Below are 288358 nucleotides of genomic sequence, written 5' to 3'. Positions count from 1 at the left end.
AGCTCACCGGGACAGACAGGGAAAAATGCATGAGGAAAATGGTATAGAAAATTGTATAAATAAATAAATAATAATAATAACTTTATTTTTATATACCGCAGTACCACAAACAGTTCAAAGCGGTTTACAGTGTAAGAGACTGTACATTTACAGCGAAGATACAATGCAAACTGTACATTTTCAGTAAAGGTATTTATACAGCAAAGAAACAGTGTAGATTTACCATGCAGGAGATTGTACATATACAGCAGAGATATGCATATAGTGGAGAGGCGGTGCGAGAGGCATTATAAAGAACAAAGCAGTGTACAAAACCAATGCAGGGTGGTGAGTGTCAGGAAGACAACTAGTATCAGTTATAGGATGGTAGTATTTGATTATTTGGTGATGGGGGAGGTTCCAGAAATTTGTCATAGAGGAAAGATTTGAGAAATTTCCTGAAGGATGAGTAAGATGGGGCAGCTGAGATGAGGGTGGTCAGGCAGTTTGTCCATCTGCCAGCTTGGTATGAGAGAGTTCTATTGAAGAATCTTTTGTAGGTGCATCCCTTTGGGGAAGGGTAGGTAAACAGATTGGCATTACGCGTGCGAGTGGTTCCAGGGATGTCAAATGATGTCAAAAAGCCTTGGCCAACTGAAGGCAGCTCAAATGTGTGTACGGGTGTACATGCTTATATCAATGGCCATCTCTGTGTTTTATTTCTGATTCTAAAGACGGGGAAATTGGTTTCTCAACACCAACCTCCCCCCCCCCCCCCAACAGATACGTTTGAATTTAGTTTTATCTTTTATGAACTCGTGTATTTCCAGAACAGCACAGAAATTGAGGGGTCAGTGACCTCTTTAAGGGCCCTTTTACTTAACCATGATGGGCCCTTAACATTGGAAAATTGCAAACATGTAAAAGCATTTTGCAGTATTTTCTAGGGCTATTACCCACACTCTCAATGTCAATGACAAACTTCCCTTATCAAAAAAATGATGAGAGAAATGCTTTTTTAAATATTTCTTCTGATCGTATTCTTATTTAATCTTCTTTTAATTATTTTTTCACTCCTCTGATATTAGAAAAAAAATTTCAAACCATTTTAAAGATTTCAGCTGATAAAGAAACCTCAAGTGCTCGCGGCAGTCTGATTTTTAGAACTTGTCTTTATCAGATCTGCCTTTTGGGGGGCATCATTAGTTTAAACAATCCTCCTATATTGGTAATACTCTAACTACTTTTATACTTTTAATTTTTGTGAGTATTTTCCAAAATCACAATCATTACCAACTAGCCACTGATACTGACCCAAAAACTCTTTTTTTAGCATTTTCATGTACTTAGCTTATACTGGCGGTAGTACTTCATTTTCCAGTTGAAGTGGCTAGGTATCTACATATCCCGAATGGTTTTAGTTGTCATAAGCTCTATGGAGCAACTCCGTTTCACTCAAAACCGAGCTTCATCAGGAGATCATCCAAACAGATAATACATTATCAGCTGAAATCTTTAAAATGGTTTGAAAAAATTTTGCTAATATCAGAGAAATGAAAAAATAATTAAAGAAGATTAAACAAGAATAAGACCAGAAGAAATATTTAAAAAGCATTTCTCTATTTCATCATGAATTGAGACCACTGCTTAGATCGATTGGAGCAAGGTACGGTTTAATGTACCCAGCAATTATGAGGGTCACTTTTTCAAATAAAACTTCAAACTTTGATGATCCATTGAAATTAAAAGAATTCTTAGAGCAATGTGATCAGCCTATGACTACTTGAACTGAGACTGTATTTTTACAGATGGATTGGAGTAAGAAATATTTTGTTTGAGAGGTGTTTTTTTTCCTCTCTTCCTTTGCTTTTCTCTTTGTTTTAGCTTGTTTCTGATACAGGTTATTTTGTGGAGATTTTTATTCTTTGGGGGATACAGTTTGAATTTGAACTGATTTGAATTGCTGTTGGAACTGATTGGAAGGATATGGATGCAAAAATTCTATGATTACATCATCTCACATGCTATGATTCTCAGAGGTTATTGATGTGAATGAACATTCTGAAGTCTCTGCTTGATGTGAATATTAAAGTTATTTCATCATTTTTTTGATAAGGGAAGTATTTTCTAGGGCTACATTTCAATTAAAATTATCACACAATACAGGTATGTTTGTTTGTTTTTTCCTCATTGCAGCTCCTTGTGACTTTGGACAAGTCACTTAACCCTCAAATGCCCAGAATCATAAGGAGCTGCAGTGGGAACAAAAATAAACAAAATAACATTTTAATTGTGCAATTAATCACAATTACAATTTTTAATCAAAATGCAGCTGTAAAGAAAATGAAAAGATGAGAAATACAAATGTCTATAGCATTAACAGATAGCCTCTAGAATTCAAAGCAGGACCTAGCTGTGTTAATATGTATTCCCCCCCCCCCCCCCCGCCCTGCCAGCAGTGCCAGATAAGGAAAAGGAAGATAGATATGAGCCAATGTGGATCAAGCAATAAAAGAGAGCCTTTATCTCTAGAGCAGGGGTCCCCAAAGTCCCTCCTTGAGGGCCGAATCCAGTCGGGTTTTCAGGATTTCCCCAATGAATATGCATAAGATCTATGTGCCTGCACTGCTTTCAATGTATATTCATTGGGGAAATCCTGAAAACCCGACTGGATTTGGCCCTCAAGGAGGGACTTTGGAGACCCCTGCTCTACAGACTAGTCAGTGAAAGAAAGAGACAATCAAGTACATAATTAGCAGAGGGCCTGGGCCTATTCACTGCATCTGGTCTTACTAAGGTTCTGATGCTCAAAAGTTTGCCTTGCAAGTAAGAGTAGTTATAGCCAATCTCACTTGCAAGGCAGCTCAGTCCCTGATGCTCAAAAGGGGTCTTGGGGGCTTATACCAATCACGGTAGCAGCCACCAAGAACCCTATAAAGATGCATTAGAAGGAGCTCATTAGTACATATTAAAATGAGCATACCTTGAAATGCATGGAAGGGAACACCCAACTTTTATGGGCTCAAAGTTTCCAGCAGCTCTAGAGATGCTGGTAGCTGTTAGTAAGTCTGTTGTGTGTGTATGTCCCATGCTTATACTCGGAACACAGATGTTAGTTGTGCTAGGTTGCAAGGGAGAGGTATGGCCAGTAGGAAAAAGGAGGTATTGATGCCCTTGAATAAGACATTGGTGAGACCAATGTGCACAATTCTGGAGGCTGCACCTTCAAAAAGATATAAAAAGGATGGTGTCGGTCCAGAGGAAGTCTACTAAAATAGTATGTGGTCTTTATCATAAGGCATATAGGGACAGACTTAAAGATCTTAATTTGTATGCTTTGGAGGAAAGGCGGGAGAGGGGATATATGATAGAGACATTTAAATACCTACGTAATGTAAATGCGCATGAGTCGAGTCTCATTCATTTGAAAGGAAACTGCAATGAGAGGGCATGGGATGAAGTTAAGAGGTGATAGGCTCCGGAGTAATCTAAGGAAATACTTTTTTACATAAAGCGTGGTAGATGCATGGAACAGTCTCCCGGAAGAGGTGGTGGAGACAAAGATTGTGTCTGAATTCAAAAGGGCCTGGGATAGGCATGGTTACTGCAGATGGGCAGACTCGGGCCATTTGGCCTTTATCTGCCATCATGTTTCTATGTTCCACACCTATGTCCATAATCAGGTGCTGTGAGACATTCCCTAACCCCGATTTGTCCTTTTTAATTAGATTGTAAGCTCTGCTGAGCAGGGCTTCTCTCTTACATGTTTAATGTACAGCGCTGCGTACGTCTAGCAGTGCTATAGAAATGATAAGTAGTAGTGTTAAAACAAACTGCTCACGAGCTCTGGTCATTGGGAGCTTTACCTACCTCTTAGCTCTTGTGCACAGACGCCAGGCACAGTTCCTCCCCATTTTACCGGGCTACTCGGTACAAATAATGTGCATTTAATTTGCATGCTATTTGTGCTGAGCATAGACCAGCAAAACCAAATTACTTCCACCCTGGTATTTTTTTTTTACCAGGTTGATGGAGCTTTGTGCATCCTGCCCTAACTGAGGTCCTTCTAATAAAGCTTAGCAAGTGCCACATGGCCATAGATATAAAATAGGGTGCTAAACTTTACTAAAAGGGCCCTGTTAGACGTTTCAGCGGCATAGTTTCAAGTTTATTTGGATTTGATGTTTCGCTTATAGATCTAAGCGAATTACATAAAAAAAATACCTTAACATAGAACATTAAGATATATTTTACTACTTTACAAATAAAGGGGCTATGACAGACTGACAGTACAGACAAACTAAAATACACTAGGGAGAAACATAAGGCGTAAAAGTTACAAATTGTAATTTCCCAAAGGGAAGAAAAGGAGAATGTGGTGGGGGGGATAGAAACATTTGGATTAGGGTATGATGAGAAAAGAAAATAACCTTTTCTAAGTCTTCAAGAAAAAAGTTATTTTAGAGATTAAATGATGTCTTAAAGTTCAATGATTAAATGATAGTCAAGTTCAAGTTTATTAGGTGTCTTGATTAATCGCTTAATCAAACTTCTAAGCGATGTACACATTAAAATTTACATTTGTTAGGTGGCAATACTTAAAAAGGACTTAAATAACACTCAATTTAACATATTCTTAACATTAGGTGAGGAGGGATGAAATACAATTCATTAAAGTAAAGAAGAGGCATTAAAGGAAAATACAAGAGGGTAACAAATCAAAAAAATATAATAAAGTAAAGTGGAGTAATAAAATAATAAAATTAGTTTGCAAAGGCATCTTTAACAAGAAAAGTGTTTAAGTTACTTTTAAATTTTCCAAATTCCTTCTCCTCCCTTAAAGAAATAGGGAGGGCATTCCACGTCTGTGGTGCAGTACATGAAAAAATAAATGGTCTCACAACCCGAATCATGTAGTCTGCATTAATACCCTAAGGAAAGCTATTTTGAATTCTTAAAAGCAGCAATTGACACTGATTTAGGTCAAGCACACTCGGAATAACCAAAATTAGAGTTCTCTATCAGGGTAGTTTGGAAAGGTTGCTTGCTACTTCCCTTTGCCAGAGCCAGTTAAATGGTATCAGTGCAGTGGGAGACAATCGGGGGAAATTCTGTAATGGGGGGGGGGGGCTCCGTTTAGGTGTCCTGAGGCCATGCGGTGAAAATCAGATTCCATTATTGAACACCAGCATAATGCAATTTCATCATGCCTTACATTTATACACAAATAGTTAGCCATAGATGTGTAAACGCAGCAGGGATATTTGTCAACTTATAGTATTCTGTAAGCCCTGTGCATTGCGCACTCATAATATGTATGACCCTTTACACACTAACATGGAGATTCTATATATTGCACCTAGATTTGCATGCCAAAATTGGGGTGCGCTCTGGAGATATGCATGCAAATTAATTGAGCTAATTAACAGCAATAATGGGATGCTAACAACCAACTATTGATGTAAATTGGCACCTATTAAAATGCGTATATTCATCTGGCTACGTGCTATTCTATAAGGCACGGTGCTTACCTCTAATAGAAGAGTAGCATAATGCAGTGAGCTGATAACTTGGGGAACTGGGCTTGATTCCCACTGCAGCTCCTTGTGAGTTGGGATAAGTCACTCAATCCTCCATTGCCCCAGGAACAACCCCCTCCCCTTTAGATTATGAGCCCACCAGGGACAGAAAGTGTCTGAATGCAATATGTAAACTGCTTTGCTTGTATTACAGAAAGGCAGTATTAATAGCACTCCGTTCCTAAAATATTTTATGGATTTTTAGCAGTTGTAAATCACCATGACCTGTTTGCCAGAAGTGATGATATAGCAAATTCAGAATAAACATAACCATATATAAATCAAATAACATTTTTAAAAGGGTGGCATGGGCATATTGGGGACATTCTTTGAAGTTTGTTAGATGCCATTGACTCGTGTTTGAGTCCTAGTGATTTGAATTACAGATCTAAAAAGAAATCTGTTTTGTGCTAGTCCGGTAAGGTCTTCCCACATCATCCCCATGGTTGTCAATGTATCCAGCTGATTGCAGGTTACCGTCTTTGCCTGGTTCCTTCAATCTTCCCCAAATATGATGTCCTCCAACAATCTTTCTTTTCTGATGGTGTGACCAAAATAAGACAGTCATAACTTAATTTGGTCTTCAAGTGCCATAGCTGTTTTGCTCTCTTTCAGAATCAATTTGTTAGTTTTTCTGGTGGTCCACAGCCCACATAGAATCCTTCTCCAGCACCAAAACTCAAATGAGTCAATCTTTTTTCTCTCTTGTTTCTGTAGTATCCAGCTTTTGCATCTGTAATTGTCCACTGTGAAAATGAATGTGGACAAGTCTGATCTTTGGAGTGTTATTTCCTTACCTTTGAATACTTTGTCGAGAGCCTTCATTGAAGAGCGACCTAGTGCTATTCTGTGGTGTATTTCTTCCCTGTTAGTTGCTTCTTTATTTACAAAAGACAAGCAGATTGAAATCCTTTACTACTTCTATTCTAACGGCCTTCAAGTTCAAATTCTTCATCAATTTCTGTGTTCATGATCTTCATTTTGTTTATGTTCAGTTCTAAGCCCATGTTATGACTTTTTACTTTGGCCTTTTGCAGTAGATGCAGCATGTCTTCTTTGCTGCTGGTACTGAGCATTGTGTCATCTGCATAGTGCAGGCTGTTTATATTTTGGCCAACAACTTTGAAACCAACACTCTCTTCTTCCAAATTTGCTTTTCTGAAGATGGCTTTCGCCATAAAAGTTGAACAGGCAAGGTAATAAAATGCATCCTTGCCTGATGCCACATTTTATTAGAAACCATCCTTCCCTGTCAACAGCCCTCCTTGGCACAATCGCATATCCAGCAGCCCCCTCCCCCCAAAACAAAAAACAATCCCGTGACTCTCCTGGCTGGGTCAGCCCCTTCACATCTCCTGGGGCAGGCCTACCACCCTTAGATACTTCCTGCATGCAGGGCTGCTCCAGAACCTTCTTGCCACAGCATCCCTCCTGGATGGAAGCCACATCAGGAGGGACTCAGTGGCAAGAAGGTTCTGGTTGGAGCAGCCCTGCATGCAGGAAGTATCTAACAGGCTGGTAGGCATGCCCCAGGAGACTTGAAGGGGACACCCAGCTAAGAGTCAAGAGTTTGTTTTTTTTTGGTTTGCCACTGGCCAGTGGGGGGGGGGGGGGAGGGTGTTGCACTTGTGAAAGGAGGAGGGAGTTGCTTGGGCTGCTGTATATGGACCAGCTGAAGCTGAAGGGAGACAGTTGCTGGATCTGGTCTGGGGATTGGGGAAGGGAAACAGGTGCTGAGCCCATGTGGTGGGTGGAATGGAGCGGAGAGGTGCCAGACCCACATCTGGGTGCTGGAGGGGATAGGTATTGGACCCATGGGAAGGGGAAGTGCAGGATCTGCAGGAGGAAGAGAAGGAAAGAGAAAAGCTGAACCTAGGGGATGAAGGAAGAGTGAGTGAAATATTGAACATAGTAGAGGGAGGGAGAAAGTGTGAGAGAAGCTGAACATGGAGAGATACACAAAGGGAAGATGGTGGGCATAGATGGGAGCATAGAAACAGGGACAAAAAGGTGAAATCTGCATGGGGTGGTATATGGATACAGACGGGTAATGTTAGACATGGGAGAGTATATGGACAGAAGATGGCTAGACATGGGGAGAATAAGAACACGAGGAAAATGCTGGACAGGCGGAAGACAGGGATATAGAGGAGTGATACGGTACACAGGAGGAGGGGATCATAGAATAATGAGCTGATGAAGGCAGGGAAATGGACATGGGGGGGGGAATACTATAAAGGGAAGTAAAGGAGAGAGTAGGGATATGTGTGCAGAACATGGGAGGAGGGAAGGGGGGGGGGTGATATACACAGAGATGGAAGATGAATGGAGAAAGACAACATGTCAAATGGTCAGGAGACCACAAGTGAGTTAAGAGAAGACAAGGCAGAAACCAGAGCCTGAGATCAAAGTGATGCAAAGAATAAAATGACCAGATAAAAGGTAGGAAAAAAAAAATATTTTCTATTTTGTGATTAGAATATATGTATCCTGCTACAGCTGGTGTTAGACATAACTGGGAACTGCAAAGCCCAGGCTGTGCTTCCAGCTGGCTTAGGGCTCTCTTGGACCAGGGGGTAGTTGCCCGAGTTGTACTCCCCCAACACTATTCCTGCCATGTGTGACCAAAGTATTCTGTTAGCTTGATTTTTCTATGTAGCATTCTGTAGCAATTTGACTTCAGTTTTCTTGATTGTAGGGGGGGGGGGGGGGTGTCAGGGGTCTTGTTGATCTTTGCTTTGTATTGTGATTTATAAAATAACAATTGTACAGAATAGTGTTTCTTTTTATACTTTAATAAGTTAAGTATAAAACTATTTGAAGTTTGTGCAGATAGGATTGGATGGGACAGGGACTGAGCTTGTGGAAACAGGGACAAATCCCCCCCCCCCCCATGTCATTCTCAACCTGAGAGCTTATACTTACCTGGGGCTTTGATCACCCTATCCCGATTCTAGTTTAAAGCCTCTTCTAACAAGTGATTAGAACTAGACTGAAGTGACTTCATTTCCAGTGTTGACACCCATGTCCCTAGAACTAGATTCAATACATTTTTCCCTTTCAAAAATAATGTACAGTGAATATTACTCTTACAACATGCATGAACAATCACTTTCTGAACCATTTCTGGCTGAATAGTTTGCTAATTTAGCACTGTTCAGCTGGTCATGTGCCTTGTATCTAACATCTAAGCAGTAATGTCTTTTTTTTTTAAAGCTATTTGTCATGATTTTTGAAATCGCAGCTGTCGGGGATTTTTTCCCCCCTCCTTTGATGCTGATTCTTGAGTTCCATCTAATGGTAGCTGAAGGAGGTGCAATCTGCTGCTAGCCAAAGAGGTTATTTATTGATCGATTGATTGGGATTTAACAACCACCTTCTATGAAGAGATTCACCCAAGGCAGTGTACAGTTCAACATAAAACTTACAATTTTGGCAACAGCATAACAAAAGTAAAATGGCCACCAACACCTCTAGTAGTAATTTTGCATCATTACACCTAAGGTCAGGCACATATATATATATATATATATATATATGCAAAATTTCATACATGGAAGTCTGTAGTGCTAATATTGTGATGATAGCAGAGATTACAATTCTGTTTAAAACTGGCAGCTATAAGACAAGAGCAAGTGGGCATCACTGATTTCACTTCCTATAGGGGTTTCTAGCAAGTCTAAGGATTGGAAGGAGGGGACCTTGTCCAACACTGGTTTGGGATGGTTTTTAGCCTGGGGGGGGGGGGGGGGCAACTGATGCTTAAATCAGGGAGCAGTGATTTTAAGAAAGCAGCTTCCATAGCAGGAACAAGGGAGAGGGGTGAATGTGTGTCTGTCACCTCAGGTCCAGCTTTCTGAAAGCACTGCACCTTGTCCTGACTTAACCACTGGACTTCACTGCTATATGTCCCTTTTCTAATGACAACTCTTTTCAATGCAGGCTTTATTGTAGTACAATCTGTCCAGTATCGAAGTAGCACATCTTATTTTCTAATCATAGCACAAAAGGGCACAGTGGGCTGAATGTGTGTGTGTATATATATGTATATACATATATACACATACACACACACATTCAGCCCACTGTGCCCTTTTGTGCTATGATTAGAAGATAAGATGTGCTACTTCTATGCTGGACAGATTGTACTACTGTATTATATTATAGAATACAGGATTATCCTTAAGACTACTTTGGTTCTAATCAAAGAAACCAGGTTATAACAAGGGAATTCTGAATCCCTTAAAGCAGTGGTCCCTAACCCTGTCCTGGAGGACCACCAAGGCAATCAGGTTTTCAGGCTAGCCCTAATGAATATGCATGGAGCAGATTTGCATGCCTGCCACTTCCATTATATGCAAATCTCTCTCATGCATATTCATTAGGGCTAGCCTGAAAACCAGATTCGCCTGGTGGTCCTCCAGGACAGGGTTGGAAACCACTGCCTTAAAGCACAGGTGTCAAAGTCAAGGCCTGCAGAAGCATTCCCTCTGCACACTGCAGCTATGAGGAAGAGGGAGCTGGCCAGAAGATAACATCAGGGGCATTGGACCACCATAAAACAGCCAGAAGTTAAGACACCCGCCAGAGGGAGGCACAGCATGGAGGGAGGGAGACAACGAAAGGTAGGGGAATGATTTTATTTTCAATTTAGTGTTTGAATTGTGTCAATTTTGAGAATTTTAATCTGCTGTCTATATTTTGCACTGCTCAGGAAGAAATACATTTGTTTCTTTTTCACTGGGGGTTGTACTGCATGCAGAATCTTAAATCTTAGGGTGTTTATTTAAAATATATTAGTACTTTTAGTTTTTGGTCCCATATTTGGATAGGGGTTATCTGTGTTCTAGTAGGAATGAATGTTGAGAAGCATAGTGTGCTTTGTATAGTTTAATATTGTGGCTAACCATTATGTGTTAATAAGATTATATTGTGTATGTATGTGTGTGTATATATATATATACATATATATATATATATGAATGGAAAAAAATTGTTAATAATTAGTACTATTATGGGGGCAGGGTCTGGCCTACAACTTAGCCTGTGCTTTGGATTTCAGCCCTTTAATGTGATTGAGTTTGACACCCCTGCCATAAAGTATACTTTGAGGAAGGGGCTGAAAACCAGGGAAACCAGTTTCAAATCCCTTATTTCTTGTGATCTTACATAAGTCACTGCACCTTCCATTATCTGGCAGTAGAAACTCAGATTGTAAGCCTTTTAGGTACAGGAAAATATTTACTTTACCTGACTTGCCTTGACCTACAACTACAAAATAAATTTTCTTAATGGAGAGAAGGTAGTAGATATATATCACAAAAGATACAGATATAAAAAGCATTATCCCAGGACAAGCAGGCATGATATTCTCACATGTGGGTGACGTCATCTACAGAGCCCCGATGCGGAAGCATTTTCAAGCAAACTTGATTGAAGATTTAAGTTTGCTCTGCTGCTCCACGCATGCGTGCCTTCCTGCTCCACTAGGGGGCGCATCCCCTTGTGGTCTCCAGTTCAAAATTTTCCACTGAGCCTAGAAGTCGTGTTTTTTCAGGCTCTGCCCCAACTGCCTTCTAGCACCGCGATTTTCTTATTTTTTTTTTCTCGATTAAGTCGCTGTGCGCAAATTTTTTCTTGTTCAACTTGTTCCTGCTTCGTTTTTGAACCGACCCGGAGGCTTCCGGGTCCCCGTGGCCACGTGGCTACTCGAGCCGCGGCCACTTTCGATTCTATGTCCCGGCCTTTGACAGGCTTTAAAAAGTGCACCCGGTGCGAGCGGCTTCTTTCCATCACAGACCCGCATCGCCGGTGCATCCTCTGCCTGGGGGCCGCTCATCCAACCGACTCCTGCCCCCAGTGTGCTACTTTCCAGAACCTGGCCCTCCGCCAAAGAAAAGCCCGCATGGCGAATCTCTTCGCCGCCGACCAACCCTCTACCTCGGCCTCGAGGTCGGCCCCGGCCCCGAATACCTCGGCATCGCCTCGAGACTCGAATCCGAAGTCTTCGGGACAACAGAAAGCCTCGGCTCCGGGTAAGTCCCCTCTTCAGGTTCCGCAACAACGAAGAAGCCAGCCTCGGGGACACCGGTGACGCATGGCGGAAGTCCCATGCTCACAGCCCCGGCGAAGCCCTCCAAGCCTTCGGGCCGTGCCTCCACCACACGGGAATACTCCGATACGAGGTCGCCCCCGGTGGAGCGCACCGAGGCAGTGGACATGCCCTCGATGCTGTCCGTGCCCGTTTTCCAGGACCTACTCTGAGCGATGATTTCATCGGAGCTGTCCGCTGCAATGGCCCATCTACAACCGGCCTCGACCTCGACCCCGCATGTGCCAGACCAGCCTGAGCCTCGCGTCAAGCCACCTCGAGGAAAAGCGCGCAAGCTTCGCCGCATCCCATCCTCCTCAGACTCCTCGCCGAGACACCCGAGGCGCTCGCCCTCCACAGACCGCCGCGGGCAAAACGTCATGCTAAAACGACAGAAACCTCGAACCGCCGTACCTCCAAGAAGGCCCAAGGTTCCCCCACTCTACGAGGCCGTTCACCTACACCTCATACGGGACCGCTGAGGGTGACGGAGCTATCACTCTCCAACCCGCGCATCCTCCGAACTCCCCCTCGTACCGGGGCTCCGATCCGAGGTTTCAGACTTTCACCGAAGGAGTCCGGGTCGAGGTCACCGATTCGTCATCGATCGGTACCCCGAACCCCGGCATCGTCTCAGAGGGGCTCCTCGAGACGGCGGAGATCCACAACCCCGGAACACTTTCACAGTGCTTCCCCGGTCTCGGACCGTGGATCGGAGCAGAAACCTCGATACTCGAGGGAAGCCTCCCCATCCTTCTCCACCCGACAGAGGTCTCGTTCACCGACCCCACAAGGGGCCTCGGGAACATCCCGCCCATCCTTCTCTCGCTTTGTCCAGGACATGGGCCATGCTTTGGACTTAGACCTCCAGTCCGACTCCAGATACTCTAAAGAGTACCTAGCGGAGCTGGATATGCCTTCACTGCCCAGAGAGTCCCTTCGCTTACCGCCTAACCCGGTACTCCAACAGGCTTTCTTCAGAAACCTTGAGACCCCCCTATATGGTCACAGCAGTACCCTCCAAAATGGAGGCTAAGTACCGTACAGTACCCTTCCCGGGATTTGAACAACCGCAGCTCTCCCACCAGTTGCTGTTGGTAGAATCCTCCTTGAAGAAGGCTCACCCCTCCAGGGTCTCAGCGGCGGTCCCCCCAGGCCGAGAAGGCCGAACCCTAGACAAGTTCAGCAGGAGACTATATCAAAATGCGATGATGGCCTCTAGAGTGCAAAGCTACACTTTCACCTTCACATCCTATCTCAAACATCTCATTGGACTACTGAGAGCCTTTGAGACTGACTTACCGGCCTCCCGCCAAGGAGCGTTTAGCCTGCTTGCAGAGTCCCTCTCCATCCTACGCCTCCATCTATTCCACGCGGCCTACGATGGCTTCGAACTCTCCTCCAGAGAGGCAGCCTTTGCTATCGCCATGCGCCGACTAGCTTGGTTGCGCCTGGTCGACATGGACCCCAACTTACAGGACCGGCTGGCTAACCTCCCCTGTTCGATGACACTATCGAGGCAGCTACAAAATTGTAATTGTAATTGTAATTGTAATTTATTTCTTATATACCGCTACATCCGTTAGGTTCTAAGCGGTTTACAGAAAATATACATTAAGATTAGAAATAAGAAAGGTACTTGAAAAATTCCCTTACTGTCCCGAAGGCTCACAATCTAACTAAAGTACCTGGAGGGTAATAGAGAAGTGAAAAGTAGAGTTAGAGGAAAAATAAAAATAAAATAAACATTTTAACAAGACAGCATTGATCTAAATACTTTAGAAGGTAGAAGAGAGGAGAGAAAGGAATAGAAGCAGAAGGGGGAGCCGTTGAACAGTAGAATTCTGGAGAAATTTAAATGATAGAAATAGAACAAAACAAAGACAAAAGGCAAAACAATAGATAAGATTAAAGATAAATCTTAAGCTGGAAAGAAAAATAAAATAAAACTTTGTCTTCAATCCACGGTTTCAGCGTCAGTGATGAAGTGGAGCAAGTAAGTTTAGGAGGAGCGATTGACGTTTCCAGAAAGGGCTTCTTCAGGGAAGAGACTTGGCAGACAGTCCCAGGATGCCTATGTCTCCTCCCCTGTGATGTTCTCCCATCCATGCATTCCCTCCCAGACACACTGCCTGTGCCCCAGCTGCTCCAAGGAGGCTGTCCCAGATGAGGCCCACGGTGAATGCAGGATTCTCTCCTCTGCGGGAAAGCCGCCCGGAGCCGACAGTCGATCTTCTTAGCGGATTGCATGGGGGGAAGAGTTCACACTCTTGGTAGGATCGGGTCTGTGTGCTCTCGGTGGTTGTGGCTGGTCTTGTTGCTGCTTAGGTGTAAAAGCAGTTGATCTCCACTGCTGCTGATATTTAAAAGCAGGCAGATTGATCTCTCCAATGGACTGCAGGGGGAGGAGTTCACACTCCTGGCAGGATCGGGTCTGTGGGCTCTTGGTGGTTGCGGTAGGTCTCGCTGCTGCTTGTATGTAAAAGCAGTTGTTTTTCTACTGCTGCTGATATTTAAAGCAGGTAGATTGATCTCTTAAACGGGATATAGGGGGAGGAGCTCACATGCCTGGTTGGATCGGGGCAAGGGCTCCTATTATAGGCAGCTGGTCTTACTGCTACTTAGGTGTTAAAGCAGTTGATCTTCCTAGCGGACTGCAGGAGGTGTGGAGCTCACACTCCTGTCATGATCTGGTCTATGGGCTCTTGGTAGTTGCGGTTGGTCCCAATGCTGCTTAGGTGTAAAAGCAGTTGTTCTCCCACTGCTGCTGATATTTAAGCAGGTAGATTGCTGGGGGAATGCTGGGGGAAGATCTTATATGTCTGGCTGAATCGTGGCAAAGGGTTCCCGGTAGTGGCGGCTGGTCCTATTGCTGCTTAGGTGTAAAAACAGTTGATCTTCTTATCGAATTGTAGGGGGGGCAGATCTCACATTCCTGGCAGGTTCGGGTCTGTGGGTTCTTGGTGGTTGCGGATGGACCCGCTGCTGCTTAGGTGTAAAAGCAGTTGTTTTCCCAATGCTGCTGATATTTAAAAGCAGGCAGATTGATCTCTCTAACAAATTGTATGGTGAAGAGCATACACGTCTGGCTGGATTGGGACAAAAGCTCTCGATAGTGGCGGCTGGTCTTGGTGCTGCTTAGGTGTAAAAGCAGTTGATCTCCTACTTCTGATAATATTTAAAAGCAAGCATATTGATTTTTCCAACGGAATGCTGGGGGAAGAGCTTACTTGTCTGGCTGGATCAGGGCAAAGGGCTCTCGGTAGTGGTGGCTGGTCCTGTTGCTGCTTAGGTGTAAAAAACAGTTGATCTTCCTAGTGGACTGCAGGGGGAGGTGGAGCTCACACTCTTGGTTGGATCGGGTCTGTGTGCTCTTGGTAGTTGCGGATAGTTCCGCTGCTGCTGAGGTGTAAAAGCAGTTGATTTCCCACTGTTGCTGATATTTAAAAGCAGGTAGATTGATCTCTCCAATGGACTGCAGAGGGAGGAGCTCACATGCCTGGCTGGATCGGGGCAAAGGGCTCTTGGTAGTGGTGGCTGGTCCTGCTGCTGCTTAGGTGTAAAAGCAGTTGATTTTCCTAGCGGACTGTAGGGAGGGTGGAGCTCATATTTTTGCAGGATCGGGACTGTGGGTTTTTGGTGGGTTGGTCCCGTTGCTGCTTAGGTGTAAAAGCAATTGATCTCCCACTGCTGCTGATATTTAAAAGCAGGCAGATTGTCCAGGGAGAGGAGCTCTGCACTCAAACTGCCATCCTCCTCGCCTCCAAGTTCCGGAACGCCTCTCCGAACACGAACGCTCGTTTGCCTCCCTCGTGAACCATCCACGTCCAGGCCATTCAGAGCCCCTCCGCGCTGCTACCCACAAAAATCCACTCCTGCCTTCTCGCAGCCTCCGCCCAGGCGCCCGCAAGCCCACCATCGGGCCCCGCCCAAGTCCCAACCGCCTACGACTACCAAACCGTCCCCGTCCTTTTGACGGGACACGCGGAAGGGTGCGGGCCCCCTCCACCGTAGTCCCAGGCCTCCTTCCCATCGGGGGTTGCCTCAAGGTCTTTTACCCTCACTGGGAACAAGTCACGTCGGACGCATGGGTCCTTGGCGTGATCTCATCAGGATACTCTCTCAACTTTCGGGCCATTCCTCCAGACAACCCCCCAAGGAATTGTCCTCCCAACCGGACGCAGCTACCCCTACTCCTCTCCGAAGCTCGAGATCTGCTTCACCTGAGAGCAGTGGAGGAGGTTCCCCCCGGCCAACGGGGGAAGGGCTTCTACTTTAAACTTCGTATCATTCGTTCACTCATTTCCATCCTAAATACCGACTCGATCAAGATCCTTATTCATTCTTAGTTATCTCCCATTTAGATTACTGCAATTCATTATTAAATGGACTACCCCAAAAAGAACTACGCCGTTTGCAGATCATACAAAATACCGCTATCAAACTCATTTACAAAACAGGTAAATTCGAACACGTTACTCCGCTTCTTAAGGAGGCTCATTGGCTCCCAGTCACACACCGTATAATTTATAAAATCCTACTACTCTCCTTCAAAATCAAACTTTCTCATCTGCCCCTATTTCTAGACAAACTGCTAATTCCTCAAAGTTCTCCCCGTATCTTACGATCTACGGACCAAAAACTCCTTTTCATCCCCTCCCTAAAAGAATCCTACTATACAAGAAAGACTAATTTTGCCATAACAGCACCTACGCTATGGAACTCTCTCCCTCAATTTCTTCGGGATGAAATCCATTTAACTAAATTCAAAACTAATCTTAAAACTTTCCTATTCCAAGATGCCTTTAATAAATCTTAATCTTTTCTAACCACTTATATACTCATCCTTGTCCCAAAAGTTCTCTTTTATTCCTGCGCATATCTCTTATACCAAGCACCCTTGTCCTTTATGTCCTATCCCTTCCCTCTATCTCATTTCCTCTTATATTATGTAACTTTTCCCTTCCTTCCCATTTTTTCCTCACAGTCATGTTTGTCTGTATATGTCTAATATGTTTTCGCTAATTTTTCCAACACACCAATAACTAGTTCTTACTCTCCTATTTAAAAAATTTTTTTTTTATTGTTAACCGGTCAGATATTTGTTTTATGATCGGGATATCAAAAACCAATAAACTTGAAACTTGAAACTTCTACTCCCGTTACTTCCTGGTACCGAAAAAAACAGGAGCCCTTCGCCCAATACTAGACTTGAGACGCAACAAATTCCTGGTACGGGAAAAATTTCGGATGCTTTCCCTGCCAACCCTCTACCCCCTGATCGACGAGGGCGACTGGCTCTGCTCCCTCGATCTGAAGGAGGCGTACACACATGTTCCAGTGCACTCCGCTCACCGCAAGTTCTTGCGTTTTCAGGTGGGAGACCTGCACCTGCAATACCGAGTCCTCCCCTTCGGCCTAGCATCGTCACCTCGGGTCTTCACCAAGTGCCTCGTGGTGGTCGCAGCTACCTTACGCTCACAGGGTCTTCAGGTTTTCCCCTTCCTGGACGACTGGCTGATCAAAGCACCGTCCAGGGAAGGGGTTATCTCAGCGACCCAACAGACTATTATCTACTTACAAAGTCTGGGGTTCGAGATAAAATTTCCCTAAATCCCAACTACGGCCCTCGCAGTCCCTACAATTCATCGGGGCCACGCTGGACACGGTTCGCCTCCGTTCCTTCCTCCCCCCTCTGCGTCTAGAGGCGTTAGTAAGTCTGAGCCGAAGGATCTCACTGATGACCTTGGTATCAGCTCGACAGATGATGACTCTCCTGGGCCACATGGCCTCCACCGTCCATGTCACACCCTTCGCCCGTCTCCATCTGAGAATCCCTCAATGGCGTCAAGACCGGGACCCGATCGATCGTCCCGTGACAGTGACTCCTTCCTTGCAACGATCGCTCCGCTGGTGGGCCGACTCTTCAAATCTTTCCAAAGGTTTGCTCTTCCTTGCCCCTCCTCACAGCAAGGTACTCACCACAGACTCGGAGTACGCTTGGGGAGCCCACCTGGACGGCCTCTGCACTCAGGGGATGTGGTCAGCAGAAGACCGCCGCTGTCACATCAACGTGCTAGAACTCCGGGCCATCTATCTCGCAGCTGGAGCTTTTCAACATCTGCTTCATGACCGGGTGGTTCTCATCCGAACCGACAACCAGGTAGCAATGTACTACGTAAACAAACAAGGGGGGACAGGGTCTTGGCTCCTCTGTCGGGAAGCCATGCGCCTCTGGAAATGGGCAATCTCCAACAACACCTTCCTTCGAGCGGTGTACATACAAGGAGAACAAACTCAGCCGCCTCCTCCAGCCACACTCAGACTCAGCCGCCTCCTCCAGCCACACGAGTGGTCACTGCACTCTCAGACCCTACGACAGGTGTTCGAAAAGTGGGGGACGCCACAAATAGATCTGTTCGCATCCCCCCACAATCACAAACTGCCCCTCTTCTGCTCCCGGATACACTCCCCGGACCGACTCGAGGCCGACGCCTTCCTCCTCGACTGGGAGGGAAGGTTTCTGTACGCGTTTCTGCCGTTCCCTCTGATCCTGCGGACGCTGGTCCACCTGAAAACAGTGAAAGCCACCCTGATTGCTCCTTGCTGGCCACGCCAGCCTTGGTTTTCCCTTCTACTTCAACTCAGTGTCAGAGATCCACTGCCTCTGCCTCGGTTTCCCTCTCTACTATCACAGAGTCAGGGTTACCGTTACATCCCAATCTTCAATCTCTTCATCTGAATGCTTGGTTTCTTTCCCCCTGACTTCTCTCCCCGTGTCTCAATCAGTCAAGGAGATATTGGAGGCCTCTAGAAAGACCTCGACGAGAACCTGCTATTCTCAAAAGTGGACCAGATTCTCAACCTGGTGCTCCTCTCACAGCCAGGACCCGGTGTCGGTCCCCGTCCCTCTGGTCCTTGACTATTTACTTCAATTATCTCACTCCGGCCTAAAGACCAACTCCATTCGAGTACACCTCAGTGCGATTGCGGCCTTTCATCAGCCCCTGGAAGGAAAAGCCCTCTCGCTCCACCCCTTAGTCTCTCGCTTCATGAAGGGTCTTCTGAATATCCACCCTCCTCTCAAACCCCCTCCGGTGGTTTGGGACCTTAACCTGGTTCTGGCTCAACTAATGAAACCTCCATTTGAGCCCCTAGACAAATGCCATCCTAAATTCCTCACGTGGACGGTGATTTTCCTGCTTGCACTCACTTCCGCCCGGCGAGTTAGTGAGCTACACGCTCTGGTAGCGGACCCACCCTTCACTGTTTTCCACCATGACAAGGTAGTACTCCGCACACATCCAAAGTTCCTGCCTAAAGTAGTGTCTGATTTTCACCTCAATCAGTCCATCGTCTTGCCTGTGTTTTTCCCCAAGCCCCACTCTCACCCCGGAGAGGTGGCGCTTCACACTCTTGACTGTAAGAGAGCGTTGGCCTTTTACCTCCAACACACTCAACCACACCGGAAAGTCCCACAATTATTTTTGTCCTTCGACCCAAACCGGTTAGGCCACCCAGTTTCCAAGCGCACCTTGTCCAACTGGTTGGCCGATTGCATCACCTTTTGCTACGCTCAGGCTGGTCTCGCGCTGCATGGTCGAGTAACGGGACACAAGGTCCGAGCGATGGCAGCCTCCGTAGCGTTCCTCAGGTCCACACCTATTGAGGAAATCTGCAAGGCTGCCACGTGGTCTTTGGTTCATACTTTCACCTCCCACTACTGTCTGGACTCACTGTCCAGAAGCGATGGCCAGTTTGGCCAATCGGTATTGCGAAATCTATTTGCTTAAATTGCCAACTTCCCTCCATCCCTTTTCAGTTAGCTTGGAGGTCACCCACATGTGAGAATATCATGCCTGCTTGTCCTGGGATAAAGCACAGTTACTTACCGTAACAGGTGTTATCCAGGGACAGCAGGCATATATTCTCACAACCCGCCCACCTCCCCGAGGTTGGCTTCTTTGCTAGTTAAGTGAACTGGAGACCACGAGGGGATGCGCCCCCTAGTGGAGCAGGAAGGCACGCATGCGTGGAGCAGCAGAGCAAACAAATCTTCAATCAAGTTTGCTTGAAAATGCTTCCGCATCGAGGCTCCGTAGATGACGTCACCCACATGTGAGAATATATGCCTGCTGTCCCTGGATACCACCTGTTACGGAAAGTAACTGTGCTTTACTGGATGAGGAAAGCCTTTCTAACTGGAAGATTAAGTTTATACCTTTGATCTTTTTTAGTCCCTGTAGGATTCCATATGGTAAAGTGTTCAAACCCAACCCACAATCCTGGAGTTGCAAAAATCCACCACTTTTCAGAGCACATGCTCCACCCCCTTAACTGGATATGTGCTCTAGCTCTCAGGCTAAGTCCCAAAGCCAACTAATGTACCTGAACAAGTCCATGATAAGGGAGTTCAGGGGAAGATCCCCCAGCCAAACAATTCTTAAATTGGGCTACTCTGTAAAACATAAACAAGCACAAAGACAACTCCGAAAAACATTGGGGGACAATGTAGAACAAACCTGCTGTGTGGAATAAAGCACCCCAAGAAAAGCCTTCGGTAATGCGCATACTCACAGAAAACAGTGTTGAGTTTCTATATCTTTCTACCATACTAAAAGTAGGACTTGATCTCTTGCCATTAGCAATATTTTAAGAAAAAAAAAAAAATTACTTGAAACAAAAATGCCTGAAAATATTGAGAGCTGTTTTGTCCCTGTACTGTTGGATAGCATATTACATTACATTTTTTTGCTCAATAGACCACCATTGTAATAGCTTTTACTCCCGATATGGTTTAGTAACTGTGATAGTACACAATAGGGTAATAGCAATAAAAAAAAGAAAAAAAGTCCATTTAAAAAGGATATTGTTTTGTTGTCTTATTTCTACAATTAAAATGGCAAAAACTACAAACAGAAGAAAATGAGAATGTAAGAGTAAATTGATACAATTTTATTTTTAAAGACAGACTGTTACATTAGCTTGCATAGAAGAAAAATGAAGATGAATACAAAGGAAAGAGAACCCATATACACCAGGGTTTCCCCCAAATCTATCTTGATGACCTTACTTCAAGTCAGATTTTTCAGGCTATCTGCAATGAATATACACAAGAAGAGACCACTTTATGCAGACCTGTGTATGAGTTTCTCATGCACGCTATAGGATATGCTGCCTGGCTTTGAGGGCACCAGAACAAAATTCAAAAGCCCTGATATACATAGATGATCATTATCAATGAAAGCTAGAATTCAAACTAATGGCATGCATCTATAGCTATAAAATACTGAAGTCTCTTTATTTGAGCAGTGCAATGTTTTTTATGTAATACATGCCAAGGTATGGCAGTTCAAACTTTACATAGATGCAGAATTAGCACCTGCAACTTTATTGCATAGCAACCAATTTTTCAAAACAAATTGGGGGGGGGGGGGGGGGGTTGCTCAACTCAAAACTGTTTTTCTAGACACAAAAAGTTTGTTCACATTTTGGATGTGCTCATCCATCCACAAGCCTGGCCTCCAAGCAGTTTATTGCACTAAAATAGGGGTCTTAATCGCTAGTCCTCAAGGGCCACCAACCAGTAGCATTTTCTGGATATATAAGAGCTGAATTCTCTCTTCTGTTAGGTGCCATCGACTCATGTTCAAGTCTTAGCAACTTGATAAACATCAAGTTTTCATGGCAAAATACAGAAGCAGATTGCCAAGCTTTTCTTCTGCACAGTATAAATTTGATGTTGCATCAAATATAATCCTCTGTCCATCTGCTGCTGCCCAGATGGATGGTACATCATTAGTCTGGCATCACCATTGAAACCTTTCTGCCTTGGGAGGCCCTGCTGGTAGTGGCATAACTTTCAGCTTCTCAGATGTGCACAAGCTCCAGTAGCACAACAAGTCCATGTACCACTTCTATTGTATGGCAAATATCTTGCATACATTAGGGATATCTTAAGAAATCAACCAGTTTAAAGCCCTTGAAGGTTCAGAGTTGAGATCCCTTGTACTAAACAGCCTTAATAAATGAGCAAGTAGAGCAGAGTACTAAATACACCACATTAAAAGAATAGTAATGTATACTACTTTCCGTTTTTCAATGATTTGTGCTTTAGTACAGATTAAACATTCAATTTATAGCATGGCTCACAGTTCACTTTAAATGTCTGCTTCTAAAAAAAATCTCTCTGGCAAGATTAGTAAAAAAGCACTGTATTTAAAAAAAGGTCACAGTTGAAATTATTTTGACATCTTAGTACGGTTCAAGTCGAGAAGTACCATTTCCAATAAACCCCCCCCCCCAAAAAAAAAAACAAAAAACCAAAACCCAACCCTAAATGAAGCCTTACAATGTAACAAGTTTTAATAAGGCTACCCTTAGGGGAAAGTAATGAATGCAGACCATTTCTACAGTCAAGCTGAGAAGACAAGAATGGGTTCTATTAAAAGCAAACAACATAAAGCCAATGCTTGATAAGCAGCTATATAACAAAGCAGCAACAGTGCTATGTCAATGTAGGACATAAAAAAAAAAGTTTTACCCTAAGGTACAGAATTGGAGAAAACCTTCTGAAACAAGATGAATGTCTCAGTTCAAAGTCTTCTTCCTTTAGATCACCTCATTTGGCTTAATGGAATACACATCATGGAGCTTTACGCAGGTTGAATTTCCAATGGGTCAGCATGCTAATCATAATTAGTCCAAAAGAGACATCTATTGTATGAAAGATCACAAGCAGTTTCTACAGAGTAGATCCAATCATGAGGTAAAATTTCTCCATATCTTTATTTACTAGACATCAGAAGATGCTATATACAATGGTCTATAAAAATAGAACTACAAGTATGGTGAGTAAGATTTGAGGCAATTTATCTTTTAAAGGTAGAGGGAACAATATGTGTATTAAAAGTACAAAGCCCTGGCTAAATTTTAAAAATATGTAAATATGTTTCTGAAATCCTTTGTACATACACTCAGGAAATACCCCCATCCTAAAACAATAATAGGCTATCCTCCCCTCCAAATTCTATTCATCTCAAACTGTTCCTCTAGAATTTGGAACTTAAGCTTATCATTCCGTTTTGGACTAATGCTATCCTAATTCCCGGTATTCTGAGGGCACCTTAGAGCAATACGCAATCATATATACCATCAGCCCTACCTATATATACTGTAATATAATTTGGAATACCCTGAAAACCCACCAAATGCGATATTGGGGGTATTTTGTCTTTCAGAAGTACCTAACTTATTTGTACAGAAAACACTGCTTCCACTCTTCAGTAAAGTGTACTTTTGTTCTAGTGCTAAACTCAAATTCAGTATTAACCAGTAAGTTAAATTACCTTTATACCACTATGCCCACTAAAAGTACAATCTTCTGTACATCACATTTTTCATTACCTTTTCATAACTGCTGTTATGAAAACCTCTCAGGGACAGTTTGAATACATTTTTTGTTATATTGGTATGGTAATTTGCTAAAGGAAATATACTCACCTTGACTAACTGATCAATGAATAACAAGTTTCTATTATTGTTCTTTCAACATGTAAATTAAACCAGCATATGAGAAGGACTCGTTATACTGTAACGTAGCTCAGAGACATATAACTCTGAAGGGGGGGAGGTAACCCCCTCTTAGGTTAAGAGTTTTTCATCCAATCATAGCATGATATTTAGTAAAAACGAGTCCAACTCTTGAAGGTATAAGTTAATTAATAACTGTATTCAATACTTGAAATAAAACTGCTTGCAAAACTTTTAAAGAATACAAAAAAGTGATTGCATTCAGGTTGTGCTGAAGGTGTGAAAATGTACTTAGCTGAGATACAACTTCTCAGGGTCCCGACGCGGCCCCGTTTCGGCATCTGCTTCAGGAGACCCCGCCAACCGAGAGTTAGATTTTTTCAGAAAAAGTCACACCATGTATAAATTCTTTAACTGTGATCGGTCAAAAACTAAAAAGTTCCGTGCAAAGTTCCGTTGAAACGGGGCTGCGTCGGGACCCTGAGAAGTTGTATCTCAGCTAAGTACATTTTCACACCTTCAGCACCTGAATGCAATCACTTTTTTGTATTCTTTAAAAGTTTTGCAAGCAGTTTTATTTCAAGTATTGAATACAGTTATTAATTAACTTATACCTTCAAGAGTTGGACTCGTTTTTACTAAATATCATGCTATGATTGGATGAAAAACTCTTAACCTAAGAGGGGGTTACCTCCCCCCCTTCAGAGTTATGTCTCTGAGCTACGTTACAGTATAACGAGTCCTTCTCATATGCTGGTTTAATTGACTTGAGTCAGTCTCTTAATTACAGCTCAGCTACTTTTCTGACTCTTTTTGCTACATTGTCCCTGTCTATTGGAAACAACTTTCAACATGTAAGGCAAGTGGAAATACTGTATTTTCACAGTGTGCATGCTAAATTCTGGCTACACTACTACAAATGATCTTTAGGAACGTGTTTTGCAGCATTAACATTTAATGAATTCAATATCCTTTGCTACTAAATATTAGAACTGAACATGCATTGTCTTTAGGACAGACTGGAAGCAATAATTCTGATCACTGAATTGCACAGATGAGTTGAATCTATACAGGGAAAGAGTGAGGCACAAGTTTAAAAAAAAGCTTGCCTGTGTCACAAAGTGTCAGTGAGGGAGAGACTTGGGTCCCAAAAGCATTCAATACCAATGAAGCTCAGTGTGCTATCAGTCCACATATCTTTCACAGATATGTGAAACATGAATATACAATAAATATTAAAACAAAATTTTTTAAACAGCACCACAAGTTGTCATTCCATCTTAATTATGATTTTTTTTTTAAAGGTACTAGTGACAGTTTGATATCCTTTGTCCAATCCATCTCCTCTTAAATGTGAAGTATTTCTACTTTTGATTTCAGTTTTATGGTATCTTATATTTTAAAAAGATAAAATAGTTTTCACAAGAAAAGCTGATGAATTCTAAAATTAAGCTCTAGGAATATATCAAGTCAAATTTAAGGATGTACAAAGAATTTTAAGTCAAACAAACCAGGATAAATTTCAGCTCAAGTTGTACTTGGCAGGAAATGCAGATTCTTCTCCAATAGTATAGGACAGTGCTTCTCAACCCTCTTCTGGAGACACACCTAGACAACTGGGTTTTCAGGATTACTACAATATATACATGGGATCTTGTACGCAATTTTTAATGAAATCATTAAGCAAGTTTGATGAACCACTTAAAGTACATCAAAGCTTTCCATCTAATATACTTCTAAAGATTGAAAGGTTTTCTTCCCTTTATGTGCCACAAGCAAATGATTTTTGGTATACATTTTTCATGCTTAAAAAACAAACAAACAAAAACAAACAAACCCCAAAACAAAATTAATACTGACAACATAAAGCTAAATAAGTTACACCTGGAAATATTCAAATAGTTCTATACATTAATCAATACCTTTAGGTTTCACAGATCTTCTCTCGTCCATCTCATAAATAATCTATATAATGAAAAACTAATACAAAACAAGAACCATTCAAGAATTGAAAACTGATGGAAGATTAGGTTTATACCTTTTTTTAAAAACTTCCTGTTAGTCCCTGTAGGATTCCATAGGCTAGGGGTTCAATCCCAACCCGCAATCTGGGAGTTGCAGAAATCCACAAACTTTTTTGAGCATATGCCCCACCCCCTTAGCCTGAGAGCTAGTAAACATATCCAATTAAGTCCCAAAGTCAAGCAACATACCTGAACTAATCCATGCTAAGGGGGTACAGGGGAGAATCCCCAGCAACATAATTAATTCTTGAACTGGTTTGCTCTGCAAAATATTAACTAGTGATAAACAGGCACAAAGACAACTCAGAAAACCACTGAGGAACAATGTAGAATTAACTTGCTGTGTGCAACAAGTACCCAAGAGAGGCCTTCGGTAATGTGTATACTCACAGAAAACACTCCACAGGATCTGTCAACTGTCTGGAAAGCGTTCAAGCCTGTAAGGAGAATTAACAAGGCAGAAAGAAGCAGGCTATTCCAAACAACTGTGTACACACAGAGAGGGCGGGTCTTATGGAATCCTACAGGGACTAACAGAAAGAATATTATCGAAGGTATAATCCTAATCTTCCATTCTGTTACGTCCCTTCCGGATTCCATGCGTTAGGTGAAATACCAATGTAATAGTAGAATTTAGGGAGGGACAGAAGAGCTTGCCCTCAACACCGAGGTCCCAAAAATGGCAGAATGAGGTGCCACATCCACTCGGCAAAACCTGGTAGAAGTATGAAGAGAGGACCCAATAGTCACCCCGCAAAGTTCATCAGGTTGAATTGTACAAGACACCGCCCACAACGCAGCCACAATTCCAGATGAATAGGCGTGAAGCAAAATCGGTGGCTGCTTGCTGAAGATGAAGTCGAATAAATGGCCATTCAAATCCATCGAATGAACGAAGCCTTGGCTGCTGGCTGACCCCCATGAGACAGAAGCAGTCAGGACAAATAGGCAATCAGACCGCTGAGCATCATTAGTCCTCTCCAAACAGTGGAGCAAGACTCTCCTGACAGCCAACTTGCACAAGATCCGATTCTTTTGCTCCAAGCCTGCGGAAAAAAAAATGCAAACTGTTTTCCTGGTTGACATGGAAGGCAGAAACCATCTTCAGCAGAAAGGAAGGAAGGCACCATACAAAGAAAACCCTGCAAAAAGCCTAAAGCACTGAAAAATGCCATACCGAGACAATGGCAACTAGAAAGAGTCGTGACTGTCAGAACCAGAAGAAAAGCATCCTTCAATGACTAGAATGGCGCCTCTCCAAGGCCCTGCAGAACAATGTTAAGATCCCACGAAAGGAAAGGAAGACGAAAGGTAGGGAGGTCACAAACGAAGTGCCCCTCTCAGAAACCTGGACACAGCTGGATGATCAGAAAGCAAACTAGCACCTTCGCACTCTAAAACATGAAAGGCCTGCAACCTGAACTGTAAGGAGACCACTGCTAAACCTGTTTCTAGGCCGTGGGTTCCCCATGGGCACCGGCCCCTGACTGAGACGATATCGAAGAGAAAGGTGGAATTTCTTGCCCCACTGACGACGAATAAAATCCACATGCCAAGGGCGACAAGACCAGTCTGAAGCTACTAGCATCACCAAGCCGGGATGCGTTGCCATCCAGCAGAGGACCCAACCGAACAGAGGTCACAGAGGAATCGTGAGCTGATCAGGGTCAAACCAAGGCAACCCTAGCTTCCTCGCTGTTCGTCAACTGAAAAAGCACCCGGCCTTCAAGTTCTCTGCTGAAGCCAACAAGTCCATCTGGGGCTAATTCCAGCGCTGTATGATCAGATGGAATGCCTCCTGCGAGAGGGACCATGTTCCTGGGTCCAGTATCTGTCGGCTGAGGAAGTCTGCCTGAACATTGTCGACTCTGGCTACATGGGCTACCGAGAAAGACAGAAGATGTTTCTGCCCAGCATAATACATATGATCCTTCTGGCCCAAGAGAGAGAGCACTTTAGTCTCTTCATGATGTACCACTGTGACGGAGAAAGTTCCTTTAAGAAGGGCTGGAGAGCGAGAACTCCAGCTAAATTGCCCAAAGCTCTATACGATTCATCAATCAACATTTCGGACCAGGAATCTACTGCCCCTGAATGGAGTGGGCCCCGTAGTGAACCTGCAACCCAATAGGCTGGCATCTGTCATAACAAGTCATCCACTTGGAAATCCAAAAGAAGCTAGCCATGGCAAAGCGCCTCCCGTGAAGCCACCAGCTCAAGTTGCTGCTAGCTGGCAATGTCCAGGGGAGAGGCATCTGAAGGGGAAAACTCTGCAGAGACAATGGAGATAAGAGGGACTCCTTTAAAGGGTGCATGGGCACTCTAGTGCAGGAGATTGCCTTCAAGGACGCTGCCAGACACACCAAAACCTGCAGATAAAACCAGGGCGAAAGAGCCAGACAGTCAAGGAGAATTCTGATCTATTGTCGAAAGTTCTGTCTGCATGCCTCAAAAATACATGACCCTGTCTGGAGACAAAGAGAAGGCCCAGAAACTCCAGGGACTGGGAGGATGCCAAGTATTTCTTCCGAACTTCCTAATATCTGCAGCAAAGACACTACCATCTCCACTGCACTTTCATATCCCTGACAAGACGGAAATCGCAACAGAATCTGCTATCTGTACCCAGCCAGGCATTTATTGACTGACTTTTTCATTCTAACGCAGATTTCCAATAAACTACATCTTTTACTGCCAATATTGATCCCAAAATGTCCAGGAAAAGAAAAGTTGACGGTGAAGGCAGACAATTTAATGACAAATGGGAAAATGAATACATGTTTGTGCTTAGTGAGGGCAAACCAGTGTGTATATTGTGTTATGAGACAGTGTCGGTGATGAAAGAGTACAATATACGTCGTCATTTTGACACCAAACATAATGTTAAGTATGGCAAATATACTTTGGAAGAAAAGCATAAAATTGTTAAAGAACTAAAAGGCAAACTACAATCACAGCAGCAAATGTTTACAAAGGCTACAGCGAAAAATGATGCTGCAGTGAAAGCAAGCTTTATAGTGGCTGAAGAAATTGCCCGTACTTCAAGGTGTTTTTCAGAGGGTGCCTTTTTGAAGCAATGCATGCTAAAAGTGTGTGAGAAAGTATGCCCAGACCAGATACAGAGTTTTCAAACTGTCAGTTTGTCAAGAAACACCATTGCAGACAGAGTTCAAGAACTCTCAGGAAATCTATCATCACAGCTGGCCGAACAGGCATGCAGTTATCTCGCTTTTTCACTTGCTATCGATGAAAGCACAGACAACACTGATACAGCGCAGCTGTCCATCTTTATACGTGCTACGAAGACCGACCTCTCTGTCACTGAGGAACTTTTGGATGTAGCTGCCATGCATGGGACGACGACTGGTAGAGATATATTTGAGGCTGTGGAGAAATCTATAAATAATTTTAAATTACCCTGGGAAAAGTTGGTGGGGCTAACTACCGATGGCGCACCTTCAATGTGCGGAGAAAAGAAAGGCTTGGTTGGACTAATGAAGGAAAGAATGCAAAAAAGTCACTGCCACACACCCTTGATTACTTATCATTGCATTACCCACCAAGAGGCTATGTGTGGAAAAGTTCTGGACATGAATGACATAATGACCACAGTCATTAAAACTATTAACTTTATAAGGGCACGTGGCCTGAATCATCGCCAGTTCCAGCAGTTTTTACAGGAGGTGGGTGCAGAGCATGGAGACGTGCCATACCACACAGAAGTAAGATGGCTGAGCAAGAGCGCAGTCCTCAAAAGATTTTTTGAGCTCAGAGAACAAATTGCTCTTTTCATGGAAAGTAAAGGAAAGCCCTTGCCTGAACTGTCGGATCCCGCCTGGCTATGTGATTTTGCTATGATGTGTGACATATGCGAGCATCTCGCCCAACTGAATCTGAAGCTGCAGAGACGCAAACAAGTCATCACGAAGATGTCTGACATGATCACAGCATTCCAGCGTAAACTTCAACTATGGAAGTCCCAACTGGAACAGGACAATCTTGCCCACTTTCCCGTTTGTTTGAGTATCTCAACCACTATTTCTGGTACTTTTCCTTGCAGTCGGCTGGCTACCAAAGTTAGCCGTTTACTAAGTGAATTTGAGCGGCGCTTCTCTGACTTTAGAACACAGCACTCAGGCTTTGACATCTTTGCCAATCCTTTTACAGTTGATGTCAACAATGTGCCCCATCACCTTCAGATGGAGATAATCGAGCTTCAGTCTGACAGTGGCCTGAAATCAAGGTTTCAGGATGTTGAAATTGAGGACTTCTACCCTCTACTGCCCCCTGACTCAATGCCAAAGCTCCGACTTCATGCTGCCCGTATTCTATCCATGTTCGGGAGCACCTATCTTTGTGAACAGATGTTTTCAATAATGAATCTGAACAAAAACAAGCACAGATCACGCATTACCGATGACAACCTCCATGCTGTTTTGCGGGTTGCTACAGCCCAAGAAATAAAACCGAACATTGACTCATTGATACGGGGAAAACGGTGTCAGACATCTAGCCAGAAAACAAAACAATGAGCATTTTAGGTACATTCCAATATTACTGTTTTGCTTGATACCAATATTACTGTTTTGCTTGATAGCATGTGAGTTGGTTAACAGCACTGTTAAGGAAAAGATTGTTCCACTCATTTTAAATTCACATTTCTGGTTAACATTGTCAGTTTATGACTGTTCAGTAAACCATTCGGCCCGCGATTTAGGCTGCATTTTAGATTTTGGCCCCTTCTCTGATTGAGTTCGACACCCCTGACTTAGCGTATGGAATCCAGAAGGGACGTAACGGAAAGAACATATACTGCACTGGAAATTAAAGCATTTCAGCTCAACGAGGTAGTGTCAACCACACCTAACATGAAGCAAGACAGTAGGTTTTGGTCTGCACCAATGTAGAATAGAATATCAGACAATTTTGAAGTTACATTTAGAAAAATAAGGGTAAATTTGCACAACACATCACCATTGCTGAAGAGCATGAGAGAGAGAAAAAAAAAAGAGAAGCTAAATTGTTTACATTTGACATCATATAATCAACAGTGTAACCTCCTTCAAGGCAGCAATTGAAGTGGCATAACGAGATAATGGTACAAAACAAATTTCCAAAATCATGATATGTAGAAATTTTAACAAATCAGCTATCTACCAGCAAAGTAAAAAAAATAAAGTAAAATATGAATTGTTAAACTGGAATTCTAGTGAAAAGACAAATAGCTAAAATGAACAGAAACCTAGAACCCAACCAAAATGCCCAGCAATGACCAAGCTGTGAAAAAAATAAAGCATCAAACATAAAATACTGAAACACTAAGATCTATAAAAAGTTTGAATACTGTAGAAAATGTAAAAGAATTGTCAACAAATATAATGCTGTATATGTGCTTGGGGTTGCTGAGCCAAAAATATTCAGCTGATACAGCTCAAAAGCTCCCCTGTATTAGTTCAAATTTAATATTTGAAAAAAGTTATGTATATATAAAATTTATGAAAAGGTAAGACGTGCTAATTCTTCTATAGCACTTAGAACTGCATAAAGTTTACTGATATACATGCACATTGATATCGCTACACATATACAGTCAAATATCCTTTACAGTTTGAAAAGGAAGTCTGTGTAATCATAATAAATATTAAATATATTTAGACAGGCCTGGTTAATTCATGTACTGTACAAAATGTACTTTTGTATCTCTGAAAACATTCATGTAAAAACAGGTACACTTGAAGAGTTGTTAGCTTGAAGATATACTCAAGTGGTTAAACTTGACCAGGTAACTAATAGCAGCTCATACGTAGTCTAAAAACAAGTTACCAATGCAGTCTCAGTCAATTACATTTGTAGTGGAAAAAGAACAGTAAGTATCAGGACCCAACAAGAATTTCCATGATATGGTCCAAATCGCTCAAATCTGTTCTACAAATACTGTTTGCTGATGAAGAATTGCATGATGGGAAGGCCTTCAGTATCTCTTCTGAACTGGCCAATGGAGGCCTGGGTGGCAGAACAGGTGGTAAATATAAGTCTGAATCATACATGGATGTATCAATATCTTCAAATATGTCATCAATAGCCAAGTCTTTCAAGTAACTGGTTGAGTTTGTAATTTCAAAGGAACCAAACACACATTCCGCTTTTGGTTCAAGTTTGTCATTTTCTAGTTTTAACCCTGTGCTTTCCAGAGCCTTTGGTTGATCATCCCCAACAAAGGATAAACAAGGAGATGGGCTGATATCCTCCATGAAGTCCAAATCTTTAAGGATAGATGAAATGGCAGATGACATATCATCATCTGAAACCATCATTAGACTGTTTTCTATTGGCGTTTCTACAGAACAGGAGCCACAAGCATGGGACTCTGGGTTATTTAACCCTGAAGACAAATGTAAAGAAATTCCAGTTAAATCAATTCCTGTGTAATTGTGGACATTGGAGGTAATGATATTGGTATTGCACACATTTATTGGTTGCTGGCTGGTCTCTTGCCTCATTTCCTCTTGAATTTGTCTAACTGTATTGGCTATGAGAACAGAGTGATGAAGATTAGGTTCCACCAGCAATTTATAGCTCTGTAACTTACCGAGGCACATATTCAACACAAATTGCCTCTGGAGTACGTATGGCAGATTTCGACTGGTATCAAAGGCACTAAAAAGATCTGCCATGCTCTCCTCACACTCACTCAGCTTGCGTTTGAGCCCTCTACCCACCACAAACCTATGGAAAGAGGAAAAATAAATAAATCTTAAGAAAAGTTTGCTAAAACAGAATTCAAAAAGCAGAGACCTGAAACACATGTATATGTAGTATTCATTTTTAGAGCTAAGAATTGTTACAGCAATAAGAGTAAATTAAAAGAATTACATTTTTTGTATCAGGTTGCACCGAGTAAACTGGATATCAGTTTACCAACTTTTAAGTAACAAAGACACTGCATCCAGCATTCTTCCTCCCCCCCCCTTAGCTTCCTAAAAACCATGGTAGATAAAAACAAAATTTAAAAAAAAAAAAAAAAAATTTCAGATTTTTAAAACATTTAAATCATATTTATTTAAATTAGATTTTTTGGCTTTTTTGAGGGGAAAAAAAAATCTATTTAAGCTATAGTCCAAAAGTTAATCATGAAATAAGGTTTAGTTTTTAAATTATGTACCATGAGGCAGTATATTCAGGCAATGTTTAAATTTTTGAGAAAATGAATTCTATTAATCCATTCATAATGTTATGAGCAATTTTTTTATCTAGAAGATATCACAGATCTTGTAGATATTAAGGGCTCCTTTTACTAAGCTGCGATAGTGGTTTTAGTGCGTGTTGAATTGCCGTGCGTGCTAGACCTTAATGGCAGCATTGAACTGGCGTTAGTTCTAGCCGAGTAGAGCATGCTAAAATCCTGCGTGCGCTATAAATGCTATTGCAGCTTAATAAAAGAAGCCCTTAATATCTACAAGATCTGTGATATCTTCTAGATGGAAAAATTGCTGATAAAAGGGCCAACTAGTGTTCCCTCTAAGGTACAACATGCACACCACACACTGTTCTTAATGTGGCCATGCATCATTCCTGAATCTGCTGCAGGAGAAGTGTAGGAGCCTCTGCCATTGGAAATACTGTTCAGTGAAATCAAATGAAGCTGCAACCACGTTCTTAAGTACGAGTCATACTTAAGTCAGGCATCTTGAGGATGAATCGGGGACTACCTGTACATCAATCTGCAAAGTAACAATGGGCTAAGGTCTCTTTTTCAACTATATTTTATAACATTTTTTGCTATGAAGAAGTATGTTATCTCTGCAGACACAAATTCAGTTTTGAGAAATACAAAACCAAGCTTCTGAGTTACATACAAATCCAAATTAAGAACACCTTTAAAAACGTAACTCGTTCTTAATCCGGGGACTGCCTGTACACAGAAATCAACCCCTTACCTCATAAGTGCTAAGTTTATATCTGCACAAGTGGCTAAGTGTGAAGGAGGGGGCAAGCAGTAAAATGAAAGTGAAACCTTGGGATCTTTGTGGGTATAGCCTTTGGTTTATCATGTTCTCTCCATGAAGAAGAAAACCTAAAAATGACAACAGGCTGTAAGAAAGACCCATTTTAATGAAGTTCCTCTACCTGTGGGTAAGGCAGACGTGTGCAAAATGCAAACAGTGCAACAAAGAAATGCAAGGCTTGGTGGCCTGAATGAAACATGAGAAGTGCTTTTAAGAAGAAGACAAAAGGAACATTTCAACAGGTAAATCGTCAGGTTGGTAAATGTTTTGATTTCATCATTTTTTAACAACTGCCTTGAGAACTTGTCATATTTGTTATTATTACTTCGTTACCATCATTTTGATACAGTTGTTATGAAGAAATAAGAAATAAGGCGAAGCAAGCAAATACATTGTTCCCCCGTGAATTCGCGGTTCACGAATCGCGGACTCACTAATTCATGGTATGCTCCGACCGCCTCTTCCTATACTTAAGTCAGGCTACACCAATCAGGAGTTGCGTGTCAAAGCAGCTCCCGATTGGTGTAGCTTGACTTTAGTAACAGGAAGAGGTGGTCGGAGCATACCACGAATGATTTTCTGCAGCCTCTGGCACCACAGCTGCCCTCTCCTGCCTTTAGGTGCAAAACCGCATTTGCGGTTTTTCAAAATTCACAGGTTTCCTGGAACGGAACCCCTGTGAATTTCAGGGGAGTACTGTATTCCTTTTTTGGGCAGTGAATAATGAGAAGAAAATCATGATTTAAATCCTCTTAATGACTAGTGATTTAAATCATAACCACCCTAATTTTACTGTACAAAAATTGCCATTAGCTACTAAATCCAGATGGCTGTGTCCTCTTGTGCCTCAGAAGTAAAAGCTAGGACATTTTATCAGTTAGATCTTTGATCTGAATGGACAGTAAAGGATTGAATTTTTTTATTGGTGGATTCTTTTTTTTTTTTAATACAGTGGAACCTTGGTTTACGAGCATAATTCGTTCCAGAAGCATGCTCGTAAACCAAAATACTCGTATATCAAAGCGAGTTTCCCCATAGTAACTAAGGGAAACTCGCTTGATACGTTCCCAAAACCAGCGGCGCTGCTCCACCCCCCAAAAACCGGCATCGCTCCCCCCCCGCGAACCGGCATCCCCCACACGAACAACTTCAAACTTATCCCCCGTCTGGCACCGGCACGCAGCCCACAGGACGTGCCGGTGCTGCTTGAAGAAATTCCTGCCTCTTGCTGGATCTTGAGCATCTGCACATGCTCAAGGCCTTCTAGTTCTCCCTCTCGCCAAGATTCTCGGAGATCTCCAAGAATCTCGGCAAGAGGGAGAACTAGATGGCCTTGAACATGCGCAGATGCATGCTCAAGGCCCAGCTCAGAGGCAAGAACTTATTCAAGCGGCACCAGCACGTCCTGTGGGCTGCGTGTCGGTGCCAGGCGGGGGTGCCAGTTCACGTGGGGGGCCTGTGTGAGCGGAGGGGAAGCGGTGCCAGTTCTCAAGGGCGGGTGCTCGCAAATCGAGTCAACACTCGGTTTGCGAGACAAGATTTGCGAGAATGTTTTGCTCGTCTTGCAAAACACTCGCAAACCGAGGTTTGATTGTAGTTAAATCTGTGTTATCAAATTTAGGGTCTCTCTCATTTTAGAAGACCCTTTTACTAAAGAATAGCATGTGCTAAGTGCCACATAACCCATAGGTGCTGAGAGTAGCTTTGGAGGTGGAGTCACCAGTCCACTGCCTAATCCAAAGCATCCTGCAGGCTGAGATCAAATAAGTAAAAGCTTTGCTCATGACTCTGATGTCATACAGAGCATCTACTATGTAATCAACTCCTGCTAGGTGTCCATTCCATGCAAACCATGCATGAATTTGGGTCAAAAAAGCCTGATGACTTGATTCCTGCCAGTTTGGAGGCAAAATAAGGCGATTTGAAACTTCTGGAAAACTTTGAAAAAAAAAAAAATTAAGCAATTCAAGATGGCCATGATGACTGTTTTGGCACCAAGAAACACCTCAAACACAGTAAAGAAAAAAAGAAAAACAATGATTTTAGAGGAGGGGGACAAGCAGAAGTCTTCAAAAATACCATTTGTAGAACCCTCCCCCCACACACACAGTGGCCTGTGCTGGCAAATTACTACAGCCTGCCTGCCTCAGCTCCAAAGGATCTGGGAGAAGAAATCATTGCCTCAAACAGGCTAAATCTTCAGGTTGCCAATCTGACCGGTGTGAGCCTCCAACCCCGCAGATGCAAATGGGGGGAAAGTGAAATGCAGCTGGCACCTGCGAGACTCTACTGAGCCCCATATGGATGCCCAGCAGCCTGTATTTAAACCCCTGCAGGGGGTGAACAATGCTACCAGGGGATGGCCCCAAACTCCTCATTTTCTGTCATGGCTGCCACCTTCTGGAGTTCTTTACCTTACTATCTCCATACTAAAAGTTCATTTCTGACATTCAGTACACAATTAAAGGCATATTATTTTTCTCTGCCATTCTGCTCATAACTCTTTAGATTTCTCTACTTCACTGTCTCTGCACAGACAACTCACTCTTGAGACTTAAGATACAACCTCAGGCATACTACTTCTTTTCTCTGACATTCTGCTTACTCAACAGGCAACAAGGCAGAACTAGTCAAAAGGTTCGGAGAGTGGTAACACAATGACAGAAATCCTCTGTGATCACAACGCAAGTATAGCGTGAATAATAAAATAATAATAAATGTGGGTGTAATAGGGTACCCTCAGTGTGAAGGAACAGCGAAAGGAGAAATACTCCAGCGCTTCACATTATCAAACAGAGGCAACCATGCCCCCACCTACACACCATCATCGGGTACCTCAATGTGTGCTTTAAATCAAAAAGTGTGTATCAAACCACAAAATAACAAGTGAAACACAGGTGAAATCAATCAAAGAGACCACTCTGAGAACCCCCCCAGCCAACTCCCAAAAGCAAAAAAATCAGGGCAGTGAACTTAGCTTAAAAGGTCTTTACAAGTCATCCAAACGAAGCAGGGGCCGAATGATGGAGTACCACTGGATACCAGGTCCAACCAAGCCTGGTTTTGGGAACACAACGTCCCTTCCTCAGGAACCCATGAATAAAGGAATGACTGGCGCAAGTCCAAGCCGGCTGGAGGGAGGGTGGCGCTGACAGTGGGGCGCAGAACGTGCTTAAAAGCCGTCATAAGTGACGTCTTGCACTGAGCCACCAATCATGGCAAAAGAAGGAGGAACGGCAATACTACTATACAATAGTATGCCATTCAATGCTGTCATTCAGTCCGTGTGGATGTACTGCCTGCAGTTGAAAGATCCAGAACTGTTCTCTAAGATTGATATATCATTTTGTCGCCCCTAAAATCACCCGGTAACTGTTCAAGAACAAACCATGATAGGTCATAAAAATCGTGGCCCTTCTCCAGACAATGGGGCACAAGAGGAGCAGATCTGGTGGCAGTGTGGATCTACTCTTATGTTCGGACATTCTCGTCCTAATTCTCCTGCTGGTGCGGCCCACATAGATCAACCTACATGGGCACATAATGACGTTGTATGATGTCTTAGCTGGTAACTCCGGTGAGTCTGGGGGTGCTGTCAGCATGAGATGGACAATGTGTTACTACACATATTGCAATGGCCGCATGCCTTGTGGCTACCTAGAGTATTAGCCCGAGAGATTGAAGATGTTAGTAAGTTTCTCAAATTCCTGGGGCGAGAAAAAGCAATACAGGACAAGTCCTTAAAAACTACATGACAATCCAATACATGCCAGTGTCTCCTGATGATATCAGCCACCTGATGGGTTTGATTAGAAAAAGAAATCACACAAAATTGCTGGTCAGAAGAAGACCTTAACACTGGAGCAAGTAGGAGATTGGGATTAGCATATCGTGCCTTAAGGTAGGCACATTTAATTGTCCAATCCCGGGCTTTAAACCGCTGAGTCAGCAATTTAGCTTGAACCTTAAATTCCGCAGTGGTGGTGCATAAGCGGCATATCCTCAAAAATTGAATGACTGGAAGAGATTGTTTTAAACTAGGAGGATGACAACTTGAATAGTGTAGGTAAGTATTCCGATTGGTTGCTTTCCTATACACTGTAGTTACCAGGGGGCATGGTTGCCTCTGTCTGATAATGTGAAGCGCTGGAGTATTTCTCCTTTCGCTGTTCCTTCACACCGAGGGTACCCTATTACACCCACATTTATTATTATTTTATTATTCATGCTATATTTGTGTTGTGATCACAGAGGATTTCTGTCATTGAGTTACCACTCTCCGAACCTTTTGACTAGTTCTGCCTTGTTGCTGGTTTCTTTCTAAGTTTTCGTGGCAGTTTTTGGAGTTTTCTCCCTATACTCAACAGGCAGCAATCATAAATGGTTATATTTTTACCCTTTCCTTATATGTTCTCACCCCGTCCCTATTCCACTACTCAAATGTAACTCACCCTGCTTTCCTTTCCTAATGTTTCATGACATGTCTATCCAGTTGGTATAAAATTTGTTTGTATTCACCCCCCCGCCCCCTTTCTATTGTAAACCACTGAGACTTTAATCTCAGATTTATATTTGCAATATATTAAATAAATTGAACTTGAACTATCTGCAGGCTGGCTAACAGGTAGCACAAGGGATTGGCCTGTCGGCTGCAGATCGTAGTCTGCTTCTCCTCCACACAGGCTGAGCTGGACTCTCAACTAGGGGAGCTATTAGCACCAAAAGATGAAGAAAATATGAGAGAAATTTTAAAAAGACCAAAAATAAAGCAACAGATCAGAAACATTCCTTCAGACATGCATGCAAAAGGATAAAACTGTAGGGCGCAACAAAGCTTTTTGTGAAATAGGAGTGATTTAGAAAAAATACAGAGTGGATTCCTTCTGCAAGACTCGTGAGCACTGGGATAAAACCTGCTCGTCCAGAATGACACCTATTGCACTAAAAATGTATTCACACAATTATAAGACCTAAATCAGAAAAGCAGAACATTTGCATTAAAACTGCTATATAAGATACTATTTATTCAGTGAAAAAACAGATACATGGTCTCTGGGAAAGATTTCCTATTACGATCATAACATAAAATGCTAAGTTTAGTCAATATCAATTTGCATAGAGAATGGCATACAGCATTGCTTATCTTTGGTCTTCATAGTGCAGAAGCTCATGTAAACCTCTCTGAATTGACTCACCCAGTCATTAGCAGCAGTATAGAAGATTAAATAAACATAGTACCAAGCCAGCCTTATGTCAACAAGATAATTCTAAGCTTCTCAGTGAGCTCTGAATTTTAATATTTATGGACCCAAACCAAGTTTAAATTTATATCACTTTTTGCACAATATCATGCCACACGATTATGTTACCCTGTACCAAACTGCAAAAAAATTGGCATTGTATCAAGAATTTTGTTACAAAGAAACTCACTTCATGCCCTCTATTTATCTTGAAATATTGCATCATTTAATAGTCAAAGCTTAGCTTATCGCTTATTACAGAACTATTTAAGGAAAACTTTTAAAAGAGAAGTAAATGTTAAGCAGTGATACTGCTTACTAGAACACATTAGCTGCTTTGTGATGAAAACAAGAAAGTGTTGTACATTTACAATAGAAAGATCCTGCTGTCCACCCTTCAGGTATTCTATCTAATTGACTTAAGGTTAGACAGTACGTCAGGAGGTATCATTAACTCCATGTTAGTAAATAGAGCCCTAAGACATGTCTATCATATATTAATGCCCTGCAATGGTAAAACCTTAACATTTAATCATGGCAAAAACTATTAACTGTTGAGTGTATGCCCAGCAGTTCCCCATTCAGTTAATATAGAGAAAATATTAATGCATATTAAATCCACTGCAGATACTGTGGTTCAGTTACCATCACCTGAATAGGTGTAAGAATAGCCTAATGGTTAGAGTAGCTGACTAAGAAACCGAAGTCATAAGAACATAATAGCCTTACTGGGTCAGACCAATGGTCCATCTAGCCCAGTATCCCATCTTCGCAGAGGCCAATCCAAGACACAGGTACCTGGCAAAGACCAAATAGTAGCAGCATTCCATGCTACCGTCCTATGTCTGCTGGACTACTGACTTTTCCTCCAGGAATTTGTCAAAACCTTTTTTTTTTAAACCAGCTACATTATCTGCTCTTACCACATCCTCTAGCAACTTCTCTGAGTGGAAAAATATTTTCTCCTATTGGTTTTAAAAGTATCACTTTGTAACTTCAAGTGTCCCTTAGTCTTTGTAAGTCTTAATGCAGTTAAAAGGTTGATCCATTTGTACCCATTCTGCACCACTCAGGATTTTGTAGACTTCAATCATAGCTCCCCTTAGCTGTCTCTTTTCCAAGCTGAAGAGCCCTAACTTTTTTAGGCTTTCCTCATACAAGAGTTCCATCCCATTTATCATCTTGGTCATTCTTTTTTGAACCTTTTCTAGTACCACTGTATCTTTCTTGAGATAAAGAGACTAAAATTGAATGCAATACTCCAGGTGAGGTCACACCATGGAGTGATACAGGGGCATTATAACATTCTTAATCGTGTTAACATTCCTTTTCTAATAATTCCTAGCATCCTGTTTGCCTTCTTGACTGCCACCAAACATTGGGTGGAAGGCTTCAGCGTACTGTCTACGACGACAGCCAGATCCTCTTCTTGAGTGCTGACCCCCAAGGTGGTCCCTAGCATCCGATAACTTTGATGCTCCTTGTGATCTTGGGAAATGAACTGTGGGAATGACATTAGCTGTTAACATTGTAGTTAGCATGTGCTAACACACCTTACTAAATGGAGTAGATTGTGGTTACAACACCAGTCAGCCAACCAGGGAAACATGGTTCAAATCCCACTGCTGCTTCCTGTGATCTTCAATGAGTCACTTAACCCTACTTTGCCTTAGGGACAAACTTAGGTTGTAAGCCCTCCAGGAACAGGGAAATACCTGGTGTACCTAAATTTAACTCACCTTGAGTTATTATTGAAAAAAAAGGTGAGAGCTAAATACAATATCACACAGGCCAGGACATCATAGGCCTTCAAACAAAGCAATGACTTCCCTCTACATTTGTACCCAACCCCTGCTGTGATACTGAGGATTTTTTTCCACAACTCAGCTAAGTCCAGCCATTGGATTTAAGGTACTCTCTCTTCCAAGAATTACATACTGCCTCTGCAGCACCTCCAGCAGAACCAGGGAGCAGATGCCCAAAATACCAAATCAACATTTTCTACAGAGCATAGTAACATAGTAGATGACGGCAGATAAAGACCCGAATGGTCCATCCAGTCTGCCCAACCTGATTCAATTTAAATTTTTTTTTTATTATTATTTTATTTTTTCTTCTTAGCTATTTCTAGGCAAGAATCCAAAGCTTTACCCGGTTCTGTGCTTGGGTTCCAACTGCCGAAATCTCTGTTAAGACTTACTCCAGCCCATCTACACCCTCCCAGCCATTGAAGCCCTCCCCTGCCCATCCTCCACCAAACGGCCATACATGATATAGCAAGTAGTAACATCACTTCAGCCACTGGATCCACTCATCTTAAATCCAAAATATTTTTGTTACACATAATTTATCCCTATAATTTCACATATTTATCCCTATAATTTCACATATTTATCCCTATAATTTCACATATTTTAATTTGAGTCTTCGGCTTGATAAGAAAAGAAACTAAAACCGGTATAAAAATACTGACATAAGGGAAACCCTTGATTTTTCCTCATCCCAATTTATCCTACACCAAATGACGGGCTACCTTAGCACCATTAATGATTAGTAAACAGCTTCTATCCTACAGAAAAATGTGTATTAGCACCTTTCAGCAAATCTAGCTTAAAATTAGAACAAACTCTATAGCTATAAGTGGAAAAAATGAAAAATATGTGGAGAACATTTATACAGCTCTAAAATGGAAGACCACCAGCAGACCCAAAAAGCAGTTGTTGTACTTACAGCACAATGTTTATTCTGGCAAAATGAAGTCTTCACCAAATAAGCAGTGTTTTCAGGTAGAGCATTTCTAATGCCATCAAAACTTGCAACTTATTTTTGAGCTACCCCAAACTGTTTTTGCTCTACATCTCCTTCCTCAATCAATTCGATAAACTTATGTCAGAACTATCTGACAAGCTGTGAGAATCCTCTCAGAGAATTAGTAGCAACTCACCAGCTATGGGCTTTCCCAAAGGGTGCCAAATGTTAGTGCACTACCTCTTAGCATCTAGGCACTCAGGTCCAGATGCACTAAACATGGTCGTTAAGGGCCAATTTTTTGGTCAATTTCCAAACCCACCCCAAAAAAATTCTGCTGCCTCCCCCCCCTTGAAGAAAAGAAAAAAAGAAAAGAAAGAGGCCAGAAAGATGCCCACTTCCTCCACCATTACCCCCCTTTGCAAACACTGCGACCACCCGGACCCCCCCTTTGAAGATCCTTGGCAGGAGGGATGCCCACTCCCTCCTGTCACTGCCACTGGCTCCCTCCCATACCTTATTTTGTAGGAGGGAGCAGGAGGGATACCCAGTCTCACCTCTCCACTGAGGAGGGACCTTAGGCTTCTCCCAGTATATCCCAGAATGCACCGGGCAGGGGCTTAAGGCCTTGATTGGAGGATGGCCTTAGGTAGCCTTAATTTCCTCCCATTGCATCCTAGGATGCACTGGAAAGGCTCCCCATTTTGGAGAGGTGGACTGATGCAAAAGGGACTGGGCATCCCTCCTACTCCCTTCTACGAAATAAGGTACAGGAAAAGGTTGGGGGGGGGGGGCAGCCAGTGGCAGTAGGGAGTGGGCATCCCTCCTACTTCATATTTTTGTTTAGGGACATTGTTAGGGGGGGCACGGGCACAACTTTTTTTTTTTTGGGGGGGGACAGATATTGTGCTTAACAGACACACCATCTGTACCCATAAAAAAAGAAAAAATATGGCAGACATGTCAGTATACATTATCTGTTGGTAATCTCCAGCCCTTAGCAGCAATCAATAAATTTAAGGGATGCCCTAGCGATGTTATGGGCATCAGAGGGCTTGTTTTAATATTAATGACCTCGTTTTAATACTAATGAGGTCACTTGCATGGCCGAGTTGGCTAATGTACAAATGCACAAACCACATGGTGAGCAATTGTGTACATCGGATCATCTAATTAGGTCATCGCTAAACCAATTCAAATTGGTTAAGCAATGATTGTTAGACCATCTGAGAGTTTGGTGAATCCAAACTTCAAATTCTTTTACAGAATAATGATCAACATTTACACACTTAAGTGCATGTCTATTGCAGGCATTAAATTCACACACCTAACTATGACACTTAGTGTTTCGCAAACTATTGGGAACCACCCATGTCCCACCCCTTCGCATTTACACTGGGTTGCACACCTGCTGTAGAATAAATACCACCAGGGTATGAAACCAGCACTACTGGCACCTAACTTTAGATAGTTACTGTTTTCCACCCAGAGTAAGACAATAAGGGCTTTATTTTATTGCATGTAGTAAGAACGAGGGTGCTTAGCACCTGCTGGGCCTAGGTCAGAGGTGCTACTACTGAAGATATCCAAACAGGTTGAAAAGGAAAGAGCACCGAGCCTCGCTCAGGGCATGCTGGGCGGGCAACTGCGAGCTCAGCGTAGACAGGGCTCGTTAGTGCGCCGTTAGCAGAGTGCGTGCAGAGGAACTAACCTAAGTTAACCCTGCTCTCTAACCCCTACCTCCAACAGGAAGCGTAACATCCCAGGCTGCTTTTCAGCAGGCAACTCTCGAGGCTTCGACCACCACGGCTAATTATAGAGCGGACAAAAACTTGTACTACGTGTTGACACACACTACCCCTGACTCTCCAGTGGCTCCAGCAACAGCCTCGAGGGTTCCTGCCGCATGTCGGCAATCCCCACCTCCTCACCTTGCCCTGGGGCAGGCTTTCACCGTCTCCTTCTCCACCGAGAGCCGGACGGGTACGCTCCCTCCGCTAATCTTCATCTTCCGCTTCGGGAAAGACGCTCACATTCTCCTCGCTTTCTGTCACTCTCTCTTCGTCCCCTCGAAAAAACGTCTCCGCCGTAGCCGGGCATTTGCGATGGCTTCAACTCCCAACGGCTTTAACCCCCCCTCCCCGGTCAACCTCCAATACTAGCGGCTCGGAAGGCACCAGTAATAGAAACTGCGCGAAAGACGCTCAGCTGATTGACGGCCTCTGTCAGGTGCACGCGAGCTCATTGGAGGCCGTAGCGCCGCACTGCCCGGCAACCATTTACCCATTGCTTAATAGATTCAAATGTTCAGCCTACTCCAAAGCGACGGCCAATCAGAGAGAGAAAGAGAGTCTTGACTTTAATGAAATCACGGCGCATGCGTTTATCTCCAATTGTGTGTCGTTGGTCGTTTCTTAAGTTTATATTGTATGTTTACCGGCGCTTGTGTTTGTTTGCTTAGTGGTTAAAAAACAGAGGAGGCAACTATTAGGAGCCATCATTAACATTAAAGAAGCAAGCTTTACCAGGGAGCATGTTGAAAAGAGAGAACATGATAAACTTTCATGGAACTGGGTAGATCTAACCAGTGGGTGCTGCCCTCGTTCAGGAAGAAAGTGGGTATGGAAGGGTTGCTCCTATTCGGGGAAGGGGGGTTTACTAGAACACAACACAAAGTTTTAGCTTTAGCCAAAAACCTTATTTTCCAGTACAATAGATGAGACATTCTAGACTAGGGTTACCGGATTTTACTTTAGTATAATCCGGACCCCTAGACCTGCCCCCCCAGTCCCACCCTGTTATGCTCCAATCTCACCCCATCCCAATCCCACACCTTCCTGCCCAACACGATTTTGAGGAAGCTTTTAAAAACTCAAAGTGCTGGGTTTTGAAAAGCCATCCATACCCCCAGACATGTCTTCGAAAAGGAAGGCATATCTGGGGAAATCCGGATATCTAGTAACCCTATTCTAGGCAAGTGGGTAGTGTTCCCATAGCCATGTGCTAGTTGCAGAAGGAACTCAGTTCGAATTTTTAGCTGTACCTTTTCTGTACTTCACTGAGCTCCTTGGCTCCACCTACAGCTTTTTCCTTCTGAAAGTGTGCCTGCAGGAGTATGTTCTGCTCTCCACATTTTATTATATGCATGGAGTGCTTCGCTATATAGAAGTCATGAATGAGTTTCATCTTTCTGACCATTTGTGCTGATTAATTCTGTGAAGCGGGCGCTCCCACTTCTAAGGCTACGATTTCCAGATGTCTCCACGAGGCTCTTTCATCAGTCTACATGCTTTCTGGGAAAGTTTCCTGTTTCCGTCAAAGCACATTATTCTAGATGTGTGGTTTCATGGCTCAAAGCTAATGCTGTCTCCCCTGAGATTTGCATGGCAGCAACGTGGTCCTCTCTACCCATGCTTGACCAGTTTTACAGAGTGGATGTGGCAGTGAGACAGGACTCTGCCTTTGGGTCCTTAGTCATGAGCTGAGTCCTTAGTCAGTGCTTTTTGGGGACTGCTTTTGTACGTTCCACTTGTCTAGAATGTCTCAGCTATTACACTGGAAAAATAGATTATCATATTTTTTGCACAATAAAACACACCTGACCTTAAGACGTATGCTAGATTTAGAGGAAAAAAACCCATTCTGAACCAAATTGTGCACCCAGCCCCCTCACTCCCTGCCAGGCTCTGCACCCAACCCCCCACTCCTTGCAAGGTTCCCTGTCCCACTGCCCTGCCAGATAACCTACCCCCTCCCCCACCCCCGGTTGTCTAGTGGTAGGCTGGGACAGGAGGAATCTGTCCCAGCCAACATTTTTTTTTTTAATCCCACCCCCCACTCTTTTAAAACACCTCCTGCCCCTCCCCCCATACTACCATTTTAGTATAAATCATGTTTTATTGGTGCACTACCAGTAAATACATAATACAACACAACAGTACAACAAGGTCGAGATCACCAAACGTACAACCAAACAATTTTTCACCCCCCCAATCCCCCCCACTCCTAAGCCCAAACCCCCACCCCAACCTCAACCCACACCATGATACCCAGCCCATAACCTAAACCAGCAAGAAAGGAGTATGCTGAGCAAGCTGTTTTCTTATGCCGCTCAGCACATAGCAAACCAGACAAACAATTCCCATCCACCCACCCACAGAATGAAATCCCCTCCCATCCAACTAACTCCACAGACATCCAACCAGTCATACCCTCCAGTCACACTCAACCAAACTCCCACCAACCATCCCGGGGAAACAGCAGAGAGCATAGGGTATCATCATCGAAATGAGTTTAATACCAGACTTCTGGCCCTAGGAGAAAGCGAGGAAATATAGGGGTCCCAGGTCTGCAGGAAAATCTTCGTCCACCTGACGGATAAACGAGCATGGCGCTGCTCCAAGAGCATCAAATTATGAAATCGATTCCTCCAAGCCCAGTAAGCAGGTGCGATGGCTTGCGTCCAAACGCTAAGAATGATCTTCTTTCCTATAACAGCACCTTTTCGGATCAGCAACCGATGTCCCCGAGCAGGCACTCGCAAAGATTCATATTTATCCAAAAGCAAGCCTACCGGAGACATCGGAATAGAGTGACCCACAAGCCACTCCAAGAAGCGGAGTACGGCTCTCCAAAAAACTTTCACTTGAGGGCATCCCCAAAATGCATGAAAAAAGGAGTTGCAACCCAATGTACACTTAGGGCAGATTGGAGAAGAAATGCCCCCAACCTTGTAGACTCGCTCCTGGGAAAAATATGCTTGATATACCACTCGAAATTGGCATTCCCTCAGTTCTGCACTAATAGAAATAGAAGAGATACGACTAATAAGGGAAGGAAAGTTCAAGGATGTACCAGGTATGCCCAAATCTCTCCCCCAGCGGCATTCCAAAGCCGCATAAGACTTTGGAGGAGTAAGACTACGCAAAGCCCCATGCAACGCAGACACCGTCAAGCCACTAGCATAAAATTGGGCAAAAAAAGAGACGAAACTGGTCACCCAATCGAAACCGTAAGCCCGGGCGAGCCAAGGACCTCACATAATGATGAATTTGCTGATACACAAACAGACCTCCCACACCCAAGGAATGAAGCATGGGAAAATCTACCTAAGGTCTTATAGCACCCTCCGCGTCCAATAAATGCTCAAGAAGAAGCAACCCCTCTCCAGTCCTTCGCACAAAGACAGGGTTATCGCAGCCAGGCAGGAACTGTGGATTCCCCCGTATAGACAACTGATCCGAAACCTGATGGTCCCCCCCCCCAGCAACCCGACCAAGGCCTTCCAGCAAAAGCACCACGACCGAAGAAGAAAACTGGATCGGATCGCGGGGGGCAAGAGACGAACAGGCAACTGAGACAACGAAAACAAGTGCCAAGGAGAGAAAAGAGCCGTTTCAAAGTCCCGAAAAAGATAGTAATCATTCCATAGGCACCAGTCACCCAAGAAGTGCAGCAAGCAAGCCAGATTATATAGGCCCATATCCGGGAGTCCCAAACCGCCGATCCTCCCTGAGCCGAACAAATAAGCGATCGATATCTGAGACTTCTTGCCTTGCCAGAGGAACCGGGTCAGCTGCCTATGAAACCGTTGAAGATCGCGACAGCGAAGACAAAGAGGCAGCAGCTGGAGTACATACAACCAGCGGGGAAAAATAACCATCTTATACAAGTGAACCCTACCGTAAAAAGAAAGAGGCAGAGACATCCACTGTGCAAAACAACCCTCCGTAGCGGCCAGCAAAGCATCTACATTAGCACGATATAGCCGACCTACACAGCTCGTGAGTTGCACTCCCAAATATTTGAACACACCATCCGCCCACCGTAAAGGAAACTGCCCCGGCCACTCCAATCGCACCGCGTCGGCAGTAGCTAATGCCAAAGATTTATCATAATTCAGTTGAAAGCCAGAAAAATCACCATACTCCTTAAAAAGCGACATAAGAGCAGGAAAGGAAGCCCACGGGGAGGTCAAATGAACCAACAAATCGTCCGCAAATGCCGAAATCTTAAACTCTCAGCTGCCGAGATGAACACCCCGAACCGCCGGATTAGCAGAAATCTCGCGAATTAAAGGATCTAAGGTAAACACGAAAAGAAGAGGAGACATGGGGCAACCCTGTCTAGTACCCCGCTGAATCGGAAACACCGCCGAAGAAACTCCATTAACCAGCAACCTGGCCTGCGGATTATGATACAACGCAGCCACCGCATCACTGAAGAAACCACCCATACCATAATGTTGAAGAGTACAAAACAAAAAGTCCCACAACACCCTATCAAAGGCCTTATGGGCATCAAAACTGACCAACAAAGAAGAAACCTTCTCCCGTTCCACCCATTCCAGAGAAGCAAGAATAGTACGTAAATTGCGAGTGGATGACCGACCTTGGACGAACCCAACTTGAGGATCCGCCACCAGTGAGGGCAAGATCCCCGCCAACCGGTTGGCCAACAATTTAGCAAAGAATTTAGCTTCAGCATTCAACAGGGAAATGGGGCGATACGAGGAGGCCCTTAACGGGTCCTTCTCGGGCTTAAGCAAAACCACAATCTGAGCAATCTGAAGAGAAGGCGGGAGAGCCCCATCGCGGACCGCACTGTTAAACACATCAACCAGAACCGGAGCCACGTCTGCAAGTAGAAGTCTGTAAAATTAGTTGCGAAAGTCATAGGGCCCGCCGCCTTTTGCAACGGAGAACTACCAAGAACCAACGATAGCTCTTCGACTGTAAAAGGAGCCTGCAGTCGCGCATTCTGAGCGTCAGTCACCACCGGGTGAGAGACCTGATCCAAATAAAGATCCCCCGCCAACGAAGGAACCAGTGGAGCAGCATACAACTCCTGGAAATAATGGTGAAACACCGCCGCCATATCCTCATCCCTGTGGACCAGACCACCGTCTGCCCAGCGAAGATGTAGAATTGGGGAAAACCCCTTAGCACGCCGAATTAAGTTGGCCAAAAGCTTACCGCTCTTATTAGCATGCAAATACAGTTGAAATTTATAATATGCCAAAGATTTCATAGCCCGATCATGTAAAAGTTCCCGCAACGACAACTGCGAGGCCAACAATAACGCTCTATTGATTCCGGTGGGATGAGCCCCATAGCGGCGACGGTCATCCTGAACCTGGCGCTCCAACCGGAGCACCTGACGGTCACGCCGTTTTTTCTTCCGGCTTGAGTAAGCAATGATCTCACCCCGCAACACCACTTTAGCAGCTTCCCAGTAAAGAAGTGTCACCTCTATGAGACGCATTATGAAAAGCATAGTCCTTCCATTTGTCTACCAAAAAAGTATGAAACTCCTGGTCAGAATATAGCGAGAGAGGAAACTGCCAGTGAAAGCCCCCAGGGGCATCTCCAGGAAACTCCAAAGTAAGAACAATCATAGCATGATCCGAAACATCATATCCCCCAATCTCCGCTATGTCAAAAGCAAAAGGAACACCATGGCAGGAAAACAGTCTATCCACAACGGAGGATCAGTGCCATGAAATCCAACACACAGTCAAACAACGACAGCAGAAACATAACCAAAGGGCTGGAGTCCGCGCTCATGGGTCAGGCGGAGAAGATGTCAGCATCCCCCAAAACTCCAGCAACGCCGCTCCACCAGCAGCCCATGGCAAAGTCCCGAGGCTGCACGCTAGCAGCAGCAAAACAGCAAGAAAGCCAGCCTAGTACAGTCCAGGAACCAGGAACTAGGAAGAAGAGAAAGGTCAAGGGCTATGTACTGCTCCCGCTAGGCGTTGCACAAAAGCCAAGGCAGCGGCCGCGGATTCAAAAAAGTGAGAGCGACCCTCATGTTGAACTTTGAGACGTGCAGGATAGAGAAGCGCGAACTGGATGTGGAGCTCATGGAGTTGACGGCAAACAGCGGCAAACTCATTTCTCCGGGCAGCCAATTGAACTGAGAAGTCCTGGAAACACAAAATCTTCTGATTTTCATAGGTGAGGGGGCCCTTCGCCCGAATAGCCCGCAGGATCTCCACCTTGTGGACATAATTCAACACCTTGAAGATTACCACCCTAGGACGGGTAGCATCCTGGCGGCGAACTCCCAGGCGATGCGCTCTTTCAATCCGCAGGGGCCCCGCAGTCGAAGGAAGCTGAGGAGACTGCACCAACCAGGATTCCAGAAAGGAATGCAGCTGCCCATCCAACACCGACTCGGGAACGCCAACAAGTCGCAAATTGCTGCGCCTGGAGCGATTCTCCAGATCCTCCACCTTAAGTTCCAGCTGGCGTATTTTTGAGTCTGCCGCTGTCTGTGCCTCTCGAAACTGCCCAGCCGAATCCTCCAAATCAGACACCCTTTGCTGAAAGGAGCCAAACTCCGCTCTTAGATGGCTTACAGAATCATCCAATTTATCAGAGAGCTTTTGGAGCTGGGAGGTAAGGGTGTCTTGAATCGCTGCCCGCACCTCCGTAATAATATCCGCCACCCACTCAGAGCGTGGCAAAGAAGGAGGCACGAGGGCCGGTTCCGCCATCTTGGAATCAGCAACCCGAGGCTTCTCCCGATCTTTGTGGGTCACTTTAGCCGCCATAGCTCCCCAAACAGAGCGCTAAATGCTGCCGGGACGTCCCCTCCGAAACCGGAAGTCGGGGAAAGCAAACCGCGCCGATAGCAACGCCGACAGAGCACAGCAAAAGCGAGTGGGCCCGGGAGCTCCCTTCACACACGTCGGCTCACCAAGACGGCATCACGTGACCTCCATACTACCTTTTTAAATGCCCCTTAAGCCTGCTGGTCGAGCGGTGTAGTGGCCAGAAGGAGCGTGCTTTCTGCGTTCGTGCCTGGGCCCACGCCACTTGCTGAATGGCTGCTGTCAGTTTTCACGGGATTCGTGAGGACAGCAGACATTCAGAAAGCAGCATGGCTCCAGGCAGAAACACAGAATGCACGCTCCTGCCGGCCGCTACACCGCTGGACCAGCAGGCTTAAGGGGCGTGCGGTGGGTCATCTTCGCTGTATAAGATGCACCATTTCCACCCATTTTTGGATGGAAAAGAGTATCTTATAGAGCAAAAAATACAGGTATGTACCTATCCTGGTACTTACCCCTTTTCCCAGTAGATAGGAGAGACCTTCTAGACTCCTGCCTTTTTTCTGCACCCAACTACTGTTTGTTTCATGCGTCTACAAGTTGTAACTTGGATGCCAGTCAGCCCTTGGGAGTATACTGTATATATGTTCCTCTTTTCAGCAGTAGTAGTTTCTGAGCTCTCTTGAGGATTTTGCCAGCTGTTTGCAGTTGATATTCTTACATTATTCCTTTGAGCAGAACAGTTATTTATGACCTTGTTATGGGTGTCTCTACTTCACGTTGGTTTGGCGGCTATTGGTGCATATTGTAGGTTGAGCTAAGCTCAGTGAAGTACAGAAGAGGCACAGAGAAAAATCCAAACTAGATTCCTTCTGCAGATGACATGCGGCCATGAGGGACACTCACCTAGCTACTGCTCCTTCTTCAACAGTGAAGTATAGTGCCCTCTTCAGTTTTTCCTTCTATAAGCATGAGAAGTTGTGTTCTGATCTGCTCTGTTTGATTTTTATTATTTGCAGTTATTTTTCTATCATTTTGGGAGGCTTTTGTGCTACTCTGTTTGAGAGAGGACACAAGGTGGGCTGCAGCTTCCACAGCAACCCCCAGGTATACTTGTTGAGACAGCCTGCTTTGTGCTTCTGCAAGGCTTGGGGGTCTGTTCCCCAGGTAGCCAGCTCACCTGATTTTTCAGAGGCTTGCGTGCAGGCTGTGGGGCCTGTGTGAATCCTTTTGGATTTTAGAGAACTGTGTTCTAATCTCCCCCTGTTGGCCACGAGGATTGGTGGGGATGGAGACCTCAGTCTGTTTATGTGTCTGGCTGCTGGAAGATCTCCAGTTGTGGATTGTTTCCTACAAGGATTTAATGCAGAAAGCCCTCACAATTCAGTCAGGCTGCAGTAAACCTGACACAGGCAGTTATTAGCAAAGCACGGTAAGCCCATTATTCCCTAGGGGGAAAGGGGGGTCTGAAAAAGCAATGTTACTTACCATAACAGTTGTTATCCAGGACAGCAGGCAGCTATTCTCACTAGTGGGTGACATCATCCGAGGGAGCCCCGATGCGGACGTCTCACAAGCATACTTGCTTGTAGAAACTTTAGAAGTTTTGAGTCGCCCACACCACGCATGCGCGAGTGCCTTCCCGCCCGATGCACTGGGCGTGTCTCCTCAGTTCAGATAGCTAGCAGAGAAGCCAACCCAGGGGAGGTGGGTGGGACGTAAGAATAGCTGCCTGCTGTTCCTGGATAACAACTGTTACGGTAAGTAACCTTGCTTTATCCCAGGACAAGCAGGCAGGTATTCTCACTAGTGGGTGACCTCCAAACTAACCACAATGGGATGGTGGGAGTATTGGCAATTTAGGAGAATAAATTTTGTAATACTGTTTGGCCAAACTGTCCATCCCGTCTGGAGAAAGTATCCAGACAATAATGAGAAGTGAAGGTATGAACCGAGGACCAAGTAGCAGCCTTACAAATCTCCTCAATCGGTGTCGATCTGAGGAAGGCTACAGAGGCTGCCATTGCTCTGACCTTATGGGCTGTGACTTTACTGTGAAGGGGTAATCCAGCCTAGGCATTGCAGAAAGAGATACAAGCCGCTATCCAGTTGGAGATGGTACGCTTAGAGATAGGGCGTCCCAACTTGTTCAGATCAAAGGAGATGAAAAGTTGAGGAGCAGTTCTGTGTGACTTGGTGCGTTCCAGATAGAAAGCCAAAGCACGTTTACAGTCCAGAGTATGAAGAGCTGATTTTCCAGGGTGAGAATGAGGCTTTGGAAAAAACACTGGAAGAACAATGGATTGATTCAGATGAAATTCCGAGACCACTTTGGAGAGGAATTTGGGATGGGTGCGAAGGACCACCTTGTCATGATGAAACACTGTAAAAGGGGGATCCACAACCAAAGCTTGAAGCTCACTGACTCGACGAGCAGAAGTGAGGCCAATGAGAAACACCACTTTCCAAGTGAGATATTTCAGAGGAGCCTTGTTAAGAGGTTCAAATGGAGGCTTCATAAGCTGAGAAAGAACAACATTGAGGTCCCAAACCACTGGAGGCGGTTTGAGAGGAGGGTTGACATGAAAAAGTCCTTTCATGAATCTGGAAACCACAGGATGAGCAGAAATAAGTTTCCCTTGAAGAGGCTGATGGAAAGCAGCAATCGCACTCAAATGGACTCGGATCGAAGCAGACTTGAGGCCAGAATGAGATAAGTGCAAAAGATAGTCCAACACAGGGGATAAGGAGGCATGTTGAGGCTCCTTATGATGAGAAAAACACCATGCAGAAAATCTAGTCCATTTATGGGAATAGCATTGTCTGGTAGCAGGCTTCCGGGAAGCTTCCAAAACATCCCTCACAGCTTGGGAAAACTGAAGGAAGGTTACGTTGAAAGGAACCAAGCTGTCAGGTGGAGCGACTGCAGGTTGGGATGAAGCAGAGATCCCTGATGCTGCGTAAGCAGAGATGGAAACACTGGTAGAAGGAAGGGCTCCCTGCTGCTCAGCTGAAGTAGAAGGGAGTACCAGGGTTGTCTGGGCCACCGAGGAGCAATCAGAATCATGGTGGCCCGGTCGGACTTGAGCTTGACCAGAGTCTTTTGAATGAGAGGAAACGGAGGAAACGCATACAGAAAGAGATTCCTCCAGTCCAGAAGAAAAGCATCTGCCTCAAGGCGGTGAGGAGTGTAGATCCTGGAGCAGAACTGAGGCAGTTTGAAGTTGTGGGGGGCTGCAAAGAGGTCTATCTGAGGCATTCCCCACAGAGAGAAGATGTGATGAAGGGGCGTGGAATGGAGAGTCCATTTGTGCGGCTGTAGAAGACGACTCAAGTTGTCCACCAAGGCACTGTCCGCCCCCTGAATGTAAACAGCTTTGAGGAAGGTGTTGTGGCGAATTGCCCAATCCCAGACTTTCAGAGCTTCCTGACAGAGGGAGGCTAATCCCGTGCCTCCCTGTTTCTTGACATAATACATGGCGACCTGGTTGTCCGTGCGAATGAGAACCACCATGTCGTGAAGGAGATGCTGAAAGGCATTGAGAGCATTGAAAATCGCTCTGAGTTCCAGTAGATTGATGTGACACAGGCGGTCCGCACTGGTCCAATAGCCTTGAGTGTGCAGACCATCCAGATGAGCCCCCCAAGCATAGGTCGAGGAGTCGGTCGTGAGAACCTTTTGATGGGGAGGCATGTGAAACAGCAAACCTCTGGAGAGATTGGAAGAGAGCATCCACCAGCGAAGAGACTGTGTCAGAGCAGGAGTGACCTGAATGTGGCGAGTCAGAGGGTCGGATACCTGCGTCCATTGAGATGCCAGGGTCCACTGAGGAATTCTGAGGTGAAGTCTGGCAAAAGGAGTCACGTGTACTTTAGAGGCCATGTGGCCCAGAAGAACCATCATGTGTCTCGCCGAGATGGACGGGCGAGAGGACACTGAATGACAAAGACGAAGAAGGGCATCCAAGCATTGCGGAGGAAGGAAAGCCCTGAGTTGAATGGTATCCAGAACAGCTCCAATGAAGGGAAGAGTCTGGGAAGGTTGCAGATGGGATTTTGGAAAGTTGATCTCGAATCCCAGACTCTGCAGGAACCAGATCGTCCTTTGGGTCGCCAGGACAACTCCCTGAGACGTGGAATCCTTGATGAGCCAGTCGTCGAGGTAGGGAAACACCTGGAGACCGTGGTTCCTGAGTGCTGTGGCCACTACAACCAGGCACTTGGTGAAGACTCTGGGAGACGAAGCCAGGCCGAAAAGAAGCACTCGGTATTGAAGATGAAGATATCCCTCCCGAAATCTAAGGTATTTTAAGGAGGCCGGATGGATGGGAATATGAGTGTAGGCCTCCTTGAGATCCAGAGAGCATAACTAGTCATTCTGCTCGAGGAGGGGATAGAGAGAAGCCAAAGTTAACATGCGAAACTTCTCTTTGACCAGAAACTTGTTGAGCACTCTGAGGTCCAATATAGGACGCAGATCGCCCATCTTCTTCGGAACAACGAAGTACCGGGAGTAAAAACCCTTGTTCTGTTGGTCCAAAGGGACCGGCTCGACAGCCCGAAGCCAGAGCAAAGCCTGAGCTTCCTGAAGAAGGGCGGTCTGGGTTAAGTTGGAAGGATACTCTCTTGGAGGATGTTCCCGAGAGACTTGATTGAACTGAAGAGAGTATCCCTCCCTTATGATGGAAAGGACCCAGAGGTTGGTGGTGATAGTCGTCCATTGATGGTAAAAATGATGGAGACGACCTCCGATGGGAAAAACAGGGGAGGGCAGAACGATGGTAGTTATGCTCTCTACGAGACAGTCAAAAAGGCTGAGGAGCCTTGGGTACAGCAGAAGTGGAAGGTTTTTGCTGCTGCTTCGGCGTGTGTTGTCTCTTAACAGGCTGATGGATGGTAGGAGCCTATTTCGGTGGGTAACGCCGCTGGTAGATCAAAGGCGGGCGTGATGGACGAGGAGGAGCAGGCTTGGGCTTCGGACGGAGAATTGACTGGAAAGATTTCTCATGGTCGACAGCTTCTTGGTCGCCGCCTCGATGAACTCATCGAAGAGGTCGGCCCCAGCACATGGGACATTAGCCAGCCTGTCCTGAAAATTCGGGTCCATATCGATGGTCTGAAGCCACACCAGGTGTCACATGACCACTGAACAATCAGCAGCCCTCGCCGAGAGCTCAAAAGCGTCGTAAGAAGACTGCATCATCTGGAGCCTCAGTTGGGATAACGAAGCCAGAACCTCCTGGTACTCGAAGCGAGCTTGGGAGTCCAAATAGGGCAGAAACTTTTGCAGAACTGAGAGGAAAAACTCGAAGTAGGTGGCAAAATGAAAACTGTAATTGAGGACTCGAGAGGTCATCATCGAGTTCTGGAAGATGCGCCTGCCAAATCTGTCCATGGTCTTGCCCTCCTGGCCAGGTGGAACGGTGGCATAGACCTGGGAAAAGTGAGACCGCTTCAGGGAAGATTCCACCAGCAGAGACTGATGAGAGAGCTGAGCCCCATCGAATCCCTTGTGGTGTACCGTGCGGTACCTGGCATCCAATTTTCCCAGAACAGCTGGGATGGAGTAAGGAGTCTCGAAACAGCGCAAGAAGGTCTGGTCCAGCAGCTTATGCAAAGGAAGCCGGAGGGACTCAGCAGGTGGTTGGGGAAGATGCATCGTCTCCAAATATTCCTTGGAAAATTTGGACACCGTGTCCAGAGTAATGTCCAGATCTACAGCCATCTGTCGCAGGAAGGAGGAAAAAGACAGCTGGTCAGCCAGAACCGGGCCTCGAGAAGAACTCGAGGACGACGAGGCCTCCGGGTCCAACGAGGCCGGGGATCAGCAGGGAGAAAAAGATCCCAAAGTGTCTTCGAGCTCCGGCATAGGAGGAGATGAAGACTCCTGAGGCAAATATTCGATGAAAGGCTGCTTCCGTCGAGGTGAGTCATGTCTCGATGAATACCTCGAGCGACGGCCCGAACTGTGCCTGGAAGTCGGCCTCGACCGTTGAAGCGAGCGAGACACCGACGGGGCTTCCAGCGAATGAATGGGACTGGAGGCGGTGGATCGAAGCAGAGGTGGCTGAGTAGACGCACCGAGGCATCCGCCAATCCTCGAGGCTCGGCATCGAGTCCGGAGGAGGTCCTTGCAGAGACTCGGCTCCTGGCATCGAGGGAATCTGTTCCAACGGAGGCATTTGCAAAGACTCGGCTCCTTGCATCAAGGGAATCGGTTCCAAGGGAGGCATGGGCAAAGACTCTGCTCGTTGCGATGCATGCATCGATGTCAGACCAGACACTCGCAGAGACTCGGCTTCCTGCAGCGAGAGTGTACGACGAGGAGGCACCGGAGGCGGCTCGACCTCGCGGGAGGCCCCCCGCGTGCCCAGCCTGGATTTGGGAAAGAAGCTTCGGCCCCATGGTAGTAAAGAGCTCGATGAACTGCTTCTCCAGCAAGGTCTGGAACGATGCCGGCAAGGAGGGATCCGCATCCGCGATGGGACCTCCTGCATGGACATCGGGATCCCTGCCGCCCGGGTGCTTGGACTTAGAAGGACCACAGGGGGAATGGACTGCTTAGCTACCTGACCTGAGGAGGCAGAGGAAGGCCCCGCAGCCGGCGGCGAAGTCGAAGCCGGCACAAACGAAGCAGGCTTGAGGAGACTCGGGGCCGCAGAGGTGGAAGACGGAAGAGTCGAGGCGGAAGTCGAGAGTTTGGTGCTCTTCGATGAGGTCAGGTCCGACGAAGCCTCCATGCTGAACAGCGACTCCCACAAGAAGCAGCAATGCTGGAACGCACGTGCTGTAGGTGTGGAGCAAGGCCGGCACGATTTCGGAAGGTGTTGAGGCCCAAGACACTGAAGGCAGCGTCGATGAGGGTCCGTTAGCGAAATTGCGCGCTGGCACTTGACACACTTCTTAAAACCGGTGACAGGCCGCGACATAGGCTGAAAAAGCTCCGCCGCTAGCTCGAAGCCGCTGGGCTGCGGCCTCGTGGCCTGCCCGGTCGAATGGAAGTAAAAAAAATTTTTTTTTGAAAAACAATAAAACACGACAAAAATCAACAATTCTGAGTAAAAGAACCCAAAACCGCGGACTTAGAAGGCACAAGTGAAGTTACTTCGCGCAGAGTCGAAGACGGACTTCTCAGCTCCGCGGAAAAGAATTGAGACACGCCCGGTGCATCGGGCAGGAAGGCACTTGCGTGTGGGCGACTCGAAACTTCTAAAGTTTCTACAAGCAAGTATGCTTGTGAGACGTCCGCATCGGGGCTCCATTGGATGACGTCACCCACTAGTGAGAATATCTGCTTGCTTGTCCTGGGATAAAGTTATTTTTAAGGGTTTCTGGGGCCAGAGCTAGGCTCATCCTCTTCCCAAACCTTTTTCCCCTGAGTTTTTTTTTTTAAACTTCAGGGGAGCCCCCTCCCACGACCTTTTATGACACAAATCTACTGGTGGCAGCCATCTTGTATGTTAAACAATTTTTCCCCCTAAAGCCTCCATCTGCCTCAAAACACCTCAATTTGGCTCATAATCAATTAGGATGGACTCCTCTGGCTGTTCTGCCCCATAACATGCCAGTTTTTAACTGGATGGGTGGCTGAGAAACATCCATGTACCACGTGCTGTGCAGCATGCAAGGGAGTGGCAGGAGCCTTGGGTTTAGCCACCTGAGTCCTCTAGGAGTGTGGAACCACAGGTGGGTACGAGTAGTAGGGAGAAACCACCTCCCAGAGCCCTCAAACTGCAAAGGTGCAAAACACAAGTGCATGAACACAGTTGAGCCCACAAGAAGCCAGTCTGAGGTACTGCAGGAGTTTATGGGGGCCACCTGCACAAGTATTTACCAGAGTTTCTGAAATCTGTGGCAAGCTTATTTGACATGCTGTACTACATGAAGGTATGCTGGCAGTGTCAGAGATAGACCCCTCTTCTGGAGGTCTCCCCCACCATGAAGAAAGCTGGCTCCCAGCCTAAGTGACCAAGTGGAACAGGACTGTGAGAACTGGAGGTCAGACTCCATGCCTTTATTGTCCCAAGGCTCAGCTGCTTTCCTGGAAGATTCGGATTCCCTGTCAGGGATTGGGAGGTAAGCGGCGATAGCTGCCCTTGGCTGAGATGATCCATTGGTGTAGCGGCTTTTCAGGTTGGTTACCATCCCACATCTTATTACAGATACATTCAGGGAATTGGAGCCACATCAGCCATTTACTTCACAGCGCAGTCAAGAGTGGCTCAAATGCTCAACCACCTTTTTCCCTATGAAGAAATATTTTTTCCGGTGTTTCTTTTAAATCTGCTACTTAGTAGCTTCTTCTCATACCCCTTATTCCTAGACCAGTGGTCTCAAACTTGCAGCCCGCCAGGTACTATTTTGAGGCCCTCGGTATGTTTATCATAATCACAAAAGTAAAATAAAACAGTTTCTTGATCATATGTCTCTTTAGCTATAAATGACAATATTATTATTAAGACTTAGCCTAAAGGAGAGATTTATAAACCATGAAGAGTTTTACCTCATGTAAAATTGTCATTTCTTTAATAAGACATTAACTATTTTTTCTGAGGGCCCTCCAAGTACCTACAAATCCAAAATGTGGCCCTGCAAAGGGTTGGAGTTTGAGAGCACTGTCCTAGTCTGTATTTGTGGAATGGGTAAACAAACGATTCACATCTACCCTTTCCATTCCTCAGTATGTTATTGACTTTTATCATATAACCCCTGAGCCATCTCTTCTCCAAGCTGAAGAGTCCTAGCCCCTTTAGTGTTTCCTTATAGAGAAGTCATCCCATCCTTTTTGTAATGTAGGGACTCCTCAAGTGGCCAAGCACTGCTGAACTCAGTTAGGTTGGCAATTGTCTTATACTCCCATTCAGTTAATCCTTACTTCCGTAAGCTTAGTACTATCCGCCAGACGCTGTAGTTTATTTTTAATTTTTATTTTTATTGCAGTTTAGTTCTTTGTTTTGTTACCCCCTTAATTTTGTAATTTTACTGATATGTTCATCGCTTAGAATTTTGAATAAGCGATCAATCAAATTTATAATAAACTTGAACTTGATTTTACAATACTCTCGCTTCGGTAATACAGAAGGAAACATCAATAAGAAAGGAAAAATGAAAGAAAATTATATATCTTCCTTTGATCACAATAATGGGGGGGAAGGCCCCGATAAAGTGAAGAGAAACTCAAATTACGTGTAATACATAAAAGTATTGGCACAACAGCTAAGAGGTCCTTTTATCAAGCTGCGGTAGAGGTTAACGCGTGTAATACCGCGGGTTAAACCGCCTGCTGCGCTAGCCGCTAACACCTGCATTGAGTAGGCATTAGTTTTTTAGTCGGCCACGGGAGTTAGCACATGATGAAATGTCTGACACGCTCACCCCACTAGTGCAGCTTGATAAAAGGACCCTTAAGTCCCACTCATCCTAACAACTGTTCTATACTAGCTAAACAGTCCCCACCACCAACTTCTTCAAATCTAAAAAGACTCGCAACATATTTCTCTCCAAGATATTAAATCATGCACTTGCATGGATAAGCCAAAAATGAAGCAATCTCCCGGAAGAGATAGTGGAGACAGAGACTGTGTCTGATTCAAAAGGGCCTGGGACAGACACATGGGATTTCTTGGAAAGAGATAGAGATAATGGTTACTGCGGATGGGCCATTTGGCCTTTATCTGCCATCATGTTTCTATGTTAAGCATCTAAAGTCACAGTTCTCATTGCCAGGAATCATTTGCCAGGAATATGTCTGGAAACATCAGAACTTACGAAAATATAATCTAAATATTGCATTAATATCTTGCTCAAAGACAAATGATACTAATAAGGTGACTCTCAGATGTTTCAGATAATGTAGTTTCAAGCAAATCCATAACATTTAAAGCTTCTCGTACACTTAAGTTCATTTCTTCTGATTCTGGGTTAACTCCTACTCCTTTTTTTACAGGCAAATAGTATATTTGATTCATTGGTGGAATATTTTCAGGGGAAAACCTCAATTAGATACTTTTTAAATATTTCCATAGGAATCATTCCCAGATATTTTGGAAAGTTCAAAAAGTGCATATTCAATCTACGCTTATAGTTGGGGGTTCCCCCCCCCTAAAACAGTTTATTAAACGATAAAGGCCAAACAAACATAGGAGGTGAGATAGCATTTTCAGTCCACAGAAACAACAAACCACACAAACGGGCGAAGACCGGTAGAGTCCGGGTTGGGTTCTTATACCCAGACTCTGCCAAGCCTCACCCAACAAAAAAAGCTTTAGGGGAAACCATAACCCCGATGAAGGACCCGAAATTGACATTCCTGGAGCTCAGTGTGCTTATAATTTTCTCGTTGTTCAAGTAGGCATCCTAGCAGCAATCCACAGCGGAAGATATAGCTGCAGCAAGTAGGTATCCAAAGCTGCCGCACCAAATAGGCATCCCAGGCAGTGGTCCACATCCCAAAATGGAACTGCACCAAGTAGGCATCCAAGGCAGTGGACTAGATTTGAAGGCGGAATCACCCCATGTAGGTATCCAAAGTGGCGTGCCACATCCAAAAATACTCGTAAATGTGCTAGGCATGCATACAAGGTGGCGCAGCATGTCTAAAGGTGATGTACGAGGCAGGCATCCAAAGTAACAATCTACATCCGAAGATGGACCTGTGCCCAAGCAGGCACAAGGAGCCATGTAGTATATCGAAGGGTAGCACAGCATCAATCGGGAAAACGAAACCTCGCTCATCATCAAAGATGGAACAGTGCCAAAAGGTAAGTGTATGTAGTCGTCCAGCAAATGCAGAAGAGGAGCTGCACCAAACCTGCAAGTCAAGCTGTGCTCTACATCCAAAGAGGGAGCTGTGCCAAACAGAGAAGTGGAGCTGCCCTTGACACCAAAGAAAGTGCTGCACCAAGGAGGCAAACAGGCCAGTAGAGCTGTGCACTACAGCCAAAGCGGGAACCATAACAAACAGGCAAGCGGATCCATGCTATACTGCCAAACAGGCCAGTGGTTCTGCGCTCAAAGCCACCCAAGGAACTATGCCTGACCATTAAATGGAGCCCCGCAGAACAACCAAATAAAGAGAACCACATTGAACAGCCAAGGAAAGACCTGGGAAAGCTGACAAGTGGAGCCGAACTCTTCATCCAAATATGAGGCTGCCCCAGGAGGCTAGCAGAGCTGGGCTCAACAACTAGAGAGATGGAGCAGAGCCAAACAAGTAACAGACAACGCAGTGTACCTCCTGGCAGATGAAGCTTTGCTTAGGACCCAGAGATGGAGCCGTAGAACAGATGTAGCCCACAAGGGGGCCTTAGCCCCAAGGCAACCAGAGCGGCACACTACATCAAAGGATAAGCATGGCCAAAGGTCAGGTTAGGTGATCTGCGAATCGGACAGAAGAAACGAGCATGTGTGTAGATTCCAGAGGATATTTACAAGAAAGATTAGCAGAGGTAAGTAACCTAAATCTTTCATTCTTGTACAATACTTCTGGAATCTACACCATAGGGACATATCAAAGCAGTCCCAGGGGGTCCCAATGAGCCCACCGCTAGGACTGAAGCCCCAAAAGCTGCATCTTGTTTTGCCGCCACATCAAGCCGGTAGAACTTCATGAAAGTATGCAGAGAGGCCAAGTGGCCGCCCTACAGGAGAAACAGCTGTTGATTTGGCCCAAGAGGAAGCCATTCCTCTGGTAGAAGGAGCCTTCACCCCAAGGGGATGCTTATTTCCTTCAGTCACACAGGCAGTGGCAATCGCCGCACGGATCCATCGAGAGATGGTAGCCTTAGAAGCAGGTCTACCCCTTCGGGCAGGACCCGCCAGCACAAACATAACGATCCGAAAGACGGAAGACATTCACAACATTCGTGGCCTCCAGGTATCTCAGAAGGAGATGCCGCACGTCCAGAGACTGCAAAACAAGGTCCTTGGACTTAGAGTCTGATGAAACAAAAGTGGGCAGCCAAACTTCCTGATTAGCATGGAACACTGAAACCACTTTCAGAAGAAATGAAGGCACTGTCCTCAAGAATACCGCAGAATCCAAAATGCGGAGAAAAGGATTTTGGCATGACAGAGCTTGAAACTCTATGTGCAGAAGTGACCGCTACAAGAAAAACGGTCTTGATGGTAATATCTCTCAGAGAGATCTGATGCATAGGTTCATAGGGCAGACGAGCCAGCGAGTGGAGAACCAAGTTCCAATTCCAAATTGGACAAGGCAGCCGCAAAGGAGGCCTCAGGCTCTCCGCCCCCCGCAAGAAGCAGACATCGGGGTGAGACACCAGTGAACCCAAAAGCCGTAGGATCCAAACACTTGAGTCCACCAATCTGAACACAGAGCGAAGAAACAGCAAGTCCCTTCCTGATGCCATCTTGCAGGAAAGCACAGTTACTTACCGTAACAGGTGTTATCCAGGGACAGCAGGCATATATTCTCACATGTGGGTGATGTCATCTACGGAGCCCCAGCGCGGACAGCTTTTCAAGCAAACTTGATTGAAGTTTCAAGTTTGCTACACTGCACCACGCATGTGCATGCCTTCTTGCCCACTAGAGGGCGCATCCCCACCCCGTGGTCCTCAGTTCCATAACCAGCAAAGAAGTCATCCCCGGGAAGGAGGGCGGGTTGTGAGAATATATGCCTGCTGTCCCTGGATAACACCTGTTACGGTAAGTAACTGTGCTTTATCCCAGGACAAGCAGGCATGATATTCTCACATGTGGGTGACCTCCAAGCCAACCAAAAAAGGGCAGGTGGGAGGATGGCAATTTAGGAAAACAGGTTACGTAACACCGACTGGCCAAACCGGCCGTCGCTTCTGGACAAAGTGTCCAGACAGTAGTGGGAGGTGAACGTATGAACCGAAGACCAAGTGGCAGCTTTACATATGTCCTCCACAGGAGTAGACCGGAGGAAAGCAACAGAAGCTGCCATAGCCCGGACCTTATGCCCCGTGACTCGACCATGGAGCGTGAGACCAGCCTGAGCATAGCAAAAAGAAATACAAGCAGCCAACCAGTTGGACAAGGTGCGCTTGGAAACAGGATGTCCCAACCGATTAGGATCAAAGGACAAAAACAATTGAGGAACCTTCCGATGAGACTTGGTACGTTGGAGATAAAAGGCCAACGCCCTCTTACAGTCAAGCGTGTGAAGCGCCGCCTCACCAGGATGAGAGTGGGGCTTCGGGAAGAACACCGGAAGAACAATGGACTGATTGAGGTGGAAATCAGACACAACCTTAGGCAAAAATTTAGGATGGGTGCGAAGAACCACCTTGTCATGATGAAAAACAGTAAAAGGTGGATCCGCAACCAAAGCCTGCAGCTCACTAATCTGACGAGCGGACGTGAGCGCAAGCAAAAAGACCACCTTCCAAGTGAGAAACTTAAGATGAGATCTGTCGATAGGCTCAAAAGGAGGCTTCATCAGTTGAGCTAAGACCACATTAAGATCCCAAATTACAGGAGGAGGTTTCAGAGGAGGATGAACATTCACGAGACCCCTCATGAAACGAGTTACCAGAGGATGAAGAGAAAGAGACCGACCCTCGAGATGCCGATGGAACGCCGCAATGGCACTGAGATGCACCCGAATGGAAGTCGTCTTCAGCCCAGACTTAGACAGATGCAACAAATATTCCAGCACCGAAGACACTGGAACCGAACTCGGGTCCAGATGGTTCGAGGAACACCAGGATGAAAATCTGGTCCACTTCTGGGAATAACAAAGCCTAGTCGAGACCTTGCGCGAGGCTTCCAAAATCTCCCTCACAGACTGAGAAACAGGAACCGAAGTCAAGGGGAAAGGAACCAAGCGGTCAGATGTAAAGACTGAAGATTGGGACGTAACAGCGAACCCCGATTCTGAGACAGCAGAGAGGGAAAAACAGGCAGAAGCAGAGGCTCCCTGACACTGAGTTGAAGGAGCAGGGAGAACCAGTGCTGCCGCGGCCAACGAGGCGCAATGAGAATCATAGTGGCTCTGGTCGATTTGAGATGTACCAACGTTCTCAAGATCAGAGGAAAAAGGAGGGAACGCATAAAGGAACCTCCCCCCCCAGTCCGAGAAGGAAGGCGTCGGCCTCGAGACGGTCCCGGGAGTACATCCGTAGAACAATAGAGGGGCAGTTTGCGAGTCTCCGGGGAGGCAAACAGATCCACCTGAGGAGTTCCCCAGCGGTCGAAGACCTCGCGCAGAACCCGGGAGTTCAGCGACCACTCGTGCGGCTGGGAGAAGAACGACTGAGTTTGTCTGCCAGACAGTTTCCTCTCTCCCTGAATGTAACCACACATAGGAAGATGTTCTGGGAGACCGCCCATTCCCAAAGGCGCAGGGCTTCTCGGCACAGGGACCAAGAGCCCGTTCCCCCCTGCTTGTTCACATAATACATTGCCACCTGGTTGTCCGTCCGCACGAGGACTACCTGATCGTGTAGCAAGTGGCCAGAAACGCTCGAGCCGCCAGAAAAATGGCCACGAAGCTCCAACACATTGATGTGACAAAGATGGTCCTCTGCCGACCATAGACCCTGAGTCCGCAGACCGTCAAGATGAGCCCCCCACGCGTACTCCGAGGAGTCCGTGGTCAGGACCTTGCGATGCGGAGGAACGAGAAAGAGCAAACCCCCGGAAAGATTGGAAGAGTTGGTCCACAACGGAGCGAGCGTCTCAAAGAAGGATGTCACCGTTATCGGACAAGAGACTGGGTCGCGATCCTGACGCCACTGCGAGGCCAAGGTCCACTGAGGAAGCCTCAGATGCAAGCGGGCGAACGGAGTGACGTGGACCGTCGATGCCATGTGGCCCAGAAGAATCATAAGAACATAAGAAGTTGCCTCCGCTGAGGCAGACCAGAGGTCCATCTCTCCCAGCGGTCCGCTCCTGCGGCGGCCCATCAGGCCCGTTGCCTGAGCAATGGTCCCAGACTATCCCTATAACCTACCGCTACTCTTATCTGTACCCCTCAATTCCTTTATCTCTAGGAACCTATCCAAACCTTCTTTGAAGCCTTGTAACGTGCTCCGGCCTATCACAGCCTCCGGAAGCGAGTTCCATGTGTCCACCACCCTCTGGGTGAAAAAGAACTTTCTGGCATTTGTTTTAAACCTGTCTCCTTTTAATTTTTCCGAGTGCCCCCTTGTACTTGTGGTTCCCCATAATCTGAAAAATCTGTCCCCGTCTACTTTTTCTATACCCTTCATGGATCTTGAAGGTTTCTATCATGTCTCCTCTAAGTCTCCGCTTTTCCAGGGAGAACAGCCCCAGCTTTTTCAGTCTGTCAGTATATGAGAGGTTTTCCATACCTCTTATCAGTTTTAGTTGCTCTTCTCTGGACTCCCTCAAGTACCGCCATGTCCTTTTTGAGGTACGGCGACCAATACTGGACACAGTACTCCAGATGCGGTCGCACCATTGCACGATACAGTGGCAGGGATGACCTCCTTTGTCCTGGTCGTGATACCCTTCTTAATGATACCCAACACTTTGTTTGCTTTTCTTGAGGCTGTGGCGCACTGTGCCGATGCCTTCAAAGACGTGTCCACCATCACTCCCAGGTCTCTTTCAAGGTTTACTTACCCCCTAGCAGTGATCCTCCCATTTTGTAGCTGAACATCGGGTTCTTTTTCCCTACATGCCATGACCTTGCATTTCCCTACGTTAAAGTTTCATTTGCCATTTTTTGGCCCATTCTTCTAGCGTCGTTTAGGTCCCTTTGCAGATCTTCGCAGTCTTCCATGGTTTCAACCCTGCGGTAGAGTTTGGTGTCATCCGCAAATTTTAATAACTTCGCAATTTGTTCCCTCCGCCTCCAGGTCATTAATAAATATATTGAACAGGAGCGGTCCCAGCACCGACCCCTGCGGAACTCCGCTCGTGACCCCATGCACAGTCTGAGTAATGGCCCTTCACTCCCAACCCTCTGTTTTCTGTCTGCCAGGCCAGTTTTTGATCCATCGGTGGACCTCCCCTTGCACCCCGTGTCTCCACAGCTTTTTAAGCAGTCTTTCGTGCGGTACCTTGTCAAAGGCTTTTTGAAAGTCAAGGTAAATGATGTCAATGGATTCCCCTTTATCCACTTGTCTGTTTACCCCCTCAAAGAAGTACAATAAGTTTGTGAGGCATGACCTACCCTTGCAGAAGCCGTGCTGGCTCGACTTTAGCTGTCCATTGTTTTCTATGTGTTCACAGATACTGTCCTTAATCAGTGCTTCCATCATTTTTTCCCGGGACTGAGGTCAAGCTCACCGGCCTGTAGTTCCCCCGGGTCCCCCCCTTGAACCCTTCTTGAAGATGGGTGTGACATTTGCAATTTTCCAATCCTCCGGGATCTCTCCAGTTTAAGGATAGATTACATATTTGGCGAAGTGGCTCTGCTATTACGTTCCTTAGTTCCTTGAGTACCCTTGGGTGAATGCCGTCCGGACCTGGCGATTTGTCGTTCTTTAGTCTGTCTATCTGCCTGAGGACATCCTCTTGGCTTACCTCTAGTTGGACCAGCTTTTCATCCCGATCCCCATTTACGATGTCCTCCGGTTCCGGAATATTGGAATACGGGCATCAGCGAAACCTGGTGACTCAATCGAAGCAGGGCCTCCAACCGAGGGGGGGGGAGGAACGAACGGAGGCAAACCGTGTCCAGCACGGCTCCGATAAACTGAAGGGATTGACCCGGGCATAACTGAGACTTGGGAAAGTTCACTTCGAACCCCAGATGTTGAAGGAAGATGATAGTCTGTTGGGTCGCTGAGATAACCCCCTCCCCGGTCGATGCCCTTGATCAGCCAATCGTCCAGGTAGGTAAAGACCTGTAGCCCCCGAGATCTCAAGGCTGCAGCGACTACCACCATACACTTCGTGAAGACCCGAGGGGACGAAGCTAGTCCGAAGGGGAGGACCCGATATTGAAGGTGCGACTCCCCCACCTGAAATCGTAAGAACTTGCGGAAGGCGGAATGCACTGGAACATGAGTATATGCTTCCTTCAAGTCCAGGGAGCACATCCAGTCCCCCTTCCTCCAAAAGAGGGTACAAACCCGGAAGCGTCAACATACGGAACTTCTCCCGGACCAGGAACTTGTTGAGCTTCCGGAGGTCCAAAATGGGACGTAAGTCCCCGGTCTTCTTTGGGACCAAAAAGTAACGGGAGTAAAACCCCCGCCCCCGCTGGTCGGGGGGTACCGGCTCCACCGCCCGAAGGCTCAACAAGGCCCTGGCTTCCGCGAGGAGAAGAGGAAGCTGGGCTCGATTGCACGGAGAGGCCCCCGGCGGATGTTCCAGCGGCGTGGCTGAGAAATTTAACGAGTAGCCCTCGGAGATGATCCGGAGCACCCAAGCATCTGAGGTGATCTCGGTCCAGGCCGCATGAAAGGCCCGCAGCCGACCCCCGATGGGCAGGGGGTCCGGCGAGAGTGCGGAGGGGGCCCCGCCCCCATCCGCACATCACGTCAAAAAAGACGGCGCCGGTTTAGACGCCCCCTGCGCCTGAGGTTTTAGGTTAGCCCGTTCTACCCTGTTGCGGGGAGGCGCCGGAGCGGAGGCCTAGAGAATGCCGGCGTGGACTTATGCGGGTACCGCCGCGGGGGAGGTCTGAATGGTTTCTGCGGCGGGGCCCGAGGTTTAGGACGGACCAAAGAGGCGATGGAGCGCTCATGTTCCGACAGTCGTTTGGTCGCCGCCTCCAGGGACTCATCAAACAATTCCGAGCTAACGCACGGTAGATTGGCCAGACACTCCTGCAAGTTCGGGTCCATATCAACCATACGGAGCCATGCCAGCCGGCGCATCGCCACTGCAAAGGCGGAGACCCTTGAGGCCAGTTCAAATGCGTCGTAAACTGCGTGGAACAAGTACAGACGCAAATGGGACAAGTTGGCCATGAAAGTAGCAAAACCTTCCTTATGGGAATCTGGCATGACCCCATAATAGCGGGGCAAGTCTTTCACCATGTGTCGAAGATAGGAGGAAAATGTAAAGGCATAATTGAGGACTCTAGTAGCCATCAATGAATTTGAATAGAGGCGGCGATCAAACTTGTCCAGGGTCCTCCCTTCCTGTCCGGGAGGGACCGCCGCCGAGACCCTTGAGGGCTGTGATTTCTTCAGCGCCGACTCGACGAGCAACGACTGGTGAGACAGTTGTGCTTTCTCGAAGCCCTTACATGGGATGGTCCGGTACTTGGACTCCATCTTAGACGGCACCGCTGTGACTGTAAGAGGGGAGTCACAATTTCTCAGGAAGGTCTGGTGTAGGACCTTATTGAGAGGCAGACGAGGAGTTTCTCTCGGGGGAGAGGGCAAGTCCTGCTCCTCCAAAAACTCCTTCGTATACTGAGAACCTGCGAGTAAGTCCAGGTCCAAAGCACGTCCCATATCCTGCACGAATTTTGAAAAGGAAGAGGGCTTGGAAGGCGGGGAAGGAGTTCGCGAAACCCGTGCCGCCAAGAAAGAGGGGGGAGGCCTCGCGGGAATAACGAGGCTCCCTACCAGACCCCGATCCCCAGGAGGCCACACCCAGCGACCTGGAGGGGGTCGGGGACCGCCTATGCCCCGAGGAGCCCTTGGGGGAAGTCCCTGGGGTACGAGGCACGCCCCCTCCGTCTCGGCGAGGAGTCTCTCAAACCCCTTCCCTCGGAGGACCGGAAAAGCCTCAGATTGTCGAGGCGGAGCTCCGAGACACGCAATGTCTCACCCCCGGTTGGCGAGGAGCGACCGCGTCTCCGAGGAGAACCCCGAGAACGCTTGGGCTTCCTCGGCCGGCGCCTCGCCCGAGGCCGACCCGAGGGCGAGGAGCCCCGGGAGGACCTCGACGAAGACGAAGTGGAAGAGATCCTCCTAACCCGACGCATCTTGTCCCGAGGCCGCACGCTCTTCTCATGTTGGTCGACTGAGGCCGAGGGCAAGGTCGGGGTCGAGGCCGGGAGCACCCCGGGGGCCGAAGCCAAGGGCACCGAGACCGAGGCCGCCGACGCCGGGGCAGTCGAGGCCGAAGCCTGCTGCAGGTGCGTGAGGGCCCCGGACAACTCCGAGGCAATCAGCGCTCGGAGCAAGTCCTGGAAGGCTGGAACCCCCATCATGGCGGGTAGGTCCGGGGCCGTAGGGTGCTCCCTGGAGGGCGACCTCGGTCTTGAGTATTCCCTCGAGGTACCCGACTTCGGCACTCGGGGCGGGGCCGAGGACGACCCACCCGCCGTCGAGGAGCCCGAGGATGGTTTCTTCGCAGACCCTGGAGTCGAGGACGGAAGCGAGGACTTACCCTGGGCAGGCTTCGTCGAGGTAGCAGGCTTGGACGAAGTCGAAGCGCGCGGCGAGGTCGAGGGACCCGAGGCCGAGGTCAAGGCCGGGGCCGAAGCCGAGGCCGACGTCGAGGCCTTCCCCGCCGCGGGGTCCACGGCGAAGAGCTCCGCCATTTGGGCACGGCGGCGGAGCGCTCTAGACTGAAAAGTCGAGCACCTATCACAGGTGTCCGTAGGGTGCTCAGGACCAAGACAAACCAAGCACCACCAGTGTGGATCGGTAATCGAGAGCAACCGATCACACCGGGAGCAATTTTTAAAGCCCGTCAAGGGACGGGACATGAAACCAAAAAGGCCGGGAACGAATGAGGTCCCACGGCCGCGGCTACCGGGAGCCCCCGGAGCCGAACGGAACAAAATAATTTTTTTTTTTTTTTGACGAAAAACAACCGACAAACTAAGAAAAACAACAAAACAAGCACAGCGACCGAGCAAATACACTCCGCCGCGGTGTCAGAAGGCAAATTGCTAAGAGCACGATTTCCACAGGGCTTCTGGCTCCGCAGAAAAAACTGAACTGAGGACCACGAGGTGGGGATGCGCCCTCTAGTGGGCAAGAAGGCATGCACATGCGTGGTGCAGTGTAGCAAACTTGAAACTTCAATCAAGTTTGCTTGAAAAGCTGTCCGCGCTGGGGCTCCGTAGATGACATCACCCACATGTGAGAATATCATGCCTGCTTGTCCTGGGATAAGTCCAGGACCTGTGCCACCGAAGGGGATGAGGGATCCACCTGAACCCTCTCACACGAAGCCTGAAAGCACCTCCAGGCTTTCGCATAGGTTGACACAGAGTATTTCCACTTACTCTGTAGGAGCATAGCGATGACTGTAGACGAATAGCCCCTAGCTTTCAATGCTGCGCACTCAAGAGCCAAGCCATAAAACCAAAGCGGTCTGGAACTTGGAGCGCCATGGGGCCCTGAGTAAGCAGCTGCAGATGGCAGGTAAGTCGCAGACCCCTCTCCATGCTCAATCGCACCAGGTCTGCGAACCACAGTCTGCTGGGCCAGTCCGGGGCCACCAGGCGCAGAACACACCCTAACATGGGCCACAGGGGAAGACAAAGAAGCTCCTCCTGGGGCCAAGGCTGTGCCAGGGCATCCAACTCTTCGCTGCCGACTCTCGGCGGTGGTTGTTGTTGAATCTGTCTACCTTCCGATTCCTGGCAGACACCATCAGATTGAAGGTTGGATGGACCCTCTGTCGAACTATGGAGTCAAACACTCTCCTGGACAGGGACCATTCTCCTGGGTCCAGAGTAATGTAATGTAATTTATTTCTTATATACCGCTACATCCGTTAGGTTCTAAGCGGTTTACAGAAAATATACATTAAGATTAGAAATAAGAAAGGTACTTGAAAAATTCCCTTACTGTCCCGAAGGCTCACAATCTAACTAAAGTACCTGGAGGGTAATAGAGAAGTGAAAAGTAGAGTTAGAGGAAAAATAAAAATAAAATAAACATTTTAACAAGACAGCATTGATCTAAATACTTTGGAAGGTAGAAGAGAGGAGAGAAAGGAATAGAAGCTGAAGGGGGAGCCGTTGAACAGTAGAATTCTGGAGAAATTTAAATGATAGAAATAGAACAAAACAAAGACAAAAGGCAAAACAATAGATAAGATTAAAGATAAATCATAAGCTGGAAAGAAAAATAAAATAAAACTTTGTCTTCAATCCACGGTTTCAGCGTCAGTGATGAAGTGGAGCAAGTAAGTTTAGGAGGAGCGATTGACGTTTCCAGAAAGGGCTTCTTCAGGGAAGAGACTTGGCAGACAGTCCCAGGATGCCTATGTCTCCTCCCCTGCGATGTTCTCCCATCCATGCATTCCCTCCCAGACACACTGCCCGTGCCCCAGCCGCTCCAAGGAGGCTGCCCCAGATGAGGCCCACGGTGAATGCAGGATTCTCTCCTCTGCGGGAAAGCCGCCCGGAGCCGACAGTCGATATTCTTAGCGGATTGCATGGGGGGAAGAGTTCACACTCTTGGTAGGATCGGGTCTGTGTGCTCTCGGTGGTTGTGGCTGGTCTCGTTGCTGCTTAGGTGTAAAAGCAGTTGATCTCCACTGCTGCTGATATTTAAAAGCAGGCAGATTGATCTCTCCAATGGACTGCAGGGGGAGGAGTTCACACTCCTGGCAGGATCAGGTCTGTGGGCTCTTGGTGGATGCGGTAGGTCTCGCTGCTGCTTGTATGTAAAAGCAGTTGTTTTTCTACTGCTGCTGATATTTAAAGCAGGTAGATTGATCTCTTAAACGGGATATAGGGGGGAGGAGCTCACATGCCTGGTTGGATCGGGGCAAGGGCTTCTATTATAGGCAGCTGGTCTTGCTGCTACTTAGGTGTTAAAGCAGTTGATCTTCCTAGCGGACTGCAGGAGGTGTGGAGCTCACACTCCTGTCATGATCTGGTCTATGGGCTCTTGGTAGTTGCGGTTGGTCCCAATGCTGCTTAGGTGTAAAAGCAGTTGTTCTCCTACTGCTGCTGATATTTAAAAGCAGGTAGATTGATCTATCCAATGGAATGCTGGGGGAAGATCTTATATGTCTGGCTGGATCGTGGCAAAGGGTTCCCGGTAGTGGCGGCTGGTCCTATTGCTGCTTAGGTGTAAAAACAGTTGATCTTCTTATCGAATTGTAGGGGGGGCAGATCTCACATTCCTGGCAGGTTCGGGTCTGTGGGTTCTTGGTGGTTGCGGATGGACCCGCTGCTGCTTAGGTGTAAAAGCAGTTGTTTTCCCAATGCTGCTGATATTTAAAAGCAGGCAGATTGATCTCTCTAACAAATTGTATGGTGAAGAGCATACACGTCTGGCTGGATTGGGACAAAAGCTCTCGATAGTGGCGGCTGGTCTTGGTGCTGCTTAGGTGTAAAAGCAGTTGATCTCCTACTTCTGATAATATTTAAAAGCAAGCATATTGATTTTTCCAACGGAATGCTGGGGGAAGAGCTTACTTGTCTGGCTGGATCAGGGCAAAGGGCTCTCGGTAGTGGTGGCTGGTCCTGTTGCTGCTTAGGTGTAAAAAACAGTTGATCTTCCTAGTGGACTGCAGGGGGAGGTGGAGCTCACACTCTTGGTTGGATCGGGTCTGTGTGCTCTTGGTAGTTGCGGATAGTTCCGCTGCTGCTGAGGTGTAAAAGCAGTTGATTTCCCACTGTTGCTGATATTTAAAAGCAGGTAGATTGATCTCTCCAATGGACTGCAGAGGGAGGAGCTCACATGCCTGGCTGGATCGGGGCAAAGGGCTCTTGGTAGTGGTGGCTGGTCCTGCTGCTGCTTAGGTGTAAAAGCAGTTGATTTTCCTAGCGAACTGCAGGGAGGGTGGAGCTCATATTTTTGCAGGACCGGGACTGTGGGTTTTTGGTGGGTTGGTCCCGTTGCTGCTTAGGTGTAAAAGCAATTGAAGTCTTAAGAAGTCTGACTGGACGTGGTAACACCCACCACATGAGCAGCGGACAATGTTATATGTAATTTGATTTGACATGTAAGTATGTAATTTGTTATAGTGTGTCCTTGAAGTGTTTTATACGACAAATGTAAATGCTTTAATTTGGTGGTGTGTCCTTTAAGTGTTTTGTACGACAAATGTAAATGCTTTAATTTGTATGTTAATATGTAACTTGCCCTGGATAAGGGCGGGTGAGAAAAACAAAAACAAACAATGCCACCAGATGAGCAGCATCCGAGCTTCCAGGCTCAATAAAGGACTCTTTGTGCCTCCCTGTTGGTAGACATAGGCTACCGCCTTCACAGTGTCTGAGAACACTCAGGACAGCTGGACAATGGAGACACTTCTGAAATCGCAACAAGGCCAGTCGGATCACCCGGAGTTCCAGGCGATAGATCAACTATCGGCTCTCCAAAACAGACCACCAGCCTTGTGCCGGGACAGACCTGCAAACTGCTCTCCAGCCGGACAGACTCGTGTCCGTTGTCAGTCACCCAGTTTAAGACTCTCAGAGGAAGCCCTCTGACCAGTCACCAGATTCAACTACCACAACATTCTGCTGTGTAGGCTGCTGCTGTCCAAGGAAGCAACACACAGAGAATTCCGCTGGGGATTCCATGGAGTCAAGAGAGACTGCTGAAGAGGTCTGAGCCGCCATGAGACCTAGGACTTGCAAAAACTGCCAGAGCGTCAGGGCCGGAACTGACATGACCTGAATGGGACTCCTTAAACTTTTTGGGGATCCGGGAGGATCTTCATTGGGCCTCCTGTCTTCCCTGCAGCTCAGTGCTATGGGAGAGATGACAGCAGGAAGATCGCTGCTTCTCCCTGCTGATGGTCTGCAAGAACCCCTCTTTCTCCCCGTGGCTTTGATACTGCTCCAAAGAGGAATTATCTGGCACACAATACCTCTTCCAGTCAGAGGTTATCGGGAAATCAGATGATGCAGTCTGATGTCGAAGAAGGATTTTGTGTTAACTAAGCGGAAATGGTCATGGTGCTCTTATTTGGACTGAACTAAAGTTTTACTTTTTACTGACTAGAATTATATTTTATTTTGATTTTTTTCTGAGTTTGTTTTTATTTTATTATCTTGCTAATTTATACTGAATTTTGGGACATTCCTGCTTTTATTTAATTGAACCTTTATTTCACTTTAGTTTAATTCTATTTTTAAATTTCTAATTTGCTTAAATGTACTTTATTTTTAAAGTAATTTTTGTTTCCATCTGTAATGATTACTTGTTAGGATATGTATATATCTGGTATCCTTCTACCTTTCCTGTCTGAATATGTTCAATGGATTTCCTACTTGATATGTTTTATGGGAGTTCCTTTCTGTTTTTAACGGTTACATTGTAAACTGCTTAGGTCATGAAAATGCAGGAGTGGTATATCAAATTCTGAATAGACAACTACCTGGTTCCCGGCCATGTGAAACCGGACTCCCGGGTACTCCAATTCCTGCATTGGCTTAAGGTGGTTCTTCAGATTGATCACCCAGCCAAAATGCTCCATCAGTTGGACCACTTGATGAACTGCCCTCCGACAGCGAAGGGGCTCTGATCAGCTAGACATCCAGGTACGGATGGACTAGGGCACCCTGTGAGCGAAGGTGTGCAGCTATAACCGCCCTGACCTTGGTGAAGGTTCTGGGCACGAAGGTCAGACCGAAAGGTAGCGCTGCAAACTAGAAGTGCAATCCCAGCACGTGGAACCAAAGAAACCTCCTGTGCTCCTGAAAATTGAGGATGTAGAGGTATGCTTTCGTGAGATCCAGGGAAGCCAAGAATTCCCCAGGCACTACTGTCATGAATACAGAGTGCACCGTTTCCATCTGGAAATGCAAAACTCACAGGAGAGCATTCGCCACCTATAGAGCCAAAATAGGTCTCCAATCTTCTGAATCTTTCTGTGGAACAATGAAGTACTTAGAGTATCTCCCTGAGCCCAAGTCGTTCACTGAACGGGCTCTATTGCTGCCAGATCTAGCAGTTTGTGAACAGTGGCCCGCACGTGCCAGGCTCCCACTGGCTGTCCTGTGGGCAAAGCCAGGAAGAAACCGACAGGGGTTGGTAAAACTCCAGTCTGAGTCCTTCTCTGAGGACTTCAACTTTAGAAAAAAAATAAAGCACGAGCAGACAAAATAGCTCTACAGCTAAGGCTGTAGGAAACGAAACTGAATATCCTGGGGTGAGTAAGAGGAGATGACCACAGAAGGAGTGGCTAGAAATTGGTTTTATATTCCCTACAGTTTAAGGCTGGAAGAGATAAACAACCCTAAGACTCCAGAGGTATTGTACAAGAACTATCCGTACTACAAATCAACTTTGTCTTTCAATTCAGCTACTCAAGGATATGCAATATCTAAATGGCCTATATCAGGGGTGCCCAATACGTCGACCGCGATCAACCGGTAGATCGCGAAGGCAAAGTGAGTCTATCACAGAGCCCATCCCGGGCTCCGTGATACTCATGTTGCCTTCACAATCTACCGGCCGTTCAGCCTTCCTCTCCCCGACTGCCTGGTAAAGACAGCTTCCCTCCCTTCCACTCCCTCACTACCCTCTTGTCCATAAGCAAACTGAACTCAGGCTGCGGGGCTCTAACACTGCATGCTCCAATACAGGAATAATGCACCTTGAAAGCTCTGGCCTTGGGGTGCGACACTCTTGGTAGCTAGCTGCAGACACGTCCCGCATGGCCACAGCGGCACGTATCTGGACTGCCGAAGGAGCAGGGGCAGGACGCGGCAGCCCTGCTCTAAGCATCGCCTTCCCTCCCTGTGGAAAGATTCCGCTCGTGTCCGCCCCCGAGGAGAGCACCGCCAAACATAAATGGGTGAGTGCCGTTCTCCCCATCAACTTTTCTGTCACCCTCTCCCACTCCAGCATCCCCAGAGCCAGAGAAGGCAAGTGGCTGCGTCCCGTTCCTTCACTAGGGCTTCTCCAGAAGGCAGGGCAAGTGACCCTTGGCCACTAGCCGGCAAGTCTGAGAGGTCCAAACCGGACCTTGTAACGTGTGGGGTGATGCCGCCCTTTACCTCCGGCTTGGCTACCAAACACGGAGGCAGCAGCAGAAGCATAGTAAATGCCACGAGCTTCTGAGAGAAGGAAAGGCAAAGAGAAACCAGACCATGGAAGGAAAGAGAAGGGAAGGAGACAGATGCCAGACCAGGGGCAAGGAAGGAGAGAAAATGCCAGATAATGGAGGGGGAGGGAGAGATAGAAGAGAAGGAGAGCAGAAAGATGCCAGGGCATGGGGGGAGGGAAGGAAAATTAAGGAGACAGATGCCAGACCAGAGAGAAAGGAAGGAGATGCCAAAGCATGGCGGGGTGAGGGAGAGATAGAAGAGAAGGAAAGGAGAGAGATGCTTTAATTTTTTTCCTCCACCCATCTGTTTTAAGCTAGGGATTCACCAGCAAGTGTGCCTGCATTTCCCCTGCTTGTCTCCGGAGAAAGCAAGGGTTGCTTACCTGTTAACAGGTGTTCTCTGTAGACAAGTAGGGGAATGCAGCCACACTTGCCCACCCTCCATCCCCTCTTATCAAATAGTTCTCTAAGCTAGTGACATAACTGACAGCTGAGGGGCGGAGTCCCAGAGATAAGGTAGTCCGCACATGCTCAGTAGGAAAAAAAAAAAAAAAAAATCTACTGAATCTAGGAGATCATCGGTATGCAGGCTCAGTCAGGGACTTCATTAGCAAGTGTGGCTGCATTCCCCTGCTGTCTACAGAGAAAGCAATGTTACTTACCGTAACAGTTGTTATCCAGGGACAGCAGGCAGCTATTCTCACTAGTGGGTGATGTCATCCGACAGAGCCCCGATACGGACATCTTGCAAGCATGTCTTGCTTGAAGAAACTCAGAAGTTTCGAGATGCCCGCACCGCGCATGCGCCAGTGCCTTCCCGCCCGATGCACCGGGCGTGTCTCCTCAGTTCAGGTAGCTAGCAGAGAAGCCAACCCAGGGGAGGTGGGTGGGACGTGAGAATAGCTGCCTGCTGTCCCTGGATAACAACTGTTACGGTAAGTAACATTGCTTTATCCCAGGACAAGCAGGCAGGTATTCTCACTAGTGGGTGACCTCCAAGCTAACCTCAATGGAATGGAGGGAGAGTTGGCAACTTAGGAGAACAAATTTTGTAACACAGTTTGGCCAAACTGCCCATCTCGTCTGGAGAAAGTATCCAGACAATAATGAGAGGTGAACGTATGAACCGAGGACCAAGTGGCAGCCCTACAAATCTCCTCAATCGGTGTCGATCTGAGGAAGGCTACAGAGGCTGCCATTGCTCTGACCCTATGTGCTGTGACCTTACAGGGAAGGGGTAATCCAGCCTGGGCATAGCAGAAAGAGATACAAGCCGCCATCCAGTTAGAGATGGTGCACTTCGATACAGGTCGTCCCAACTTGTTCGGATCAAAGGAGACAAAAAGTTGAGGAGCAGTTCTGTGTGGTTTGGTGCGATCCAAGTAGAAAGCCAAAGCACGTTTACAGTCCAGAGTGTGAAGAGCTGATTCTCCAGGATGAGAATGAGGCTTTGGAAAGAACACTGGAAGCACAATGGATTGGTTGAGGTGAAATTCAGAGACCACTTTAGGCAGGAATTTCAGGTGAGTGCGGAGGACCACCTTGTCATGATGGAATACTGTGAAAGGTGGGTCCGCCACCAAGGCCTGAAGCTCACTGACCCTGCGAGCAGATGTGAGGGCCACCAGAAAAACCACTTTCCAAGTGAGAAACTTTAGTGGAGCCTTGCTCAGAGGCTCAAAAGGAGGTTTCATAAGCTGAGAAAGGACAACATTTAGATCCCAAACCACTGGAGGCGGTTTGAGAGGAGGATTGACATGAAAGTCCTTTCATAAATCTGGAAACCACAGGATGAGAAGAGAGAGGTTTCCCTTGTAGAGGCTGATGGAAAGCCGCAATAGCACTCAGGTGGACTCGTATAGATGTCGACTTGAGACCAGACTGAGACAGATGTAAAAGATAGTCCAAAACAGAGGATAGGGAGGCTCGCTGAGGCTCCTTAGAATTGGAAATACACCATGAAGAAAATCTAGTCCATTTTTGGGAGTAGCATTGACGAGTAGCAGGCTTCCTGGAAGCCTCCAAGACATCCCTCACCGCCTGGGAAAACTGGTGCGGAGTTACGTTGAGAGGAACCAAGCTGTCAGGTGGAGAGACTGCAGGCTGGGATGAAGCAGAGACCCCTGATGCTGAGTAAGCAGTGAAGGAAACACTGGAAGTAGGTACGGTTCCCTGCTGCTGAGTTGAAGTAGAAGGGAGAACCAAGGTTGCCTGGGCCACCGAGGAGCTATCAGAATCATGGTGGCATGGTCGGACTTCAGTTTGACCAGAGTCTTTTGAATGAGAGGGAACGGCGGAAACGCATACAGAAAGCGATTCCCCCAATCCAGCAGAAAAGCATCTGCCTCGAGGCGATGAGGAGCGTAGATTCTGGAGCAAAACTGAGGCAGCTTGAAATTGTGGGGAGCCGCAAAGAGGTCTATCTGAGGCGTTCCCCACTGAGCAAAGATCTGATGAAGGGGCTTGGAATGAAGGGTCCATTCGTGAGGCTGGAGAAGACGACTCAGTTTGTCCGCCAAGACATTGTCCCTCCCCTGAATGTAGACAGCTTTAAGGAAGGTGTTGTGGCGAACCGCCCAATCCCAGACTCTGAGAGCCTCCTGGCAGAGGGAGGCCGAGCCCGTGCCCCCCTGCTTGTTGACATAATACATGGCGACCTGATTGTCGGTGCGAATGAGGACCACCATGTCGTGAAGCAGAGGTTGAAAAGCTTGAAGAGCATTGAAGATGGCTCTGAGCTCCAGAAGATTGATTTGATGGAGTCGGTCCGCACAGGTCCAGAATCCCTGAGTGCGAAGCCCATCCAGATGTACTCCCCAGGCATAGGTCGAGGAATCGGTTGTGAGAACCTTCTGGTGGGGAGGAGAATGAAACAGCAAACCTCTGGATAGATTCGAAGAGGTCATCCACCAGAGTAGAGACTGCCGAAGAGCAGGAGCGACAGTGATGTGTCGAGTCAACGGATCCGACACCTGAGTCCACTGAGATGCCAGGGTCCACTGAGGAATTCTGAGGTGGAGTCTGGCAAACGGCGTCACATGAACTGTAGAGGCCATGTGGCCCAGGAGGACCATCATGTGTCTCGCTGAGATGGTCTGGCGAGAAGACACAGACTGGCAGAGATGAAGGAGAGCATCCATGCGCTGAGGAGGAAGGAATGCTCTTAGACGTACGGTATCCAGGACAGCCCCGATGAAGGGAAGAGACTGGGTCGGCTGTAGATGAGATTTGGGAAAGTTGATCTTGAATCCCAAACTCTGCAGGAACAGAATCGTTGACAGGGTTGCTGAGGTGACCCCTGAGGCCGAGGGAGCCTTGATCAGCCAGTCGTCGAGGTAGGGGAATACCTGAAGACCTTGGTTCCGGAGGGCCGCGGCCACTACCACCAGACATTTGGTGAAGACTCTGGGGGACGAAGACAGGCCGAATGGAAGCACTCGATACTGCAGATGGAGATGTCCCACCCGAAATCTGAGGAACTTGCGAGAGGCCGGATGAATGGGAATATGAGTGTAGGCCTCCTTGAGATCCAGAGAGCATAACCAGTCGTTCTGCTCGAGGAGGGGGTAGAGAGAAGCAAGAGTCAGCATGCGAAACCTCTCTTTGGCTAGGAATTTGTTGAGAACCCTGAGGTCCAAAATGGGTCGCAGGTCGCCCGTCTTCTTCGGAACAAGGAAGTATCGGGAGTAAAACCCCTGGTTCAGTTGGTCCGTCGGGACCGGCTCCACGGCACGAAGCCGGAGCAAGGCCTGAGCTTCCTGAAGAAGAAGGGCGGTCTGAGTCAAGTTGGAAGGATACTCTCTTGGAGGGTGGTCCGGAGGGACCCGATGGAAATGAAGAGAGTATCCTTCCTTGATGATAGTAAGGACCCAGAGGTCGGTTGTTATGGCCTCCCAGCGATGATAAAAATGATGGAGGCGCCCTCCGATGGGAAAAACAGGGGGAGGCAGAACGAGGTTGGTTATGCCCTCGACGAGACAGTCAAAAAGGCTGAGTGGTCTTAGGGACAGCAGGCGACTGAGACTTAGGCTGACCCTTCTGGGGAGGCTGACGCTTCGCCGGTTGCCTCGCAGGTGGAGTTTGCCTCGGCTGATAACGCCTCTGATAAATCAACGGCGGACGAGAAGGTCGAGACTGCTGAGGCTTAGGTTTCGGCCGAAGGATAGATTGGAAGGACTTTTCGTGGTCAGACAACTTCTTCGTGACAGTCTCGATGGATTCGTCAAAAAGATCCGCCCCAGCACACGGGACGTTCACCAGGCGGTCCTGAAGATTCGGGTCCATATCAATGGTCCGCAACCAGGCCAACTGGCGCATCGCCACCGAGCAGGCCGCCACTCGGGCGGAGAGCTCGAACGCATCACAGGCAGATTGCATTAACTGAAGCCGAAGTTGGGACAGCGAAGCAACCACTTCTTCAAACTCAAACCTAGCCTGGGATTCGATGTATGGTGTGAACTTCCGAAGCACAGGTAGAAAAAATTCCAAGTAGGCTGCAAAGTGGAAATTGTAATTCAGGACTCGAGACGCCATCATCGAATTCTGATAGATGCGTCGACCAAACTTATCCAAGTTCTGCCCTCGCGGCCCGGAGGCACTGAAGCATAGACCTGGCCAGGATGAGACCGCTTGAGCGAGGATTCGACCAGAAGGGACTGGTGAGAAAGCTGAGGACCCTCGAAGCCCTTATGATGCACCATGCGGTACCGCGCATCCAATTTGCCAGGGACCGCAGGAATAGAGTAAGGAGACTCGAAGCATCGCATGAAGGTCTGGTCGAGGAGCTTGTGCAGGGGAAGCCGCAAGGACTCCACCGGAGGAAGAGGCAAGTGCATGGTATCGAGGTACTCCTTGGAATATCGAGACCCAGCATCGAGAGTAATGTCCATGTCATCCGCCATCTGCCCGAGGAACGATGAAAAGGACAGTTGGTCCGCCGTCGCCGGTCTGCGAGACGGACTAGAAGAAGAGGCTTCAGGCTCCAGAGAGGCCTGCGAGCAACAGGACGAGTAGAAAACCTCGGTGTCCTCGAACTCTGGGCCCGGAGGAGGAGACCCAGTCGAAGCAGCATACCCCAACCGAGGAAATTTCTTCTGAGGCGAGACGGTCGAGTGTCGAGAGGAATGCTTTGAAGAATGTCTGGAGCGATGCCCCTCCCGATGCCTGGAAGGGGATCGAGCCCGTCTGTGAGAAACTAGGTCAGACGCCTCCAAGGAGCAGATTGGACTCTATGCCATCGATCGCAGAGGCGGCAGAGTCGGCGCCTCCCCCGACGACGCCCAGGTTTGATAGGGGGTTCGGAAGAACTCGTCCTGCTTCTTGCTATGCCCAGGACTGGGTGGCCCCGAAGGTGGATGCCATACTGAGTCATGGGGCGGAGTAATCGGTTCCAAGGGAGGCAGGTCACTAAACGAGGCTTTCCTCGAGGGGATGGGCTCCAAGGGAGGCATATCACTAAGGGAGGCCCTCCTCGAGGGAATCGGTTCCAAAGGAGGTACAGCGCTAACGGAGGACCTCCTCGAGGACCCGGACACCGCTCGCCGCTCCTCCTCGCCGAGCAACGAGGTCGTGCGGCGAGGAGGAGGAGGAGGGGGCGGTCCGCCCCTCGAAGCCGAAGCTGGAAGGTCACCCTGGATGGTGGCAATCAGCCGAGGCCCCATGGTCTGCATGAGCTCCACGAACTGAGCCTCCAGGATGGACCGCAACGAAGCCGATATGGAGGGATCCGCACCAAAAGGGGGCCCTTCCGCACGGTCTCCGCGCTCCTTGGGTGCTGCGTGCTTCTGCTTGCCAGTCTTCGGCACCTTGAGCACCACTGGTGGAACTGTCGGGGTCGATACCTGCTCCGAGGAGACGGATGAAGGCACCGGCGCCGAAGTCGGGGCCGAAACCGGTGTGAACGATGCCGGTTTCAGGAGGCCCGAAGCAGCCGGGGAGGCAGAGGGCTTCGCCGAAGGAGTCGAAGCACCCGTCGATGTTGCAGGATCCGATGAAGCTTCCATCTTGAACATGGACTCCCACAGCAGACAGCGACGCTTAAACGCTCTCGCCGTCAGAGTGGAGCAAGGCCGGCACGATTTCGGGAAGTGATCCGGTCCCAGACACTGTAAGCAGCGTCGATGAGGGTCCGTGAGCGAAATCGCACGCTGGCACTTGCTACACTTTTTAAAACCGGTAATCGGCCGGGACATAGGCCGGAAAAGCTCCGCCGCAAGGTCGAAGGCACGGGGCCCCAGCCACGCGGCCGACCCGGTATCGGAAGGAAAATTTTTTTTTTTTTTTTTTGAAAAAAGAAATCAAAGAAAGAAATAAATGCACAGGAGAGCCAAAAGAACTCAACCCGCGGCAAAAAAGAAGGCAAAAAGAGATTCAATGGGCGCAAATTGAAGATAGACTTCTCAGCTCCGCGGAAGAAAAAGAACTGAGGAGACACGCCCGGTGCATCGGGCAGGAAGGCACTGGCGCATGCGCGGTGCGGGCATCTCGAAACTTCTGAGTTTCTTCAAGCAAGACATGCTTGCAAGATGTCCGTATCGGGCTCTGTCGGATGACATCACCCACTAGTGAGAATACCTGCCTGCTTGTCCTGGGATAACACCTGTTACAGGTAAGCAACTTTACTCTCTCTAAGGACAACTATCACACTGCAAGGAAGTGGAGGAGCCCAATCTCAAGGCAGGGGTCACTGTCGCCAAGAGGCGACATTCAAATATATAGTGAGTGTACAGCCCTAGAAGGCTAACCAATTCTCACCCCATGCCAGGGGACGAAATCATAAAACAGGACCAAGAAGGTATGGACAGAAAGAACCAGGAGTGGTCCTAGACCACGTGGAGAAGACCCTAAGGCCAGAGGGAGCACCACACAGCAGAGGCCAAGAGATAGACCAAAGAATGTCAATTGCAGAAGGGACATCAGGGAAACTCAAGACTGAGAGGGCTTGGGACCAAAGCAGGGAACCTGACTGGTGCTTATACATCCAAGACCTGGGTCCTCTGTGATCAGGTCTTGCTACCGCTAAAGAAATCTTGGGGCCTGTGCGACTGCCAAAAAGGACGTACCACAGCTGGACACCTCCAACAGAGCAGCAAAAATGCTGACACCCAATTGGCAAACTGCTCTCCAAGACCAGAGGCCGCAAACTCTAGCAACAGCCCAATGGTTTACTGCCCTGTCCAAGTAAAATGGTAAGCTCTTCTTAGCAGAGACAGTCTATGGAACATGAAATGTACAGCGCTGCAGAGGCCTATCAGTGCTATAAAAGTGAAAATAGTAGTACTGCCCAGAAACAGACAGCAGGTCTGTGAACACAGGGGAGACAAAAAAAAATGTCCCCCCAGACAATAGTGGCTTAAAGTGGTGCTGAGAGGTGGGAGAACCGCATGTGCTGAAAGGAGGGGCACCCGGCATGCTGCTATCAGGGCTACGTGACCAAGCAATGAAGGCATGAATCAAAGGCGATGGAAGGGAAGATAGACCCTCAACAGCCCTCTGCCTCCCTCCTCTGTTGGATCTGCGGTAGCATGAAAGTGGGAAGGGATTACAATCATGTACCAGAGGGAACCACAGAGAAGCAGTCCTTCCAATGCTCTCCTTAGAGCGTAGTGTCCATTCGCTCATCTCCAGAGAACAATCTGGCGGACAACTATTCTTTCATAAAAGAGACTGAGTGTGGCACGAGCTGTGGCAAGAAAACCGCCCCCTCAACATGAGCATACCTGGTCCCAACAAGCAGACTGGAATCCCAAGGTGCTTCCGCCAAAAATTTATTTAAAACTTTTTTTATACCGTTTACAAAAAGCCAAACAGTTTACATCAATAAAAACATACATAAAATGAGAAACTAAAATCTTAAAAATCTGCATTAACAATTTCTTCTCTTCAAATATCAGCTAATAAGTCTCAAGAATGCAGTAACTGACAGTTAAAACAGTTTCTTCTCTTCAAATGCTAACAATTCACAGAAATGCAATAACAACTGAGTTTTTAAATGTTTCTTAAATTGAAACCGGTTTATACACAGGCGCAATTGGCCCAGAGCATGCAACATCTTAACACCAGCAATACAGAACGTCATTGCTCTAGAATCTGCATAATTTCCCTGAACTATTGGATTTAATAGCCTTTGATCTGCAGATCGTAAGAATCTATTAGGCTTATAGAGGGCCAAAGAAACAACTTTATGTTGTGCCCACCTACTGACTCCCAATACTAGCCTAGCTGTGGCATTTTGTACCAATTGTAACGCTCTCCCTATTTTAGAAATTCTGAGAGGGTGTTATAGTAGTCTAACTTATACAAAACCACCCCCTGCACAATAGTTCAAAAAGCAGAGGGCAAAATCAACGATTTCAAGTGATGGAGCATGTGAAGTTGGCTAAAACACACCTTTAACTGTCTTAATTATTTGCATCTTTGTGGTCAGACCTGAATCCAAAACAACCCCCAAAAGTTATCTTTCCTTGAGTACATTATCCCTAACACACTCAAGGAATCCAGCCACAACTCTTCCCCACTCCTTCTGACAAACATTACCTCTGTTTTTTCCACGTTTAGGCCTAAACCACGATTTCTCATCCACTTTTCTATTTTTAACATGTAAACATGTAATTATTTATGGACTGTTATAGATTCATCCCCCACTTATGTACTAGAAAATAGCACATCATCAGCATATTGTCGATATGAAACCTGCAGCGCGAACAGTCCGTCCCCAAGCCTTTGACAGCAACTAGTCAGGAACAACGAAGGATCCCAATGCGCTCCTGTCAAAAAACTCCAGCGCAGACACCCTGTGCATGAACTGCAAAGGAGGAAGCTGAGACAAAGTGGCCTGCTAATGCCTCATCGCCAGCCCACAATACCAGCTAGCAACTCCACTTCCCACCCAAAACATGTCACCATTGGAAGTCAAATGGAAGCCACACGAGTCACGACTGTGGGAGGGAAGAGAGATAATGAAGCCCAACATTCTACATGCTTGTTTACATGCCTGAGAAATTAAAGATTCCCCCCCCCCCCCAAACACTTGAGAATGGCCATGGCAAGAAACTAAGGAGTCAGGGACTGGATCCTGGTAGCCAAGAGGATAGTGAGCAATTCCACCCCCTTTCTTGGGTCAAAATGTAGGAGCGTGTGCATGAATGGTAAAGTGTCCTCCACGTACTTACTGTGAAATAAATATAACTGGATGCTCCTTTCCAGAAGATGCCACCAGACCACTGAATACCCTCTGGGTCGAGGTAGTTCACTTTTTTTTCTTTTAAGTGAGGAGGGAGTAGACATGCAGGGTAAAGATGATATGGGGGTACAGGGGAGGGGTAGGAAATCGGCACCATCGGCTATACCCCAAAAGAGGCACCCAGGAAGCCTACTCCCCATGCTCAATGAAGTTAGGCTCCAGACACAACCCAGCTCCTATTTCAGGCTAGTTTGAACAGCAGATGAAACCAGGAGCAGGAGAGAAACCATCCATCTGCCTGCGGCGATAAAGAATACTGAATCACCAGTGAGCATATCATCACATATATGATAGAGCTCAACTTTTTGCCATCTCCGCCTGCTGGTAGACTTAACCTACTCATCTGGATTCATCTGCTGCTGATAAGGAAGAACTGCTTAGGGACCCAACAGTTACCATAGTTGGCAAAATGATGGATTCATAAGTTAAAAGGACAGGTGTTGCTAATTTTTTTTCTCTCTTATGTTCCCCTCTTTCACGTTCTGCTATAGCCCCAAAGAATAAGAGAAATATTACAACAGAAAATTTTTTGTTGATATATTTTTAAAAAAGGTCATATTTAAAAATTTGTTCTGGAAGCTTATACACAGCTATTAAGAACTAGTATGACCAGCAATTGACTAACACATATTACTTAGGAGCCAAATGGTGTATGTAAATCTTCATAAAGCTGAATCAATTGTATAGTGCCTATTACAAAAAGATTAACAAAAAGTCGTTAAGAATGGAACATGCACATGTTTGAAACTTGACAACATTTATATCTCAAGTGTCCATAATAAACTGAACACCTTGCCCAGTAACACTATATACAGTATTTATGAGAGTAGTTTCTCTCATTAAATATTTGATGGTAGACTTCAGTGAAACTGAAACAATGGTCACATATAAATACATAAATAAAATTCAAAAGATAAATTAACTAGGTTAACAGAAAAAAAATGTCTTGAACAGAATTCAAAAATAATTTCCTTTGACCAGATCTTTTCTAATTATATTTTTATAAAAAAGTATAACTTCTAGTACAACTATGCTAGAAAAAAAATGAAGATTGAGAACAATTGTCTTACACCAAGATGTAAAAATACAATTTATAAAAGTATTTAAAGCATCCATGCTCTTCACAGAGTTACAGTATAGCTCACTATGTAAGATGTCAATTCCTGAAATTTAAAAAAATACAACTGGTAAAAGTTTATAAAAAATACTAAACTGACTAGACTTTTATAGGAAAAAATATACGTACTTTTAAGAAAACAGTAAGAAATCTAAATGCTACATGTCAAGTACTATAGAAAAAGCACAGCTTAAGCATGATGGAAAAGATAATTTAAAAAAATATATATAAAGAGAAAATAACCCTGCCATTGCCAATATGGAAGATGAAGTGACTAGAGAAGTTTTATTCTTCCGATACGGAGGGAACTCAGATGTACGTTGTCTATTTGGACATTAGGGAAGATTACTTATGTCATTAAGATTAAACTGGGAGAAATGGCCTAGAACAGTTTGCAAAAAAAAAAAAAAAAAGAGAGGTTTAATACTTTGAATCAACTCTTTTGTCACTATCTTAAAGCAGTCAATGCAAACATCTGAGCTTGACAAGTTGGGCATATGAATGCAAAACTAGTTTGCTTGGTACTTGTTACCAAACCAAGAAAAAAAAATACATAGTTGTATTTTAATAAAGAAAACATTTTTTAAAACAGAACTGGAATAACTTTAAGGATTAAACAATATCTGGCAAAATGAAGTGCTTTGCACACAATTATATTTCTAGTTTTTGGAATACCAGTACTTAAGGACGTTTGTTCATATGTTCTTGAATTTTTGCCAATCATAGATGTTTCAAGATTCAACAAGGATCTCCACAATATGATCAATCTCATTAAGTTCTGTTTTACAGTTAGAACTGGAATTTGTTGTTGCTTGAGATGAAAAGCTTTCTAGTACTTCACAGTGTCCCATTTTAGTGTTCCCCATCATTCCAGTAAGCACTGTATCAAGATCATAGTAAGAGGTGTCAACATCTGAAAACAAATCTTCAACAGAATTAGGGTTTTTATTTTCTAATGTTTCAAATATTTGATCTAAAGACTTTTGAAAGTTTCCTTTGTTATCTTGTGAGTTCCCCATTTCCCAGAGATTTTGCATATTTCTTGAGGTTTGTACAGAAGTAACTGTTGATAATTCTGAAATATCTTGAGTCTGAATTTCCTCAAAGTCTGTATTAAAATTGCTATATCCTGAAATAAATTTTCCTTCACCTTGCTCCTTGGAGGAACGACAAAGAATGTCTGTTGAAACCAAACGGTCTAAAGATGTTTGTCCTGTACTCTGTGCATTTATTATCTGCCAGGTCCCATCCTGAGTCATCTCCTCTTGGATCTGTCGTACTGTATTAGCTATAAGCACTGAGCGACAAAGATTAGGCTCAACAAGCATGTGGCAGAGTTGAAGTTTAACCAAAGACATGTCCAACAACGACTGCCGTTGAAGATTATATGAAGGAATGGCTTTAAACCCAGCTAATGTTCCTTCAATTTCGTCTTCACCATCAAAACATTTCCTTTTTATCCCTCTTGCAAACATTGTGTCCTATTGGGGTAAACAATTAAAAAAGTTTAAACAATGACAAACGTGAAGTTTAATATTAAAAAACAAACACCCAATCCAGAACCATTTCCCCCCAAACATCTGCAAAAAATTGATTAGGCCCATTTCATCCAATAGTATTCTACACACCAAGCTCTTAGGATGATTTCTGTTTCGTTTTCAGGATTCATGTATCTAAGAATGGCTTATCTACAAGTGCCCCAGGTGAAAAACTAATTCTAAAAAAACAAAAAAACAAAAACTAAATAAAAATATACTGGTTTGCCAAAGACATTGATATACAAATTGAGTCAGTTTTGTGGCCCACTAGGCATGTGTAGTCATTTGAAATGACATAATAAAATGATGCTTACTGTTTTCTGAAGACAAAACTCCAAAATGTTTTTAAGTTTTCACTTTTTGCAAACTAAAAAAGTGTGTGGGAGAGGAGGAATAATTTTATGTCTGATTGCCCCTTACTGCTCTATAAGCCACCAAAATTTGATTCTGACCATTCCAAGAATACTGTGCAAAAACAGTCATAAAAACCTGCTAGAGCTAAGTATAGGAGGGGGAACACTTACTGTATATACTCAAATATAAACAGTTACCAATTTTTGCCCCACTTTTTAGAGGAAAAATGGTAACTCCCTTGCGATACCCTACCACCCTCCCTCCTAGTAGTCTTACCTCTCCACCGCTGCTGCAACCCTCCCCTGAATTGACTTTTGCTGCTTTCATCAGGACATGCCTGCATCCCAACCCAACTGGAACATCAGCTAGTGCTCCCTCCCGAGCAAAACATCCATGCCTGCAACTCCGCCGGTGCCCCACTGAAACATCAGCTAGTGCTCCTTCCCAAGCAAGAGCAAACGCCTGCATCAACACTCATGCTCAAACCCCCGCCGGAACATCAACTAATGAATGCTTCCTCCCTCATTCCCAAGCAAAAGTAACGCCCGCAACCTCACCAGAACATCAGCTATTGCTCCCTCCCAAGCCAAGGATATCAATCTCATTTGCTAGGAAGGAGCACTAGTTGACGTTCTGGCAGTGCGCAGACGGGGATGTTACTCTAGCTTGGGCATACACTGATCGTAGCAGCTAATCTGTCTGTTCAGAGGGGTTGCTGCAGCAGGAGTGGGGGGGGGGGGGGAAGAGAAGAAGACTAATATAAACCAAGACTCCCATTTTTGGACCTTTTTTGTCCAAAAATTTCAGTTTATGTTAGAGTATATATGGTACTCTTATAGCTATATGAGAATACAAAACTCAAAACCATATGTGCATTTCAATCTTATCTTTAAATTAAATTTCTTCGGACCAGAGGTATGCAATTCCTGCAATTTTACTGCTTGAACCTTGATTTAAAATGACAGTTGCAAATTGAGAGAGCCACTAGCAAGGGGGAATTGCCTTGAGTCAGCCCTGTTAGGGCAACATGAATTTGTGTCAGCTGCTATTAACCCCGAAGCAACTTCAAAGATAAGTGCTCTTTTAAATAACTTTACAGCATCACTGTGAAATATTTATAAGTTTCAGTCAATTTAAGTTTAAATTCAAATCGCAAAAATGATGTCGGACTGATGAACTATGCAAGGTTCAAGCAGTAAAATTGTTGGACCTGCATACTTCTGATGGTCTGAAGAAAATTAATTTAAAGATAAGATTGAAATGCACATATGGTTTTGATTTATCTAAGTGGGTGCATATCACATGAAAAATAACTTTGATGCTTTATTACTCTACTAGTCTTATAGCCCGTTACCTTAACGGGTGCTAGAATATGTGTGTGTGTGTCTGTCTTTATTTCTTTCTTTCTCTCTCCTTAGCCGCTTTCTGTATTTCTGTCTTTCTTTTTCCTTGGCTGTCCACCATCACCCCTTGCCTGCTCTCCCTGTCCATTCTCCCTTCCTTTTACCTCCCCTGTGTCCACCACCACCACCCCTTCACTGCTCCCCTTATCCAGCAGCAGCCCTTCTCCCTTTGTTTTACCTGCTCCCTGTCCATCATCACCTCTTTCCTGCTCCTCCTGTCCAGCAGTAGGCCTCCCTTCCTTTTTCTTCCCCCCGTCCATCAGCACCTCTTCCCCTGTCCATCAACACCTCTTTCCTGATCCCCTTGTCCAGCAGTGTGCCTCCCTTCCTTTTATATCTCCCCCCCTCCTTTTTATATCTCCCCCCCGTCGTCAGCACCTCTTCTCCTGTCCAGCAGCACCCCTTACCTCCTCTCACGTCTGCCAGCCGCCTGAAGCTGCTGCGGCCTGCAGGCGCCACCAGCCGCCGCGCACGCCTGAAGCCGCCAGGTACGCCAGAAGCCCTCCTCCCGGCAGCTGCCGCCAGCGTTGCTCCGTGAAGCCCTCCTCCTGGCAGCCGCCGCTCCGCATCGCCGCGCGCGCCTGAAGCTGACAGCCGCCTAACATTTCCGCCATCCCTGCCACTGTGGAACCGAAGGCGTCCTGGAGTCCTGGTGTAGCGCATGCGCACTCTTGCCGGCCACAGCCCGACAGATCAGGGAAACACGCAGTAAGAGTGCGCATGCGCGCTTAGCATTTTATTATATAGATGAGATGATATGTATATACACAGAGCTAGATTTTCAAAAATTTGAGTTAAAAACCGATGGGCTGCTGTCGCAGCTATTATTTTAGCGATTTTAAAAAAGCTCATGCAAATTAGTTTGGCAGAGAGTAGTGAAGGTTCACTAAATTTGCATGTGCCCATTGCTGGTGATAGCGATGGGCACACGTGCAGAATAAATGCAAAAAAATCTCCAAACAACAAAAAAAACCTCAAACAACAAATCTAGCCAAAGTCAAGCATCCCCCACCCTTCACCTCCTGGCAGCAGGAGAGATGCCCACTCTCTCCTGCCACCAAGCAATTCACCCCCCCCCCACCTCCCGACACCCTCCAGCAGGAGAGATGCCCACTCCTCCCGCCAAGCAATGCACCACACCCCTGCTAGCAGGAGATGCACCCACTCCCTTCCACTGCCAAGAAACGCACCCTGACATCCCCCAGCAGTGGGAGAGATGCCCACTCCCTTCTGCCACCATGCCTCTGACAACCCCCCCTTACCTTACTTACGATGGCTGGCTGGAGGAATGCCTACTCCCTCCTGCCAGCAGGCCCGCCTCTTCAAAATGGCGGGCCTTCTCCTCCCTTAAATAACCTGGGTCAATCAGAACCTCAGGATGTACCAGGGATGCCATTTTGAAGAGGCGAGCCTGCAGGCTGGAGGGAGTAGGCATCCTGCCAGCCATCATAAGAAAGGTAAGGGGGGTCATCAGACTGATCTACTCCCTGAGAAAATATGATCATATTACAACTGCCTTCCTAGACTCTCACTGGCTACCTATGCAAGCACAAATTCAATTCAAATTCTACTGTCTATTATTCAAAGCATTAAACGGCTCTGTCCCCCCCTATCTAAACAACCGCCTAAACCAGATCCTCACCTCAAGACAAAGAGGAACTCCGAACCTTTTTGCCTTTCCTCCACTCAAGGGCAATCAGCGCAAAAAGATGTTTGATAACCTTCTGGCGACGCAAGCAGCAAAACTTAACCACTCCATCTCCAACCTGTTGACGGCAATGGGCGACTTCAAAACTTTTCGAAAAGAAATCAAAACCCTACTTTTCAAAAAATTTATCCAGATATCTTAACCCAACCCTTCCCCCTCCTCCTAGATAAATTCTCCCCCAAAACCTCCACTTAAATAATCTCTTCCTCCCCAAAACACCAACCAAGTATTCAGATCCCTGAAATGTAACGTAATCTTATTTGTACTCTAACTGTAATCTATTTGTTATATCACACAGTAACGTACAGTCAATTTAATATCCAATTTGCAAGTTCTTCCAGAATTAATCCAGGTACCTCTCCTCCCTTGTAACCAAAAAAAAAAAAAAAAACCCCCACCCAAAACTGTTGTAACTTCACTGGAAATGTCCAGTTAGCTCTTTTGTAATCTGCCTTGAACTGCAAGGTATAGGCGGAATAGAAGTCCCTAATGTAATGTAAGTAATCAGAAGCATTTGGGGGGGAGGTGCTGTGGGGTGTGTTGCTTGGTGGCGAGAGTGGGCATGTTGCCTGCCGATCTTCAATTTGGGTTTTTTTGTTTTTGAATTATTGTAATTTGCATTGGGAGGGGGGGGGGGGGGCAGCTGTCTGAGCTGCCAAACCTTACTTTCAGAAAGTAAGGCAACATCCAGTAAAGGTATCTCTTTGTCCTTTAAGTTCACACAACTTTGGAACGATCTTCTTTTCCTGAGACGCTTCGGCTCCCTTTCTTCCTGTCGCAAGGCTTTGAAAACTATTTTGTTTGCCAAACATTTTGGTAAGTAACCCTTTTAAGATCCAATTAATATGTTTCTTTCAGCTTAATCTAACTATTGGAAACCGAGTCGAGCACTCTTAGATTGAAGTCTTGGTATATAAAACCAAGTATTAGATTAGATATAAAAGAATATTAATGTGTCTTCATGCTGTAGCAAACAGTTTAATTCTCTCACTACTCTTAGCTCAGGCAAGTTTACTGCAATAGAGAAATGCTTCATACTAGGGGCATCCAACCTCAGTCCTCACCATGGTTTTAAGGATTTCCCAAATGAATATGAATGAGATCTATTTATATACAATGGAAGCAGTGCATGCAAATAGTGTATATACTCGAATATAAACAGATTTTTGGGCCCAAAAATGGGGGTCTCTGCTTTAACCCTCAGTCAGTCTATTGGATTTTCCTCATTTGCATACGCAGACAATATCCAACTTTTGTACCCTCTAAATTCAGAAGACCCAAAGGAGATATCTATTAATAACAAGTTAAAACAAATAAGCCAATGGCTTAAGGACAATATGTTGGCCTTGAACGCATCAAAATCTTCCATAATGTTTTTCCCATGGAAAAAGGATCTAAAAAAATTTTCATCTCAGATACTCCTAAATAACATCCCTCTCCAAATATTAACTACAACAAAAATATTGGGAGTAATATTGGACCAGGAACTCTCTTATCATAATCAAATTAGTTCAGTAGTTAAAAATTGCTTTTATAAATTACGTCTCATCAGATCATTATCAAAAGTTCTAAACCTGAAGCTCTCAATACTCTTATTCATTCATTAATCATTTCCAGGTTAGATTATTGCAATACTTTATACCACGGCATAACCAATAAAGAAATAAGAAGATAATACAAAATACAGCAATAAAAATTATTACAAGATTTAAAAACTATGACCACGTTACACCACTTTTACAAACTGCACACTGGCTACCAATTACACATAGAATAACTTTTAAAATCATATTGCTTACCTTTAAAATTCAACAATCACACGCGCTGATATTTTTGGATTGACTTTTGATACCGTACTCTCCATTTAGGGCTCTCAGATCAATACAACAAAATTTACTAACTATTCCTTCTCTAAAAATAATAGGGACCAGGAGATCTACCATTTTCTCAGTCATAGCTCCTCAGCTGTGGAACAACTTACCACTGTACCTACGTAATGAACCATCCTTAGAAAAATTCAAGCGCTCCTTAAAAAGCTTTCTGTATAAGGATGCATTCAATACATAGACAGCTTAACCTTCCAAATATAAAATCTTCAGATCCTAATGGATTTTATGTAATCCCATCCTATATGTTCCTCCCTAAATGTTTCTTTTTTTAAAATTAAAGACTGTAGTCCATCCTATTTACCCTTTTTGTATCAGTTTGTATTAGAACTTATATGATTTGTATGTGTCATATTTTGTCCATCCTTTCTTTTATTTTTTATGCATTGGAAAATTGTTATATGCATTGAAATATGATACTGTGTAGATAACAAATCTTATTAAACTTGAACTTGATCGCCCACCTGCCCCCCTCCCAGACTTGTTGCAGGCCTCTTCAGGGCCTGCCGTAAGGCCTGTTGGGGTTGGATGAAACAGCAGGGATCCCTCCTGTGCCAGTTACGCCTGCCATTTTTTTCCCTCCTGCCTCCCTTTTTGAATCCCTGGTGGTCCAGCGGTGTACCGGGCAGGAGCAAGCTTTCGTGCTCCTGCCTGGCGCTAAGCTGCTTGCTGAATAGCTGCCCTAAGTTCTTATGAGTCCCGCGAGAACTCAAGGCAGCCATTCAGCGAGTGGCTCAGCACCGGGTAGGAGCGAGGATTGGCAGAAATGCATACAGAAACTTGTGTCCAATCCAGAAGAAATGCATCCGCTTTCAGACAATACAGAGAGTACTTACTGTCTAGAGCAGAATTGAGGTAACTTGTGGTTGTGGGGAAATGCAGAGGTCTGAGGAATCCCCCAAAGCGAGATGATGTGGTGCAAGACTGAGTTGATAGCCCACTTGTGCAGCTGAAGAAATCTACTCAGTTTGTCAGCCAGAACATTCTGTTTCCCTTGTACATAGATTGCTTTGAGAAATATATTGAGGAATTGCCCAGTTCCAAAGAGGAAAAGAGCCCGTTCCCCCTTGTTTGATGATGTAGTACATTGCTACTTGATTGTCTGTTTGAACAAGGAGGACTTTGTTGGAAAGAGATCCTGAAACTGCTCACAGGTCTAACAGTTTGATATGAAATACTTTCTCTCAAGTAGATCACAGTCCCCGAGTCCGGAGGCTGTCTAGGTGAGCTCCCCATGCATACTTGGAGGTAAGTACTTTCCCGATGTATTGTTCAAAGTCAGCTAACCTCTTTATGAGTTGTTTAAGACAGAACAACAAATAAATTATAGCAGAGAACTCTGCTGGTCAACAGAGTTCTGGAGGAGGCGGCACCCAAACTTATCTATGGAGCGGCCTTCACGTTCTGGTGGAGCAGTAGCATATACTCTTATACTGGAAGATTTTTTTAAAGAGTGGATTCAACCAGCAAAGAATGACTGTATTCTGTATAGTCAATATTTTTTGGAGCTACTGGAAGGGTGAGAGGAGTCTCCCAGTTCTTAAACATAACTTTTTTAAGTAGATTGTAAAGGGGCAATTTTAGAAGCCCTTTAGGAGGTTCATCAAAATCTAAAGCCTAAAGGCGCTCTGTTCTTAGCTCAATGTCTGACTCCAGTTTAACAGGCAAAGCTTTCCCCATCTGCCTGATAAATTTAGTGAAAATCATTCAGAAAGAGATCTGCATCTTGGCGGTGGAGATGGATATGATGGGATGCCATATGACTCTGGAGCAGATAACGTAGATTCAAGATCAGTATTTTGTACAGAAAGATCTGAATCAAGGTCCCCAACTCTATAGGAAGAAGAAGCATGCTTCCTGTTCTGGGGAATACGATGATTGTGAGAGCATCGAGAAGAGCTTCTTTGATGTCGCCGGTACCGATCAACTAAAAGGCTGATGTTGAGAATGTGTAATCTTGACTTACATTGAGGTGAATGTGACTTGGTACCATGCAATGTTCTCTTGGATTTAGAAGAGCGAGCATCGGTACTGCAGGATATTGATGTCCATCAATGTTTAGATAGAGATCTGGGTCCTCAATGTGCCATGCTCAGGCTGGGCCGGTACCAAGGGAGTCTATGCAAACACCAGTGCTGCATATGTAGCTTAAACAACCGGCGAGTTCCCTTTGGAAAAACTCCTAAGTTGGTCCTGGAAGAATTGCGCCAGGACCATCAGTGCTGCAGTGTGTCGAGGAGAGGGTGACCTCAATGAGGAAGCACACCCTGAAGGAGACACAGACTGCACAGGAGATCGATGATGGTGTCGATGCTTGGCATGCATCGAGAGACTTAATGCTGAAGATTCCTGCGGCGCTGGATGTGAAGTGGACGGCATCTTAGCAGTCTTACCTAATGCAGGAACTTAGTCTGACGTCGAGGGAGGCGTCAATGCAGGTACCGTTGGCTTCAATTTGTCGTCAGAGGCCATGGGCGGTCCAAAAACAGCTTCTCTTGCTAGATGTGACGACCCTTAAGAGTGTTTTTGTACAGTAGAACAGCGGATACATGTGTCCACTAGATACTGTAACTCCAGACACTGAATGCACCAGTTGTGAAGGTCAATGAAAAACCGGAGAAAGAAGGCCTGACTGAAAGGGGGGGTATGTATGTATATATAAGTTTACAAAAATAAAAAACTAAATGAGCCAAAAAGGCAAAATTAAGTTGACTAGAAAGGCAACTCGATTCAACTTCTATGCTCTACGGAAAACAAAGAACTGAGGAACCGCAAACCGTCGTCAGGCGGGAAGGCATTCACGTGAGCAGGCAGTCTCTAAACGTCACAAAAGCTTAGGTTCTTACCTTTGCTAATCTTCTATTCCTGGACTATTAGGTTATCTTCCTATACTTACCAGAACTTGTAGGAAGCCTCATTTCAGAGACTTAAGCCCCTCCCCTCTTACCTTATGACTGTCCCCTCAACAATCAGTTTGTCACAAGGAAGCCAGGAACATCTGTAGAGGGGTATGAGGATACCCCACTACAAATAAGTCTAATCTGCTCATAACAAGAAATGTAGATCGAACAGCAACAATTGAAACAGGTCATTAAACATTAGCAACCTGAACGACAAAAAAACCCCAAATAAGCACACACAAAACAAAACAGTGTGCTAGAAGAAGACAACCTGCATTAGGGACCCCCTTAAAAACTAAGTGCTAAACCCATTCTGATGGCACTCTTATAAAAGGCTGGTCATAAAACAGAAATCCAGCTTACCAGTACAAGCAAACAATCAGCAGTTTCCAGGATGGGTTCCAGGAATAGAGTGTGGATTTACAAGAAAGATTAGAACCTAATCTTTTGTTCTTATACAATCCCGCTCTATTCCTGGACTATTGGGATGCAACAGAACAATCCTGGAGAGTCAAGGTGGAACTGATGAACCTGCTGCCAAAATGGAGGAACCAAAAGCAGAGCCTGAAAAATTTGAACGTATGCAGAGGACCAGGTAGTGGTCCTGCAAATCTCCAAAGAGATCGCCGAGGACTCTGCTCAGAGGATGAGATGCCTCTGGTAGAATGAGCTCTCACCACTAAGCAGAGGAAATGACCATATGGATCGATCTGGAAATGGTAGCCTTGGATGCTGGCCTGCCCTTGCAGGCAGGAGCCACCAGAACAAGAGAGGTTGGAGACAACAAAAATTGTTCGTAACCTCCAGGTACCGCAAAACCCGGTCCTGTTCCCTTGAACTGGAGGAAGCCTGACTTCCCGATTGATGTGGAAAGCCAAAATCACTTTCGGAAGAAAAAAGGGAACCGTGTGAAGCACTACGTCAGAATCCGTAACACACAGAAAGGGATCCGGTAGGAAAGAACCTGCAGCTCCGAAACCCTGTGGGCGGAGGTAATGGCCACCAAGAAAACAGTCGACCGTAAGATCCATTGAGGATGCTTACGCCAGAGGCTCATAAGGTGGATGAGCCAGAGAGCAGAGAACCAAGTTGAGATTTCAAGATGGACAGGGGAGCCGGAGCCTTAGAGCATCCTGCAGAAAATGGACCACATCCGGGTGAAAGGCCAAGGAGCCCCTCGAGGGATTAGGACCCATACAAGACCGGCAATCTGGACTCAGAGAGAAGCCACCACCAGGCCTTTCATTAGGCTGTCCTGAAGGACCTCAGAATCTGAGAACAGATGGATCCTCCTGCTGCTGGACACACCAGGCCTGATAACATCTCCATGCCTTCGCGTAGCCAGCTACCATGGACTTCTTGTTGCAAAGGAGCGTGGTGGTGACGGTGGCTGAAGAACAGCCCTTACTAAGGCCACAAGATCAAAGTGGTCTGGATCCTGCAGCACAATCAGGCCCTGCATGAGACGACGATAATGTCACGGGAGCTGAACCAGGTTGGCATACCATGTGCACCTTGACCAATCAGGCATGACAAAGATTACCTGCCCCTTGTGGGTCGCTATTCTTCTCAACAGATGCCCAAGACCTTCCTGTGGCCAGCCAGGCTGAAGCAGAGCATTCAGGCCTTCGCTGCCAACCTCGTGACTGACTGAAGAACTGAGTTGCTTTCTTGTTGGCCGCTGATACCATGAGGTCAAACATGGGGCGATCCCAGCATTCCACTATGTAGTCGATCACTCTTTGAAACCTGCACCACTACCAACGCCACAAGGTATCTCTCCACCCACTGGAAGAGAAACTGGGCATCCATGTTCAGGGAAGTACTCCTGCTGCCTTCTTGGCAATTGATGTAAGCCACCCCTGTTATGTTGTCCAATAAGACACAGACAGCTCGATGCTGGAGAAAACCCTTGTAATGAAGGGCTAGCCAAACTGTCTAAAGTTTGAGGCGATTGATTGACCATTTCCACTCTGAGGGCTAACCGGCCCTGAACCATGCAAACAGAACCCCAGCCTTTGAGACTGACATCCGTCATCAGAATTGGATCTTGACTCCAGCGCAAAATCCTCATTATTATTATTAAAATCAAATCATCCTGCATCATCATGTACCCCAGAACCTGGAGATACTGCCAGGCCATGGGAATCGGTAGCCAGGAAGCCCCCGAAGAGACACGGGTAGGAACACCTGGTTCCAACCTGTGTGGAAGCGAACCCCCAGGTATTCCAGATCTTGCATTGGGTTGAGGTGACTCTTCCAGAAGTAGATCACCCAGCCCAGACACTGCAGCAACTGAACCACTTGGTGAATGGTCTGATACCCCTTGGACGCCGACACGGCTCTGAGCAACCAGTCGTCCAGATAAGAATGAACCAAAACTCTCAGGGTAAGCAGATAGGCTGTCACTTTGGTGAAGGTCCTGGGCACTGTCGCCAATCTGAAGGGCAGCGCCACAAATTGGTAATGCTGCTGCAAACATGGACCATCAGATACCTCCTATATCTGGAAAGATGTAAATATGGAGATATGCCTCTGTCAGATCCAGGAAAGCCAAAAACTTCTCTGTAGCCACTGAGACGATCACCGCCCGTTCAGTTTCCATGCGGAAATGAGGCACTTGGCACTGCATTGACAGCCTTGAGGTCTAGGATCGGCCTTCAATCTTCGGAGCCTCTTTGGAACAAAGAAGTATATTGAGTTTCATCTTCGGGAGCTTGAGTCGTGCTCCGGAATGGGCTCTATGGCTGTTATGTTCAGAAACCTGCAGACTGTAGCCTGAAGCCACCTTTTCTAGCCTTCCTTACAGGGGAAGCCTGAAGCCACCTTTTCTAGCCTTCCTTACAGAAGCCAAAAAATAATCTACCAGAGGATAATGAAATTCCAGCCTGTAGCCGTCCGGTAGGACCTCCAAGACTCAACCACTATTCCTCTGCTTTAAGAAGCAGACAAGCTGGACTTCTGATCTTATGACTGCCCCACCAATAAGACATCCACAGCCGGGACCCTTGGACATGTCGCCACATGCCTGGCAGAGGAACGCAGTCTGCCCTGACCCCGGAACACCTCCACAGAGCCATGCAGCCAACCCACTAGCATGTGAACCTGGGGTGAGCAAGCTCCCAAGGGAATGGTCCCAGAGCCCTGATCAGATAAGCAGACTTTATGGAAAAATCTGCAATCTCCCTCGGCCAGAGATGTCTTCTCGGGGAACCTGTGCAGCACAAGGGCGGAATGCACGAATGAAAAGACTGAATTTACAGAATATAAACACAAGCAGACAAGCTCCTACAGTCTGGCTTGTAGGAAAGAAACCGGATGCTGATTGGGGTACCTCTATTGGGGGGGTCTTCTAGAAGCAGGGAGATCCTGGATTCTCTACAAGGAGAACTATTCCAGCAGTTGGCAATGGAACCCATGCGGAAAGGGGTCATACTAGACTAAGGGCCACATTCACTAAATGCACCAATCATGTCCCGACCAGTTTGCGATCGTTCCCCGACCTTATTCATTAACCTTGTGCCCGATCCATCTCCCACCCAATCTGATCCACCCGTGCAAATGAGGAGTTAATTGCCTGCATAAGTAGGAAGACATCGATTCACTAAACAGAAGAAGAAACACTGATTGGGTTTGCCAATCCAAAATGAAGTGACTTGAGGACCAATCGGTTCTGTCCTTGCCGACTCTCCTGCTCTTTGCGGCTCTGAAATCCCAGTATCAAGGTTACAAAACAATCCTCAAAATAAAACCTGTACATTATTCCCCAATTCTGCAAAAAGCACAGTGCGAGCCCGTGGTTTTAACCCGCGAGTTAAAAGCATGTTCTGTCCCATACTCTGGCTAAAGCATATTCTATTCCATACTCAAATAGGACACTGGTCTTTGACCTAAGGGCCGCCATGTGAGCAGACTGCTGGGCACGATGGACCACTGATCTGACCCAGCAGCAGCAAATCTTATGTTCTTGTGTATTCTGGCTAAAGTGTGTTCTGTTCCATTAAATTGAAATGTCCACTCAAGTAAACTGCAGCCACCTCTCTCCCTTTGTTTTGACTTGCTTGTGTGGAGAGCAAGTGCATGCGCAGATCGCATTTACAGCCAACCAGGATCGCTTGTGGGCGTGCGTCCGATCAGATAATTTGCATGAGGATTCTGTAGTGAATCGGTCGCCGGGCAGAACTCGGCCACGAATTGCCCAACAACGATCCAGACCAGTGAGTACAGTGAATCTAGGCCTTAGTGCTTACAAAACAGGGAACATAAGAACATAAGAAACGCCCTCACAGGATCAGACCGAGGTCCATCTTGTCCGGTGATCCGCACACGCGGTGGCCCATTTAGGTACTCCTTTTTGGAGACCCGGATTTACCGTATCCCTCAATATGATATGCAAGAAGGTGTGTATCCAACTTTCTCTTGAATCCCAGTACAGTAGCCTCCTCCACAACTTCCTCCGGGAGCGCATTCCAAGCACCCACCACACGCTGTGTGAAACAGAATTTTCTGACGTTTGTCCTAAACCTGCAGTTTCAGGCTATGACCTCTTGTCCGTGTCACCTCTGAATATTTCAGCAATGGTGCTTCCTGGTCTATTTTATCAAATCCTTTTAATATTTTAAAGGTCTCTATCAAATCCCCTCTCAGTCTTCTCTTCTCAAGGGTAAACAGTCCCAGCCTCCTGAGTCGATCTTTGTAGCTCAAATGTTCCATTCCTTTGATAAGTTTTGTGGCTTGCCTCTGCACTTTCTCCAGCAGAGTTATATCCTTTATAAGGTATGGAGACCAGTATTGGACACAGTACTCCAAGTGCGGTCTGACCATTGTTCTATAAAGTGGCATTATGACATCTTCCGATCTACTCGTAATCCCCTTCTTAATTATGCCCAACATCCTGCTCGCTTTCTTCGTTATAGTGGGTGATCATCTGGCATCCAGTGATCAGTGCATGGTACGTTTTAATATTAAGATGGGTATAGTGAGGACTCATTGAAAAGCAAAGTTTCTAGACTTTAAAAAAAAAAACCCCAAAACAACAACTAACTTTGTTGGGATGGTGGATTACATCAAGGAACTGTCTGGATGGGAACATCTGGAAAGAGTGAAAATTGCAGTTAAGAATCCTGATCAAGAGAAAAAAAACAAAAAATAAATAGAGAACCGCTTTTAAGAAGCGGCCCCCGGTTTTTCCCTCTTGTTTTATCCTCCCCCTCTTCTCATCCATTTATTTTTATTTTCATAATGTAATTAAAATTTCCCTCCCCCTTTGCTCCTTTTAAATTTTGTCCTTGTCGTGGCTCCAAGCTGCCCTATTTTTATTTTTTAAGATATTTAAAATTTTTAATACTGTAAACTGGCCAGATACCTGTGATGGTCAGTATACCAAATTATGAGCTTGAAACTTGAAATGCAGTGAGCAAACCTTTTTGTGAGGCAAGTAAGTAAGAGGAAAAGAAGGCCGCTTTGGATCTCAAAAATAGTAGCTGAGAAGGTAAGGAATAAGAGGTTAGCTTTCATAAACTACAAAAGATCACAGAATAAGAAGAGAGGAAAAAATATCTGGAAAAGTTAAGAGAGGCTGGTTGTGTAGTCAGGAAAGCAAAGATGCAAATGGAAGAAAAAATAGCCGACATGGTAAAACGGCGAGACAAGACATTATTAGATATTAGTGATAGGAAGAAGTGCAAAAGTGGCATTGTGAGATTCAAAGGTGAAGGAGAGAAATATGTAGAAACTGATAAAGAAAAGGCTGAATTGCTTACCAAATATTTCTGTTTTGTGTTCATGGCTGAAGTTTTGTGTTCACGGAAGGAGCGGGACCACAGAAGACAAACAAATAGGGATGGAGGAGTGGTAGACCTGATTGGTTAACAGAGGATTGTGGTCGTGAGGAGTTAGCTAAAATAACAGTAGACAAAGCGAGGGGCTGGATGCTGTACATCTGAGGGTACTGAAGGAACTTAGGAAGTTCTGGTGGCTCCGCTGACAGATCTTTTCGACGAGTCTCTAGAATCATTGGACTGGAGAAGGGTGGATGTGGTCACTCACCACAAAAATGGAAGAAGGAAGAAGTAAGAAATTACAGGCCAGTAAGTCTGACTTATGTGGTAAGCAAATTAATGGAAACAGAATGGTGAAGTTTCTGGAATCCAGCCCCACATAAAGGCTTGGAATTAGAGAGCTGCACGGGAACGGGGATGACGGGAATCCCGTGGGACCCGCAGGTTCCCCCTTCGGGTCACGGGGATCCCGTGGGGACGCCCCCTAGGGTCACGGGGATCCCGTGGGGTTGGATGCACTCGAGCCGCGAGGCTCGTCTTCTTTAACCTACCTGCCCTGCCCCAGCACACAGCTGACTGGAAGTCTTCCACAATGCCAGTGCTGACGTCGGGCTTAAGCAAAGCCCTCCCTCCCTCCGAGGTCAGCGCTGACATCAGAAAGACTTCCGGTCGGCTGTGTGCTGTGGCAGGACAGGTAGGAAAAATTCAAGGCAGTGGCGTACCAAGGGGGTGAGGGGGCGGTCCGCCCTGGGGCAGCCTTGGGGGGGGGGGGGTTGCACAGCCAGCTAGATCCCCTTACCTTTATAGCGCTTTCCCCCGACCGACCGACAACATGCCCGGTCCGACAAACCTCCCTGTCCTGTAGCCGCAAATCTAAATTACCTTCTTACAGCAGCTGGATTCAGGGCAGGTAAGTTTGTTGGACCAGGCCTGTTCTGTTGTCGGTCGGGCGGGGAAGCGCCACGAAGGTAAGGGGCAGGGAGAAAGGGAGGAAAGGTGGAGTGGAGAGGAAAAGACGCTGAAGGGACATGGGGAAGAGAGAGTGGGGAGAAGGACGCTGAAGGGACATGGGGAAGAGAGAGTGGGGAGAAGGACGCTGAAGGGACATGGGGAAGAGAGAGTGGGGAGAAGGACGCTGAAGGGACATGGGGAAGAGAGAGTGGGGCGAAGATGCTGGCATGGAAGAAGACAGAGATACCAGACTATGGGGGGAGCGGAGGGAAGAAGATGAGAGCCAGACCAATTTGGAAGGGGGGAGAAAGGGAGAGGCACAGTAACAGAGCAAATGGAAGACACAGAGAGAAGAGAGATAGTGGATGGAAGGAATTGAATGAGAACATGAGGAAAGCAGAAACCAGGCAACAAAGGTAGGAAAAAATTTCTATTTCTTTTTTTTTGCTTCAGGATAAAGTAGTATATTAGTTGTGTTGATAAAAATTTATAAACATTAGAGGCTCTAGTAGAAACCCGTTTACAAAGTATGTATTCTTCCCAATTAATATTTCCAAATTAATAAAAAGTCTCTTTGCTTATTTGTAAATAGGTTTCTACCAGAGCCTTTAATTCAGTAGCATAATTAAATGAAATAACTATTTCTGAAGTTTATAGGGAAGGAGGGGATTCCTCACGGGGACAGGTGGGGATGGAGGGATTCCTCACGGGGACGGGTGGGATTTCTGTCCCTGCGTAACTCTCTACTTGGAATGCCACCAGGGCCAACGCCCATTCGCCTTGAACCAAGGGCTGTCTGCTGAGGAAGTCTGCTTGAACAAAACTGATATCTGTCAAATGCACTACTGAGAGCCCCTGGAGACGACTTTCCGCCCACTGAAAGAGAAGGTGGGCCTCCTGATCCAGAGAATTGCTGCTGGCACCTTCTTGGCAATCGACACAGGCTACTGCCATTGCATTGTTGGAGAAGACTGACTGACCGCTTGGCCCTCTAGAATCTTCTGCTAACGCACTAGAGCCTGATGAAGGGCTCTGAGCTTCAACTGGTTGAGCAACCACTTCCACTTTGAGTGCATCCAATATCCCCGAATGGGACGCTAAGTGCATCAGGCTCCCCGGCCCCAAAGGCAGGCCTGTCAGCACCACAATCCAGGAGGCAATCTGCAGTGGTATTTACTCACATAGCGATTGCAGGAGAAGTCCCCCAATAAGGCTGACTTGAGCCTTCAGAGTTCAGGGAAGAATGGTCTGCAATGCATCACAGTGTGGAGCTCAGTGAAAGCAAGACAAGCTGGAAAGGATGAACAAGCGCTCTCACCCAAGGAACCACCAACATGGTAGCCACGGATCCCAGAACTTGAAGATAGTCCCACACCAAAGGAACTGGAGAAGGGAAGAAATCCAGGAATGCAGAAATCAGTTTGCTGGTCCCTGGAAGACAGAGACGGCCCACAGATGTGTCAAAGAGAACACCCTGGTATTCCAAGACTGCTTGGGTGAGAAACTGCCCTATCTGTAATGCACAAACCAACGAAGGTCCTCTAGCACCTGATCCACTGTGCGTCGACCCTCTGACAATGAGGGAGCTCCAATTAGCCAGTCGACCAAGACAGATAGTGCTTGCAGACCCATGGAAGCTGCTACGACTACCCACACTTCAGCAAAGGTACGAGAAGTCGTTGCTAGGACAGAGAGCGGAGCCAAAAATGTGCAAGATGTGAAACCACAAGTCTCTGTGGTGGGCTGGAAAGATCAAAATAGGCACATATGTTCCTATGAATCCAGACAGGCAAGGGACTCTCCCAGGAAACTGCTGCTATGACAGGTCATACTGTTTCCATGCGAGAGCCTCATGAATGTGCTGCAGCTCCAGAATACACCTCCAGCCACTGGAGCCATTCAGTAACATGATAAAGCATATGGAGTATCTGCCAGAGCAAGCAAGATTGGGCGGCACCCACTCTAGATCTTGAATATCCAGCAAGCATTGTACAGTGACCTGCAGTTGAAGAGCCTTGTCTGGGGTGCCCTATGGGAGATTCCACGAACCAAGTGCTCATAGGCCGGGCAGTCCAGAATGCACAGATGGAACATAATGCAAACCGAAGTCTGTAGGAACACTGACAGCCTATCTGTAGAGGCGGGCCTTCCCCAGCCTAATGCAGTGCGCCTTCCTGGCAGGGGGCACAGGATGGGAGCCAGAGGGCTGGGCATGTCTATAGCCGGAGTATTGCTGCCGGAAGCTCTGGTCTAAGACATATGAGGGGTAATACCTGAAGCCACAAAAACTAGAGCGACCAGAACCCCTAGAGCAGTAGTCTCAAACTCAAACCCTTTGCAGGGCCACATTTTGGATTTGTAGGTACTTTGAGGGCCGCAGAAAAAATAGTTGGAGGTGCATAATCGAAAGGGATGTCTAGTCCATTTACGTCCATCTCGCAAGTTGTCCAAAGTAAAAAAAAAAAAACAGCTTAAAACACATTTTCGAAAGATACGTTCAACTTTTTTCCGTTTCGAAAATCGTCTAATTATATGTCCTGCCGATTTGATCGTCCAAGTCGCTAAATCAACTATCTTTATACCACATTTCCGTCCAACTTACCGTCCAAGTCCAAAATGCCTAGAACAAGCCCTGTGGGAGGGGTCTGCAAAGTGATGGACTGCACACCCAGACATGTCACCTAAATAGTGGGGTACCTTACAGGGCACTGCTGTGAACTTCACAAAAAGGGTGCCATGTCTTCTCCCTACAGCTCTCTTATAAGTCATGATGAGCCCCCCAAACCACCTTCAGAATCCCCTTGACCCACTTATCTACCACCCCAACAGCCCTTATGGCTGCAGGACCCACTTATATGCCAGTGCAAAAGGGTTTTGGGGGTGTATAAGGCACTGCACATGCAGAGATTACAGGGGCTTATGGGCATGGGTCCTCCTCTCTATGGGTCCCTAACCCACCTCCAAGATGACTTAAGCTGCCTCTGTGCTGGACTTCTAGGTTTTCCTATGCCAGGCGATGATGGTCTGGAGGCTGAATTTTAAAGTTATGATTAAAATTTTTATGGGGGTGGGTTGGTGATCACTAGGGTAGCGTGTGGGGGTCTGTTTTATGTGTTTGCAGTGCTTATCTGGTGACTTTAGGTGGGGTTTTGTGACTTAGACCATGTTTTACATGGTCTAAGTCATAACGTCCAAGTTCCGTCTAGACTCTGTTGTAAAACTTTCGGTTATAAATGCTGTACGACTAAGTCTAAGCCGGCCCACGTCACGCCCAACTCCCGCCCTCGACATGCCTCCCGAAACGCCCCGTTTAGCTTTGGTCATTCAGTGGTACTATGAAGGCCTAGGTCATTTAGAAATACGTCCAAAACCCGTTTTTATTATCGGCACTTGGACGTTTTTGAGAAATGTTCGTCCAATTGCCGACTTAGGCTGATTATTGGACGTTTTTCTCTTTCGATTATGAGCCCCTTAATGTCTTATTAAAGAAATGACAATTTGCATGAGGTAAAAAAAAATCTTTATAGTTTATAAATCTTTCCTTTAACTTTTAAAGAAAAGAATTATAAACTATAAAGCAATGGGTCATTCCATGTCAAGTGATCAGATTCTTGGAAAGTGCCCTGCATGACCATCACGGATTTTGATGAAACTTCATATGCAGAGTCCACCATGTCTCAAACGAACTTTGGTAAAGTTTTAGTTTCGCCTGTGGAATATTTGTGGAGATATAGCCATTTGTTTGACCCCATACCACAATGAAATACAGTACGACAATGACATTCTGACAACTTTGAGACACAATATCTCCCGAGCTGTGTTTCTAAAAAAACTGAAACTTAGCTACCCTGCACAACTTTTTGAGCTCTGTTCATTGCTACCAATAACAATTTTTGCCGAGCACTGATTGAATGCCTGAATTACAGTAAACTTGGCCGAAAAAATTAGTGCTCCAAAAAAAGTCAAAGTTTGACATTACTTAGCTCCCACAATAATTGAGTAATAAATGCGAAATTTGGCACATAATGTCTCAGTACAACATTGTTTTCAAAAGTACAATTTCAACCTCCAAGCTCTTTCCATTAGTTTACAAATTAAGTGTAAAGTTGCTAATTTGAGTAAAAAGGCCAAAAATAGGGTATTTTCAGCCTGCTTTTACAGAAAAATACCTTTTAGAAACTTTCAAATCAGTCTCATTAGAAAGAGCATATTTCAAACCCCCTAGAAAAGTGGACTTCATTTTTCAACGCAGGTTAACAATGGCTGAAAAAGGGGGACAAAGTTGGGAGCGTTGCCACGGCAACAACCTCTATTTCAACATAGTTCTGTCATTTTTAAAGTTACAGTTTTGTATTGACGTAGTATTACTACTACTCTATTGCGTTGGTCCATGGTGACATTGTTACTACCAGTTCAAGAGTTTGAACTGGCAACCTCATCGCCATAGGGGTCACGCCCGATAGCTGTGCAATACCAGCCACGGGTGGGCCACTTCGTCCAGGTTCCCAAGCCTCGCATTTGGTTTCTTTGTCAAGGTTCCAAAGCCTTTTGTTGGTATCTTTCTGGTTCCAAAGCCAATGATTAGGGTGTCTTATCCTAGGTTCCCAAGCCGAAGTGAAGTCCACTTTGATTTTAACTGCCAGCAATCTTTATAACATTCTGTTAAATTTTTGAGCCATTTTTTTCAATGCAGTTTCTGGAAATTGATATTGGCGGCCGGATGATGTAACTGAAAGGGCACAAAGCATGCAGATGAGGTGTTGCTCTGGAACCCAACAAACGTCTTGCCTTTCTGGCCAATAAAACGAATGAGCTGGACCGTGAGGATGCATAAATTTTATCAATGCATCATTTTGTTCAATTGAGACTTCAACAACGTTGCCTATCCACCTTTGATTATCGTAAGTACAGGCAACGTAGCAACCAGGAAAGATTTCGGACACTTTCAAATTTGGAATGCAGTATCAGAAATTTTGGCAACAAAATTTATTGTGTCATTTGAAACTTTGCTGACACGAACCGAGTTTGAGTCGACTGGTACAAATTGGTGGTGCTCTCTGGTACCGGCTACTGTGCTGCTTTCATGCCATCTTTCTTCTTGAAACTTTTTGCTTTCTTCAATTTCTTCTTTTGGAACATAAATGTATTTAACTCTGTGTATATTTTGGTCACAAAAGTTAAATAGATCCTTTGGCGTCAATATTTGATCCGTTGATGGTCTTTGGAGGCTAGCCCGGGCAGCCAGTCGTTTAGTTGTTCCACCAACTCCATCGCAGGGTGATTTTCCATGGCTAGTTCCAAAAAAAATTCCATTCAGCCTCAATGTTGAAATCATTTCTGTGATTGCACAAATTCACAAAGTTCTTGTAGTTTTTATATTGTGCACTGAAGTAGTATATTTTGGTAATGTTTGTTTGAGTTACCAAAAATTCGATCAACTTTTGAATAAACACGTGTACAGATATCGTATCATATTGCATATGATCAGAAATAATGCAACAGTTTACAACTTGCAATGTGCCCACTTCATTGAGGTAATATGCAACAAAAGGATGTTCCGTAGCTTGTGAATTTTCCCAGTGAAAGCCTTGGGCGGCATCCTGTACAACAAATGAGTAATTTTCAGCGAAATCCATCAAAACGATCATTTCCGTTTCTTTTAAGCCTGTCTTCAACATCTTCAAATATTCACTTTGATGTTTTGAAATGAAATGGTGGCTTGTCAACTTCCAAATCTTGCTTGCAAGTCTTTCAATAAAGTTGTCCATGGTTAGTACGCTTGTTTCTAATGTTTCACGGTCAGCGTGAACCCATTGCTTAAATTCTATTGATTCTTCTGGATCTAAATCTTTGAATATTTCTTCCAGGTATGCTGTTAGTGCTTCTTCACCAGGGCAGTTTTGACATCGTTGTAGCATACAGTCCTTGACATTTAGGTCGCACACAGTTTTTTCCATAAGAACTTTGTAGTTCTCTTTGACATTGGCGCCTTGTAGCATGAGCTTTACATTTTGATGTATCGTGCAGACACACACGGAGTGTGCACCTGATGCACCAACGGTTACACACCACTTTGGCCTGAGCTCACAGAATTTGGAAAAACCAATTTCAGTTCCGTATTTGTTACAGTACGCCACGTACAGCTCTTTTAAATTACACAACAGCAGCCGCTTTTGCTTTTGTACTTTTAAACCATTGAGGTGGACTGAAATGCAATCTTTTTTGCCAGGACATATTCTGCTGAATTCATCGTCTTCGTAAAAATCTTGAACTCTATTTGCAATTTCTTTTGGAAGGGACTTGCCAATTTTTGCATCAGGTATAGAACAAATGCCTTTCTCTTTCTTTACTTTTTGGGCTGTTCTGACCATCGCTCTGAAACGCCAAACTTCACTGCTGTTTCCTTTATTGACCAACTTTTTGGGGCCATCGTCAATAATTGAACTTTCATTGACCTGTTGGATATTGCAATTTTCGTTTTCATTTCTTCAATGAGGTCAGTGTAAGCTTCACATAACTTGCATTCTACAGACTGACGAGATGGCCCAACTTCTTCAGCTGAAATTCCAGCAGCAGATGTAATCTTCTTGGCTACCACATTCTGCACACGTTCAATTTTTCGTATCACATAGCCGGTTTTATCTCTACTAGCTAACCTTCGAATTTTCAATGGAGAGGTTCCTAAAGCAGTCAAGCTTTGATCAACTGCATCGGAGATGCTGATATCAAAATCGTCTGAAGATGAAGATGCTGCAGTAGCTTCACTCATTGAAACGTATTGGGCTTTGCACCTACTGCAAAGTTTCTGACCTGGCTTGATATTTATTTTTGCCACTTTTCTAAAATCATTAGACATGGCAAGATCGACTTTTAACAATCCACTTTGAACAATGTGATTTTTCTTTTCAAATGGATTACAACACGATGTTTGCTTTCATTCGTATTTGTCGAGATACTTTGCTTTGTGGTGGAGGCAGATTTGGTCTTTATCCATCAGTTCAACTTCAGAGCGCCGAGTGATAAGCAATTTTTCATCGGTTGACAAATTATGTAAAAAAAATGAGCCCACATTTTTTAGAATAAAATGTGCCGTCATGACACTTTGACAACAATTTTTGCCCAATGGCACAGTCTGGCAGAAAAGGATTATTATTAGTCGATTCATTGGCATCCATTTTAAACTGAATTAATAATAATGTGGATCTGAAAAAGAAAACAAGTTGTAATTTGTGATCTGCATGCAACAAAATTATCACCTCAATTTCTAGTTAGGAATAATCATTAATTAAGAACACTATAATTGTACCCAAAGCTTGAGTAAAAATAAACAGGGAAAAACAGTGTGAAAAGTGACATAATTGTAAGTTGAAACGTAGGCCATTGCCATGGTGACATCTCCCAACTTTGTCCCCCTTTTTCGGGCATTGTTAACCTGCGTTGAAAAATGAAGCCCACTTTTCTAGGGGGTTTGAAATATGCTCTTTCTAATGAGACTGATTTGAAAGAGTTTCTGAAAGGTATTTTTCTGTAAAAGCAGGCTGAAAATACCCTATTTTTGGCCTTTTTACACAAATTTGCAACTTTACACTTAATTTGTAAACTAATGGAAAGAGCTTGGAGGTTGAAATTGTACTTTTGAAAACAACGTTGTACTGAGACATTATGCGCCAAATTTCGCATTTATTACTCAATTATTGTGGGAGCTAAGTAATGTCAAACTGACTTTTTTTGGAGCACTAATTTTTTCGGCCAAGTTTACTGTAATTCAGCCATTCACTCAGTGCTCGACAAAAATTATTATTGGTAGCACTGAATAGAGCTCCAAAAGTTGTGCAGGGTAGCTAAGTTTCAGTTTTTTTTGGAAAAATAGCTCGTGAGATATTGTGTCTCAAAGTTGTCAGAATGTCACTGTCGTACTGTATGTCATTGCAGTATGGGGTCAAACAAATGGCTATATCTCCACGAATATTCCACAGGCGAAACTAAAACTTTACCAAAGTTCGTTTGATACATGTGGGACTTTATGCATAAAATTTTATCAAAATCCGTGATGGTCATGCAGGGAGTCCTTGATCACTTGACATGGAATAACCCCAATGTTACTTACCGTAACAGTTGTTATCCAGGGACAGCAGGCAGTTTTCTCACTAGTGGGTGACGTCATCCAATGGAGCCCCGATGCGGACATCTCACAAGCATACTTGCTTGTAGAAACTTTTAGAAGTTTTGAGTTGCCCACACCGCGCATGCGCGAGTGCCTTCCCGCCCGATGCACTGGGCGTGTTTCCTCAGTTCAGATAGCTAGCAGAGAAGCCAACCAGGGGAGGTGGGTGGGACGTGAGAATAGCTGCCTGCTGTCCCTGGATAACAACTGTTAAGGTAAGTAACATTGCTTTATCCCAGGACAACTGAGAGGAGACAGATTCATAACGAATGCAAGGAGGTTCTTCTTCACTCAGAGGGTGGTGGACACCTGGAACGCGCTTCCCGGAGAGGTAATAAGACAGAGTACAATTCTGGGGTTCAAAAAGGGACTGGATGACTTCCTGGAAGCGAAGGGGATAACAGGGTACAGATAGAGGTTTACCGTACAGGACATTGAGCGAATAGGGTATGGATATTTCAGGTTAGGTAGGGAACACTTTCAGGTCATGGACCTGGGGGGCCGCCGCGGGAGCGGACTGCCGGGCACGATGGACCCCTGGTCTGACCCGGCAGAGGCAACGCTTATGTTCTTATGACAAGCAGGCAGGTATTCTCACTAGTGGGTGACCTCCAAGCTAACCACAAAAGGATGGAGGGAGAGTTGCCAACTTAGGAGAATAAATTTTGCAACACTGTTTGGCCAAACTGTCCATCCCGTCTGGAGAAAGTATCCAGACAATAGTGTGAGGTGAAGGTATGAACCGAGGACCAAGTGGCAGCTTTACAAATCTCCTCAATCGGTGTCGATCTGAGGAAAGCTACAGAGGCTGCCATTGCTCTGACCTTATGGGCTGTGACTTTACTGTGAAGGGGTAATCCAGCCTGGGCATAGCAGAAAGAGATACAAGCCACCATCCAGTTGGAGATGGTGCGCTTAAAGATAGGGCGTCCCAACTTGTTCGGATTGAAGGAGATGAAAAGTTGAGGAGCAGTTCTGTGAGGCTTGGTGCATTCCAGGTAGAAAGCCAAAGCATGTTTACAGTCCAGAGTGTGAACAGCTGATTCTCCAGGATGAGAATGAGGCTTTGGAAAAAACACTAGAAGAACAATGGATTGATTCAGATGAAATTCCGAGACCACCTTGGGGAGGAATTTGGGATGAGTGCAAAGGACCACCTTGTCATGATCAAACACTGTAAAGGGCAGATCCGCAACCAATGCTTGAAGTTCACTCACTCGACGGGCAGAAGTGAGGCCAATGAGAAGCACCACTTTCCAAGTGAGGAATTTCAGAGGAGCCTTGTGAAGAGGTTCAAATGGAGGCTTCATAAGTTGAGAAAGAACAACATTGAGGTCCCAAACCACTGGAAGCGGTTTGAGAGGAGGATTGACATGGAAAAGTCCTTTCATGAATCTGGAAACCACAGGATGTGCAGAAAGAGGTTTCCCTTGAAGAGGCTGGTGGAAAGCAGCAATTGCTCTAAGATGGACTCTGATCAATGTAGACTTGAGGCCAGATTGAGACAGGTGCAAAAGGTAGTCCAAAACAGAGGACAAGGGGGCATTTTGAGGCACCTTGTGATGAGAAAAACACCAAGTAGAAAATCTAGTCCATTTCTGGGAATAGCATATTCTAGTATCAGGCTACTTTGAAGCTTCCAAAACAACCCACACAGCTGGTGAAAACTGAAGGGGAGTTACACTGAGAGGAACCAAGCTGTCAGGTGTAGCGAATGCAGGTTGGGATGAAGCAGAGATCCCTGATGCTGCGTAAGCAGAGATGGAAACACTGGTAGAAGGAAGGGCTCCCTGCGGCCGAGTTGCAGAAGAAGGGAGTACCAAGGTTGCCTGGGCCACCGAGGAGCAATCAGAATCATGGTGGCCCGGTCGGATTTGAGCTTGACCAGAGTCTTTTGAATGAGAGGAAACGGAGGAAACGCATACAGAAAGAGATTTCCCCAGTCCAGAAGAAAAGCATCTGCCTCGAGACGATGAGGAGTGTAGATCCTGGAGCAGAACTGAGGCAGTTTGAAGTTGTGGGGAGCTGCAAAGAGGTCTATCTGAGGTGTCCCCCACAGGGAGAAGATGTGATGTAGGGGCGTGGAATGGAGAGTCCATTCGTGAGGCTGTAGAAGACGACTCAAGTTGTCCGCCAAGGCATTGTCCGCCCACTGAATGTAGACAGCTTTGAGAAAGGTGTTGTGGCGAATCACCCAATCCCAAACTTTCAGAGCTTCCTGACAGAGGGAGGCCGATCCCGTGTCTTCCTGCTTGTTGACATAATACATAGCGACCTAATTGTCCGTGCGAATGAGGACCACCATGTCGTGCAGCAGATGCTGAAAAGCAGTGAGAGCATTGAAAATCGCCCTGAGTTCCAGGAGATTGATATGGCACAGACGATCCGCACTCGTCCAATAGCCCTGGGTGCGGAGACCGTCCAGATGAGCCCCCCAAACATAGTTTGAGGAATCGGTTGTGAGGACCTTCTGATGGGTAGGCATGTGAAACAGCAAACCTCTGGAAAGATTGGAAGAGAGTATCCACCAGCGAAGAGACTACAGCAGAGCAGGAGTGACCTGAATGTGGCGAGTCAGAGGGTCGGAGATCTGCGACCATTGAGATGCCAGGGTCCACTGAGGAATCCGCAGGTGAAGTCTGGCAAAAGGAGTCACGTGAACCGTAGAGGCCATGTGGCCCAGGAGCACCATCATGGTCTTGCCGAGATGGACGGGCAAGAAGAGATCGAGTGACAAAGATGAAGAAGAGCCGCTAGGCGTTGAGGAGGAAGGAACGCTCCGAGTTGAACAGTATCCAGAACAGCTCCGATGAAGGGAAGAATTTGTGAAGGTTGAAGATGGGATTTGGGAAAGTTGATCTTGAATCCCAGACTCTGCAGAAACTAGATCGTCCTCTGAGTGGCCCGGACGGCCCCCTGAGACGTGGAATCCTTGATGAGCCAGTCATCGAGGTAGGGAAACACCTGCAGACCATGGTTCCTGAGTACTGCGGCCACCACAACCAGGCACTTGGTGAAGACTCTGGGAGACGAAGCTAGGCCGAAAGGGAGCACTCTGTACTGAAGATGGAGGTGTCCCACCCGAAATCTGAAGTATTGACGGGAAGCCGGATGGATGGGAATGAGTGTAGGCCTCCTTGAGAGCCAGGGAGCATAACCAGTTGTTCTGCTCGAGGAGGGGATAGAGAGAAGCCAGGGTCAACATGCAAAACTTCTCCCTGACCAGGAACTTGTTGCGCACCCTGCTGTCCAAAATAGGACGCAGGTCACCCGTCTTCTTCGGAACAAGGAAGTACCGGGAATAAAAAACCCTGTTCCGTTAGTCCACAGGGACCGGCTCGACGGCACGAAGCTGGAGCAAAGCCTGAGCTTCCTGAAGAAGAAGGGCGGTCTGGGTTAAGTTGGAAGGATACTCTCTTGGAGGATGTTCCGAAGGAACTTGATGGAACTGAAGAGAGTATCCCTTTCTTACGATGGAAAGGACCCAGAGGTCGGTGGTAATAGTCGTCCATCAATGGTAAAAATGATGGAGACGACCTCCGATGGGAAAAAGTGGGGAGGGCAGAACGATGGAAGTTATGCTCCCTACCAGACAGTCAAATAGGCTGGGGAGTCTTGGGGACAGCAGAAGGTTGAGGCTATTGTTGGGGCTTCTGCTGGTGTTGCCTCTTCACGGGCGGGCGGATAGTGGGGGCCTGCTTCGGCGGGTAGCACCTCTGATAAATCATAGGCAGACAAGACGGACGAGAGATAGCAGGCTTGGGCTTCTGGCGGAGAATAGATTGAAAAGATTTTTCATGTTTGGACAGCTTCTCCGTCGCCGCCTCGATGGACTCGTCGAAAAGGTCCGCTCCCACACAGGGAATGTTCGCTAGCCTGTCCTGGAGATTCGAGTCCATGTCAATGGTCCGAAGCCACGCCAAGCGTCTCATGGCCACCGAACAAGCAGCAGCTCTGGCCGAGAGTTCAAAAGCGTCATAGGACGATTGCATCATCTGCAGACGGAGTTGGGACAACGACGCCAGCACCTCCGAGTACTCGAAGCGAGCCTGAGAGTCCAGATAGAGCAAAAACATTTGAAGAATGGAGAGAAAAAACTCAAAGTAGATCGCAAAATGAAAGCTGTAATTCAGGACTCGAGAAGCCATCATCGAGTTCTGGTAGATGCGCCTGCTAAATCTGTCCATGGTTTTGCCCTCCTGGCCAGGAGTGGAGGCATAGACCTGGGAGGGATGAGACCACTTCAAGGAGGATTCAACCAAGAGGGACTGGTGAGAGAGCTGCGCCCCGTCGAAGCCCTTATGGTGCACTGTGCGGTACCTGGCATCCAGAAGCTTATGTAGAGGCAGACGGAGAGACTCAGCAGGAGGCTGGGGAAGATGCATCATCTCCAAATATTCCTTAGAAACTTGGAACCCGAATCCAGGGTGATATCCATATCCACCGCCATCTGCCTCAGGAAGGACAAGAAGGACAACTGGTCAGCCAAGGCCGGGCCTCAAAGAAGATGAGGCGGCCTGGTCCGCGAGGACTGGCAGAGGGAGAATGAACCCCCGCAGTCCTCGAGTTCCGGCATAGGAGGAGGCGGCGAGTACTCCAGTGAAAACTCCCGAAAGGGTTGCTTACAACGAGGCGAGGCGTGCCTCGATCGACGACCGGAGCTGTGTCGAGAAGCAGGCCTGGAGCGTCGAGGCGAGCGAAACCCAGATGAGGCAGCCACCGAGTAGATGGGATTGGAGGCTGTGGATCGAAGCAGCGGAGGCTGAGATGAAGCCCCCAGAGGCGCTCCCCAAGGCTCGGCATCGAGGAGGAAGTCTCCGGTCCAGGCAAGAGAACTGTGCCATGCATCGAGGGTATCGGTTCCAAAGGTGGCATGGGCAAAGACTCTGCTCCTTGTGAGACATGCCCTGAAGCCAGACCAGACACTCGCCAAGATTCTGCTCCCAGCAGCGAGAGTGTGCGCCGAGGAGGCACCGGAGGCGGCTCGACCTCGCGGGAGGCTTCCGCGTGCCCAGGCTGGATCTGGGAGAGAAGCGTCGGCCTAATCTTAGTAAAGAGCTCGACAAATTGCTTCTCCATCATGGCATGGAACGAAGCCGGCAAAGAGGGATCCGCATCAGCAATGGGACCTCCAGCACGGACATCTCTAACTCGACCGCCAGGGGGCTTGGGCTTAGAAGCCTTGGGCACCTTGAGCACCACTGGAGGAATGGGAGGCTGCGCTACCTGACCTGAGGAGACAGCGGAAGGCACCGCAGCAGGCGTCGGAGTCAAAGTCAGCACGAATGAGGCAGGCTTGAGCAGACTCGAGGTCGAAGATGTTGAAGCGGAAGTCGAAGGTGTGGCGGTCTGCGATGAGGGCAGCTCCGGGGACGCCTCCATGCTAAACAGCGACTCCCACAAAACACAGCGACGCTTAAAAGCACGTGCTGTAAGTGTGGAGCAAGGCCGGCACGATTTCGGAAGATGTTGAGGCCCGAGATACCGAAGACAGCGTTGATGAGGGTCTGTCAACGAAATCGCACGCTGGCACTTGACACACTTTTTAAAACCGGTAACAGGCCGGGACATAGGCCGAAAAAGCTCCGCCGCAAGATTGAAGCCGCGGGGCCGCGGCTTCGCGGCCTGCCGGTCGAAAGAAATTTAAAAAAAAAAACAAAAAACAAGAAAACGCAACATGAGTCAACGATAATGAGCCCAAAAAAACCTCAAAACCGCGGGCACAGAAGGCACAAGTGAAGGAACTTCGCGCAGAGAGTCGAAGACAGACTTTTCAGCTCCGCAGAAGAGAAAGAACTGAGGAGACACGCCCGGTGCATCGGGCGGGAAGGCACTTGCGCATGCGCGGTGTGGGCAACTCGAAACTTCTAAAAGTTTCTACAAGCAAGTATGCTTGTGAGATGTCCGCATCAGGGCTCCGTTTGGATGACGTCACCCACTAGTGAGAATACCTGCCTGCTTGTCCTGGGATAAAGAGTTTTACCTCATGCAAAATTGTCATTTCTTTAATAAGACATTAATTATTTTTTCTGCAGCCCTCAAAGTTAAAGTTTAACATCTTTCCTCTCTCAGAACTGACACATTTCAACCACTATATTGAAAATAAAATCATTTTCCCTACCTGCTTTCTGGTGACTTTATTTTTAACTATGTCCATTGACTATTTTTTCTCCGTCTTCACTTTCTGCCTTGCATCCATCTTTGGCATTAACATTCCATTTTTAAGCTTTCTTTTCAAAATCTATGTTTCCATGTCTTACATTCCTATCTCTCTTTCCTTCCCTCCCTATTTCCATGGTCTGACATCTCTCTCCTCTCCCCACCCCCAGTGTAACATTTCTCTTTCCCTTCCTCCTTTCTGCCCCCTGCAGTCCCATCTCCCTTCCTCGCCCCCCTTCCCAGTCTAACATTTCTCCCACCTTTCCACCAGTTTTTCTCTCTTCCTTCTGCACACTTCTCTGGTCCTCCTTCCCTCAACTAAACATCTCTCTCTCTCTATGACCCCAACTTTTCACTCTCTGCCCTCTTTCCCTTCCCCAATGTAACATTTCTTCTTCCCCCCTTTCTGTCCTCCCCATCCATCTTGCCCTCTCCATGAGTCCAACACTTTCTGCCTCCTGTATGCTTTCTTTCTGTTCTTGCCTCTTCCCTCAGTGGCATTCCCCCTTCCCACCCATCCCAACATGCTTTCTCCCCATGTCTCATCTCACCCTACCCTCCAGTGTGTAGCACCTTTCCTTTCCCTTTCTGCCAGGTTCAGCAGCACCTCTTCTCCCTTCCTATTACCTCCCCCCCTGTCCAGAAGTACCCATTCTCCCTTCCCTGCTCCCCTTGTCCAGCAGTACCTCTACTTTAGGGCCCACGGTCTGTATGTGATCTTGCACAATGGGCAGGAAGAGAGACTCCAGTGCTGGCGTCAGCTGACTTGAAACCTCCTGCTGCCTTCGCGTATCTGCCAGGACTCCTGCCTTCGTCTTGTCTCTGCCCCCCTGGAGCGGCAGTGGCTATACTTTGCACTATATTTGTCTATTTTTCTATACCTTATTTCCCCATGTATATGCCGCCGGAAATGCCAATGTAGGTTTTAAAATTCTTAGGTAAGCCGCCCCATGTTACTAGCCGCGGCTTATCTACGAGTTTTAAAATCTACATCAGCCTATACATCACCCCCTCTTCGCCTGTAAATACCTCCTGGATGGCTGCCTTCTCCAAACACACTGTGCAAGGCAGAAGCGATGTTTGCAATCTCAAACCTCATCCCGCTTCCTGATTGACCACTGTCAGTTCTCACGAAGGCAGCCAATCAGGAAGCAGGGCGGGGCTTGAGATTGCAAACATCGCTCCTGTCCTGTACAGCGTGTTTGGAGGAGGCAGCCATCTATAAGGCATTTATTGGCAAGAAAGGTATTTAAGGGGGGAATAATGATGTATAGACCGCCCTATTTAAGCAAGGAGCACTCAATAGGCTGGTTTGCAAAATCGATGTATAGGCCACAGCCTATACATGGGTAAATATGGTAGTTGTTACTCAGGTGACGTTGAATATTTTAAAGTCATCTGCCTTAACATCTTTGAAAAAAAACTTTGAATATAAATGATAATTAACATTTTCTCTGTGTACAGTGTGCTTTTTTAAAATTTTGTGGTTACCATTATGTATTAATAAGATTATATTGTGTTATATGAAAAATGGATGGAAGAAATTGCATTACAATTAGTATTATTATTATGGGGATGGAGTCAGGGGCGGAGTTTGGGCAGGTCTGGTCAGGGTACTCAGTTAGTATTTGTTAGACTTAGGGGGTACTTGGCATGAAAAGGTTGAGAAACAACGAAAAAGAGCATTCTGCAACAGAAATGGAAAACATCAAAACCCACATAAGGCATATAAAGCGGAAGTCATGTAGTTGAGGAGAATCTACAGCCTTACTCTCCAGGGTGCGCAGGTGAGACAGGTAGGTGCTTGTGACAACAGACACTGCCAAAGCAGCTGAAAGCCCCAAAGTAACTGTATCAAAAAGCCTCTGGAGGAAAATGCCCACACAGTGGTCCAGCACACCGCAGCACCTTCTCTGGGTAGAGATGTGCAGACACCTGCATAACCAAAGAATCCACTCAAGGCTGATCCAAAACCTGTGTGGACTCCAGTGCCAGAGGATACAAGTAAGACATAGTCCTCACTAACAGAAGAGCATATTCCAGCAGGGTTGTGGAGTCGGAGTCAATTTGGGGTACCTGGAGTCGTGGGTACCAGAAACAGAAGAATCGGAGTCGAAGGATTTATCTGACTCCACAGCCATACACGGGTGAAAAGGACCTCCTGGCTGTACCTAATCCGTTTGGTAGGTGGACTTTGCAAGTTGCACGACAATTATTGGGTAAGGTTAAGGGGCAACCTCATCTACCTTTGAGGTTTGCCCCTGATTTTGTACCGGGTAGGGAAGGGGGGATATTTCAGAGATGAGAACAAAAAGGGTTGCAGTACTTTGCCCAATTCCTGGAGGGGGAGTCCATTCGAGTATTTCCTGTGCTTCAAGCTCAGTTCCAGCTGGACTCATAGGACTGTGGAGTCTGAGTCAATTTTGGGTACCTGGAGTCAGAGTTGTGGGTACCAGAAACTGAGGAGTCGAAGGATTTATCTACTGACTCCACAAACCTGCATTCCAGATTGACCCCTGCTTAACAGTGAGACTTCAGGGATATTCTTAGAAACTAAGAAGGCTGACTAACAGGTACTCACTAGTGCTGCCCGATTCACCGATTCAAATCGATTCATCTTCATCACTTTGGTGAATCGATTTTTTAATTGAGCTCTCCGATTAGTTCAGATCTCCTAAAGCAGGAACGGCAGCGCTGCCTCTTGCTGGATGCCCTGCTTTAGGGGACCCCTCAGAAAGTGCTGCAGTGGAGAGGTGCTCTTTGTAGCATCCTCTGGCTTCCCAGTCTCACCTTCAGCTAATTAGGGCAGCCTGCAGAGGATCACCAGTGTTGTAGCGATGCTAGCAGGCTGCCGTCGTCTTCCGCAGCACATTCCCTCTGCCATGACTCTGCCCCTGACATCAGAGGAAGGACGGGACCGCAGTAGGAGCATGCTATGGAGGCCAACAACAGCCCGCTAGCATCGCTACAGTACCGGTGATCCTCTACAGGCTGTCCTAATCAGCTGAAGGTGAGACTGGGAGGCCAGAGAGGAAGTCGGAGGATGCTACAAAGAAGGGGGGAATATGCAGGCTTTTGGGGGGGGGGGGCCTAGTGTATTAGTACAAAGAGAAATGCATATGCTAGACCGGGGGGAGAGAGAAGAAATAATGGGTCTAAAAACAAAGGAGAGGGATAGAGATGATGGACAATGGGATTTATGGAAGGAAGGAACATAAAGGGAGAGAAGTTGGACACAAGGGATAGTGTGTGTGTGGGGGGAATAGAGATACTGGTTAGGAGGGTAGTTGGGAAGAGAAAGGGAGGTGGACCCTGTGGTGGTGGGGAAGGAATGATATATGCTGTAGAGAATGACATGGGGAAAAATTCTGTCCCCGTCACCGTTCCTGGACCACAATCCTCTGCACCGCCCAGTCCCCGCTGGTCCTTTCACCGCCCCGTCCCTGCTGTCTCTTTCACCGCCCCCATCTTCAGCGTCTTCTCCTCTCCATCCCCCAACCCCAGCATCCTTCACGCGGTCCAGCAGCTCCCTCCCGCCGGCCAGCCGTGCATTTCCCTCCCTCCCTCCTTATCTTTTCTTCTTGAAACTGGCGATTTCTATAAGGCTACGAGCTGCATTATAGCCGGAGCCTTGAAGTCGCGTCAGGTTGCCTGCTAGAAAAGTCTCCTCCAATGCAACCGGAAACAGGACGTTGCGTCAGAGGAGACTTTTTTCAGCAGGCAACGCAACGCGACTTTAAGGCTCCGGCTGTAATACAGCTCATAGGCTTATAGAAATCGCCAGTTTCAAGAAGAAAAGGTAAGGGAAAAGGAGGGAGGGAGATGCATGGCCGGCCGGCGGGAGAGAGTGGGCTGCCGGATCGAACCCTCGTTCACTACTTGTTCACCGCCCCGTGCTACCATTCACCGCTCCACGGGGCAGTGAATGGCTTTGTCCCCAAACTCGCGGTGATCTTTTTTTTTGGTCACCGTTTTGGCGGGTTACTCGCGGCTAGCCGTGGGTAACAACCACCATGTCATTCTCAAATACATTGTTTTTCAACCTTTTTTGGGCAAAGGCACACTTGTTTCATGAAAAAAATCTCGAGGCACACCACCATTAGAAAATGTTAAAAAATTTAACTCTGTGCCTATATTGACTATATATAATAGGAATCTTGAATAGGAATCAAATAAACACAAAGAAAGTATTTTATAATTACTTTATTATGAAATATTAAGTAAACAGAAAGCACAGTTACTTACCGTAACAGGTGTTATCCAGGGACAGCAGACATATATTCTCACATGTGGGTGACGTCATCTACGGAGCCCCAGCGCGGACAGCTTTTCAAGCAAACTTGATTGAAGTTTCAAGTTTGCTACACTGCACCACGCATGTGCATGCCTTCTTGCCCACTAGAGGGCGCATCCCCACCTCGTGGTCCTCAGTTCCATAACCAGCAAAGAAGCCATCCCCGGGGAGGAGGGCGGGTTGTGAGAATATATGCCTGCTGTCCCTGGATAACACCTGTTACGGTAAGTAACTGTGCTTTATCCCAGGACAAGCAGGCATGATATTCTCACATGTGGGTGACCTCCAAGCTAACCAAAAAAAGGGCAGGTGGGAGGATGGCCATTTAGGAAAACAGGTTACGTAACACCGACTGGCCAAACCGGCCATCGCTTCTGGACAAAGTGTCCAGACAGTAGTGGGAGGTGAACGTATGAACCGAAGACCAAGTGGCAGCTTTACATATGTCCTCCACAGGAGTAGACTGGAGGAAAGCAACTGAAGCTGCCATAGCCCGGACCTTATGCCCCGTGACTCGACCATGGAGCGTGAGAGCAGCCTGAGCGTAGCAAAAAGAAATACAAGCAGCCAACCAGTTGGACAAGGTGCGCTTGGAAACAGGATGTCCTAACCGATTAGGATCAAAGGACAAAAATAATTGAGGAACCTTCCGATGAGACTTGGTACGTTGGAGATAAAAGGCCAACGCCCTCTTACAGTCAAGCGTGTGAAGCGCCGCCTCACCAGGATGAGAGTGGGGCTTCGGGAAGAACACCGGAAGAACAATGGACTGATTGAGGTGGAAATCAGACACAACCTTAGGTAAAAATTTAGGATGGGTGCGAAGAACCACCTTGTTATGATGAAACACAGTAAAAGGTGGATCAGCAACCAAAGCCTGCAGCTCACTAATCCGACGAGCGGACGTGAGCGCAAGCAAAAAGACCACCTTCCAAGTGAGAAACTTAAGATGAGATTTGTCGATAGGCTCAAAAGGAGGGTTCATCAGTTGAGCTAAGACCACATTAAGATCCCAAACTACAGGCGGAGGTTTCAGAGGAGGATGGACATTTACGAGACCCCTCATGAAACGAGTTACCAGAGGATGAAGAGAGAGACCGACCCTCGAGAGGCCGGTGGAACGCCGCAATGGCACTGAGATGCACCCGAATGGAAGTCGTCTTCAGTCCAGACTTAGACAGATGTAACAAATATTCCAGCACCGAAGACACTGGAACAGAACCCGGGTCCAGATGGTTCGAGGAACACCAGGATGAAAATCTGGTCCACTTCTGGGAATAACAAAGCCTAGTCGAGGCCTTGCGCGAGGCTTCCAAAATCTCCCTCACCGACTGAGAAACAGGAAACGAAGTCAAGGGGAAAGGAACCAAGCGGTCAGATGTAAGGACTGAAGATTGGGATGTAACAGCGAACCCCGACTCTGAGACAGCAGAGAGGGAAAAACAGGCAGAAGCAGCGGTTCCCTGACACTGAGCTGAAGGAGCAGGGAGAACCAATGCTGTCTGGGCCAACGAGACGCAATGAGAATCATAGTGGCTCTGGTCGATCTGAGATGTACCAACGTTCTCAAGATCAGAGGAAAAGGAGGGAACGCATAAAGGAACCTCCCTCCCCAGTCGAGAAGAAAGGCGTCGGCCTCGAGACGATCCGGGGAGTACATCCGAGAACAAAAGAGAGGCAGTTTGCGAGTCTCCAGGGAGGCAAACAGATCCACCTGAGGAGTCCCCCAGCGGTCGAAGACTTCACGCAGGACTCGGGAGTTCAACGACCACTCGTGCGGCTGGAGAAGCCGACTGAGTTTGTCTGCCAAACAGTTCCTCTCTCCCTGAATGTAAACCGCCCGTAGGAAGATGTTGTGAGAGACCGCCCATTCCCAAAGGCGCAGGGCTTCCTGGCACAGGGCCCAAGAACCCGTTCCCCCTTGTTTGTTCACATAATACATTGCCACTTGGTTGTCCGTCCGCACAAGGACTACCTGGTCGCGAAGCAGGTGGCAGAATGCTCGAGCCGCCAGAAAAATGGCCCGAAGCTCCAACACATTGATGTGACAAAGACGGTCCTCTGCCGACCATAGACCCTGGGTCCGCAGACCGTCGAGATGAGCCCCCCACGCGTACTCAGAGGAGTCCGTGGTCAGGACCTTGTGATGCGGAGGAACGAGAAAGAGCAAACCCCCTGAAAGATTGGAAGAGTTTGTCCACCAACGGAGCGAGCGTCTCAAGGAAGGAGTCACCGTTATCGGGCAAGAGACTGGATCGCAATCCTGACGCCATTGAGAGGCCAAGGTCCACTGAGGAAGCCTCAGATGCAATCGGGCGAACGGAGTGACGTGGACTGTCAACGCCATGTGGCCCAGAAGCACCATCATGCGCTGAGCCGAAACTGCGGGCATCAGCGAAATCAGGCGACTCAATCGAAGCAGGGCCTCCAACCGAGGAGGAGGGAGGAAGGAACGGAGGCGAACCATGTCCAGCACGGCTCCGATAAACTGAAGGGATTGAGTCGGGCCAAACTGAGACTTGGGAAAGTTCACTTCAAACCCCAGACGTTGAAGGAAGATGATAGTCTGTTGGGTCGCTGAGATAACCCCCTCCCTGGTTGGGGCCTTGATCAGCCAATCGTCCAGGTAGGGGAAGACCTGCAAGCCCCGAGATCTCAGGGCTGCCGCAACGACCACCATACACTTCGTGAAGACTCGAGGGGACGAAGCCAGATCAAAGGGGAGGACCCAATATTGAAGGTGCAAATCCCCCACCTGGAACCGTAAAAACTTGCGGAACGCGGGATGCACCGGAACATGAGTATAGGCTTCCTTCAAGTCCAGGGAGCACATCCAATCCCTTTCCTCCAACAGCGGGTATAGAACCGGGAGTGACAACATACAGAATTTCTCCCAGACCAGGAATTTGTTGAGCATCCGGAGGTCCAAAATGGGACGCTAGTCTCCTGTCTTATTTGGGACCAAAAAGTAACGGGAGTAAAACCCCCTTCCCCGCTGTTCTGGGGGTACTGGTTCCACCGCCCGTAGGCTCAACAAAGCCCTGGCCTCCACCAGGAGAAGGGGAAGTTGGCTCTGGTTGCACGGACAAGTTCCGGGCGGACGGTCCGGCGGCGTGGCCGAGAAATTGAGCGAGTAGCCCTCAGAGACGATCCAGAGCACCCATGCATCGGATGTAATCTCGGTCCAAGCCACATAAAAGGCCCTGAGTCGACCCCCGATTGGGAGGGGGTCCGGCGATATTGCGGAGGGGGCCCGCCCCCATCCGCCCAGCCCGTCAAAAGGCTTCGGTTGTCCCCCTCTACCCTGTTGAGGTGGGCGTCGGGGCGGAGGTCTAGAAAAGGCCAGCGTAGATTTATGTGGGTATCTCCTCGGGGGTGGCCAGAAAGATTTTTGCGGCGGGGCCCGAGGTTTAGGACGGACCAAGGAGGCCAAGGAACGCTCCTGCTCCGACAACCGTTTGGTCGCCGCCTCCAAGGATTCATCAAACAATTCCGAAACCACGCATGGTAAATTGGCCAGGCGTTCCTGGAGATTAGGATCCATATCGAGGGTACGGAGCCACGCCAGTCGGCGCATAGCCACCGCAAAGGCCGACACTCTCGAAGCGAGCTCAAACGCGTCATACACAGCGTGGAAGAGGTACAACCGCAATTGAGACAAGTTGGACATGAAAGTGGCAAACCCCTCTCGATGGGAATCAGGCATGACCTCCCGATACTGAGGCAAGTCCTTCACCATGCTACGCAGATAGGAAGAGAACGTAAATGCGTAGTTGAGGACCCTTGTCGCCATGAGGGAATTAGAATAGAGGCGACGACCAAACTTGTCCAGGGTCCGACCTTCCCTCCCGGGCGGGACCGCTGCTGAGACTCTGGAGGGTTGCGTCTTTTTTAGCGCCGACTCCACGAGCAAGGACTGGTGCGAGAGTTGAGGTTTATCGAACCCTTTAGATGGAATGGTCCGGTATTTGGACTCCATCTTAGACGGCACCACAGTGTCTGTAAGAGGGGAGTCCAAGTTCTTGAGGAAGGTTTGTTGTAGGACCTTATTCAGAGGAAGGCGAGGAGTTTCCCTCGGGGGAGTGGGAAGGTCCTGCTCCTCCAGGAACTCCTTGGTATATTGAGATCCTGCCAGTAAGTCAATACCCAAAGCTCGAGCCATGTCATGCACAAACTTGGAGAAGGAAGATGTTCTGGCGGGCGGTGAGGGGGTTCGTGACCTCCCCGCCGAACAGAAGGGGGAAGCCTCGTGGGAATACCGCGGTTCCCTGCCCGACCCCGATCCCCAGGAGGCCACATCCAGCGACCTCGAAGGGGTCGGGGAACGCATACGGCCCAAAGAGGCCTTGGGGGAAGCCCCCGTGGTCCGAGGCACCGAGGTACGCCCCATCCGTCTCGGCGAGAGGTCTCTCGAACCCTCTCTCGCGGGGGAACGAAAGAGACGTGGGTTGTCGAGGCGGAGCTCCGAGACACGTAAGGTCTCGCCCCCGAGCGGCGAAGAGCGACCATGTCGCCGAGGAGAACCCCGAGAACGTTTGGGCTTCCTCGGACGACGCCTCGCCCGAGGCCGGCCCGAGGGCGAGGAGCCCCGGGAGGACCTCGAAGAAGAGGACGACGATATCCTCCTTACCCGGCGCACCTTGTCCCGAGGCCATACGCTCATCTCAGGCTGGGTCCCCGAGGCCGAAGTCGAGGGCAAGGTCAGGGTCGAGGTCGGAGCCGTCCCGGCCCCCGAAGTCGAGGGTACCGAGACCTGGGCCGTCGAGACCGGTGCAGTCGAGGCCGAAGCCCGCTACAACTGCTCGATGGCTCCGGACAGCTCCGAGGTAATGAGTGCTCGGAGCAAGTCTTGGAAGGCCGGGATCCCCATCATGGCCGGTAGATCCGAGGCCGGGGGGTGCTCCCTGGAGGGCGACCTCGGTCTCGAGTATTCCCTCGGGGCACTAAGTTTGGCTACCCTGGGCTGGGCCGAGGACGACCCACCCGCTGTCGAGGAGCCCGAGGATGGCTTCTTCGTCGATCCTGGGGCTGAGGATGGAAGCGGGGACTTACCCGAGGCAGGCTTGGTCGGGGCAGCAGGCTTCGATGAAGTCGAGGGACGCGGCGAGGTCGAGGAACCCGAGGCCGAGGTCAAGGCCGGGGCCGAAGCCGACGTCGAGGCCTTCCCCGCCGCGGAGTCGACCGCGAAAAGCTCCGCCATCCTGGCATGGCGTCGGCGGAGCGCTCTGGCCTGGAAAGTCGAGCACCTCTCACAAGAGTCTGTCGGATGCTCAGGCCCTAAACAGAGCAAGCACCACCGGTGAGGATCGGTAATAGAAAGCAACCGATCACACCGGGTGCACTTCTTAAAACCCGTCAAGGGACGGGACATGAAAACCGAAAGGCCGGAAACAAACAACGGCCCGCGGCCGCGGCTCACGGGGGCCCCCGGAGCCGAACCGAAGAAACAAAAACTTTTCAATTTTTTTTTTTTTTTGAAACAAAAAACAACTGACAAAATAAAATAAAGCACAGCGACCGAGCGATATCACCCAGACGCGGTGACAGAAGGCAAAACTAGCAGAGTTCAATTTCCACAGGGCTTCTGGCTCCGCAGAAAAAACTGAACTGAGGACCACGAGGTGGGGATGCGCCCTCTAGTGGGCAAGAAGGCATGCACATGCGTGGTGCAGTGTAGCAAACTTGAAACTTCAATCAAGTTTGCTTGAAAAGCTGTCCGCGCTGGGGCTCCGTAGATGACGTCACCCACATGTGAGAATATCATGCCTGCTTGTCCTGGGATAATAGTGAAAAATTATAAAATACTTTATTCAGTGCGAAACCTGGGCCTGTTTGGCTGAACACAAAGCTGATATTCTGGCTGGAATCGAAGAAAGACACACACGTAGCTCTTCGTCAACAGCTCTCAGTCTCTCTCTGTATTTGGTTTTTATAGCAATCATGCTTGAAAAGCTAATCTCACACAGATATGTAGTGGAAAATGGGAGCAATGTCAAAATAGCTTTGTTTGCCAGAAGGGGGAACTCCTTAGCAGTATCCAACCAAAAACTGTCCAAAGGTAGATCAGCAAATCTTAGCTTGAAACCACGATTTTGTCTCAGTTCAGTTAGTTCCTCCTGCTCCTGTAAAGTCATGTCCTTTCCACCAACTGATGCTGAGCTATAAGGGTCTCTAACCCAGTCAAGGCATTCAGTGGAAACTGAAGAGAAATAAAATGACAACTTCTCAAGAGTTTTTAAATGTTTAACTATTATCTCACACAGTGCAGCAGTGTGAACACCTTGCCATTGCTTGGTGAGTGTGAACATTTCAAGATTGCCACTTTCCACGTGTTGATGCCAGAGTTGCACCTTTGAACGGAATCCATTTATTTTATCTGTACTTGTAAGCAGGTTTTCACTTCGGCCTTGCATTCGTGTGTTCAGTTCATTCAGATGATAAAATATATCTGCCAGGTATGCCAGCCTTGCACACCACTCATCACTTGCAAGCTGCTTTGCGTAATCTGACCTCTCATTTGTCAGAAACACTTTAAATTCCTCCCGCAGCTCATACACACGAACCAAGACCTTGTCACGCGACAACTACCGGACCTCCGTATGAAACAGCAAGGTTTTATGCTTCGCTCCCATCTCCTCACACAAAGCTGCAAATATGCGACTTTTCACGGGTCGTGACTTTACAAAGTTTACCATGCACACAACATCATCCAACACATGAACTAGGACTGCTGGTAAAGTCTTGGCTACGAGGGCCTCGCGGTGTAAAAAACAATGCGTAACAATCACATCTGGATTTCTTTCCTTCACTCTGCTTACAAAGCCTTTGGTGCGCCCGACCATGGCTGCAGCTCCATCGGTGCAGACACTTATAGCACTGTTAGCTAGCTTTTCACCACACGCCACGGACAGTGGAGTTGGTTTGTTTGCATCTCCAGTGAAAGTAAATCCAACTGAAATATAGCTTTCGCTATATTGCCTTGCGCCAGAGAATTTGCTTGCGCTAACCATCTTTGCTTTCTTTTGACCCCCACTCATACTTGGGCTCTCATCTGGATCCAAATTTTGTTCAGAGTCTAGTTCTTTCCTTTTCAAAAACTTGTCCATCACTGCAGTATCTCACTGTCACTCAGGACTTACTGCGCTTGTCTCCTCCAGATAGCCGCTGTCCGTCACACTCAGCACTCTTCTGATCGATCCCCGATGAGCCGGCGGATGACAGCTCCAGATGACAGCTCTGTAAAACTAAACAAGCCAGACCAGCACAGATCAATCCTACACCGTCAATCCTAACAGAAACCCATGTCTTTCAAACACACAGAACACAGAAAACACCTTCACCTAGTATGGAATATGTCATCACAAACTAACCCCTCACCCTTTTACAAAACTGTAGTGTGGATTTTAGCCACAGTGGTAACAGCCCTGACACTCATAGAATTCTGAGCATCAGAGCTGCTACCACCACGGCTGGCGCTAAAAAACGCTCCACAGTTTTGTAAAAGGGGGGATAAAATAGAAATACACAGTTTCAACGCTGTAGCTCAGAGGTGCCCAAACTTTTTGAGCTTGTGAGCTACTTTAAAATGACCAAGTCAAAATGATCTACCAATAATAAAATTAAAAAGCACAAAGCACACTATACGCTGAGAAAATGTTAATTATCATTCCTATTCTGGGTTTTTTTCAAAGAGGTCAAGGCAGATGACTCTATGCATTGTCACCTCAGTAACAACCATACAAAAATAGACAAATATACCCTCCATCCTTTTTATTAAACCACAATATCAGTTTTTAGCGCAGGGAGCTGCGCTGAATGCCCAGCGCTGCTCTTGACGCTCATAGGCTCCCTGCGCTAAAAACCACTATTGCGGTTTAGTAAAAGGTGACCATATTGTAAAATATAGACAGCAGATATAAATTCAGAACTGTGCATAGTAAGTGAAGGGAAGTTTTCATCTCTGGGAATTTACCCAGTTAACTATTAAGTTATTTGGGCAAATTCCTTTGAAAACTGTGGTAATACTCTCTGCAACTACAAGTAGCAGCAAAAGAATTTTAACCTCCATAAAGGGTGCACGTCTCAAGCAATTGGTATCGGAGCCCACCAGGAACCAGGCAATACTAGACCTAGTACTCACCAACGGAGATAGCGTCTCGGAAGTCTCAGTAGGTGATACACTGGCCTCCAGCGACCATAATATGGTATGGCTCAACCTCGAGAAGGGTTTCCCTAAGTCACACCCAGCAACGAGGGTTCTCAACTTTAGAGGCACAGACTTCAACCGCATGGGAGAATTTATCCATCAAGAGCTATATAAACAGGTAAAAGCTGACAATGTGGAGGATATGTGGTCGACTCTAAAGTCCATCCTACATGAAGCGACAACCCGCTACATAAGAACAGTAAGTAAACGCAGGAGAAACAAAAAACCCCAATGGTTCAGCAAAGATATTTCAGACCTAGTTAAAAAGAAAAAAGAAGCATATATTGCCTACAAACATTTAGGAAAACAGGAGGTGAAAGAGGACTATCTAGACAGATCCAGAGCTGTCAAAAAAGCAGTCAGAGAGGCCAAAATCCAAATGGAGGAAAATCTAGCACAGAACATTAAGAAAGGAGATAAATCTTTCTTTAGCTATATTAGTGACAGGAAAAGAAACAAAGATAGAAACATAGAAACATGACGGCAGAAAAGGGCTATAGCCCATCAAGTCTGCCCACTCTACTGACCCACCCCATCAAGTCTGAGTACTAATGACCTAGTTCCTTAACTCGACCCTCGTAAGGATCCTACTAGGGCATCCCATTTATTCTTAAAGTCAATCACACTGGTGGCCTTGATCACCTGCTCTGGAAGCTTGTTCCAGTGATCTACAACCCTTTCTGTGAAGAAATACTTCCTTATGTCACTATCGAATTTCCCTCCTCTGAGTTTGAACGGATGCCCCCTTGTGACCGAGGGTCCCATGAGAAAGAAGATGTCTTCTTCCACCTCGACACGTCCCGTGATGTATTTAAATGTCTCAATCATGTCCCCCCTCTCCCTGCGCTCCTCTAGAGTGTAGAGCTGCAATTTGTTTAGTCTTTCTTCGTACGAGAGACCCTTGAGCCCTTGGGATTGTACGCCTGAAGCAATCGGACGGTAACTTTGCAGAATCGGATTCTGCCAAGGCAGAACTACTAAACAAATATTTCTGTTCAGTCTTCACATGTGAGGCACCGGGAGACGGTCCACAGCTTCAGACGGGAGATAACCAGAAACACCCGTTTCAGGATTTCGAATTTACGCCAGATAGCGTCTACAGCGAACTATCAAGACTCAAAGTGAACAAAGCCATGGAACCAGACAACCTACACCCCAGGGTACTCAGGGAGTTATGTGAAGTCCTGGCGGAACCATTATCTGTGCTTTTCAATCTTTCCCTACGCACAGGAAGAGTCCCCTTGGACTGGAAAACCGCCAACGTAATCCCACTCCACAAAAAGGGCAGCAAGACAGAGACAGCAAACTACAGGCCAGTGAGTCTCACGTCTATAGTATGTAAAGTCATGGAAACACTGATCAAACGGAATCTTGACACAATCCTAGATGAGGAAAATCTACGTGATCCCCACCAACACGGGTTCACCCAGGGTAGATCATGCCAATCCAATCTTATTAGCTTTTTTGACTGGGTTACTAGACAACTGGATGCCGGGGAGGCACTGGACGTGGTGTATTTGGACTTCAGTAAAGCATTTGATAGCGTCCCACACCGAAGGTTATTGAACAAGCTGAAATCAATGGGCTTGGGAGACACTCTAACTAAATGGGTTGGGGACTGGCTGAGCGGTAGAGTACAGAGGGTGGTTTCTATGTTTCTACTGCCTCCACTTTGCTAAATTTAAAATAAAATCATTTTTCCTACCTTGTCTGGTGATTTCTGGTTGCACTTTCTTCTTCTGACTGTGCATCCAATCTTTCTTCCCTTCTATCAGCCTGTATGCTTTCTCTCCTCCACACCTCATTCCCTCCCCCAACTTTTTCTTCCTCTCTCCCTGACCTTTCTTTCTTTTTTTCTGTTTCTCTTCTTTCCTTCTGTTTCCCTGCCTGCCCCCTTTCTTTCTTTCTCCCTGCCGTTCCCCAAGCCACTGCCGCTGCCATCGGGGAACAGGACCCACCAATGGATAACAGGCCCCAAAGCCGACGCCGACGCATGCTCTCCCTGACGTCAATTCTGCAATCGGAGAGGACGTTCCGCCCAGCCAGGCAGCGATTGGCTGGCCCGAACTTCCTCTCCGACTGCAGAATTGACGTCGGGGAGAAGAAGACTTATCGGCTCGATAGATTAGATCGCCAAGACAAAGTGAGTCCTGGGTGATCGACTCACTTTGCCTTGGCGAGCTACTGGCGCCCCTGCCTTAGAACACTGCCTAGGACCCTGGGGGAGCCCGGGCTCCCTGTCAGCTCCGGGCCCCTGAATGCAGGACTGGTAGTACTGCCCTGATGGCGGCCCTGCGGCACACCAGGCAACATCTCGCGGCACACTAGTGTGCCACGGAACAGCGGTTGAAAAACGCTGCAGCTGTGGGGATGAAAATGAAAAAAAAAGGAAAGATGCCAGACCTCCGGGGAGGGAAGAACAGAAGGGGGAGGACAGAGATGGATGTTTAGCACTGAGAAAGAAGAAAACAACAAATGGGCAGGAGTCCCTGGCATGCGAGTCATCAGAAGACGCTTGTCGCAGAGCCTGGGACCAACATGATTTGAAGAATGACCAGACATCAAAAAGTAGAAAAAATAATTTTAGTTTCTGTTTTGTGATTACAATGTGTCAGATTTGAAGTGTGTATCCTGCCAGAGCTGGTATTAGACCGTGAACGTGAGCAACAATTTAACAGAGAGGAAAATTATTTTTTGTTTACACCACAGCGCCAGTGTGGCTAGTAGAGGGCAAAGGGGTGAAGAGACTATAAAATAAACCCACCAGGATGTTTAAAAAGAACACCCAATTGCGCAGGAAAATCGATTCAATAGGCTGAATCAAATCTAAATTTTTTCCCCTGAATCAGACAGCACTAGTACCCACTGGGAATGGTATATCAGCTACAGACAGAAGTCTGTGTATTCAATGCAGGCAAAGCTAAAGAAATGTGCAGAGCACAAGAATCCCGAGGAAAAAAAGACTAAAACACTTAATAAAATATGGGGAGTAGAATGAACACATTCATGCAGGCACGTGTGCAAAAGGAACAAACTGTAGGTGGAGCTAAGGAGCCGAAAAAGCACAGAGAAAAATCCAAACTGGATTCCTTCTGCAGATGGCATGCTGCCAGGGGGACACTACCCACTTGTCTAGAATGCGTCACCTATTGCACTGGATATCGTTATTTATACTTTAATAAAGAGATTTTAGATATAATATGATTTCTTCAAGGCTTGTGCAGCTAGAGACAGAGCCCACAGGCACAAGGACAAACTTCATCTCTGTGCCATTCTCTACTTTGAGCCTTACAGTTTTACTTTGATTGTGATTTTGCTATAGGGGACAGGGGAGATATGATTCAGACATTCAAATACTTGAAGGGTATTAATGTAGAACAAAATCTTTTCCAGAGAAAGGAAAATGGTAAAACCAGAGGACATAATTTGAGGTTGAGGGATGGTAGATTCAGGGGCAATGTTAGGAAGTTCTACTTTACGGAGAGGGTGGTGGATGCCTGGAATGCGCTCCCGAGAGAGGTGGTGGAGAGTAAAACTGTGACTGAGTTCAAAGAAGAGTGGGATGAACACAGAGGATCTAGAATCAGAAAATAATATTAAATATTGAACTAAGGCCAGTACTGGGCAGACATGCACGGTCTGTGTCTGTGTATGGCCGTTTGGTGGGGGATGGGCTGGGGAGGGCTTCAGTGGCTGGGAGGGTGTAGATGGGCTGAAGTAGGTTTTAACAGAGACTTTGGAATCCAAGCACAGTACCGGGTAGAGCTTTGGATTCTTGCCCAGAAATAGCTAAGAAAAAAATAAAAAAATTTATATTGAATCAGGTTGGGCAGCCTGGATGGACCATTCGGGTCTTTATCTGCTGTCATCTACTATGTTACTATAGAGGTCCTTAAATACTTCCTGGTACTCACCAGAGCTATAGCATTTTGATAATCAACATATAATGGCTTTAAGTTTCATTCCAACTCTAATATAAGCCTTAAGTTTATGAACCCTCTATAAATCAGGACCACTGTATTATTTTTTGTGTTTCAGTATCGTTGCCCTAATTTAAAAACGTCAATAATTACTTAAGTATTTGCGCGGCTTAATCTAGGCCCTTATAGATAGAATGCCACTAAACAGCAGATTTGTGCAGCTTTTGTAAGTTAGAAGACAGGATTCCCCCCCCCCCCAGGTAAAGCCTACATATTCTCTACCAGGGCCGATCACAAGATAAAAACACTGTATAACCAAAGCAGTCAATCTCTGCGCAAGCGCCAAGCATCCCCCTCCCCCACTATTTCCTCCTTAGACTCCGACTGGGAGACGAGTACTCTTCCTAACCAGTTAACAGTATAACTACTGCTTATTAATACACACATCTTTCAGAGTCGGCCCTTTATACATAAAACTCGGGCTTGTTTGTCCGCCTTCCTCTCCCTCCCACCTTTCAATGGCACGAACCCCCTAAAAGCACAAAGATTGTTACCCTACGGCGCTTCCTAAACCTCACGGGATGAGTTTAAATTCTTTAAGAGTACACAGAAACAACCCTCATAAAGCTACAAATTGTTCCTCGGTACCTTCCCTTTAAACAACAGCAACAACAAAAAAAATAAAATATAACAGAACAACAGGGCGCCATTTCACCCGCCTACGCGCTCTAAAGATACGCTTTTGCCGCTTTCGGCGGAGCAGCCATTTTGAATTTACTACCCAGAAGTCGCCTAGCGGCTTTTTTAAATTTAGAGAAGCGACATCTTAACGTTGGTGGAAAAGGGTGGGGGAAGGAAGGAGAAAGAAAACGACTCAACGGCCACTAACCCAGCTCGTGCTTCTACTCTTTCAGCACTTCAGTCTGTTTGAAGAAAAAAAAAAAAAGTCAGAGAAGACGTTTTACGTCCGCTGTCAATAAACCCCCCTCCCCCTTTCTCACCGTATCGCTTCTCCGCCCCATACTCACCGTTACCGGACGAGCGTCTGAGGAACACGGAAGCATACAAGCTCCGCCACTCAGCCACCGCTCTTTCTCCTGCGAGTAGCCCGCTCTACTCCAGAGAACCGATGGCTAGAGGGCGGGCCTTGCGCTTGATTGACACCGCCGAACTCGCTGATTTGTCAGAGCCCACAAAAGGTTGCCATGGATTCCAGCAACCCTCGCCCTCTGATTGGCGCAACTGAGTTTTGAGGCAGCGGACCTGCATTTGAAAAGGTTTGGGCTCAGGCTGGGGTTCATATGTTGGTTCTCGGGTAGGAACAGTTTATGGTTAGTCTTTTGTTGTAAATAATGTAGAGAAGTTTTTTGACTGATAGACTGACCTAAGTGTGCATCTTATTGTCATGTTCCACTCTGTGATTATCTAAGGAATCATCGTTTTTAATGTCTGCCTTTATGTTGAGGTATAGTTTGAAGAAGATTATTTGGTTTCCCTAGTTCTTTTGTGTCCCTAATATTTCAAAATTCATACTAGAGTTCTCTGAATGTATTGTCACTTGATTAGGTAAAACTATTTTCTGTGCTAGATAAGTCTGTATATTATAAAGAGGAAAAGTATTCTACCATATGAAACTTAGGTGGAGGGGAGAATCTAGCAGATTCACATACCAACTGGGAGTTCTAAAGCTTTAGTAGAAGAAAGTAATATTGGAATATAATTATATTTATTTTCCATAGTACAGTTCTAGAGTCAACAGACTTCACCCCTATTATACTTGGTTTGGTATAAAAAGCCGTGGGGACCCCCTTTGGGACCTGGTATGCAGAAGTCTTTTTGACTATTATCATGTGAGAAAAATGTTACCAGTCATGAACCTGGTGTAATTGTGGGCGCCCAAATGTGGCAAGGATGCATTACTATTAAGTTGTGTGTGTGTAATTGGTAGCACTTCACATGCTCTATTGCAGTGTTTCCCAACCCTGTCCTGGAGGACCACCAGCCAGTCGGGTTTTTGGGATAACCCTGATGAATATGCATGAGAGAGATTTGCATATAATGGAGATGACAGGCATGCAAATCTGCTCTATGCATATTCATTAGGGTTATCCTGAAAACCTGACTGGCTGGTGGTCCTCCAGTACAGGGGTTGGGAACCGCTGCTCTATTGTACTAGGCGTTACCATATTTGTGAAGTGCAACAAATTGTCCCCACCCAGCCCTGCCTCCCAACAGTCCTGTCTAACCATAGCCACCTTTCACCCCTCAGTCCCCATTCCCATTCTCTGTACCCTTTTGGTGGTCTCTCTCCCTCCCAAATGGGTGCTTCTGTCTCTTCAAACCCCGCCTCCCACAGGTGTTCCTCCCTCCCTCCAACTCCCCCCCCCCGGTGGGTGCTTCTTTCTCTCTCTCCCTCCCCCCCCCGGGTGCTTCTCTCTCTTCCCCCCAGCAGAATTCAGTGGTGCAGACTTTCTGTTGCCCCAGCCCACAATTGGGTACCTGTCTCCCACCTACCTCTTCCACTGAATATTTTATATTCAGGCTGGCAGCAGCTACGAGGTGATCCTGCTGCCATCAGCCTGCCCCAGAAGCTATCATTCTGCAGTGACTTCCTGTTCCTTCGTAGGCAGGACAGCTGCAGAATGAAGGCTTCCAGGGCAGGCTGATGGCAGCAGGCTTATCTCGCTGCTGCTGTCAGCTGGCCTGAAGATAAAATATACAAAACCAACTTTCTAGATGTCTTGCTAGACTTCTTATCTGCAGTGCATTCAAAGTTATAGGGGTTTGTTGATAGCGTGTTATGGACTTACAGCAGGCTTGGATGTCTTGTGGCGATAAACATTTACCAAGACTTCCAGAATGCCATTTAAAGGTTCAGAGCTAGACCTGTTTTAAAAGCAAATAAGGGCCAAAAAGGTACTGAAACTGATCAGATGACACTAGAGAGATTACGGCATGAACCCCCCCCCCCCCCCAAGATCTGATTGAAACAGTACATACTTGTCTCTATAACAGCAGCACATATTCCAGTGCAATAGGTGAGACATTCTAGACTAGCGGCCTCTTTTACAAAGCCGCACTATTGGCTGCGCTGCGCTAACGGCTCCAAAGCCCATAGAGATTTAAATGGCTTCGGGGCTGTTGCTGTGCGGCTTTGTAAAAGAGGCAGTAGGGGTGCCCATGCTTTTTTAACTTGTGAGCTACTTTTAAAATGACCAAATCAAAATGATCTACCAACAATAAAAATTTTAAAAGCACAAAGCACCCTGTACGCAGAAAAAAATGTTAATTATATTTGGGGTTTTTTCAAAGAGATCAAGGCAGATGACTTTAAAATATTAAATGTTAACTCAGTAACAACTATAGAAAAATAGACAAATATAGTGCAAAATATAGACAGCAGATATAAATTTTCAAAACTGACACATTTTGATCACTGAATTGAAAATAAAATTATTTTTCCTACCTTTGTTATCTGGTGATTTCATGAGTCTCTGGTTTGCACTTCCTTCTGACTGTGCATCCAATATTTCTTTATTTCTTTCTGCATTCTGCCTCTCCTCCAGACCTTGTTCCATTCCCCAAACAACATCTCTCTCTGTCCCTCCAGGAGTCCAACTTTACTTCCTCTTTCATCCCTCATATCATGTTCTAATCTTTCTCTCTCTCTCTCTCTTTCTCTCTCTCTCTTTCTTTCTCTCTCTCTATCTCTCTAATTTTCCTCTTCCTTTCCCCATGTGCACCATCTCTTTCCCTCTCACTCAGACCCAACAATTGCCCCCCCCTCCCCCCGATGTCAATTCTGACATTGGAGAGAAGGTCCGGGCCAGCCAAGCAGCAATTGGCTGGCCTGGAATTTTCTCTCTGATGTCAAAATTGACATCAGGGGGAAGGCTTGTGGGCTGGTAGAGTGCAATTGCTGCATATGCCTTGCCCGGAGTTGCAGGGGATGATTGAATGGCGCTGTCGGGTGGTGGCGGGGAGAGATCCCAGGCAGCAGTGTTTTTAAGTTTTGTGGTCTCTCCACAATCGACTTGTAGATCACGATCGACGTGTTGGGCACTCCTGTTCTAGACCATAGGGTTATTTCCCCTTACTCGCATGGGTTGTAGAAGAGAACTATAAGTTTTCACTCCACCTCTCGGGTACATCACAGGCTAGCTTAGCTCCTCCCATCAGTCTTTCTCTTCTGCATGTGGTTGCAGTGTGTGTTCAGCTTTCTCCAATTTATTATTTTTAATTTGATATAGTTTTGTTCCCTTTCATGGTTCTTTTGCATTCTGTGAAAATTTAAAGTGCTGCCTGCTTGAGAATTCATAGACTTTGGTCTGTAGCTGACAGGCCGATCCCTGATCGCTTCAGGGTACCTGTTAGCCAGTCTGCTAGTCTTCCTTAGATATCAGGGCTGTCCCTGACCTTATCTCACTTCCTGTTAAGTGGGGGTGGGGGGGTGTCACGCGCAGACTATTCAGCACGCTTAGGGGGCTCAGCGGTGTTCCGCAGCGTGCCGGCTGCATTTTTGTACCTCCGCCTGTCTCCGTGCACAGTCAGTGGTCCACAGGGGTGGAGGCATTGTCAGACAGTGAAGTCTGACCGGCAGCCCGAATATCAGCTTGAGGACAGCTTTTCTAGCAGTGTGGCAGTGAATTCTCACTCTGGCTCTTAACAGGGGCTAGAGAGCAGGTGCAGCTTCTGTGTGCAGTGCTGCGAGTAAGAGGAGCTGACAGGCTTCAGCAACAATTTTCAAATTTTAATTTTGAGGGGTGTTCTTGAGTTTCTAGTGATCCATTGTGTTCCGCCACATGAAAAATCCATAAATTGCAATTTTCTAAGTGAATTTGTACTCTGGCTCTTAATAGCGGCTAGAGAGCAGCTGCAATTTTTGTGACATAAGAACAAAAGAATTGCCGCTGCTGGGTCAGACCAGTGGTCCATCATGCCCAGCCAGTGTTCTTCCCAGAAATTTTTTCCAGCCGGGTGGCACAAAAAAATAGTCGGACGGGGAAATTTGGTGGTGCAAATTTGGTGCTATGCAAATTACCCCTCCCTGCTTACGGTGAAGGAATAGGAGCAGGGAAGAGGATTGGCGCACGGCCTGGAATGCTATGAAAATTACCCCTCCCTGCTCACAGTGAAGGAGTAGGGTAGGGATGTCCAATCTTTTGTCTTCCCTGGGCCGCATTGGACGAAAAAAATTTTTTGGAGGCTGCACAAACACACTACCTGAGCAAAAAAAAAAAGGATGAGCAGGTCCCAAATTTGCAATCACTAATATAGAAGATGTACGTATCTAATAATAAACCTTCATTAAAGGGACACTGTGGAAAGGAACCCAAAAAAGCAGTAATGCTTACCCTGACTGAGTTCACCGCTGACAGTGGGAGCAGCCACAGGCTTCTGCATCCCCACTCTGATGAGCAGGGATGCACACTCCTGGTTTTCCCATTCACTTCTATTACAGCTATGGTGAGCCTCTTCAGAGGTGAGCCTCATCAGAGCGGGGATGCTGCATCAGCTGTCAGCGGCTCACGTGGAGGATTGTTCAGTCAGGGTAAATATTACTGCATTTTTGGTCCTCCCACTTTGAGCTTAGGCTCCCTCAAAATGAACATCTCCCCTGCTGTAGCTAGTAGGGATCCCCAAGTCTCACCAACTGACGGCCACCTCCCCTCCAACTTTCCAAGTTCTGCAGCTGGCAGCAATATTGCAGAGCTGCTGCCTTCCCTCCTCCATGCCCCCCTCCCACCTTGGCTTTCATGCATGCATGAAAGCAGTGGCAGCTTGAGGATATTGCCATTGGTTGCAAAGCTTGGAGATTTTGGGTTGCCAGACTGGAGGAAGATGTCTTCAGGTGGCAGGGCTTGGGAATCCACCAATAGCTCAAGTATTTGTAAATTGCACTCAGGCGGAGAGAAACTTTGGTGCCCATCCACTAATATTGGGCTCCAGTCCCTCCCCTAAATCAGCTGTATATGACTACACAACTGTACAAAAATAATTGTCATGCACATATCCCAAAGCTAACATATTCCAGTTAATAAATTCAAAATAAAACAATTTTTTCTACCTTGTCTGGATATTTTGTTTTACCATTATCTCGGTCCCAGTTTCTCTTTCTGCTTTTTGTCTATCTTCAACTAATTCTCTTTCCAGTGTCTGTTCATTTTTTTCTCTCCTCTTTTTCCATTTCCTCCTTATGCTTGTCTCCAACTTATTGATTTTTCCTTTTCAGCTTTCTTAACCTTTTTCTTTTTGCCTCTGTCCACTCAAATCTTGCCTTCTTCTCACCCTTCTTCTTTTTAAATGTTCAGCTACCTCTCAATTCTCCATCTTCTTTCAGTCCCTAGCTCTCCCATGTCCCATCTCACTCCTCTCCCAGCCTCCTATTTCCTGCTATTTACTCCCCATTACCACATTTCTACCACTGTACTCACTGCTCTCTTGCTCATCTTGTCATCTTGCTTTTGACCTCATCCACATGGCTCACCACTTTCAGAATCCTCCTCCCTCTCTCCACTGGTCAGGCTATAACTCCCTGTCCCTTTCTTTCCATCCCCTTTCTTATCCCAGCTCTCTTCCGTCCTGCCCTCTCATGGGTCCATCTCTCCTCCTCTATCCCCATGGTCCAACATTTTGCTCCCTCTGTTTTCTGTTTTTCTTCTTCCCTCCCACCTTGATGCTGAACAGTGAAATGGAGGGAAATAAAAAAGAGATGCTTCATTTCTCTGCCTTCCATCCACAGGCCTAAATTTTCTCCCTACCTCCCTTCCATCCAACTTCTCTCACTTTCTCTTTCCAACTGCCCCCACCTCATCTCTCCCCCTGCTTGCCTCCCTCCCCCAGGTCTACCATTTTTCCCTTTCTCTTCCCAACAGTTCTCCCTTCAAGTATCTCTTTCCCTCTTCCTGCAAACCACCCCAGGCCCAACTTCTCTCCCTTTAGACCAGGGGTAGGGAACTCCGGTCCTCGAGAGCCATATTCCAGTCAGGTTTTCAGGATTTCCCTAATGAATATGCATGAGATCTATTTGCATGCACTGCTTTCAATACATATTCATTGGGGAAATCCTGAAACCCGACTGGAATATGGCTCTCGAGGACCGGAGTTCCCTACCCCTCCTTTAGACCATTGCCCACCATCTCTCTCTCTCTCTCTGTCCTCTGTTTCTGGCCCCATAAGCTCTCCCCCCCCCACGCTCAATCTAGCACTTCTTTTAATACCCTCCCCCTCTGTACTTTATATATTTAAAAAAAAAAAACAAAAAACAGTCCAGGAGGCTTCCTTGGCCCAGCATTTTCTCCCCATCCTCTCCGTGCCCATGCATCTCTACCTCACTCCTCTCCCACCACCATGTCCAATAATTCTTTCTCTCCTTCCCTCCCCTCTCTGCCCAACAGTTCTCCTCTTTCTTCATCTCTCCATATGCACCATCTCTTTCCCTCTCTCAGACACTCAATTCTCCCTTTATCCCAGGACAAGCAGGCAGCATATTCTCTACATGTGGGTGACATCATCCATGGAGCTCCGTCGTGGACAGCGTTTCAAGCAAACTTGATTGAAGATCTCAAGTTTGCAAGCACTGCCCACGCATGCGTGCCTTCCTGCTCCACTAGAGGGCGCATCCACTTCTCGTGGTCTTCAGTTCTTAGTTTTCCACGGAGCCAGAAAGCCCTGTCTCTCTTCTCTGCGTTCTCCAAGTGCCTTTCTAGCACCGCGGCTTCTTTATTTTCTTCGGGAGTCGCTGTGCGGTTTGTTGTTTATCTTTTTTCCATGTTCGTACAAATTTTTTGTTTTGCTTCGGCGACCGGGGGCTTCCGGTTCGCTGTGGCCGCCTGGCCTCGTGTGGCCACGGCCATATTTTTGACTTATGTCCCGGCCTCTCACCGGGTTTAAAAAGTGTTCCTAGTGCGGTCGGGTTATTTCAATCACAGACCCGCACCGCTGGTGTATTCTCTGCCTCGGAGCGGACCACCCGACGGACTCCTGTCCTCGCTGTGCCACTCTCCAACCTCGGGCTCTTCACCGCTGCAGGGCCCGGATTGAGGAGCTCTTTGCTATGGAGACCACTCCTGCTTCGACCCCGGTCTCGGCCCTGGCCTCGACCCCGGCCCCGGCCTTGACGTCGGCCTCGAAGACCTCGGCACCGGGCAGGTCTCCCTCGACCTCAAAGGCCTCGGCCTCGAAGACGGCTCCGGGTAAGTCCCCCTCTTTCTTCTTCAGGTTCAGTGCAGCTACCGAAGAAGCCTTCCTTGGAGTCTCTGGCCATCCAGGCGATGAGTGTAGTCCCGCAGGCCTCGACGAGACCGACCTCGAAGTCCTCCAAGCGTGCTTCCACCATACGGGAATACTCTTCCTCGAGGTCGCCCCTGGTGAAACGCACTGCTGCACCTACTCGACCTTCCATGGTCATGGTGCTGATGTTTGAGGAGGTGTTGAAGGCGATCATTTCCTCGGAGCTCTCCTCGACGTTGGCTCACCTTGCGCCGGCCTCGACCTCGTGCGCTGTTGACCAGCCTGAGCACCCTGTTGAGGTTCCTCGGGAACGGGTGCGCCGGTCTCGGTGGCTCTCATCGTCGGATTCCTCACCTCTTCCCTCGAGGCACGCTTCTCCCTCGGATCAACCTCGATCGAGGCATCCATCGAGGCGTTTCGCGAAGCATCCCCGGGTATCCCCCTCGAGGTGGGGTAGGTCCCCGTGTCCTCGCACTACCGGGTCCATTAAAGCTTTGGACCTTACTTTGTCCAACCCGAGTCTGCTGCGCTCTCCTGTTCGCGAGGCGCCGACCTCGGGGGATCCGGCCTCCTTCTCGAGGGGTTACGGAGCCTCAAGGGCCCAGAACCCAGGGTCCTCACCCCAGGGTACCTCCAAATGCAGGTTTTCGTCGACTCCCTCCCCCCCCCCCCCGCTCCTTTAGTGGGGCTTCTTCGGCGACTCGGAAGGTGGATTCCGATGTCCCTCCGCAGTATTCCAGGGAGGCTTCCCCTTCCTTATCTGCTGCCTTGCGGTCTCGCTCGACCACCCGACAAGGGAGCCAATCTGAGAGCAGATCTTCTTCTTCACCCGTTTTGTTCTGGATATGGGGAAGGCATAGAACTTGGACCTCCAGTCGGATTCCAAGTATACTAAGGAGTATTTGGAGGAGTTGGAGCTTCCCTATTCTCCCCGTGAATCCCTGCGGCTTCCCTTGAACCCGGTGTTGCAACAGACTTTATTTCGCAACTTGGAGACCCCGTATGCAATTCCTGCTATTCCATCTAAAATGGAATCTTGATACCGTATGGTGCCCTGTAAGGGTTTTGAAAAGGCTCAGCTTTCCCACCAGTCTTTGGTGGTGGAGTCTACCCTTAAGAAGTCTCATCCCTCCAAGGTGTATGCGGCTGTCCCGACGGGCAGAGAGGGCCGGACTCTGGACAAATTTGGGAGACGCCTTTATCAGAACTCTATGATGGCGAACAGAGTTCTGAATTCCAGCTTTACCTTTACATCCTATCTCAAGTGGTGTATTAAGGCTCTTCCCTCTTTCGAGGTGGATTTGCCTACCGAGCGCCAGGCGGATTTTCGCCGATTTGTGGATATTCTAGCGCAGCTGCGGCTGTACATGTTCCAGGCCTCCTATGATGCGTTTGAATTGTCATCTAGGGTCTCGGCCTTTGCAGTCGCCATGCGGCGCCTGGCGTGGCTCCGCATCGTTGATATGGATCTGAACCTTCAGGACCGGTTGGCCAACCTTCCCTGCCTCGGGATCCAGATGTTCGATGATTCCATTGAGGCCGCTACTAAGCGTCTCTCGGAACATGAACGCTCCTTTGCTTCCTTGGTCCAACCTAAGGCGAAGCCCGCTCTGCCCAAGTCCTACCGCCCTCCTCCGTGGCGATACCCGCAAAAGTCTACGCCTGCCTTTTCTCGCCCTCCTCCTCGGAGGCCGCAACAACAGCGGGCCCCTCCTAAACCTCCTACTCCTACGGCGACCACACCCTCGCCGTCCTTTTGACTCGCCGGGCGGGCAGAGGCTGGCCTCCCCCACCCTGGCAGTTTCCCCTTTGCCTATAGGGGGACGTCTGCGCACCTTTGTGCATCTTTGGGAGGAGATTACTTTGGACTCTTTGGTCCTCTCCGTCATGGGGAGGCTACTCCCTCAACTTCCGTACTCTTCCACCGGACAGGCCTCCGAGAGAGTCGCTTACGGAAGGAGATCAGCTGCCTCTGCTACTTCAGGCAGCACATGCCCTTCTTCATCTGCAGGTGGTGTAACCGGTTCCCCCTTGTCAACAGGGCTTGGGAGTGTATTCCAGGTTCTTCCTGGTTCCCAAAAAGACCGGAGACCTTTGTCCTATCCTGGATCTCCGAAAGTTGAACAAGTTCTTGGTTCGGGAGAAGTTCCGCATGCTTTCACTTCCCATCTTTTATCCTTTGATGGATAAAAGGGGGACTGGTTGTGTTCCCTGGATCTGAAGGAAGCCTACACTCACGTTCCGATCCATCTGGCTTCCCAACGGTTTCTCCGCTTTCAGGTGGGGAACCTTCACATGCAGTATCGGGTCCTCCCGTTCGGGCTCGCTTCCTCCCCATGAGTCTTTACGAAGTGCCTCGTGGTGGTGGCGGCTGCCCTACGGTCGCGGGGCCTTCAGGTTTCCCCGTACCTCGACGACTGGCTTATCAAGGCCCCGTTGACGGAGGGGGTTATTTCAGCGACCCGTCAGACTATTACCTTCCTCCACGGTCTGGGGTTCGAGATCAACTTCCCCAAGTCCCAGATGTGCCCCTCTCAGTCCCTGCAGTTCATCGGGCAGTGCTGGACACGGTCCACCTCCAGTCCTTCTTGCCTCCATCGTGGCAAATCGTTCTCCTGCGGCTGAGTCAGCTGGTGCTTCAGAGATCATCGATTTCGGCCAGGCAGATGATGATCCTTCTGGGTCATATGGCCTCCCACCGTTCACGTCACGCCGTTTGCCAGGTTGCACCTGCGTGTTCCTCAGTGGACCCTGGCGTTTCAGTGGCAGCAGGATCGGGAGCCTGCTTCCAAACTCGTTGCGGTGACTCTCTCCTTGAAACGCTCGCTCCTTTAGTGGACCAACTCGTCCAATCTGTCCAGAGGTTTGCTTTTTCTCACGCCCCCACATCAGAAGGTTCTGAATACAGACTCCTCGGCGTACACTTGGGGTGCGCACCTCGACGGCCTTCGGTCTCAGGGTCTGTGGTCGAGTGCGGAATGTCGCTGCCACATCAACATTCTGGAGCTCCGGGCCATTTACTGCACCGTGGTGGCCTTTCGTCATTTGCTGGTAGGATTGCGTCGTCCTGGTGCATACGGACAACCAGGTGGCGATGTATTACGTGAACAAGCAAGGGGAGACGGGTTCCCTATCGCTCTGCAGGGAGGCCCTTCGACTTTGACGGTGTGCGCTGCGTCACAACATCTTTCTTCGGCCGGTGTATATCCAGGGCGAGCAGAATTGTCTGGCGGACAAGTTGAGTCGCCTTCTTCAGCTGCACGAATGGTCGCTCCATTCTCAGACTCCACAGGTTGATCTGTTCGCTTCACCCCTCAATCACAAGTTGCCTCGCTACTGCTCGAGGATGTTCTCCCGGGATCATCTCGAGGCGAATGCTTTCCTTCTCGATTGGATGGGCGGGTTCCTCTATGCGTTCCCACTCTTTCCGCTGATTCTCAGGACTCTGGTACACCTCAATTCGGTCCGCGTCACCATGATCTTGATTGCTCCTCGGTGGCCCCAGCAACTGTGGTTTTCCCTGCTCCTCCAGCTCAGTGTCAGGGAGCCTCTGCTTCTGCCTGTGTTTCCTTCTCTGCTGTCTCAGAGTCGGGGTTCGCTGTTGCATCCCAATCTGCAGTCTCTACACTTAACAGCTTGGTTCCTCTCCACATGTCTTCCGCCTTAGACTTTTCTCAGTCGGTGAGGGATGTTCTGGAGGCCTCTTGGAAGAGCTCCACGCGTCAATGTTATTCCCAAAAATGGTCCAGATTTGCTGTGTGGTGTGCTGAGCACTGCATGGAACCACTCTCTGCTTCCTTGCCGTCAGTGCTAGAATATCTGTTACACCTGTCTCGGTCTGGCCTCAAATCGACATCTATTCGAGTCCACCTCAGTGCGATTGCTGCCTTTCATCGGCCGCTTGATGGGAAGCCGCTTTCCGTCCATCCGACGGTTTCCCGCTTTATGAAGGGTCTCTTCAATGTTCATTCTCCTCTCAAGCCCCCTCCGGTGGTTTGGGATCTGAATGTGGTTCTGGCTCTATTGATGAAACCTCTGTTTGAACCCATTGATAAGGCTCATCTGAAGTTCCTCACCTGGAAGGTGATTTTCCTGACTGCTCTCACGTCTGCTCGCAGAGTCAGTGAGCTGCAGGCTCTGGTTGCGGACCCGCCTTTTACTGTATTCCATCATGACAAGGTGGTCCTCCGTATTCATCCAAAGTTCTTGCCCAAGGTTGTTTCGGACTTTCATATCAATCAGTCCATTGTTCTTCTGGTGTTTTTTCTGAAGCCCCACTCTCATCCTGGGGAGGTGGCGCTTCACACTCTTGATTGTAAGTTTCAAGTTTTATTACCATTTGATGAATCGCTTATACAAACTTTCTAAGCGATGAACAACTTAAAAAACCATTAGTTAGTGGTCCCACAGATAATCGAGTATAAGAGACAACGTACATAATAAATAAACCGACTAACAATTTTTGCAGTCAGATTAAAGACAGACATGATCAAAGAGGGAAAGGGGGGAAAAGTTACAATTCATTTTATATTGAAAATTACATAAAAAGGAAAAAACAAGAGGGTTGATATCTGTAATAAAGTATGAAGGGTACAAAATAAAAACATATTAAGTATTAAAAGCATCTTGAAACAAAAAAGTTTTCAAAAGTTTTTTAAAAGAGATGAGATCTTTTTTATTTCTGATATAATGTTGGCCTTTTACCTGCGACGCACCGAGTCTCATCGGACGGCTCCTCAACTGTTCATCTCTTTTGATCCTAATCGATTGGGCCGTCCGGTTTCCAAGCGCACCTTATCCAACTGGTTAGCCGCTTGTATTTCTTTCTGCTACGCTCTGGCTGGTCTCTCGCTGCATGATCGAGTCACGGGACATAAGGTCCGAGCAATGGCGGCCTCTGTCACATTCCTCCGAGCCACGCCTATTGAGGAGATCTGCAAGGCTGCCACTTGGTCTTCGGTTCAAACCTTCACCTCTCACTACTGTCTGGATGCCTTTTCCAGGTGTGATGGCCAGTTTGGCCAGTCGGTTTTACGTAATCTGTTTTCATAAATTGCCAACTTTCCCTCCGTCCCTTTTTGGTTAGCTTGGAGGTCACCCGCATGTAGAGAATATGCTGCCTGCTTGTCCTGGGATAAAGCACAGTTACTTACCATAACAGGTGTTATCCAGGGACAGCAGACAGATATTCTCACAACCCTCCCACCTCCCCGAGGTTGGCTTCTTTGCTAGCTATCTGAACTGAAGACCACGAGGAGGGGATGCGCCCTCTAGTGGAGCAGGAAGGCACGCATGCGTGGGCAGTGCTAGCAAACTTGAGATCTTCAATCAAGTTTTCTTGAAACACTGTCTGAGACGGGGCTCCGTGGATGATGACACCCACATGTAGATAATATCTGCCTGCTGTCCCTGGATAACACCTGTTACGGTAAGTAACTGTGCTTACTGTTCCCTCCCCCTCACTCCCTCCATTCTTCAATCCTATGGCTCATGCGCCCTCCCTCCTTCCTTCATCATTTGTCCTAAGTTTCTGCTCCCTCCCTCTGCTGAACTGGATTAGAAACTGACTGTCTGACAGACGCCACAGGGTGGTGGTTAATGGAAGTCGCTCAGAGGAAGGAAAGGTGAGTAGTGGAGTCCCTCAGGGTTCGGTGTTTAGCACTTCGGCCTGCTAGAGTTACATTACATTACATTGCATTACATTACATTAGTGACTTCTATTCTGCCTATACCTTGCAGTTCAAGGCGGATTACAAAAGAGCTAACTGGACATTTCCAGTGACGTTACAATTGTTTTTTTGGTTACAGAAGAGGTGAGATAGCTGGATATTTCCAGGAGAACTTGCAAATTAGAAAGTAAGATGACTGGACAATTCTAGGTAATATTACAAATAAGGTTCCAAATAAGATTACAATTAAGAATGCTGGACATTTCTAGGGAGCATTACATATTAGGGATCTGTATTCTTGGTTGATATTTTGAGGAGAAAGAGATTACCAAAGTGGAGGCTTTGGGAGGGGAATTTATCAGAGAGGAGAGGGAAGAGGGGGAGGGTTAAGGTATCTGGATAAATTTTTTGAATAGTAGGGTTTTGATTTCTTTTCGAAATGTTTTGAGGTCGCCCGTTGCCGTCAGCAGATTGGAGATGGAGTGGTCAAATTTCGCTGTTAGCGTCGCAAGAAGGTTATCAAACATCTTCTTGCGCTGAGTGCCTTTGAGCGGAAGGTAGGCAAATGGGTTCAGGGTTCTTCTTCGTCTTGTGATGAGGGACTGATTTAGGCGGTTGTTTAGGTAGGAGGGGGCAGAGCCGTTTAATGCTTTGAATAATAGACAGTAGAATTTGAATTGAATTCGTGCTTGTATTGGTAGCCAGTGAGAGTTCCCGGTTTCATCTCCAGATACTCTGTATCTCTTTTTGTGTTGTATTTACAGTTTTTTGGATCATTGTGATCTTGGTGCTTTTTCTTATAAGAAAAAGCCCAGCATCTTCTCTGTCCTTCTATACCTCCCACCACTCAAAGACTTACATCTTCCCTGCCATTCCATACTCCTCCCCGCCCATACCTCCTATCAAGCCTGGCATCTTCCCTGCCCTTCCATACTACACCATTCCCTCATATAAAGCCTGGCATCTCCCCTGCCCTTTTCTGTACCCCATTCCACCTCTTCAAAGCCCAGAATCTCTCCTGCTTCTCTACATAACCATAGCCTTGCATCCATTCTGTTTTTCTGTACCTTTCTCACCCCTGCCTATTTTTATCTTCCTCCATAAAGCCCAGCATAAAGTATACTTTTTTTTTTTTTTTTTTTTTTGCTACCTTGGCACTTGCAATAGTGGAGACTGGAAAGGAGGCCTGAGTTGAACACTGGCACTAGCTGTGCCTGCAGGCCTTGGAAGAGGCTTCAGCATCTGGCTGCAACGAGCTCCTTGGCAAAACTTGCCATAGTTACCACTTATTCTGAGCTCTGTGACTTGAGGCCCTGTGATTTGGATTGGCACTGAAGGTCAGGCAGCAGGCCAGCAGAGTTTCAGGCTTTTCACTCTCAGTAGGTGCTTGCGGCAGCCAGAGCACCGAGGTTCTTGGAGTCACGTAGTAGGTGCTGGCACTCACAGGTCTCGGGGGCATTTCAGAGGAATTGGAGCCACAATGCATACACGCAGGCAGAAAAAGAACTGCTGAATTCAGCCAGCTGCCAAGGCTCATCTGATGTCATTAATAAGAGCAAACTTAATTTTCTCTAATAAATGGTGAATACAAATCAAGCACTTGGCAGCAGTGTTGGGGGGACCTGAGCTCCAATACAATACTACTGGCTGAGAATGCTACTGTGCAGCTAATTGGTGCCTAAGAAGAGAGGCACCAATTGGAGGGTCAGACAGGGTGGGCCTGAGCTGAAACTGGGTGGGCCTGTTGGGGAGCAGGTAAAAAATGTGTTAGTATACTGTACCAGTCCCAAAAAAGCCTTGATTACTTCTACTATTACTATTTAACATTTCTATAATGCTGATAGACATTCGCAGCATTGTACATCAATATATTTAAGAGACAGTCCCTGCTATGTAGAACTTACAATCTAATTAACAGACAACAGGACAAGTAGGATTCATACATACTTGAAGTAACATGTTACAATCAGAATTCTGGCAGATGAGTGGACAGTACCAAGTAAGTTTTCAGAAGTAACTATTCAAAAGACACTGCTCGTTGGATTCTGCCCTTTTTCAATGGATAAGCTGATGACATCACAACAGTGGAACTATTCAAATGCTCTTATATGTTTAAAGACCTGAGTGGAATGTCAGGATCAATGAAGGAACACCCACCAATGAAGGAAACCCCAGACACATGACCCCACCCTGTTCCCCTCTCCAGCCCCACCCAGTTTTGCCTCTAGCCCTACCCCTTCATTTCTCCACAAAGCCTCCTCTCTTTTTCTGGATGAGCTCCAGCCGTGTCTGGAGAGTCTGGAGCATGCGCAGATGTGTGTGACATCATCTGCGCCTGCTCAGGCCCTCCAGATGTGGCCGGAGCTTGTTGAGGCTTTCCAACCCCTCTCCCCCAGACAAACTGCCAGTTGTTGGAAAGTCCATCCGGGATCCTAGACAGAGGACATGTCTGGGTTTTCCCAAATGTCTGGTAACCCTACCTCTGTAGTAGGGATTGCTCTGGTTCTCCCTACTCTATTTTATGCAAGCAGTTGATACCAGGGGGGGAAAAAAATCTGTCATGAGATCTACTGAATTGCATATTGAGAGTATTCTCCTATACATCAGGGCCCTAGCATGTGTCTAGTTTGCTTATGCCTTAATCCTGCCCTGCTTAGCCATTCTTTCTATAACTGCTGCTTCCATTGCAAAGATCAACTGTGTTGCCAACCTCATTGCTTCCTCTCTTCCAACCTACTGATATTCCTTATTTTGCTGGGACTGGCCCTGAGTTGGATAGTAGCTTGCAGTGAGGGCAGGGATGAAACATACATGTGCTTATATATTCCATAGAAGCCCTGCCCTCTACTGGCATTGATGGGGAAGGCATTTCCTATGAGTGAACTGGCTCTGCTAGAGCTGCACAAGGGTGCAATAAAAGCCATAGAGGAAAATTTAGAATGGAAGAGAGAATGACCACCTACCCCTCAGTTCTCTTTCATCTGAGAAGAGGATAGCAAAACCTCAATCCATAATGTTACTACCTAAATGTAAGAACCATTTGCACATAAAATTGTTAGAATGCTAGCACTTATGAAGGTCAAATGTACACTTATGTGCTAAGGGCCATATTCTATATTTGATGACTAAAAATTTAGTGCCGAAAAGGAGGGCAGCACGGTTCTATAAAGTGCCTCCAAAATTAGGGGCAGTTTATAGAATCATGCTTAGTGCCCATTTGTGTGACAAACATTTAGGCGCACCCATTTAGGCCAATGAAAACCAGGCCTAAATATCTGCACCTAAGTTGGGCGTATTCTATATAAGAGTGCGCCTAACTTTTAGGAGCACCCGTGACCTGCCCATGCTCTTCCCCCCTAGCTGCTCCCCCTTTTGAGATTCACACACTAGAATTTACATGCGCCACTTTGTAGAATACGCTTAGAAAGTCGTGCCAATTAATTGTCAATTGCCAATTATCGGTGCTGAGTAGCTTGTTAAGCAATTAAGATACAAATGCAAATCAGCAATGCACATAAATAAATGCATAAATAAATTTAAGGTATTTATATACCGCCTATCAAAATTATCTAAGCGGTTATCAATCAGGCACTAAAGCATTACCCCTAGTGCAACTTTGGTCACACTATACAGAATCGGGTCCTATGTGCACACTCGGTGTTATCCTATAAATAATGCACACAACTTGCTTAGCGTTTTCACAGGGGAGGAGCCTGGGCAGGATTCAACATTTATATGTCTAATTGACAGAATTCTCTAAGTTACATATTAAAGTAGTGTGGTATGGCTCTGCCCTGTGCATTAAATGCAAAGCAGATGATGGGCATGCTCTGCATTTACTGCACCAGCTTTGCACTTAACCATGTGCTTGTTTACATAACCAATGCATGACAAATGCAAAACCTTACCAAACTTTACTAAAAGAGCTCCTAAATTAAACATTGGTGCTGTCACTTAGTATAATCACTGAGTATCAGCTCATATATAAATTTAAAATAAAGAATGAAAGCTAACCCCCCCTTTTTTTTTTTTTTTTTTTACAAAACCGCGATAACAGTTTTTAGCGTAGGCTGGCGTGCTGAATGCTCTGCCCTGCTCCCAACACTGATAAGAGTTCCTATCAGCATTAGGAGCAGCGCAGAGCATTCAGTACGCTGGCCTGCGCTAAAAACCGCTATCATGGTTTTGTAAAAGGGGGAGGGGGTAAGGTTGTCTTCCCAAATACCTGTATCATACCAGCAGCAGGTCAGAGAAATGGCTTTAAGGGCAATTAAAAAAAAAAACAGGAACCCCAAAACAACCCTTTACTTGAGTAATTAAGCAGTTATCTAGGTAAAAGTGGTGGTTGGAGATTGCTCTCCCTGCTATGTAGGAAAAGGTACATTCCTGCAGAGAGGTTGGGATAGGACTGCAGACAACACACGGTGATTTCATTTTAGAATTTTTTGTGCTTAATTTATGGAGCAAACTTTGCACCAAATTTTCAAAGGACCTTCTCCTTGCAGGCCCACATAAATGGAAAACTGACCCCCCTTAACATTTACCTTTTAAAAAAAAAATGCTGCTCTTGGTTTCTACTTACTGAGTATGACAGTGTATGGTGCCCTCTTTTGGAATTTAATATAATTGCTATAGGTCAAAAGGATTTCCATAGACTAAAATGCTGTGTAATTTAAATACTACTACTAATCATTAATGTTAAAAGTTTGTAAGTTCTTCATTGCTTATTGTTAACAAAGGAATTGAGTTGGTTTTATTTAGAAAGCAGTTAAGAGGGAAAATACCTTGTGATATTCTCTGTTTGAACTTAATTCTTATGTTTATATAAAAAGATATTAGGCTTGAATTTTTCTGTACACAAATATTCAGGCTGTATAACCAGTTAGGCCTTCCTGGGTGCTATCCTTATGCTCTTAATTAGGGTCCTGCAAAAGATGGGAAACAAAGAGGTGATTGCCTATGTGCCAAGTGTGTGGTGCAGTGGTTGGAGCTACAGCTTCGATACCCTGCGGTTATGGGTTCAAATCCCGCACTGCTCCTTGTGACCCCGGTCAAGTCACTTAATCCCCATTGCCCCAGGTACATTGGATAGAGTGTGAGCCCACTTGGACAGTTAGGGAAAAATGCTTGAGTACCTGAATAATTTGTAATCCGCATAGAATTGTAGGATATGCAGAATATAAATTAAAAAATATAAAATAAAAAAAAGATGTAGAGAGGGCATACCATCCTCTTGTTAATCTGTGAGCTTGCAAATCTGAAAGAGAAAGCGGAGTGGAAAGGAAACCATACTTGAGATGACATTAAGGCCCTCTTTTACAAAGGCGCGCTAAGCGTTGTAGCGTGGATTTAGCGTGTGCTGAATCAACGCGTGTGCTAAATGCTAACGCGTGCATAGGATAACATGCACGCGTTAAGCGTTTAGCACATGATAATATTTAGCACGTGCTAAAAAGCATAGCGCAACTTTGTAAAAGAAGGGGTATATCTAGCCCTAGGCCTATTCTCAATTCCTAATTCCTCCCCTTGTCTGGAGATTTCCCTGTGTTGATTTTTAATATTCTATACGGCCAAAAAACATCTTATCAGCTGGAATTAGTTTCCTTATTAGTAAATAGACCAGGATGTGCTTTAAGGATGCAGTATTATCTTCAATTTCCCTCCCTGAAATAAAGTAAATTATTTACTCAATGAAAGGCATCTTTTCATTAACAGGTCCCTTTAATTTGGGATGCCCTGCCTTTTTCAACTAAATCAGAAGCTTGTTACACTACTTTTTAGGAAGTTCTTAGAAACTTTTTTTTATTTAAGAAATTTTTATCTTGAAATTGATTATGAGGGAGTGCTGAAAAAGTTCTCGGCCCAGCCGTGGATAAGGTTCAATCAATGATCTGAAACAATGTCAAAACACAGAATTATTTTTCTGCAAATTGACACTTAACGAAATAAGATATCACTCTTTTTAGCTACAGTAGCAAATGCTCAGAATTTAGGAAGTTGGTTGGTTGGGCTGAGAACTTTTCAGCACCCTGTCGTAATTTTAACTTGATTTTTTTCTGGTAGTCACATCTATTGTGGTCTGCTATAAACTCCATAAGGGCTTTGGCAGAATACAAATGGTAATGTAATGTGTGTGTATGGTGAGTGATTGACTACCTGTCAAGGTAAAAAAAAAAAAAAAAAAAGAAGTGTTCTGATTAGTGTTGAACTGGAGTAGTTGTGCTTTGACTATGGAGATATGACACTGATAAGATGAAAGTATTGGTGAAGAGTGACAGTATAATTACAATTATTCTTTAGGGGGTCAGTAGATTTAAGAGGGTGGGTAAATAGTGTGGGCAGACTTGATGGGCTATGGCCCTTATCTGCCGTCAACTTTCTATGTTTCTATGTTTCTATGTTTCTATGGGTACTAATGTTAGTGCGCAAGTGTTTATAGAAAGTGAGATGTTGGAATGTATAGACCAAATCATATACCTGGGAAGCAGGATAACCAGTAATGAGAACTGGAAAAACAAAGGATGATTGGAACAGTGAGTAGTACTTTCACAAGTTTGATCACAATATGGAAGACCATGAGCATTAACATTGTAGCCAGCCACACTGTAAATACTGGATGTGTGCATGATGTCTACATTGCTGTAGGCCAGGGGTATCAAAGTCCCTCCTTGAGGGCCGCAATCCAGTTGGGTTTTCAGGATTTCTCCAATGAATATGCACGAGATCTATTAGCATGCAACAAAAGCATTGCATGCAAATAGATCTCATACATATTCATTGGGGAAATCCTGAAAACCCAACTGGATTGCGGCCGTCGAGGAGGGACTTTGACACCCCTGCTGTAGGCAAAGCCAAACTGCGGAGTTGACAGAAACAAAGTAGGCACAGATGTGGAAAATCAACCAAGCTTTATTGAACAGTGTTTCATGACACAAGAATTGTATATTTTTATCACAGAGGGTTGCTCTTCTGTCTACATTACTATGTGTATGTGAGTCGTGGACTCTTTTAAAAAAAATGGACACTATGAAACAACCCATTTGAAATGAAGTGTTAAGGAAAAGCAGAGTAAATTGGAGGAATAGGCCCTCTTTTACTAAGCCACGGTAGAGGTTTCTGCCGTGGCCCAAGTGCTAAATGTTTCAATGTTCAAATGAATTCTATGAATGTTGGAGCAGCGCTAGAGCATTTAGTAAAAAAAAAAAAAAAAAAGGGGGGGGGAGAGATAGTGAGCAAGAGTTGGAGAAAGGCACATGCACAGCAGAGATTAGTGTGAAACTAGTAGAATGTTTTGTACAGTAAGGTGTGGCACACAATTTAAGGGTATAAAGAACATTTTTAGTTAGGGTTAATATACTATATGCCTTTTTAATCTTGGATAAACAAATTTTTGCTTTTCCCTTCTTATGCTTTCTCTTTCTTGTGCCCTTGCTATTACTATGTTTAATACCTGTGCTATGTTTAGTAATTTTGCATTATTTTATTAACCAGAGGGTCTACTGGATGGAGCCACTGATGCAGGCTGAAACATTTTGGGCTGAAAGGACATTTGTACACAAAGAGATACTGGATGTTGGTCTGCTAAAATTGTATCTATTTTAATGTTTATATTTTCATGAGAATAAAGTTTTTTTTGCATTTGTGCTTTGGGGATATGAGAAGCAACAGAGAACTCAGAGAGAATTTGAACAGGGAAGTAACAGTTGTGAACACGATCAAAGTAAGGAAACATCTAATGTTTGGATACAGCTGTAGGATGGAAGACAGGTTAATAAAAACAGTGATGTATAGAAGAGACGAAAGAGTAAGAAGGCTGCTGGATGATGTCTGAGAGTGGAATGAACTGCGCATCCAACCTGAAATGCACATGATCAGGTCAGGAAATGACCTTGGGCAAGAACAGCTCCCTCCACAGGCTATAATGGAGTGCAATAATGATGATGACACAGGGTAATAGGCTAATAGATCATTTTTAGTAAGAATAAGTCTGAGAAATGATACTTTATGTAAATGTTTTTATGATAGTTTGTAAAAACAATTTTCACTATGCTTTATGATTTTGAGGTTACATCTAACTGATGACGATCTTTCTGTTTCATTTTTTTTCCTCTATTTCTCTCCTCTTCCTTTTTATGAACCTGTAATTAGGTTTAATCGCTCCTTCTTCCCACAATCCTCTGTCTTCTCCTTCACTTACTTATCTGCTTTCTATTTCCTACAGTTTCCTCCAGGGTTATAGAGTCATTAAAAATGTACTGACTTTGACTCCGGCTTCTAACAAAAAGCTCACATTATAATGGTATTATAGTACTTTGTGTGTCTAAGTGCTTTGAAAATGAGCCTCAATATATGGTAAATTTATCATTTTAAATACAGTATTTTTTTGTTCTGGATCTAAAGTACTTGTAAAAATTGAAAGTAGAAACAGTCATAGTAAATACATAACAGTGGAAAAATACATAGTAAATACATAGCAGATAAAGACCTGAACAGTCCATCCAGGTATTTACACACATTATAAATTCATAATTACATTAAATTATCTTTTTTTTCTTAGTTATTTCTGGGCTATTAACCGTAAAGTCCTCCCAATGCTGTCCTTAAGTTCCAGCTACTGGAGTTGCAATCAAAGCTTGCTCCTGCCTATCCAAACCATCCCTTTGTTTGTGGGATACAGACTATAGAGTCTACCCAGTACTGTCATCATGTTCCAAATTACTGTAGTTTCCATCTAAGTCCTCCCCAGCCCATTCTAAACTGAGTTGTCATATATGGGACACAGACTGTGCAAGTCTGCCTAGTACCGGCCTTAGTTCATCAATTTATACCATTTATTTTCTAATTATAGATCCTCTGTATTCATCCCACACTTTTTTGAATTCCATCACTGTTTTCCTTTGAGAGAGCATTCAAGGCATCAAACACCCTCTCTCTGAAAAATAATTTCCTAACAGTATTCCTAAGTCTATAGAGTCATAGGTTGGTGCACTGATTCCATAGCCTGCTTTTCTTTCCTCTTCTATTCCTACCCCTCTCTCATTCCTTCTCCAGCCTCCTATTCCCTGAATTTCACTCGCTTTCAAGTTTCCTATTTCCACCCTCTGTATTCACCACCTCCCCAGCTTCATGTGTGCCTGTCATCTTCTCACCCAACTCCATCCAGCTTCTTTCATCCCCTTACCATCTCCAGGCCCTTTCCTATGTCTTACTGCCTTATTCAGGCTTCCATTCCCAGTCTCTCACTTATTTTACCTTCTTTTATCCCTTGTGCTCTTTTTAGCCTTTTATTTTCCCCATTCCACAGCAGCCGCTGTCCCTACCTCTTCTTCCATATTTCCTTCTCTACTAATTCCTTCTCCAATATTTTTCTACCTTTTCTTCTATCTTAACCCCAGCAGCTATCTTTGCGCCTCTCCATCGTCACCTTCCCTTGCATATGCAGTTTCTTCCCCCTAACTATCTGCTGTCTTTCTCCTCCCACCACCAATACCTTCATCCTTTCCCCTGGATCAGGCCCATACCTGATCCCCAACTCTCCAATCTCCCACCTGTTGCCTTGTCACCCCGCAGCCCAGTTTTTCCATCCTCGGCATCAGATGGTTTCATTAGCCCCCTTCTCCTACCTGCCCAGTGCCACTCAATCAACTACAGAGAAGGGAACTGTCTTCACCCAAGTCACTTTGACTAACAGCACCACACGGGAGTTGAAAGTAGAGAGAGAAAGTACTTTATTGCATATGAAACAGGAAGTAGATTCTGTCTAAATTTAGCAGTGGTGTGGTGCCAGCAGCCAGAGCATCTTCAGTAAAGAAAGGAGCTTAGTGCTCTGCAGTTCATTTAGTGGCATCAGACAAGGCAGGTACTACAAAGGAGCAGCTGTCACAAATTTTGGTGGGGCCGGGGCTACCAGGCTGGGGCCAGGGACTAACGTCATTTCACTCCACAAGAAAGGCTCCAGGATGGAGATGGCAAACTACAGACCAGTGAGTCTCACATCAATAGTAAGCAAACTAATGGAAACTCTAATCAAACGCCAATTGGATAGGATCATGAACGAGGAGAATCTACAGGATCCCCACCAACATGGATTTACTAAGGGGAGATCCTGCCAATCCAACCTGATCAGCTTCTTTGACTGGGTGACGAGGAAGCTGGATGTTGGGGAGTCCCTGGACATCGTTTACCTGGACTTCAGCAAAGCATTTGATAGCATACCACACCGCAGGTTGCTGAGCAAGATGAGTTCTTTAGGATTGGGTGACACATTGACCAAATGGATTGGGAACTGGCTTGGAGGTAGGCTTCAGAGGGTAGTGGTGAACGGCACCTCCTCCAAAATGTCGGAGGTGATAAATGGAGTGCCACAGGGCTCCGTCCTGAGCCCGATCCTGTTCAACATCTATATAAGAGACTTGGCAGAAGGGCTCTGAGGTAAAATAACATTATTCGCCGATGATGCCAAACTAAGCAATGTAGTGAGCAAAAGCACAACAGACAAAAATTCAATGGCAGACGACATGATGCATGACCTACTTCTACTGGAGCACTGGTCTAGGTCCTGGCAACTCAGTTTCTTTTTTTTTTTTTTTTTTAACTTTTGGCAACTCAGTTTCAATGCCAAAAAATGCAAAGTCATCCACCTGGGAAGCCAAAATCCATGCAAGACTTACACCCTAAATGGCGAGATCCTGACAAGAACTGAAGCAGAAAGAGACTTAGGGGTGATTGTCAGTGAAAACATGAAGACTGCAGATCAAGTGGAGCAAGCTTCATCCAAAGCAAGGCAAATCATAGGTTGCATACGCAGGAGTTTCGTCAGCCGTAAACCTGAAGTCATTATGCCATTGTATAGATCCATGGTGAGACCACACCTGGAGTACTGTGTGCAATTCTGGAGGCCGCATTACCGTAAGGATGTGCTGAGACTGGAATCAGTCCAGAGAATGGCCACCCGGATGGTCTCGGGACTCAAGGATCTCCCATACGAGGAGCGGTTAGGGAAGTTACAGCTCTACTCACTCGAGGAACGTAGAGAGAGGGGAGATATGATCGAGACATTCAAGTATCTCACGGGCCGCATCGAGGTAGAAGAAGATATCTTCTTTTTCAAGGGTCCCGCGGCAACAAGGGGGCATCCGTGGAAAATCAGGGGCGAGAAACTGCACAGTGACACTAGGAAGTTCTTCTTCACTGAAAGGTTGGTTGATCGCTGGAACAGTCTTCCACTTCAGGTCATTGAGGCCAGCAGCGTGCCAGATTTTAAGGCCAAATGGGATAGACATGTGAGATCTATTCGCAGAGATAGATAGGGAGGGTCATTGGGGTGGGCAGACTGGATGGGCCGTGGCCCTTATCTGCCGTCTATTTCTATGTTTCTATCCCCTTTCATCCCAGTTTAGAGATGCCAAGGGTGGCCCATCTCTATGAGTAAGATACACCACCACAATGACTGACATTTTCTAGTGGTGCATCTGGGGTATAAATGTGGAAAGACATTGAATATTTTGCTTTCAACTTGCTGCAGATTCTCTATGGCAGCAATTCTCAACCTTTACACACCAGAAATAAGAGGCTCGAATATGTGACACTGCATAAACGACCCTCAGAGACCTTTGGTCCGACACGATATAGAAGTTCTTAATAAGGAGGCCTTAAGGAGGGTTTTACTAAACTAAGGAAGAGCTTCTTACCGTGGGGCGGTAAGGCAAAAGCTCCACTGCTCATTCAATTGAATGACGTGTCGGAGCATTTACCTCATTGGCCCGTGGTAAGAAGCTCTCCCCACAGTTTAGTAACAGGAGCCCTTAGTGATCTTTACTGGGGCCTGTTTTGGAATGTGATTTATAGAGTCTGGCCTTATATGTAGAGCTAGTTGTTCTGCCCTCATTGCTCTAACTTCACCCTCATACTCTCGGGATAGTGCTGAAGTAGTTAGAGGGATCTTCATCAGTAATAGTGTCTAAAAAATAGGGTTATGAGATGTCTTGGGAAACCCAGACATCCTCTTTTTAGAGGGCTGGCCAGGTGCCTGGGCAGATTTTCTAAAACCCATAAGTTTGTCTGGAGTTTGGAAAGTGCTGAGCTTCGACCATGTCTGGAGGGCTTCTGAGCATGCGTGGATGATGTCGCATGTGTCCTATGCTCAGAGGCCTTCTGGATGTGGCCCAGAGGTCAGAATGGAGGCTTTGTGGGGATGGGGCTAGAGGCAGAACAGGACAGTACAGGGTGGGGCTGAGCGTGGAATAAGGCGGGTCTGGGGGCAGAAAAGGGTGGGGCCATGCATTTGGGATTTTACTTCGCAATATATGGTAACCTATCAGAAAATCCCAGGCTATGTTGCCGATCAACATACACATCCTTTTGAACATGTGGAAAATTACAAGAGGACCTTTGGCATCAAAATAGAAGATGACATTTAATGCGAGCAAGTGCAAAGTGATGCATGTGGGAAAGAGGAACCCAAACTATAGCTATGTGATGCTGGATTCTGTGGTAGGAGTCACTGCCCAGGAAAAGGATCTAGGTGTTATTGTTGCAGATACATTGAAACCCTCGGCTCAATGTGTGGTGGCTGCTAAGAAAGCGAATAGAATGTTAGGAATTATCAGGAAAGGAATGGAAAACAAAGATGAAAATGTTATAATGCCCTTGCATTGCTCTATGGCGGTGTATCGCAAACTGTGTGTCAGGGCACACTAATGCGCCTCCTGATATTTGAAGTGTGCCGCGGCATACAGGGGCAGGAAGAGAGGTGCCGTCGTCAGCTAACTTGCAACTTCCTGCCTTCTGCTGCTGATACTCCTGCTTTCGTATCGGCAGCAGAAGGCAGGAAGTTGCAAGTTAGTTGACACTGGCACCTCTCTTCCTGCCCCTGTATGCTGCGGCACACTTAAAATCAGAGTAGAAGAGGCAAGCAGGAGTCCTGGCAGCTTCTCTCCCCACCTCCGGACCAGTAGCGGTAGCTCAGTGTGATTTTAACTTAGTCATACAGCTGCCACTATCATTAGTTTAGACTCAGTGTCTTCAGGCAGCCGCGGGTCCTTTGCTAGGCTGGCCTACTTCGATGAAACAGCAGCTAAACTAATCCTAGCAGCAGCTGTGTGATTAAGTTAAAACCACACAGTGAGCTGCCGGTAGCCTAGAGAGAGGAGAGGTATGCTGGACAGGGAAAGGAGAAGGGGTACCGCTGAACATGGGGAGCAGGGAAGGGAGAAGTAGTACTGCTGGACAGGGGGGAGGTAAAAGAAAGGGTGAAGAGGTAGTAGGGGGTCTGACCACTGAGAGAGTGTCTCTCCAGTATTAATCTGGTCAGTTTGAATATCTTTTTGGCACTTAGATACTTTTAAAACAGGTCTAGCTCAGAGCGTCTAAGTTCCAGCCTGGATGTCTTAGGAAAGGTTTGATTCTTACCATAAGATATCCAAGTCTAAGCTTCCCGGATCCTACCCAAAGGCCGCCCAGAACACACCTCCAACACTCCCCCTTTTAGTTCCAGATGCACAGAGACTAAAACGCCTCACAAGACATCCAGAAAGACAGTTTTGAAAATCAGCACGTGAACATTTTGGCACGAAAAACATCCAAGTTCTGATTTATGCCATCTTTTGGATGTCTTAGTGTTTTGAAAATGCCCCTAATAACTTTTAATTAGTCCCAGTTAGCATCAGTTGTGAGTTATTAATTGGCAGTTATCCGCGCTGATGCATTTACCGATGTATGCACACAGTTTTAGGCACCATATACATAATTTGGGTATGTGCACAAAATCCAAAGTGTGTAAATGTGAGAAGGTCTGGACCTGGGAGGAACATGGATGGGTCATGCCTAGCACTTGTGTGCAGGTTATAGAATAGTAACCATCACACACCAGGAGTTAGGCATGGAATGTTTACACCAGCCATTGTGCTTGTGCCTAAGATTAGGTGTGTAAACTGTGGACTTACGTCAGCCTTCTATAATGACACTCTGCGTACAATTGCTGATATAGAATTCATGCTTAGCACGCCTCATCCCAGTGCCTAACTTTAGGCGATCTAAAGAGAATTATCTATAGAGAATTATCTCAAGTGAGCAATTCTATAACAGAGCATCTATATATAGGTGCCCAGAGGCTCTTATTCTATAAATTAGCAGAGCAAGTTAGATACATATGTATAATTTAGCTGTGAGCAATTATGTCAGTCCTAGGAGGAATGGCCTGATGGTTCCATAGTTGGATTGTGAGCCTGCAAGGACAGATAGGGGAGAAAAAAAAAGAATTGTATACCATCCTAAACTTCTCCAAAATAAGGGCAGTATATCAAATGCCAATAAACATCTAAGTGCTCATGTCTAAATGCTGGAGGTACGTGTGTAACTTTTATAGTACAAATCCTGTTTCATTCATTTGTACACCTACCTGTAAAGAGTACGATACTGATTATCCATCAAAAGTAATTAATTAGAGTTACTTTAATTTACTCATCCAAGAAAGTAATTAATTACTGACTGCAGTTACCAGTTTTGATTACTTTTCATTTACTTATGAACATGGCATGAATGCAGCAGTTTTATTCAATCACATAAATATAGTTTATTCATAAGCACATGACTTCCAAAGGCAGCAAAACTGATGTTAAGGTTCCAATGTTGAACACAGAAAATCATATAAATAATTATTACGCAAAGGGCTAAAGAACAAGTGCATATCAACCCAACGTAGAATCTTGTTGTGCTCGTATTAAAACCAATTACATTAAATTGTTTTGGGACAGAACAATTTGTGGGTATCTTTAATAAACCATTAAAGTTATGGAAGGAAATAGCCCCAGAACCCTGTCTGGAGTTCACTTTTCAACCATCAGACTTTCAAGGACAATCGCCTCATTGGCTGAAAAAAAACCTCTTGTATAACTAGTGGTTTGTTAAAGATGCTCACAAACTGTTCTGTTCCAAAACGCTGTGCTCAGCATGAAACCGACTGGCTGAATGCTGCTGAATAAGCATGCAGCAGAACTATGTGAACCCTTGAGAAAGCCAGCAATTCTTGTCCAATCCATCATCCTCTCCAAACTTGACTACTGTAATGCCATTTACCTATGCTTAACAAAAAAAAAGCCTCCAAAGACTCCAGTTTATTCAGAATACAGCAGCCAAGCGGTGACGGGACTAAATCGCGCGAGACAACGGCGCGCTGACAACTGAGCGCAAGGTTGACGGCGCGCCGAAGAAAAGCACTATTTTAAAGGGCTCCGACAGGGGGTGTGGGGGGGAACCCCCCCACTTTACTTAACAGACATTGCGCTGGCGTTGTGGGGGGGTTTGTAACCCCCCACATTATACTTAAAACTGAACTTTTTCCCTAAAAAACAGGCAAAAAGTTAGGTTTCAAGTATAATGAGGGGGGTACAACCCTCCAAACCCCCCCACAACGCCAGCGCGATGTCTGTTAAGTAAAATTGGGGGGTTCCCCACCAACACCCCCCGTCGGAACCCTTTAAAATAGTGCTTTTCTTCGGCGCGCCATCAACCTTGCGTTCAGTTGTCTGCGCTCAGTTGTCGGCGCGCCGTTGTCTCGCGCAATTTTGTCTATGAACCAGCCAAGCTGATTTTTGCAAAACGTAAATCTGACCACGTCTTCCCCACTCCTGGCCAATCTTCACTGGCTCCCAGTGATTTCCAGAATCCAATTCAAATGCTCTTGCCTGGCTTTTAAGATTATTCACGGCATCCTTCCCTCCCTAATCCCACTTTCCTTCAACTCCTCGTGCCCTGACTCCACCAGGACCGCCCATAAATGAAAACTATCCTTCCCCTCCCTACATGGTATTCTCCACAAAGGTAAACTGGGAAAATCACTTCTATTCAAAATCACAGGTCTCTGGAATGACCTTACCATCCCCCTGCGGATCCTGAGCTCCCTCCATTTATTCCGCAAGCAACTAAAAACCTGGCTCTTCTCTAACATGTAATTTCTTTTTTCCCTTACTTTTCCACTCAACTTATAAACTTATGTAAACCTTTTCCTACCCTTTCTCAATTTTAAGTTCTTGTAAACCGTGCCAGCTCTACTTCCGTGAAGATGATGCAGTATATAAACTTAAGGTTTAGTTTAGTTTAGTCCCATCGGCCTGTGGTTGCCTGCAACGTTTGAGATAAGTAAACTTGAAGGTACTTTGAACAGTAATTCAAACGAATATAGTTTTAAGAGAAGGCTCAGTGGAGAAGATTTTCTAAAAATTAATATTAAAAGGAAGAAAGAATCATAATAAATATAAAAGAAATAGAATAAAAAAGGAAGGGAGAGGTTTTTCAGGATCAATGAATGAAACACGGAACCTTGTCAGATTTAGTTGAGGTTTATTCCCTGTCACCAAGCATAAGAACAAAAGAACTGCTGCTGCTGGGTCAGACCAGTGGTCCATCGTGCCCAGCAGTCCGCTCCTGCGGTGGCCCTTAGGTCAAAGACCAGTGCCTTAACTGAGACTAGCCTTACCTGCGTATGTTCTGGTTCAGCAGGAACTTGTCTAAATATGTCTTGAATCCCTGGAGGGTGTTTTCCCCTAGAACAGCCTCCGGAAGAGCGTTCCAGATTTCTGAGATTCTTTTCCTCCCCTTTTTTCCACCTTTTGAACAGTTTATTAAAGATACCCACAAACTGTGTTTTGTTCCAAAACAATTTGATACAAGCAGGACAAGATTTTACTATTAATGTAGAAGAGAAATAAATAGAAATGAAAAAAAAGGACTAAAGGTGATAACTTTTTTTTTTATTGGACTAATTTACCCCCTCCTTTATTAAGCTGCGCTAGAGGTTATTAGTGCGGGCCGATGAGGTAAGTACTCTGACACTCAGTATCGGAGTATTTACTGCACCAGCCCATGCTAATAACCTCAAGCGCAGCTTGATAAAAGCTGACATTTGTGCGTTGTTTGATTAGCTTTTGAAGGTTTGGGGGGAAATGAAACTTTCCATTTTTTTCAGGTTAATAGTCCTTTGGAAGGATTCTTTTAGATTTTAGCTTTTCGCAGTTAACCGACCTGTCAACAGCAATGCTTATATCCGTCATAGTTCCAGGATTTAAAATAATTAAAAAGTTCTAATAATTTTAATACAAAACCATTATAACACATTGTTATAAACAGAAAAAAAATACTTTGATGTTGTTGAATATTGACACTGCCAAACTCATTTTCATTTACACAACATTTTTGAGATGAGACAAATGTATGATCACAAAACTTTTATTAAGATTTGTGTCTTGGCTTGATTTTTATCCTTTTACTCCAGCTCAGCTTTTTACTTTCATGAAGTAGTTTGCCTTTTTGTTTATTATTTTTCTCCTCAGACTCTTTCCTTTCTTTTCCTTTACTCTCTCCCTGACCACCCTTTTCTACCATCTCTCTTCTCATCCCTTCAAAATCTCTAGCAGAGAGAAGCAGAGGCCAGACAGAACCGTAGCCATCACAAAAGGAGTTGGACCAACTCTGCCGCTGTCCACTGCCTGCAGAAAAATGGCCTTAGATGTTTTTTTTACTCCATAGTTGGAACAGCAGAGCCCTGTGGCACTGCTCTATTCAGACTGTCTCTGGTCGACCCTCATAGTCTTTCCTCTGTCAGATACCACTAGTGCTGCCCAATTCAGGGAAACATTTTTTGATTCAATCCGATTTGGACTATTGAATTGATGCATAACTGTTGGCACCCACATGCCAATCTGCTGTACTAAATGTTAGTGTGGACATGCTCTAACAGTATGTGCTAATTTTCAAGTTAACTGCTTAATATACTTTAGTAAAAAGATCCCTAAATAAAACATTGGGATATTGTTGCAGTGTTGATGGACTAGTTCAGTGTTTGTCAAGTTGGTCCTGGAGTACCCCTCCCCCCCCCCTTGCCAGTCAGGTTTTCAATAAATATAGATGAGACTGATTTGCATACACTGCCGCCATCATATGCAAATCTCTTTTTATGCATATGCATTGTGGATATCCTGAAAACCTGACTGGCAAGAGAGTACCCAAGGACTGACTTGGGAAACACTGGATTAGTTCACAAAATTCTTTTTTTTAAGGTTGGCATATCACTAGTCCAGAATCTGCTGACTCTCTCTGATTGTGGTATAGCCCATCAGAATTGTGGTTCAGCCATTGCATCAAGGTGCTTTGGAATCAAAGAGTTGTTGCCCTCAACATTTCTTTCCAGTATTTGTCCCGCTTTAGTTGGCTTCATGGGCAAACTATTGCTTTCATTCCTAAGCTTGGTAGCTGACTGAAATCTCCATTTGCTCAGGCCCCTGCAGATGTCTTTTCTAACATTTTCACTGACCAACACATAGATAAATGGATCCGCCACACTATTGACAGTAGCCAAACACAAAAACATTGCTGAGATTGTATATATTTTCTCTTCAAACCAACAGGTGTTATTTGGATATAGAGAAAAAAGGATGGCTCTTATGAGCAGTACGGCATGATAGGGAGCAAAACAAATCAGGAAAATGGCAATTATTGCAATTGCCAAATGCTTTACTTTCGCTTTTTGCTGCTCATCTAAGCTATCGCTTATGCGTATTGTCTTGGTTATTTTCCAGTTAGTAAAAATTAGAATCATTAATGGGATGACAAATCCAATCATGAACCTTGCATAGTTGAATGAAGCCACAGTCGACTGCATTGGCAAAGTTTCAAAACAGGTTGTGTGATTACTAGTTTCTCCTTCTGTCATATAAAACACTGGGATGTATACTAGAGCAACCACCAAATAGATAGAACCCACAATGGCTTTTGCAGTCTTCTGGAGCCTGATGCCTCTGGATTCAAGCGAATACACCACTCCCACGAAGCGATCGATGGAAATACAGCAGAGGATTGAGATGCTGATATAGATGTTATTAAAAAAGATATAGCCTGTGATCTTGCACGCTGCTGATCCATATTTCCACTGGTGTCCATTTTGAATGTACATCATCCAGAGAGGGAGAGTGCTTAAGTACATCAGTTCAGTGATTGACAGACTAAACAGGTACACCGAGAGCACATTATGCCTCCGGATATTTAACATTGTTAGCCATGCAGTTAAACAGTTTGCTGGCACTCCTAATGCAAAAACAATGCTGTACGTTGCAACTATAGCTTTTGCACTATACTCATATGGTGGATTGCAGGTTACATTCGTCATTGCAGTTGCTGAATTCAGGTCTGCATGCTGTCATCCGTGTTTAATCTGAAACTCCTATGAATCAGATAAGAAAACAGACAAATCAGTTGATGAACTCATGAGAACAGACTAGTCAAAGATTACTAACAAATTGCTTTAAAATGATATTTACTGTACTTTTCAATTCAGTTGTGGTTATGGGGACTAGTGACCTAACACCATGGAGGGGACTGGGCTTGTAAATGGCAATTAAAATTTAATGTGGAGTCTGTAAGTGTAGAGTGGCTGGGACGAGAATTATTATATGTCTAGGATATTTGGATCTTTTTTGAAAAGGGTTGGTGGGCATGAAAGCTTCTGTTATTGGTCTGATAATGATTTTGTGTTTCACTAATCCAAGAAAACATTTTCTAGGTAGATCACAAGCCCTGAACATACACTAGTTGCATTAAGAATAAACAAAATAGCAAAATAAAACATATTAAATGTAAAACATTAAATCCATATCACACCAAAAAGGCTGATTAAAAAAAAAAAGTCTTCATGTTTTTTCCACTAATTACAAGATAATTGAATTCCTCTTGAATTTTTACTGAAAGGGCATGTCGCATCACACCAGTTACAACAAAGATCCAGTGTTTCAATTAAGCATTCCTGTCTAAGAGGTGCTTTTACTAAGATATGATAGAAGCCTATGAAAGTGGAGTGGGTACATGTGAGTTGCTTGTTTATTCTTTCCAAAAATACTAGGACTAGGGGGCAAGTAATGAAGCTACTAAGTAGTAGATTTAAAACAAATAGGCGAAAATATTTCTTCACTTAACGTGTAATTAAACTCTGGAATTTGTATCTGGAGAATTTGATGAAGACGGTTAGCTTAGCAGGGTTTAAAAAAGGTTTGGATAACTTCCTAAAAGAGAAATCCATAAGCCATTATAATGGATGTGGGGAAATCCGCTGCTTCTTCCTAGCATAAGCAGAATCAAATAATTTTTACTCTTTGAGATCTTGCCAGGTACTCATGACATGGATTTGCCATTGTTGGAAAAAGAATACTGGGCTTGATGGACCTGTGGTCTGCCTAGTATGGCAATGCTTATGTTCTTAAGTAGCCTTAGCATGCCAGAAAATGGCCAGTTTTCCTATTTTTTGTCATTAGCATGCAATCATTAAAAGTTTTAGTGCATGAGAACTTACACCTATTTTATAGGTGATAAAGAGCTAGATTCACTAACCCTCCGATCCGTGTCTGATCCGTGGGTGATTGGAGGCAGGCCGATTGATTCGCCAACCATCTGCATGCAAATGGGGGCAATCGGAGGCATGCCCCCAACCGACTGCACGGATCGGATTGAGCCCTGACAGTAGTGACAGGAGAAGCAGCCTCCTGTCACTGCTGTCAGGGCTCTGCCGGCTTTTTTTTAAAAATAGGCCGCAAAATAGAATAAAAAGCCTCCCTTGTGCCGAATCCCCCCCCCATGTGTGCCCGAACCGGCACACACACTTCCCCGACTGGCACGGCCCACCCGCATGGCCCACCCCCTCACCATACCAAACTGTTGGGAGCAGAAGGGGTGCTCAACTTCCTCCTGCCATCCCCTCTCCCTGTACCTTTCATGGAGCAGGAGGGGTGCTCAATCCCTCCTGCTCCAATGCCTCCTGCAACTTGGTGCATTGTGTGATGCACGGGGTGGGGCCTAAGGCCCTGATTGGCTGAGGTACCTTGGGCTCCTCCCTTGGGAGGGGCATGGGGCACCTCAGCCAATCAGTGACTTCCCAAGGGAGGAGCCTAAGGCACCTAAGCTAATCAGGAAGTCCTTGATTGGCCAATCAGGGACTTCCTTAGACTTCTCCCTAAGGAAGTCTCTGATTGGCTGAGGTGCCCCAGGCCCCTCCCAAGGGAGGAGCTCGAGGTGCCTCAGCCAATCAGGGCCTTAGGCCCCACCCCATCACATGATGCAGCGGGGTGGGGCCTAAGGCTCAAACTCATCACCGGCTTTGAAGCAGGAGGGGTTGAGAACACCTCCTGCTCCATTAAAGGTACGGGGTCGGGGACTGGGGGTTGGGAGGGAGCATCCGGGGGTGGATGGCAGGAGGGAGTTGGCATCCCTCCTGCCATTACATTAGTTTTTAGGTGGAACCGATGGCAGGAGGGAGTGGGAACCCTCCTGCCATAATTTTTTTAAACATGGCTGTGGGGCAAATTTTTAGGGGATTCGGGGAGGGAGGAGGGTTAGGGGCACTTGTTGGGAGGGGGGTATGGCAGTAGTAGTAGATATGGCAGGAGGGAGTGGGAATCCTCCTGCCATAATTTTAAGAGCCCGGAGTAAGGTACGGGGAGAGGTGGGCCGGGCCCAGCTGGGCTGATGTTGGTTTGCGATGGCAGGAGGGAGTTGGCATCCCTCCTGCCATATTTGTGGGGATGGGGTGGGCAGCATCAGGCCTGATGGTAGCGGCGGTGGCGGATTTTGGGTTAAAACCATGGGCTTGCTCTGCTAAAAAGAATTGTGAGCCCGTGGTTTTAAAGGGCAGAAGAGGGCAGGAGAGTCGGCCAGGATAGAAGCGACTGGTCTTCAGCAGTCGCTTCTTTTCTGATCGGCAAGCCCAATTGGTGTTAGCTAAAGTGTTTAGTGAATTGCTGCCCTCCCAAATTTGCATGCCATTTCCCTCATTTGTATGCAAGGATCGGGATGGGATCGCTAAACACTTTAATGAATTGGGTTGGAGGGGAAAAAGGGCTCACAAACTGATCGGTACACGATCAGTTTGCTTTGTGAATCTAGCCCAAAAGCTCATACACTAATCCTGTAGTAATCATTTAGCACATGGTAATAAAGACGTACTAACTGATTAGCACAGAAATGCCCATTCTCTGCCCTCAGACATGCCCCCTCTCAGAAATAAATATTTTTTAGCATGTGGTTTGCACACACAGATCCAAAACTTATCACAGGATGTCTTAGCATGTCTCACATAAGCTTTTTAACCCATGGTAAGCATATGCTAGTGATTACCAGAGCTTAGTTAAAGGACCCTTAAGGGAAGGAATTGATGACAAACTCAAACCCTTTGCAGGGCCACATTTTGGATTTTGTAGGTACTTGGAGGGCCTCAGAAAAATTAGTTAATATCTTATTAAAGAAATGACTATTTTGCATGAGGTAAAAACTCTATAGTTTATAAATCTTTCCTTTTGGCTAAGTCTTCATAATAATATTGTCATTTATAGCTAAAGAGGCATATGATCAAGAAACTGTTTTATTTTACTTTTGTGATTGTGATAAACATACCGAGGGCTTCAAAATAGTACCTGGCAGGCCAAATGTGGCCTCTGGGCCGCACGTTTGAGACCACTGCTCTAAAGTAACTGAGTGGAATGGAAGGTGATAAGAGGGTAGTAGTAAATAAGGTTCTCTCTGAGGAAAGAGATGTTACCAGTAATAAGCCACAGGGATTGGTGAGAAATCACCACAAGGTCTAGTTCCCAAACGAACATTCCAAGTTACTGGGTCATTCCAGCTCTTTTTTAAAAATATTTCTGTGAGTGATATTGTGGATAGGCTCTCTGGTAAGGTTTGCCTCTTGGCAGTTGATACCAAAATCTGCAAAAGAGTAGACTCCCCTGATGGTGTGGAAAACATGAGGAAAAACCTAGTGAATAGTCTAGAATTTGGCAGCTAAAATTTAATGCTAGTGACCTGGAATGGCCACCGTGAGAACGGGCTACTGGGCTTGATGGACCATTGGTCTGACCCAGTAAGGCTATTCTTATGTTCTTATGTAGTACTTCTGTTGAAACCCCATTTAGAGTACTGTGGACAATTCTGGAGACCACCCTTTCAAAAAAAATAAACAAAATGGAATCTATCAGAGGGTGAATATTAATATGGTCAGTGGTCTGCATTACGAAGTGCATGGGGACAGACTTAAGGACTTCAATATGTATGATTTGGAAGAAAGGCAGGGGCCAGAGTGCTTTTTAAGTTTGGATGCATTTGTTATAAGGTGCTTTTTGGATTATCTCCCTCATATTTGTCCCCCTATTTGAAACTTTTTTACTCAACAAAAGGAACTAGAAATTCTGGAAAGTTCACCTTCCCTACTCCAAAGGTCTGTCGTTTTAAGACCTGTTTAGACAGGACTTTGGAGTATCAAGCTGGGAAGATGAACTCCTGGCTAAGCCCGATGATTGTTCAATCTAATTCTTACTTCACATTTAGGAAATCATTAAAAGACCTATTTATTTGACAAATAAGAATATTAATTTTGATATATTTAAATGAGGTCTTCTGTTTCTATCCTTATTGTCATAGTATGTTTTAATTTTTTAATAATTTTTAATATTGTACTTGAATGTTGTATTACTTTTATTATATAATTTTAGATTGTACGTAGATAGTGTGTTCTATGAAACCGTACCATGTGCTGAAATGTCTCAGTATTCTCCTGTTGTGAACTGCCCAGAACTACTGGTTGGGCGGTATACAAGAAAATAAATTATTATTATTATTATGATAGACATTTTAATACCTCTTGTGGCATGCTTACATACACAGGAAGCTCTGGAATGAGGGGGCATAGGATGAAGGGGACAGGGGACAGACTTGGGAGTAACCTAAGGAAATATTTCTTTCCAGAAAGGGTGGTGGGTGCATGGAATGTTCTCCTTGTGGATGTGGTGGAGACAAAAGACTGTGTCTGAATTCCAGAAAAATGTGGGACAAACACATAGGATCTCTTTAAAGAGAGGAATAGATAGTGGATGGTATGGATGGAAAGAGATAGAAATAGTACCTTGAGCTGCCATGAGAGGTTGCAACAGCCATTTTCTTTTTGCAACTGCCCCCCCCCCCCACACACACAATTACATCCCACCCCCCCGCACTGGACCATCAGAGATATCGGGTAGGCCAGAGGGACCCAACTGAACTGGAGGGGTATTGGGAGTTGGGAGGCCATTCCAAAGGGAGGAGGGTTGCAACTCAGGCTTGAAGAAGGGGGAAAGGAAGGATAGGGGTTGCATTGGAGGGTGGGAAGGGAATTGTGGGACATGAAAAAAAAGAAAACCAAAATTATGCTGGGTCACACATAGCTAACCTGGCCAAGTTAGGACAGATTTTGAGCTGTCCTAACTTTGTTGGGTTAGATGTGTAAGTCCCAGCACTGAATATTGCTGGCACCTGCATAACTGTTGGCTCCTCCCCTCAGTGGTGTCTTAAGGGGGATGGACCACTCCAGGTGCAGACCATATGGAGGTGCTCCCGGAATCAGCATCAGTGCCATGGTACAGGAACTTCCACTTCTGGCAGCAGCAGCCTCAGCCTTTACAACTCATAGCTCTGCTGGTATTGGGCCTTCCTTTCTGCCAGGTCCTGCCTTCACAGACGCAGGAAGTAAGTGGAACCTGGCAAAGAGGAAGGCCTGACACCAGCAGAGCAGTGATTTGTGAAGGCTACCAACAATGAGAGAAAGAGAGATACCCATCAGGAGGGGGGATAGAGAAATTCTGTACCATGTACCTGATTGTAGGGAGGGAGGGGCAAGAGAGAAAGTCATCCAATTGGGAGGAAGGAAGAAGAGAGAGTGATGCCAGACCATGGGGAAGGGAGGGAGGGAAAGAAAAGAAAGGAAATGTCATAGCATGGAGGGGGAGGAAGAGGGAGACATGCCAAGGCATAGGGGAAGGGAAGGAGACTGAGATGCCAGACAATCGGGAAGGGAGGGAGGGAAAGGAAGGAAAGGAAATGCCAGAGCATGGAGGGAGGAGAAAAGAAGAGAGAGATCTCAGGGCATGGGGGAAGGATGGCAGATGACAGACCATGGGGTGAATTGGGGTGGGAAGGAGGGAAGGAATGGAGACGAGAGAGATGCCAGAACATGCGAGTGGGAGTGGAGACAGAAAGAGAAAAATAAAAGGGACAGAGAGAGAGAGTGGACACTGCTTGGAATTGAGACTGAAGAGAAGATGAGGAAAGCAGAAACCAGAGGTGACAAAAGGTAGAAAAAAGATTTTTTTTTTTTTGTTGCTTTAGTATAAAGTAGTACTGTAGCTGTATTGATAAACATTTATAAATAGAAAATGGAAATAAGGTAATCTTTTAATTGGACTAATTTTAATACATTTCTTACAAACTTTTGGAGACCAAAATCCCCTTCCTCAGGCAGTGGTGTACCAAGGGGGAGGGGGTTACTAAAACTATTTTTTATATGGGGGGTGTTAAAAAATTATCGTCCCCAGGTGTCACATACCCTAGGTATGCCACTTCCTCCCCGTCCCACCCTTGACCCGCTCACTTTCAACATGGGAAGTCAGAGATGATATTCAGTGGTACTACCCAGTTTATTGTCTCTCAGTATCAGCTATGGGGCAGCTGAAAGCCATTTAAGCCTCAATAAAATAAATAAGATACTTTCATTTCAATCAATTTTAACAGCTGTCACTTTGTTTTGGCTAGGTGACACACATTTTATGATTCACATCATATATATATATTTTCAATTTTGAGGACTATAGCCATAAGGCTTTAAATATATGTGATATACATTGCTTTATAAAGACTCGGACTCCTGAGGCAGACCGTATTGGCCAAAACACGTACGTGTCGAGTCTTGATCATAATAAAGACATTGAGCATCACAGGTCACCTTTTCTGTCTTACTTGTGCCTCTACCTTGTGAAGGTAGGATCTCCTGTAAGTGCAATATTCAGCACTTAATTGCATAAGGTGAATCACATAAAGATAGGACTGTAGCTTATGCAGTTAAGAGCTTAATGTTGGCACTTAACCACGTAAGTGTCAATTCTGTGGATATTTAATTGCTCTAACTGGTTACATGCATTTAACTCATAACCCCTTCAGTCTAAGCACCCTAAGAAACTCCCTAAGCCTCTGCTTGTCCTGTTGTCTGTTAATTTAGATTGTAAGCTCTACAGAGTAGGGACCGTCTCTTAAATATATTGTTGTACAGCACTGCGTATGTCTATCAGTGTCATAGAAATGTTAAATAGTAGTAGTAATAGTAGTGTATATCATTGATAATCTGCAGTTAGCTTAGGACAAGTGGCAGTGCAAATGGCTGCGCCTAAATTTTAGTTGCGCTTCCCAGGTGTAAGCACTATTCTATAAACCGCGCCTAACTTTTAGAATAGCACTTTTTTCAGCACCAATTTTTTAGGTGCAATATATAGAATTCAATCTCTAGTGTGTAATCAGTGTAGGGTTTTGGTGCGAGTTTATCCTCCCTCTCCTCATCTCATCCGAGCTTGGCAGGTAAGAAGCAGGAGGAATGGCCTAATGCAGAGGTGTCCAACCTTTTGGCTTCCCTGGGTCACATTGGCTGGAAAAAATGGTTCTGGGGCCACACAAACGCGCAAATGCTGCAGCAAGACAGAGGAGGGAGCCGGCAAGACGGTAAACACCCGGGGGGGGGGGGGGGGCAGCAGAGGAAAACACTGCATCGCCCTCGATCGGGGCTGCACAAAATACTTCACGGGGCCGCAGGTTGGACACCCCTGGCCTAATGGTTGGTGTAGTGGCCTGAGACTCAGGTGAACTGGGTTCAATTCCTACTGCAGCTCCCTGTGACTCCAGTCAAGTCACTTAACTATTGCCCAGGTACAAATAAGTACCTGTGTATAATATGTAAAAAACACTTTGATTGTAACCACAGAAAGTATATCATATCTTATTCCCTTTCTTCTTCTCACTTTTGTCTGGGCTGGTGTCATTTGCACTGTACTGATGCGTATCATATTTTTGCTTTATGATTGTTGTACAGCGCTGTTAAATGTGTATATTTCTGATGCTGTTTCATGTTACTCTTATTGCTGGGTTTCAGTTTACCTTTTCCAAGTTTACCTCATGGATTGTATTTATATTTGGTCATTTTACTATCATTATGCTGTTACCAAAATTGTAATTTTAATGTTAAACTGTACCTGCTGTACTCCACCTTGGGTGAATCTCTTCATAAAAGTGGTTAATAAATCTCAATAAATAAATAATAAACACAGTAAGCCAGAAAAGCTTGGCAGGAGGGCAGCAATTATTTTTTGTGTGTGTGTGTGTGTGTATGTTGTGGTGGTGGTAAGGGGGGGGAAGGGCAGGCTTACCGGGCTTACAGCCATGCCAGACCCATGCTCCAGTGTTACTTGTCCAACTCCTTCGACAGGAAGTCAGGGAGAGTAGGTGCAGCAGCATTGAGTATGGGCCTGGGAAGGAAGGCCTCACATTAGCAATGCAGTGGTGGAGGCCACCAGCTCATAGCTGCAGGAGAGTGATGCATATCCTTAGCTCTGTCTCTGCTCTGGAGACTCATATTAAAGAAGAAACTAGAGGGTCCTTGCTCATGGAATGGGAGAAAAAAGTATTGTGAATCTGGCCCTTTGTGTGTGTGATCTCATTGCATAGGAAACTACATGGGATCTTCTTTATAAAAATTATAAACTATAATACTGACCTACCAGCAAAATTAAACCCAGCTTTCTACTTTTAGAAGCTGATAATTGCCATCATTTTTAAGAAACTGAAATCCACGTCTGAACCCTTCACCCTGTTCGACTGCTGCCTACCTCATCTACAGACCTCTAGTCAAACCTATATGTTTGAAGATGACTCGTCTATAATAGGGAGATTTCAAGGGGAAATTAAAAAATATTTTCATGGGAACTTCTGGTGATAAACCACCAATAACAAAATGATGAATCAAGTGGTTTGCAAAATGACACCAAAGACCATATGTGGAAATAAATCTTCATGTTTCATTTAAGCATTGAATTCAATATATTCTAGAGATTTAATAATAATAATAATAACAGTTTATATACCGCAGGACCGTGAAGTTCTATGCGGTTTACAATGATTAGAAAGGTGCTACAAATAGAGTAGAACTTACATAGTTGAAGAATAGTGGCTAGAAGTTTAAGGGAACAGTTGTGTTGGGGGGGATTGAGGTGGGAGATTGTGATGGGAGAGATTGTGCAGATTCGCTATCTAGGTATTTCAAGAACAGGTATGTCTTTAGGTGTTTCCTAAATTCACCATAGTTATTTGCGTTTATAATTAGTTTTTCCAAGTCTTTGCCCCATAATGCCGCCTGGTAAGAGAGAAGATGTTGATGGTGTCTTTTAAATTTACATCCTCTAACCGGTGGGGAGATGAACTTCGGGTGCGTACCTCCCTTGTGTCTATTGGTTGAGAAGTGGAAGAGGCCATTTATATATTGAGGGGCTAAACCGGTTAGTACCTTAAATCAAAAGCATCCCAGCTTGAACTTTGCACGTGCCTCCATTAGCGGCTAGTTTAGGAGTAGGTAGGAAGGGGTTATGTGTTCTGACTTCTTCAACCCAAGGATCAACCTGACCGCCGCATTCTGCACTAGTTGCAGTCTCTGCATGTTCTTCGGGGAGATTGCCAGATGGGCGATGTTACAATAATCTCGCACATCAAGTAGCATTATGGGGTAAAGACCTTGAACAATTGCTTGTGCCTACTACCTATGGAGTGTTCAGGAAACGCCTGAAAACACATCTATTCCTGAAATACTTAGGAAACCAACCTATTCAATCTTAGTCCTTAACAACCGAGCGCAAGAACCACCTGTCGCTAAATCTGCTCTTTGTTTATTCACTCAATCTGTAACATTTCTAATCATTGTAAACCGCATAGAACTTCACGGTCCTGCGGTATATAAACTGTTGTTATTAATAATCGAGATGGCTTAATATTAGGGATTGTACGAGAATTCTGAACGATGAAGCGTTAAAGTATGCTCTAATAGACCTAAGCTTTCAGAGAGTAAAAAAACCCTTTCTGACTAGGGAGCTAACTTGGTCTTTCATAGTTAGGCCTTGGTCCAGTATTATCCCCAGAATCTTCATTGTAGGTTGAATAGGGTAGCTGAGTTTGTTGATGCATAGTGGTGTTGTGGTGACAAGTGGGTGTGGCGAGGTCACGAAGAATTTAGTTTTTTCTGGATTGAGCTTCAGTCTGTATTCTGTTGTCCATTGTTCCATCAAATTTAGTACTTCTGTAGCCATGGGGTAGCTTCAGAGAGAGAAGTGGTGAACGGGATAATGATTGTAAAGTCGCCTGTGTAACTGAATAATTTTATACCTCGTTGGGCCATCTGTGCGCCTAGTGATGACATGTAAACATTGAAGAGCAATGGGATAGTGGTGACCCTTGTGGAACGCCAGATGGGTTTCTCCAGGTATTAGAGAGGCTGTAGTTGAAACGTACTTGGTAGGTGCGGGACATAAGGAAACCTTGGAAGCAGTTTAGAACCTTGCCTCTGATGCCAATTGCGTCTAAGCATTGTAACAATTTCTTGTGATCGACTAAGTCAAAGGCTGAACTCATGCCAAATTGCATGATCAGGGCGTTATGGCCCTTGCTGAATAGGGAGCGTAAGTAATTCAGGATCGCTGCGATCACTGTTTCGGTGCTAAACAGAGGTCTGAAGCCAGAAGGCCTGAGCATGCGCAGATGCTCAAGGCTCAGCAGCAGACCAGCGGCAGGCACTTTTATCACCGGCGGTGCAGGGGTAAGGACAGGGCTAGTCGGGGAGGGGGGGAAGAGGCGATAGCAATGCCGGTGGCCTTGGGTGGAGCATGGGAGTCGGGGTGTGTCTGGCAGGAGTGAGCTAGCACTTGAGAGTCCCAGCAGAGGGGGTAGTGGCATCCGGTGGGGGGGGGGGGGGGTGCAGCATCTGGGAGCGGCAGAGCCAACAGTTTCCAGTCGGGCTCTGTTGCGGCGGTGGCGGCGTTTGCTTAGCCAGCACCACTCGCAGTGAGAGGCAGCGAACAGCAGCAGAGGAGGAAAATTGGAGGAGCCGCATGGATGGGTCTGTGGCAGAGGCAGCGGTGGAGGCGTCCCTAATGGTAATTAAGTTTTTGGGGATGTGGAACGAATTGTTCAAGTTTACACTAACTCTTATGGGAAAAGTTGCTTTGATATACGAATGTTTTGGTTTAAGAGCATGCTTCTGGAATGAATTATGCTCGTAAACCAAGGTACCACTGTATTTCTAACTGGTTGGTTATTTTAGAGTCTAGTAAGTCAAGTTCGAATTCTTCCTTAAGGATGACTGCTAAACCTCCCCCTCTTCTGTTCTTGCGATTTAGCACATAGGCCACAGTTTGAGAGTAAAATGCACCAACCAGGGGACACATCTCTATTCAGCCAATGAGGATTAGGTATGAGGTCACTAGAATGTGACTTTTTTTTTCCCAGGATAAGGGCAGTCAATTCCACCACTTCTTGTAAATGTTAATATTGTATAAATTCTCTTTACTAATCATCTCATGCTCTCTCTTTTTAAATAGTTCTAAGACATTTCCCCCCTGATACTTAACCCATGACAGTATTTTTCCTATCAATATTGTAGTTCCACCAGTGACATTCCCAGCTTGCTGTCTGCCTGGGGCAGTGCACCCCCTTCTTCCAGGTAGTAGGGGGTATATGGAGCAGTCATGGGGCCGTGGTCCTCTTGTGCATGGCCATCATTTCTGCTGATCCCCAGCCCTGGAACTGGAAGTTGACGTCAAAGGGGGTGGGGGCCATCCATGCTGATGGCTGCGTGCATTTGGACTGTACCCTAAGACCATTCCAGCACCACTCCTAATTCCCAGTACCTGTAGCGGACCACTCCCACCACCTTGCCCTTGGTATTCTAGAAAGTTCCACTCTCTACCATGTACAGCTCTCTCTCATCACACTGCACTACTCCATCCCCTACTTTCTATTGTGAGCCACCTTGATGGCCCATCTGGTAGGTGGGATAGAAAATTGTAATAAGCTTGAAGTTTGAAAATGCCTGCCACCGTAGATAAAAGACATTCAGATATTCAGTGGCAATATCCAAATAGTGGCTGTCACTGAATATCCGGAGCCAGTGCTGAACGGATTTGCTATCTGCTTAGAATCATGGACCTCTCCAAATAGCATGTATCGAAATAAAATTGACTACATCGGCATAAGATAGAGGTGGAAATCTGCAAATTTGGCTTGCAAGCACTAAACCAGGAGCTGATTGTGGAAATGACCATGAGCTTTTCACTTAGAGAATAGTTAAGCTCTGGAATGTGTTGCCAGAGGATGTGGTAAGAGCAGATAGCATAGCTGGTTTTAAGAAAGGTTTGGACAAGTTCCTGGAGGAAAAGTCCATAGTCTGTTATTGAGAAAGACATGGGGGAAGCCACTGCTTGCCCTGTATCGGTCCCCAATAAGCAGTTCTTCATGTATCGGTAACATGGAACATTGCTACTCCTTGGGTTTTGGCCAGATATTAATGACCTGGATTGGCCACCATGAGAACGGGCTACTGGGCTTGACTGGCCATTGGTCTGGCCCAGTAAGGCTATTCTTATGTTCTTAGGTTCATGCAAGATCAAAATAAAGCTTCAAAAGAAGATCATTAGAGACCTCTCAAAATATGACATTGAAAATATTCCATCAGACTATTGGATAAAATTGGAAAACAGATTTGCCTGTCTTGATGCAGAAGATAGAAAGCCCAAAGAGTTATGGAATGACATCAAAGCTCTAATCAGTGATAAAGAAAGAAAGAGAGCCAAGAAACCACCTTGGATCTTAGAACAAACCAGAAAAGTAGCAGAACAAAAAAGACAAGCAAAACTTTCTTTTTTGTAAATCATTTTTATTGAAGTCAAACAGAGGAACAAAGGGCATACAAAAAGTGTAGAATATGATAGAGAAAAAGTATCATACAGAACCAAATGTTTCAGTGTTTTGTTCGGCAAGACAAAGAATGATATCTAAAGGATATTTGTCAGAAAATTGAATCAGAACTTGTAAACAGAAAAACCAGATAGGGTATCAGGAGGTTAAGAGATTGTGGCAGAAATACCAGCCTCGATTGGAGATGCTTAAAGATGCCAACAGAATGATATTGAATGATTCAGAAAGGATTAAAAAGAGATGGAAAGAATATATGGAAAATCTATACAAAAAAAGCAATGAGGATAACATTGGGGAAATTGAACAGGAAACTGACACCAAAGAAGAATCAGATATTTTAAAAGAAGAAGTCATAGCAGCAATTAAAGATTTATCATAAAACAAGTCATCTGGTATCAATGGTATTCCAACTGAATTAATCAAAAGCACAGAAGGTGCTGTCATGGCCCTCGCTTGACTGTGTCGACAGATTTGGAAGGAAAAAACACGGCTTTGACACGCAGCTCCTGATTGGTGAGGCTCGACTTTAGTACAGGAGGAGGCGGTCAGAGCATACCGCGAATGATTTCCTTCACTCGCCGGTGCTCTGGCTGCCCTCTCCTATCTCCCCCACTAAAAACCGTATTTGCGGTTTTTCAACATTTGCGGGGATTCCTGGAACAGAACCCCCGCGAATATCGGGGGAGTACTGTATACAGTAGACTCTCAGTTAATTGGCACCCATGGGTAGGGTTACCAGATTTTACTTTAGTAAAATATGGACCCCTAGGCCCATATTTCCACCCATCCCTGCCCCTTTATGCCCCAGTCCCGCCCCCAACCCTTCCCTTGCCCCCCCCCGCTGCCTGCTCTCGTCAGGCAGGAGGACATCTGCGCATGCATGGTTGCAATGCGATGACATCACTCGTGGCTTCTGCGCATGCATGGATATCCTCCCGCCCGACGTGATTTCAAGGAAGCTTTTCAAAACCCGGACAAAGTGCTGGGTTTTGAAAAGCCATCCAGACCCCCCAGACATGTCCTTGAAAAGGAGGACAAGTCCGTGGAAATTTGGATGTCTGGTAACCCTACCTATGGGGATTGAAAGATGCTGGATAATTGTAATTTCTGGTTGCTTGAGAGTTACTATTAAAAATAGGCTCAACTAATACTATACCCCATACTATGCCACAGTGGCGTACCAAGGGGGGGGGGGGGGGGGGGGAGGTCCGCCCCGGGTACCAAGCCCTGAGGGGGTGCTCCCGGTCCGGTCCAGTTACCCCCCCCTGCGCCGGGTGTCGCGTCTGGAAACAGCCTGCAGCAAGATCGCGATGCCAGAGATCTTTGCCTGCTTCGACTGTTTCCTCCGCCACGGTCCTGCCCCTCCTCTGATGTCAGAGGAGGGGCGGGACCGCGGCGGAGGAAACAGCCGAAGCAGGCAAAGATCTCTGGCATCGCGCGATCTTGTTGCAGGCTGTTTCCCCAGGGCAGTAGCGTACCAAGGGGGGCGAGGGGGAGGTCCATCCCGGGTGCCGCCTTAGGGGGGGTGCACAGCTGGCCCGGTCCCTATCGCGCTCCTACCCTCCCAGCGAAAGCAGCATCGGCGCCATTATCGAAAAAGGTAATGGCGCCAGGCCTTGGAGCACCAAGGCAGACCGCTTCTCCCCCCTCCCAGCCGATACCCCGCTGACCATCCTATCTCTCTCCCCCCCCAAGTGAACCTTTCTGACCCTCCCAGCGAAAGCAGCAAACCTCCCTCCAGTAGCGTCGGCTTTCTCCTCCCTCTGCCGCATCACTGATGACGTCATCAGTAACGCGGCAGAGGGAGGAGAAAGCCGCGAAGGAGGTTTGCTGCTCTCGCTGGGAAGGTCGGAAAGGTTCACGGGGGGGGGGGAGATAGGAGGGTCAGCGGGGGTTCGGCTGGGAGGGGGGAGAAGCGGACTGCCTTGGTGCTCCATTACCTTCTTCGGGCAGCAGCAGCGTTTACAATTCGCTGCTGTTGCCGGCTTCAGGCCTTGTTCTCTGCCGGGTCCTGCCTACTTCCAGTTTTCATGAAGACAGGACCCGACAGAGAGGAAGGCCTGAAGCCGGCAACAGCAGCGAATTGTGAATGCTGCTGCCCGATGAAGTTCAGGACATCAGGACATCGGGGAAGGAGCAGGGAGAAATCGGCTGCTGGCTTGGGGGTGAGGGTAGGGAAAGAATCGTGGAAGTGGAGAAATCGGCACGATGGATTTGTGCAGGCTAGGGGGAGAGAGAAAGAAAGGAAAAAATAAAGAGGGGGGGCCAGGAGGAGAGAGAAAGAAAGGCAGAAAGAAAGAGGGGGACCAAGGGGAGAGAAAGAAAGGCAGAAATAAAGAGGGGGACCAAGGGGAGAGAAAGAAAGGCAGAAATAAAGAGGGGGTCAAGGGGGAGAGAAAGAAAGGCAGAAAGAAAGAGGAGGGCCAGGGGGAGAGAGAAAGAAAGGCAGAAAGAAAGAGGGAGACCAAGGGGAGAGAAAGAAAGGCAGAAATAAAGAGGGGGGTCAAGGGGGAGAGAAAGAAAGGCAGAAATAAAGAGGGGAGCCAGGGGGAGAGAGAAAGAAGAAGGATCAGAAGAAGGACCAGAGACTCATGAAATCACCAGACAAAAAAGTAGGAAAAATGATTTTATTTTCAACTTAGTGATCAAAATGTGTCCGTTTTGAAAATTTATATCTGCTGTCTATATTTTGCACTATGGCCCCCTTTTACTAAACCGCAATAGAGTTTTTTAGCGCAGGGAGCCTATGAGCGTCGAGAGCAGCGTGGGGCATTCAGCGCAGCTCCCTACGCTAAAAACCGCTATCGCAGTTTAGTAAAAAGGGAGGGGGAATATTTGTCTATTTTTGTATAGTTGTTACTGAGGTGATATTGCATAAAGTCATCTGCCTTGACCTCTTTGAAAACCCGCGGAATATAAATGATAATTAACATTTTCTCTGCGTACAGCGTGCTTTGTGTTTTTAAAATTTTATGGTTGGTAGATCATTTTGACTTGGCCACAAAGGTAAGGGGGAGGGAGGGAGGGGAACTGCTGAAAGACATCTAATAATCCTTGCAGGCTTGACTGCAGGGAATTATTTTTGTAAAATCATGTTTTGTTATGTGACTGGCATTATCTAGACTTTAATTTCTATGAATGAATAGAATGAAAATGATATAAAATTACTTGCTTGTTTTTATGTGCGTGCGCTGAAGGAAAGTGGAGAGAGAGTGGGCTGAGGATGCTGAAGGGAAATGGGGAAGAGAGTGGGGAGAAGACGCTGATTTATAAATTGACAATTGTACAGAATATTGTTTCTTTTTATACTTTAATATAAACAATTCAAGGCTTGTGTGGATGGAATCAGGTGGTTTGCGGGGATGGGGACCGAGCTTACGGGGATTAGTCCAATAAAATTGTATTTTTTTATATCTCATTATTTGTTTTATTTTTATTTGTTAATTTATAAAGTGGTGATTGTTATGTATCAGTTTTTTCAAATTTACATCTACTGTCTTTATATTTTGCACTGTATTAGAGGACATGTGTTACTGTTTTTTGTGGTGTTGCATTGTATCCAGGGTCTGGTTTCTTGGCGGATCAGTTTAACTTTTGTCTACATATTTCTATTTTTAGTTTGTGATTATTCCATTTTGGGCGAGGGTGTATCTCTGTTCTGTGTGTATGAAAAAGACATAGTTTTCAGTTGGCATTGACTACAGGACCAATTGACTGTGCGGGATCTGGCTTGTTTAGTTTTACAATGTATGTGTTGGTGTTCTAGTGCTCACTGCAGTGTTTAAGATGCAGCCTTTTCCTAGGTACACTCTTGTGGTGCGATATGTAGATTGGTACTAAAAATCATATTTTTCATATAGATGGGGGGGGGTGTCAAAAAATGATGGGCCCTGGGTGCCACATACCCTAAGTACACCACTGCCTGCAACTACTCCATATGTACTTCTAATGTCATGACAATTTAGACATAATTTATGTTTTGTTATGTTTGGAATAATGGTTACATATATGAGGTTCAATAAAAGAAAATTTTCACTGCCTGTTTCTATTCTGACCATTTATTCCATTTCATGGTTATTGCAAAAAAAAAAAAAAAAAAAAAATTTTTTTACATGGGGGGGGGGGGGGGTTGTCAAAAAATGATGGGCCCCGGGTGCCACATACCCTAGGTACGCCACTGCTATGCCATACCATACACTGTTCTAGACAAACGACTGGACATGTGGTAGGCAAAGTGTGGGCGAATTCAGGTATGGTGTACCAAGTTTACATTTAAATTTCTGCCAGAAATTGATTTCATTTTGATTTCAGTATTTCTTTTTTTTTTTTTCTGGTTGCTTGAGTTCCGTTTAACCGGCGGCACAATGCGCAGCGGCCTCAAAAAAGGCGAACAGAATGTTGGGCATTATCAAAAACGGTATCACTACCAGAACCAAGGAAGTTATCCTCCCGCTGTATAGGGCGATGGTGCAACCGCATCTGGAGTACTGCGTTCAGTACTGGTCGCCGTACCTTAAGAAGGATATGGCGATACTCGAGAGGGTCCAGAGAAAAGCAACAAAAATGATAAAGGGCATGGAAAACCTCTCATATGCTGAGAGGCTGGAGAAGCTGGGGCTCTTTTCCCTGGAAAAGTGGAGACTTAGAGGGGATATGATAGAAACTTATAAGATCATGAAGGGTATAGCGAAGGTAGAGAGGGACAGATTCTTCAGGCTGGCGGGGGCAACAAAAACTAGAGGGCACTCTAAAAAATTGAAGGGAGATAGGTTAAGAACAAATGCTAGGAAGTTCTTCTTCACCCAGAGGGTGGTGGACACCTGGAATGCGCTTCCAGAGGAGGTGGTAGAGCACAGTACGACTTTGGATTTCAAAAAGGGACTGGACGAATTCCTGAAGGAAAAGGGGATCCAGGGGTACAATTAGAGGGTTGCTATACAGTACAAAATGCTTTAGAGTAATAGATCACTACAGGTCATTGACCTGGGGGGCCACCGCGGGAGCAGACTGCTGGGCATGATGGACCTATGGTCTGACTCAGCAGAGGCAATGCTTATGTGCTTATGTGCTAACTGTATATCACTTCATAAGCCTTCAGGCTTGCCAGGTGTTTTATAGATTCATGTATAGTAGGTATTTTTCTATCTCTGCAGGGCTCACAGTTATAGTAATCAAAAAAGGGGGGGTGGAATCTGACATTGGATTTGAATCTTGGTCCTTTCCCAATTAATTGCACTAACCATTACACTACACTCCTGCATGCTTCTTTTCCCTGGAGAAGCGGAGACTTAGAGGGGATATGATAGAGACTTACAAAATCATGAAAGGCATAGAGAAAGTGGAGAGGGACAGATTCTTCAAGCTTTCGAAAACTACAAGAACGAGAGGGCATTCGGAAAAATTAAAAGGGGACAGATTCAGAACCAATGCTAGGAAGTTCTTCTTCACCCAAAGGGTGGTGGACAGTGTTCCCTCTAAGCGGGCGGGTGTTGTGAGCAAACTTTTTTCACCGTGAGCCAAAAATATCGGGCGCCAGCAAGTTATGAGCCAACTCGCCCGATTCTCCTCTCGCCGCCCTGCCATCTGCCGTACGCCTCTTCCGATCGTGCGCTGTGACGAGAAACGTGTGCGCTGCGATGTAATATTTTGTGCGCCAGCGCACGCCAGCGCAGCTTAGCGGGAACACTGGTTCAAATGGTTTTATTTATTTCCCCAAATTTATTTTTGTTATACGCATTGAAAATATTTGATATTGCGTTTAAATCAAAATCTCAATAAACTTGAAACGAGTGCCCGTGAGATTGTGGGAGGGTTAAATACTCAAAACTTAGAAGTTTTTGCTACGCCAGCTTTCTGGTATCTTTACATACAGTGGCGTACCTAGCATATGTAACATCCGGGGCCCATCATTTTTTGGCACCCCCCCCCCCATCTGTAAGAAAAACATGATTTTTAGTAACAAACCACACGTCACACATGAGTACCTAGGAAAAGGCAGCATCTTACATATTGCAGTGAGCAGTACATCAATACACCCATTGTAAAACTAAACAAGCCAGACCAGCACAGATCAATCCTACACCGTCAATCCTAACAGAAAACACACAGAACACAGAAAACACCTTCGCCTAGTAAGGAATATGTAATCACAAACTAACCCCTCCCTCTTTTACAAAACTGTAGTGTGGATTTTAGCTACGGAGGTAACAGCTCTGATGCTCATAAAATTCTGAGCATCAGAGCTGCTACCACCAAGGCTGGTGCTAAAAACGCTTCACAGTTTTGTAAAAGGGGGGATAAAATAAAAATACATAGACAAAGGTTAAATTGAACCAGCAAGAAGCTGGACTCTGCATACAATGCTTCACAGAAACAGTGACACATGTCTCCTAAAGCAATAAATAAATAGAAATTTTTTTCTACCTTTGTCTTCTGTGGTTTCTCCTTTCCTCATCTTCTTGTAACTCTCTTCCTTCCATCCACTGTCTGCCGTCTCTCTTCCCCTATATGGCATCTTCTCTCCTTCTATGCCCCTTCCAGAAACTGTATGCCTCCCCCTTCCATCTCTCCTTTCACCCCATTGGTCTGGCATCTCTCTCCTCGCCTTCCCTCTTCCACACCTCTCCTCATAGTCTGGTATCTCCCCTTCCCTGATTCTCTGGCATCTCTCTCCTTTCCTTTTCTTCCATCTTTCGCTCCCCCTCCATGCTCTCACATCTCCCCCTTCCTTTTCCCTTAGACTGGCATACCTTCCTCCTACGCTCCAAGCCCTGGCATCTCCTTTAATTCCCTCCCTCATCTTCCTTCTCCCTCCAGCTGGGTACCGCAACACTCTTCCCTGCAGCTCTGCACTTCCCCACAATTGCCATGCTTCGGTTCCTCTTCTTCCTTCCTTCCTCCCCCCCCCCCCCGCGGGACCCTGCGGCACCATCAACTCTTACTCCCTCTAATGTCGGCCCTGCAGCTCCAGACTTCCTCGCACCTTCTCCCCTCCCCCTTTGGATCGCTATTATTTTAAATGTTATAGCCGCGGAGCTGTATCCATCAGTGGAGATGTCTAACCTCGGCCTGCCCCGGAACGCTTACTGCAGCAGCCGCCCGTCTAGGCAGGAACAGGAAGTCACTGTTGCAGTAAGAGTTCCGGGGCAGGCCGAGGTTAGACATCTCCACTGATGGATACAGCTCCGCGGCTATAACATTTAAAATAATAGCGATCCAAAGGGGGAGGGGAGAAGGTGCGAGGAAGTCTGGAGCTGCAGGGCCGACATTAGAGGGAGTAAGAGTTGATGGTGCCGCAGGGTCCCGCGGGGGGGGGGGGGGGAGGAAGGAAGGAAGAAGAGGAACCGAAGCATGGCAATTGTGGGGAAGTGCAATCCCCCCAATGCGTCCCCTTACCTTACCGACGCGTGTGTGCGCTGTGAAGAGAAACTTTGCGCTGCGATGTAATATTTTGTGCGCGAGCGCAGGCCAACGCAGCTTAGCGGGAACACTGGTGGTGGACACCTGGAATGCGCTTCCAGATGGCGTGATAGGACAGGGTACGATACTGGAGTTCAAGAAGGGATTGGACAATTTCCTGAAGGAAAAGGAGATAGAAGGGTATAGATAGAGGGTTACTAACAGGTCCTGGACCTGATGGGGTGCCGCGTGAGCGGACTGCTGGGCATGATGGACCCCTGGTCTGACCCAGCAGAGGCACTGCTTATGTTCTTATGTTCTTCTTTCTTAAAAATATCCATAGTTCTTGACGCTGTCATGGAGTTTGGTAATCTCTTGCTGGTTTTGCATTCAGGGGAACAGTAGGGGACAGCAACTACCGGTGAATTCAGAAGGTGTCTTTCCTTAATCCAGCCAGCGAAAGCACATTTCTGTAATCTGGAATTGATGAGAGAATCAAGTCTAAATGATTGCACCCATCTTTTTAGATTATGGATGTCCCTTCCTCTTCAGTGATCAGAGTGGGACATCTATATTTTGGGCCCATCACAATCCTGCTGAAAACATGCCTAGAACTTTCCCTCTTGCTAGATGGACATACTACAGTATTAGACATCCATATCCTGCCTTTGTAAATTTGGGATTTGGATGTTCATGCAAGAATAGAGCTTCTAAAATAGTGACCTTAACAGATTTTGGCAAGTTACTGTACTTTGTAAAAATAATATATTAAAGTTACTAGTTACTGCACGGAAAAAGTAATATATTAGTTACTAGTTACTTGTTCAATGAAATTAATATGTTAAGTTACTGTGAAAGTAATATGTTACTTTTAGTTACTTTTTAATTCTTGGATACAGTTTTTTCATCATTGCGTAAAACGGCAACTTCAGCATTTGGAATCTAGGACAATACCAGACTTTACAGTCTACGACCCAGAAGTATCAAAGAAGAGACAAGTTAATCAAATCATGTACTGTATTTTTTAAAAATGAATATCCCTAATGGGATGGACCGTTCAGGTCTTTATCTGCCATCATTTACTATGAAAGGGATGAAAGGGAAAAATGTTGGTGGAGAGGGAACAGAGGGAAAGATTGACGGGGATGCAAGGGGGAGGAATGTTGGACATAGTGATGGAGGGAGAGATGTGGCATTGAAAACATCTAAACAGCAGCTTTTGAGAATTGCGTCTGTCCTAATGGACAGACGCCTAACCCCGCTTAACCATCCTGATTCTCCAACTGGCATTCATGTCACAGGCGCCATTTAGAGAATCACGTTGCTGCTGAGGTGATTACGGCAAGGTAATCTCCCTGCCATGATCAGCTGAGCAACAGCGGCAAGGAACCCCTGAACCCCAATGCATGTTGGCCTGCAGAGGGGATGTCCACTCCCTCCTACTGCCACCCTAGGAACCCCCCCCCCCCCACTGTCCATGGCAGGAAAGATGCCCAATCCCTCCTACCGCAAACCCCAAAACAATCCCCGGCAGGAGGGATGCTCGACCCATCCTGCCAGCACCCCATCCAACATCCCTGTCAGAAGGGATGCCCATTCCCTTCTGCCAGCACCCTCCCAAACACATGATCCCTAATCCTCTGAAACCCGACCCCCACCCCTTAAATCCAAAGCCCCACCCCCCAAAGCCAATCAGAGTCTTAGGCTCCTCTCCGGTGTATCCTGCTCCGGGGAGGGGCTTAAGGCCCTGATTGGCTCAGGTGCCTAAGGCCCTTCCTATAGGAGCGGCTTTAGATACCTGGGCCAATCAGGGCCTTAGACTCCTTCCCAGTAATTTCTGGGATGCACTAGAAATGGCCTAAGACTCCAACTGGCCAGATCCCTAAGGCCACGCCCATGGGCATTTTGCTGGCTTATATTTCAGGTGCTTATTGCAGCCCTAGGGGCCTAGGGCCTCTTAAACCTGCCTAAAGCTACTTCCAGGTGAAACCACACCCAGCCTTGGGTGAACTTAAGCGTTCCTAGGCGCCTCCCTGCACCCGTGACAGATGCCTACAGGGTTGTTGTTTTTTGGTTTTTTTTTAGAAAACATCCGGATTAGCTGGTTAGACAGCAGTAGGACATCTACTGTTGCCTACAATTGGGACACCGTTTGTAGAATTTGACCCAAAATGCTCAAGTCCTTAAATATAGGGATCCAATACAATTAGAGAGATATTTAAATCAAATAAGGAAAAAAAAGAACCCATGAAAATAACATAGTAGATGACGGCAGATAAAGACCCAAATGGTCCATCCAGTCTGCCCAACCTGATTCAATTTAAATTTTTTTTTTTTTCTTCTTAGCTATTTCTGGGCGAGAATCCAAAGCTTTACCCGGTACTATGCTTGGGTTCCAACTGCCGAAATCTCTGTTAAGACTTACTCCAGCCCATCTACACCCTCCCAGCCATTGAAGCCCTCCCCTGCCCATCTTCCACCAAACGGCCATACACAGACACAAACCGTACAAGTCTGCCCAGTAACTGGCCTAGTTCAATATTTAATATTATTTTCTGATTCTAAATCTTCTGTGTTCATCCCACGCTTCTTTGAACTCAGTCACAGTTTTACTCTCCACCACCTCTCTCGGGAGCGCATTCCAGGCATCCACTACCCTCTCCGTAAAGTAGAATTTCCTAACATTGCCCCTGAATCTACCACCCCTCAACCTCAAATTATGTCCTCTGGTTTTACCATTTTCCTTTCTCTGGAAAAGATTTTGTTCTACGTTAATACCCTTTAAGTATTTCAACGTCTGAATCATATCTCCCCTGTCTCTCCTTTCCTCTAGGGTATACATATTCAGGGCTTCCAGTCTCTCCTCATACGTCTTCTGGCGCAAGCCTCCTATCATTTTCGTCGCCCTCCTCTGGACCGCCTCAAGTCTTCTTACGTCTTTTGCCAGATACGGTCTCCAAAACTGAACACAATACTCCAAGTGGGGCCTCACCAATGACCTGTACAGGGGCATCAACACCTTCTTCCTTCTACTGACTACGCCTCTCTGCATATGAGCAGAGCAGAAATCAAACACTCTCTACCGTATTTTCAAGTTTCAAATTAATTAAAATTGGATATACCGCAGATCAAAATCTTCTCACAGTTAAGAACATAAGAACATAAGCTGTGCCTCCGCCGGGTCAGACCATAGGTCCATCCTGCCCAGCAGTCCGCTCCCGCGGCGGCCCAAACAGGTCACGACCTGTCTGAATCACTAGAAGGGGCCCCCTTGCCACCTTGATTTCCCATTGAGTCCTATCTTCCCATCGAAGTCCTAACCCTTCGGTCTTGCACATGCACGAGCTGGTTGGGTTTCTATACTTATTACCTGGTTAGCTTTCTATACCTATGTTACATCCCAGCACCTCTCTCAGTATCCCACGATCCCCCTATCCCTCAGGAATTCTATCAGTTCGCAATATTTTTTTACAATTCTTCCCGTTAAACAATCTTCTCTGTTACGGCCCCCAACTTATGGAATGCCCTTCCGAATTATCTTAGAAAGGAAGATAACCTGAGCATCTTTAAATCTAATCTTAATAATTTTTTTTTTTAAGTAAAGATTCTTTTGCTATTTAACTTCCCCTCCTTCTCTTTCTTCTTCTTTTTTCATCTTTCCAGTTTTTCTTCTGTGCAGACATTTTCCCCCTTCCTATTGTGTCATTCCTTATGTTGTTTGTATTGTTTATTGTTATTGTAATTATTGTAATTGGTTATTGTTATTGTAATTATTGTATTGGTTATTGTTTGTATTGTAATTAGCTTCTCCCTTCCTACACCTACGCTATGTCTTTGTCTAACGTTTGTATTTTTGAATACCCTGAACACTTATGCTCTGCTTTTAAATATGTATGAACCCCGCTTAGAGTAGACGGTTTGATAGGTGGTATATCAAAATAAAAATAAACTTTAAAATAAACCCTAAAACAACTCTATGCTAAGCACAAACATTTTGTAGAATGACGCCTAAGAGGCACCTATCTCTCAATTATTTTGTATTTTTTGGTGCCTCTTTTAGAAGTTCCCCCTTACCGCCTACAAAAATAGGTGATGGTAACGGCTTATACGCTAATAATGGTCACACACTAATGACAAAATTAGTACTTGGCCATTAATTTTGAGAATGGAAAATTGGCCATTCCCAGCTCTGCTTAAAATGGTCTTAGTGTGTGTGAAAGACCCATGTAAGGGTATCCTTAGGGTACTTTTTAGTACAGTTTAATTAAAGGACCCCTCAGTGGGGGAGGGGGATAACCCACTGTTTCAGCATTAGATCCAGTAGGTTGCAAAATCAGTTTTAGCTATTTCCATATTCTCATGCCTCAAAAGGGCTAACAGGAAATATGATTACATCAGAAGAGGAAGATTGGTGAGGTGGCCCAGTTCCTTCTAACTGAAGCTGTGATTGTCTTTGTGTTCAGAAAAATGTCTTGCAAGGTTGAGCTCATCACAATAACAGGATGTCACAGTCTGAAATGTTATGGCCTATTTAAAGCATGGAGATGCAGTGAGAGAAGAATGAGTATGAGATGATAGCAGTGGGAAAGAAGAGAATGAAGGGCAAAATTCTGAAAAGCATCAAAAGAAGGTGATCTCAATGTTTAAGAAATACTGAGCGTCTGATTTTTGGTGCCTTAGGGCTAGATTCACTAAGCAAACCGATCGTGTACCGATCGGTTTGTGACCCCTTTGCGACCAGATTTTCCTAACCTCTCCTGCGATCCGCTTCCAATGCATGCATGCAAATGAGGGGAAACGCTTGCAAAGTAGACAGGAACGCAATTCACCAAAGAAATTTTTGAAACCGACTGGGCTGGTCGATCAACCCAAGAAGCGACTGCTGGGGACCAGTTGCAAACGTCTTTCCGACTCTCCAGCTCCACTGAAGCCCTGCTCTCTGCTGCCCCCCCAATCTCTCCTGCCTGCCACCCTGATGCTCTTCCCCGGATCTCTCCTGCCTGCTCTCTCCCGAATCGCCACCCTGCTCATCTCTGGATCTCTCCTGCCTGCTGCCCCAAATCTCTCCTGCCCTTCCCCGCACTGCAAGCCCATGGTTTTAACCTGCGGGTTTAAAGTGGGTTAAAACCACGGGCTCGCTGGGCTACAAAAAAGTAAAAGTAAAATAAAAAAAGTCACAGCTCAGAGGGGTCTTAGATGCATGCGCAGACCATCTACAAAAAAAGAAGATGGTCTTTGCATGCGTCAGGATCACTCTTCTGCGATCCGCGTGGTTGATTGGGGGTGTGCCTCTGATCGGGCTAATTAGCATAAGGATGCGTTGTGAATAGGGAGCCTGGACAAGGATCAGACACGGACCGGCAAGGTAAGGTGGGCTTAGTGAATCTAACCCTTAATTAGGAGCAGTGGTGTAATTAGGACTAAATGGATCCCAGGCAGAGAAATTAAGATGGTCTGCTATAACACCAAAGTACCAGGCACTGGGGAGGAAAAGGGGAGAAGGAAGAAATCCCTTTAGAGCAGTGTATCACAAACTGTGTGCGGCGGCGAGAGGCGTGTCCTTAGGCTGCCGACACCTCTGCTCCTCGCCGGCGTCTCTTCTCCTCTCCCCGCACCTCTCCTCCATCAGTAACCCCTACCAGGGCAACAGCTGGAGGTCCTCCGCACATGCACGTGACACCATCACATCAACATCTGCGCACTTCCGGATGCCCTTCAGCTGCGGCACCGAGTTTAATGTGCTGCGGCATCAAAAAGTTTGCGGGACACTATTTTAGAGCGTAGGTAAACAAAATCTATCATAGTAATAAAAATAGAAACTGAAGTGAAAGATATCAGAGATTCATATTTCCCCAAACTGATATATTACAATTAGTAAATTCAGACCACCCCCCCAATTTTGGAACCTTTGTTGTCTGACCATTGCTGTGGTCCCAGTGACTCTCTGTTGCTTTTCTCTGTTTTTCTTAGCTCTTCCCAGAGTCTCCTGTCCTTTAGACAATTCTCTATGTCCAACATTCAACTTCCCTCTTTGTCCCTTATTTGTCCTGCTGCTTCGGTCTCTATCTTCCCCTCCATGTTCAGCATCTGTCCTCTCAATATCCTCCTTCCATATTTAGCATCTTTTCTCTGTTATCTTTCTCTGTTAAGCATTCCACCTGTGTCCCTATCCCTCCCTATTTGTTCAGCATCACCCCTCTGTGTCCTTGTTCCTTTACTCCCTCCCTCATTCTGTGCTCTATCCCTCCTCACGTCCAGCTTCTCCCCTCTCTCTTCCCTTCCTCCTGCATTCCCTAACCCACCCTCCAATGTTGTCTGACATCATTCTTCTTGGTGCAATCTCTCTTCCCTCTGCTCCCCCCTTTCTACCCCTTTCCCTTTATTCCAGGTCTCTCTCGCTTTTCCCCTCTATTTCCCACCCCAGATCTAGCATCTCTTCCCCTCTCTCTCCCCTTCAGGTCCAGCATATTTTCATCATCTTCCCCTGCTTGGGTCTGGCATCTCTTTCTAGTTCCCCCTCATTCCACAGGTCTTCCAAATATGTGGTGGGAGACCAACAGAGACAGCAATAAAAACAAGTTGCTTCCGACTGACCTCCACAAGCATTTATTTGTCTTTATACAATGGGCTTAAAATTATCTTTATTAATTTAGGCCGTCTCTTATAAAATTACCCTCTAAGTAGTGAAAGTCAGAACTGGATGGATAGGAGGCAATGTTCTATTGTGGATTAGGAACTGGTTAATGGATAGAAAAACAGAGTAGGGTTAAATGGTGAATAGTGGAATACTGCAGGGATCTGTACTGGGACCAGTGCTATTTAACATATTTATAAATGATCTAGGTATGAAAATGATGAGTGAAGTGACTAAATTTTCAGTTAACACAAAACTATTCAAAGTTGTTAAATGCTTGCAGACTGAAAAATTGCAGGCAGACCTTAGGAAATTGGAAGACTGGATATCCAAATAGCAGTTGAAATTTAATGTGGACAAATGCAAAGTGAACACATTGGGAAAAATACGGTAATCCAAATCATATTTTAGAAGCCAACCAAATTTCGGTTTCGGATTTGACACTGAAACCGACTCAAAATCTGGGTTCAGGTTTCTGCTGAAAATGCCATTGCATCCCATTCGTGATCACTGTCTCCCACCCTGTTGAAAATGGGTGGTGCTATGGCCCACCCCGGCAGATACCTCATCCCCTGGACTGCCCGATCATTCTGTAGACCCTCTTTGGGCCTACCTTAACAAACCTTGGTGGTCTAGTGGTCTCTTTGAGAACAGGAACAAAGCCCACTCATTCCTGCCTGCTGCCAATGCTGAATCACAGTGGTTGCTGAGACTTCCTGTGGCATCCTTAGGAGAGTAATAGTTATTAATACAGTTTCAAAAATGGCGTTTAGAATCCAAAAGTAGAGTAAAATAACTCAGCATAGGGAAAAACCCTTTTATAAATTTTCATAGAATCAATCATTGCACCATCTTGTTAGAATAAATGATTTTTAAATAACTTCATAGATTCATAAGTAATTCTTAAATTTCCATAATGTGAAAATAAAGTCCAAAGTCCAAAGTTTTGTGAAAAGCTAATATAAGTAAACAGATTTAGTTTCAATGTCTCTGCAGCGGTGACCCAGCGGGGTTCACACACTTCATAAGTACAGGGCATTCATGTCATAGAACACGAGGAAGTTTCTTTTCCCTTTTGAATTAGGTACCCAACTGACAAGTCTGTCACACACAGCATTAGCGGGTTCTCTGAGGAAGCCAGGACGGCGAAACGCGTCAGAACCCCGCTGGGTCACCGCTGCAGAGACATTGAAACTAAATCTGTTTACTTATATGAGCTTTTCACAAAACTTTGGACTTTGGACTTTATTTTCACATTATGGAAATTTAAGAATTACTTATGAATCTATGAAGTTATTTAAAAATCATTTATTCTAACAAGATGGTGCAATGATTGATTCTATGAAAGTTTATAAAAGGGTTTTTCCCTATGCTGAGTTATTTTACTCTACTTTTGGATTCTAAACGCCATTTTTGAAACTGTATTAATAACTATTATTGTTCCTTTTTTGCTGTTTGTGCTACATTTCCTTTGGAACAATATTCAATTTATTCAATTACCCAGTTGTATTATATTGATCCTTAGGAGAGTGCCACATGAAGTCCCGGCAGTCTACGCTTTAATATTTATGTAACCCAAGTATAGGTCTGTTGTGGAATAGAGTGTGAACAAAGTAAATATGCAAATTAGACTCCACCCATGTTCTAATCACACACTACTCAACTACTGGTATAGATATGGGTATTGTAAATGTTAGAGGGTAGCGTACATACGTAACTCATGACTCTGTCCATGTTCTGCTTATAATTTACCCCTCAACAGTCCTAAAAGTGGGCTGCATAACAGTATGCATATTCTTGTCATGGTACATAACCCCTGTGGTAATTTTATAATAGACTTTTTACACACATAAAAAGGTGTTTTAAGAAATCACCTCCTGTGTGCCATTTTGTCTGCCTTCTCTTTTGTTGATAGCTTGACTGCGATGATGATCTTCATTTCAAACACGCCTTTTTTTTTTTTTTTTTTTTTTTTTAAATCAAACTACACTTTTAGTTTTTGTTTCCAATGAAACAACATAGGGGATTTTCTTTTGAAAAATTCTGGAAAGTACTAACGATAAGAGGTTATTTTTTGGGGGGAGGGGTAGAATAATTTTGTCACTGAATATAATCTAATATTATTCATCAGTGGGAAGTAAATTTTTAAGTTAAATGCCCTAACATGAATTTTTGTTATGTGACCATATTCATGTTCAAATAAATATTTAGCAGTCCAGTGGACACAGGATATTAATTCAGATAGCATAAAATAACATGTCATTTCTTTTTTTTTTTTTTTATAATCTTTATTCATTTTAAAATAATAAATTTTAGTTATATATTGTTATGGAATTATCAAGTGATAATGTAATATGTTATGTTCATATTTTAATGTATACTTGATGTATATGTTAAAATGAATAAAGATTTGGAAAACAAATTAAGTGAAGAATAATAAATAAAACATTTACACTATAGACATCACTTAAAATATTACAAGATTCTTACAGACCAATAACCCTCCCACCCAAATTATTCTTTAACATTCAAGAATCTATAGATCTATCATAATTCCGTAATTCACTACATATTTTAAACATAAAATTACACATTAACAAGTCATTTCTATATCTAACAAAAATATTAAAAAGACAATATAGATTAAGAAGATTTTATTAGTTAGCAAACAAATATGGTTTCAGTTGCTTTCAAAAGTGATGATAAGATTCAGAACTCAATAACAAAGGTTTTAGTTCCTTGTTCCAGCAAGCTGCCTGATAAGAAAGTGAACATTGAAAATGGTTTTTTTTTACGACAACCTTTGATTGATGGAAAATTAAAGAGACTGAAATGCTAATATAGCTTATCCATATAAAATAATCTCTGTTGTTCCTTTTTTCAGACATGAAAGCATAAATGAAGTAGAAAAAAGCTGAATTTTAATACTGACCTCATTCCTAGACTGCTCCTAATCCTGTCCTATGCTACATGGATACATTTTGTACAAACTACTAACCAAAAAAGGGGTCAGTGGTGATTAAAACATCTTCTTCCTCCCCCAAACCCCCCACTGTGTATATAGTCACTGTGCAAATATGATCATAGAAAATATTTTCAAAGTTTGTTCATCATCGTCTAACAAATAGCTGACAGCTAAAGAACAGACCTAGAAGGAGGAAAAGCCTCAGTAATTATTGGGGCTAACTATCAATATCTAATACCCCCTACTTTCCATCATAACTTTTTTTTCTCTTCGCCCACTCCACTGACATCACTTACTCCCAGGGGCAGCTCATGGCAGTCTGCTGCCTGAAGTGAGGGATAGGGTGGCATCCTCCAAAAGAAAGGTGAGGAGGTCCTCTTACTCTAAACCAGTGTCTCTCAAACCTTTTTAGCTCTGGCACACTAAATGGAGCAAATGTTTTTTTGGGGCACATTATAATTGAAATGATAAAATTACAAAGCCAACAAAAAATTAACCCCCTCCTTTACAAAAACGCGCTAGCGTTTTAAGCGCCGGCCGCCGTGGTAACAGCTCCAAAGTTCATAGAATTCCTTTGAGCATCTGAGCTGTTACTGCCGCGACGGCACTAAAAACGCTAGTGCGGCTTTGTAAAGGAGGGGGTTAATTTGAGAATTATTTATTTAAATTTCTTTAAGCTATGTATGGGTAATTGTAACAACTGTGAAACTAAAGTAGATAGAATTGCTAATCAATGTGATGGATGTGCTTGTTTTTGAGTGGAAATTAACTGAAACTGTGTGTTATGCCTAGGGCCCGGGGGTAAATGAACTCAGCATACTACGTGACATGTCTCCTCAAGTCTGCTTATCTAACCTCCTTGACCTTAGTGTTACCTTGACAACATCAAAGGACAGTAAACTGCAACACCTCCTTGTTTATCTGAATGTTCTGACTTCCTTTGCCTGCGTGTCGCCCGGATAGCATCAAAGGGATAGTGAAGACAGATGGTAAACCAGTCTCTGCAAACACCTCCTTAATAACATCAAAAGGACAGTAAAGCAACACCTCCCTGATAACATCAAAAGGACAGATGGGACACCGATCTCTGCAAATACCTCCTTAACCTAGGTGTTGTCAAAACAGAGAACAAAAGAGCAGGACCAGCTGTTTACTAATAGCAGGACCAGCTGTTTATGCTTTTGAACTCAGCAGCTTATAAGGACGGGATTCTGCTCCTAACATCAGAATCCATTTTCGTTGCAACCAAGGGTCAGCCCGTGTCGACCCTCCTATCAATTGCAAGGATTCCCGATTGTGAAGGATGGTGTGGCCCAGAATCACGGTGATGTTATTCTATTTTTATGTTCATCTATATATGTAATAAAGTGTTATTGTTTATGCTTTATATTGTCTGTGTGCTTTTCTGAGTGTCACTGATCATCCCATTTGACAGAAATAAGTGGCAGAACACTGCGGCTCAATAGTTGACAAGCAAACACGCATTTCATCATCCACTGTCTGCAGTCTCTCTTTTTTTTTTATTTAATTTCTGTCAGGGCTGAAAATCCAAGTTTACAAACAGAAGAAAATCCAAATGGTAACAAAACCTTGATTCTCAAGTTAGGATAACTACTACATAAAAAAATAAACCCAAAATTACTGTTAATTTTCAAGGACCAATCATGTCAAAGAATGATGCTTTTCTGGGCGGTTGTATCCTTAAATCAAAGAATACAAAAATTCCCTCCCTCCTTGCCCTTGATACGCCACTGAGTGTCTGTCTGTGTAAGGGTACAACCACCACAAGTCAGAAAAGATGGTTTGTGGGATCACAAGGAAACAATCCAGGAATACAAAAAAATCCCACATAGGGGTGTGTAGAGTGAAAAAGGAAGGTTGAGGGTCTCAGAAACCCGTTTGGAGATAGGTATAGTTATCCTCTGCCAAGACTGACTGGTTCCAAGTCTCAATCATTGGAACCAGTCAGTCTTGGCAGAGGGTAACTATACCTATCTCCAAGTGGGTTTCTGAGACCCTCAACCTTCCTTTCTCATTCTACACACCCCTAGTGGGATTTTTTTGTATTCCTGGATTGTTTCCTTGTGATCCCACAAACCATCTTTTCTGACTTGTGGTGGTTGTACCCTTACACAGACAGACACTCAGTGGCGTACCAAGGGCAAGGGGGGAGGGGCGGACCGCCCCGGGTGCACGCCCTAGAGGGGTGCACAGCTGGCCAGGTCAGAAACCTCCTGGGACCTGTACTTTAGTGTGGCTGCCGGTCGACCAATGGCTGAGAACACTGTCCAGTGGCATCATGAAGCAGGTTAGAGCCAGATCGGGAGGGTATTCCTTAAAGGACGCTTTCGTCGCTCCCGCTGGCTTCTTAGCCTTTTTCAAACCGTAGGAGTGGCGTACCAAGGGCAGAGGTTTATGTCACAAAAATGATGGGCCGGGGGTATGTGTGTCAATAAAATGATGGGACAAGGGGTGTCAAAAATGACAGGCCAGGGGGGTGTAAAAAAATGATGGGCCCTGGGTGTCACATACCCTAGGTACGCCACTGCAGAAGCGTATAACATTGACTGACTCTTGCATACGTGACATACATGTAATCTATTCTAGTGTATATTTATGAAGGGAATTTTTAGAAATAAAGTAAAATTCTGAACTGTCTCGTGGCACACCTAGAATCTCTTTGGGGCACACCACTGTGCCGTAGCACACAGTTTGAGGGACACTGCTCTAAACGCTAAGTAGGCATCAAGGTGCGGTAAAGGTGTCTGAATTCAAGAAGCCTGGGATAGGCATGTGGAATCTCTTAGAGAGAGGAAGAGATAATGGTTACTGCAGATGAGCAGACTAGATGGGCCATTTGGCCTTTATCTGCCATCATGTTTACCACACCTTGGTGCCACACAGGATACATAAGAACATAAGAAGTTGCTTCCGCTGAGGCAGACCAGAGGTTCACATGGGTGGGACATGGCTATACCAGGATACAACTTACTTCGTCGGGACAGAGAGGGAAGAATAGGGGGTGGGGTAGAACTATACACTAGAGATAACATCAAAGTCACCAGAATCACAGATGTCAACTACACCGGGGAATCACTCTGGGTGAACCTGGCCAGAGGAAACGAAAAATGCTTGTATCTGAGTGTGGTATACAGGCCCCCAAAACAGCAGGAAGACAGGGATATGGAACTAATCAAAGACATTGAGAACATCACTTTGCGCGGGGACACGGTACTGCTAGGGGACTTCAATATGCCCGATGCTGATTGGAAGACACTTTCCGCTACTACCAGCGGCAGCAGAAGGCTTTTAACCTTCATAAAAGGGGCACGACTCAAACAAATGGTGCTGGAGCCCACTAGAGATCAGGCAACACTGGACCTGATACTCACCAACGGAGAAAGCGTTTCAGAAGTTTCGGTAGGCGATACGCTGGCCTCCAGCGACCACAACATGGTATGGTTCAACATCAAGATAGGCTTCACTAGATCAAACACAGCAACAAAGGTCCTCGACTTTCGGGGCACTGACTTTAAACGCATGGGAGACTTCGTCCATCAGGCGCTACAAAACCAAGCTGAAACCAATAATGTAGAGGCTATGTGGTCAATCCTGAAATGCACCTTACATGAGGCAACAAACCGCTATGCAAAAACAGTAAGCAAATGACGGAGGAAGAACAAGTCCCAGTGGTTCTCTGCAGAGATCTCAGATCTTGTTAAGGAAAAGAAAAAAGCTTTTATTTCCTACAAGCATACAGGAAACAGGGTGGCAAAAGAAGACTATCTGACCAGGTCTAAGGCAGTCAAAGCGGCAGTCAGAGAGGCCAAGATTCAAACAGAAGAACATCTAGCGAAAAACATTAAAAAAGGGGATAAATCCTTCTTCAGATACATTAGCGACAGGAAACGAAACACAGATGGGATAGTACGCCTCAGGAAAACAGACGAGACATATGCAGAAACGGATTCTGATAAAGCCAAACTACTAAATGAATACTTTTGCTCAGTCTTTACCTGTGAGGCATGACCTACCCTTGCAGAAGCCGTGCTGACTCGACTTTAGCTGTCCATTGTTTTCTATGTGTTCACAGATGCTGTCCTTAATCAGTGCTTCCATCATCTTTCCCGGGACCGAAGTCAAGCTGAATAAAATTTTTATGGGGGTGGGGGTGGGGGGTGGGGGGGGTTGGTGATCACTGGGGTAGAGAATGACACGGTGGCGGTTACCTGCGGCTAGCCGCGTTTAGCCGCGGGTAACCTGCCGAAACGTGGAAAGAAAAATAGCAGTCGCTACAGGGACGGGGACAAGGCCATTCACCAGCCCGTGGAGCGGTGAATGGTCTTGTCTCCGCAGTGAGGCATCAAGGATTGCGCGGTCCGCGCAGCCCCTGCCTGCCCGATCGATCGTAGCGTTTAGCCAGCTCCCTCCCTTCACCTCACCTTACTTTGCAGGCTTAGTTGAGTGGCTGCTCAGTGTTCAATCTGCTGCTCTGACACAACCGGAAACAGGAAGTTGCAGCAGAACAGAAGATTGAACACTGAGCAGCCGTGCGTGCAGGTCGCCGAAAAAGAAAGCCTGCAAACTAAGGTGAGGTGAAGGGAGGGAGCTGGCTAAACGCTACGATCGATCGGGCGGGTAGGTGGGGGCTGCGGGGACCACGCGATTGCGCGTGTTCCCGGCTCACACTGGAAGGAGGGAGTGAAAGAGAAAAGGATTCTGGGCCAAGGGGATGAAGAGGGAAAGAAAAACCAACAGCAGGAAAGAAAGGGGAGGACAGGCAGTGAGCCAGATACTGGAAGGGGGGGGGGGAAAGAGGGAAAGAAGCTAGATGGGGTTGAAAAGAAGAGACACACTGGTATGGAAGAGGAAGATAGGGGAAATCTGGACACAGGAAGGTAACAGAAAGAGGGGAAATTATGTGCATGGGGCATAGGGTCAGAGACATAAAGGGGACTTGCCATGGGGATGGTATATGGACATGCCACGGGGTGGGTGGGGGGCAATGACAGATACATAGGGGAGATATTAGAAATGGGGAAAATAGGAGCACAGAAGCGAGATGGTTTGTGGGGATGGGACAGGGACCGAGCTCGCAGGCTCCAGTGGCTTGCACAAATTACATTGTAACGTGCCACGAAAATAAGAGGGAGGAAGGTAGATAGATAGGCCACGTGAGAGGAGCTGAAGGGTGGTAGAAAGGAACAGATGGTAAAGGAGGGAGGGAAGGGTGGTGGTGGAAAGGAATAGAACAGACATTGAAGGAGGGTGGAGATGAACAGCCCCTGAAGGGAAATGTGGAAGACAGAGTGGGGAGAAGATGCTGGAAGGGAAGAAGACAGATGCCAGACTATGGGGGAGCGGAGGAAAGAAGATGGGTGCTAGACCAATTGGGGGGAGGGGGGTGAAGGGAGAGGCACAGTAACAGCAAATGGAAGACGTAGAGAGAAGACACACAGTGGATGGAAGGAATTGAATGAGAAGATGTGGAAAGCAGAAACCAGACAACAAAGGTAGAAAAAATTATATTTATTTATTTATTTTTTGCTTTAGGATAAAGTAGTATATTAGTTGTGTCGATAAAAATTTATAAACAAAGCCCTGCCAGCTGAACATCTCTTTCTCTAGTTCAGCAGCAAGAACTTTGATTTATAAGAAAGGAATAAGCTTAATATTACAGTACTAAGGCTTATATGGATGCTGCGGGGGACGGTGACGGGGCGGTGAAAGGGATGGTGGTGACGGTGATGGGGTGGTGAAGGGAACGGCGGTGACGGGGTGGTGCAAAGGATGGTGGGTGGGGAAGGGGCGGTGATGGGGACAGATTTTTTCCCTGTGTCATTCTCTACACTGGAGTAGTGTGTGGGGGTCTGTGTTATGTGTTTGCAGTGCTTATCTGGTGACTTTAGGTGAGTTTTTGTGATTTAGACCATGTTTTACATGGTCTAAGTCACAACATCCAAGCTCCGTCGATCCTGGGCTGTATAACTTTCGGTTATACATGCTGTACGACTAAGTCTAAGCCAGCCCATTTCCCGCCCTCGACACGCCTCCCGAAACGCACTGTTTAGCTTTGGATGTTGAGCGGCACTATGAAGGCCTAGGTCAGCGATGGCGAACCTATGGCACGCGTGCCAACTGTGGCACGCGAAGGCCTTGCAGCTGGCCCGCGCAGGGCCGCCATCAGGGCAGTACTACCAGGGGGTGCACAGGAGAGAGAGCTGAACGGGGACGATGGGGGACCCGCGGGGTTAAATATAACTCGAGCCGCGAGGCTCGTCTTCTACTCCGACTGCCCTGCCGCTCACACAGCCGATCGGAAATCTTCCCCGATGTCAGCGCTGACGTCGGAGGGTGGGCTTAAGCAAAGCCCACCCTACGACGTCAGCGCTGATGTCGGGGAAGATTTCCGATCGGCTATGTGTGTGCGGCGGGACAGGCAGGAAATAGAAGACAAGCCTACGCGGCTCGAGCTACATTTTGCTGAGAAAGTTTCTAAGATGGGCTGGGAGACAAACGGGGAACACAAAAGGGGGAGGGAGTGCGTTTTGGACACAAGGCATGAACTTGGGAGAAAGGAAGGTGAGGTGGGGGAGGGAATGGGTTTTTGCACACAGAAGGCATGAACTTGGGAGAGAGGAAAGGAGGGAAAGAGATGCTGAGGTGGGGGAGGGAATGGGTTTTTGGACACAGAAGGCATGGACTTGGGAGAGAGGAAGGGAGGGAAAGAGATGCTGAGATGGGGGAGGGAATGGGTTTTTGAACACAGAAGGCATGGACTTGGGAGAGAGGAAGGGAGGGAATTAGATGCTGAAGTGGGGGAGGGAATGTGTTTTTGGACACAGAAGGCATGGACTTGGGAGCGAAGGGAGGGAAAGAGATGCTGAGGTGGGGGAGGGAATGGGTTTTTGGACACAGAAGGCATGGACTTGGGAGAGAGGAAGGGAGGGAAAGAGATGCTGAGATGGGGGAGGGAATGGGTTTTTGAACACAGAAGGCATGGACTTGGGAGAGAGGAAGGGAGGGAAAGAGATGCTGAGGTGGGGGAGGGAATGTGTTTTTGGACACAGAAGGCATGGACTTGGGAGAGAGGAAGGGAGGGAAAGAGATGCTGAGGTGGGGGAGGGAATGTGTTTTTGGACACAGAAGGCAAGGACTTGGGAGAGAGGAAGGGAGGGAAAGAGATGGTTGTGTACACGGGGAATAGAAGAAAGGAGAATTTTTGGTCATAGGGAGGGTGTGAGGTACAGACAGTGGCATACCAAGGTGGGGGTGGGCGCGGTCTGCCCCGGTTTTATGCCCCAAAGGGGTGCACAGCTGGCCACCCTCCAGTGTTCTCCCTAGGCTGGCAAACTGCGTCTCTTTAGCCACTTGAGTGCCACCACCGCCATTGGGAACAGGCCGGTGCCAAGTTCTCCCTGCTTTTCCCTGTGGGGCCGACCAACTCTCGCCACCTGCGTCAATTCTGATGTCGTAGAGGACGTTCTGGGCCAGCCAATCGCTGCCTGGCTGGCCCAGAACGTCCTCTTCGATGTTAGAATTGACGTCGAGTGGCGAGAGTTGGTCGGCCCCGTGGGGAAGAGAAGCAGGGCGAACTCGGCGCTGGCCTGTTCCCGATAGCGGCAGTGGCAGCCTATTCCCCAGTGGCGGTGGCAGCATTTCCCAATGGTGGTGGCATAGGGGAGGGAAAGGAGAAAGAAAGAAAGGGGGGGACAGGGAGCCAAAAAAAAAAAAAAAAAGAAAGAGGGCTGGGTGAAACAAAGAAAAATGGGGCACGGAGAGAGAGAGAAAGACAGACATACAGAATGAAAGGGGGTATGGAGAGAGAGAAAAGGAAAGAAGGGGGCAGGGTGAAACAAAGAAAAAGTTTGGGGAGGGAATGAGGTCTGGAGGAGAGGAAGCATACAGGAGGCTGAAAAAAGGGAAGAAATATTGGATGCACAGTCAGAAGAATAAAGTGCAACCAGAGACTAATGAAATTACTAAAGGTAGGAAAATTATTTTATTTTCAATTTAGTGATCAAAATGTGTCCGTTTGGAGAATTTATATATGCTGTCTATATTTTGCACTATGGCCCCCTTTTACTAAACTGCAATAGCGTTTTTTAGTGCAGGGAGCCTATGAGCTTCAAGAGCAGCGTGGGGCATTCAGCGCAGGTCCCTGCGCTAAAAACCGCTATCGTGGTTTAGTAAAAAGGGAGGGGGAATATTTGTCTATTTTTGTATAGTTGTTACTGAGGTGACATTGCATAAAGTCATCTGCCTTGACCTCTTTGAAAACCCGCGGAATATAAATGATAATTAACATTTTCTCTGCGTATAGCGTGCTTTGTGTTTTTAAAATTTTATTGTTGGTAGATCATTTTGACTTGGCCACAAAGGTAAGGGGGAGGGAGGGGAGCTGCTGAAAGAGTCTACCTTGACGTGGTTGCAGGCTTACAAATCTTTTGGTCAAAGAGTGCGGCGACAGAGAAAAGTATGTGTGTATTCGGCCCATGAATGAAATCATTAAAACATTATAAATTGCCAATAAATTGAAATGAAAACCAAAGGATTATGAATCAAATTGATTCTCTGACAATACAAAGATTCCAACCTTTAAAAATGATGTTACATAGTTCAGGCAACTTTATAAAGAGATTTTAGATACTAAAATCTTGTTATTAAGGTTTAATTGACGTGCTGGCACTTTGAGGAAATTCTTTGGTTTTGTGCGGCAGTTTGGGCACTCGGGCTCAAAAAGGTTAGCCATCACTGGCCTAGGTCGTTTAGAAATACGTCCAAAACCCATTTTTATTTTCAGCGCTTGAATGTTTTTGAGAAATGTTCGTCCAAGTGCTGACTTAGGCCGGTTTTTGGACGTTTTTCTCTTTCGAGTAAGAGCCCCTTAGTGTCCAAGAAGGTACAAAGGTGCTCAGGAAGAACAAAAACATATTCAATTCCAGTGTATCTTATTAAACATTTACAGGGATAACTAAGTAAAAAAAGTAGCTCCCAGGCTTTTAATTTCTTCTTGCATAGCTAGAAACAATTTCCTCTGATCTTGAGTGGACTTTGTCATGTCAGGGAATATCCATATTCTCTGACCCATGAATAAACTTTGAACATGTCAGAAGAATATTCTCAATATGGCATTAAGGTCTTGTTCAAAGTGCCACGGTATTCTATTTCTTCCTGGGAGTTTTCCAATATATCAGTTAAATTGTTTAAATGCAAAGATTGTGATCTATCAGCCTGTCCATCAGGTAAAGAAGATCCAGCTTTCTTAGGAAGAAAGCCTATTTATAGGCGGAATTGAGTCCAGTGGAAATTTTAGACTTTCAATAAGGTATTTTTTTAATATATCCGTTGGAGAAGTAACTGAAGATTTAGGAAAATTCAAAATTCTAAGACTGAGTCTTCTATTATAGTTTTCAAGCTGTTCAATTTTCTTTTGGAGGAAAAGTCTTTCTTTAGTAAATAATAATAATAATAATAATAACTTTATTCTTATATACCGCCAACAATCTTGCGACTTCTAGGCGGTTTACAATAAAGAGAAGTGGTTTACAATAAAGAGAAACTGTAAATATAATAAAGAGAAACTGTACATACAGCGAATTAAAGGGTTTAGCATTGTACATCTGGTAACTCCAACAATAAAGAGAAGTGGTTTACAATAAAGAGAAACTGTATATACAATAAAGAGAAACTGTACATACAGCGAATTAAAGGGTATAGCATTGTACATCTGGTAGTTCCAACATTAATAATATTAACAGCAGTTTGTGTGCTGCAAGACCAGGAAGTGCCATGCTGCTTACACAAATTTAGAAATATTCCATGAATTGAATGGAGTGTTCATGGTTAGTGATTAGGGTTGGGGTTTACAATTTACAGGTTAGGGTACGTGGTGGTATTATGAGGGGGGCTGATGTTCTGGTTCGTTATCTAGGTATTTCAAGAACAGGTAGGTTTTTAGGTGTTTCCTAAATTCGCCATAGTTGTTTGTGTGTGCAATTAGTTTTTCTAAGTCTTTGCCCCATGTGGCTGCTTGGTACGATAGCAGTTGTTGATGGTATCTCTTATATTTACACCCTCTAGCCGTTGGGGAGACAAATTTCAGGTGTGTTTTTCTTTCATGTCTGTTGGTTGGGAATGAGAAGAGGTCTGTGATGTATTTAGGGGCTAGACTATTTAATACCTTGAAGCAGAGACATCCTAGCTTGAACTTCGTGCGTGCCTTCATCGGCAGCCAGTGTAGGAGTCTGTAGGAAGGGGTTATGTGGTCGGACTTCTTCAACCCGAAAATCAGCCTGACTGCTACGTTTTGTATCAGTTGTAGTCTTTGCATTTGTTTCTGGGGGATTGTCAGATGGGTGATGTTGCAATAATCCAGGTGGCTTAGTATTAGGGATTGTACTAGAATTCTGAAGGCTGAAGTGTGGAAGTATGCCTTAATAGACCTAAGTTTCCAGAGAGTGAAAAACCCTCTTTTGATTAGGGAGCCTATATGGTCTTTCATGGTTAGACCTTGGTCTAGTATTACTCCTAGAACCTTCATTGTTGGTTGGATAGGGTAGTTAAGATTGTTAATGTGTAATGATTTTGTCGTGTTATGTACGTGTGGCGAGGCTATAAAGAATTTAGTTTTCTCTGAGTTGAGCTTTAGTTTGAAATCTGTGGTCCATTGTTCCATCATGTTTAGTGCTTCAGTTGCTGTAGTGGTGACTTCGGAGGGCGACGTATTAAACGGGATAATGATTGTGAAGTCGTCTGCATAACTAAATACTTTTACGCCTCGCTGTGTCAGCTGCGTACCCAGTGAAGCTGTGTAGACGTTGAAGAGTAGTGGGGATAGTGGGGACCCCTGTGGTACGCCTGATGGGTTTCTCCATATTTTGGAGAGGTTACAATTGAAGCGCACTTGATAGGTGCGGGTCGTAAGGAATCCTCGAAACCAGTCCAGCACCTCGCCTCCGATGCCGATTGCGTCTAAGCATTGTAGTAATTTTTCGTGATCCACCAGGTCGAAGGCCGAGCTCATGTCGAATTGCATGACTAAAGCTTTGTGGCCCTTGCTGAATAAGTTGCGTAAGTAATCTAGGATCGCTGCAATCACCGTCTCCGTACTAAATAGCGGTCTGAAGCCTGACTGGGTTTCATGTAGCAGCGAGAACTGATCTAGGTAGTTCATCAATTGGGTTTGTACCAAACCTTACATTATTTTTACGAAAAATGGGATGGATGCTACTGGTCTATAGTTAGTTGCTGATGTTAGAGGTAGTTTACGATTTTTTGGAATTGGGGTGATTATGATGTGACCATTTTTTGATAGGAATTTTCCGTTTTTGAAATTATTAGACAAGTGAGTCCATAGTGTTATTTTAAAGGCTAAAGGGGCTGCTTTCATTATGTTGGGGGGACAGGGGTCTAGGATGCAGTTTGATTTAGTGTATTTGTAATAGAGTTTTATGAAGTTATTCCATTCCAGGTCCTGAAAGGAGTTCCAAAACATGTCAACTGGTGTTTTATTTTCATGTATGTTGGCTATTTGCTGTTCATCTGTATTGTTTGTTGGGCAGTTGTTCCTTAGGTTCACAATTTTTCCTTAGGTTCTTTCTCCCTGCCCTCCCCCAAGCCACTGCCGCCGCCATTGGGGAACAGGTCCCCAAGCCGTCGCTGCCATCGGGTATCAGGCCCCAAAGCTGCCGCCGCCGCTCCAAGCTCTCCCTGCATCGGGCTGATCAGCATGTCAAAGTGATCAGCTGAGTCAAAGTGTTGTGCTAGATCGTCTGCTGTTGGAAGTTTTTTGTCGTGCGAGGATTGACTGTGACGTGTGGTGTCGAATAAGTTTTTAACTAGATTGAACAGTTCGTGAGTGTTAATTCCTTTTGGATTTGTGTTGGATATGTGTATTATGGATGAGTAGAATGTTTTCCTTTTTTCTTTTATCAGTTGTTTATATTAAATAAAGTGAAAACACTTAGAGGTTTGCATTTGTTTTTCACCCTAATTGATTGTTTGAATTGAGTTGTGAGTGTTTTCACTTTATTTAATTATTGCACACATTGGGTGCCCAGTGATGGTGTGCGGGTGGGGGTTCATGACCTCTGCCTGTTTTGTGAAGCGTTGGAGCTTGTCTCCCGTTGCTGCTCGTTCACGCTGAGGGCTCCCTATATATACAAAGTATTTTGTTGTTTAGTGTTGAAAGGTGTAATATTTCCTCTGAGCGACCCCTTTCCTGAACCTGTGACTATTCTGCCTTTTCGTAGTATCTTATTTAGGTTGTGGCAGTTTCTTTTGGAGTGTATTTTGTTTGTGTTCAAAAATGGAAAAGCATATCAGATGCTTCAACGTAAACTGGAAATATTAATCCCAATCTTAGCTCTTCAAGACTACCTTCCTGCTCAAGCCACAACACTTGCAACCTTCTATTTATTACTCTCATGCCTCCTTTCCTCTCTTTGGTTTGCCCATTCAATTTTCAATAAATTCACTTTCATTCACAACTTCTTTATTTTTCACTCCCTCAGTCTCTTTGCTTGAACTGAATCCTGGCTTTCTCCTGAGGACTCTGTTTCAATTGCCGATCACTCTTCAGCATCTGTGCTCAATGTTGTCTGTTAACTAGACTGTGACCTCCATGATGCAAGAACTATCTTGTCTATATCTTTATATAGCACCATGTACACCAGGGGCGCCCACACTTTCTTGGCTTGCGAGCTACTTTTAAAATGATCAAGTCAAAATGATCTACCAACAATAAAATTTAAAAAAACACAAAGCACACTGTATGCAGAGAAAATGCTAATTATCATTTATATTTTGTGGTTTTTTCAAAGAGGTCAAGACAGATGACTCTATGCATTGTCACCTCAGTAACAACCATACAAAAATAGACAAATATACCCCCTCCCTTTTTACTAAACTACGATAGCAGTTTTTAGCGCAGGGAGCTGCGCTGAATGCCCAGCGCTGCTCTCGACGCTCATAGGTTCCCTGCGCTAAAAACCGCTATTGCAGTTTAGTAAAAGGGGGCCATAGTACAAAATATAGACAGCAGATATAAATTCTCAAAATGGACACATTTTGATCACTAAATTGAAAATAAAATCATTTTTCCTATCTTTGTTGTCTGGTGATTTCATGAATCTCTGGTTGCACTTTCTTCTTCTGACTGTGCATCAAATATTTCTTCCCTTCTTTCAGCCTGTATGCTTCCTCTCCTCCAGACCTCATTCCCTCCCCCAACTATTTCTTCCTCTCTCCCTGCCCTTTCTTTCTTCCTGCCTCCCTTTCTTTTTTTCTCTCTTCATGCCCCCTTTCTTTCTGTTTCCCTTCTTTCCTTCTGTCTCCCTGCCTGCCCCCTTTCTTTCTCCCTGCCCTCCCCCAAGCCACTGCCGCCGCCATTGGGGAACAGGTCCCCAAGCCGTCGCTGCCATCGGGTATCAGGCCCCAAAGCTGCCGCCGCCGCTCCAAGCTCTCCCTGCATCGGGCTGATCAGCATTCCTCTCCACAATGTCAATTCTGCCATCGGAGAGGAAGTTCTGGGCCAGCCAGGCAGCTATTGGCTGGCCCGGAACTTCCTCTCCAACGACAGAATTGACGTCGGGGAGAGGAAAGCTGATCGGTCTGGTAGATCGCCAAGGCAAAGTGAGTCGATCACGGAGCCCAGGATGGGCTCCGCGATCAACTCACTTTGCCTTAGCGAACTACCGGTCGATCGCGATCGACCTATTGGGCACTGCTGATTTACATCATATAGTACTGTATAAACATCTTATAACAGTAGAAGGGAAATGTTGAATGGACTGAGGTGTTAAGGGAGCAAAGCAAGAGACATAGGATAAGAAGGTAGGCAAGGATAAGAAGAAAGAGGTTGGGGAAGAAGAGTGAGGTGGGCAAGAGAAGAGATAGAAAGTAGATAATGTAAAGTGAAAAATTGAATAAGGAAGAAAATTAAGAGAATAAAATATGTAGACAAATGGGTCAAAGAGAGACAAGTAAACCATATATAAATATCAAAAAAGTAACATACATAGTAACATAGTAAATGAAGGCAGATAAAGACCTAAATGGCCCATTAGTTATACCCATTAATTACATGATTAATTTAACTTGCTTTTGTTTGATATTTCTGGGTTACAGACTGTAAAGTCCACCTGATATTGTCCTAGGTTCCAAATGCTGAAGTTGCCGTCCAAGCTCACTTCAGCCTATCCAACCATCCTGTTTGCAGGATAAAGTTTGGCCAGTAACATCCTCATATTCCAGGTTAGTGGAGTTCTCATTGATGCCCACCCCAGCTCAATCCTACACTAGATCATCACATATGGGACACAGACCGTGCAAGTCTGTCCAGTACCAGCCTTAGCTCTTTAATTTACATTCTTCATTTTCCAATTAAAGTGTTATGAACAACTGAGATACTGAAACTGGAAACTGCTTTGCTAGTTGTTGGCTCAAGGTTATTTTGTAGTATTCTATACCCGTGACCACCCAGACTTCCTGTTTTTGTGGCACCCACAGATCTGGTGACTTGCTAACAAAACTTTCCCTTTTCCTGCAGAAGTTTTGCAAAGTATAATTTATGAGAGCACAGAGAGGACTAAATATTACAACTTGACGCTACGCTGAATGATTCATTATACTAAAACTTCTTTTAAAGGATGAAAAGGCACGCAGTAGTAAATACGTCCAACTAGCTCTCCTTCAGTGATGCTTTAATAATATGGGTTTTACGATCAAATGTTCTGGTTTTGTTCACCCGGTAGTATGGTCTGATCTATGAAGTTTTTTCCCTTTATAGAAACATGAGGGGAGGAAGCTAGTGGACGCACACCTCCTGACTCATGGAGCTCCACTGCACTGAATTTGATTACCAGCATGGGAAGGAAAAGGAAGGAGAAAATAACCCATAGAGTCTTGCCCACCCTTGGCTCAGTGCCCAGTATGTGCAGCATTTGAATATGGACGTTTCTGTGTTCTCTTGACGTCAGTGGAACCAGGAGGTGTGTTGGTGACTTCTACTGACCTTGAGGTCTCTGAGTTCTAGGAAGAAGACTCCTCCACTTCCTCCATAAATGTGTGATTGATTCCTAATGTTATTTAAGAAATTTATCAAGACAAGCTCAGATTTATTTTATTTATTTAAAAATTTATATACCGCATAATAACTAATGAGTTTACTAAATTACATGCATACATATTTAAGAAATGCTAAACATGTTTCAACAAGACATTAACTAACAGTATCATTATTAAAATCTTCTTTTAAATTCATCCTACAAGATGGACCCACAAGATCCCATAAAATTATATAACTGGTTACTTCAATCTATCTCTAGAGCCCAATCGTTCCAACCAAATAGCTATCTTGTAATCTCCTCTTATTGTAATCCGCCTAGAACCGCAATATATGGGCGAAAAAAAAAATTATCAATGTAATGTAATGATGTGGTAGATGGACCATAATGAGAAGAGAGAGTGCAGTTATCAGCAGAGAGGCAGCAAAGGAGATACCATCTGTAGGTTCTGTGATGGGACAAATCAACAGAAATGTTCTGCTGAATGGGGAATCAGGAAGACTTTTGCTGGATGCCAGTAGGCAGGACATAAATCAAGTGGTGTGGAGTGCTGGAGTTGTGAGCAGAGGGGAAATTAAAGTTTGGAAGAATGGAGCAGGTATCTGGCTTCTCTATCCCTGCACTAATTAGACTTTTGGTCTAACCCCACCATCAGCTCCACCAGTAGAAGTAACCTTGGACCATGTATGGTCTCCAGAATGAAGGCTTCCCTTACTGGCTGTTGTGTACCAGTTGTGTGACTTTACCATAGGGGCTTCTGTTAAGTTATCTGCCCAGGATACAAAAAAAGTATGAAGAGTATTTGTTGGTTTGTGAAGAGAAGATAGGGCCATATGCAAAGATGTTAAGGATTCTATCAAAGGATAATGCATTTCTTAGAAATGAGATATAGATTCTTGAAAACTCAAAAAGGAAGAAGAATTTGAGATTTATTAATGTTCCTAAATCGGAGTATGTTTTGCCTTTGAGAATGCTGCAGAAATATTTTTGGCCATTTTGAATGTTCTGTTGAAACAATTTTTCCTTTATTAAGGAGCTTTTTTTTACTAAGTTGCATTAAGCAGCTAGCACTGATTTTTACCACATGCACCTGTGCTAAAGTCTTTTGCGCACCTGCGCAATTTGCTTAAGTGGGGAACTGGACATGGCTTGGGCAGGTCCGAGGCATAGTCGGTGGTGCCGGGTAACTTGCAGTCAGTATTGCATATTAGCTGTCATGACTGCTGATAGTGCAGCTGCACTACTGACAATGTGGTGGAACGGCCACACCCCTAACCCTTATTGGCTGTCACTCGATTCCCCTGATCCAATTCCTCCTTCTGATCCTCCATCCCTTGAGCCAATAACCCCTTTATTAATATAACATGCAAAATGTGGTGGTGGGCATTTTCTCACCTATAATACCTCAGATTTCTTTGGAGTTGACGTCATCTCATTTATTGTCAGTCTTTCAATAAATTGCCCGGGGGTGGCTCCCTGGAGTTGTAAGATTCATTGAATATTCATTTCTGTGTTATTTTTAGTTGAATTGTATGTTTGTTTACTGTCTTGGATTTAACTAATTTTGGCCCTTTTACTAAGCTGGAATAGAGGTGTCTACCACGGCCCGTGGCACTCAATGCTCTGACGCTGCTCTAACGCACATAGAAACATGATGACAGATAGAAGCCAAATGGCCCATCTACTCTGCCCATAGGATTTCTATGGGCATCAGAGCATTTAGCGCTCCGGGCTGTGGTAGAAACCTCTACCACAGCTTAGTAAAAGGGGGTGGTTTATGAGATACTTTATTTGTATTTCACTTTGCGTTGCTGAAAGAAAACCAAATATTCCCATAAATAAAGAGATTAATACAATTTCATCATTGTAGAAGATATAGATTTAGGGGCTTTTATACCAAACTATGGTAAAAAGTGGCCTTTGTGTGTGTTTATGTGAGTCATTCCTACTTGCTAAGGCCATTTTTACCACTGGGGTACAATGGCCGCTTTTTCAGGTTCTGTTTGCTTTCCAGTTCAGAAAGGGCATATAATCACCTACAGCAAGCCTGCTTTTCTTTGGATATGATATAGAGAAGTGTTTTTGTTAATTTTGTAATCAGTCAGGTGTTTTAATGGACAGGAGGGCATTTTGGCCACAGCAAGGGAGCACCACAAAACATCACGAGGCCTTGAGACATCCATCAGGTTAGCAGTTCACTGTGCACTACCGACCAAGTGATGCCTACTGGTGAAACGTGAGCCTGCACCACTACTTGAGGAACTTGGGTCAGAACGGTATATGAGCTCGGCTTAGTACACACTTGACTGAAGTGTATCTGAGAAAAAGAGAGACACATGGATAAGGAAAAAGGCGTGAATACTCAGGTGTCAGACAAAAAGATATTTCAGCAATTGATTCAAAATTCGGCAATGAAATTGATTACTGGCAAAAGAAAATATGATCATGTCACACCTCTTCTAAAATCTGCCCACTGACTCCCAGTCAACCACAGAATAGTTTATATAAAATCTTTTTACATTAAAACCTTGGATTGTGAGTAACTTGCTGTGCAACTGTTTTGCAAGACGAGCAAAACGTTTTATTAAATTTTAACTTGATAAACGAGTCAGGTCTTGCAATACAAGTACGTATAGTATACGCGTGTCACGTCATCACAACTGAGCCGATGGTTCTTCTCTCTCTGACGCTGAGGGAGTGTCGTGACTGTTCTAAATGAGCAAAGTCTTGCAATACAAGTACACACAGTATTTTGTATTAAAGTTTTGGGGTTGTGGAACATATCGTCTGAGTTTCCATTATTTCTTATGGGGAAATTCGCTTTGATATGCGGGTGTTTTGGATTATAAGCATGTTTCCGGAATGAATTATGCACGCAAACCAAGGTTTTACTGTACTTGCATTTAAGATAAGCCTGTTCCATATTCCTGCCTTCTTAGACCATCTCCTAATCCCCTGTGCACCATCCAGAACTTTACGCTCTACTCAACAAAATCTTGTAGTTATTCCCTCCCCTAGACAAATCTCAGTAATTGTCATATTCTCAGTAACCGCCCCAACTTTGTGGAATGCTCTCCTGACTCAACTCCACATGGAATCTTTCATTGACAAGTTTAAAACTTCGCTTAGAACCTTTCTGTTATCTAATGCGTTTAATATAAAAACTTCTCCAGTATGTTTTAAATCTACTACTTAGCAGCTTCATCGCATGCCCCTAGTCCTAGTATTTTTGGAAAGAGTAAACAAGCGATTCACAACTACCCTTTCCACTCCACTCATTATTTTATAGACCTCTATCATATCACTCCTGAGCCGTCTCTTCTCCAAGCTGAAGAGCCCTAGCCACTTTAGCCTTTCCTAATAGGGAAGTCGTCCCATCCCTTTTATCATTTTTGTCATCCTTCTCTGTAACTTTTCTAATTCCGCTATATCTTTTTTGAGATATAGTAACCAGAACTGCACATAGTATTCTAGGTGTGGTCGAAATGTGAAGACTGAGTTCAGTGGATTGGTATCTAGGATTAAGTTTGGCTTGGGAGACAAGAGGGATACACTGAGGACTAGTTTGCATGCTTTGGTTTTGTTTGCTTTCACTACGTGTTTTTGAAAGACATGGTGCTCTTATTCACTATTCACCTACCCACCGCAAGAAAACCAATAAAATCTGATCAGAATACCTCACCCATGTTTGGTATATCCTACTAAAATCCTCTCTTCTTTGCAATAACCTTAACCATTTCTTCCAGTGACAGCTCCTTCCCCTACCTCTGGGAAAACCCCACTGATTGTGAATAGTGACATCACGGAGGGGCAATTTTCTTGCTGTGCCTCACTCCACAGGGGGAGTTGGGGTCCAATGGTGACATTCTGAGAAAACTGGGAGGAGCCTGGACCAACTGCCCCGCCTTTCCTGGCACAAGGGCCATAATATTAAAAGTCTTAACTGCAAAATGTATGTAATAAAATATATGGTTATTTATTCAGATCATACATGTTTGGGTTAAACACTTAGCAATTGCAGTTGTTAGCATAAGAACATAAGAATTGCCACTGCTGGGTCAGACCAGTGGTCCATCATGCCCAGCAGTCCGCTTACGCGGCGGCCCTCTGGTCTAAGACCAGCACCCTAACTGAGACTAGCCCTACCAGCGCACGTTATTGTTCAGCAGAAACTTGTCTAACTTTGACTTGAATCCTTGGAGGGTGTTTTCCCCTATAACAGCCTCTGGAAGAGCATTCCAGCTTTCTACCACTCTCTGGGTGAAGAAGAACTTCCTTACGTTTGTACGGAATTTATCCCCTTTCAACTTTAGAGAGTGCCCTCTTGTTTTCCCTATCTTGGAGAGGGTGAACAACCTGTCCTTATCTACTAAGTCTATCCCCTTCAGTACCTTAAATGTTTCGATCATGTCCCCTCTCAATCTCCTCTGTTCGAGGGAGAAGAGGCCCAGTTTCTCTAATCTTTCGCTGTAGGCAGCTCCTCCAGCCCCTTAACCATCTTAGTCGCTCTTCTCTGGACCCTTTTGAGTAGTACCGTGTCCTTCTTCATGTACGGCGACCAGTGCTGGATGCAGTACTCCATGTGAGGGCGTACCATGGCCCGGTACAGATATGTAAATTAATAACATTCTTTCTAAGACATGAGACCTTCTTTCTATATATGTTACTGCAAAATGCTGGCTTAGAAATCGACTCATTAAGGGGTTTCTTGCCTTTGTGGGAGTAAACAAGTTAGAGTCGATATTCAAAATGATTTAACAAGCCAGAAACATCCACCGACCAGATAAATTGCTTGTTGTGGTCTATCCACTCATTTTCAGTGGCACTTAACTATTTATCACCACTGAAAATTAGCAGTTAGTATCTAAGTGGAAGATGGCTATTTTGGTAGCATTCTGGGGGTGGAGTCAGCACTGGCCAGGGTAAGCGTATAAATGGGACAGCACAAAACACAGTCCTATCTTTATGTGACAACCCATGGCCAGTTAAATTCTGAATATCAACTTAATTGGCTATGTGTTGGTTGGCTCCACATAAACAGACATGGCCCAGTATTGAATATCCAGGAATAATGCCAGTGATAGTCAGTAAAACTCTCACTGCCGCTGGTTGAATATCGAACTCATTAGCTCTAGTTGTTTTTCAGTTGTAATTTTATCCTGTTGAATACATAGAAGATTCTTAGTTCTTTAAGACAAAGCAGGACTATCAATCCATGCATGTAGGGAGGACAAAACCAGAACCCGTCTGGTCTGTTCTATAAAAATCAAGAAACAAACACTGACTAGCACAGTTACCTCTAAGCTGAGCGAGACTCCTCCAACTGCATTGCTGCCAGTAGGGGGTGGTGATTGAATACTGTAGTTTACATCACTAGGGATAGGCAGGGTCCCTGAAGTTCTGCAGAACTTGCCTGTCCCTCACTATTGAAAATGTAGGGTTACCAGACGTCAAGATTTCCCTGGACATGTTCTCCTTTTGTGGACCTATCCGGGGGTCCAGATGGCTTTCCAAAACCCGGCACTTTGTTCGGGTTTTGAAAAGCTTTCCTCCACATTGCGTCGGGCAGGAGAGCATCCGCACATGCGCAGATGCCACGCGATGATTTCACGTGCACGTGGCATCATCGTGTCGCATCCGTGCATGTGCTGATGTCCTGCCCAATGAGAGCAGTCAGCGAGGGCGGGGCTGGCTGGAACTGGGCAGGCCTGGGGGCGGGTCTAGGAGTCCAGATTTTCCAAATGGAAAATCTGGTAATCCTATGAAAATGTGATATTGAAACATCACTGCCACTAACAGGAATGTAGGAAGAGGACTCCCGCTCAGCTTAGTGGGAACAAAGTCGACTAGTCAAATACTGAAAATTTAAATACATTTATTATTTTGTAATATCTGACCCAATAAAGTGAAATGCAAAAAGGGGGGGAAACATGCTCAAATACCTACTACCATCCGCAATCCTCTAGCAGAATTTAAATCGTCACTGCGTATATGAACCCCCCCCTAAAAAGATGTGATATCAAAGAAACAGTTCAAAACAAAAATATCAATTGACAACTTATCTTCATTATAACTGAACCGCAATGTTGAGAGCTTCAATATGTTCATGAATGCATTTCTGGGTTCCCCCCAACTGACTGCTTCATCAGGAAATCGTATGACAATGATACCCACCACTTATGCCCTTATTTTAACCAAAACATTGAAAAAAAAATCTAGCCAGTTGTCAACCTTGTCTATGTGAAAGATCACTAAGGAATCAGGCCCTAATACAGTAACTGTCATGTCAAATTTTCCTATTTGAAATATCATACTTACTAGAGTGAAGTTTTTTGATTAATTATGGTTGTCATTAAGGGACATGTGGGAATGTATGTAGAAAGTAAAAGTACACAAAGCTGAAATGAGATTTAGAAAAATAAGATATATGCAAACCCTGGGATTTGATATACTGCTTGGACAAGGTGTATTAAATGGTTTACAGTCAGGTACTCAAGAATTTTCCCTATTTGCACTGGTGGGCTCACAGTCTATCTAATGTACCTGGAGCAGTGGAGGATTAAATGACTTGCCCCGGGTTATAAGGAGTAGTGTGGGGGTTTGAACCCACAATCTCAAGGTGCTGATGCAGTAGCTGTAACCACTTCATCACACTTTTCTTGTTCACTTAATAATGTGTGTGCTTCCATGAGATATTAATAAAAATAATACTAGTCCACATAAAATCTCAGAGTACTGATTAAGGGCTAGATTCACAAAGCAAACCGATCGTAGACCGATCGGTTTGCGACCAGATTTCCCTCGGGCCCTATTCACTAACCTCTCCTGCGATCCGCTTCAAATCCGTGCATGCAAATGAGGAGAAACGCATGCAAAGTAGACAGGGACGCGATTCACCAACTAAATTTTCCAAACCGACTGGGCTGGCCGATCATCCCAAGAAGCGACTGCTGGGGACTAGTCGAAAACATCATGTTGACTCTCCGAAGCCCTGCTCTCTGCTGCCCTGAATCTCTCCTGCCTGCCACCCTGATGCTCTTAAGAACATAAGAACATAAGCAGTGCCTCCGCCGGGTCAGACCATAGGTCCATCACGCCCAGCAGTCCGCTCCTGCGGCGGCCCAAACAGGTCATGACCTGTCTAAATCACTAGAAGGGGCCCCCATGCCATCTTGGTTTCCTGATGAGTCCTATCTTCCCATCGAAGTCCTAGCCCTCCGGTCCTGCACATGCACGACCTGGTTGGGTTTCTATACTTTCTCAGTATCCCAGTATCCCACTATACTTTCTCAGTATCCCACGATCCCTTTATCCCCCAGGAATCTGTCCAGTCTCTGTTTGAATCCCTGTACCGTACTCTGCCCGATCCCTTCCTCCGGTAGCGCATTCCAAGTGTCCACGACCCTTTGGGTGAAGAAAAACTTCCTTGCATTTGTTTTGAACCTATCTCCCTTCAGTTTCTCCGAATGCCCCCTCGTACCTGTTGTCCCCTTCAGCCTGAAGAATCTGTCCCTATCCACCCTCTCTATGCCCCTCATGATCTTGAAGGTCTCTATCATATCACCCCTGAGCCTCCTTTTTTCCAGAGAGAAGAGCCCCAGCCTGTCCAACCTCTCGGCGTATGGGCAGTGTTCCAGCCCTCTTACCAGTTTCGTTGCTCTCCTTTGGACTCACTCAAGTACCGCCATGTCTTTCTTGAGGTACGGCGACCAATATTGAACGCAGTATTCCAGATGAGGACGCACCATCGATCGATACAATGGCATGATGATTTCCCGCATCCTGGTTGTTATGCCCCTCTTTATGATGCCCAGCATCCTGTTGGCTTTTTTCGAGGCCGCTGCGCACTGTGCAGATGGCTTCAGTGATGCATCCACCAGCACACCCAAGTCTCTCTCAAGACTGCTTTCTCCCAACAATGCCCCCCCCATTTTGTAGTTGAACAACGGGTTCTTTTTCCCTATATGCATGACCTTGCATTTTTTCACATTAAAGCGCATTTGCCATTTGTTTGCCCAGTCTTCCAGCTTGTTTGCCCAGTCTTCCAGCTTCTTCTCCTGCCTTCTCTGCTCCAATGCTCTTATCCTGCCTGCTTTGCCCCGCAGCACCGCTCTGCTTGTCCCCAGTTTTCTCCTGCCTGCCACCCTGAATCTCTCCTGCCCTTCCCCGCACTGCGAGCCCGTGGTTTTAACCCGCGGGTTTAGGCGGGTTCAAACCACGGGCTCACTGGGCTAAAATGTATTAAAAAAGTAAAGTTTTAAAAATAAAGGCTTGGCTCAGATGGGTCTCGACGCATGCGCAGACCATCTACAGATGGTCTGCGCATGCGTCGGGATCACACACCAGCAATCCGTGCCGGCAGATGGGGGCGTTCCTCCAATTGCCCCCATCTGCATATTTGAGTTTCGAGAATCCATCGGACCTGCCCAGATCGGGCATAGGTCGGTCCTGATCAAGCAGGTTCGTGAATCTAGCCCTAAGTATGTCACACATGGTGAACTTAGGCATTGTTAGGCATCTAAAATCCTATATGGTATCCTCCCTCCCTTTATCCCTCTTTCTTGGAATTCCTCAAACCCTAATACCACCAGATCCTCCCACAAATTAAAACTATCCTTCCCCTCGCTAAAAGGCATTTCCCACACAGGAAAGCTAGGGACCTCCCTCCACTTCAAAATCACTGAGCTCTGGAACAACCTTACCTCCCCTCTTCGGAACTTGAGCTCTCTCCAAGTTTTCCGCAAACATCTGAAAACCTGGCTTTTCTCAAAAAATGTAAGTCTCCCTCCAACTTAGAAATCAAGGAAACTCTTATATCTTGGCATCCCAAGTCCTCTAAAATTTCTTCACACTTCTACCTCTAACCCTCTGTTGTAGTTCCTTCCTATTTCTCCTACTGTAAACCGCATCGAGCTCTACGAACGTGGAGATGATGCGGTATACAAACCTAAGGATTAGATTAGATCTAAGTTAGGTGCCAGTAAATTAGACCCGGTTAAACCTAATGTACCAGAACCTACCTCTACAGTACCTCATGCCACCTAAGGCCGTTTAGTTGCTGCTAGACTGGATTCCATAAGCAGAAAATAGCGGTTGATTGACATCTGTGCAGAGCACCACCTACAATGTAGGTTTATATAATCTGGCTCTAAATGGCCCCTTCCAGTGCATCCAGGATGCACTTGGAGGGGAAAGGGCCGCCATTATGAAGAGGCGGCCCTTCAAGGCAGGAGAAAGTGGGCATCCCTCCTGCCTGATTTTTGACAAAAGGTACGGGGTGGGGACAGTGTCGGGGGTGGAGGGTTCTCGAGCTGGGGCACAAAAGCGTGCTCAGAACCGTCTAACACAAAGCAGTTAGCAGCGCAAACTGACTATATTCAACTCAACACGCTGACGTGATGACGTTAGATTGAAAAGGGCAGTTCAGAGCATACTCTTGTGCCGATTACAAGTTCAGTGACTAGATGTTATTTATTTATTTTAAGAAAGTTTATCAAAGTTTATCAAAGTTGTCAAATTTTATAACCTTGACATTTCTTGCAGGCTGAGTCCCTTTGGTGCCCTGACGCAGCCACGAGGCGAAACACTGGCCATCGTCGACCTGGACTGAGAGCTTGTTCGCCACACGCCATAAAATAAGTCATAAATTTCTTTCCTTCAGTGATTTAAGACAGTTGTTACTTAACTTGCCTATGAAGTTACTTAGCCCTCTCTTGTTAGGGGAGGGTTTCCTCCATGATGGGTTTCTGAGGCTTTTCCTCCGTTTTTCAACTACTTTAAGATTTCTTGTCTTGTACCATTTCTGCACAGCCTTTTGATGATTGGATCGGTTCATTTATAATCCGCCTTTTACAAGGCGAAGTACATCAACACATTCATAAATATGCACAAATGACATTTCAATCATTTTACAAAAATTAAAATTGACAGCAACAGATTACATAACAAGCTGACGTGATTTTGCAAGACACTTAATCCCCCATTTGCCCTAGATACATTACGTAGAGTGTGAGCCCACTAGGACAGATAGGGAAAAATGCTTGAGTACCTGAATATAAACCAGTTAGGCTATAAGATTTTAAGCCTGGTTTTATATTTATGGTAACTTTAACTGGCTAGGAGCCATTTCCAGCTGGTTAAATAGTGCTAAATATTGGTTTATATTTATTTGTTATGATCACCTTTTTATAGCATCAATCAAAGTGATAAGCGAAAAAAAAAAAATCTTCCCAAACCACAAAGGAGCTACAAATAAAGTAAAGGAAAGTGAATAGAAGTTCATGCAGACATTCTCAGCTTACTCAGAGGAATCATAAATAATAATAATAATAATAATAATTTTATTTCTTATATACCGCTATACCAGAAGTTCAAAGCAGTTTACAGCAAAGAAACACAGTCAGAGAATGAAGTACAAATTAAAACAAAACATTCAGTTTGATACAGGATAGAAACAAGCAAATAGGTACAAGGTAAAAACGTTCAGACTGGAATACAATTACAGTTGAAAGAGTACATCGATTAGATCTCAAGTCTAAAAGTTGGAACAGTGGCGTAATTAAGATGTGGACGGCTGTTGGGAATTGATAATGAGGTTGGAGGAACATGATTGAAGTTTTAAAAACTTGTCATACAGATGTGTCTTCAGTATTTTTCTGAAGTCAACGTAAGAAGTGGCCTCTAGTATGGGTTTTACAAGCCATGCGTTCGATTTAGCTGCGTTCGATTTAGCATTCTATCGAAAAACTTCTTGTATTGACATGATTTTGGGGGGAAAAATTAAATAGGTTTGTTCTGTGGGTGCTCTTATTAGAACAAACCTATTTAATTATCCTCCTCCAAAATCATGTCAATACAAGAAGTTTTTCGATAGAATGCTAAATCGAACGCAGCTAAATCGAACGCATGGCTTGTAAAACCCATACTAGAGGCCACTTCTTACGTTGACTTCAGAAAAATACTGAAGACACATCTGTATGACAAGTTTTTAAAACTTCAATCATGTTCCTTCAACCTCATTATCAATTCCCAACAGCCGTCCACATCTTAATTACGCCATCTTAATTGGCACAGAACAATCATAGGTCTGGATAGAACATAGGGCTAGATTCACTAAGGGCTCCTTTTACTAAGGTACGCTAGGGCTTTAACGCGCGGAATAGCGTGCGCTACATTGCCGCACCCGCTAGACCTTAACACCAGCATTGAGCTGGCATTAGTTCTAGAAGCATAGCGCGCGGTAATTTCCTGCGTGCGCTAAAAACGCTAGTGCACCTTAGTAAAAGGAGCCTTAAGTCCACCGATCATGTCCCGACCACGCTGCGACCAGTGTTCCCTCTAAGCGGGCGGGTGTTGTGAGCAAACTTTTTTCACCGTGAGCCAAAAATATCGGGCGCCAGCAAGTTATGAGCCAACTCGCCCGATTCTCCTCTCGCCGCCCTGCCATCTGCCGTACGCCTCTTCCGATCGTGCGCTGTGACGAGAAACGTGTGCGCTGCGATGTAATATTTTGTGCGCCAGCGCACGCCAGCGCAGCTTAGCGGGAACACTGGTTCAAATGGTTTTATTTATTTCCCCAAATTTATTTTTGTTATACGCATTGAAAATATTTGATATTGCGTTTAAATCAAAATCTCAATAAACTTGAAACGAGTGCCCGTGAGATTGTGGGAGGGTTAAATACTCAAAACTTAGAAGTTTTTGCTACGCCAGCTTTCTGGTATCTTTACATACAGTGGCGTACCTAGCATATGTAACATCCGGGGCCCATCATTTTTTGGCACCCCCCCCCATCTGTAAGAAAAACATGATTTTTAGTAACAAACCACACGTCACACATGAGTACCTAGGAAAAGGCAGCATCTTACATATTGCAGTGAGCAGTACATCAATACACCCATTGTAAAACTAAACAAGCCAGACCAGCACAGATCAATCCTACACCGTCAATCCTAACAGAAAACCATGTCTTTCGAACACACAGAACACAGAAAACACCTTCGCCTAGTAAGGAATATGTAATCACAAACTAACCCCTCCCTCTTTTACAAAACTGTAGTGTGGATTTTAGCTACGGAGGTAACAGCTCTGATGCTCATAAAATTCTGAGCATCAGAGCTGCTACCACCAAGGCTGGTGCTAAAAACGCTTCACAGTTTTGTAAAAGGGGGGATAAAATAAAAATACATAGACAAAGGTTAAATTGAACCAGCAAGAAGCTGGACTCTGCATACAATGCTTCACAGAAACAGTGACACATGTCTCCTAAAGCAATAAATAAATAGAAATTTTTTTCTACCTTTGTCTTCTGTGGTTTCTCCTTTCCTCATCTTCTTGTAACTCTCTTCCTTCCATCCACTGTCTGCCGTCTCTCTTCCCCTATATGGCATCTTCTCTCCTTCTATGCCCCTTCCAGAAACTGTATGCCTCCCCCTTCCATCTCTCCTTTCACCCCATTGGTCTGGCATCTCTCTCCTCGCCTTCCCTCTCCCACACCTCTCCTCATAGTCTGGTATCTCCCCTTCCCTGATTCTCTGGCATCTCTCTCCTTTCCTTTTCTTCCATCTTTCGCTCCCCCTCCATGCTCTCACATCTCCCCCTTCCTTTTCCCTTAGACTGGCATACCTTCCTCCTACGCTCCAAGCCCTGGCATCTCCTTTAATTCCCTCCCTCATCTTCCTTCTCCCTCCAGCTGGGTACCGCAACACTCTTCCCTGCAGCTCTGCACTTCCCCACAATTGCCATGCTTCGGTTCCTCTTCTTCCTTCCTTCCTCCCCCCCCCCCCCGCGGGACCCTGCGGCACCATCAACTCTTACTCCCTCTAATGTCGGCCCTGCAGCTCCAGACTTCCTCGCACCTTCTCCCCTCCCCCTTTGGATCGCTATTATTTTAAATGTTATAGCCGCGGAGCTGTATCCATCAGTGGAGATGTCTAACCTCGGCCTGCCCCGGAACTCTTACTGCAGCAGACGCCCGTCTAGGCAGGAACAGGAAGTCACTGTTGCAGTAAGAGTTCCGGGGCAGGCCGAGGTTAGACATCTCCACTGATGGATACAGCTCCGCGGCTATAACATTTAAAATAATAGCGATCCAAAGGGGGAGGGGAGAAGGTGCGAGGAAGTCTGGAGCTGCAGGGCCGACATTAGAGGGAGTAAGAGTTGATGGTGCCGCAGGGTCCCGCGGGGGGGGGGGGAGGAAGGAAGGAAGAAGAGGAACCGAAGCATGGCAATTGTGGGGAAGTGCAATCCCCCCAATGCGTCCCCTTACCTTACCGACGCGTGTGTGCGCTGTGAAGAGAAACTTTGCGCTGCGATGTAATATTTTGTGCGCGAGCGCAGGCCAGCGCAGCTTAGCGGGAACACTGGCTGCGACCTCGACCCGCTTCACTATCATTCCTCCCGAGCGTATCCGCATCAGGTCCGCTCATGCAAATGAGGGGAAACGGCATGCAAAGTAGGAAGGGCCTCGATTCACTAAACAAATTCAACAACAGACTGGGCTGGCCGATCCAAAAACAAGCGACTGCTGAGGACCAGTCGCTTGTGCAAAATCCCTGCTCTCTGCCGTCCCTCTCTCTGCCCCGACTCTCCTGCTCTTGCCGCCCCGACTCCATGGTTATAACCCGCGGGTTTAAAGCAGGGCTGCACTACGGCACGTTCTGTTAAGTTCCAGAACACGCCGCAGTGCAGCCCCGCTTTAAACCCGCGGGTTAAAACCACAGGCTGGTGAGTATAAAAGTTTTAAAAAATTGCACCGAGAGCAACAACAACAAAAAAAAGCACGGAGTGAAAGTGCATGCGCAGACCATCTACAGGCAAAGAAAATAGTCTGTACATGCGTCAGGATCGCTCTTCAGCGATCCGTGTGGTCGGTTAGGGGCGTGCCTCCGATCGGCCTAATTTGACGGCGGACGTGTTGTGAATCTGGCACCCGGCCACCTCGCAGATCGGATCGCCCACAGATCGGATCGGATCCGTGAGGTTTGTGAATCTAGGCCATAGTCTGGATAGAACCGAAAAGTACAGTTTCAGATATTAGCAGATCCATATTCAAAAGCCCATTGAGAATGTAAGCTATCTAGATAACTTTATCTAGTGGGGCTCATTTAGATAAGCATGCTATTGAATATACTGTAAATAGATAAAAGTTATCTAGATAACTTTAGTACAGCTTGCAAGTTTGGCTGGCTACTGGCTATAGTAAATCCATACCTAGGACCTCTCCCGTGTCACCTTTTAAAAAAATTTGGATAGATTTTGTGCTAGGCAAAAATGTTAACACTGAAGGTTTGCCCAGCTTACTCACAAGTTGAACAAACCTTCTGCCTAAGGGAAGAAAATAAATATTTAAGAGCAGATTTAGCAATTACATTGAGATCTGAAACACAGAATTTCTAAGACATAGGAAAAATTAGTGCCAAAGAGCAATTCCGGATTCCGAGACAATAAGGGCACAATGTTTTGTATTTGTTAGTCTAGACATCTTGCATAGAGAATGACACGGGGACAAATTGTTCCCCGTCCCCGCGGAAACTCATTTTCCCGTCCCGGCGAGTTCTTTTCCTGTCCTTGCCCTGTTCCTGCAAACCCTGTCCTCATCTGCACAAGCCTCAGACACTTTAAAATCATAAGCGTTCAAGGCTTGTGTGGTTAAGGCAGATCTTACAGGAATGGGGCAGAGACAGAGACAAAACTCACGGGGACAGGGACAAATTTTTTCCCCGTGCCATCTCTAATCTTGTAGACACTGTCAGAGTGGGCTGTGGCTGACTGGTTGAGCTGCTGCCTCTGCACCTAGAGATTTGGGAGATCAAATCCCAGTGCTGCTTCTTGTAGCCCTAAGCAAATTACTTCATCCTCCAGTGCCCATCACTTCGAATGTCAGCTTTGAAATGCCAAAGCAACAAAAAGGCAGTACGCACGTTCCCTTTCAACAGCCCTACCCTCTGCTATTACTAATTTTCCATTATGTGAGTATATCCAACTGCAATATAAACACTGAAATTACATCCATCCTGCAGTGGACTGCGGGGGGGAGGTTCTTGGGGGGGGTTCTTGGAGGCGAAAACGTGCCTTACCAAATAAAAGATACTTAAGAGTGAAAACTAATTTGGCTGATCAGTTTGTGAAATCTGCCCTAAATGTGCTCTAAACAATAAAAGGAAAAAGTCATCTTAAAATAGTGCTAGTTTTGAAAGAGCAGTCGTCTCAGCTAATATAGTTTGCCGCTAACTTGCTGTTACTGACTTCCTCTGTAAAGCCACATGACAGACAAGAAAGCATGCCTATCTTAATATTTATCATGTTTTTCCTGTTTTCTGGCACATAGGAGTAGTAATCAGTAAGTAATACATAGAAAGAAAATCTTACCTTCCATGTGTGAATACAGCAGTCTTGTTTTTCCAAGGGTAATTGTATCTGTTTTCGTACAGAGTTTTGGAGCGCTGTTCAAGCGCATTAACCAGACAGTCTAGAAAACAGTTACAGGAAGTTGTGAGAAAATGAACCAGTCTGCTAGCTCAGAAACCTCTCCCAATAAGATGAGCTCACAATAAAAAGGGAAAATGTGTATTTAGTCTGTAAAAGGAGCATAAATTGATGGAGTGCTGAAAAGTTCTCAGCCCAACCAACCAACTTCCTAAATTCTGAACATTATTTTTGACACTGTCACTGAAAAGAGTTATCTTATCTGATTAAATGCCAATTTGCAGAAGCAAAATTCTCTGTTTTTGGCATTGTTTCAGATCATCGATTGAACCATATCTACGTCATTGTCTTCTTGGTTGGGCTGAGAACTTTTCAGCACCCCCTCATGGTGTGAAGAGTTTCACTATCTGGTAACCAGAGCTGAGATTGTGATGTCATAATGCCTCATTCCACCAATAAGAGCCAGTGATGTCACAATGGCTTGACTGTCCTATACTTGGCTCACTTATGCTGCATATGAGTGGGGGTCCTGAAAAGTTCTCAGCCCAACCAACCAACCAACTTCCTAAATTCTGAACTTTATTTTGCTCCTGTAACTGAAAAGAGTGTTATCTTATTTCATTAAGTGCCAATTTGCAGAAGCAAAATTCTGTGTTTTGACATTGTTTCAGATCATTGATTGAACCATATCCACGTCATCCTCTTCTTGGTTGGGCTGAGAACTTTTCACATCACCTCGTATTACAAAAGAAATAGTAGTAGTTATACAGTAAGGGGAAACATCTAACGGCACCTAAGTTAATTAAAAAAACACCATTTAAAATGGTGAAAAACATTAATGTTAAAGTGCCTACCAGTACCTAAAAAATATGTGCCAGAATTGCACCTCTGTAGGTGCTTAAGGTTGCCTAATGCTACTGTGGGCATGGCTAATACTGGAAGTGGAATTAGGCAGCCTAAAGTGCCCATGTAGGCGCAATTTAAACAGTTTAAAAGTTTGTTTTTGCCGGTTTCAGTTTCTTTTACCTCTCGACGGATCTCAACACCTCCCCCCACGGACCGTGAGCACTCGGGGCAGAGCGGGAGCAGAGTAAGGCACACTCTGGGCGTGGGGACAGGGTCATTAGAATGGAATAAACAACTATTAATATAGAAAATGTTTTAATCAGCACGAGTCACTTTCAATGCCACTGGGGTTCTGTGCCAGCTTTTTACCATCCAGATCAGATAAGTTTTTTTCTTTATCTTTATTTCTTCATTGTATGAATGGATGGTAATAGGGGACGGTGGAAACGATGATGGTCCCCCATTGAACCTCAGTTGGTGTTATCACCAGTTCACGGGTTCAGGGTCTGAGTTTTTCACAAAATTATTTATTATAAGTTATATATAATTTGAAGCTGTGATTATTGTTAACAAGTTCTTAAAATCCAGAACATACAAAGTAAAATCAGACAAAGAAAAATCCAAACCTTGGTCCAACCCCTGCGGCGTTCCACAAGGGTCCCCTACTCTCTTCAACCTATTTACGGCCTCTCTTGGCGTTTACCTGAACAAACAAGGACTATCCTCTTATAGCTATGCTGATGACATCACCATCCTCATTCCTTTCGACCAACCAATGCTCTTAATGTCAGACACACTACACAGAACTCTAGCTACAGTTACGACTTGGATGGAAGACCACAAACTGAAACTCAACCCAGACAAAACTAAATTCATCCTCCTAGAAAATAACAAAATCCCAACCATAACCAACTTAGAAATCAACTCTATCAACTACCCTTTGCAAACCACCCTAAAACTTCTAGGTATGACTATTGACAGAGGCTGCACCATGCAACCACAAATTAACAAAATAATACAGAAATCTTTCGCAGTTATGAGAAACCTTAGACAAGTCCGAAAATTCTTCGAAAAAACACAATTTCAGCTCCTAGTACAATCTCTAATCCTAAGTATCCTAGATTATTGCAACATCCTCTACCTCCCCTGCCCTGCAATAATGATTAAACAACTACAGACAATTCAGAATACAGCTCTGAGACTCGTCTATTCATTGAAAAAACATGATCACATTACTGAGGCATTCATCAATTCTCATTGGCTTCCAATCCAGGAAAGAATACAATTTAAATTCTACTGTATACTATTTAAAACTATAAATGGAGACAGCCCAACCTACCTAAACGACCGCCTCATCCAAACCACCTCTACTAGGCATAGAAAAACACACACCCCATTCACTTACTCCCCAATCAAAGAAGTAAAACGGAAAAAACTATACAACGGATTACTGGCCACTCAGGCAGCGAAGATAGACAACCAAGTCTCCAACCTATTGACAATAACCCCAGACTACAAGATGTTCAGAAAGGAAATAAAAACTATACTCTTCAAGAAATCCCTTAATAAAGCTTAATACCATGATAAAGCTTAACCCCCCTCTTACCATCCCCTCCCTAACCCCAGATCCTACTTTTCCCTCTCTTGGAAACCTTCTCTAATCTAACGTTGTAACCCTTCTTCCATAACTCTTTTTGTAATCCGCTTTGAACCGAAAGGTAATGGCAGAATAGAAATCTGTAATGTAATGTAATTCACAACAAAGATAGGCGCCGGAAAGGTAGGCCTAGAAAACCCTGGCCCACATTTCTGCCGCCTAACTTTCCTGGAGGTGCTGGGCTTTGAAAAGCCGTCCGGACCCCCGGATATGTCTTCTGAACGTCTGGTAACCCTAGCTGCACACCAACATCACTAAATTTCTCCACTAGGGAGCTACCCATACCAGAAGTACGTAGCATTTGATAGTAATGAGTGAAGGAAATGGAAGATGTAATTGGCCAAATCAATAAACTAAAATAGTGCTTAAATGTCCAAGCAGACAAGACTGTGCAGCAAAGCATCGAAGAAACTATGCTGAAAGGCACATAAGACTGCAAGACAGGTGAGAAGCTGTGTCGCAAGGCAAGTGAGAGATTGCCCAGGGAAGCTCACAGAAACTGGGTAGCTAAAACCCTCAAATTGTGCTTTATAGAAGCAACTGCATGGTTCAGAGAAATACTGACCCCCCCCCCCCCACATCAGAGCAGATACTACTGACAAACAAATAACGCAAGAAGAAGAGAAAATAATATCCTGCAAACCAGACTATTAGGGGTTAACACGGACATGGTAGCCAAAGAAATTCTGCCCACATAGTCTGAAGCAAATGTGGGTTCTCCTGACTCAGAGTTAGCTGCTGCCCCACAAGAATAGGAAACTTGCAGAACTTGTCAGAATTGTACTGATCACAAGTAATAAAAACACATCAAGATACCCAAAACAGAAATTAACCACGAGGAAGGTCCTTTGTATCAGCTCTCCAAGAAAAGAAGAGCTGAGAGTGATAACATCATCAGTAATAAAAGAAGCCAAGAGACCTTCAAAGCGTGTGCCCACCCCCCCCAGAGATTCCAATATGAAATGTCCTTTCACTTCAGTTGAAGAAGGTAAACTAAGCACCTGAGAGAGAAGACACAACTACAAGTAGCCATGAGAAAGAAGGAACAAAATGGCTGACTGACATTTCAAAAACACACAGCAAAAACTCCAAAAAGCGCTGCCGAAGGAACTTATAAAAGATACAGCAAAAAAGCAGTGAAGTCAATAGTTCTAAGGGTGGTATCTTGGACAAAAATGTGTGAACAGGGTAAAACACCCTCAATTGATGTACACCGCAACCCAAAATAATGATAATGAAACGGGACATCCTCAGTGTGAGGTAATAGCGAGGGGAGGAGAACCTCCAGCGCTTAACTCAATAAGGCAGAGGCGGGAAGCCCCTACCTGCACACCATCACTGGATATCTCCCGTGTGCCTAACACAATAGTGGATAATAGTGCAGTGAATAATCAAAAATCCAATAAATAATAAATAATTAGATAAATCACACAAAAAATGAGAGCTAAGATACAACTCTAAGAAACCCCCCCAGCCAACTCCAGAAAAAGTAAAACTTAGCTTGAATTGACGAGTGGATAATATCCTTCCGATAACCACACATCCAAAACAAATTCAATAACTTGTTCATCAAGCTGTGATTTATCTAATTATTTATTATTTATTGGATTTTTGATTATTCATTGCACTATTATCCACTATTGTGTTAGGCACACGGGAGATATCCAGTGATGGTGTGCAGGTAGGGGCTTTCCGCCTCTGCCTTATTGAGTTAAGCACTGGAGGTTCTTCTCCCCTCGCTATTACCTCACATTGAGGATATCCCGTTTCATTATCATTATTTTGGGTTGCGGTGTACATCAATTGAGGGTGTTTTACCCTGTTCACACATTTTTGTCCAAGATACCACCCTTAGAACCTATTGACTTCACTGCTTTTTTGACATTTCAAAAAGGCACTGAGAGAAGAACAATGCTACCTCAGTGAGGGGTCCTTTTACTAAGGTGCACTAACCGATTTAGCACACGCTAAAGATTAGCACATGCTAAATGCTAAGGCGCCCATAGAATATAATGGGCGCCTTAGCATTTAGCATGCGCTAAATCAGTTAGCACGCCTTAGAACAAGGACCCCTGAAAGAACCAACTGCACAATACCATGGAAATAAAAGTGCCTCATAAATTGAATATTTTAACAATTGGAGAAACTAACATATTTCACAGAGAAATGGTGAGATTAACAAATAGAGCAACTTTAGCACACTGGAAATATTGCCAGTATCATATTAAATGAACTTAAAAAGTATAGTGTTATAAAACCTAATATCACTGTAGAAATGAATCATAGTTGAGAACAGCTGTTTGTAACTTGAAGGTCTTGGGCTGCAGTACCTCATATATTTGTGGGGGAGGAGGGAATAAATTTACCATATTTAACGATGGACAAACCTGGATGCATGGCCCTGCCCTGCTCTACCCGAGCCCCACCTTGTTCTGTCTCCATCCCTGCCCTGTTCTGCCTCCAGCCCCACCCCCAAAAGCCTCATCTCTTTTTTCCCGATCTCCAGGCCACATCTGGAGGGCCTCCAGCACCTGTGCGATGTCCAAAACCTCAACAAACTGCTCGGTTTTGGAAAATTCATCCTGGAACCCGGATAGTCCTCTAAAAAGAGGACATGCCCGGGTTTTTCCGGACATCTGATAACCCTAGGAGGGAGGAGACTCAGTACCATCAAATATTGACTCTAGATATAGGAAACTCCTCAGCCTCAACTGGATTCAGTGAAAACTGTACCAGGAGGTAGCCTCTGCTTAGCAGACAGGGGCTCCTCCTCCCTGAGAACCCCTCCAGGGCCTGAGAAGAAAAGGGACTTGGTACCACCAAGTGTTTCCAGAGAAACTGTACTGTTCTTCCTTTCAAATTAGAAGAAATTTAGCCCAAGAAAACCCCAGAAATAGGCTAGGTGAGGGGCTGAGACAGAGAGTATACTGAGAATTCTAGAGCTACATGATATACTTGAGGAGTAAATCTGCAAGAATTACTTTCTCTGTCTCCATTAGCTGATTTTTCAGCAAAACCCACAAGTCCTGGACTAACCAATGGGACAAGGAGGAACTAAGAAAAAGAACAATTTAAATTAAATCATTAAATTATAGAGAGTGTATGTTTGGGCAGGCTGGTTGGACCATTCGGGTCTTCATCTGCCATGTTACCATATTACTATTAATAACTGAGCTTCCCATCAGATAATGAGGAGAATGCTGCCCCTTTCCCCACCCCAGCCCATGTACCGTCATCTGGGACTTATTCAACAGAGGGAGGCTCTCAAAAAAATCAAGAGAGGCCTAAGACCAACATCATGCCCTCTTGACCTCTGTCTAGTAAAGACAGTACAGGTAGCAAGCAAATATCTCATTGAAGGGTCCACTAAATATGTGAACTCTTCTCTTGTGGAAAAGAAGTTGCCAACAAACCTATAAAGGGCTGTTATACACCCCTAAAGGGCTTTCTTGTCCAGGACATGCTCAAAAATTACTGACTAGTGTCTAGCATCCCTTTTCTGGCAAACTTAAACTCAACTGTCAGCTAAATGGAAGAAACTAACTAGACCAGGGATCTCAAAGTCCCTCCTTGAGGGCCGCAATCCAGTCGGGTTTTCAGGATTTCCCCAATGAATATGCATTTGCTGAAACAAGGCTGCCCTGTGAACTTCTAAAAGCTAAGTTACTCAGCATTTCATATTCTGCTCTTTTCACTGGTTTTCAGCATTATATCTGCTTAATTTCTCTCCTCCTCCCTGTTTCTTACTAAAAAAAAATATTAAAAAAGCACAAAAAAATAAATCCTTCTCTTTCCTCTGTTAAATCTTATTTCCTCTTCCTGCATTTTTGTTTAAAATACTGTGTTTTAGGTGGTATAGAGCCTATATTTCTGGTGCCTGTGGCTCAGGGTGACTAAAGTAGGGAAAATCCTGTTATAAATCCTGTGTTTTAGGGTAGCACTGATAGAACCTGCATTTTTGTTTAAAATACTGTGTTTTAGGTGGTATAGAGCCTATATTTCTGGTCACTTCACAACCAATCAAGTCACTTCACAACCAATCAAGATGACCTTTATTCTATGCAATCACTGCGGTGCTTTAATTCCAAGACATACTATTTGGAGGCTTAAGGCTTGCCCCATCTGTCTTCAACTTGCCAGTATTAAGGACGAGCTCTGCAAACTTAAACAGGAATTGAATACAATTAAAGCAGCTTCCATCACTCCACAAAATCATACCAACTTACCACCTCTACCTCAAAGAATAAAACAGCCCAGGAATAAATGGGTCACAGTAGGCTCAGGAAGACTGCGACATATAACACAGAAACATCCACCTTCACTAATATTACCTCTACAGAATTCCTTCGCTCCACTAGTGCACTGCGATACTCAGGAAAACAGAAGGGAGGTGGGACTTGAACCAATGAAGGAAACTCAAGAGAACAAGAGCACCCTAAGTACAAATAAAAAAGCCAAAAACAGAAAACTATTACTGTTGGGGGATTCCATCATCAGAGGCATTAACCTTGGAACACAGGGCGAGGAGACCAAAATAGTGAAATGTCTTCCAGGATCCTCAGCTACCAGGAGTTCCAGGCAAATACTGACTATAATTAAGGAAGAAACTAAGGATTTTAACACTGATGTTGTTATCCATCTGGGAACAAATGACCTGGCCAACAACTCCACACTTGCAGCACAGAAAGCTTTTCGGGAGCTTGGTGAGGGCGTGAAACCTTTTGTAAAGACTTTAGCTTTTTCTGAAATACTGCCTGCATATGGAAAAGGAGAGCAAAGAGTGAAAAACACAGAGGACTTTAATAGATGGCTCAGAGCCTGGTGTCATCAAGAAGGCTTCAGGTACATAGGAGGATGGGGAAATACATGGAAGGACAAGAAGCTATATTGCACTGATGGGCTACATATTACTACAGCAGGAAAAAGAAACCTTGCAGAGAAATTTAGACAATATTTTTCTAGGCATTTAAACTAGAAGGTGGGGGTGGTGTATGTACGAAGGACAATTATAGAGACCACCCCCGGCAAAAGAAAAGATGTGATAGTAGTAAAGGCTGCAACATAAGCAATATCAGCAACTCATTTCTTAGTATTGCAACGGAAAGTGAAACGACACAAAAATCCATACGAAAAAGGAGATTATCGTTGAAAAATAGCTGGAAAGCGATGACCACAAATGCTCGCAGTCTAAGCAACAAAGTTCATGATCTGCAAGCCCTGATATTAGAGGCAGATCTAGATATTGTTGCTATCACAGAGACATGGTTCAGTGAATCACATGGATGGGATGCAAACATACCGGGATATAATCTTTTTAGGAAGGACAGAGATGGTCATAAAGGTGGAGGAGTAGCTCTCTATGTAAAGATCAATATCCAAGCGACCGAAATGCAGGGGACCTGGGGAGAGGAAGAAGCGATATGGATTGCTCTGAAAAGAGAAGATGGAACTTCTATCTACGTGGGTGTAGTCTACAGACCTCCGACTCAATCGCAGCAAATTGATAAGGATCTGATTGTGGATATCCAAAAGTTTGGAAGGAAAGAGGAGGTTCTGCTGTTGGGAGATTTCAACCTGCCAGATGCGGACTGGAATATTCCGTCTGCGGAATCGGAAAGAAGTAGGGAGATTGTGGATGCCTTTCAAGAGGCTCTGCTCAGACAAATGGTGACGGAACCCACAAGGGAAAAAGCGATATTGGATCTGGTCCTCACAAATGGAGAGAGTATCTCTAATGTTCGAGTGGGTGCTCACCTGGGTAGTAGCGATCATCAAACGGTTTGGTTTGATATAACGGCTACAGTGGAGAGTGGCCGCACGATACTTAAAGTCCTAGATTTCAAACGTACGGACTTTAATGCAATGGGAAAGTACCTGAAGAAAGAGCTGTTAGGATGGGAGGACATAAGAGAAGTGGAAAGACAGTGGTCTAAGCTGAAAGGAGCGATAAAAATGGCTACGGACCTTTATGTGAAGAAAATCAATAAAAACAAGAGAAAAAGGAAGCCGATATGTTTCTCCAACCTAGTGGCTGAGAAAATAAAGGCGAAAGAGTTGGCGTTCATGAAATATAAAAAAACCCAAGAAGAGGAGAGCAGAAAGGACTACAGGGTGAAACTGAAAGAAGCCAAGAGAGAGATACGTTTGGCGAAGGCACAGGCGGAAGAACAAATGGCTAAAAATGTAAAAAAGGGAGATAAAAATTTTTTCAGATATATTAGTGAAAGGAGGAAGATAAAAATTGGAATTGCTAGGCTAAAAGATGCTGGGAACAAATATGTGGAGAGTGATGAGGAGAAAGCAAATGTGCTAAACAAATACTTCTGTTCTGTGTTCACAGAAGAAAATCCTGGAGAAGGACCGAGATTGTCTGGCAAAGTTACATGAGAAAATGGAGTAGATTCTGCGCCGTTCACGGAGGAGGGTGTTTATGAGCAACTTGAAAAACTGAAGGTGGACAAAGCGATGGGACCAGACGGGATCCATCCCAGGATACTAAGGGAGCTCAGAGAGGTTCTGGCGAGTCCTATTAAAGACTTGTTCAACAAATTTCTGGAGACGGGAGTGATTCCTGGGGATTGGAGGAGAGCGGATGTGGTCCCTATTCATAAAAGTGGTCACAGGGATGAAGCAGGAAACTACAGGTCGGTGAGCCTCACTTCAGTTGTTTGAAAAATAATGGAAGTGTTGCTGAAAGAAAGGATAGTGTATTTCCTTGAATCTAATGGGTTACAGGATCCGAGGCAACATGGCTTTACAAAAGGTAAATCGTGCCAAACGAACCTGATTGAATTTTTTGATTGGGTGACCAGAGAGCTGGATCGAGGACATATGCTAGATGTAATTTACTTGGATTTCAGCAAAGCCTTTGATACAGTTCCTCATAGGAGGCTGTTGAACAAACTTGAAGGGCTGAAGTTAGGACCCAAAGTGGTGAACTGGGTCAGAAACTGGCTGTCGGACAGACGCCAGAGGGTGGTGGTTAATGGAAGTCGCTCGAAGGAAGGAAAGGTGACTAGTGGAGTCCCTCAGGGTTCGGTGCTGGGGCCAATCCTGTTCAATATGTATGTAAGTGACATTGCTGAAGGGTTAGAAGGAAAAGTGTGCCTTTTTGCAGATGATACCAAGATTTGTAACAGAGTAGACACCGAAGAGGGAGTGGAAAATATGAAAAAGGATCTGCAAAAGTTAGAGGAATGGTCTAATGCCTGGCAACTAAAATTCAATGCAAAGAAATGCAGAGTAATGCATTTGGGGATTAATAATAGGAAGGAACCGTATATGCTGGGAGGAGAGAAGCTGATATGCACGGACGGGGAGAGGGACCTTGGGGTGATAGTGTCCGAAGATCTAAAGGCGAAAAAACAGTGTGACAAGGCAGTGGCTGCTGCCAGAAGGATTCTGGGCTGTATAAAGAGAGGCGTAGTCAGTAGAAGGAAGAAGGTGTTGATGCCCCTGTACAGGTCATTGGTGAGGCCCCACTTGGAGTATTGTGTTCAGTTTTGGAGACCGTATCTGGCGAAAGACGTAAGAAGACTTGAGGCAGTCCAGAGGAGGGCGACGAAAATGATAGGAGGCTTGCGCCAGAAGACATATGAGGAGAGACTGGAAGCCCTGAATATGTATACCCTAGAGGAAAGGAGAGCCAGGGGAGATATGATTCAGACGTTCAAATACTTAAAGGGTATTAACGTAGAACAAAATCTTTTCCAGAGAAAGTTAAATGGTAAAACCAGAGGACATAATTTGAGGTTGAGGGGTGGTAGATTCAGGGGCAATGTTAGGAAATTCTACTTTACGGAGAGGGTGGTGGATGCCTGGAATGCGCTCCCAAGAGAGGTGGTGGAGAGTAAAACTGTGACTGAGTTCAAAGAAGCGTGGGATGAACACAGAAGATTTAGAATCAGAAAATAATATTAAAGATTGAACTAGGCCAGTTACTGGGCAGACTTGTACGGTCTGTGTCTGTGCATGGCCGTTTGGAGGAGGATGGGCAGGGGAGGGCTTCAATGGCTGGGAGGGTGTAGATGGGCTGGAGTAAGTCTTAACAGAGATTTCGGCAGTTGGAACCCAAGCACAGTACCGGGTAAAGCTTTGGATTCTCGCCCAGAAATAGCTAAGAAGAAAAAAAAAAAAAAAATTTTAAATTGAATCAGGTTGGGCAGACTGGATGGACCATTCGGGTCTTTATCTGCCGTCATCTATTATGTATGTATTGAAAGTAGTGCATGCACATAGATCTCATGCATATTCATTGGGGAAATCCTGAAAACCTGACTGGATTGCGGCCCTCAAGGAGGGACTTTGAGACCCCTGAACTAGACCCATGACAACCTGATTTCAGACCTGGGTATGAAATGGAGATCGCTCCTGTATCCCTGCATGACAATCTCTCCGGAACCATGATTACAAGAAAAAAAAAACCCCCAACAAGATACCAAAAAACCACATCAGATAACACTACTGTTGCTTGCTTTCTTATCAGCTTTCACACTGTGTATCATAATATCATGCTTGCATGGCTGGCAGAAACAAATATCTGTCACAGTATTTGTATGGTTCACATCCTAGATGTCCAACAGACAACAATCAGTTCTGTTCACCAATGGCACACCATCACCTTGGCACTGAACTGAGGGGTACCATGCCATCATTTATTTTATTTTAATATCTACCTCAGACCTTTAGCTAAGTTGCTTCAGTTGAACCAAATCTATACACAGTTTTGAATAAATTGACTAACTGTTTAGCCGCAACTCAGGAATGGACAACCCCGCCACCAAACAAATTCTAATCTAATATAAACCTTAAGTTTATATACCGCATCCTCTCCATAATTATAGAACTCGGCATGGTTTACAAGAGCTTAATATAAGGAAGGAACAACTTAGTGAGGTGAGTAGGAGGGAAGAGAGCGTTACATTTTTGGTGAATAGTTTGACTAGGCAAAACAAAGATTCTGTGGGTTCCTAACTCCACAATACCATTTGGGAAGTATGAACTCTCCATGAAATCAGAGATCAAGAATCTTGATGTACTATTAGAGTTATCCTTACTTTGTTCCCACAAATTCAAACCACCTTTAAAAGCTGTTCCTATCACCTGCAGCAACCACAGGTGTCGGAACGGAGGGAAGGGGGGGGGGGGCCGCGGGAGCCATTCTATGCTGTGTTTGCTCACCTCCTCCTGTACAGGATTGCTAACACTGCTGCCGCAGCCACTGCCAAACTGCCCCCAGATCCAGGATCCTCTTTTGCTGAGGCTGACTCTGCCGCCTGCTGCCATCCGCCACTGTGAGCCACTGCTACAGTTACGGCGGGATTTCTCTTCTGCTCCCTCCAGCCTGATTAAGGTCAGTTGGGCTGTGGCTGGGGAGCATTGCCTAACAGAATATCATGCACCATGGTGGTGGGCTGCTGGAGGACATGGTGGGGGGGAGCTATAGAAAAAAATGAGACAAGAAAGCTTTCATCATTTATAAAAAAAATTATTCAGAAAGTCTTTTTGAAATGAGTTCACACCGACGGTGAAATAGCCTCAGAATGATACAATCATCGCACTTCCAGCCTATTATGTTCAAATCAGTAATCCTGCCTGTTGAAATATATCAGTCTGGAAAGGGCTAGAACCACAGTGGGAGACATTATCTCCAAATGGAGAACATTTGGAACAGTGGTGAATCCTCCCAGTTGTGGCTGGCCTGCCAAAATTACTGCAACCAGCCTGTTCTAGAATATATGAGGAATGGACGTCCATGTGCCAGCTACGTCCAGCATAAACATCCATCTTACAAACTGAAATGCCCAAACTTTGAATGGGGCAAAAAAGGGACATGGACATCCTTGTGGCAGCACAGGAACTTCCATATTATAAAGTGGCTACATCCTGTGGATGTCCATGTGAAGGTGTAGCCTAATGGTTGAGACTGAGAACCAGAGGACATTGGCTCAAATTCTACTGCAGAACTTTGCAATTTTTTTTATTTTTTTTTTTATTGTGAGTCTTCCAATGATAGAAAAATACCTACTATGACTTTCCTTACTCCCTCCAATGGTAAAGTACTCAGTTAGGGCACCTTTCTAGAAAAGTACCAGGTCAGAATTGAATCGGTTCAGCGGACGGCCACCAGGATGATCTCGGGGCTCAAGGGTCTCTCGTACGAAGAGAGACTGAACAAATTGCAGCTCTACACTCTCGAGGAACGTAGGGAGAGGGGAGACATGATCGAAACATTTAAGTACCTCACGGGACGTGTCAAAGTGGAAGATGATATTTTCTTTCTCAAGGGACCCTCGGCCACAAGAGGGCACCCGCTCAAACTCAGGGGCGGAAAATTTCATGGCGACACCAGAAAGTATTTCTTCACAGAGAGAGTGGTTGATCATTGGAACAAGCTTCCAGTGCAGGTGATCGAGGCAGATAGCGTGCCAGACTTTAAGAATAAATGGGATACCCATGTGGGATCCCTACGAGGGTCAAGATAAGAAAATTGGATCATTAGGGCATAGACAGGGGGTGGGTAAGCAGAGTGGGCAGACTTGATGGGCTGTAGCCCTTTTCTGCCGTCATCTTCTATGTTTCTATGTCTTTTTGGACATGGATTAGGTTTACCAAACATCTGGATTTCCCTGGACATGTTCTCTTTTAGCCTGGATTCTATAAACGGTGCCGCAGATCCCGTGTCAATCATGCGACGGTCCCTGTTTATAGAATTGCAGCTTTGGACAACGCAGGTGCCGGAAATGTAGCAACAGGGTTTTCAAGGTCTACATTTCCGGCGTCTATCTTTTTTGCGAATCGCGCCTATGGAGGCGCTATATGACATCTAATGCCACTTCTGGCGTTAGCCACACCCACACTGGCATTAAGCATTGCAAAGGTACGATGCAGGCATGGATTTTTTTAAGGCACCGGCAGGCGCCTACATTTTTCTTTTAAAATGCTTTTTTTTTTCTTTCTTTTTCAACAGTGTTTTCAACGTGTTAGATGCCGGTAGGGCGCCTACCAGCACCTGACTTAAGGTGCCGTTTATAGAATATGGGATTTCTGGTCATTATCTGCTGTCATTTGCTATGTTACTATGTTATTTATTTATATAAAAAACTTATATCCCACATAGTACAAAATCTATGCGGGTTATAAAATCTGCAGCTCAGATGAAAACCACCAGTTAGGCTGTGTTAACTTGCCAAAAACTTCACTTTCTACTGGAAATTACAGACAAAAGCTGGATAAGGGAAAAGGCCTCAGAAGCCACAGGATGCAAAAAACCCACCAGGGCTATGAGTGAGAGCTGGAACTAAATTTTGGCTCCCCCCATGCTTCTGATCATCCGCCATAAAAACCCTTAACATGCTACAGCTGTGCTGCCATTTTTCCACTTTGGTACTGAAAGCAAGGCAGGCATTTTTCCTGCATTTTCAGGTATATGTTTGTATTTGAGGATGTTACCATCGGTGATAGAACAAATGTGAATACAGTTTTTGTTTTTCAGAGCCCTGAAGAAACGATATTCAGATCGTGAAGCGTTGCCCATCGTCGGCTATTTCATTACAGTGGCAACACTCAAGAATTCAGCTGTGCTTCGGCCCAGGAATGGACAGTGATAACAAGAGCCGATAGCATTAAGAACGGCAATACAGCATAAAGATAAGTTCAGATCTTTTTTGTCCAACTGAATTCTTTTGTTTATACACAGCACAATCGCTGTAGCATGTTAAGGGTTTCTATGGCTGATGATCAAAGTATGAGGGGGGGGGAGCCAAGATTTAGTTCTAGCTCTTACTCATAGCCCTGGTGGGTTTTTGCACCTTGTCCTTGTGGCTTCTGAGGCCTTTTCCCTTATTCAGCTTTTGTCTGTAATTTCCAATAGAAAGTGGAGTTTTTGGCAAGTTAACAAAGCCTAACTGGTGGTTTCTGTCTGAGTTGGCTGTTTTATTTTACCCCCAGTTCCTCTGTTGTTGAAGGTTATAAAATTTGCACACATAAATTAATAGACAAATACTTTAAAAGAAAAAAACAAACAAACAAACACTGTTCTTCAAATAAAACAACCCCTCCACCTTTACAAAGCTGCACTGGCGTTTTTAGTGCCGGCCACCATGGCAACAGCTCCAACGCTCATAGAATTCCTATGAGCGTCCAAGCTGTTACCCTTGCGTCCGGCACTACAAACGCTAGTGTAGCTTAAAATAAATTATTTACAGGTATAAAACAAAACCAAAGTATGTAACATCTACATTAAAATATTGTAGGAAGTAATCAGGTTTCCTTTTGATTTTGCAATATTTTTTTTTTACTTTAGAAAGAACACTGGGCTGATTTTATTCCACTGACGAACAGGGCTATGCACGTGCCTACTTGACCTATTGGTTAATCCTGCCCTGAACATGTATGATTTGGGTTGGGGGGGGGGGAATACTAGAGGATTAAGGAGGCAACCACCCCTAATTCCTCCAATGGAGTGCTGCACCAAGGGGCTGTTTTACTAAAGCTTAGCTAGAAAATGAACTTCTTAATACCGACTACATGCTAATTCTGTTAGCATGCACTAAGCATTAGTAAAAAAGCCCCTGACTAATTTAATCTTACCTAGATGTCCCCAGAAGCAGGTATATATCCTGAAGTTGTCAGCAACCGCAAGCAGGGTAAAATTCAAGATCCTGTTACTGATATCCAAAGTAGGGCTTTGAAAAGCCCTGAGCTCAGGCTGCATCTGGAGGGCCTTCAAAAAGCATGCATCTGTGCATGCTGGAGGCCCTCCAGACGTGACCTGGAGGTCAGGGAAAAAGAGACGTACTTTTTGGGGGGCGGGATTGAAGGCAGAATGGGGCAGGGCTGGAGGCAGAACGGGGGGAGGGAGGGGGTTGGAGGTGGAACAAAGCGGGGCTGAGGGCGGAATGGGGTAGGCCACGTGTCTGGGTTTTTCCATCGTCAAATATGATAACCCTAATTCAAGGTCCTGCACATATCCAAACCACAATACCTGTTAAACAGATTACACAAACATGCACCACCATGGTCCCTGCGTTCTAGTCAAAATCATTTATTGGAAGCACTCTGGCTGCCGTTGGAAACTCGCGTAAAGTTTAAGTTCGCCTGCCTCTGCTTTAAAATTCTATACGGTCTAGCCCCTAAATACATAACTGACCTCTTCTACTTCTCAGCCAACAGACACAAGAGGAGCTCCCATTCGAACTTCGTTTCCCCCCCAGTTAGAGGATGCAAACTGAAAAAACACAATGAACACCTTTTCTCACATCAGGCAGCTTTATGGGGTAAAGATCTAGAACAACTGCTCTCGCCCACCACTTAAGAGGAATTCAGGAAGCACCTAAAAACACACCTGTTCCTGAAGTATCTAGACAGCTGATCCGTTCGTCTCTTCTCCCTCTATAACGGTTCTCTCACCCAATCTCCCTCTTGCTTTCACTTCCCTTAAGTTCTCTCAATTTGTACTTTTATTGTTCTTTTGTAAACCGCATAGAACTTCACGGTACTGCGGTATATAAACTGTTATTATTATTATTACTCTCCTTCAGGAACTTCAAATATGAGCACATCAGGGTGAGAATGTTCTCAGTGATGACCCCAGTGTGGTGGAACACCCCACCAAAAGAACTAAGAACAGAAATGGGCATTGGCAAATTCAAGAAAAAAAATGAAGACAGTGGGATCTCTTAGAAAGAGGATGAGACAATGGTTACTGCGGATTGGCAGACTAGATGGGCCATTTGGCCTTTATCTGCCATTATGTTTATGTTTCCTGTTCACAGACTACTTCAGCTGACATAGGCTACTAGACACTTAGGCCCGGATTCTCTACATGGCGCCGTGTCAGAGAGTGCCTTAAAAGCGGCTGCCAATTGTGCGACAATCACGCGACGGCACTATTTAGAGAATCATGCCTCCAGCAAAGGTAGGTGCCGGAAATGTAGGCCTTGAACACCATAGCCACAGATGTGTGCTTTCTTAGTGTGGCTGGCAGGGATCCGCAAGCCCCGCTAGCCAAAGACCTCCTCCTCCCTAAATGGACTCTTAAAACTTGGGCTACTGGCTGTAGCATCCTTGTGCTCCTGCTGCCGCGCCCCCCCCTCTCCCCTCCCCGCTCAGTTTCTGCAAATGTACAAAACAGCATGTTTGGAGGCTGGCAGCAGCAGAGCATAGGCACTACTGCTGGCTGCCTAAGTTTTTAGAATCTGTTCAGTGAGGTCTTCGGCTGGCGAGGTTTGTGGACCCCTGCCTGCTTAGGTATTTCTTTGAGTTGGGAGGAGGTGGCAGTGAACATAAGAACATAAGAATTGCCACTGCTGAGTCAGACCGGTGGTCCATCATGTCCAGCAGTCCGTTCACGCAGCGGCCCTCTGGTCTAAGACCAGCACCCTAACTGAGACTAGCCCTACCAGCGCACGTTCTTGTTCAGCAGAAACTTGTCTAACTTTGTCTTGAATCCTTGGAGGGTGTTTTCCCCTATAACAGCCTCTGGAAGAGCGTTCCAGCTTTCTACCACTCTCTGGGTGAAGAAGAACTTCCTTACGTTTGTACGAAATCTATCCTTTTCAACTTTAGAGAGTGCCCTCTTGTTCTCCCTACCTTGGAGAGGGTGAACAACCTGTCCTTATCTACTAAGTCTATCCCCTTCAGTACCTTGAATGTTTCAATTATGTCCCCTCTCAATCTCCTCTGTTCGAAGGAGAAGAGGCCCAGTTTCTCTAATCTTTCGCTGTAGGCAGCTCCTCCAGCCCCTTAACCATCTTAGTCGCTCTTCTCTGGACCCTTTCGAGTAGTACCGTGTCCTTCTTCATGTACGGCGACCAGTGCTGGACGCAGTACTCCAGGTGAGGGCGTACCATGGCCCGGTACAGCGGTATGATAACCTTCTCTGATCTGTTCATGATCTCCTTCTTTATCATTCCTAGCATTCTGTTTGCCCTTTTTGCTGCCGCCGCAAGAAATTTTGGGCCCACCCACTTTACTTTCAGGCCCTCCATAAATAGGCCATTTGGCTAGGATTATGGCTGTTGGATTATGGAATGAGGGGGTGAATTAATATGGGTCCAATTTGCATTGCACTGGAGGCCTGAAAACTCCACAGGCTGTGGAATCATCAGGACAAATTGGGAAACGCTGCTCTTCATGCATGCATTATGGATGCTGTATGTAGTCTATGTAGTATTTTGCTGAGCCTCATAAGCAACAGTGGACAATATATTCATGGGAAAGATGAACATTTCTAGTCTGTTTTTGACTTGTCTGACCAGCACTGGAAGCAAGTCAAAACAGAAGTTCTCTTTAATTTTAGCTATATTGTCTGGAAGGATGTGAGGGAAATTTTCCAGTGTCAGATAGTACATGCATTGCCAGAGCTGATTCAACTAATATGTGTGATTTTGCTTTTGCTTTTTTTCTTTTTTTTAAAAAAAAATTATGTGCCATTTCAGAAGGCTGTACTGAGTAATACACTTATGATCTAAAACAAAACAGGTCAAAAGTTTGTGACATTTGGTTTTAAGTCATCAGTGTATGAATACGTGCTAGAAACAAATCCTGAACTATGGTAACTAAGCAATTTTATTGTTTATTTATTGGGATTTATTAACCACGTTTCCATGAAAAGAATGAGATTCATCCAAAGCGGTTTACAATACACTGAATAGTAAACAAGTACTTTTAAGTATTTTCTCTATCTGTCCCTGTAGTCTCACAATCTAACTGTGGTACCTGGGGCGATGGAGGGTTAAGTGACTTACCCAGAGTCACGGGGAACAGGCTGGGATTCAATTCACACCCTCAGGTTGCTGAAGTAGCAGTTCTAGCCACTTGGCCACTTCTTAAAACATAGTAACATAGTAGATGACGGCAGATAATGACCTGAATGGTCCATCTAGTCTGCCCAACTTGAAGCCCTCCCCAGCCCATCCTCAACCAAACGTCCATATACAGACACAGACTATGCAAATCTGCCCAGTACAGGCCTTCTTCAACATTTATTATTATTTTCTGTTTCTAGATCCTCTGTGTTCATCCCATGCTTTTTTAAACTCTTTGCACCATTTTCCTCTCCACCACCTCTCTCGGGAGCGCATTCCAGGCATCCACCACCCTCTTCGTAAAGTAGAATTTCCTTACATTGCTCTTGAGTCTACCACCCCTCAATCTCAAATTTGTCAACCAATATGCTGTTTTATTCCCTAATCTTCCATATTTAGGGTCAATACTCCATTTGGTTTAAGCAGGCAGAAAAGGTTCAGATAGGGTTAACAGATGTCCAGATTTACCCAGACATTTCTTCTTTTTAGAGGACTTTCCATGCGTCTGGACGGGTTTTCAAAACCCGGCACTTTGCCCAGGATTTTCTCCCTTTAAGTCATGCAACAGAATAACATGGAAAAGACAGGGCAGCAACTTGGCAACTTCCAAAACTGGTGCCATTGAGCTCTTTCAAAGTCATAGTTTTAGTCCATCATCTGCTATAGAAATGGAATGTCATGAGAGGTTTAAAAAGAGCCCAAGCCAAGGAATACATCAGAGTTATTTTTAGACCTTATAATATCATACTGTACATGCCTTGATGGACAGATTCTATATACAGCGCCCTAACTCGATTGTTATAATTGGCTTTAATTAGTGCAGTAATTGACCGTACTGTTAAATCTTTATCTGGAGATAGTGCTACAGTCAACAATAAAGTAGCAGGAGAAGCTACTTCTGTATCGGATTTCTCCAAAAGTGCAGAGGACATCCAAAGGACCTTCTTGATGGTCACGATCCTGAATTTCTTGAGACTTCATAGGTAGATAATAAACCCTTGTAAGGGGAGGTAGGGAATTTTCTGGTATTTCCAATACCTCCATGAACTAACGTTTAATCATGTCACGAGAAGTGATTGAGGAAATCTTGGGAAAATTTATCAGGCATAAATTGTTAGCACAATTACTATTCTCAAGGACCTCAATCTTCCTCCTCAACATAACATTGTCTTTTACGATTACATCTTGATTTTGTTTAACTGTGGTTATCTCTTTATCCATTTTTGACTTTCTACTGTCACTAGTGTCAAATCCTGTTTTAAAAACTTTATTTCTTCTTTCTGAGTTTTTACTTCTTTGTCCAAATACTCTATTTGTGGACTAGAGTTGCCTAAATTCATCACCAAGTCCCAAAGGGCGTCTAGGGTAACCTCTGGGGGTTTAGAAGGAGAAAAAGCTACTGCAGGTGTAACACAGTACAATTCTATAAATTGTTTTACCTCCTGAGATGCTTGTGCCTCATGAGCTGAAAATGTCCCAACCGCATTTCCATTCAGAGAGGGAATACCTCTCTGTGCTGTTTCCACAGGCAAGTCCTCTGAAATGGTGACCTCCGAGATTGAGAAAACTTCTTCTTCTGGGGTAGTCTCCTCATTGGGAGCTTGCTCTTTGCAGTATTAGCTGCAGAGGGGGAGTCCTGAGGTCAGGGCTCAGCGTGACATCTAGCCCAGGGATAGCTGCCCTGGCATTACTCCCTGCCGGCAGCTCCAGCGGGCGATTCCCCGATGGCATTTGTCCTTGTTGAAGTCAAAACAGCCAAAATCCATGCAAGACTTATATCCTTAATGGCGAGATCCTAACAAGAACTGAAGCAGAATGAGACTTAGGGGTGATCGTCAATGAGAACATGAAGACTGCCAATCAAGTGGAGCAAGCTTCATCCAAGGCAAGGCAAATCATAGGTTGCATACGCAGGAGTTTCGTCAGCCGTAAGCCTGAAGTCATTATGCCGTTATATAGATCCATGGTGAGGCCCCACCTGGAATACTGTGTGCAATTCTGGAGGCCGCATTACCGTAAGGATGTGCTGAGACTGGGGTCAGTCCAGAGAATGGCCACCCGGATGGTCTCGGGACTCAAGGATCTCCCGTACGAGGAACGGCTGGATAAGTTACAGCTGTACTCACTCGAGGAACGCAGAGAGAAGGGTGACATGATCGAGACATTCAAGTATCTCACGGGCCGCATCGAGGTGGAAGAAGATATCTTCTTTTTCAAGGGTCCCGCGGCAACAAGGGGGCATCCGTGGAAAATCAGGGGCGGAAAACTGCACGGGGACACCAGGAAATTCTTTTTCACTGAAAGGGTGGTTGATCGCTGGAATAGTCTTCCACTTCAGGTTATTGAGGCCAGCAGCGTGCCTGATTTTAAGGCCAAATGGGATAGACACGTGGGATCTATTCACAGAGAAAGGTAGGGGAGGGTCATTGGGGTGGGCAGACTAGATGGGCCGTGGCCCTTATCTGCCGTCTATTTCTATGTTTCTAAGTCATCTAAGAAACATAGAAACATAGAACATGACAGCAGAAAAGGGCCACTAATGGCCCACCCCCTAACTACCTCGTCTATAGTTATAGTTGGTGGGTCTGAGCGTCAGGAGGCTCCACTGACTATCTTCTGAAATGAATAAACTGGACATACTGGCCTCACTTGTGTATGCTGGACACTACAGACCTATATTTTCCCATAGCCAGGCCCAGAATGTACCTTGCTGTCTGTGAACACATGTATCTTTTGAAATGCTAACCCAGCTGGCCTTTGTGCTGCAAAGTTCCTGTCTCCATTCCCTGCTGGGAGGATATTTCTCCAAGGTTCTGCTGAACTGTTATCAGTGCTGTATGACTTCATATGCCAGGCACCCTGGAAAGCCATAAAACTTTTATAATGAGCAAGGATCCCTGCAGGATGATGTGGGTGTATTGAGATGAGAGAACTTGGTACCAAAACATTTGCTCCCTGTCTCTGAACCGAGTTATGGGAACCAAGCAGCTGGATTGTTGAAAGGTCACCTTTGCCAACTTTCAGCATACAAGGACACAATTCTGAAGATGCACAGAGTTGTAAAACCAATAATTAGCATCTGCAAAGTGATAAGGATCTCAGCGCTGGAGGAAGAAAGTTCACCAAGAATTCTCTGTTTCTGCAAGCCCCCCCCCCTCTGCTGAGGGGGTGGAGGGGAGGTGAGAGAGGCGTGGACTGAGAGGAGGAATAGTTAGGTATACATTATTTTATGTACCAATAGGGAATTACATAACCAGAATTCGGGGATGGACTTTTTTGGAACAAAGGAAGAATTGCTCTGTATAAAAAACACGTGCATTTTAGGTAAAGCCAGAGAGATTTGCTTACTTATGCTGCAGGGAATTGCTAGCCCCCTGCTAAGCATATAAGTGTTAGTTCTGCTCTCCATTGCATATTCTGAACTGACAATATATTTACTACGCCTTTGCTACTGCAATTTTTGTAAGTTTTTATACTAACAATAAACAAATATTGTCTGTTTTTGGAACATACAATGCTGTCTCGTAGTCATTCCAATGAGGTAAAATAAGTGGCATTACTTCACTTCCCCCTTCTCTTAGGCATGGGTAGAGAGCACCTCTCACCGCTTTGCAGGGAAAATAGGACGAAAATTGAAGGCGTCCTCTCAGCTAGCAGGTAGTGGCATCCATCTTGGATCCGATAACCAATTTCTAGTCCACATCTGAACATTGTCTCTTATCCCAAGATTCTTTAATTTTCTCAGGAGGAACTTTGTCAAAAGCTTTCTGAAAATCTAGATACACTACATCATCTAGCTCACCTTTACCCACATGTTTATTCACACCTTCAAAGAAGTTAAGCAAATTGGTGATGCACGACTTGAACCCATGCTGACTTTCTCCCTTTAAGTCATGCAACAGAATAACATGGAAAAGACAGGGCAGCAACTTGGCAACTTCCAAAACTGGTGCCATTGAGCTCTTTCAAAGTCATAGCTTTAGTCCATCATCTGCTATAGAAATGGAATGTCATGAGAGGTTTAAAAAGAGCCCAAGCCAAGGAATACATCAGAGTTATTTTTAGACCTTGATATCCTACTTTTAATTTACATTTTTAATGTGTAGAGATACGTGAGATAATATCATACTGTACATGCCTTGATGGACAGATTCTATATACAGCGCCCTAACTTGATTGTTATAATTGGCTTTAATTAGTGCAGTAATTGACCGTACTGTTAAAAACCAATTAAAAAAAAGGAGGCGCATACCAAGGTAGGCATTATAAGTATGTTTACAGTAAGCTACCTAATGGCGTCTAAGGTCAAAGTAGGCATGGTTAGGGGTAGAGTTGACCTTTGGTGCCATTAGACAGGATTCTCAGAAAGGCATCTACAATGTAGACCCTGGACTCTGATAGGCGTTGTTAGCCGAAATTCTTTAAACAGCGCTTAAGCATGATTGACACAAGGCTGGCGCCGTTTTTGTAGCTGGCTGCCAATATAGACTTACTTCCAAATCTGGCCCCGATTGTCTATTCAATGTATCTTTTATTCATTCTTTGCAGAACTTACATACTACTGGGACTTCTGATCGATAAGTCGATGAAGCCGTCCACGCAATGTGCGGTGGCAGCGAAAAAGGCGAACAGAATGCTAGGAATGATAAAGAAAGGGATCACGAACAGATCAGAGAAGGTTATCATGCCGCTGTACCGGGCCATGGTGCATCCTCACCTGGAGTACTGCGTCCAGCACTAGTCACCGTACATGAAGAAGGACACGGTACTACTCGAAAGGGTCCAAAAACGAGCAACTAAGATGGTTAAGGGACTGGAGGAGCTGCCGTACAGCGAAAGATTAGAGAAACTGGGCCTCTTCTCCCTCGAGTAGAGGAGATTGAGAGGGGACATGATCGAAACATTCAAGGTACTGAAGGGAATAGACCTAGTAGATAAGGACAGGTTGTTCACCCTCTCCAAGGTGGGGAGAACGAGGGGGCACTCTCTAAAGTTGAAAGGGGATAGATTCCGTACAAACGTAAGGAAGTTCTTCTTCACCCAGAGAGTGGTAGAAAACTGGAACGCTCTTCTGGAGTCTGTCATAGGGGAACGTACGCAGGTAGGGGTAGTCTCAGGGCGCTGGTGTTTGACCAGAGGGCCGCCGCATGAGCGGACTGCTGGGCACGATGATACCACTGGTCTGACCCAGCAGCGGCAATTCTTATGTTCTTATGTTCTTAGACTGCATTTTGGCTTTCATCTCACCTTCATAACTTTCTTGCATAACTTAATTAGTATTCTCAGTGAAAACCAGGTGTGCCACATTTCATTTCACAGACGGTCTAGGCTATGGAATTCTTCAAGACCTCAGATGAGAATAATCATGAATACAGAAAAAAAAAGTTCTTGAAAATTAAAAGTGGCACCCAGCAGAAAATGGTTTTAGCAGGACCGCTGACAGGAAAAACAAAAAAAGGAAACATGGTGTAGCCTTGATAAAGTGTGAAAATAATAGTCTATTAGGTACTTGATCTGTCTCTGATTCAGCAACAGCTAGAGCAGGAAAAGGAAGCAGGAAGTCAAGAAAAAGAAAGGAAATGGGAGAGTGGAAACAGAAAAAAGATAGACTACATTTGGATAATTGATTTAAAAAGTGAAGCGTACAACATCAGGTCCAGGATGGCTGTACAATACAGATGTTCAGTGGCAGTACTGGTTTGATTGAATGCTATATTTATTGTAGTGAATAGTTGTTATTGAAGAAATAGATTTTTTTTCCTGGAGTAATTTTCAAATTTAACTCCACAGTGGAATTCTTACCTCAATCTAGATCGTCCCACCCTGGGAAGAATCCTCAAAGCCCAGGGTCCTACTCTCATGGTGAGAGGTCAGCATTTTCCTAGAAACGACTATCTTTATGAGCATCGCAAAAAACACTGTAGAATGACGATGTTCCTGAAATGGACTTTATTGAAAATATCAAAGATCCAATAAAATAATCCACATAAAGATAAAATAATCCACATAAAAATCTAAAGGACCTAAGCATTAGGGCATTAACACGCGGAATAGCGCATGCTGAATTGCCACGCGTGCTAGACCTTAACGCCAGCTTTGAGCTGGCATTAGTTCTAGCCACGTAGCGCAAGGTGTAGCACGCGGTAATATTCTGCGTGCACTAAAAACGCTAGCGCACCTTTGTAAAAGGAGCCCTAGTCCACTGAAAGCGTAGGACCCAACACGGTCCGCGTTTCGACAGAAAAGTCTTCTTCAAGGGTCCCTCAGAGTCCTATGGTTTCAAGCAGCTTTTTTCCCACGTCTCTCCACATATCAGTTTTTCCATAGGACTCTCAGGGACCCCTGAAGAAGACTTTTTTGTCGAAACGCGGACCATGTTGGGTCCTACGCTTTCAGCGGACTAGGTCCTTTAGGTTTTTATGTAGATTATTTTATCTTTATGTGGATTATTTTATTGTACCTTTGAACTTTGATATTTTCAATAAAGTCCATTTCAGGAACATCGTCATTCCACAGTGTTTTTTTGGTTTCTCCTGGTTTTTTTCTCTGTGGATTTCTTGGGGTCAATTTTCTTTGGGTTTACCTTTATGGAGAGAGACAAATAGAAAATATGAATTACCTTTTACCTATTCTGTGTGATTAGCTATTGCATGTACAGCATAGATTTTAATTTTTTGCTTGTTCATTTTATGATTATGTAGCTGGCTTTATTAGCCATGGCATATAGGCATAACACAAAAATCTGACTAAATTGAAGTGATCCTTAAGAAAATTAATAACCTCTTCTTTCCTTTCTACTCAGTCACTTTCCAGTCTTACCAGCTCACTTATTCCAGAAATGTTTCTGCAATTTTCTTTCCTCTCCTATCAACAACTATTATTTCATTTAATCCCATTCACTCATTTTCACAGTACATATGAACCTTCTCCAACAGCCATATCTCTGAATTACTCCCCCAAAACTATACAACTTAAATTCAGGCAGGCAGTACACAAATACATTTGCAAACTTTCAAAGCATGGGTTCCTGTAATTTTGTAAATGAATGTTCACACCTTTTTGCAAGGGGTAAACCTTTATTGAAGCCACAGGTTTCTCATGCCTCCTCCCAGAAAGATTAAATCAAGTTCACATAGTAACAGGAAATTTATAGTAGTCACTTGTAGAGATATCTGTTTTCTTCAAAACAAACCTTGCTTAACAATTGAGAAGGTGAAGATTGTGACCACCACTATAGCCCAGTGCAGGGCTCTGTAGAAATCCTGGTGGCTACAGCATACAGTGCATTAGCGTGTGACCCGGCATGGAGTCACCCTGCAGGACCGGACTCTTCAACAGCATTCACAATCAAACACAACCAAAAATAAAGTCCCAACAAAAGGTGAAGTTAAGAGAAATATTTCAATTTTACTCACTCCTTAGGACAGGTAAGTAATGCTTCAACTTCATAACATGGGTCAGGGTTCCTTACAGCATTCAAGAAGAAGAAAGAAAAAAAAAATTGCCAAAATGGGCAAGAAAATAAAGCAATCTACAATCTGCTTCAAACTTTCTTCTTCTACTTATTAAGTCTCCATTAGCCCCTGAGACCCCAGCTCACTAGAGCTAGCATTGCCTGCTCCAAAGCAGGTGTTTTATCAAATCAAAATTAAAGTTCAGCATTCAAGTTTCCTCAATTCTCAGGCAAAAAGAAAAATAAAGAAAAGCCTCTGGCAACAATATAGGACTGCCAGGAATAGGAGAGAGCAATAGGTTTTGCCAAAACAAAGGCCTTCAGATAGGCTTTCAAATTCCCTCCCAAGGTGGAAACAAAACCTCTCCCCACTCTCTCTCAGCCTTCTCTCAAAAAACCAACATCCAAGAGAAAAGGAAAAAAAAAACAGCACACAAACAGTCCAAAAGAAAACACACTCACTGTTTGTGGCTAGCAGCCAAGTCCACCTGCATAAGCTCAGGATAATTGGATTCACTGCCAGAGCAGGCTTCTTGAAAATCCATAGGCTCCTCGCTCAGAAGTGGTAAGTCTTCTGCTTGTTCAGCCTCAGTCCATTACATTGGTACAGGTCTGTGGTCCCTGCTTGGCTCAGGAGGATCCCTAGGGAGGCAAGACTTAAACTTCCTCCCTAACCGGCTTCCTGGTTTGAATGCCACTGCTGGCTTATCTACCCTAGGGGCGTGCCTTATTCTGGGAGTGTCAGCAGATCTCCAGGGGCCTCTAGAGCTCCCCTGGTGGTGGTTTGGACAAAACTCACTATCTACTTCTTCAGATATATCTGGCTCCTCCTGGTGGTCAGTGGCATTATTTCTCAAACTAACCTCCTTGAAAATCCTGAAATTTTCTTTCCTGGGTTTTACTTTTACTTTTTTGCTTGGTCTGACTGGGACCTTGGCCGAGCCCTGATCTGCCTGGTCACAAGATGCATGCATAAAATTATTAAATTTTTCATTAAAAAAAAAAAATAAATTATTCTGTTTATAAGTTTCACACATTAATTGTTTGTGATGATCTTAAGGTGGCCAAACAGGTTGATAAGGTGATGGCGAAAGCTAGAAGGATGCTAGGGTTGCATAGGAAGAGGTATGGCCAGTAGGAAAAAGGAGGTATTGATGTCCCTGTATATTGTGTACAATTCTGGAGGCCACACCTTCAAAAAGATATAAAAAGGATGGTCGGTCCTGAGGAAGGCTACTAAAATGGTATGTGGTCTTTGTTGTAAGACGTACAGGGACAGACTTAAAGATCTCAATATGTATACTTTGGACTACAAGCGGGAGAGGGGAGACATGATAGAGAAGTTTAAATGCATAAATGTGCATGAGTCGAGTCTCTTTCATTTGAATGGAAGCTCTGGAATGAAAGGGCATAGGATGAAGTCAAGAGGTGATAGGCTCAGGAGTAATCCAAGGAAATACTTTTTTACAGAAAGAATGGTAAATGTGTGGAAGAGTCTCCCGGTAGTGGTGGTAGAGACAAAGACTGTGTCTGAATTGAAGAATGCCTGGGATAGTCACATGGGATTTCTAAGAGAGAGAGAGGAAGAGATAATGGTTACTGTGGAGGGGCAGACTGGATGGGCCATTTGGCCTTTATTTGCCATCATGTTTCTATGTTAATTGCCAAACACAAAACTTTGATATGGTAAAGGTAGATATTGCTCAAAGTAGTTAAATCACAAGAGAATTGTGAAAATTGCAAGAGGACCTTGGGAGACTGGGCATCACCATGGCAGATGGTGTTTAGTGTGAGCAAGTGAAAAGTGATGCATGTGAGAAATGTGATGCATGTTTCTTCCATGAATTCACGGTTCGCAGACTCACTCATTCACGGTCTGCTCCGACCACCTCTTCCTGTAGTAAAGGTGGGCTACACGAATTAGGAGCTGCATGTCAAAGCAGCTCCTGATTGGTGTAGTCTGACTTTACTACAGGAAGAGGAGGTCGTAGCAGACCGCGAGTGATTTTCTTCACCCACCGGTGCTCCAGCTGCCCTCTCCTGCCTCCCCTGTCTTTTGACAGGTGAAAAACCGTATTCGCTGGCAACAGGTACACGTGCATGTGTTTCTTCCCTCTCCTGGCCAAGACCCTGTAGATTAATGGCTGGCCTGATTATAGGGGGACAGGGATGGACAGGGGAAGAGGTGCTGATGGGGGAGGGGGCAGTAAAAGGAAGGGAGGAGTACTGCTGGACAGGGGGAGCAGGGATGGACAGGGGAAGAGGTGGACAGGGGCAGCAGGGATGGACAGGGGAAAAGGTGCTGATGGACAGAGGGGGCAGAAAAAGGAAGGGAGGCATACTGCTGGACAGGGGGAACAGGGATGGACATGGGAAGAGGTGCTGATGGACAGGGGGGGCAGAAAAAGGAAGGGAGGCCTACTGCTGGACAGGGGGAGCAGGAAAGAGGTGATCATGGACAGGGGGGAGGTAAAACAAAGGGAGAAGGACTGCTGCTGGATAAGGGGAGCAGTGAAGGGGTGGTGGTGGACACAGGGGAGGTAAAAGGAAGGAAGAATGGACAGGGGGAGCGGGCAAGGGGTGGTGGTGGACAGCCAAGGAAAAAAAAAGACAGAAAGAAAGAAAGACAGAAATACAGAAAGCGGCTAAGGAGAGAGAGAGAGAAAAAACAAATAAAGACAGACATACACACATATATTCTAGCACCCATTAATGTAACAGGCTTTAAGACTAGTAGAATACTAAATGAACTAAAGTCCCTGCTTCGAGATGACAGTGCCAACATTTATTAGACTTAGAGCTATCCAATTTTTGTAACCGAACAGGGGTCCATAATGCTCTATGTAAAAGAAAAAACCAAGTTTGTCTCATAGATGCCGATACTGTACATCTCATCCTCCAAGACCAAATTCGTGGCCATTGAGATGCAGTAATTACCTGAACAGAAAACAAAAAAAAGAGGGTTCCACCAAAGAGATTCCACAAGGAAAACAGCAGCGCAAACACAAAAGAAACTGTGGAATTGATGATCCTGTCAGAAGTAATTGCTGCTTTTTATGGGGACGGGCTGGGATGGAGGTAATTCTTTGCGGGGACGGGTGGGGACGGAGAGGATCCTGGCGGGGAGGGGCGGGGATGGGTGAGATTTCTTTCCCCGCGCAACTCTCTACCTCAGAGCCCTGTTAGGGAAAAGCCCTTCTCTAACTTGAGAGGGCAGATAATGTCACTGGCAAAGAAAACGTCCTTCCACTCCCATACTGTTACCCACACTCTTAGTAGCACCTCAAACAGCACAAGCTCTCTTTTGTGTGTTAGTCACTGTTAATGTATTAAATGAATGTCTCAAGCACAGAAACACAGTTAGTGAGTGGCACAGTTCGTGTGAACCAAATGAACTTATCTTTGCAGCATGTCCAGCTCAGGATATGTCCAGGCAAAGCTCCTGCCCCAAAACCTACGATGGCCCAACCGTTTCGCCTTACGGCTGCATCAGGGAAAAGGGGAGGTAGAGCCTACAAAGACAGAGAAAGGAACACTCGGTATATTGCTCACATAGTACTGCAAAATAAACAGACTGCTTCAAATCACTGTACTTTATAATTTCGGCACAAACGTGCTCACTGTAGCTCATGCAGAGAAAGCTGTCTGGTATCCAACGTTGTTAAATGACCCACTTCTTGCTGACATCACTCGCGTCTCAGCCAGTGAGAAACGTCCAGCTCACAGTGCTCCACCCTCCTGTCTAGAGAACTTACGGTGAAGGAGCATCTGGCTCAGACCAAGCAGATTAAGTGATCTGCCTAAGGTAGTTCCGTACTGTTTGTAATAGATGGGAATAGTAACATATAAAGGAACAAAGTCAACTTCAAACGTCTTTTAGCATGAAATGGTGCTCAGATTCCAAGATGGAAGGTTAAAGAACTCAATGGGGGCGAAAGCCCTCAAGAGACTTAAATGGTATCGATCATTGCACCGGGTTGTAAAAGATGTTTTGAAGTACTGTTAAATTGATTTATAGAGTTCAAATGTCCATAAAGTACAAAAATAGTCCAAATCTTTAAACGACTACTTGTAATTAAAGCTTGAATGAAGTGAACAACTTAGCTGAAATATAAGGAATGCATAGGTGTAACTGGGTCCTGACGCGTTTCGCCTCAATGGCTTCTTCAGAGTACCCACTTGCAATCTTATATATACTGCTTATTCTCAAATTAAATCTGTTGATTCTGTAATTTTTCAGTTTCATAGCACCAGTCCCAGTACAGATCCTTTGCGGCACACCACTATTTACCCTCCTCCATTGAGAAAAATGGCCTTTTAACCCTGTCCTTTGTTTTCTGTCTGATAACCAATTCTTAATCCATAATTCAACATTGCCTCCTATCCCATGACTCTTTAATTTTTTCAGCAGCCTCTCATGAGGAACTTTGTCAAGAGCTTTCTGGAAATCTAGATACACTACATCAACCGGCTCACCTTTATCCACATGTGTATTCACACCTTCAAAGAAGTGAAGCAAATTGGTGAGGCAAGATCTCCCACGGCTGAACCCATGTTGACTCTGCCTCATTAAATCACGTCTGTCTACATGTTCCACAATTTTATTTTTTATAATTGTTTCCACTATTTTGCCCGGCACTGAGGTCAGGCTTACCAGACTGTAATTCCCTGGATCTCCCCTGGAACCCTTATTGAAAATTAGCGTATCATTGACCACCCTCCAAATTTCAGGTACTACAGATTATTTTAGTGACAGGTTACAGATCACTAACATTTAAGAGATTGTTTGCAGCAACTCTATCAAGTGGGCAACATTGAAATTAACACATTTACATGATTTGAAGAGAATTTCAGCGAACAGTTTGAGGACCACCATAGAGGACTTTGGGGACTGAATGTGACCCTGGGGCTGCTCATTGGAGACCACTGCTTTAATACGTTCTAAGATAGCATGTTAGCATACACTAATTGTGCTTTAAGGCCCTAAGAACTTTCACTTCCTGCAGAGATGACTTTTTAAAATCACTACACTGCATAAATAATGATTAAAATTACATTATAGATATTTTACATAATTCCATTTCTTATTGCTATATTATGGATCATTTAAAATAGACCAGTAAGATTAAAATTAATTAATGAGGTGTTGCTTCAGTCACAAACCATTTCTCAGAATAAGCTTCCTGTCTGCCACCATGATGACTTGAGAGATGACAGAGCAATCTGTAAATATACAAATTTGAAAGTTAAAAGCTGTCTGCAATTCCCTATATAACACTACCTGGACTTTACTGCTTACCATTTATTTATTTATTTTTTTACAAATAACAGATTATAAATAATTTTAAAGAAATTATCTGCTAAAAATATTTTCCTCAAAAAAGTGGAATATACCATGATCAAGTTACCTCTGCTTTTCCAGACAATTGGGGCTGTTTTCTCTGTCTCTCTGTCTCTCTTTTATCTTGTAAATTGTTTCAGATATTCATTGGAGATTGAGAGGCTTTGGAAAATAGAAGGATGTTATCTCTTTTTACTAAAGCATAACATGTGCTAATGCTAATTATTAAGATCCATTTTATATTTATATATATGGACTTTTTAGCATTTAGCAGTTTGCTTTAGTAAAAGGACTCATTAAAAATGTTATAAAATCAAATAACAACAAAAACCAAACAGCAAGCAATATTGACTTAACTGGTCATATTCGCTAGCCGGCATTGAAAAACCTGGTTGCCAGAAATGACCCGGTATTGAATATATGGGTTGATCATCTTTGGCCGGCAGTGATACAGTCAAAAGTGCTGCCCCTCTCTGGCTGAACATTAGGTCTTTTAAATTCAAATTGCACGATGTATCATTAAAAGTTTGACTGTAATATAGTCTCTCCCCATCCACTAACTCCTCTGTCTCTTCCTCTGCCCTATCATCTAGCATTTCCTATCTCTCCGTCCCTCCCCTCCCATCGCATCATTCAGCACATAGAAGCCAACTTTTCAAAATGATTAGGGGTGCTCAAAAGCTCCGCCCCAGACCCTACCTAAGCTCCGCCCCTGACCCTGCCCTCATAATAATACTAATTGTAATGCCATTGACTGTAATATAAAGGCAGAGGCACAAGCATTCCAGGCTTTAGTCCATAAAGACAGATAAGATCGATCATCAGACAATTTCTTCCCCATATATTTTTCCCAGAGAGCGAGAGTCAAACAACATCATTTAGAATTGTGATTCCACTTGTCCACTGAGGTAAATAGAGTTACAAATTTTCTACAATTCAGGTTCTTCAATAGACAGTGGAAAAGAGATATCACTGTATAGAATACAATGCCTCTGTTGAAGCCACTTACAGAATTGCGAGGGGTGAAGAGAAAATTTGGCAGCAAAATCTGGGAAAGAAAGAAGCTTATTATCCTTATTATATCCCAGACTACAAAACATTTAGAGAAGAAATAAAGACCATACTCTTCAAGAAATCCCTGAAAAAGACTTAACACCGCAAGTTCAATTTCCTCCTCTCACTAAAACCCCAACCCAAAACAGCTATCCATACTCTTTACCCTCCTTGAAAATGATCAGATTCCTTTTGTAATATCTCTTTGTGATACTTCCCCAATAATTATTTTGTAATCTGCCTTGAACCACAAGGTAATGGCAGAATAGAAATCCCTAATGTAATGTAATCCTGAAGCATCTGTCCTTTCTTTTGCTAATGTACCCCCAAAAAGGGTTTCCCATGAATTCTTAATATGTGATTATTCTGTAAAACAATATGGTTAGTTTTATGCCACGTACAGGCAGTGCACTCTTCAAATCTCGCAGGACCTCATGGAGCTTATTTTCAAAGCAAATAAACATCTCAAAACAGCCAAAAAATTGTCCATCTGCCTAAAATGTCCAAATTATGAGTTTGAAACTGCAAAATTTGGAATTCTACACTGCTGTTCATCCAAATAGGAAGGGGGCATGTCGTGGGCCAGAATTTGGACATCTAACAGCGATAATAGAATGGGAAGAAACGTGCAAATCTGTATCCTGTAATAGGAAAAGGCAGATGAAAATCAAGTCTTCCTTTTTGTTTAGACCCATTTCAGTCACATCTAAGATTCAAAAAGGTGTTCTGCTTGATCAGCTGACCACCAGCTCCTCTACATGTATTTGAGAGAATTTTAAGTCATTGTAACTGATTGGGGGAGATCAATCCTTGTCGGTAAATTTAGAGCCTAGAGATAAAGCAGCAATGAGTTCCAATTCTATAGTAATAATAATAATAATCATCAATTCTTATACCGCAGGGCCGTAAATTTCTATGCGGTTTACAAAAAATTAAGAAAAATTACAATTAAGAAATGAAATTAGATAACCAAATAAATAGAAATAATACTATAATGATCTAGATCAGTGTTTTTCAACCTTTTTACGCCTATGGACCAGCAGAAATAAAAGAATTATTCTGTGGACCGTCGGTTGAAGAACACTGGGCTAAGTCGTGGGCCAGATCCCGCCCATCTCTACCCAATCTCTACCCCAGACCCGCCCCCATAATAGTACTAATTGCACCTTGCACGTCCCGTGCCTCATCTGGAAGCCTTCCCTCTGACGCTGCAACGTCAGAGAGAAGGCTTCCGGTTCAGGCGCAGGATGCCCGTAGGAGCCACTGCCTGTGGCTTTGTGCACTGAATCAGTTAGGAAGAGGGAGCTGGCTCGAAGATAACGCCGCTTTGATCGCACTGTGGACCGGCGGTTGAAGAACATTGTTTTGGGCCTCATGCACATGCTGGCCCTGTGGACCGGCAGGAAATTTCTGTGGACCGGCACTGGTCCATGGACCGGTGGTTGAAGAACACTGATCTAGATGGTCCATTACAATATCCATGCCAATTAGTTGCCTAAGGGCTCCTTTTACTAAGGTGCGCTAGCGTTTTTAGCGCACGCAGGAAATTACCGCGCGCTACGCTTCTAGAGCTAACGCCAGCTCAATGCTGGCATTAAGGTCTAGCGGGCGCGGCAATGTAGCGCATGCTGTTCCGCTCGTTAAAGCCACAACGCAGCTTAGTAAAAGGAGCCCTAAATGCTTCATGAACAAATATGTCTTTAAATGTCTCCAAAATTCCACATAGGAACCAGAAAGCATAACCAGATGTTCCAGGTCCTTACCTCATAATGCTGCTTGATATGGCAGAAGATATTCATGATGTTTTTTTAAATTTGCAGCCTCTAACAGGCGGAAAAACAAAAATTCAAATGCGAATTTCTCCTGTGTTTATTGGTTGCAACAGAGAAAAGCTCAATGATATATTTGAGAGATAGACCAGAGCCTTGACGCAAAAGCAACCCAACTTGAACTTCACCCGCGCCTCCGTTGGCAACCAATGCAGTATCCGATAGGAGGGTGTTATATGATCATATTTCTTCAACTCAAAAACCAGCCTGACCGCTGCATTTTGAACCTTGCGCAGTCGCTGCATATTCCTCGGAGATATTGCCAATAAGGCAATATTACAGTAATCAAGATGACTAACGACCTCTTTGACAAAGCCGCGCGGCAACAGCACCGAAGCCCTTTAAATCTCTATGGGCTTCGGGGCCGTTAGCGCGGCTTTGTAAAAGAGGCCGTAAGTATAAGAGACCGCGCCAGAATTCTAAATGATGAAACATCAAAATAGGTTGAGGTTTCTGTATTTTGCTAATATACATCTTTTTTTTTTTTTATACTTCTACTTTTAAGAATAAGCAAAACAGCATATTATAAGCTATCTTTTACTGATGATAGGCCAAAGGGTGGAGGATAGGATTACCAGACGTCTGGATTTACCCAGACATGTCCTCTTTTTAGAGGACTGTCCAGGCATTGTTTATCAAAACCCAGCAATTTGTCCAGGTTTTGAAATGCTTCTAGTTCGGGACCGCGTCGGGAGGGCTCCTACACATGTGTGGATGCAACGCGGTGACGTCACACGCATGTGGTGTGTAACATCATGGTGTCACATCTGCGCATGCGCAGATGCCCTTCTGGTGCGGCTTCGAGCACAAGAGGTTGGGGGGGAGACGGAACGGGGCGTGACTTTGACGGAACAGGGCAGGGCTGGGCAGAACTGGCTGGGCCTGGGGGGGGGGGCGCAGGGCCTTGGGTCCAGATTTTACGATCGTAAAATCTGGTAACTCTAGTGGAGGAGCCTCACAGTCAACCTGCCATCTTTTTTGCTGCTCAGGATCACCCCCCCAGGACATTATCGTTAGCTAAAAAAAGGTATCGCCAGTTCAAATGGATGGTGGGTTCCATCTACAAGGAGTGGAAGATGAAATCTGTGCTACTCTCTGGTTGTGGGTCCAAATGGATTGGGGGGAATGAGGAAATTCTTCTCTAAGGTCCAAGCTTGCTGGACTCTCTTGACACTTCCTGTGTTTCGCATTCTTACATTTAGGCCAAGTACTCAAAAAAACTCCAACATTGACTCCAAGGTAAATGTGATCTTTATTGGATAAATCAAACCATTGTTGTGCCACTTACATCTTCAGTCCCCTAGGAAGGGTAGAAATGGTTGTCCAGCTACAGCATTCCTTTTTAGCTGTGCTATAGAATAGGGTCGCCTGAAATTTTGCAAGTTTCAAGGGTCCCAAAGAGGGAATGGGCAACAAAAGGAATGGTCTACAGAGAGGGGTCTAGGATGATGGCCAGTTCAGCACGGCTATTTCATCGTGGCCATTATAATGGTGAACACTTACCTTGCTAAGCTGTGAGGTTTGAAAGAGAGGGGAGGGAATAACCCCCCTTCCCACTGGCGCTTCTTTCCTTTCCCTCCACCCACCCGCAGTCGTCTTCTCCTGCTTCTGCGTCATCTGATGACTTCAAGGTTTGAAAGAGAGTGGGCCTAGCCCCCCTCCCCTTCCACAGTCGTCTTCTCCTGCCTCCACATTATCCGTTGACCAAGATTTGGCAGAGGGGGGCATAGCCTGTGGGTTAGAGGGGTGGCTGCTTGTTGTCCAAGTTTTACATGGACACTTGGCCTTTGTCTGCTGTCATCTCCTACAGTATATTACTATGCTTTCTTTGATTTTTTTAACATGAGAAAATAACCAAAATATTAATCATGTCTGGGAAATTTTTAATTTGCATAGCCAGTTTAGATCCTTTGAAACAAATTGAATTACATATGCTGAATTTTAATCGGAGTTTCCTGTGAATCTGCTCTTTAAAACATTACTTTGTTGGACACAATATCTAACCTAAGGCCATTATTAAACTCTAATTAAAGTCTGTGAAAATCTCTTTTCTGAGATAAGAGCCTGCAGCAAACTTCTTTGTGAGCTCTGAGATAAGTGTTCCTTCATTCTTAATTACTTTCCCATGGCTGACTAAAAAATAAAGGCCATATTTATTCGGGTAAGGAAAGAGAAAAGACTTGGTAAAGTAAGCCCTACAGTACATTATTATTATTTTTTTAAATTATAATTTAAATTTTTTTTACAAGCAATAAGGGGTTCTTTTATTAAGGTGTGCTAACCCGTTTGCGCACGCTAAAGATTAGTGCGCGCTACATGCTAAGATGCCCATATGAATATAATGGATGTCTTAGCATGTAGCGCGCGCGCAAAGGGGTTAGTGCACCTTAATAAAAGGACCCCTAAATTTCTTGCTTATGAAATAAAAAGAGAATAATTATATTTAGAAAACATTTTCAAACAAAAAAGAAAAATATATTCTCTTCCTTAGACCACAATGTATAGGAATAAAGAGGGAAAGTGGCCTAAGGTCCTGATTGGCTCAGGTGCCTAAGGCCTCTCCCCTAGGGGAGGAGCCTTATACACCTGAGCCAATCGGGGTCTTAGCCTCCTCCTAGTGCATCACCGATATGCCTGAGTCAATCAGGACATTAGGCTCCTTCCATTCCATCCAGGATGCAGGGGAAAGGGCTGCCATTTTGAAGAGGTGGCCCTTCAAGGCAGGAGGGAGTGGGCATCCATCCTGCCTGATTTTTGACGAAAGGTACGGGGGCAGTGTTGGGGGTGGAGGGTTTTCGAGCTGGTGGGGGAGGGGGGTCTGATACGAACACCTCCCAGCTCACTAGACCAACAGGATTTTGTGAGGGAGGAGGGGTGATTGAAAGGCAGGAGGTGCATGGTGTCAGGAGGGATGCCAGGGGGTCCTGGTTTTGGCGGCGGGAAGGGGATGTATGCATGCTTATGAGCATACAGCAAGGTGGGGCGGAAGTGCACCTCTGCCCCGGGCGCCCCTATCCTTGCTACACCACTGTATCTGTGTCCTAGATCAACTTCCCAACTTTGAATATGAAGACATTTTTCTATTTCTACATGATCCATTATATTATATAGTTTTCAGACATCCCCTTTTGTACTATTTGATTGGAAGTATCTCAATAGGTTTAGGTTCACGTTGGATTTCTTCTCTTGCTTGTGTTCTCTTAGGTTCCAGTGCTACAGACTGAAACACTATCTAAGGCAGGGGTCTTCAAAGTCTCTCCTTGAGGGCCGCAATCCAGTTGGGTTTTCAGGATTTCCCTAATGAATACGCATTGAAAGCAGTGCATGAACATAGATCTCATGCATATTCATTGGGGAAATCCTGAAAACCCAACTGGATTGCGGCCCTCAAGGAGGGACTTTGAAGACCCCCTGATCTAAGGCACCCCAAGACGAGGGGTGCTGAAAAGTTATCAGCCCGACCAAGAAGAGAACGACGTGGATATGGTTCAATCAATGATCTTTAACAATGTCAAAACAAAGAATTTTGTTTCTGCAAATTGCACTTAGTGAAATAAGATAACGCTCAGAATTTAGGAAGTTGGTTGGTTGGGCTGAGAGCTTTTCAGCACCCCTTTGTACATTGTTCCACACATTGTAAGCTATCTGTTTCATTAAAAACACAAAGCGGATCAGAGGAGTGCAATGAAAATGGTATGTGGTTTGAGCCAAAAGACATATGAGAAAAAACTTGAAGACTTACCTTCCCCCCACTTTTTTTTTTTTTTTTTACTAAGCCATGGTAAAGGTTTCTACCGTGGCCCGGAGCGCTAAATGCTCCAACACTGTTCTGATGCTCATAGAATTTAGAATTCAGGGCCTTTATTGTGGCATAGTAAAAGCGGGCCTTAAATATGCATATTCTAGAGCAGGGGTGGGCAACTCTGGTCCTCGAGGGCCGGAATCCAGTTGGGCTTTCAGGATTTCCCAAATGAATATGTATGAGATCTATTTGCATGCACTGCTTTCAATGCATATTCATTGGGGAAATCTTGAAAGCCCAACTGGATTCCGGCCCTTGAGGACCAGAGTTGCCCACCCCTGTGCTAGAGGCAAGGTTTTAATATGCAGACAAATATTTTCCAAACACAATGAAGCAGTAGAACTAGAGGACATGAATGAGGCTCTAGAGCAGGGGTGTCAAAGTCCCTCCTCGAGGGCCTCAATCCAGTCGGGTTTTCAGGATTTCCCCAATGAATATGCATGAGATCTATTTGCATGCACGGTTTTCATTGTATGCTAATAGATCTCAGGCATATTCATTGGGGAAATTCTGAAAACCCAACTGGATTGGGGCCCTCGAGGAGGGACTTTGACACCCCTGTTCTAGAGTGATAATTTATTTTGTCATGGTGGCATACCTGGAATGCACTCTCAGTGGATATGGTGGAGACAAAAATGGTGACAGAATTTTAAAAATGGGATGAAAACAGACGATCCTTCAACAGAAAGAGAATAGAATCAACATATGGCTGTTGATCTGTTATGATGGCAAAAGTGATGCTTATTTGGCAGCATCAGTAGATTGGAACTAAGGCCAGTGCAGGACAGACTTCTATGATCTGTGTCCTTATTGACGGAAAAGTCAGATTTGATGGTTTGCAGTGGGCTTTGATGACAACTCCAAGTTTCAAGCTTATTATGCCTTGATATACCGCTTTATATACCAAAGCGGTTTACATCTTTTAGTGTTATAAAAAAAATTAATTAAAAGTTGGGGGAAAGAACATACAAACTTATAGCAACTATTAAGACAAAAAATTGAAACAAAAGGAGAAAATAAAAGAAGGTATGGGAGAAAACATCAGGAAAGTTGGGGTATCTGGAATAAGCCTCTTCTCTTTTTTATTATTATTCCTAAATCTCGAAAGCGTCTTTGAAGAGAGAGGTTTTAAGATAGGATTTAAAATGATTTAAACTAGTTTCCTGTCGTAGGGTTAGGGGAAGGGCATTCCATAATGCTGGCGCAACTACTGAGTACATGGTTTTCCGTGTTGTAGCGTAAAACAGCTGTCGTACCAAGGGGATAGCAAAGGGATGTTGTTGAGATGAGTAGAGAACGAAGGCCAGTGGCCAGCGTGAAGACCCTCCAGATGGGCCCTGAGCTGCCAGTGGCAGGTGCTGGAAGGGAAAACGCGTGGAGAGAAGAAGCGGCGCTGGCACCGGCTGACTGGCCTACAGGCTGTGCCTCTCACTGCGAGAGGTACGTCCTGTAGGCAGTCAGCTGGCGCCTTACCTCCTCCACGGTGTCTTGCGGCACACCTGAAATCTCGGCCGGCACACAGTTTATGATTCACTGGTTTAAACATATATTATTGCATGTCTGCACCATATGGGGCTCATTTTCAAAGCATTTTGGGCTCCTTTTACTAAGGTGCGCTAACGCTTGTAGCGCATGCAGGAAATTACCGCGCGCTACGCTTTTAGAACTAACGCCAGCTCAATGCTGGCGTTAAGGACTAGCGCGCGCGGCAATGTAGCACATGCTATTCCGCACGTTAAAGCCCTAACACGGCTTAGTAAAAGGAGCCCTTAGATACACAAAGTACCGTAGAAACCTTTGTGTGTGTACGTGCTTTGAAAATGAGCCTCACTTGTGGTTAGTACAGTAGCAAATGGAAGATTGATTATTTGTTGATTTCTTTTTTTTGATTTACAAGAATTTAATACCCTGCCATTCAGAGTCCATCATGGCAGTGAACAAATAAAAAAATGATTAATAACAGAACAATAAAACCCAAAACAATACACACATGAATGGACTCAAATGGCGAAAGGCAGGGGAGGGAGAGTAAAAGCACAGCAATAATACTGTATAACTTAAAGACAGGGAGATTGATTTTTCTTAGGGCTCCTTTTACTGAGGTGCGCTAGCGTTTTTAGTGCACGCAGGATATTACTGTGCGCTACACCGTGCGCTACGGGGCTAGAACTAACGCCAGCTCAATGCTGGCGTTAAGGTCTAGCGCGCACGGCAATTCAGCGCGTGCTATTCCGCGCGTTAATGCCCTAATGCAGCTTAGTATACGGAGCCCTTAGTGTGTGTGTTCATGGGAGTTTGGGGCTAGAGCTATTGTGATGTAGGCTATTTATTCCTGGATTTCTTTGGGTTATTATCTGTTGCTTTCTCAGTGTCCCTTTGATGTGGACTATTTTTCAGCTTCATTATAATTTCCTTTTATGTTTTTCCCTGTTTTTATATTTGAATTATTGCTTGTCAGGAATGTATGTAATTTTTCAAAATTTCCATTAAAATATTTACGCAGTATTCCTCTCTTTATTTCTTTGCAAATTTTCTCTCTGGCCTCCTTATTAGCTCATTTTCCACTCTGACCACAAGGGGGCATAGTTGGACCAGTCATTGTATTGAGTCCATTAATGTGTGTATCTGACACTTTAATATGACAAGAAGCATTTTCTTTTCTACAGCATATTGGGCTACTTCTGAATAATGAACTACGGACTCCCCAAGAACATGTACAGTCTCTATCCTTTATATGCTTTTCCTTTCTTACATGCAAACGGTCAAACATTCCCAAAAAGGATTTTTAAAATTTCTCTTTGATATTTCCCAACTGTATGTTATGTTAATCAGGCTTTCTATTCCGCCTTTACCTATTCAGTTCAAGGTCAGATTACATTTCAAGAGGTTGGGTCAGTTACCCAGGAAGTTACAATGGACTGTTTGACACGGACATTCAATAGAGTTGCTAGTAGAGGTAGATAGTTATTAATACAGTTAGGTCATAGTTATAAATACATACCATGCTTCCCCCAAAATAAGCCCTAGCATAATTTTTAAAGATGCTCCTAATATAAGCCCTACCCCAAAAATAAGCCCATGTTAAGATCGTCCCCCAAAACCACCCCGACACTCCCTGACTCCATCCCTGACACTAGTGCTGCCTGATTTGCTAATCATCTCTCCCTTCCTCTCTTCCATCCCAATTCATCATCTTTCCTTTCCCTCCCCCCCACCCATGTGCAGCATCTTTCCTCACATCTCACCCATCCCCTTGTGCAGCAGCTCACGAGGCTTCCAAAAACAGCGGCAGTGCTCTGAACGGGCTGCTTCATAGCCTTTCCCTCTGGGGCCGGGCCTTCCCTCTGCAGCATCTTTCTATCCCTCCCTCCCATCCCTCTGTGCAGCAGAACCCCACCGACCCTCCCACCATAAGCCTGACATACCACCATTCCGAAACCTCCAAAACAGCAGCAGCAGCAGTGCTCTGAATGGGCTGCTTCGCTGCCTTCCCCACTGGAGCCTTCCCTCTGCCATGTTACTGATGATGTCAGTGACGTGGCAGAGGGAAGGTCCTGGGGGGGAAGGCAGCAAAGCAGCCCGTTCAGAGTGCTGTCGCCGATGCTGTTTTGGAGGCTATGGAGGGAGGTATGTCAGGCTTCTGGCGGGGTTCCACTACACAGAGGAATGGGAGCGAGGGATAGAAAGATGCTGCAGAGGGAAGGCCCAGCCCCGGTGGGGAAGGCTGCGAAGCATCCCGTTCAGAGCCCTGCTGCTGTTTTTGGAGGCCTCGGGAGCTGTTGCACAAGGGGATGGGTGAGAGGCGAGGAAAGATGCTGCACATGGGGGGAGGGGGAAGAGGAATTGGGGGTGGAGGACAGGAAGGGAGAGATGATTGTTGTACATTAAAAAAAAAAAATAAGACATTTCCCGAAAATAAGCCCTAGTGCGTTTTTTGGAGCACAAATTAATGTAAGACCCTGTCATATTTTCAGGGAAACACGGTAGTTACAAGTTCAAGTAGATTATCGTTGGCTCATTGTTATGGCTCAGGTGCCACTGTAGCATCTTCTTTAATTATCCTAATTTTGGTCCAGTGCCCATAATCCCATTCCCCACTAGCCAGTAATTAACCATTCCCCTTTACTGTATCCATGGCATCCTACTTGTTTGTCTTGTATGTTTAGATTGTAAGTAAAGAATGACATGGTGACAAAATTCATCACCGTTCCCGTTCCCGCGGATAACCGCGGGAAATAATCCCATGTCATTTTTTAATGTCTATTTCAACCTCGGTCCTTCTACACCAGCATTCTTCAAAGCAAAGCTTACGGGTCAGTGGTTGAAGCAATTCATACTCTGATTCTTATGGGAGCCAAGGATAATGAAGCCATTGTGATATCACTGATGTGATTGGCTCTTAGGCACTGGTGGAATGAGGCATTATGACATCACAATATCTGCTCTGGATACCAGAGACTGTCATTCTGTAGTGTCTATCTCAACCTCAGTCCTTCTACACCAGCATTCTTCAGAGCAAAGCTTGAGGGTCAGTTGTTGTGGCCATTCATACTCTGATTCTTCCCTCTTCCCTTAAAGAATGACATGAAGATGGTTTACCGTGGTTATCCGCAGGGCGGGAACGGTGATTAATTTTCTAATTGTAAGCTCATTGGAGCAGGGACTGTCTTCTTCATGACCCTGTACAGTGCTACTAAATGTGGCGACTGCAGCTCAAGGCATCCGGACGTGCATGGACCTCGACGTCTGCGCATGCGTGAAGGCCCTCAAACGGGGTCCTGAGCCACCAGTGGGGGGTGCTGGAGAGAAGGAGAGGCGCTGGCTGACTGCCTACAGGACTGCGAGAGGCACATCCTGTTCTCGCAAACTTTCTGGCTGACGACACACTAAACCCCTTTCCCCGGCCGGAAGGCACCCGGAAATACGCGGCCGTCAATGTGATGACATCGCATGGCATGCGTGACATCATCGCGTCAACATCTGCGCGTGCGCGAAGGCCCATCTGGCCCCGACCCTCTTCGGCGGAGAGATCCAGGAAGAGGGGAGGTGTGGCGAGAGGAGGAGAGTCGCCAGCGAGGCACGTCTTGTAGGCGACACACCTGAAATCTCAGGAGACACACTGGTGTGCCACAGCACAGTTTGCAATACACTGCTGTAGGCAGTCAGCCGGCGCCGGCGCCTCTCATCCTCCCCGGCGTCTCATGGCACATCTGGAATCTCGGGCGGCACACTGTATTAAACTCTTGGAAACTCTACAAATCCTCTATTTTTCTCCAATGTTTTCTTAAAAAGAGCCTTAGGGCTCCTTTTACAAAGGTGCGCTAGAGTTTTTAGCGCACGCACTGGATTAGCGCACGCTATAGTGCGCGCTACCTGAAAAACTACCGCCTGCTCAAGAAGAGGCGGTAGCGGCTAGCGTGCACGGCAATTTTGCGCGCGCTATTCCGCGCGTTAAGGCCCTAACTCACCTTTGTAACAGGAGCCCTTAATCTTTGTTTGGAGTATCCATTGCCCAACGTGTACTTAACCTCATGTATTTTGCCTGAGAGGCAGCAGCCTTCCACGTCCTTTAAAACCTGGACATCTTGTATCTGCATTTGGCTGCATATAGAAATCACAACTACCCTTTTTTTTATTTTTCCTTTTTAATAGAAGCAGACCACATTTGGATAAATTTTGGATGCTTTAGCAAATATCCGTGCTTAGTGAGCAAGTGTTTTTCTTGAATAAAATCGGGATGGGCTGTCATTTGCACTATTACTGATGTCGTTCAGTAACAGTAGTGCACATAGATTGTGCACTATGAACCAGATTTAGTAAATGGAACCCACATTTGGGTGTTGGAAATAACTGGAACCCAGCGCTATCTATAATGGGCGCTCTGGGTTGATTGTTCTTTATAGGATAATGCATAGTGCCAATTCCCATGCCTAAATTTGGGTGGCAGGATTTATGCCTGCTGAAACCTGGTGCATTTAATGATGCCCAATTTGTGCATGCAGCTGGGGTATCCTATGACCATGCACACAAATTTACGGAATGTTCCTAACCTTCCCGTGGCTGTGCCTCCTTTTGGGTTGTGATTTGGACGTGCAGTTTTATTGAACATGCACGTGCCGATTGACTAATGGTTATAGCAACTGGGAAAAAAAAAACAAAAACACTGTGGAGAAGATGATGTTCAAGATGCAGGCTTTATTGAAAGTACAGTCAAATAATCCACATGGCAAGATATCTAGGACCCAAATTGTTGGGAGCTGTGGACCCAACACGGTCCGTGTTTCGACACAACTGTCTTCTTCAGGGGTCCCTGAAGGTCCTAAAGCCTGCATCTTCAACACCACCTTCTCCACAGTGTTTTTGTTTTTGTCAGACTTCTGATTCTGTGGAGGATCAAGGGTCAACCTTTTGCTTGGGTTATAGCAACTGGCAATACGTTTCTTCTTATTTGCAAGAACATGAATGTGCACAAAACCATCTGGAATCAATGCATAAATGGAAGCTTTTGCATAGGTTATCGGGGACAGATACAACACTTGATGTACATGCATAGGAATTAGTTGAAACAGAGAGAATACTCTGGCAAACAGTTCTGCATCATTTTATTGCAATTATTCAGCATTTAGCTGAAAGAAGTTTACCGTTTTGAGAAACTAGATAAGCTGAGCAATGGATATTTTCTTGGCCAAGTTGAATTTGCAAAATTTGACCCTGTTTAAAAGGAACATACTCATTACACTCACAACCATTACCTAGGGAAACACATTCAAAATGAAATCTAAACTAAACTAAACCTTAAGTTTATATACCGCATCATCTCCACATTTCCTTTTTGGTTAAAAACATTTTGCAATGAATCATTAGTTCAATCAAATAGTCCAAATACTTCTTCATAATGTTGGATTGCTTAACTGATTTAAGACGTATGGAACCGATACTGGTTATTTTCCGATACTTCAATTTTAACAGGTTAAGAAATACAAATCAAAGGAAGTTCCCTAGGCTTTTTGAGCGTTAGTGATACAATTTCTGAGTGTCTCAAGTTAAATTCTCTAGATATGCAAGATTGCCAGTGTTAAGTGTTATTATACGAGAGGATGCTGAAAAGTTCTCAGCCCCACCAAGAAGAGAATGACGTGGATATGGTTCAATCAACGATCTGAAAAATGTCAAAACAGAATTTCATTTCTGCAAATTGGCACTTAACGAAACAAGATAACACTCTTTTTCACCTACAGAGGCAAAATAATGCTCATAATTTAGGAAGTTGGTTGGTGGGGCTGAGAACTTTTCAGCACACCCTCATATGTAGCATAAGTGAGCCAAGTATAGGACAATCAAGCCATTGTGACATCACTGGCTCTTATTGGTGGAATGAGGCATTATGACATCACAATCTCAGCTCTGGTTACCAGATAGTGAAACTCTTCACACTATGAAGGGATGCTTGAAAAGTTCTCAGCCCCACCAAGAAGAGAATGACGTGGATAGGGTTCAATCAATGATCTGAATCAATGTCAAAACATAGAATTTTGTTTCTGCAAATTAGCACTTCATGAAATAAGATGACAACACTCTTTTCAGTGACAGGGCAAAATACCGCTCAGAATCTAGGTAGTTGGTTGGTTGGGCTGAGAACTTTTCAGCACCCCCTCATAATGGTAGCAATATAAAGGGCAAAATAAGTAGTGTGCAGGCAAGAATTTTGAACGTTAGTGTGTTTTTTTTTGGTTTTCCATATTTTGTTTATTGGATAATTAGACTTGTGGAGATAAAATTTTTGTAAGAATTTTGAACATAAACAACCAAGCATTTTACCTGCATTGCAATAACCACACTTAAGGAGGCCACATTGCATAGCGATAGATTTATCACACACTGCAATAATGTTTTTTTGGACTGTTGCAGCAAATTTTCATATTTTTGTTGGCGTTCTCAGCATTGGGATGTGTTAAAGCATAATGACAGGCAATCAGTCTTAGAAACTCACTTAGACTATAGCGTTGACAGCACAAAGACTTTATGCTATCAACTGCCTGGAGTTCATGAAGCACTGCTTGAAATCTTGATACCACAACTGACAATGCATCTGAAGCAATCAGCTTGGCAGACCAGCTGTATTTCCACCTGCTCATTGTCTCACTTATCATTTGGCATCAACTCTTTGTGGGGATCAATACATTTACCAAAGTATTTCAAAATCCTGCTGCTAATGTTGCGATGGCAACTAGACTTGCAACAACACACGAGCTGTTATTGTGCTTTTGCGAGACAGGTTTTGTTGAAGCCATCAGTGATGCAAACAAAGATGTGGAAGAATTACAAAGTCCTGCATTGGTTTTCAGCCAGTTCGATTGAGGGATGTGATGAACCCATAGGTGCCAGCTCTTTCTAGCCCTGCCCAGACATCAGAGTTGAAATCTTCCTAATGTTATCATGGCACGGGAAAGCAGGAAGTAAGGCTGTGTCTCTGCAGCTACAACTCTGCCTCCTCCTGCAGCCTATTGGTCAGACATTCCTTAGCCAGCCAATAAACTGCAAAGAAGTCAGGACTAGTAGCTTAAGAGACACCATTCATTAGTCAACCAAGACTGTAGAGCAATGTCTCTCAAACTTTTTTTTTAGCTCCGGCACACTAAACGGAACAAATGTTTCTCATGGCATATTATAATTAAAATTATAAAATTGCAAAACCAACAAAAAATTACCACCACCCCCTTTTACTAAACCATGAAAGCAGTTTTTAGTGCAGGCTGGCGCATTGGCTGCTCTGTGCTGCTTACGATGCTCATAGGAACTCTATGAATGTCAGGAGCAGTGCAGAGCATTCATTGCGCTGGCCTGCGTTAAAAACCACTTTTGCTGTTTTGTAAAAGGGGGGATGGGGGTGGTAAATTTGAGAGTTATTTATTTAAAGTTCTTTAAGTTATGTATGGGTAATTGTAATAATGGTGAAACTAAAGTAGATAGAATACAATTGCTAATCAATGCAATGGATGTGCTTGTTTTTGAGTGCAAATTAACTCAAAATGTGGCTCGATAGTCGACAAGCGGACATGCATTTCATCATCCACCATCTGCAGTTGTTCTCTTTTTTTAAATTTAATTTCTGTCAGAGCTGAAAATACAAGTTCGCAAAGATAAGAAGATCCAAATGGTAGCAAAGTCTTGATTGCTTTGTTGCTCAATAAAAATAAAATTACTTGCTGTTAGTTTTCAAGGACCAATTACATCAAAGAATGATGCTTATCTGGACAGTTGTATCCTTATGCACACAGACGCTCATAACATTGACAGACTTGTGTACGCGATATCCATGTCATCTATTCTAGTGTATACTTATGAAGGGAATTTAAAAAAATAAAGTAAAATTCTGGAATCTCTCGTGGCACACCCAAAACTGTGCCCTGGCACATAGTTTAAGAGACACTGCTGTAGGGAAAAGAAGGACAGAAGAGTAGTGTCTCCTATGCTACTGGTCCTGTCTCCCCCTGCAGCTTATTGATTGGCAGAGGAGATCTGCAGTATAGGTCAGACAGGCTTTATGCTTTTAGTCTATCATAGAGAGAAAAAGAAGTGCTGAGGATGGCAGTGGGAAAGGAACATAGTTGCCAGGTCTGCAGTTATCTCGCCCAATTGGGTTGCTATAGAAAACTGGTTGCAGGAAATTTTGAGCAGCTGCAGATTTATGGGCTGGTTTTAGAATTTTTTTGTAGTAATTTGGGCTGCATCACGGCACAACTTATGTTGGAGGGAAAGGAGAAGGAAAGCTGCTTGTTGATAGGCAATTTCATGAGTTTGACAGTAGGATGGAGTGGTAGGGGAAGGGCTTGAGGGAGAGGTGCCGGATTGCATACAGGGAAAAGAGCGGAAGCAAGAGAGAGGGATGGGAGACCACGGGGAGGGAACACCAATCCCCTCCCCCCCAGTTCACGATTCGCTGCTCTTGGCATCAGGCCTTCCTCTCTGCTAGGTCCCACCTACTTCCTATTTCTGCAAAGGCAGGACCCGGCAGATAAGAAGGCCTGATGCTGACCAGAGAAGATAATTGTGAATGTTTCACTACTGACTGCAGGCTGACAAAGGAAGGGAGGGAGGAAGGAAGGGAAGGGGAGGGGAGGGGTGGAAGATCAGAAGGGAGAGGAGATGGAAGACAGACCACAGGAAGAAAAGGAGAGAGGGAAAGGAAGGGAGGAAAGGAGATGCCAGTACATGGAGGGGGATGAAGAGATGCCAAGGCATGGGGGGGGGGGGGAGGGAAGGAAAGGTTTCAGAGATGCCAGACCAGGGAGAAAGGAGGGAGGGAGGAGATATCAGAGCTTGGAGGAGGAGTGAGAGATGGAAGGGAAGGAGATGAGAAAGAGATGCCAGGGCATGGGGAGGGAAGGGAAGGAGACTGAGATGCCATACCATTGGGAAGGAAGGGAGGGAGGGAGGGAAAGGAGATACCAGAGCATGAAGGGAAAGGGAGAGATGGAAGGCGAAGAGAGGAGATCCAAGGGCATGGGGGAAGGGAAGCAGATGCCAGACCATGGGGTGAGTTGGGGTAGGTTGGAGGGAAGGAAAGGAGGGAAAGAAATACGGGAGAGATGCCAGAGCATGGGGGAGGGAGTGGAGACGGAGAAAAATGGAAGGGACAGAGAAAGAGGGCAAATGCTGGATAGAATGGAGAATGAAGAGAAGATGAGGAAAGCAGAAACCAGAAAAGTAGAAAAAAGGTTAATTTTGTTGCTTTAGAATAAAATAGTATTGTAGCTGTATTGCTAAACATTTATAAATAGAAAATGGAAATAAGGTAATCTTTTTATTGGACTTATTTTAATACATTTCTTACCAACTTTTGGAGACCAAAATTCCCTTCCTCCAGCAGTGGCGTACTAAGGGGAGGGGGGAGCGGGGCGGAGCAGGGGTGGCAGTCCACCACGGGTACAGTTCCTAGGGGGTGCTTCTCCCATCCCTTATTAAATTTGAGGCTGGGTGTTTAAAAAATTAACGGCTCCAGGTATCATATACCCTAGGTCAGGGGTGTCCAATGTCGGTCCTCGAGGGCCGCAGTCCAATCGGGTTTTCAGGATTTCCCCAATGAATATGCATGAGATCTATGCGCATGCACTGCTTTCAATGCATATTCATTGGGGAAATCCTGAAAACCCGACTGGATTGCGGCCCTCGAGGACCGACATTGGACACCCCTGCCCTAGGTAAACCATTGTCCTTTCCCCTCCCTGTAGAGCAGGGGTGTCAAAGTCCCTCCTCAAGGGCCGCAATCCAGTTGGGTTTTCAGGATTTCCCCAATTAATATGCATGAGATCTATTAGCATACAATGAAAGCAGTGCATGCAAATAGATCTCATTCATATTCTTTGGGGAAATTCAGAAAATCCGAGTGGATTGCGGCCCTCGAGGAGGGACTTTGACACCCCTGCCATAGAGTATTGTGGAATTTCCAGATCTGTGCAGCAATTTGAATCCAATTAGAAAGGTTTGTTTAGTGGCTTTGTATTTTGTTTTGTATCTTCTGTGAGTACGTCGGGACACTACTTTGTGGCGTTAAATTGACATGTTTATTGTTACTTATGGGATTCTATACAATAGATCAGTGTTCTTCAACCTTTTTACACCTATGGACCGGCGGAAATAAAATAATTATTTTGTGGACCGGCAAATTACTAGGACTGAAATTTTAAAAACCCATTTCTGCAAATCATCTGATTCCATCCGCACAAGCCTCAGTTATAAGAACATAAGAACATAAGTATTGCCCCTGTCGGGTCAGACCAGAGGTCCATCGTGCCCAGCAGTCCGCTCACGCAGCGGCCCCTCAGGTCCATGACCTGATAGTGCTCATACCCTAAAACTCTCATACGCTTTTCGCTTAATGTCCTGTAGAGTAACCCTCTATCTGTATGATTTTATATTGAATGTATTTTATTAAGTATAAAAAGAAACAATATTCTGTACAATTGTCATTTTATAAATACAAATAATACAGAGCAAGGATGAACAAAACCCCTGTCCCCCCTCCCCTTCATATATATCCCCTCTATTATCAAGAAAACTGAATAAGCCAAATTATTACAGAATGCTACTCAGAAATATCATGCTAACAGAATACCGCATATGACAGGAATAGTGTTAAGGGAAACTGCCCCCTGGTCAGAAAGAGCCCTAAGCCAGCTGGAATCTAAAGAAGCACTGCCTGGGCTTTGCAGTCCCCAGTTATGTCTAACATCAGCTCTAGCAGGATATATATTTCAAATCTGATATATTCTAATTATAAAATAGAAATAAAATTATTTTTTTCTACCTTTTGTCGTCTCTGGTTTCTGCTTTCATCTTATTTTCACTCTCTTCCTTCCAACATCTGCCCTCTCTGTCTCTTCAATCCAGCATCTGCTCCTTCCATCTACTGTCTGACCTCTCCCCCTTCCATGTGGTATCTGTCTTCTTCCTATGCCCCCCTCCCCTTTTCATCCAGCCTATGCCCCATCTCTTCTTTTTACAAGATTCATTCCAGCTTCACTGCTCTCTGCATTTTTATCCTACACCAGATCTAGCATCTTTGTCCCTCTCTATTTCTCTGCTGACCCCCCTTCCCATCTCATTCCTGTCTCTCCCCTTCCCCTCCTCTAATCTCCCTGCCAGCTGTTTCCTTCCTTTTTTCCTTCTCCCTTCCCTCCTCCTGTCCAGCAGTAACTCTCTTCCCTTCCCTTTCCCTCCACCCCTCCCAGCAGCATCTCTCCTTCTCCCTTTCTCCAGGTCCAGTAGCAGCTGTCCCTTTTTTCCCCTTGTCCAGCAGCTTCCCAGACTCCTTTCCCTGCTCCCCTCCCAGCAGCATCTCTCTTTCTCCTTCCCTCCAGGTCCAATAGCAGCTGTCCCTTTTTTTTCCCCCTTGCCCATCAGCTTCCCAGCCTCCAACAGTGGCTTTCTCCCCTCCCAGCAGCTCTCCTTACTTGCCAGCACAGTGATTCACTAAGGCAGCCTAGGGTCCTTCGATGGGTTGCACCACCTCTGAGGAAAGAGGAAGTTGACTCATCAGAGGCGGCTGCGACTCAGCAAAAGCTTCAAAGCTGCCTTAGTGAATCACTGCGCTGGTAAGTAAGGAGAACTGCTGGGAGGGGAGAAAGCCACTGTTGAAGGCTCCCCATTTTCTCGCCGGCCCTGCGCGGACCAGCTGGAAATTACATCTCGTCGATCTCGCTGGCCCTGCGCGGACCGGCAGAAATTTCCTGCGGACCGGCACCAGTCCATGGACCGGCAGTTGAAGAACAGTGCAGTAGATCACAGCTGACAAGCTTCAACATTGTTAACGATATTTGATTTACACATAAGAAAGTACAGATATTTTAAGAGGAAGCTAGTGTTTGCAAAATTTAGAACTGATCGTCTTGTCTAATAACTTGGTGTCCAACAAATTACAAAGAGGCTGAAATTGAATCGTGGATTTAACACCTTGAATTCTTCAACCTCAATGTTACAACAAAAAAAAAAAAATCACATTTCTAATATGAATGGAACTTTGCAAATCTACCCCTTCCTTTACTAACCTGTAGCACGTATTTTAGCACCAACAGCAGTGTTATTAGAAGGGGAAAAGGGGAGGAGTTTTTGGAAACATGGAATACCATGAACTGAAAATTTCCCTTTTAAAACTTACTTTCTCTTGGCAGCTTTGATATTGAGAGGGGCTATGGTCACAAAAATGAAAAATATTATTCTCCCATTGCTTCCCACAGGAGATAGCCCATTTCTATGTGAGCCTAAGGTAGCACAACAGCAGGAGGAAGAGGTGGCAGTGTTGGGGTGGAGGAAAGGGACATGCTGCCTCACAAATTGTGTGTTTTCTGATTTGGCTCCCTGGCTTTTTTCTGCTTGGGTTTATTTGACCCTGTTGTTGAATTATGTACAATTTTATCTGTCTTATCTTCTTTTCCACCATTTTTTCATTAATATATGTATTTTCAGTTTTTCATATATATCATAAACAATAATATAGTAAATAGTGTTTCTTCTATTTATTGATTTTTTTAAATAAACTTTTTTTAACTCAGTTGTTTTTAACTCTTTAGCATCCTATTTAAGTTCTCAAAGTATTGTTTTACCTATATGCAATTTATAATGATTCATTATGCAGGTTTTGTTCACATGTATTATTAACATTTGCAGGAGCAGGGAAATGATCCAAGCCTGTGGTCAATGGGAAGTCACAAATTGAAGATGAGTTAAACCTACTAGCAAAAGGGAGTCTCACCTATAGAGGAACGTGAGAAGTGGGAAGTGTTAAAGGGATGAGTGAGCCAAACCTGCCCGGAACAGCAACTGGCTAGGGAAAAGTGCATTGTAGATTCCTGCGGAGTGGACGGAAATAGATGGTCAAGGCAGTGGGGTAGTGAGGGTGAGAGATGCCCCCCCCATACCTCTGTAACATTCCCGGTGTGAGCAGCAACCCACAAGCTGCTGTCACACCTGTGTGGACTCCCCCTCTGATGTCACTTCCTAGGCGCTGGTCCAGGTAGTGACATAAGAAGAAGAAGAGATAATGTAGGCATGACAGGTTAGGGCAGACATGGGCAAACTATGGCCCATGGGCCATATCCGGCCCGTTTAGTATATTAATCTGGCCCACCAACCATCCAAACCCTGCCAACCGCGAGCCCTACATACCTCCCTCCAGAGCAGTGTCTGGCCGGCAGCACTCTAAACAGGCTGCTTCGCGGCCTTTTCTCATCGGGGAATTCCCTCTGCCGCATCACTGATGATGTCATTAGTAACGAGGCACATGAGAGAAGGCCATGAAGCTGTTGTTTTTACCCAACTGACTGTTTTATCCTTTTATGTCTCGCCTTTTCTATGTCAATTGTAGTTCTTCCCTACCATCCCATTGTGTGGCTGTATGTCTTTGTATGTTATCCTTTTTCCCTGTTTTTATATGTTTTAATGTAATTTTACAATTTGTTTTTATGTAATTTTATTTTGTTAACCGCTTAGAAACCAGAATAAGCGGTCAAAAATACTTTAATAAACTTGAAACTTGAAGCAGCCTGTTTAGAGTGCTGCCGGCCTGATGCTGCTCTGGAGGGAGGTATGTAGGGCTTGTGGTCAGCGGGGTTTGGATGGGAGGGAAGGATGGAGGGTCAGCAGGGGTTCGGCTGTGCAGCAGAGGCGGGTGCTCAAGGGTTTTGCTGCACAAGGGATGGAAGGGAGGGAAGGAAGGATGGAAGCTGGGCAAGGGTTCTGCTGCACAGGGGGATAGGAGGGATGGAGGGATAGAAAGATGCTTTTGGTCCGGCCCCTCTGTCAAATTTAAGAACCCATTGTGGCCCACGAGTCAAAAGGTTTGCCCATCTCTGGGTTAGGGATGCTGCTCACCGCTAGGAATGTTACAGAGGTATGGGGGAAGGGAAGTGGCGCATGTGAGGTAGTGGGGAGGGGGGACAGGGAAGGCGCAGGGGGGGATAGAGAAGAGGATGGGTGCCACACCCCTATCAAGACAGCACCTAGTGCTGACTTCTCCCCCCTTACGGCGCCACTGGGTCAAGGGGAAATAAGAAGCAGAACAAGCTGAAAAGATTTAGGGAGTGGAGCAGGCAAAGAGCTATTCAATTTCCTGTCCCCAAATATAAAACATCAAATTATGCCTGTGCAGGAGGAGACAAATTAAAAAGGGCAGAGAGTAGGGAGAGGAGAAGAGAACAAGGAGGAACGAGGGGAAAGAAAAATTAAGGGAAATGAAAAAAAAAAAGAGTGGAATAGTGTGTGGTGTTGATGAGCTGAGTGAAGGGAAGGACCGGTTGGAGAAAAAGTGCTATAAATGGCTTGAATGAAGGGAAGGAGGGAGAGAGAGAATAATGCTGACTATCCATATTACTTGCCCTGCTCTTGACATTTACAGTAGATATAGGCTGGTCATTTACTACCAGATGTATTTTGTGTTTCCTTATTTTTTTTTTTTCTTTGCTGGGTGAGGGGACATTTGTTGTGAATTATGAGTTCAGCACCCCCAGTCCACTTCCATACACTCCATCCCTGCCCCCCTTATGCTACACACAGTTTCCCTTCCCCCATACCTCTGTAACATTCTTGGCACGAGCAACAACCCCTAAGCTGCTGTCGCGCCAGTGTCAGCTCTTCCTCTGATGTCACTTCCTAGGTATGGGTCCAGGAAGTGACATCAGAGGAATAGCCGATGCTTGCGCAACAGCAGGTTGGGGGTTGCTGCTCGCACCAGAAATGTTACAGAAGTACAGGGAAAGGGAAGCAGTGTGCACACACTCACACAGCAGTGGGAGTGGGGCTGGAGAGGAGGACGGGTGCCTGTGCCTTCACCAAGACAGTGCCTGGGGCAAACTGCTCCCCCTCCCCCCTTATTATGCCACTGCCATAGGCCATATTGAGATAGTCCTAGGATAAGAAGCATCACATCTGTTTTACTATTTGGGATCTAGCTAGGTACTTGGGACCTGAGTTGGCCACTGTTGGAAACAGGATACTAGACTTTATGGACCTTTCGTCTGTCCCAGTATGGCAGCTCTTATGTTCCTATGTGAGCCAAGCATAGGACAATCAAGCCATTGTGACATCACTAATGAGTTTGACTCTTAGGCACTGATGGAATGAGGCATTATGACATCACAATATCAGTTCTGGAATGTTGCTACTATTTGAGTTTCTGACAGGTATTTGGGATCTGGGTTGGTCACCGTTAGAAATAAGATACTGGGCTTGATGGACCTTTGATCTGTCCCAGTATGGCAATTCTTATGTTCTTAAAGGCTTTACTGAAATCTAAGTAAAATACATCTAGCACACATTCTCGATCCAATTCTCAGATTGCCAGTCAAAGAATTTGATCAAATTCGTTTGGCATGATATACCTTTAGTAAAACCATGTTGCCTCGGATCTTGTAACCCTTAGATTCTAGGAAATTCACTATCCTTTCCTTCAGCAATGCTTGCATTATCTTTCTAATAACCAAAGTGAGGCTTACCAGCCTGTCATGCCCAAATTCATCTCTGACCATTTTTGTGAAGAGTAGGGTGACCAAGTTAACCCATTCCAAAAGGAAGAGTTTTTGGCCAGTTCTGGTTTTAAAATTACATCCCAAAGTGATGTAGTATTTGTTGTCCATCATTCTATCCATTGAAATCAGTGCTACAGGTCCCATAATGCACCAGGATGAGGCTGGCAGAAATCCAGGAGTGCCCAAAAAAATCTCCCTTCTGGAATGGGTAACCTGGTCACCCTAGTGATGAGGGACCACAGCTGCTCTTCTCCAATCCCACGGAACCTCTTCCGTCTCCAAGGATTTCTTGAACAAATTTTTAAGAGGACCCGCCAGAATCTCTCTGAGCTCCCTCAGTATCCTGAGATGGATCATGTCTGGTTCCAAGGCTTTGTCCACCTTCATTCTTTCAAGTTGTTAATAAACACTTTCTTCCGTGAACAATGTGGCATCCTCTCCATTCTCACATGCAGCTTTGCCAGCCAATAGTGGTCCTCCTCCAGCATTTTCTTCTGTGAACACAGAAGTATTTGTTTAGCTAGAAGATGCAATCTGAGACTTTTGTAAGTCTCTGCTTATTTCTCCAGTTGATATGGTGAAAAAATATTTGGTGGAGGTTCTGGGGATGTTAGGAGACTCTTTACTAGGGCCCAATATATTTTGGGCTCTGGAAGATCTAGAGATTTGACACGTTCGGGCCAAGGACAAGGGAATATTATGAATCTCATATCATTTTTTTGAATCGTCATTAGAAGTAATTACACAGAGACCTACACTGGTAGTGTCTTTATTTTCTCTCAAACCAGACCATAATTCTGTGCTGAAAATTTCCTTTAGATTCTTTGTTTTTTGGTTCAAAAGTCTGAGTATTTCCTGATCTTGCAGTAGATACACAAAAGAGATGTAGGGCTTTCCTGGCTCTTAGGGCCCTGGGTGCTAACTTTTTTCTTCGATTTCCTTGTTTTATACAGTTACATTACTACGTGCTAACTGGTTAGTGCATGGATAGCGTGCGAGTCCTTTCTGGCTATAAAATAGAATTAAGTACAGGTGACAAAAATTGAAAAAAACAATCAAACTGAATGCTCCTTAAATTCTTCCCCAATACAATGCATTCAGGAAAACACAGCCATGAGAAGAAGTACCAACGGTTAGTCTGAAAAGTGGAGAAAAGACCTCAGTGTCACGTTGGATTTAGTAAGAAAACCTCAATCCTCCGGACAAGGCAACGTCACATAAAAATTTGAAGATGAAGACACATCCTTGGTCTAGAAAAACTCCACGTTCTATATTAATTCTTTACTTGAGTAAAAATATTGTTCTGATAAGTAGCATTCAAATTCCAAAAGATATTCACTCTATAATAGCTACAGACCATCTTCTTAATAAAACTCAAAGCAAAGAAATAAACAAAAACTTATCTGTAGCAGGAATCTCATCTAGAGGGAGTTTGCTGAAGAGACCCATATGACCTTGGATACACTCAGACCCTTTGTTAACCTTCTATCTGCACCCTGCTTACACACCCAGACTAACCGTTTGGTATTTCTTCTCATGGTTGTGTTTTCCTAAATGCATTGTATTGATTAAGTACAGGTGCACATGTGGTAATTTGACAAAATGACCACGTGCTAATGGCCAATACAAACAACTGGGTAATTATTGAACAAGGAATTGTTCCTAAAATCGTAACTGCAAAAAAACAATATAGGAACAAAAAAAAGAACTTTTAATACCTTTTTAAACCTAAGTGGCGCTCAGAATCCAAGAATGGAATGAAAAAACTCAATGTGGGGAACAAACCCCTATAGAGCTTCTTACAGAATCTATCATTGCACCATTTTTGAGGTAAAAGGTAATTAAAAATGCTTCTTGAAGAACGCTCACAAATGTTTTATGTGTCCATAGAGTGAAATAAATATCCAACTTCTTAGTGAGTTCAAAAAGAGTGAATTCAAAAATGACTTAACTTAAATGTCCATACAGCGTTGGTCCGGCAAGGTTCTTGCCGGACACATAAAACATTTGTGAGCGTTCTTCAAGAAGCATTTTTAATTACCTTTTACCTCAAAAATGGTGCAATGATAGATTCTGTAAGAAGCTCTATAGGGGTTTGTTCCCCACATTGAGTTTTTTCATTCCATTCTTGGATTCTGAGCGCCACTTAGGTTTAAAAAGGTATTAAAAGTTCTTTTTTTTTGTTCCTATATTGGTTTTTTGCACGTGCTAATGGCAACATTAGCACTTTGCCATTAATTACATTTTTTTATAGCTGCGGTAAACATGGCCTTAGCACGTGGGATAAACCCACGTCATGGCATGTTAAGGCCACTTTTTGTCTCAGCTTTGTAAAAGACCCCTAAGTACAGTAATTTATCTGATTTTCTTGAGCCAAATTTTCAGTAAAATCTAACAGGTTTTACCAAAATTTGTCCAGCTAGATTTAGACCTGCTATTTGTGCAACTAGAATTTTGTGGGTATATGTAGGTATTTTGTGCTGAAAATCCATACTCCCTCTTCTTTTCTAACTGGTTAAGGGACTTTTTTTTTTTTTTTTTTTAATTAAACTGCAATAAAATTTGTAGTTGCCATGTCTTAATGCAGGGATATACTGCATGGTAGTGGTAAATTCTATGTGGCAACTAGTGGGGTTGGAATCGGCATTTTCTAATGCTGGCCCAGCACTAAAATGACAATTAGCATGTGATACCTGGCCACTGCAAACACGGGAACACTTACTACCTCCTGTTTAGGAGAAGCTAAGTAGTCTCATGTTAACTGTGCATTAGACAGTTAGCATGTGGTATGTGTAATATGCTACCAGGCTGATGCTTCCATGCCCAATTTCTGCCCATGTCATGCCTCCTGACAGAAAAACTGAGTAGCGTGGTTAACCGTGTGACAAAACCCCTTAATGTGGTAGCCTGTTTCTACAGTTAACTGCATATTAAGAGCTTTACACCCTTTAGAAAAAGGGCCTGTGAGGGAGAACGCTACCACTCCCCGAGGTGGATACTCCCTCACAGTGTCAGAGACACCTTAATATGTGTAGCTCCTCCCTAAGGGGAAGTGACTTGGGAGGGGGTGGAGTCAGAAAGCAGGGCAGGGCTAGAGGTGGGTTAGGGAGACCCAGGGGAGAAGAAGGAAGAAGTGATTCCTGTCTGCGCCTTGACTACAACCAATGGACACTCTGCTTGGCTGAGGTAAGCCGACCTTTCTTTTGCCGAACACCTGTGACCCTTGTTCTGAGGTCTGCGACTGAAGGAAGACTGTTACAAGACTGCTTGGGGCATGGCAGTCACAAGCCACGGTCCATGTCTTGGGTCCTGTCAGCCACAGGCCCATCTTGGGACTTTTGAACAAAAAAGGCTGCTCTTTGTGTGCCTGGCCCTGCGAAGTAACAGGGTGCAGGGCATTTCTTTTGAGTTAATAAAGAGTTTTCTTGAACTTCTGTGCTTGTGTCTCTGGCTGGCCCAACTTCAAACCCCGCCCGAGTTTTTATTGGGCTCTTAAAAATGGTTTTCTTATTTTCTGACAGTTTATTAGGCAAATTTAACCAGTCCCGGGGTGGAGGGTGGGGTAAGACACGAGAAGGCAGTTTTTAACCATTTAGATATACTGAATCTAAATATCTCTCAAACATGGCTGGCTAATAAGATGTATTTTTTTACACATTCAGATTGCTGGATTCATTGATTCAGGAGAAATTGTAGAGCAATACGTAGTCCAGTTAGATTTAAAGGATCAGGTTGCTGGCACTGAATACTCAAAACATTCCTTTGTCATTCATCTCTAGGATCTTGTGTTACTAGATTATGGTATTTAGACGCAGAAACCGACAGAAGATATTCTTAGTGAGAATTCCTCTGTAGGGGTCCTTTAAATATTCAGTACAAGTGTCATTTGTGGCAGTACAAATTTGAAAGAAGCCCATGGTTATAAAGGAATCTTTTATGCATGAGGTCAAGGAAAAGGTCCTTATGTCAGGCTTGATTAGCCCCTGAAATATGCAAACAACTGGCTTGCTCAGATCTCTATTCACCAGACTCCACGTAGATGCAATTAACAATGACAAATGATACATTTTGCTGACATGGCACTTTTTAAGTGTGTAAAGTGAATGAGATACAAAAAAAAATGTTAGCTAGAGTCCGTAAGATAACATGGAAAAGAATGAACTTAGCTCATAACCAATAAAATGTGGTGGTTTGCTTTGGGGAAAGAGGCCTCAGGCTGAAGTTATTAGATTAAATCTTTTCTATCTACAGCCTCTCTCATCCTTTTTGTTGACTAATTTTGTTTTCTATCAGTTGTAAAAGGTCCACTAAGGTCTAGTAAAGTTGACAGAAAAATGTTGAACCAAGTGTTTTATCAATCTGATATATTTACACATAGGTTATCTGCCCCATTCTGATATCTGCATAGTAGCTTTGTAATATAATAGTTTCTTTTAAGTACACCTTTTATCATTTTCAGTACAGAGAAGGGCGATGAAAATGATAAAAGGTTTGGAACAACTTTCCTATGAGAAGAGGCTAAAGTGGCTAGGGCTTTTCAGCTTGGAGAAGAGATGGCTCAGGGGGGATATGATAGAGGTCTATAAAATACTGAGTGGAGTGGAAAGAGTAGATGTGAATCGTTTCTTCACTCTTTCCAAAAATACTAGGGCTAGGGGGCATGCAATGAAGCTACTAAGTAATAGATTTAAAACAAACTGGAGAAAACATTTTTTCACACAACGTGTAATTAAACTCTGGAATTCATTGTCAGAGAATGTGGTAAAATCAGTCAGCTTAGCGGGGTTTAAAAAAGGCTTCGATAATTTCCTAAAGGAGAAGTCCATAAGCCATTATTGAGATGGTTTGGGGGAAAACCAATGCTTATTCCTAGGATAAGCAGCATAAAATCTGTTTTACTACTTGGGATCTAGCTAGGTACTTGGGACCTGGGTTGGCCACTGTTGGAAACAGGATGCTAGGCTTGATGAACCTTCGGTCTGTCCCAGCATGGCAATTTTTATGTGCACTAAGCAGCAGTCTATGTATTCAGCTGAAATTATTCAGTACCTTGACAGCCGGTCAGTTATTTTCTGCTTGCTGTGAAGTTGTTTAGTGAACATATTCATGCAAGGGAAAAACTTTCTATTTTTCATTTCTTACTATATTAGATGTCTGAGCCACGTGGGTATATTTCATGCCCTACCGATTCTGGCAGCTCTGCTTGACTTCCCAAGTCTTGCCACATAGCAATCTGTTTTTTTGCAAACATATGGGGGACATGTGTTTACCTGCAAAAGTTACCTTTTCTGAAAATTGCTTCTAGGACTGGAAACTAATATAGAAGCGTTCCAGGGGTGGGAAGAGGTCAGGGGAGGCAGTCACATGCATACATTGTGTTTTGAAATTGAGTTTGCTTCCTTCTCTCTTTTTTTTCCTTTGAGACCCATCCTTATATTTTGACTTTGTAAATCTTTACTTTGAGAGGCGGTACATCAAGTTCCCTAATAAACGGAACCATGCATGAATTTTTACAATTTGTTGACGTGGTACAAATCTATGTGTTGCCTTTTTTGATGCATCTGAAACCCCTCCCACTGGCATATACAGTCCCCCCTATGGTCATCAAAGAAGAATTCCTTATGTGTCCCCTGAAGCCCTTTTCTGGGTATGTGCAAATGCAAATGGTTAAGAGCCAATATTTAGCCCTTAACAGGATAAGCTCAACTGGTCAAAGATTGGACTGTGTTCTGTATGGTCTGATTTGCCCAATTAACTTATCCAGTTAAGGTCTGAGTATCGGCATTTAATTGAATAAGTGCTGACCGGCCACTTTATTTCTAGGCTTCGAGCTCTTCTATGTTTGAAGAGAGAGATTCATAGATTGAAGCGAAGAGGCCAGAAATCAGCCTCTGTTGAATCCAGTTATTGTTTTGTTGCTGAAACTAGTCCCAACTCATATGCTAGATTTCATATTGCAAATAGAAATTGGCCCACTAATGCTTTACCAAACATCTTGTTGATGTAAAAAGTCCTAAACATATGTCCGATCTTTCATACTATGTAAATCAATTCTTATTACTGTCTGAAGAATGTGCTCTACTGATAAAATCACCTAATCTTCATTTAAAGCCCTTATTCCAGCTCCTATACTACCAACTCGAAATGTGTATGTCTCTCGTTTGCAGACTACTCCAACTGGCTTATCACTAACCTATATTGTGCAAATCCAGAGGACATAATTTGAGGGGTGGTAGACTCAAGAGTAATGTAAGGAAATAATTCTTTATGGAGGGGATGGTTGATGCCTGGAATGCACTCCCGAGGGAGGTGGTGGAGAGGAAAACGGTGACAAGAGTTCAAAAAAGGGTGGGATGAACACAGGGTCTCGAATCAGAAAATATATTGAAGAACTAAGGCCAGTAAACATAGAAATAGACGGCAGATAAGGGCCACGGCCCATCCAGTCTGCCCACCCTAATGACCCTCCCTACCTTTGCCCTGTGAATAGATCCCACGTGTCGATCCCATTTGGCCTTAAAATCAGGCACGCTGCTGGCCTCAATCACCTGAAGTGGAAGACTATTCCATCGATCGACCACCCTTTCAGTGAAAAAGAATTTCCATGTTGTGGTCACTGGAGGCAGACTTGCATGGTCTGTGTCCTTATAGGGCCATTTGGTTGAGGATGGGCTGGGGAAGGATTTGATGGCTGGGATGGTTTAGATGGGCTGGAGTGGGTTTTGATGGAGACTTCAGTAGACGGAAACTAAGCACAGTACCGGGCAGAAGTTTGGATTTCTGGCCTAGAAATAGCTAGGAAAAAGGAAAATGTACATTAAATCAGTAATTTAAAGAGAGGGTAAGGATGGACCATTCAGGTCTTTATCTGCCATCATTTACTATGTTATTATGTAAACTTGTAACCCATTCTGGGCTCTTTTGGGTGGAAGGGCTAGAAAATTGAATGAATAAATAAATCCCCTTGAAAGTCAAATTTAAGGAATATAAGCATTTAATATGTCATCACAAAAAATATTTCTTTTCAGACATATGGGACCAAAATCTATAAATAGTGCTGAAATATTTGGTGCCAAAAAGAGTACTAAGCACTATTCTGT

At 45.1% G+C, this 288358-nt stretch overlaps 3 protein-coding genes and 1 long non-coding RNA gene across 7 annotated transcripts; 1 reads left to right on the top strand and 3 right to left on the bottom strand.

The window, feature by feature from the left end:
* Positions 1–29896: 29896 nt before the first annotated feature.
* Positions 29897–43450, bottom strand: LOC117363825 (SERTA domain-containing protein 2-like). Its single transcript, XM_033952224.1, has 2 exons — positions 43131–43450; positions 29897–31931 (listed from the first exon to the last, which is right to left on the bottom strand). Exons 1-2 carry the CDS (start codon positions 43205–43207, stop codon positions 31079–31081), a joined length of 930 nt encoding a protein of 309 aa, XP_033808115.1. The 5' UTR covers positions 43208–43450; the 3' UTR covers positions 29897–31078.
* A 42130-nt stretch (positions 43451–85580) lies between these two features.
* Positions 85581–134378, bottom strand: LOC117363826 (cell division cycle-associated protein 4-like). Of its 4 annotated transcripts, none has more exons than XM_033952225.1 (2): positions 134245–134378; positions 85581–87434 (listed from the first exon to the last, which is right to left on the bottom strand). In XM_033952225.1, the coding sequence occupies exons 1-2, from the start codon at positions 134278–134280 to the stop codon at positions 86685–86687; spliced, it is 786 nt and encodes a 261-aa protein (XP_033808116.1). In that variant the 5' UTR covers positions 134281–134378; the 3' UTR covers positions 85581–86684. The 4 variants fall into 4 exon arrangements, with proteins under 4 accessions (XP_033808116.1, XP_033808118.1, XP_033808119.1 ...); XM_033952227.1 differs by lacking the exon at positions 134245–134378 and adding an exon at positions 134106–134139; XM_033952228.1 differs by lacking the exon at positions 134245–134378 and adding an exon at positions 90891–90909.
* On the top strand, positions 134246–154755 carry LOC117363827. Its single transcript, XR_004540134.1, has 2 exons — positions 134246–134493; positions 154609–154755. It is a non-coding gene; the product is annotated as an uncharacterized LOC117363827 (long non-coding RNA).
* Positions 154756–164185: 9430 nt separating this feature from the next.
* On the bottom strand, positions 164186–226492 carry GPR132 (G protein-coupled receptor 132). The gene is made up of 2 exons (XM_033950780.1): positions 226391–226492; positions 164186–166330 (listed from the first exon to the last, which is right to left on the bottom strand). The coding sequence occupies exon 2, from the start codon at positions 166274–166276 to the stop codon at positions 165227–165229; it is 1050 nt and encodes a 349-aa protein (XP_033806671.1). The 5' UTR covers positions 166277–166330; positions 226391–226492; the 3' UTR covers positions 164186–165226.
* Positions 226493–288358: the final 61866 nt, after the last annotated feature.

The sequence above is a fragment of the Geotrypetes seraphini genome, chromosome 7 (genome assembly GCF_902459505.1).
Source record: "Geotrypetes seraphini chromosome 7, aGeoSer1.1, whole genome shotgun sequence".
Taxonomy (NCBI): Eukaryota; Metazoa; Chordata; class Amphibia; order Gymnophiona; family Dermophiidae; genus Geotrypetes; species Geotrypetes seraphini.
Note: the sequence above shows the minus strand (reverse complement) of the source record. Positions and strands in the feature narration are given on the sequence as shown.

Bases quoted from the DNA above. Each gene is read 5' to 3' on its own strand.
- LOC117363825 (XM_033952224.1), bottom strand. From the start codon at position 43,207: ATGAAGATTAGCGGAGGGAGCGTACCCGTCCGGCTCTCGGTGGAGAAG. The intron at 31,932-43,130 runs GTGAGGAGGTGG...CTCTTTCCATAG, and splicing joins AAAGCCTGCCCCAGGGCAAG to GTTTGTGGTGGGTAGAGGGC.
- LOC117363826 (XM_033952225.1), bottom strand. From the start codon at position 134,280: ATGCTTCCGTGTTCCTCAGACGCTCGTCCGGTAACG. The intron at 87,435-134,244 runs GTGAGTATGGGG...TTACCCCAATAG, and splicing joins CAGACGCTCGTCCGGTAACG to GACACAATGTTTGCAAGAGG.
- GPR132 (XM_033950780.1), bottom strand. From the start codon at position 166,276: ATGACGAATGTAACCTGCAATCCACCATATGAGTATAGTGCAAAAGCT.